Source organism: Anastrepha obliqua, chromosome 2 (assembly GCF_027943255.1).
Source record: "Anastrepha obliqua isolate idAnaObli1 chromosome 2, idAnaObli1_1.0, whole genome shotgun sequence".
In the NCBI taxonomy this organism is placed as follows: domain Eukaryota; kingdom Metazoa; phylum Arthropoda; class Insecta; order Diptera; family Tephritidae; genus Anastrepha; species Anastrepha obliqua.
Genome location: NC_072893.1, coordinates 37,642,422 through 37,912,538, shown reverse-complemented (window position 1 = coordinate 37,912,538; position 270,117 = coordinate 37,642,422). Strand labels below are relative to the sequence as shown.

General features: G+C 37.4%; 6 protein-coding genes across 10 annotated transcripts; 5 read left to right on the top strand and 1 right to left on the bottom strand.

Annotated features, from left to right (window-relative positions):
• Positions 1-7,581: 7,581 nt before the first annotated feature.
• On the top strand, positions 7,582-13,939 carry LOC129238611 (uncharacterized). The gene is made up of 3 exons (XM_054873683.1): positions 7,582-8,009; positions 11,929-12,138; positions 12,974-13,939. Exons 1-3 carry the CDS (start codon positions 7,868-7,870, stop codon positions 13,021-13,023), a joined length of 402 nt encoding a protein of 133 aa, XP_054729658.1. The 5' UTR covers positions 7,582-7,867; the 3' UTR covers positions 13,024-13,939.
• Positions 13,940-29,257: 15,318 nt separating this feature from the next.
• On the top strand, positions 29,258-44,655 carry LOC129238606 (uncharacterized). Its single transcript, XM_054873679.1, has 3 exons — positions 29,258-30,078; positions 43,933-44,127; positions 44,216-44,655. The coding sequence occupies exons 1-3, from the start codon at positions 29,386-29,388 to the stop codon at positions 44,546-44,548; spliced, it is 1,221 nt and encodes a 406-aa protein (XP_054729654.1). The 5' UTR covers positions 29,258-29,385; the 3' UTR covers positions 44,549-44,655.
• Positions 44,656-67,669: 23,014 nt separating this feature from the next.
• LOC129236884 (putative ATP-dependent RNA helicase TDRD12) lies at positions 67,670-77,346 on the top strand. Of its 3 annotated transcripts, XM_054871159.1 has the most exons (12): positions 67,671-69,205; positions 69,263-69,403; positions 69,565-69,726; positions 69,795-69,968; positions 70,035-70,208; positions 70,275-70,454; positions 71,193-71,264; positions 71,343-71,719; positions 71,788-73,243; positions 73,305-73,808; positions 73,881-74,819; positions 75,371-77,346. In XM_054871159.1, exons 1-12 carry the CDS (start codon positions 67,859-67,861, stop codon positions 77,063-77,065), a joined length of 7,221 nt encoding a protein of 2,406 aa, XP_054727134.1. In that variant the 5' UTR covers positions 67,671-67,858; the 3' UTR covers positions 77,066-77,346. The 3 variants fall into 3 exon arrangements, with proteins under 3 accessions (XP_054727136.1, XP_054727134.1, XP_054727135.1); XM_054871160.1 differs by lacking the exon at positions 70,035-70,208; XM_054871161.1 differs by lacking the exons at positions 69,795-69,968; positions 70,035-70,208 and having other exon boundaries at positions 67,670-69,205.
• A 28,304-nt stretch (positions 77,347-105,650) lies between these two features.
• Positions 105,651-120,301, bottom strand: LOC129237792 (DENN domain-containing protein Crag). Of its 3 annotated transcripts, XR_008581777.1 has the most exons (17): positions 119,962-120,301; positions 119,100-119,404; positions 118,493-119,039; positions 118,289-118,439; positions 118,123-118,224; positions 117,889-118,058; positions 117,607-117,820; positions 117,366-117,521; positions 116,736-117,138; positions 115,361-116,669; positions 114,987-115,289; positions 114,437-114,517; positions 109,774-110,140; positions 109,271-109,687; positions 106,468-106,646; positions 106,015-106,403; positions 105,651-105,916 (listed from the first exon to the last, which is right to left on the bottom strand). XR_008581777.1 is itself a non-coding variant. In XM_054872725.1 (16 exons), the coding sequence occupies exons 2-16, from the start codon at positions 119,398-119,400 to the stop codon at positions 106,085-106,087; spliced, it is 5,019 nt and encodes a 1,672-aa protein (XP_054728700.1). In that variant the 5' UTR covers positions 119,401-119,404; positions 119,962-120,301; the 3' UTR covers positions 105,939-106,084. The 3 variants fall into 3 exon arrangements, 2 of the variants coding, with proteins under 2 accessions (XP_054728700.1, XP_054728701.1); XM_054872725.1 differs by lacking the exon at positions 105,651-105,916 and having other exon boundaries at positions 105,939-106,403; XM_054872726.1 differs by lacking the exons at positions 105,651-105,916; positions 114,437-114,517 and having other exon boundaries at positions 105,939-106,403.
• Positions 120,302-133,629: 13,328 nt separating this feature from the next.
• Positions 133,630-257,046, top strand: LOC129238993 (allatostatin-A receptor-like). Its single transcript, XM_054874249.1, has 8 exons — positions 133,630-133,975; positions 231,103-231,788; positions 242,310-242,595; positions 242,789-242,939; positions 245,988-246,106; positions 249,265-249,340; positions 256,247-256,402; positions 256,513-257,046. Exons 2-8 carry the CDS (start codon positions 231,389-231,391, stop codon positions 256,609-256,611), a joined length of 1,287 nt encoding a protein of 428 aa, XP_054730224.1. The 5' UTR covers positions 133,630-133,975; positions 231,103-231,388; the 3' UTR covers positions 256,612-257,046.
• LOC129238089 (uncharacterized) lies at positions 185,065-186,366 on the top strand. The gene has a single exon (XM_054873128.1). It carries the CDS (start codon positions 185,065-185,067, stop codon positions 186,364-186,366), a length of 1,302 nt encoding a protein of 433 aa, XP_054729103.1.
• Positions 257,047-270,117: the final 13,071 nt, after the last annotated feature.

Here is a 270,117-nt window from a genome sequence, read left to right as displayed (position 1 = left end):
TGAGTGCTCGATTCTTTTCTTGAGCGTATTGGCGGGGTTGTTATACCAAATTAGAATTTTTATGGTAACATTAAAAACAATAGAAAATCGAAAAAAAAATTCTAAATAATACATTTGACGTGGAAAATTTACAATAAAAAATAGTTTAAATATATTTCCTAGTTATAATCATTTTTTTTCTTGAGAAATATCTAAATTTGTACGACAATTAGTAGACTATTTGATACGATTTTCCGTGGAATTTAGTTTTATGTAACCAAGTTACCATGTTACATAAAATAATCAAGTAATCTTAGCTATGGACATTTTTTGACAACCAGCTGAGAGTGTTTTTACTTATGGATCTGTGCAATGGCGCTAAATAACGAAGCGCCGCATTGGCAAACTTGGCAATTAAATCAGTATTTGGCAAAATAACGATTAGACGCGAAGTTTAAATTCAAAATATCAAAAAGTGATGGAAAAAGTAAGTTATTTATTCATTCACATTCAATGGCGGCCGCTGTAGCCGAATGGATCGCTGTGTGACTACTAGACGTAGGTTCGAATGTTCGTGAAACCCCAAAATAAATAAAAAAAGTTTTTTCTAATAGCGGTCGCCCCTCGGCAGGCAATGGCAAACCTCCGAGTGTCAATGAACTGAGGCCAATTCGTGAATCATTCAGCTAGTGCGAAAAAGGTTTACCAAACTTAAGGGGATATTCTAGTGTAGAAATTCGAAAAAATCGTTTTTTTTTTTTAATTTTCAAAGCTTAACCTTTCAAGAATATGTCCTTAAAAGGATTTGTTAAATTTTAATTATTTCCAGAGATATAGCTATTTTAGTGTCACGACTTCTAAACTGGCTCGGCTGGAACACCACAGGGCGTAATTGCACCCAAAACTTTAAACGCGTTTTTCTTGGAACTAATATTTCAAAATGTTTACCTTGACTTCTCAGGTTTTACTTAACCGATTTACTTGAAATTTGATGAGAGCCTTCTCAATATATATGTATATCTTTCGTACTTACTATTATTATAAACAAAACAATTTTAACGTTTTTTAAAAAATTCCGAAAAGTAACAAAAAGTAGTAAATAAATTTATCATTTTTTCGGGCAGCCGTAATTAGGCCAAACAAATTTTTTTTAGTAAGTATGATATTTGCAATCATGGTAGGTGTGGTGCGCCATTTTTTGTTAACCCCCACTTCAAAAACTTATAACTTTTTGAGTTTTTCGTTTTTTTGAGATTTTTAATTTTTTTATGTATTTTTACAACATTAATAAATATCTTATTAAAAAATGGATTCTAAAAATATTTTTTAAAAACACCTCAAATTCATACCTCTACACTAGAATACTCCCTTAAAAAAGCACACAAAAATTATTTCGGACAACGTATCTCTAGTCTTTGAATATAATATTTTGTACATACTTCCTACTCTAGACTCATTATTTGACCCTCTTTACCTCTACTCATATATGGTATTCTTTGAGTTAAGTGAAGATATGTAAGTAAATTAAAGAGAAGTGAGTATTGTATAGCAACGGAGTGAAGCTAGAACATCAGACGTTTAGATAACATACAAATTCTATGCCGCAATTCCTAAGTATTGTATATTGTATTGTATATTTTCTAAAATATTAAAATAAATTATATAGACCAACATAAAAGACTTGTTTGCCTTTGCGAACCAAGAACTGAAGCTGGAATTTAAGAGATCTCAGTGAAAAATCTATCAAACGCTTACCTATTAAAATAGGTTTAGAAGGTGAAGAATTGTAGTTTTATGTACAACTGCATGAAAAAAATATGTCATAGCCTCAAGTACAATTAGAAACAGTAATTTTTGCTCTTTTGAAATTGAACGCTTTTTGGTTTTTGAAAGGCAGCATTTGAATTTGCTTTCAGTTCTTCATTTCATTTACTTCGGTTAATTTGTGCTTACAGCCTTTCTGGGCATTTGACCGAGCTCCTCCTCCTATTTATAGCGAGTGTCTTGATATTGTTCCACAAATGAAGGACCGACAGTTTTATGTCGTCTTCGCATGCCAGGCTTTTCCAAGACAGAAATACGCTCGTAGATTTGTCATTGCCTGCCCCCGCTATAATAATTTTCTATAATTTTGGTGTTTCATGCACGGAAATTCAAACCTCCACACCAAGTGAAGGAAAGTCCTCTTCCACCTGATTTTTCCAACGCAAAGGAGACCTTCTTCTTGCTCTACTCACACCAGCTGGTACCCATCGAATGCTTGCAGAGCCGGAGCCTTTGTATCCAGTCGGATGGCAAGACTCAGCCAACGTAGCCGCTGGATCTTTATTCGCTTCGCTATGTCTATGTTGCCGTAAAGCTCATACTGCTCTTTGTTTTTTCGCCTGCGATACTCGCAGTCGCCAACGTGCAAAGCTCAAACAATTTACCGCAGGTCTTTTTCTCAAACACTCCAGGAGACGCCTCATCGTCCAAGTTTCGGCGTCTATAATACTAGCTATCCTTAATACTTGGTGCATTCCAATTCATCGAAATAAAAAAATATCTTGTTTTGCATACAACTCTGACTAGTAATTCGCAACGAGAACAATTCTGGTCCTACTCGAACTAGTATGACTTTTTCCTTCAAACATCCACCCAGTTACCAAGTTCATGAATCAGGATGTTTGGTGAGTGGTTCAGTATTTCACTGCATTTATTTTGTACACGCATGTATGTATGTATGCATTTTTCTGCACGAATGCCAGCACTACACACTTTGATTTTATTACATATCATTTTTTTCCATAAAATTTGCATACAATTAATTTATGATTGTCTGACAGAATGCTATACTGTTATTTCTTCAGATTTATTCTTCTTTATTTTTTATCTATTTTTGTAACTTTGTGCTCATGCTGCGTCAAATGCAAGTCTCGTAGGAAATTTTAGTAAATTATTACTGCAAAGGCTTAAAGAATTGAAATTTTCGACTGGCTCAAACTTTGACTCCGGGTACATTATACATATTACAAATAAATTGGATAGAAACTTTTTTGGTAACTTATGCTAACAAGACTTCAATGATGAGACTATGAACTGTGTTTGTAAGTGCAAAATATCTCTATCAATAGCTTCTAACGTCTGGTAAAAATCAGGGTTTTTTTTTCAGAAAATTAAGCAGGTAATTGAAACCAAAAAAATGTGGGGTGAACCGGACTAAATTTCTTAGGAGATTAAACATATCAACAAGGTAAAACTGATTTCGACATGTTAATCTTTTTTCAGTTCTACTGAAATGCCAGTTCCTAAACCTTTACAATTCACAAATTAAATACACCAATACCGACTATTAACAAACTCAAAATTTTGGATATCATCTTTGATAGTTTGCTCTTCTTTTTAGCCCACAATGGCTAATTTGGGGCAAAGACTTAAAAATGTTGCTGCCGACATTGAAAGCGTTTGGCCGGCCGGTTTTGAATTATACTGCACCTGTCTGGTCACCAGAAACCAGTGATACCCAGCGGACAATGCTCCATATCTGAGAAAATGCCTCCTGAAACCTGCTGCAACACTTTCATATGGAAAGATCGCTCTCGTTTAAGAAGCACGGCAAATGCTCAGAAAACAATTTCTACCGAAGTTATCACCCCTGCAGACATTTACTAGAGTCTGAACCACCTCCCAGGCATATTAGGAATAATCTTTTTAAATACACTGACGAGATCCTGGACAAAACCCAACTACAACTACTGCATCCGACAGTATGTAGGCAGCCATTAAGAGACATCCATCGGGAGATTCTTACCACCTTCCTAAGCTCCTGCTCCCTGAATGCCATTATTGGAGGCCAACAACCACCTATTGCAGCCGAAGAGCTTCAGTTGCCTCGCGAGACTCGCATATCTTTGGCTCAATTACGATATACAATATCCTGTAGTAGGTTAAACTCCTACTTATCCAGAATCGACGCCGACATACACCGCACGATACTCACCACCAATTCACATGCCCGCTCAAACCTACTCACCTAACACCCTTCACCTTGTGGACCCGACCTTTGGAAACAGCACGTCTTCTGGGCGTACCAGAAAAGGCAGGGCTTAGTAAATCGCTACAACAACAACCATCCAATTTCTCCGGTCACTGAGTCAAAAGATTTAGATAAAAACATAGTATAAGTAGATTTTTATAAATTAAGCAGAATTTTGAATACATTTTTATTGTCCTAGCGATTTTGTTGGTGTGGATGTTGTTAGTGCATGTTTAAGTTTGATTATTAATGTCATTTGTAAGTAGTTTTATGATGCCTATTTATTGCAGTAAGTTATAACTAATAATACAGAAAAAAAATTATTTTCGAACACAGCGACAGACAATTCAATTCTGAACCGCTGCAAATTGTAAAAATGTTTTTAAAGTCAGGGGCTCTAGGCTCATAAGGAAGAGAGCTGCAGAAATGCATTTCGCAAAAAAATTACTCCATTTTATAGACAGGTACACCGGCGTATTGGCCTAGCGACCCAAGAAAAATTCCATATCTTCTTGATTTTGCAGTATATTTTGGTATCCCCAGTCACAAATTAAGCATAGAGCATAGTAATGATCTTATCTCCGACCACTCACCTTTAATAGTTACATTTGATGATAATGTCCACCATACGTCCAAGAAGTACAAGGTCCTAAACTGAAAAAAAAAACTGAAAACTGAAAAACTGACCGCAAATTCTTTCGAAACTGGATCGAAAATCATATTAACTTAAATGTGCCCATATATACAGGCACCGATATAGATGCAGCAGTTGAATCATTAACAAACCTTATTTACGAGGCCGTCTATATGTCAAGTTCGAATGAGCAATCACCTCCCAACGATCAAATACACGTCCCTGCTGATGTAATAATGCTCATAAATACCAAGAGAAGGCTAAGAAAAATCTGGCAGGAAAATAGATATCCAAACAATAAAACGGCTCTAAATAAAGCAACAAAAGAACTAAAATCGAACCTAGCTGACTTAAAAAACCAGTCTTTTAATTCATTTTTGAAACAATTGGAACCCACAAAATATGATGAGCACAAACTTTGGAGAGCTACTAAGTACCTAAAATGACCGATGAAACGTAATGTTGCCATTAAAAATCTTCATGGATTATGGTGTAGGAGTGATGAAACAAAAGCAGAGGCTTTTGCCAAACACCTCTATCTGACTCTTCAGCCTAATACTTCGAATAGGAATAATAACAATACAGATACTCTAAACTTAATCGAATCTCCGTGCCAAATGGACCTTCCGATCATACAAATATCAGATGACAAAGTTACTGAAGAAGTTTCCCGACTGAATAACTGTAAAAGTCCTGGATATGACTGTATTGATATTAGAGTTGTGAAGGCTTTACCACAAAATGCTATAAAGTTACTCACACAAATATATAATGGTATCTTGAATGTAAATCATTACCCCACACAGTAGAAGTGTGCTGTCGTAGTAATGGTCCCAAAACCAAAAAAACCTGAAAATAACGTGAAGTCCTACCGCCCAATTAGTTTGCTCGTAACATTCTCGAAGATATTCGAAAGAATATTTTTGAAAAGAATGTTACCTGCAATTGAGGATCAAAATATCATTCCTGAACATCAGTTTGGGCTTAGAGTTGGGCATGGCACACCAGAACAATGCCACAGAAATGTGAATGTTATTACAGATGCGATTGAAAGAAAAGAATACTGTTCTGCAACCTTTCTTGACGTACAACAAGCATTCGACAGAGTTTGGCATATGGGACTACTCTTTAAAATTAAAAAAAACTTTTACCAGCACATTTTTACTTAGTGCTTAAATCTTATCTAAGCGACAGGCATTTTTATGTAAAGCACCAAGATGCGTCATCTGAAATATATAGTATCAACTCAGGTGTGCCTCAGGGTGGCGACTTTTGCTGATGATACAGCCTTCATCGCATCTAGTGAGTCCCCTGCAGAGGCCTCCTCCCTGCTACAAAATCACTTACACACTTTGGAAACTTGGCTCAATAAATGAAAAATTAATATTAATCATCAAAAGTCTATTCATGTTACATTTACACTAAGAAGAGAACAATGCCCTCCAGTGTATTTAAATGGTCATCAAATTCCTACTAGCGACACAGTCAAGTACTTGGGAATGCATCTTGATCGACGCCTCACATAGAAAAATCATATTAAAGCTAAGCATCAACAGCTCAAAAATAAAACAAAAAGAATGTACTGGTGGCAAATCTCAACTTAGTCTAGAAAACAAGGTTAGATTGTATAAAGCTGTATTGAAGCCTATATGGACCTACGGTATACAGCTTTGGGGAACTGCTAGTAAGTCCAATGTGAAGATTTTGCAACGCTACCAGTCAAAGACCTTGCGAGCCCTTGTTAATGCACCTTGGTTTATCACAAACGAAGCCATACACATGGATCTAGGTATTCCATTTGTTAAGAGAGAAATCTCAGTATATTCTAACAGATATATTGAACGATTGTCAAATCATGTAAACACAAATGCTATTTGCTTGTTGGACACAACCAATGAAATTAGACGATTAAAGCGCAATCATGTCTTAGACTTGCCATTCCTTTAAATTTGTCAATTTAATAATAATAATAAAAAAACAAAAAAACAAAAAAAAAAAGAAGAACTAAATATGAAATTGTTAAAATGCGCCAATAAATTTTAAAATTCTAATATAAGTTATACATGAAGTTAGTTATACAATTTTCGAGTAAAAATTAAATCTAATAACATAAAATATGCATAAGAATTGTAAAAAGAAAAAATTCTATAGTTTTCTATGTAGTTTTGCACCAGTGTAAATACTATGCTGTCATTAGGTAATAAAATCTCTTTTGCTGAATATCTGTATTCTAAGTATTTCCATTTAAAAAAAAAAAAAAAATTCAAATATATAAAACTCATTACTAAGACTAGCTGCTTTTTAGAAGGTTGATGTTAAATAACTTTTGAGATCCGCGGGCGAAAGTTTTTAGCTATTTTGCAAAGTTAAGCTACCAAAAAATACAGACAAAAATCTATATTTCATAAGTTTCACAGTAGCTGTGTGGCATAAGAGTGAGCTGCTTACAAATTCCTACCAGTCTTAAAAAAATGTATTTTTTATAAAAGAGCCACAAACAAAGTAGCAAAATTGTATTTGCCGTAATGCGCAACAAAATAAAATATATAAAAAAAAGCTCCACAATGTCTCAAAAGCAACGGCAACAGAAAAAACAACAACAAAAAACTACAAATAGTTTGCATACCAAACTAAACTGACATTAATGAAAATCTGTATCTGTATCAGACGCCTCTCACTTTTATTTGCCGCAACCGAATCAACAATCATTGTTTAGGCATTAAAAGCGCTAGTTCATAGACACATTTACACATACATGCACATACTGGTATATCTAAATACATAATTATGTGCGAGAAGATATGTATGTATGTATGTATGTATTAAGCGGCGTCCAACAAACAAGCCAGCCAGCCAGACAGCTCAAGTTGTCTGGTAAACTAAACCACTAAGCTGCGATTCAAATTTGCAAGCGATCGCTGCAAGTTGTCCAAGTCGTGTCAATACGCTCCTCCGGCCATTCAGTTGTTCGCGAGCGTTTAAACCAGTTGGACGGACCCACTTAAATTGTTTTGAAATTTTTGTACTTCATTGCGAATATTTGTTGCTATTTGTCGCATTTATTGCAATTAAGTTGTGTGCAAGACCGAACAAAACAAAAAAAACAAGAAACATAAAAGAAAACAAAATCAAAAGTAAAACAACGAAAATTACATGCAATAAAAAGACACTCACAGAAGGCATTCAATTGAAGGCAACCATACAAATAAATAAACATAAATAAAAGAAACCTTCATAACATGACAAAAAAGCTAACTAGCTTTAGCTACAAGTTAGCTTTTGTTTGGCTAACTTTTGTGTTGTTGCTGTTGCAGTGTTGTGGCGGTGCACTGGGTTCGCCGATGTTGTACAAGAAAAATCCGCAAGACAAATATGAAGCAGGTGATGGCGCTTGTTGATTTTTCTGTTTTTGTTTTTTGGTTTTTGGTTTTGAGTGAAATATTTTTGTATTGCTTTTAAGTAGCGAATTTTCCCTATTCAAAATCATTATTTCTTAACCCTTCACTTCATGAATTAATAAGGCGTTGAAAAAAAAATCGTTGTTTCATGGTGGAAATAGCTTTATTTGATTATCAACAAGACATATTTAAAGAAAAAAATACTTTTATGTTTCGGCTCTTTTTGAAACCATGTATAAAAACTATAAGGTGATTTTTTAAGAGCTATAGGAAAGTTTTTCAAAAAAAACACACGTAAAATTCAGAAACATGCATGAAATTTTTATTTAAATCGATAGGACAGTCCATATAATTTAATGTTTGAAGATTTTTCATGCAAATGTTGACCGCAACTGCGCTTCAAACGGTCCATCCGCTTCCGCTTAGTCCAATTTTGGCATACTCTCTTCAATGGTTCGGCCGGTATCTCACATATAAATTCTTTAATGTTGTCTTCCAATGCGTTAATTGAAGCAGGCTTGTCTGAATAGACATGAGCTTTAACATAGCCCCGCAAAAAATAATCTAAAGGCGTTATATCGCACGATCTGGGTGGTCAATTGACAGGTCCCGAACGTGAAATAAAATGTTCACCGAACTCGCCTCTCAACAAGTCCATTGTTACGCGTGCTGTGTGGCATGAGGCACCGTATTGCTGAAACCACATCTCATGCAAGTCAATCTCTTGCATTTTGGACGAAAAAAAGTTGGATATCATTTCACGGTAGCGCTCACCATTCATAGTTACGTTACGATTCGTAGCATCTTTGAAGAAGTACGGTCCAATGATACCTCCAGCCCATAAACCGCACCAAACTGTGACCTTTTCTGCTTTTCTGGATACATTGGTAGCTCTTGCAATTCTTCTGGCTGATCTTCACTCCAAAATCGACAATTCCGCTTATTTACGCACCGATTGATCCAAAAATGAGCTACGTCGCTGAACACAATTTTTCGATAAAAAAGTGGATTTTCGGCCAACTTTCCAAGAGCTCATTCACCAAAACTTATGCGTTGCGGTAGGTCGTTGGTAGTTCGGCTTCAATTCTTGCACCGGCTGTATTTCGAAAGGCTTCACACCTAAATCCTTTCGCAAAATTTTCCACGTTGTTGAGTAACAGAGGCCCAATTGCTGCGGACGGCGACGAATCGATAATTGATGGTTATCATTAACACTGGCCGCTGCAGCTGCGATATTTTCTTCAGTTCGCACTCTACGTAAGGGTGTTGGTGGTTTGATATCCAATAATGTACATTTTTTTTCTAAATTTAGTCACAATAGCTCGAATCGCCACTTCAGTGGGTCGATTAAACTGACCATAAAATGGAAGAAGCGCGCGATAAATTTTCTTAACAGAACACGCATTTTTATAAAAAAATTCAATGATTTGCAAGCGTTGTTCGTTTGTTAGACGATTCATGGTTAAATAATATACCAAACTGAAGATGTTTGACAGTGAAACAAAACACGTAACGTGTGTCAGCTGTTTAAACCAACTGTTTAAAAAGATAATAGCTAAAAAATCACCCGTTATTTAAAAAATTTTTTACATGAAAGTATGTATAAAACTACGAGACGCAATCACTCAATAAACCGTGTAGTCTTCATCGTTGTCACGTATAGCCCGGCATCTTCTTCATGCTTTGAACCACCTTTCTTGCGTAGCGTCCAATACTGTGACGCCATTTTCGTGTTTTGTTGTTTCTCAATGTGTTTTTCTGAGAGCAGTCGTTTTGATGATGTCGGACGCTAGGATATGTTCGCTTCCTTCAGTCTACGTTCGAAGGTGTTGATACTCACAACTATTCCATTTCTAGCAAGAACTGATCGTGTTTGGCGTAGTCACAAAGAAGGGTCCCGCTTAAAAAGTTGGACGATCACTTTATCCTGCTTTTTTATCGTCACTCGCTTCAAGCCGCGCTCGGAAAAGTCATAAACATTTTTGTACACTTTATACCGCTGATTCCACATTGCAACAAACTTTTTTGATTTTCTAATTGCTTTTGCAGCCGCGGCTTAAGATAAGGGCCGAACCTTTCGAATGCGTGCATAAGAATACCGCCTCAAAAGGCTTTGCGTACTTCTCACTCTTTTTTGTTTGCTTGCGTTTACGGGAAAGTTTCGAACGACACTAACGTGAGTTAGCACTGGCGTCATAGCCCTTGTGTGGGACTACTTTGCAGCAAAAAGCAGAACGAAATATGTTCGGAAGTATACTACTGTGGGCAAAAAGTAAGATGAATTTATTTGTCAAAGCTCGCGGGATTAAAATTTCGCTGTAGTTATTTTTTTCATGAGTTGGCAGCACTGTTAATAAAATCTGGGCCAACTTTCATGTGAATGTCATTATCAGTAATATATTTACGCTTGTGTTTACCAAACGACCAATAGTGCATTTTTCGATTTTTATAATGTCTGATTTGATTGAGCAGAGAAGTGCCATCAAATTTTGTTTGCGGAATCGAATTTCGGCTGCGGAAACGTGTAGCATGTTGCAGAAAGTATTTGGTGATTCGACCATGTCGCAGAAAAATGTTTATAAGTGGTACAAAGACTTCAAAGAGGGTCGAGAACGTGTTGATGACTTGGATCGCTCCGGACGACCATCGACGTCAACAGATGATCAACACCTCAATAAAGTGAAGGAGTTAGTGCTCAAAAATCGTCGGTTGACTATTAAAGACCTTACTGATATGATCGGAATATCAGAAGGATCTGTGAAAACCATTTTGAAAGACCATTTGGGCCTACGAAAAGTCAAATCTCGTTTGGTACCGAAAACTCTCAATTTCTTGGGAAAAAGTCGTCGCGTTAATGAGTGTATAACAATGCTTTAAGACTATCAGGACAAGCGCAAATGCATCATTACGGGAGATGAGACTTGGATTTATGCTTACGACCCTGAAACAAACGAATATCGTGCTAAAGGCGAGTCCAGACCGAAAAGACCACGTCAAAGTCGTTCAAAAATGAAGGTCATGATTACAGTTTTTTTCGATTTTCGTGGTGTGGTGCACTATGAATTCCTTCCACTTGGCCAAACTGTTAATAAGGAATATTATTTGAGCATTATGCGTCGTTTACGTGAAGCAATTCGTCTAAAAGGACCAGAATTATGGGCCAACAACTCTTGGTTTTTGCATCACGATAATGCACCGTCTCACGCTGCACTCGTTCTTCGTGACCATTTCGCCAAAAATTCCACGCATATCGTTCCGCAACCACCATCTCACCGTATTCGCCTGATTTGGCTCCGTGTGGCTTCTGGCTATTCCCAAAACTCAAGAGACCACTCCGGGGAACGCGTTTCGAGTCGATTGAGGAGATAAAAGCTGAATCGAAGAAGGTGCTGATGGCTCTACCGGAAATGGACTATTCTGCATGTTTCGGGGATTGGAAAAATCGTTGGCATAAGTGTATTTCATCGAGAGGGGATTATTTTGAAGGGAATGAAATTGATTTACAAGAATAAATAAAGATTTTTCATTTTACAATCAAATTCACCTTACTTTTTGCCCACAGTAGTATATATATATATTGTGAGATAAATAAAAAAAAACGTTTGTTTTCAATAAAAAAATATTATTCTAATTATATTATTTTACTATTATTTTATTATTATTATTTTTTTGTTCAATCAGTGTCTGCTGGTTAATAAAAAGCTAAGTGGCCATCGCCTTAATAAAAAGCTTTCCAAATTAATTCATGAAGTAGGTTTTTTGCTTTGTGGAATAGTTATTTAAAAATTTCAACTTTTCAAATTTCAAATAAAACTTTGACTAATCAGAAGTTGCAATATTTTGTTGAAATCCCAAATAAAACTTTACTCAAACTTAAAAATTTGTCTTCCATTTTTAACCAGATCTTGTACCCGTCTCCTCAACTGTCATACCGCTCACAGTGCTCGAAGTCAGCTATGGACTAGGCGGCAAGCCCAGTGAGGAGTACAAGCAGGCTTATCTGAAGAAACTGCGCAAGAAGGTGCAACTTAAGCAACATTTAAAGCAGCAGCAGCCACAACAACACGATGAAGATGATGCTGAAATAGCAGATCCCGATACGCTCATAACAAGTGAGTGAAATAGAAGAGAATTAAAAGAAACAAATACCCAAGTGTTTATAATTGGTACTAGTAAAGTAATGGGTAGTAAAATAAATTGACTATAAATTAGTGGTAAAGTTTAGATAGCGAACGGCCAATGGGTATACTGTTCTTTAATTCACGCTATAAATTCCCGCTTCACAATGAATACAACGAGCATAAAGTTCGAAGTGTGCATATACTCGTACTTGTATGAGGCCGCTTTGTTTGATGACAGGGCGTATGCGTGACATTGAAATGGGAGCACTTGTTCATGGAATATGCCCACGCAGCGTCTGCTCATGATTAGGAAGAACAAGAGCATGTACATAGCTGCGTGAAGAAAAAAAGAAAAAACGAAATTAAAAGCGATTACGAGTTTTTGAAATAGAGTAATAAAATGAAATGAAATAAAAAATCGGCACTGCTGCTGACTGCAAAAAGCAGTAGTTAAACAGGTTCGCATTGTTTTGTGCTACGTAGTTTTGCTTTAATTCGCTAAAAAGCATATAAATTCGATATTTTCTTTAAATACTGGCATACTCTGGTTTTGATCTAATTTGTTTTTGTTGTTGTACTTTTCTTGGCGCATTGATTATTGTGACTCTGACGGTAAAATTCGCACACAAGTTGCAGTTTAGCGGTGTTCGCAAGTGCTCAAACATGTGTGTGTGCGTATAGCTTAAAATATGCTTTCATAGTCAAAACTTATGTATTTTGGTGGTATTTTTTTGTTACTCATTTTCCATTACTAATATACTTTTCCTATTACAGAAATATTTTCATCTTCCAGCTTAATTTTTATATTTTTGTCTCTTTTTTGCAGTCAAAAAGAAACATAACGACACCAATAAAGCCAAAGTCAAGGGCATCTAAAGCAATTGAAGATGACAACGATGACAGTTAGCGCGCAGGGGCCAGGGCTATGCTTGAAATGACATTTACTAATATATCAGCAGTGATAACAACAACACCAACAACAAACACAACAACGAAAGCAGCGAAAACCACATAAGCAACGGTAGGAAAGATGACAGCAATCAATGCTGAAATCATTGCAAAGCTACGCTGGATGGCTAGCTGGCGTTGTGCACTCACCCGGCTTTTGGCGCGAAGGCGTACAGATTTTAAGTGCATTGCTTGCTGCTTCGAACAATCTGTTTTTAGCAGTCAATAATGATGTCACTACGCTTCAGCACAATTTTAGTGTATGGAATAATAGCGATAAAAAAAGAGAAAAAGTTGTTGCTTGCTTGCTGTCAACCTCCTCCAGCTGTGAGTCAACGCATCACTAACCAATTTTAGTTGCTTTTGCTTACTTGGTGATGTTTTTGGACATCACAGTTTTCGCTGTCACTGCCACATACGCACACACACACTCCCACACACACATAATTGTATATACTAACACGCATACTTATTCAATATTTTAATCCATTGATATTCACTTGGCTTCTACTAGGCAGCAAGAAAATAGTTTATATGTATGTATGAATCTACATGTGTACATATGTAGATAATGCAATGTATTGAAATCACTTAAAACAAGAAGAAATACGATATAAAACCATTGAAAAGCGTGAAAAAATCCAAATTAATTATTTTGTCGCATTTGTAAAATTTTATACGGGCTTTAATAAGACAGCCATTCTATGTATGTATGTATATATGTACGTAAATACTTGTATATATGTATAATACTTTATTTGTACCATATTTGTAACTGTTATGTATACACAAAGCAATGTATATATCAATTTGTTTTTCTATCCAATAAATGCTTGCATTCAAATATACGAATTTTTTTTGCCAAAATTGTGTTTTCTTTTTTGACATTGATCCATGAGTTATTACACGAAACAAGAGGGCATTTGACATTTCTTTGACTAACGAGTAATTTAGTAAATGTGGCAGACATTGGTGTTTTTTTTTTTGCTTTTTTTTTTGTTTTTTTGCAAGAGCACAAATGGCAAGAGACTTTAAGTGGATTTTGGCTCGGCATGGGATTCTGCGTATTTGTTCATCAATTAACTTTTTGGATAGACAAGTTGCCTTATGTGTACTTGACTTTTGTGCCAAACACGATTTTAGCAAATCAAGTTTTGAACGAAACTAACTTAGAAAGCTAGCCAATGAAAAATCAACTAACAAAATTAGTCATAAAAAAAGCAATAAAAAAATGCATATAAAACACGGCAAGCACATAAAATGCTTAACAAATTCCAAACATATTCAAAAGTTAAATCTGTATAAAGTTAGTTATGGTTTTTTATGTAAATTTGGCTGAATTTTCGTTTTTTTTTTTTTTCTTTTTTTAGTTCTTACAGAATTATAATTTCGTATCCAAAAATGCAAAAAAAGTAAAAAACACAAAAACAAACAACCAAAAAAAATGAAATATAAAAATTAAATTAAATGAAATTAAAATAATAAAAAAAAAAACAAAAAAATTAAATAAAAATTTTAAATATTAAAAAAAAATTCAAATATTAAAAAAATAACCAAAACAAAATTGAATTTATTGAAAAAATTAAATTAAATTGAGGAAATAAAAAAAAGTCAAAAACACAAATATTAAAAAGCTAGCAAAAAAATTGGAATAATTAAAAAAAAAATTAAATTGAAGAAATAAAAATTAAAAAAAAAAAAATTAAAAACAAAAAATTGTAAATAAAATAACAAAAATTAAACAAAATAAAACACAAACATTCAAAAACCAAACAAAAAAATATTTTTTAAATAAAAAAAAATATCCAAAAAAAATTTGAATAAATACAAAACTTAAATTAAGTTAAATTAAAGAAATAAAAATTCAAACTTAAATTTAAATATTAAAAAAAATAACCAAAAGAAATTGATTTTATTGAAAAAAGAAAGAAAAAAAAAATGAAATGAATAAATAAAAATTAAAAAAAAAACACAAATTCAATAAACTCAAAAAAAAAATGTTTTTAAATATTAAAAAAAATTTGAATAATAATAAAAAAAAATAAATTAAATTAAAGAAACAATAATTCAAATAAAAAATAATAATTAAAAACAAAAAATATTAAACATAAGTACAATAACAAAGTAAAAAACACAATGAGCAATATCAAACATTTCTCAAAAATTCCACAGTTTTCAGTGCTATATTCCGTAAAAATTTTAGGAATTTCTTAAAATAACCCACTTTATCCAGCCATAACTACAATTTACACTTAAGGCGGAACGCCAGTGTGTGGGGTCAAAAAATAGTCGATTTTTGGGATTTTTTTTCTGTAAGTAGGAATGATTATTCGAGGATCGGATAAAAAGCAATTTATTATATATATATGAAACTATGTTGAAGTAATTTTTTATTAAAAAATATTGAAAATTGACAAATTTATGTAAATAAACGTAACGAGCTAAAAAAAAATGACGTCATCTAGTGGCAGCGATACAGCAATGAATAATCATCCAAAATCCAAAAACCAAAAATTGTATTAATCTACACAATAGTGGCTATCGTTGTATGTAGCCGTTTGCTTTTCTTTTTTTTTTGACAAAATAGTGGTGATTTGAATTTCGATGTGTGCTTTTCACCATTTTTTTGATTTTCAACAGGCCCAAAAAAATTGTTATTTTCAAAATTTTGAATATCGGCTACGTTAAACGATAGCCAATGCGATAACAAAAATTTAGAAAAAAGAAAATTAAAATCGGTTCATTAGTCTTCGAGAAATCGTTGCCATCGTATCAAAAAAAGTCGTTTCGAGAAAAATGCGTTTGAAATAAAGCATCGTATCGTAAGCGCTACGGGGCCGAACCGATGTGCGCTCACTTAAGTGCACATAGAATCGGGAATAAAGCGAGTTTTGCTTTAAAATTTTTACCACATTTTCTTGAGTAGTTATACTAACAATTTATGTAAAAAAAAATCGATTTTTTTGAATTTTCCCACTGGCGTTCTCCCTTAATTCTTTCGGCTCGTAAATTCTAACAACTCAACTTTACGGCCCTAACAGACAAAGTTATGTTAACAGTAATTGCCTATGTAAAGTATCAAACACAACAACCATAACTTTTATTTACATTTAATTACAGATTAACATCGCACTAAAATGTTAAAAAAGACATGCAATTGTTGTTTTTTCATGCTCGTAAATTCTCTCAACTCAACTTTACGGCCCTAACATACAATGTTATGTTTTGTTAACAGTAATTGTCTATGTAAAAGATGTTTGCAGGCGCAGCCAGAGTCACGACTTCTTCTTCTTCTTGTTTAGTATGATATCTTACTACGTTCATTTGTCGATTTAAGCTGACTGCGAAATTCCACCAATTACTCATACCGAGTTAATTTTGTTACTTATTTCTTTATTTATTTATTTAAAGTATCAAACACAACAACCTTAGTTTCTGTCCTTTCTGCAAAAATGGGGTAGAATCATCTCAGCATCTTCTCCTCAGCTGGTCTACTCTCATCGGGTTGAGATTCAGACATCTTGGCTCCCAGTGGATATAGCACATCGTTATACGAGAAAACTTGTTTCAATATCAGCGAAGCTTACAAAATCTTTATACTTTTTGGTTAGGGATGGCTAGAACTAAGAATACTTGCAATGTTCCGATTTCTAAAGCCTTGAGAGAATTTAATTGTCTTTCAAACCATGTTGGCCTAGATTTTTCTTCCACAAAGCACTGCTTCAAAGTGCTACTAAATGTATTGTTTAACTAAATTCTAAGCCTTCTTTAATATTCTTTTTCTGTAAACCGTAAGAAATGCTACATTTTCATCATTAATTCATAATATAATTTTGATTGAATTGTTTCGCATTAATCTGTTTTTCACTACCTGTAATAAATATTGCATTTTAAGATTACCAAATTTTAAATAAATAAAAGTATAAACATTTCAAATATTAGTTCAAGCTGGTGATAAATATTCCAATTCGCTATACGGAATAAAAAAACTAATAAGCTGGCAGCTCTGGCAGCTCCACCTTGAATGAATTCGCATGCTGCGAATATATTGAAATAAATAAAATTTGCGCCTAAAGGCAAGCAATGCCAATTATTCGTGCCCATATGGGCACACAGCCATCAGCTCATACGTGCAAAATGCACGTACGGGTATTGGCACCCATCTCTACTTTAAACTGGGAAGATCATATAGCGAGTCGCAGAAAATCTCTTAGGAAAGTAAAAACTGATTTTGAATGTATTCTAGCTTTTTTATGCAGATTTTATAATGAGGGTTCCAAACTATAGAACCATATTTCAGTAAAGTAGAGATGTAAAAAGCGCTTCAATCACAAATGGACTATCAAATTCTTTTGACCACCATTTTAAATGCTAGAAAACCGCTGGCTTTATTAACGGTGGCGTCCACTTCAGTATTAAAATTAAGTTTTGCATCCACTGCAACACCTAAGTCAGCAAAGTCATGTACTTGTCTTATACTGTAATGGCGTATTTTATAAGAAGAGAAGCACATAATTTTGCATTTCTTAAGATTTAAAGGCATTTCATTTGTTGTTACACCAAGTAACTAAGTTATTTAAATCTGTTTCCATTAAAGACCTTTCCTCGACCGAAGCGCATGACTTAAAAAAATTTACATCATTGACGTAAATTAAAATATGTATGTGTGTATGTATGCATGTATGTACATACATATGTATGTGTGTGTTTGTGGAATTTAAATTGGAAATAAAAGATTTTATCATTGAGTATTCTGTTAAAACAAGTAATGAGGTGGCATACAATGAGCGTACAATTAAAAAGCCAATCATTCAGAATTGAAATTATATTTCGTTTTTATTACTGCGTTCATCACAAATGTTAACAAATGTTTGCATGTAATCTCACTTCCGTAAAGTTATTTAATGTACTGTGGGCCAAAAAAGCTTCAAAAATGGTGAAAATATCTAGCGATTGATCGATTTCAAAGAAACTCTGCATAGAGTGGTTTTTTGAGGTTGCTAGTTTTTCAAAATTCAAAATGGCGGACACCATTTAAAAATCATTTATCATTCGATTTTAGTTAAACTTCTACATTGCACATTCAATATGGTGGACGACTTTCGAATAGAATAATCCGATTTTAAATAAATTATAATTATAATTTTTAATAAATTATAAGAGTTATATATAAACTATAAAACTATATATAAATTAAACTTCGGCTAAATGGCGAAATAGAAGTTTTATTTGAGGTCATGGAAGCGGCCAAACCAAAAAAACAAATTTTTTTTTAATTAAAAAAAAAACCAAAAAAAATTGAAATAATTGCAAAAATTAAATTAAAGAAGTAAAAATTCAAATAAAAAAAAACACAATAATTTAAAAGAAAAAAATTAAATATTAAAAAAATAACCAAAAAAAATTTAAAACTTAAATTAAATTAAAAACAGTTAAAAAAGTTAAAAAAAAAACAACAATTCATTAAACCACAAAAAAAACTTTTTTTAAATATTTAAAATATATCAAAAAAAATTTGGAATAAATAAAAAAAAATAAATTAAATTAAGAAAAAAAATTAAAAAAAAATTAAAAACAAAAAATATTAAACAAAATAACACAAATTAAACAAAATAAAACACAAAAATTCAAAAATATTTCAAATATTCAAAAATAAAATTTTTTTTTAATTAAAAAAAATAACCAAAAAAATGAAATAATTACAAAAATTAAATTAAATGAAATTAAAGAAATGAATATTCAAACAAAAAAAAACACAAAAATAAAAAAAATTTAAACCAAAAAAAATGAATTTTTTGAAAAAATTAAATTAAATTGAGGAAATAAAAAAGATCAAAAACACAAATTCAATAAACCACAAACAATTTTTTTTAAAAAATAAAAAAAACCAAAAAAAATTTGAATAATTAAAAGAAAATAAATTAAACTAAGGAAATAAAAATTAAAAAAAAAAATTAGAAACAAAAAAATTGTAAATAAAATAACAAAAATTAAACAAAATAAAACACAAAAATTCAAAAAACCAAACAAAAATTTAAAATTTAAATTTAAAAAAAAAAAAAAATAGCAAAAAAAATTTAAATAAATACAAAACTTAAATTAAGTTAAATTAAAGAAATAAAAATTCAAACAAAACAACAAAAATTTAAATATTAAAAAAATAACCAAAAGAAATTGATTTTATTGAAAAAAGAAAGAAAAAGAAAAGAAATAAATAAATAGAAATGAAAACAACTCAAAAAAAAAAACGTGAATTCAATAAACTACAAAAAAAATGTTTTTTAATATTAAAAAATATCAAAAAAAATTGGAATAATTAAAAAACAATAAATTAAATTAAAGAAATAAAAATTGAAACAAAAAAAAATATTAAAAACAAAAAATATTAAACAAAATAAAAAAATTTTTGTTTTAAATAACAAAGTGGTTTTGTACCCCATATTTTGACAAAAAAAGTGTCAAAACCGCAAAAATGAGCTATTTTTTAAGTAAATTGCCAAATAATACCATTTAACAGAGTAATAAATAAATCAAATACTTATTGAAGATAAGAATTTTTTTCCGAATCGCACGGAGTCTTAAACTAGGGAAACCGACTAACTCTATCTAAGGACATGAAATATCTGAGAGTAATCCTTGGTAAATCCTTGACTTGGAAAAATCACTTATCGTACATCACAAACAAAGTCTTGAGAGCAATATACATGTGCCAAAGGCTTCACAGTAAAACATGAGGTCTGCGGCCAAAGATGATGGCATGGCCTTATAAGACAATAATAGTGCCAATGATCACCTATGCCTCTCTGGTATGGTGGCTAAAAGTAGACCAAACTAAGACTCAGATAACACTTAACAAAGTATACAGAATAGCCTGTCTGAGCGTTACGGGAGCAATGCGAACATGCCCCACAGCGGCTTTAGGAATGGTCACTGGACTCATTCCACTATATCTTGTAACCAAAGAGATGGCAATCAGTGCAGCTCTAAGGCTTCCTAGTCTATTTCATCTCAAAGAAGGCAATCTTACAGGACAGTTAAGAATTCTGGATTCAATCCTGAACTCTCCGTGCCTGGCAGTCCATGACAAGATGGAAAGGAAACTAGAATTCTTCAAGAAATTCAAAAATTCAATTAGTGACCGTTCAGCGTGGAGAAACAATGAAATATTCCTTAAACAGGGCGCACGGGCGTGGTTTACTGATGGGTCCAAAACGGAAGATGGTAGTGCCGGGGCTGGAATTGTCGGACCACATTTCAATTGCAATGCAAAACCACTTCAATTTTTCAGGCGGAGGTCCACGCCTTAGAGCTGTTTGCCAGAGAATGTCTACGGAGAGGCACGCGCGATGCCAATATTAACATTCTCTCTGACAGTCAAGCAGCTCTAAAATCGCTGGATAGCTTCTCATTCCAACCAAGGTTGGTCGGGGATTGTTTTCAAATCTTCAACACCCTAGCATCAGGAAACGAATGAGGAGCACGAAGGGAATGAAATTGCGCACACTTTAGCGAAAAAGGAGGCAAACACTCCCTTCATAGGTCGTGAACCTTTCTGCGGTATAAATAACAGCTTCAAAAGTGCCTTTCTGCGTGGGCAGAAACAACGAGGCCTAATCGATTACTGAAGAGCCCAATCGGGCATGTGGCAATCGAAAGGACTCATAGACCCAGGATGAATAAAGGCAGCAATAATGCTTAACCTAAGCAGAATGGACATAAAACTTTACACTGAACTACTAACAGGGCACTGTAAACTTCACTATCACAGGAAAAAGATAGGTGCGATAGAAAACGAGTCCTGTAGACTCTACAAAGAGGCACAAGAAACAGTAGAACACGTTCTATGCGACCGACTGTTCAGCAGTGGCACGACGCAGACTAAATTACCTGGGAAATGGGGCTATAAATCCAAACCTCCTGGTAGAAATTAAGCGTACACTAGTTTTAGGATTTATTAACAGTCTAAAACTGTTTGAGTAGGCTACATGGCTGCCCAATAGATCTCTTCAGGCCGCAGTGCACAAACAGCCAATCAATAATAAATAAATAACTGTACAAAATTCTCTTAACTATTTTAATAGCTTGCAGCCAATTTTCAAATATATAACTGCGCCGCATAATAAGTAGCCACTAGATTCTTTTCACAATCTATTCCATTCGGATTTTGATCGAGCCCACACCATTTCGCTCACAATATGCTTTCAAATACGACTGTGCACGCATACAACTGCACATATTTTTCTACATTCATAAATATTCGCATAGGTAAAACTGCTATAAACAATTTTGATGTAATATTCCGTAGGAGCTACATCTGTATATATGTATGTAGATGTGTGTGTATGTATGTAAATATCATCCGCTTTAATTTTGCTAAGATTTCAGAGGAAATAATTGATATAAAAAAATTAGCACAATTTTTGCACGTTCGCCTATTTTATAGCCCTTTTTGTTTACGCCGTAAATTATGTACGAATATGAAAACAAAGGCGTGCTGCAGACTTTAAAGCGCCAAATAATCGGAATCTGCCGCAAAAGCAGCTTTCAACATTGAAGGCAAATATTCCTCATTCGTAAACATAAAGTAAAGTAACAACGTAAAACAATTAAATTAAGTTAAACCAATACCTGTGCATATCTATATTTATACGTATTTATATATTTGTACTTATACAAGGTGAAGTCCAAAATAAACAAGACTGAACTAAAATATGTAGAAACAACAGGAGCTTTGTTCTGATAACTTCGAGTTTATTTATTCAAAATAGTCCCCTCTGGCCTCGATACACTGGATTGCGCGATCTAAAAGCTTTTCGAAAGAGTGTTTCAGGTCATTCACCGGAATGTCCTTTAGGATGTCGGTACAAGCCTTTTGAATGGCCTCTACGGAGGCAAAACGTTTTACTTTCATTGCCAAAGTCAATTCTCCGAATAGGTAAAAGTCACAAATATGGCGAGTGATTGATGGTTAAAATGCGATTTCTAGTTAAAACATCAAGCACAAGAGTGGATCGATGAGATGGTGCATTCTCATGCAATAAGTGCCAGCTTCCTCCTTCGCGGTATTCAAGGCGAATTCGACGAATGCGATGCAACAAACGCTTCAAAATGCCAAGATAGATAATTACATTGACGGTTTGGCCCGTTGGCACGAACTCCTTGTGGACGATTCCCTTGGAATCGTAAAAACAAATGAGTATCGACTTGATTTTTGACTTCTCCAAACGCGATTTTTTGGGTGGTGGCTCGTCTGGGACCTTCCATTGGGCACTTTGGCGCTTAGTTTTAAGTTCATGTTGTAAAGTAAAGTCTCATCTTTTCTCGGCTCTTTAATGAGGTCTTTCGAATGTTGAATTCTGAGCAATTTGTGGTCCTCAGTTAACTTGTGTGGAATGAAACGTGCACAGACCTTTCGTAAGCACAAATGATTCAGTTCAGTGGTTCAGTTTCGATAAATTTACGAACAATTTCGATGGAGTTTTTGGTGTTCAATGTCATTTATGTCCTCACAACCATTTCTGAAACGTGTAAACTACTCATGAACTCTGGTACGAGATAGGCAATCATCACCATAAACTCTTTTCATCAATTCAAATGTTTCGGTAAACGTTTTACCGATTTTAAAACAAAATTTGATATTAACTCTTTGTTCGAAACTCATTTTTTGTACCGATGACACAAACATACTGACACTTTAGACGCAATAACTTCGCTTCCAATGAACCGAATGTCACCAAGCTTTCACGGCAAGTCAGCTAGAGATGTACCTACCAACGCACTAACGCATTAGAAAGATCGCGCCATAAAAATCATTTTTATGACGCCAGTCTTGTTTATTTTGGACTTCACCTTGTATATGAGGGTGGTTCAATTATGTAAATAAAATAAGTTTATTCAAATTTGTTGTTCACACCCAAAGATTTCACCATTTTGCACAGTCTTATTGCAAATCGGCATTAGAAACCATGTGGTCCAGCATTTTAGATATATAATATGTTCAGCAGCACTAGGTACAAAATAACGAGGAGCATTTTTGTGGAACAGTTTAACCCTCTAACTCTTCAATAGATCGGTATTTATATCTCTTTTGTTGTCGATTGATTGGTCGAAGGCCAAATTTTGTGGATCTTTACATGAAGCAAGTAGCCTCCTGAGGTAAGGACTACAAAGGCCGAACTACAATGGCCGAACTACAATGGCTTTAACTCCGAAGGAAGCCCGCCAAATCCGAAGGATTGCGTCAAATTCCGCCCTTTAAGCAGCAAACATTTAGTAAATGCCAATGTCAAAGCCAGCAAATCCACTGTTCCATGGGTTATTCCAACAGCGCCACATCTGAAACATAAAAAATAACAAAAAAAACAGCTTTGAATACATTTCGCAAAGAACGCCACCTTGATTTTGCAAAGGACCACATGGCTTGGAGTTCTCTTACAAATAACGATTCCGGTGAATGGAAAAAATAGTATTGAGTGACGAAAATAGGCTCAATCTGGATAAGCTGGATGGAAACAATTCGTATTTGCATGACTTAAGAAAGGAGGAAAGGTACTTGAGTCGACATTACAGCCGTGAAGGTGGTGTTATGGTATTGGGAGCAATGTGGTGCTACGGCGCGTTCTAATTGAAAATTGTGGACTAAAAAATGACGGGAAACAGCTATAAAGCTCTATTGGGATTATGTTCTCCGGAGATTGGAGAAATATTTAGACCTATTAATTAAATCTTTCAACAGGATAATGCACCTTTACACACTTCAAGTGTGATCAAAGCTTGGATTGCGTTCCAAAACGTTGAAACTTTAGATGCCCACCATATTTCCCAGATCTCAATATTGTTGAATATCTATGGGGAAGGATGGCTAGTAAGGTTTAAGAGAATGGACAAGAATTTCAAGCCAAAGATGCTTTAATTTGAATCATTAAAATAGCCTGGTCTGAAATTCCATTAGACTGTCTGGAGAATTCGTACAAATCCATTCATCAACCTTTTTACGAAGTAATTTATAAACAAGGTGGCAGCCGAAACTATTAAAGACGAAAAAAGACTAAATTTCTTCGAGTTTCGAGCAACTGTCAGGCTTAGACATGAAGAACCTAATAAGGTTCCTAAACCGTACAGACTGGATATAGTCTTGCTTTAAATAACAGTTAAAACGAGGATGTGGCAACAAAATGGTGCGGAAGCACTAATTAGATTTTGGATGAATCACCTCTCTAACCAACCAACAGTATTCACTTGAATTATCAGAAAACCTTGTGTTACTAGATCAAATAAGGTTGCTTTAATAACCATTTTCTTCCATAAAAATTATTACCTATAATGAACTATCCCTCGACAACGGACCATTGTGTACCCTCGCTTAGCCCAATCGGAACTTTCTCCACTCATATTCCACCTTCCTGTGGATCGGGTGCAACAATTGGGAGCAGGGCTTGATTAACCTGTTCCTGGTCATAGTGACATTACGGGAAACTGTGAAGCGGACGAGCTGGCAAGACAAGGAATCTGTGAGGTATTGTTCTCGCGAAAGGAGAGGATCGGGACAACCTGCGCTCTACTTCTGGAACGATGGGCTTCGTGTCAACTCAGCGAGCGCTGGGCAAGTACACAAACGTGTAAAGTCGCGAAATCCTGCTGGCCACAGGTAGATCAGAGGCGTTGGAGGAGGATGACAAAATCTCAGCTCTCAAATTTCGTAGGCGTCGTCACGGCGCACTCTCCGCGGTGTATACATGCGGTGAGACTCCGAATTACTTCGAGTCCTTTTTGCTTTATGGAGGATGAGGTGGAATCGTCTCAGCACCTGCTGCTTAGCTGCCCCGCACTCGCGGGACTAAGATTTAGGCATCTTAGTTCTCACTTCCTTCCTACGCCTGCTGACATAGCAGGCATTGATATCAAAAATCTGATGAACTTCATCAGCAGCGTAAAGCTTCTAACACAGCCGCTTCGTAATCCACAAACACCTCCTCCCACTTCCGATTATATGCCTCCCAATTGGAAACGTCATACAACTGCATGTCTCTCGAATTATTAAAGTAAGATAGTTGCTTCGAAGAGATGGGAATGCCGTCCACTGGATTACCATTTGAATACGAAGGAGCAGAGAGAAGGCAAGAAGAAACCAAAGATATATCTGTAGAAAGACAATTAGGATTTGTATATATGAAATTTCAGCGGCTAGCTTTTTCTCGCCAACGCAGAACAGCAATGAAATAGGTGATAACACGATTCCTACTCAGCAACTTCCAGACAGGTACCGCTGAAGAGACTTGAAGTTATATTGATTATCGCCGCATGGACTCCATTTGAATAGTGGGCACTTACCACTAACGAGCGGATCCCAGGCAACTTCCCCGACCCCTCTGTGTTCTACAAAAAAATGTTCCTCATGATGTAGTTTCAGAATTATATTGTAGCTTTTTAGTTTCAAGAAATGCTGTTTGGCAGTATTATTAAATTAAGAGCGTACGTATTTTATATGTAAATATTTGCCACAGCTCTGCGAATGTAAGCATCTGATCTCGAAAGAAACGGATAATTCCTCTTTGCCTGGACATGTCGAGTTTATATGTACATAGGTAAACGCATGAGTAAGAGGAAATGTACAGAATTGCTCATGGGCATATCCATCTCTATTCACAAAAGGTATACTAAATTTTGCTGAATATTTCAATTTATTTTCGGAGTTATAAACAAATAAAAAAACCAAATGATAACATAATTTCAAAAAATTGTTTCGCTTCAATCGGTTTCTAATATATTTGAAAATATTCTCACGAAGCTACAAAGTCTCATTTCCAATGTTTTCGTAGATACAGATCCAGAAGCTGGTGAGCATCAGGTGGTTATGGTGCGACTGAGCGGCTAGATTACAAATTGATGCTCGTTTTCTTAGCTTTTTAACGCCCATTTTTATGATTTACCTGAATATATGGGCACAATTGAAAAAAAAAACGCTAATAAACAATGAAGAATATCATCTTAAGGCGAAAGCGTGAAAATCAAGTGATTTTCAAGAATTTTTTTTATAAGTAGGGATGATTATTTGAGGATCGGACAAATTATAATTTATTTAACATATATTCAACTATACTGACACAAATTTTTATTAAAAAAATATTAAAAATAAAATTACAATTGTTATTAATATTAATGTTATGATGTCATAAAAACCTGATGCACCCTGGTGGCCACGATACAGCGGTGAAAAATCATCTGAAAGCAAAAACCCCAAAAAAATGAAAATTTGAAAATTGTGAAAGTTTGAAAAATGAGTTTGTGTTTTTACCCTTTTTCATGTTCTCGAAAAGCTTGAAAAAATATTAATTTTTGGAATTCTTAAAAACGGCTATGTATGACTGTAGCCAACATATGTATGTACAAAAATTAGAAAAAAAAATAATTAAAATCGGTTCATAAGTCGTCGAGAACTCGAGGCCACCGTGTTCAGAAAAGTCGTTTTGAGAAAAACGCGTTTAAAGTATTCATTGGCCGTTGTAACTCACTACTTGCACTTATTGTATTGGGTATAACTTCGTCAATTTTCAGGATTTTAAGTTAAATTTTTTTTTCATATTTTTGAATATATCTACTTTAAGAAAATGCAAAAAAAAAATCGATTTTTTTGAAAAATCACATTGGTGTTCCGGTGGTCTAAAAATTTAGAAAAATCGATTTTTTTGTTTTTTCGATATTTCGAAAGTATAGTATCTTAAGAATATACGGTGAAATTTTCATGCGGAAATTCCCAATATTATAGCTCCTACAGCCCATTAACTAGGTAGAGGGTGGCTCGTGAGCTCCTGTACCTCAAACTTTAAACTCATTTATCTCGAAACAACTTTTTTTGGCTTGGTGTTGCCAAACAAATAAGAAACTATTGAACCGAATCGTCTGAAATTTCAATATGTTACTTACAACATCAATGGCTATGATCCGTACTAGAATCCTATTATTATTTCAATTATTTCGTTTTTTTTATTAAAAAACTGAAAAAAATCGATTTTCAAAACCAACTTCAAAACAGCGCCATTTCGTCAATTTTTTCTATTTATTTAGGAGCGGTACATAGCTGCCGTCATACTGATTAATATTTTTTTGGTTTTTGTTTTTCAGATAAAGAGAAGAGCCAAAATGGACAGCACCGTCCAGGTCCAATTTTTCGGAAGGGTCAACTTCAGCGCCATTTTTTAAATTTTTATATTTATTAAAATTAAAAAAAAAAAAATTAAAAAAATTAAAAAAAAATTTTTTTTCCTCATCTTTGTATGTAAAAGAAGTTAAATAAAAAGCCTAAAATATTTAAATATCGTTTTTAATTTTTTTTAATGTAAAAAGAAATTCTTAAAAATACCCTAAATTTTCGAGCTCTCGACCTCAGCGACCCCTTAATTTAGGGGTTATTTTTAATAATATTATTAATTAAAAAATTTGTTTCGAAGCAAATCTTTGAAAGTAACTTCAGCTGCCACGTCACCGGGGATACGGCAGGAAGATTCTGCTCACTCATTTCACACGTATTCTTACACTCATATAATCAGTCGTTGTTCAAACCGCAGACGTCAAGATGTGAAGCTCTTTTCGCTCTCATAAGAGACCGCTGTCAAAATGTACGTTTTTATAACTTTAGATAGTGATGCCACACCTGAAAAATAATGAATGGGAAATTTTGAAACAAAAATTTTGAATTTTTCAGTTTCCACACCAGTACACCACACATACACATAAAAATAAAATAGAAAGTAAATAATTGGCACGTACACTTCTGCTAGGTGTTTGCCCGAGCTCCTCCTCCTATTTGTGGCGTGAATCCTGATGTTGTTCCATAAAATAGGGGATCTACAGTCTTAAGCCGACCCCGAACGCCAGATATTTTTGATGAGGCAGAAAAACACTCGTTTTTCATTTGCTGTTTCATGTATGGAGATTTGAACCTACGCACTCCCGAATGGTAGCCACACACCAACCCATTCGGCTACGGCGGTTGCCTGGTTATTCCGCACATAACTGTTCCATTCGCCCGCCAACCAAATATTTTGTTTCATTAAACATCTTTGCGTTCATTCCCTTTTCCCCCTCTCACAACGTGTTTCTCTAATAAGGCGTAAGTCTTGTAATTAACTAATCATTTATTATTATTTATTATTAATAATTTACTTTAATATATGTAACAAAAAAATTATAAAAACAACAAACCAACCATTTATTGTTCTAATCAAATTGCTCTGCGTTTTTCTTTTCAAAAATAAAATAAATAAATAAATAAACGACTGGCTATGAGACTGTCATCACTTACGCTAGGTCATTTCATTAATATGCATCGCAAAAACAAAAATAAAAAAATTCAGAAAATAAATTTCTAATTAACTCTGATCAAATTTCCATTCATTAAATTGACCAAAACCGGCGAACTTCAGCTCCCTGCCAAAACTATTCGTTTATATTACAAAATATTTACAAAATGTAAAATAAGGCATAAAAGTCGCATACATCCGTTGGTTTCTTTGTTCTTTTATTACATTTGTTGTGGTTACGTATACGCACCCGTGCACACGCAGGCATGCCTTTTTATGTTTATTTGTAGATGAATGTATATACACATGTAGTATTTAGTTCTTAAACGCTTAGCCGACTCCCGCTGCTTTGAAAATTGCCAATCAATGCCAATTAATAGCAACAACAAATATCCGCAGTGTTTCCAGCTGCACACCGATCTGCGCCCGATCGTCGCTCGCAGCCGATTCCTCTCCCTGGCTAATTTATGATAAAGTAAACAAATAAGCAGATTTCATGGACTCCATGGCATAGCGCGGTGTATTTTCGAATACTTTTGATATTTTCTTAAAGTATATCTGCACTCTTTGCTGGTACTTTTTTCACTTTAATTTTTGGCATTTTCCTTTGGATTTTATAGTAAAACTTTCCTGTATTATAGGTGTGTAAATGGTACGGGTGAGTACTCGCAATTCGCACAAGTGTTAAATGGAGAACAAACAAAAAAAAAAAAACAAAAAAACAAGAAAAGATAATCGAAAATACATAAAGTGTAGCGAAGTTATCGTGAAAGTGTGGAAAATGTCGGGAAAACGGCACGCCAGCATTTTTAGCACGAAAGTCTTGAACGATTTTAGTTGTAATTCAGAAAGCGGCGCGCACGATTCACATTTCTCGGTATACAGAATTTATTCGAAAATTTTAAAATTTAATCTTGCAGTATCTGACTTTTGTATCTTATATTTTATTTTTATACATAATTTTTTTTTTGTTTTTGTAATTTGGAAGAATATGTCTGCTCTTATTGGATTCGAAGTGAAGAATGAAAAAAATCACACAAATCAAGTGAAACCATATAACACCGCGCCAAATGATGTACGATTCGAAATAACTGACAATTTTAAACATGACCGCGTGCGTTTCAAAAATACTCCTCCTACCATTATTGTGCCTACACATAATTCGCATAAAAATGTGCCAAAAAATTTAGCAACACAGTTGAAAGAGAGCGGTAACAAAAGTGAATCTAAACATATTTCAAACATTTTAACTGTTAATGATACAAAAAATGATTTCGTCATACAAATCAAAAATGACACAAAGCATAAACGAAAAAGTGATACAAAGCTCACACCCAACACACATTCGACACTTTCGAAAGCCGAATCAAAAACCTCCTTAAAAAGTGATCACAAAATTTTGATAAAATCAGATTCAAAATCGACTTTACGTAGTGGTGAATCTAAAAACGACTTGAAGTCACTCTCGGGCACCTTACCGAGGCGGGAGTCGAATGACACAGTGAAAGGTAATAGTTTGAATAGAACGCTGCAGAAGGTGGATTCTAGAGCGACGCTGAAAAGTGAAACGATCTCAACGACAAGCGTTCCAAGCAGCACGCATGGCAAAAAGAGTCTGGAGTCGATGACGGATGAGGAGATCGTCGAGGAAAATCTAAAAGAACTGCTCGAAAACAAGAATCGTGTAAGTTTTTAGATATTTTAAATAGCATAGCGTGACCATCTCCTTTGAATAAAGCAAAGCAGTTTATAGAAAATAATGATCTGTTAACCAAAAAAGCAAAAAAACAAATAAACGCTGAATTAAAATGTTGACGCCATTTGTTGTTGCGCGCTCAGTTTTGAAATTCAAAGTGAAATTAGTTAAAGCTTTTCTGACGAATACGCCCAGATTGGCTTTCCTCGACAGCACTGAAGAGGCCGCCCAAATGGCGTGGCCAAAATTAACATAATTTATTAAATCCACAGGTGGGTCATATAAGACTCAGGAGTGTAAAGGAGCTCCAGTGGTATCACTATGTGACTATTCAGGTCAAAGTGTGTCTGTCAACCGCCGCTCAATCTAACCTACAAATACAAAAAAAAAAAGCACTTCTGTTAGGTGTTTGGTTGAGCTCTTTCTCCTATTTGTGGCGTACGTCTTGACTTACAGTATTAAGCCGCCTCCGAACGGCTAGTGGTTTTTATAAGGAGGTTTTCGAATGGCAGAAATACACTCGGAGGTTTGCCATTGTGTGCCGAGGGGCCACCGCTATTAAAAAAACCTTGCTACTTCATGCACGCAAATTCGAACCTACGCACTGCCGAATGGTAGTCACACACCAACACATTCGGCTACGGCGGCTACCCTACGAATACTTCACAAACTCCATTGTATTTTGCTATAGTTTTGCTAGTTGCTATTTATAGTTTTGGTCTTGCGCACTTATCTTGTCTTCAGGCCCCATCTGATGTCTTCATTGGAAAATTTGATATATTTTACCATAAACTTACTCAGGGAATTCAACCGTGAACTTTTTTGTGCGACTATTTTTCACAATTTTCGACGCAGTTTAACTTCATTAACAATGCTTCGTTGATCTAAAATCAGCATACCGCGAGCAAGCAGAAACCTCTATCGCCATAAAAAACTAATGGTACTATGAATGCTCTCGCGGTCGATGTTCACTTACCGATGAATTCTGGTCCAGTTTTTGCATTCACATGCCATGAGATTGAGGCTTCCTTGGGTATTAGTATGACAAGCATCAATAAGATTTTGCAGACCACGTTGGGTTAAAAAAATAATAAAAATAAATAAATAATTTAAAAAACTCCCGGGAAACGCTCTGAACACGCAATTTAACAAAATGCTTCCAAAATTGGCTCAAAAGAATGTAAAAATATTTAGAACATCAACGAAAACATTAAAAAAAAAACTCGTTTTCAACCTCGATTTTTCCATTGTTAGTCCAGAAATATAAATAGCAACCCTAATACAAAGATTCACAGTGACACGTGGGAATGAAAATCCGTAATCGACGACAAGCACCGTAGCGGGGCATGAGATCTCCGAAACCCTTCAATTTAGCAGTACGCTTGTACACCTGAATGTATTTTTCTTTTCTTTCCCATCCCGAATGACTCCGAAAATCTCCAGCTGCTTTTCCGGCAGAGAAGTATTATTTAAGAATTTTCAAATGAAGTTTCAGTAATTCGAGGGTTGCTATTGAAGTTTGAAAAGAATAAGTAAATGGCTTCGTTGTGTTTCAAAATATTATACCTGGTTATCAAATACTTTTATATCCATTTGTAGCACTTTTACCACTCCGATTAAGGTCATGCCAAAAAATGTGGTTTGAACGCATCAAACACTTATTTAGGCGTCCAAAAATGTTCCGCTTTTATTTTGCTTTTGATCTGCGGATCATACATCAATTCGATATTTTTAGTGCATAAATACTCGTTTGTTTGAGTTTGATTTGTAAGACCTATCAAGGTCGTGATGACGAATGATTCGTCTTTCGTAATAAGACGTTCGTATTTTTCTTTCATTTCTGGCTAACAAATGGTCTCATACCAAACGCGCGAGACAAACTCCATTATTCCGAAAAAGCAAGCGATCTTTTGCTTGAAAATCTTTCGTGGATGAGCTTAAAAGATCAGACTATAAAGTCGATTATAGTTTCGTTTCGCACTCATATGCATTGACCCACAATTGTACTGCATGTAGCCTGTCAGCATCTTAGAGGCGTATTTTGATGCACCACGATACAACTTTGTCAATATATATCCGTTTCAATCTTTTTGAAGGTCAAATGTTCATGCAGTATTGCATGTACGAACTATTGCTCAAGCATGCCTCAAGCTTAGGGTACGTCCAGGATTTTTCTTCTGGCGCAACTTATGCAGTAGTTGTAGATCTTCACAAAATTCGTACTGTTTAGCGAAGTAATTGTCATACTACGATTGAATTTGGAAAGCCAGTGATATACAGGCGTGGTTCATTATCAAAAGTTGTTGGTTGATCCTTATTTCTTAATTCTTAATTCATGTTGAATGTCAAAAAAAATCATGAAATGAGAATGTTTACGATGAAATTCAATTAAACATATCAATATTTACCAGCACAGTGGTATATTCACGCTGGTGTTGCCATATCTCAAACCTTAGGTAACAGCCCGCATATCACAAACAGGGGGGATCACGAAAATTCAAGTGTTGATTTCAAAACTTGGGCTGTAAATTAATTCTGTTATATATAAAAGACACGTCAACATTTTCCAATGATACTTTTTTATTAAAAACCAGCTGTAAAATAACTTTAAAGAAAAATCAGTACACAAATCTGGTGCGTAGACGAATAAATTTTATTGATTTTGTTTATTTCGAAAAAATTGTGACATTACAAAGTTTAGTTTCAATTCGATGTTTATTGAAGTGATGTGGGATGCACAATATTTCTTCGTTTCCTCTGTGTAAAAATACATGGCCATACTAATTTTGATGACAATCGGTTGAACGGGGCAGAATTTGCTACTCTGCAGCGCCACCTGGTGGCGAGTGGCATCAATGAGCATATCCTACAAACCTTCTCCGTGGAAAAATACATACATATATATACCAATTTTTATAGTAATGGATTCTGTAGTTTTTGAGTTCATCGATGATATACAGACAAACATTCATTTTTATATATAAGAAAATAGTGTTCCTTGTCATTAAACATTGTACAATTTAACTAAAATTACAACGTAATTTGTTTTTACAAGTTTATTTCTCCAACGTCAACAAGGATTTAATTTTTCAACTTTTGTAATATCTATCCTTAGCAAAGCCACTCAATAATTAGTCGACTGGAGTCAAATTGCAGCTTTTAGATATCACTTATTCGACTAATTGTTCGATTTTCGAAGAGAGCATGGAAATATAAGACTACCTGCGTGACTTGTAGCATTGCCCTGTTGAAGCCTCACATAACCTACTTATATTTCATCCTCAACAATTTTCGAATACAAAAAATCGATTAAGGTCGGCTTCTAGCTCACAAACATCCACACAAAAAAGTCATTAGTTATGAATACACCTTCTTCTTCTTAATAGGCGCGATAACCGCTTACGCGATTTTGGCCGAGTTTAACAAAAGCGCGCCAGTCGTTTCTTTCTCGTGCTAACCGGCGCCAGTTGGACACACCAAGTGAAGCCTTCTTCTTGCTCTGCTCACACCAGCTGGTACCCATCGAATGCTTTCAGAGCCGGAGCCTTTGAATCAATTCGGACGACATGACCCAGCCAACGTAGCCGCTGGATCTTTATTCGCTGCACTATGTATATGTCGTCGCTCATACAGCTCATCGTTCCATCGCCTGCGATATAGGCCGTTGCCAACGTGCAAAGGTTCAAAAGGTTTTCTCGCGAACACTCCAAGCGTCGCTTCATCGGATGTTGTCATCGTCCAAGCTTCTGCGCCATACGTTAGGACGGGCATGATGAGAGTCTTGTAGAGTGTTAGTTTTGTTCGTCGAGAGAGGATTTTACTGCTCAGTTGCCTACTTAGTCCAAAGTAGCACTTGTTGGCAAGAGAGATTCTACATTGGATTTCTAGGCTGACATTGTTATCGGTGTTAATGCTAGTTCCTAAATATACGAAGTCTTTTACAACCTTGAAATTATAATTGTCAACAGTGGTGTGGGTGCTGATACGCAAGTGCGTCGACTGTTTGTTTAAAGACAGGAGGACTTCGATTTGTGCTCGTTCACCACCAGACCCATTCGCTTTGACTCTTTATCCAGTTTGGAGAAGGCAGAACTAACAGCGCGGATGCATCGGCGTGTGAATATTTCGATCCCCAAATGTGGCAATTTTGTTTGTTAACATAGCCACTGAGGTGGAAATGAGCTTCCTCTGAAAATACGATTTTTCCGTCAGAATTCTCATTTACAATAAAGCGTTCTGTCGACCAGCGAAACATTTTGTAATAAAACGTTCCATACCATTTGTGAAAAGTCAGATATGCCATTAAAGCTATTGAAAATCAACGGCCAGTTTACGCTTCGACATTGCTTGGCACATCCATTTCCGTTGGTGGCGAATTGTGTTGAGGAGGATGGTTTACTTTCTCATATGAATGTTGTGCTTGGCTACGAATATATTGCAATGTATATATTATATTAATGTGAAAATATAAAAGAAATAAATAAAGTATTGGGGCGTACACTTCTGTTAGGTGTTTGGCCGAGCTCTTCCTCCTCCTATTTTTGTGTCGATGTTGCTTAACAAATGGACGTACCTACAGTTTTAAGTCGGCATCAAACGGTAAATGAGGAGGTTTGCCATTGCCTGCCGAGAGGCGACCGCTATTAGGGAAAACTTTTTCTATTATTCGATAGATTCGAACCTACGCACTCCTGAATGTTAGTCACGCGCCAACCCATTCGGCTACGGCGCCCGCGGAAAATATATTTATAAAATTACGAAGGCGGTTTCTTCTATAGTACACATATACACGCACATACTTGCCCTAACTACTCTTAATTTGTGCCGCGACGATTTTTTCTAGTGCAAATTTATAAATACGCCGCTATATTTTTATAAGAATACGTCTTATAAAATTTCCTCAATGTTTTAAATTTTTTAACCAGAATTTATAGAATTTTTCTGGGCAAGCAGTTTTATAGTGCTTTAAATTTAAGTTCAGTAAAGTGCAAGTTTTAAATATCTACAAAATATCGTTGCTTTTTGACAATTTTTGTTTTTGCTGAGGTGTCACGCATTTTCTTGCATACACTGGGCATGCTCGAATTTGTTTACATGGGAGAAAAAGTCTAGATTTGTTTAGGTTTTTGTGGTAGTCGGTTTAAAATAGCCAAGTCACTGTGTAACACGGCAACATAAGGTTAGGTTAGGTTGTAGCGGTTGTCCACTGTGGGACACACTCGGACTCATGGCCCATTGTGATGCCCTTATCCCTCCTAAAACCAATGTAAACTTTTCAAAAATTTTGTAAGATCCTTAACTTCGGCAGAGCCGGGATCTTCCAATTCATGAAAGGATTGTCTACCCAAAATGGCAAGTCTACGTCTGAATAGAGCAGGATAGTGACACATAAGGTAGGGATCGTCTCTTCCTCTTCGTCTTCTAGACAGCTTCTGCAGAAGTCATGGTTTGCACGCCCATTCTCTGAGCGTGTCTACCGATTAGGCAGTGCCCCGTAATAACTGAAATCAGTGTGTTAACACTGCTTATCTCTTCTTAGTAGAAGTTCTGAGCGTTTAGCATTGAGAGTCGGCCACAGCTGTCGGTCGATTTTGCAAGTTGCTTCATTACGCAATCTTTCATTCGCTACTATTACAATTTCTTCGAGAATACGTAGTTTACATGTTTGCAAGGGTATACCGTAATCATTGTCTATGTACTCATCAGTCAATTTTGTATCGATATTCGCTAGTTCATCGGCCCTGCAGTTCCCCTCAATGTCACAATGGCCAGGAACCCATGTTATAATTAGGTGAAATGACTCAGCCATCTCGTTAAGAGATGCGCGGTATTTCATGACTACCTTGGAGGTTGTCGACTGTTTTGTGAGAGAATTTATCGCCGCCTGGATATCAGTGGAAATGTAGACATCATCTCCAGGTGTCACAGCTTTCATTATTGCCATCAGTTCAGCCTGAAAGATACTACAGTAGTCGGGAAGCCGAAAAGTGAAGGAATTCACCCAAGTCAAGTCAAAAGAGTATTTTCCTAAGAACCTTGCTCTACTCCTAGCTAAGGCTGGACAATTACAGAGGAAGTAATCTACTGCTTCTTCCTCTTACCTACAACTTCTGCAGTATTCATGAGAAAATACTTCTAGCCTAGAAGAGTGCCTACCTAACAGTCAATGACCGGCGACACAAGCCACGACCTTCGAGATGTTCTCTCGCGCCATTTGCCTGACCTTTTCCTATCTATACGCGGCCAAATTATCCTGACTGTGAAACAAGAATTTTTGCCTTTCCATGACCTCTTGGCCTCTTGTAGAATATTATTTTTTATCCTTAAGTTGCAAATTGCCATAGGAGTTCCAATATTGCCTCTGTTTTGAAGAAGTGGAAGATTAGTACCTGGCTGGCTCATCAGCCTTGCAATTTCCTCCAATATCTCTATGTCCCGGAACTCATATAAGACTGCCCCTGAAGAAGATGTTAATACCATTTGGAGCTATTAGGCATTTCTGACCAACTTTTGATATTCTTAGTTTGAGTTTGCCGCTCTTTTCTTGACGGAATGTTAATCTCGAAGAGCCTGTTGAAGGTGGGTTTAGGGAAAGAGTAATGGATTTCTTGATTATAACTACCCATATGTATGTATAGTAAGAACCTAAGGAATGAGTAGGTGCAAAGTGGCGCAAAATTGATCATCCAATGTTTTTTTTTATAACTTTTTTAATAAATAGAAAATTTTCAGTGATAGAAATCTTTATTTTGACTTTTACACGCTGCATTGCTTGTCAGTTTGCATACTGCAGCTGTCTAATTCACAAGTGTCAAACCTGACTGACGTACAACGCAATATGTAAAAATTATATAGGGTGATTAATTTAGCGCCATTTTGTACAGGGTTGCCCATATTCGACGGACCCGATGGATTTCGATGACTCTTTGGGCCCATTCCAATCGACGAGGCTTGTCTGCAGGCAGCAATCTTTGCGTCAATTGAATCTTATACGGGAATAAATGCAAATCAATGCGGATAATTCGTTGTAAAGTGGTCCGAGCAATGCCCAACTGTTGAGAACGGCGATTTTGGGATGTCCTTGGCGACGCCTTGGTCGATTTTGATTTGGCCTCTTTGGATTAGAAAGAGCATCACCAGTCGAAAACCTTTCGTACAAATGTTTAATGGTGTTCTTACATTGAAGGCGCACTTTTCACATCATTAATTTTGTATACGCACGTTGAGTTTTCACAATTGACTTCTTTTCTTGAATCTAAATTTCAAAGAAATTTCATTCATACTAATATAGTACAAATATATGCATGTGCATGCAAGCGAAAGTAAAGGGTGATCAGATTGGAGATACTTTTTTCAATAGGCGATCACGTGTGGCTACTGCTAAACTAAATATGTAGTTTTTCAGTATTCATTGACATTTCTTCATGGAAAATCTTACCCCTCAACAACGTTTACAAATCGTAGAATTGCATTACGAAAATCGACTCTCTGTGAAAAGTGTTCATGACGCGCTTAGGCCAATTTATGGTGTTCAGAAATGAGGCCCATTTTTAGCTTCATGGCTACGTCAAAACCCCAGCCCCACGCCATGCAAGAATAACCATTACATCCATTGAAAATAACCGTTTGGTGAGGCCAATGGGCTGGAGGAATCATCGGCTCATATTTCTTCAAAGACGAGATTGGCGAGGACAGTGATTGGCGAACGCTATCGTGCCCATGATAAACGACTTTTTGATGCCGAAAATTGATCCCCGTGATCTTCACAACATTTGGTGCCAACAACATGGTGCAACTTGCCATACAGTCCGTGAAACAATTCATTTTCTGCGTCGTCGTTTCGATGAAAAATGTATCTCTCGTCTCGGACCAATGGATTGGCCACTTTTGGGCTTTTATTTGTGGAGGTATGTGTCAAAATGCTTTCTGGATGAACCAGCTTTGATTGAAACATTCATTGGAAGCCAACATTACTAAAATTATTCACGAGATTTCGACATAAGTCCTCGAGCGAGTCATTCAAAATTGGTATTTACCAAAGACCGAATTATGGCGTAGTTGCGGCCAACATTTGAAAGAGATTGCCTTTAAAAAATAAATGTAATGAATGATTCTACACAGAAACAATAAAGATTGTCTAATCAATTTGAATTTTCATAGTTTCCTCATAAAATCCGATACCTCTAACTTAATCACCCTTTACGTATGGGTATATGCACACATGCATATGTGAAATATTTATGTGTATATTATAAGTATACAATTTTTAATTTTGCACGCACGTTACATCTTATTCAGTAAACAAACAAATTCCACTCACTGACTGAAGGATTTCAAATTGATGGACCTGTCAAAATTGATGAAAATCCATGCCGTAAGACATTGAAAACTCAATTGATTTATTATTCAATAAATTTTTCCAGCCACTACTGCTTTTTTTTTGTTTTTGTACTGAAAATATTTGGAATGAGCGCATCACTTTATAATTAGAAAATCGAATTTAGATAATAAATCAATGTTTTATGATAGTCAAAGTGAATCATAAAAATTTGCAATATGCTGCGCTAGAGTTCTAGCCCATTTACAAAAAATTTGCGTGGCTCTGCATATGAATGGTTTTTGAATATGAAAAATAATATGTAGGTAATTGTATTAATATTAAGGCGACCGAAAAATAATAGCGTTTCTGCGCATGTTAATGCTTCTTTACCGTTTATGAGTTCATTACGTAGTTGAAAGTCGCGCCAGGCACATTTCAAAATTAAAGTTATTTGTTTGGTTGGGAAAACTTATGGTAAACCATAAATTTTCTTTCGCCATTTTAAGTGAAATGCCTAGCAAAATACCAAAAGAGATTCATACCCGCCATTGCATACTTTTGGAGCTTCACAAGGGTAGGAATGTGCCTTAAATAAATAAATAATTGACACGTAAACGTCTGATAGGTTTTTGGCCGAGCTCCTCCTATTTGCGGCGTAACTGCTCGACTCGTTCCAAGGGAGTTGAATTTCTTTCAAAAAATTCATCGGAAGAAGATGGCTAAAGACATGCTTGAGCAAGTGACAAGTGAACTCGCACCCAACGTTTATCCAGCGCATCATAGCAGGTGATAAGACGTGGGTATATGAGTTTGACATGCAAACCAGTCAACAGTCAACAGGCGGCTGAATGGCCGAATGAGAAGAAACCCAAGAACCCACGTCAAAGTCGGTCAAAAGTGAAAGTCATGCTACTCGTTTTCTTTGATTACACTGGATCACAAATTTCAACTTTTTTTCTGCACCAGAGACGCCGTTATGAAATTCCTATGTAAAATCACCGTCTGATTCCGAAAATCAAGGTTATTTTTTATTCTATGGTAACGTTTTTGAGATATTTACGAATTACCGTTATTTAAAAAAAAAAAAAATTCGGCCCACTTAATCATATATATCTCGAAAACGAATTGAGCGATTCCAAAACCGTTTAAAGCTTTTAAAAGGTAATAAAATTTGCTATAAACTGTGTGTAAAACACTGTTTGCTAGGCCCTGCAGATTCAAAGATAACGAACTATCATAACGGATTTTTTAAATTTTTTTTGTAAAAATATAAAAAAAATTGTACTTTGAGAGAAAGGATCTCGAAAAATTTTTACTTTTTCGTGTATTTTTTGTTTTCACTCTAAGCTCTGTTTTATTACAAAAAAAATAAACTTTGATTAAACAAAATCGATGAACTAATACAAAAGTTACAAGCATTCAAGTAAATATATCCATATAGTAAAACTTAAGTATCCTACAAATAATAGCATATGTACATATGATTCTGTCTTAACTCTATGATCTTATTTTATAATTGAAAAAGTTATGTGTCTTGTTTTGACGCTTTCGGTCACTTTCGTCGCCAAGATTTTGCGGAAAAAAATTTAAATGGGAGTGCAGAAAATGAATTTTTAAAGACATATTTACTCCTGAAAGAAAATTAAAGAGGGAATTAGATAAATACGTAAGTGACACATTAGCATATCATTTTCTTAGGCTGGATTAATCTTCCAATTCAGAACAAATTTTGGTCGTTCTTGTTTGTTCGGAGCAGGGCAATAAATTCAGATTAAGGGCTATATATTATCTGTAAATTTAAAAATTTGCTTTCAAATTTTTTGTTTAGTTTTAAAGTTAAATGAGAAAACGGTCTTATATGTGTTTTTTATTTACCCATTTCCGCATAGTTTTTGATTAAATCGTTCACTATCAGCTCGAAGTTAGGACTTTTGTGATGGCCTAAAAAAGAAGTAACGACCTTTTCAAAAGAGTCCCACGACGCTGCCTCCACTGGTGACAATAGTTCTTTGAAATGGGTATTGGCCATTATTTTCCTTCGTTTATTTTTGCTTCTGAAATCTGTGGAAAGATTGTTTACAAATAATGAAAAGCTTCGCCTTCTTTGTTCAAAGCCTTGACAAAGTTTTTGATAAGGCCGAGCTTGATGTGGAGCGGTGGTAGAATTATTTTTTCCTTCTTTATAAGTGGTGAGTATTTTATGTTATCCACCCCAGCTTGAAACTCGATTCGTTCTGGCCAATCCTTTATGATGTAGTGGTCTTGACGTGCTCGGCTATCCATCAGATATGCATTAAAAGAGAGCAAACTCCTAATTTTTACGATGTACCTTTTGGTTCCGGTTTCCGAAAATATCAATTCGACTCGACATGTGGTGCACACAGTATTCGGTGTCCATGGTTTTTCATTGTTTCTTGGCTCAATTCCATAACACTTATGGTATGCAAATTTCAAAGGATTTGAAAACACACGTCGCATCCTTTTAACGATAAATTCCCCGCAGATGAAACAGAACATATCTGGATCATTTTTACACTCAAACTCTCGCGCCCTTTTATTCATATTATATTTTTAAGTAAACGACGGATTATAAACTGCAATTATAAAGTGAACAGTATCCGGCGATCCTTGCAGAAATTATGAAGGAACGAGGCACATGTACTATTATTTATACTTACATAGATCAACTAAAAATGCAAGCCTACCGATACAAAAAGGTTCCCTAGTTATACATAGAAAACACTACCTGCCTTAAACATATGATCTTGCTTGAAATGTATCTGTGTTTGAGATAACGACACTAACAATTTTTTGTATCTAATAACCCTTCCAAAATCTACCTGTAACTAACTGATATGCGAATACTAACACATACCTATTACCAGTAGGGTGCTTTAATATTAAATGGATATATTTACTTGAATGTTTGTAACTTTTGTATTAGTTCATCGATTTTGTTGAATCAAAGTTTATTTTTTTTGTAATAAAACAGAGCTTAGAGTGAAAACAAAAAATACACGAAAAAGTAAAAATTTTTCGAGATCCTTTCTCTCAAAGTACAATTTTTTTTATATTTTTACAAAAAAAATTTAAAAAATCCGTTATGATAGTTCGTTATCTTTGAATCTGCAGGGCCTAGCAAACAGTGTTTTACGCACAGTTTATAGCAAATTTTATTACCTTTTAAAAGCTTTAAACGGGTTTGGAATCGCTCAATTCGTTTTCGAGATATATAAATATAAGTAAAAAATAAAATTTATAATTTTGTAAAATTTATAATTTTGTATCCAAGCTTGCATTCTATTAATTGATCAGTGACGGTGTGTATTATATGTATGTATGTATGCATCACCCATAAATTATGGTATGAAATCTAAAGAGTTCAATGTTCAATGATGACTAAAGTTGAGAATATTCAGCATGACTCACAAATAGTATCTGAAAAAACGGAATGAAAAACATATTCATAATCTTGTTTGGGTATTAGCACCTAAACATTTTTGCCACCTCTAATTAAACTACATAATTTGTGAATAATCTTATGAAAGTGTGGTGCACAAAATAGGAATCGTGTGCAATTTATGTGGGTGGTTAGTCACATTTTAATACATTTTTAAAATGTTATTCTATGTGCATATTTGTTTATGTACATACATAATATACATACATACATACATACGTATGAATAGTAGGAAAGCAATGACCGCATGTGGTATTCAGCGGGAAAGTAGTAGGAATTTAGGAGGATGTAGAAATTAAACACAAATTCATACAATTTTATTTCTTTATATTTTAGGGGTCTAAAAAAACTAATATACATTAGTGGAATATGTCAACTATTGGAACTATTGGATAACATCCAAGAAACATAAACGGGCTTTTCTTTAGAAATTTTTTATTTATTATTGTACAAAATCATAAGTAAGATGTAAAAGGTGGTTAAGTTTCAAGAGCCGGTGTTGATTTTGAATAAAATACGATTTTTTTAGGAAATTATTCTCATTTCTCTTTATTATGATAATATTGGTGTGGCTCAATTACGTATGGAACAAAATATCGGCCAAATGGCCGCCGCGGCTTCGGCGGCACACCTCCCCATCCGATGGTCCGAATTTTCGATGACGCTGAGGCATAATTGAGGTTCTATGCCGTTAATGTGCCGAATTATCTCATCCTTTAGCTCTTGAATTTTCGCTGGCTTATCAACGTACACCTTTTCTTTCAAACAACCCCAAAGAAAGAAGTCCAACGGTGTCAAATCTCTTGCTCTTGGCGGCCAATTGACATCGCCGCGACGTGAGATTATTCGGCCATCAAATTTTTCGCGCAAAAGAGCCACTGTTTCGTTAGCTGTGTGACAAGTGGCACCGTCCTGTTGAAGCCACATATCGTCCACATCCATATCTTCCAATTCGGGTCATAAAAAGTTCGTTATCATCTCACGATAGCGAACACTATTCACAGTAACTGCCTGGCCGGACTCATTTTGGAAAAAATACGGCCCAATGATGCTGCCGGCCCATAAACCGCAGCAAACAGTCACTCTTTGTGAGTGCATTGGTTTTTCGGCAATCACTCTTGGATTATCATTCGCCCAAATGCGGCAATTCTGCTTATTGATAAATCCACTGAGGTGAAAGTGTACCTCATCACTGAAGATGATTTTCTTCGAAAATTGGTCATTCACTGTTGCCATTTCCTGCCACCATTCTGACCATTGACGACGCTTAAAATGGTCAAGAGGCTTTAGTTCTTGAGTCAATTGCACCTTGTAAGCGTGTAAATGCAAGTCTTTATGCATAATGTTCATCAACGACGAGCGTGAGAGGTGCAATTGTTGGGGACGACGACGAGTTGAGGTGGACAGCTCTTCAGCAGCAATATTTTCTGCAGTACGGGCATGCACTGGTGTTTTCACATCTCCTACTGACCCAGTTTGATCAAACTTTTGCACATTTTTTCCGATTGTACGCACATTTGGACGATTAAATTGACCGAAAAAATCACGAACTGCTCGATATGCATTTTGATTTGAACGCCCGCTTTCATAATAAGCCTGAATAACTTTAACGCATTGCTCGATTGTGTCTCTTTCCATAATTCAAATTGAGTTAGTCTGGAATTGAAAAATGTTAAATGAAATGCAGAAAAAAGCTTGACGTTTAGGTGTGGTTCACATTCAACATCGGCCTTTAAAATTTAACCACCCTTCACAATCTTAAGAGATTACCCTCAGTTTAGTGCACAAACATTTTCAACAAATATTTAGCTGCGAGTCCAATTTATGATGTGCACTCGAATATTTATAGTTGCAAATAGAAAGATATCTGCTCACAAAAAACTCAAACTCATGACCTTCAGATGAAAGAACACTATTAACTATTGACTGCCATTTAATTACAAAATACGAACTGACTACTGTGTCACTAGAATTTAAGTTTCTAATTTGCTAATTAAATTACACTTCGAATCTGTAAATTTTTCACTACTACATACATACCAATTACTATTTATGTTCGTAGGAAGAGCGCAAAGCCAATGGACGCCTGATAGCGCTGATTGTTGCGTTTTTGGTCATTTTCATTGCTCTCTACAATTCGTGGCTGAAGGATGCCCGTGGCCTGGCTGGCATCCTAGTCCCGGCGTTAATTATGATATCTTACGCTGGATGGGTGGTATTGTTGGCGAAGCGCGATAAACAACGTCAAGTATTGTTTGTGAGTATCCATAGCTTGTAATTACATAAAATGTTTAGAAGCACCTGACTGATACTAACAGTCGTAATATTTTTTGTTTTCATTACAGGAAAAGCATTTAGAAGAAGTTATGGAACGCAACAAAATTGAATTGGCGAGAAAGGCAAAACTCATAAAGAAAAAGAAGCAAATCGAAGAGGCAAAGCGCAAAGAGAATGAGAAAGCCGCTAAGCAACAACGGCTGGGGCATCGGCCCAGTTTCCGAGAGAAACTCTTCGGTGTGCGTACGCCGGCATTACAGCCTTCAACTAACTTACTGACAATTGCCGTCACTGCAGCGGCGCCATCACAAATTGTTGTAGAATCAAGTAAGAAGCACTTGCAACGTATGGATGCTTTAGTGCTGCCACATCCGCCTGTGCGTACAAGTTCCATACCGTAGTGGTAGAAATATGAATATGGGGAAATATTCATAAACAGGAAAGCTACTAAAAGTGTTGTGTTGTGGCAGGAAGTGAGCGTAGTTGTTAAAAAACTATACAAAAATATGATTAATCGAAGTTTTTCACATTAATAAATTTTACACAAATTTTTTAAAACCTTTTTGGTATCTCTAAAATTGTATGTTTATATTTCTTGTATATCATACATTTTTCTTTATTTTGCGTGCTTACTTCCATAAACACAATCAATGATAATATAGATAAATTCATTAAAAATGTGCTAAATATACAAATCTAAAAATACTCGCCTTTGAACACAAATTTTATTTACTTAAAATTTTGCTACCAATTAACGAAAAAATTCCGTCCACTTTATATGTTTTTCTTTGTAGTCATTCTACTGTGCGGATTGGTGTTTCCTTAAGCATTTTTTTCGAGGTGCTATAGTATCTCATGCAGTTACTTTACACACAAATACATTTACTTTTTAAGCTCTAAACATGCACACATACATACAAAGATATGTATGTTTGTAGTTAAGTAAATATAATTTCAATTGCTGAAACTACGAATTATTATATTTATACTTAATTTCTACCCCTTTAAGATTACAAATTTACTATTATTTAAATAAATTTTAATTTATCAAATAAGATACTTGAATGATTTTTCTTTTCTTTTTTCTTTTTATTCTGTTGAGAGTAGATTGCCTTCTTTATAAATTTCCAATATGCCGATACAGACAGAAGCTTAGAAAGATTTCTGTAGTTCTATAGAATCAACCAAAGATACGGCCAGACTGAGTAAGCTTTTACCCAAAGAACACTCCTGTCTTTCTTTCTTGAAGAAAGACAACGGAGAATGGACAAAATCCTCGGCCGATACATTAGATTATCTCATAAACACACATTTTCCAGGCAACACAGAATATATTGAGAGCAATGTTAATAGTGTTCAAACATCCAACTAGTCATCCAATACAATCAATCACATGTATCCCAAGATAGAATTCTATGGGCGATGAAAAACTTTGAATCATACAAAGCAGCCGGCCCAGATGGGATATTCCCAGCCATGCTGTGGAATACTCGAGAAACGACGAGTCCGTGGCTAGAGGTCTTTTTCAAAAAAAATTTTATGCTGGGGCATATTCCAAAAAGTTGGAGGAGGGTGAAGGAGATTTTTATCCCCAAAGTTGGTAGATGTGCTCATGATACAGTGAAAGATTTCAGACCCATCAGTTTATCCTCCTTTATTCTTAAACCTTTTTAGCGATTGTTGGATGTATATCTCACAGAGAATTACAAACACAACAATTTCAATATCCCAACATGCCTAACTCAAAGGAAATTCTACAGAGACAGCTATGTATTCATGAGGTTGTAAGTACGATTGAGGGGGGCATAGAATAAAAACAATGCTTACTAGTCGCTTTTCTCGACATAGCGGGAGCACAAGATCCATAATTGAGGTTCTTAATATGTTAAGCATAGACATACAGTACCTGGCCATTGAATTATGACCGATAATAAAAATTACATATTTAGGGCTTTGAGAGCAAATAAAAAGCAAACGGTTTTAAAGCATTTAAAAAAGTTTACATATTTGTTTTTATTAAAAGCTTCTTGACATTTTTGCATTAAAAATATTTATTTTAAACTAATATTTCGTGGCTGTTTCTCTTGCTGCTAAGACGGCCGCAATTTGTTGAGGCATACTGGCTACGCACTGTGTTATCTTCATCTTAAGATTTTGGTCATTATACCACACATCTTCGATTCCTGAAGCTGTTGTATTGTGGTATTATTCCGCTGGTATACTGCCGATTTGAGGTATGCCCAACAATTTTCGATGGGGTTAAGTTCTGGTGAATTGCCAAGCCATGGCAAAACCATTACTTCCATTGAATTCAGACAATTCATGCTCATCCTGGATGTGTGACATGGAGCTCCTTCTTGCATAAAGGTGTATTCATCTCTCGAACACTTCAGGGTTTCTAAATATGGCATCAAAACGTTTTCCAGCACCTCTACGTACTGGAGAGAGCGCATTGTTCCCTGAACAAAATGTAGCGGACTTGGTCCCTCTGAGGTTATACAGCCCCAAACCATAACACTGGGGGGGTGTTTGACCCTTGGAAGCACACAATCTTCAGAATATCGTTCTCCGGCTCTTCTGCGAACAAAATTTGCGGTTTTTGTGACCGCTTCCAATCGGTATTCATCGCTGAAGATGATCTGTAAGAAGAAAAACACAACCACAAAAAAGTGTGAATATTCAAGAAGAGTAGTAAGAAGACTACTGCCATTTGAGAAAGGAAAAACATGGTTTTTTTTAACTTGCTTTTTTCCAATATTCCGTGGCGAAGTCTCTGTGAAGTTGTGCCCAAAGTTTCCGCCAATTTCACATACAGGGTGTCAGTTTTGGCTTTTTTGCTCGTCGTCTGCAAAAAAGTCCATTTTCGTATAAGCGTCGTCGTAACGTGCTTTCCGAAATATTTACTCCAGATTCCTGAACCTCTGTTAAAATCATCCGACTAGAAGCATTTCTGTTCCAGAGAACTCTTTGGAGGATTTTGCGATCCTGCCTGTCATTGGGATCCATCGGTCATAATTCAATGGGAAGGTACTGTAGGTCTTAACGAATGGATAGAGGACATGCTTAAAACTAGAATAATCATCGGACAGGTAGGTTGCAGCACGATAAAACGCTCTGTCAACGGGGGAACCGCTCAGGGAGGGGTCTTATCCCCTTTGCTGTGGTTATTAGTTGTCCACAATATCCTTACCAAATTTAGCCGAAAGGAAATTAAGGCGGTGGCGTATGCAGATGACGTAGTGCTCATGGTTTCAGGAATGTTTTCAGCCATAATCCGTGAGATTATGGAAGGAGCTCTGGGATTACTCAACAATTATGTCGCCCAAGTGCTGTGGTTTAAGTGTAAACCCGAGCAAAACTAAAAGGATTCTATTCACTAAGAGAACTAAGATACCAAACTTTAATCTGCCAAAATTACACAGCCATTGTAAGGCCAATACTAACAAATGCGGCACTAGTCTGGTGGACCGCAGCAGAAAAGTAATACAACCAAACCAAGCTGAACAAGATACAAAGAACAGCGAGTATCCTAACCACAGGAGCGCTTAGCAGCAGTCCTACTGAAGCGCTTAATGCACTAATACATCTATTACCATTAGACTTACATATAAAAACAAATCAGACTATACAGTCCCCGACCTTAACTTTAAGAAAGACTTTACGGTAAGTTTTCCACCGAGAGCCGAATGGAAGAAAGGAAAAGTGATTGATACATTCGGCATTGAAATCACACTGATGGTTCTAAGATGAACTGTGGTGATGGAGTTGGCCTCTGTTCGGAGCCGCTCAGCATATCCACATCAATCCGTCTTCCTGACTATGCCAGCGTGTTTCAGGCAGAACTACTAGCTCAGAAAAGCATGCAAATCACTAAAATATTACATGAAATCTCAGACGTGGAGGTAAAAAATTTGCTGTTACACCTAGATCTAACGGAACGGATCTGACTTAGAATGAAAAAAAAAAAACAAAAACAAAAAACAAGGCATCATCACACGAGAACAGTGGTAGTAAAACAGCGCTAATCACTAACTAAGCAGTTAAAGAAGAAAATATTTATTTTTTCTAAAATAGTCCGTCTACTAGATGGCGCTGTCGTCGCGTTATTTCGAAGGCTCATATCTATGGTCTGATTTGGGTAATTTTTAAAGCATACATTACACAGCCGCTGTAGTCGAATGGGTTAGTGTGTGACTACCAGTTGAAAGTATACAGATTGGAAACTCCGTGCATGAAACACCAAATGATAAAAAAAGTTGTTTTTAATAGCGGCCCCCTCGGAAGGTAATGGCAAATCTCTGAGTGCATTTCTGCCATGGAAAATATTCTCAAAACCTCTAACTGGTGCTGTGGGGGAGATATTCATACAAAAATGACATTTAAGCTCCGATTTCTCAAAACGTTTGTATATCTGCTATACACGTCCATGAAATTACAGTACTTAACCGATTTCGACTCACTTCCATACGATTTGTGAGTGGAGAAGGGAAGTGTTCAGGACATAACCCAGGGCAGTTGATTAAGGGTTCGGGATATCTCTTATACTACGTACTACAAATTATTCTAGTACGTAGTATAAGAGAATATTCTATTCTGATTGTGCCAAAAGTCAACAACAGTCAAAACCAATTTTTCGTATAACCCGAACCATATCGGCAAAAACTATAAAAATACGAACAAATGACCGTCAAGTGAATCAAAAAAATAATGAATCCATCGGTGTAGTAAACTGCTACTTCGATCTGAATGAAAATGGTGAGTATAAGGAAGAGTAATTAATTTACATACAAGACCGTACAAAACTAGGATGGTGAAAGATATCTAGTTGAAAATTTACAAATTTGGGCTCAAAATATATAAAGAGTATTTTTAAGAGCGTGAGAGCTTAATTTAATTTTTTTTATTATTGTACAATACAATGTGGGGGATAATTTCATGGCATTTATTTTTTTAATAAGATATCAGTCAAAATATCTGCCACGGCTGCGGGTCCATGCGACCAGTTCAATTTTTGACTACTTTTTGAATAAATCTGAATAATATATCTAAATGAGCTTAATCAGCAAAAATGAGAGGCCAGCGATAGCCATTTGGCTTCAACTCTTGCACGGTCTGTATTTTATCGCCATGTAAGCCGAGATTCCACGTAGTCGAAGAACAAAGATCAATAAGTTGAGAACTACGTTGAATCGATGTTTCAGCGTCTTCTTCGACACTTCACTCTATTAAGGGGGGAGCCTGCTTTAGAGGCTTAAAAAAATCGATTTTTTTTTGCATAAACAAACAAACTATCCAAGAATATGTCTTCAAAATTTCAGAAGCAAATTCAAAATATTTTCGGAGTTACAGAAGAATTTGTGAGCAAGCGTCGAGCAGGTATACGAGCGGCCGGATCGCTCGAAGTGCGATTTCTCGGTTTTTTATGTTTACCATTTTTCCTAATTGGCGGGATAGATAGGGAAAAAGTTAAACGCCCTATCGAAACTAGATAACATTGATTGTACTCAGAATTAAATTATCTTCCAGTTGAACCTAAAAAACCTTAAGAAAGTTATGATTAACCCACTTTTTAAATAATCTAAAGTGAATTTGTTTTTCCAAAAAAATGATTTTTTTTTAAATTAGCGAAAAATTGTTAAATTTCTCACTTTTTGTTTAATGTTCTTGGTTTAAATAGAAGCTATACTATACTAAAATAAAATTTTTTTGGGGGGTTTTGGTTTCTGATGAAAATTGCGACCTGCATCTTCCCGCGGCAATATGTTTGTACCAGACATGTCATCTTATGTTATATTTTAATGAAAAAATTTGAGAAGACTGTTGAAGTATATAGGAATAAAACCTGAAAGTTTCGTTTCAATCGAATATTTCTTTCCTTCCCAAAAAAATCCACGAAAAAATCAATTTTTTAAGCCTCTAAAGCAGGCTCCCCCCTTAACTTCGCGTACAGATTTATTTATTTGTTTCAAGTGGAAGCATTGTTTTGGCGTTAAACGATTCATGATGACTTGCCAAACCTCACTGAACAGAAATGTCAATACAATTTTCCTTTCTCAGCTGTCAAACGATAACGATAGTTCTCATGCAGTTAAAAAGTACCCGATGTACGAACAGGCAGCTTTATGTGCACTACAGTCTCACACAATAACATCCAACCCCGTTGAGAAATGCAGCACCTTGGTAGCAAAGAATACCATTTGGCTGGGTTGGCTACCAAGATAGGAAGTTCGTGATGACAATGAGCAGGTGAACTACCTAGCGAAATTAACCACTATATCAAAATTCAAAGGACCAGAATACTTTTGCGGCCGACTAGTGAGGCATGCATCGTTCATACGATACTGGATGAAAAGTTCGAAACAGAGGCAGGCAAATCAATGTATGTATAAATTCAGTATGTATTCCTCCTTCTATAAGAGTCTACTTGCGTACTTGCTAGTACACCTGAATAGAGAGATCTTCCGAGCTCTCACTGGATACTACATACACAGGACACTGTAGCCTTCGTTATGCCTTTCATGAAACTACAACTAGTAGAAATAACTGTCGGCCATTGTTGTGAGCTGGGTGATGAAATGCCAGTGTACTTGCTCTGCGAATGTAGGTATAGCTCTTGCAAGGCAAAGTGTGTGTCACAAAATCCATTTTTGATATGGAACAAAAAGCTTAAGCAAGTGCTCCAACTAATTAGAAACCTCCAACTATAAACTCGCGATCAAGCACAATGGACCACATCAGAGGTCCCAGTGTATCATGACCGCATAAAGCTAAATGTATAGTCAGAAAGTGTCTTCTATGTGAGTCTACTGCCTTTGCTAGAGTAAGGCTATACAAATTGTGGGTTCCGATGTCATGAGAATGAGAAATGTTCGTTCTCTCAAACTGGAGGATATTTTCAGATTTGTCAAAGAATCTGGGAAATTCTTACAGGACTAACTAACTGTTCTATATTCTATCCTATCGCTTTTTCCCTACTAAAGTGTTTTTCAATGGCGCGGGTCGATTTTGGCGCCCTGTAGCAGCCATTTTGTTTTGGTGACATCTGTCAAATCTTTTGTTTATTATTCAATTGTTTATGCCAAATCATCATGGGAAGTTACACGATTGAACAGCACATTCAAATGATAAAACTTTATTATCAAAATGAGTGTTCATTAACGCAAACGTTGCGCGCATTGCGCCCATTTTTCAGTAGACGTGGTGGTCCTTCAAAGTCGACTCTTCAACGTTTGGTGGCCAAATTTGATACGACCGGGTCAGTAAACAATCAGCCAACACCCGTACGTTCAAGGAACGCAAGATCAGCCGAGAACATTGCCGCGGTCCGTGAAAGTGTACAGCAGAACCCGAGGCAGTCTATTCCTCGCTGTGCACAAGAACTTTGTCTTTCGCAGACTTCAACTTGGCCAATTTTGCGTCGGGACTTGGGCCTACACCCGTGCAAGATCCAACTGACCCAGGAGCTCAAAGGTGATGACCATAGACAACGCCGTTTGTTCGCTGACTGGACTTCGAATCGTTTGGAAGAGAACCTTAGTTTTGGGCGAAAACACCTGAAAATTTGAACATTGGGTACAGATGGCCAAATTTTTTAAAATGTATACATCTAGCAGGGCTAACAAATATTGAAGTAGACCTATTAAATACTTTCTGCATCAAATTCTGATTTAATATTGTATTATATGTACGAGTATTGTGCAGATTGCTAAATTGCAGTACTAAAAATGTCGATCCATTTAGCAGCAATAAAAAATTCATTTATTTTAATGTAATTCTAATTGTACATACATACATAAGTATATACATATATATATATACATATATGTGCGTAAATTTCCTTCGGCTAGAGGTAGCAGATTTTCACACCAACAACTTCCAAGCAAGCAATAAAATTTATTTTTGAGAACAACCATTCAATAAATATATTTTGCGAAGAACATATCTACATATACATATGTAAGTATACAGTAGGAGTACATTTTTTGTGCACCATTTTGTGCAAGTCATGGAACATTTATTCTCGGCATGGTCGGCCTTATAAAAATACTTAAATAAAACAAAAAGTTAATGTAAACACGAAAAAAGCAATAAAAGAGTATTCGAGTATTCGGCATACTATAAGTATCCACAATTACTATTATAAGAAACTGATTATTTCTTTATTCATTAAATACTGTAGTATAAATAAAAATTTGCTCTTATTATATTCTGTCACATACACACATACACATAGCCGAATAGTATACACAATAAAAAAAAAATCTGAAATCTAAATATCTTTCACTGAGAAAAGCAATTATTATTACTTAGTACTTATTTTTGAATAAATTTTTATTTATATTTATAAGAAATAGGATACATTCATAACTAAAAATGAGTGGCGTCCTTGCGTCTTGTGCTTGTCTTTGTACACATTTTACTTTTATATTTAAATCAATGACGTTGAATGTTAGACACCAGGCGCAACAAGTATATTCATATTCAAATGTGTTTGTATACACGAATTTAAATATATTTACTTGCACGTGTGTGCAAAGTAAATATTTGTACTATAACAACCAGTCAGATTTTGATGGCTTCAAAGCATGCAAATAATTAACATTACTCATACGCCATGTTGGTCATTATTTGAAAGAGCGCTGAGTATTCTGCTATACAAAGCAAAATAAAATACGAAAATTAGTAGTTTCTGTCGGCGTAGCGAAATAACTGGCATTAAAATTACGCTCTAAAGAAATTAAAATACGGTCCAGGGGTTTTATTTCTTTAAAAAACAAAAGGAATTTTGTGCGTTTACCGCACCGTTTTCGTCTATTGCCTCTTCAGGGACAACGTTTTTATGTCTCTTTTTTATATGTCTAACTTTAAATCGGAAATAACCACAAAATATTGGTTTCTCATGTTGATTGTCTCTGTAGTTAATAAATTACTATGAAAGTCTTGTGCATTTCCTTATTGCCAAGCTAAACATTCACGGGTGGCCAAGGGCGCGAAGAGTGCAGCCACTCTTCAAAAATTTAAACGATTTTGTTCGAAACTCTTGCACATAGGTGGCACATCTTGAAGATGTCCATATAACTTTTCCTAATTCTTACGAATGCTGGGGCCTAGCCCCAAAAATAGTTCACTGGCTATATACAGCAGTGGTAAGGCCTATTATGACATACGGTGTTTTAGTCTGGTGGCCAATACTCGAGAAAAGAACAACAGTAAAACGCCTAGAAAGTATTCAAAGAGGTGCTAGTCTCTGCATAAGTGGGGCACTAAAGACTACTTCCAACTTAGCCACTAACAGAAGAGGTCACGCAAGAATACTGAACGAATACCCCTTCCTACATCAGACGACAGACTTTTGTAGTTCAATGGAGTTGCATTTAAACACATCCTTTACCACAACTTTTCCAACGAGAGATTGGGACAATGGGGTAATGGACAATAAAAACGGAATCAGCATCTATACTGATGGTACCAAGCTAAATGATCAAGTAGGCGGAGACCTTCATTCTGAAGGAATGAATGCCAACATCTCATAACTGCAGCGTATTTCAAGCTGAAATATTGGCTATCAGAGAAGGCCTGCTAGCCCTAAATAAAAGTGTCCTCACAACAAGAGATATAAACATATATTCAGATAGTCAATCGGTCCTGAAAGCTTTAAAATCGCCTAATATTAACTCGAAGACAGTAAAAGAATGTATCGACGTTCTGACAGAACTATCACAGTACTTTGTAATAAACCTGCTCTGGGTGCCGGGTCATAGAGACATAGGAGGCAACTGCAAAGCAGATGAACTAACGAGATTGGGTACCACATTACCGATCCAACCAGACATATACCTTAAGCAACTTGTAAGATGCTTATAGATAAACACACTATCAGTGCTGCCAACAGGCTATGTTCTCAGTCCCTGACCTGTGCAACTAGTAGAATGACGTGGCCGGAATAGAACATGGACGGCACAAAGCGACTGTTGAAACTAAACAGGAAAAACTTGAGAAATCTCCTCGGGGTCCTAGCAGGGCATTGTTTGATTGGCAGGCATGCCAGTAGACTGGAAGCTCCCTATTACGACTATTGCAGAAGCTGTAACGACATTGAAGAATAAGAGCCTATAGAACACTTTCTAGGCGGGTGCATGGCTCTGGATAGAAGAAGGTTCAATATTTTAGGAAAAAGCTCAATGAATAACTTGTCAGAAGTAGCCAATATAAAAATAACAAGTCTTGTTAGATATATCAAAGCCACAGGTTGATTCAATGAGGACGATATAGAGTGAGTAGAGGGGACAGCCCCGGTGATATCACAATGGGTATACAGCAGGCCTAGGTGTGTCGAACGACAACCACTATACCTACCTACCTACGAATGCTTTCTGTCATTGGCAGATGTAAAATCGTTCATTATTCGAATTAATTGTCAAAAATAATGCCCTACTATAATTGGTAATGCTCTTGCTACTCAATTAATCAGTAATATTCTATTACAAAATCAATTAACTATTCCAACGATTTTGGGTACACAAATATATTTGACGGGTTTCCAACCCAAAAACACGCAACATATAGTCGGTCATGTGAGCGGCAGGGATTTTTTAGATTCAATCTATTAACTTGCAGTGATTTGCCCTCGTGCTTTGTTAATGGCCTTTGCGAATGCGAGTCGAATGGGAAACTGTAGGTGCTTTTTTTTTGCGCTGAGGTTGGGTTAAAAATGCCTTCGCACCGTTAATACTACTTGTATGTGTGTATTGCTTCCACTAAAAAAATGTTCTCTTGGATTTTTTAGAAAATTCTTTAATTGCAATTTCTTAAACATCTCCAAAATATCAAAACAATGTAACTTCGAATGAGTTAGTGCAAACCAGCATTGCATCCAGTCTTTCTTGATCTTCTCTTTAAAAGTTTCATTATTTTTCATTCTTCATTCATTCATTAATTATAATTTTTCGGCATTTTGTTATTAACCCTGCGTTGGACACCTTTCTTAAAGCCATCGGTTGGGCACCCGCATCTGGCGAAATTGACGTATTCGACTGTTTTCAAAATATATCGTGCCAAAATTTTGAATCGACACTGAGACATTGCTGCTCGAAAAATGAGCAAAGCATCCGAAGCCCACAAAACCTCCGTTTTCTGCATATTTTGTGTGTTACACCCATGGCGAAAAGAACACCAGTAAATGCACAAAGCTCAGTGCTGATCAGATCAATCCAAACACTTGGTTATACATCTGGATGTGCTTCATTGCATTTTTGAATGACTTCATATACATATCGATGTGTTTCCGAAATGACAATGAATGCAATATTGGATGTAAAAAATGTCTCTACTACCGCAATAGGAACGGGATTTTGATGCCTTGGCCCGAAGTGAAGTGAATAGATGGCTCATTTTTCTTTCACGTTATTCCATCCCTCCAAAGAAAAAACGGATCGTCCGTACTTGGTTCTGGCGCAGCCGTCGACTCATTCAATAAGTCGATTTCTTCATCGCTGTCAAGTATTTCATTTGGCTCGATTATTTCCTCCAATACCAGAAGCATCTTCCTCGGTCCAATAATCACCATCGTCAACACCACCACCAAATGGATCCACTTCATCCCCGCTATCTTCACCTGTACTTCCACAACGAATATCAGTCAAAGCTAAATAAAGTCGGTTATAACAATCAACACATAGATTTCTTCCACATGAGCTTGTGTTCAAAGTCGCTGCTGATACTATTTTCGTGTTCGCTGTAATAATATGCTGCTGATTTGAAGGTGCATAGTATATGTGAGGTTTCGATCGCAGTAGTTGACATTCGTTTGAAGCGAAAATATCCTTATTTATTTGACGTCAAAAATGTCTACGTTCGTCCCGAAAAAGAGCATTTGCGGGAAGTCACGCTTCATTATTACCTTTTAAAGAAAGGTGCAGCTGAAACGTGTCGTATATTGACCAGGATTTACGGTAATCACGCTCCATCAAATACAACATGTAAAGAGTGGTTTCGACGCTTCCTAAATGGCAATTTGGACGTGAGTGGTAAGATCGCGGAGGGACACCGAAAAAGTTCGAAGATACTCAGCTACAACAATTATTGGATTAAGACGCAAGTCGAACCCTTGATGATATGTCTAAAGAGTTGGCTGTTGACCGATCAACCGTCGGTAAACGTTTGCACGCGATGGAAGGGGTCCAAAAAGCAGGTAACTCCACATCAATTGAAGGAGAGGGATATCGAGAGACGTTTGGTTACGTGTGAGATGCTTCTTGAACAACAGAAAACAAAAAGGTTTTCTGCATCGCATCGTCACTGGAATTAAAAATGGATCTATTGTGATAACCCTTATGATCCAAAATGTTGGAGCCTGCCAGGTGAACCAGGTCCATCGACAGCGAAAAAAAATATTCATCCGTCAAAGGTTGTGTTGTGCATCTGGTGGGATCAGAGGAGTGTCATCTATTATGAACTCCTTAAGGGGGGAGCCTGGTTTCTGATGATGGATTTCTAATTATCATGATTTTTTATTCTAGATGAACTAAGAAAACTGAGAAAAATTCCAAAATTTCAACTTTTTGGAGGTTTTAAAGAAAAAATTGTCTTACTATAAAAAAAAATTAACTGCAACTTGGTATAAAAATCTTGGAAAATTTTTTTTTATCTACAAATTTTGTTAGTTCAAATAGAAGCGAATTTAATACTGAAGGGAACAAGCTATGATTCATTTCAAAAGCTTCATTAGTTTTTTTTTCATTCATGTACGCCAATTCAAAGAAATCGTAAAAATGAAAAGTCGAGAAAAGAAGATAAAGTTTGTACTATAGCTGTCCGGTCACAGCGAACTACCTAACGCTCGCCTACCTTTGACTTTGTATCTACGGAAATATTGAGAATTAGGCTCTGTAACTTTGTGTGAATATTCTGAAATATATGTATTAGCAATCGCTTAAAACGAAAAAAAAATTGAATTTTTTGACCTTATAAACCAGGCTCTCCCCTTAAATCATCTGAAACCATCACTTTGGATCGTTACCCACTGCAGCTAATGCGTTTGAATCGAGCTGTCAAAGAAAAGCGGCCGACATGACAAACTGATTTTGCTGGATGGCAACGCCAGACCACACGTTGCTAAATCGGTACAGAAATATTTGGAGGGACTGAATTGCGAATTCTTGTCTCACCTGCCATATTCCCCAGATATTGCACCTCCGGATTACTATATGTTCCGATCAATGCAGTCAGCCCTTATGGGAGAGCGGTTCAATTCTTAAGAGAGCATCGCAAACTGGCTCAAGTCAAAAGAACTCGAATTTTTCGTTAGAGAAATCTGTATGCTGCTTGAAAGATGGAATAAAGTTGTAGCTTCAAATGGCACATACTTCACATAATTTTATGCATTATTTAATTGTTTAAATAATTCGTAACTTTGGCTAAGAAAGGGCGGAAACTTATTCCCATACCCATATAAAATTGTAAGAAAAAAAATCCAGTAAAGCATACCACTAAAGCCATTTCGAACTCCCCCATTTTTAAAAGAAGTTATCTTATGTAGAGTCCGTATCTGCTAGGAACGATGTCAAAGGAAAAATGTACCCGCCCTAATATTTTATATTTATAGCGAATATTCATGCATACGTATGTACGTACATATGTTTGGGGAAAAAGTTGATTGCGATACTGATTTTAATATTTCCTTTACATCTGTTATTTCTTAACATTTTTTTATCTGCTTTGTGTGCGTTTCCAATTTTAGTGGGAATTCCAAAGGTACTTGCAACATACTATACCTACATACTTACACACAAGCTTAATTGTTTATTTTTTTGCATCTTTTTTGTTTTAAATTTTCGAGTTAAAAATAAATAAGATCGCCTGAATAAGCAAAAAAAGCTAAACGCAATTTAAATACACACCACAGATCAGTACTAGCATACATACATATATGTATGTAAATATAGATATATGTATGTATGTATGTGCTCAAATGCAAACTTTGAAAATTACATATGACACCTTCAAATATCTGAGTGCTTTCATGACCCTAACACACCTGCAGCCATTCTAAATGGCCAACCGCAAACGAAGGTGTGCAGCCGTAGGAAGAACTCAGTCCTTGCCTAGGAAACCTGAACCAGTGAAAAGAGTTTCTGGTTCAGAATGATAACGGCTGCCATAATTTCGAACTACTCGTATATATATAGTATATTTATGACCTCTACTCATTCATTGTGCGATAGTGTCAAAATAAAAAGGATAAACTAAAACAATACTCAGCATGGTGAAACAAATTTAGAAGGTATGGCTAATATCAGACCGTTAACCGGCTCTCAGCGAGTTTGAAGGAATCAACTGATTGACTGACGTAACTGGGGTCATAACAGCGGTTTGTTTACGAAAAGACTGATATTGTGTTGGTGATATACGAAAAAAATTGACACAGTCTCCGCTCATGTTGCTTTGTTGCTGTCTGAACAACGTCTGATTGGATAAGTACAGTAGTCACACAATTCGTTCGTACACCCTGAGTCGTCCGTAAAAAACTTTAGCTTTGTGCAAAATATTTGCTGTGACAATATATACAGTAGATTCTGTTTTTATGCGGTTTTTTTTAAGCTGTTTTGAAATAGTGCGGTTTTGACGTGATAACGTCTTATAATTCGATTTAACAGGCTGCACGCACGAAAAAATGTGTCGTTACCTTGCTCATTACTGTTCATATGTAGTTACCTTGCTCATATTAGTGTTACCTTGCTCATTACTGTTCATATGTAGTTACCTTGCTCATATTAGTGTTACCTTGCTCATATTAGTGTTACCTTGCTCATTGCATTGAATGAACTGCAAGCGAAAGAGCGGAAGGAACGACAAAGCAAACAAAGCAAACGAACGGCAACGTTCGACATCTTGCTCTCCCCTACTTAAGTGAGCGTATATATGTATGTATATGCGCATATGTACATATATAAATTCACGTATTTGTATTGGCATATGCCTTCTTATTGATTATTATTATTTTGATTTACTTGAAGAATTTCAAATAAAACCAAGTTTGTTAATAATACCTGTTGTTTTAATGTTATTATTATTATTTTTTTATTATATCTGAAGGAAAAAATGTATGGTAATATTTACCATATCTATACTAATATTATAAAGAGGAAAACTTTGTTTGTTTGGTTGTAATGAATAGGCTCAAAAACTACTGGACCGATTTTAAAAATTCTTTCACCATTCGAAAGCTACATCACGAGTAACAAGGATTATATTTTATTTTGGAAATAGGGCTCGAGATATAGGTCAAAACGTGGACCCGGGTAACCTTCGGATGTGTATGTACAATATGGGTATCCAATGTTGGTGAATGCTTTAGTTCAGAGTATTTCCATCCGCTCCGTGACTAGGGTCTCGAGATAGAGACCAAAACGTGGACCCTAGAATGTGTTTGTACAATATGGATATCAAATGAAAGCTGTTGATAAGTGCTTTAATACGGGGTAATTTTCATACCTATTGATGACTAGGGTCTCGAAATATATGCCAAAATGTGGACCCGCCGTGTCTTTGAACCGAATTAAACCAAACTTACACACATTGTTAAGTAGGTATTGAAGATGATTTCCGTATAGTTTGAATATCTATTGGTAGATAGGGTCTCGAGATATAGGTCAAAACGTGGACCCGGGTAACCTTCGGACGTGTATGTACAATATGGGTATCAAATGAAAGCTGTTGGTGAATGCTTTAGTACAGAGTATTTTTCATGCCGCTCCGTGACTGGGGTCTCGATATATAGGTCAAAACGTGGACCCGGGTAACCTTTGGTTGTGTATGTACAATATGGGTATCAAATGAAAGCTGTTGATAAGTGCTTTAATACGGGGTAATTTTCATACCTATTGATGACTAGGGTCTGGAAATATATGCCAAAACGTGGACCCGCCGTGTCTTTGCACCGAATTAAACCAAACTTACACACATTGTTAAGGAGGTATTGAAGATGGTTTCCGTATAGTTTGGATACCTATTGGTAGATAGGGTCTCGAGATATAGGTCAAAACGTGGACCCGGGTAACCTTCGGATGTGTATGTACAATATGGGTATCAAATGGAAGCTGTTGGTGAATACTTTAGTTCAGAGTATTTCCATCCGCTCCATGACTAGGGTCTCGAGATAGAGACCAAAACGTGGACCCTAGAATGTGTTTGTACAATATGGATATCAAATGAAAGCTGTTGATAAGTGCTTTAATACGGGGTAATTTTCATACCTATTGATGACTAGGGTCTCGAAATATATGCCAAAACGTGGACCCGCCGTGTCTTTGAACCGAATTAAACCAAACTTACACACATTGTTAAGTAGGTATTGAAGATGATTTCCGTATAGTTTGAATACCTATTGGTAGATAGGGTCTCGAGATATAGGTCAAAACGTTGACCCGGGTAACCTTCGGATGTGTATGCACAATATGGGTATCAAATGGAAGCTGTTGGTGAATGCTTTAGTACAGAGTATTTTTCATGCCGCTCCGTGGCTGGGGTCTCGAGATATATGTAGGTCAAAACGTGGACCCGGGTAACCTTTGGTTGTGTATGTACAATATGGGTATCAAATGAAAGCTGTTGATAAGTGCTTTAATACGGGGTAATTTGTTATGTTATGTTATGTTATGTTATGGTATGTTATGTTATGTTATGTTATGTTATGTTATGTTATGTTATGTTATGTTATGTTATGTTATGTTATGTTATGTTATGTTATGTTATGTTATGTTATGTTATGTTATGTTATGTTATGTTATGTTATGTTATGTTATGTTATGTTATGTTATGTTATGTTGTGTTGTGTTGTGTTGTGTTGTGTTGTGTTGTGTTGTGTTGTGTTGTGTTGTGTTGTGTTGTGTTGTGTTGTGTTGTGTTGTGTTGTGTTGTGTTGTGTTGTGTTGTGTTTTGTTGTGTTTTGTTGTGTTGTGTTGTGTTGTGTTGTGTTGTGTTGTGTTGTGTTGTGTTGTGTTGTGTTGTGTTGTGTTGTGTTGTGTTGTGTTGTGTTGTGTTGTGTTGTGTTGTGTTGTGTTGTGTTGTGTTGTGTTGTGTTGTGTTGTGTTGTGTTGTGTTGTGTTGTGTTGTGTTGTGTTGTGTTGTGTTGTGTTGTGTTGTGTTGTGTTGTGTTGTGTTGTGTTGTGTTGTGTTGTGTTGTGTTGTGTTGTGTTGTGTTGTGTTGTGTTGTGTTGTGTTGTGTTGTGTTGTGTTGTGTTGTGTTGTGTTGTGTTGTGTTGTGTTGTGTTGTGTTGTGTTGTGTTGTGTTGTGTTGTGTTGTGTTGTATTGTGTTGTGTTGTGTTGTGTTGTGTTGTGTTGTGTTATGTCATGTTATGTTATGTTATGTTATGTTATGTTATGTTATGTTATGTTATGTTATGTTATGTTATGTTAATATATGTTAAAGTATATGTTATGTTAATGTTAACTCATTCTCTATATGCATACAAAATATGTATCAAACAAATAAAATTAAAATTTTCTCTTGAAAAATGCAACCATTCAATCAGTATTTTCTTATGACGTTATCACGTTAAACTATCGTCAGTAAATCGACTTTGCAGACAACCTCTTTTTTTTTTAAAAAATAAAAAATGCATGTCGACCTATAGGGAATTGTACATATAAACAAGATTCTAAACCAGCTAAGCAAAAACTCATCACAGATTACATCAACAATGCTAACCCTACAAGTATGGAACCGCCTGCTTCACCATCCAGATCAGACGTGTACATTTCCTCAAGTGACGGAAGTGATTTTACGCCAAATCCTAAACGAATGCGCAACATGCGGGTCTTGTCTGATTCTATTTCTGCGGATGTAAACTTATTTTTCGATTCTGACGTGGGTCTTGTCTGATTCTATTTCTGCGGATGTAAACTTATTTTTCGATTCTGACGTTTCTTAAATAAAGATATAATTTTCAAAAACACAATTTTTTGTTTATGCGATTTTATTTAATTATTTCAGATTCATGCGGTTTTAGCACTTTTGAAACGTATCTATAGTTTTACCATAGAACTGGTAGCTTTTTTATGGTGTTTTTTATGCTGTTTCTTGCGGAACGTATATACCGCATAAAAACAGAATCTACTGTATATTACTTTTGGGTCACTGTAAGAATGTTACAGTGAACAAAAGTCCCGTTATTTCAACTCACACTGAAGGGTTCCATGGAAAAACAGCGAGATGTATCAAAGTGCTGCGAAACATTTATTCCTACACTTTCAGCTCTTGATAATGTTGCCGGAAAAGTAATAGTAAAAATCGTTTGTGCTTTTGCTAATGTTGCCGAAAACGAAATAAGATTGGTTTTTCTTAGTTTTTATCACCGATTCAGTTTCAAGTGCGCGTAATATCTCGATTGAAAGTGACAAAATGGGACAAGGTGCAGATTTAGCATTAGAAATGCGTAGAATTGTTATTAAATTGTACTTGGGAAACAAGTCTCTGCGCGAAATCGGCAGAACAATTGGCAAAACCTATTCTACATTGCACAGTTTTCTTGCTAATTACGTTAATACTGGTAAATTGGAAACTAATCACCTCCCAGCCGGAAGGCGAAGAATATTGAGTCCACGTGAGGAACGCAACAAAGTAGCATCAGTCGCGCAAAATCCAGAAAGAACCTCCCCGATACTATGCCGAAATATTCAAGAGTCTTTGCATAAAAAAGTAAGCCCACAAACAGTCCGTAATTGCCTGTATGACACTGGTTATCATAGCAGAGTGGCACGCCGCAAGCCCTACATTTCAGATATTAACAGAAAAAAGAGATTGGAGTTCGCCAAACGCTTTATAAATGAGCCAGATTCGTTTTGGGAAAACGTCATATTCAGTAGTGAGTCGAAATTTAATGTTTTCAGATCAGATGGCCCTCCAAAAGATTGGCGAAAAGAAAATGCAGTAGTGAATGAAACAAATCTTATTCCTATCGTTAAGCATGCAATGGTTTGGGTGTGCATACCTGCATCTGGAGTAGGAAAAATGTTTTTTAATGATGACTAGCTGTACCCGGCGCGCGTTGCTACGCCAACAACTAAATTAAATTTAAGAAAAATAACTTTAAAGAAAAATCAGTACAAAAATATTCAATTCATTCTAAACCATTTTATTGATTTTGTTTATTTCGAAAAGTTGTGACATTACAAAGTTTAGTTTCAATTGGATATTAATTGAAGTGCTGTGGGATACACAATATTTCATGTTTTTCCATCTGGTGCGTAGAGGAATAAATCAGAAGGTTTTTCGACACGTGAGCAAGCCACATAGAGCTGTCCATGTGAGAAGCATGGATTCTCCAAATTTAATCCACACACTTGTAACGATTGTACTTGTGCTATGTTAATAGTCATTGCGAAAGCGAGTCGCACCGGGAACTGTAAACGTTTGAATTCGAATGGCATATCTGTCGGCATCATTGGGATACGTGGTAACAGTACGTCTTCACCTTTGAATTTTCCAGTCAAAATTGTTGCCTCGATGACATCGTTCATCATTTGCTTGACTGAGAGTTTGGTTCCGTTGCAAAGTCGTGGTGGATTTATGTTTCGAAGAAGAATGATGAGTACGGCAATTTTCAATGTAAGAAGTGCGGCGGCATGCCTGGCAAATCAAGCGAATTCAAGAATTTAATTGATTCTCTTTTCAGAAGGTGTCCTAGACAGGCGCATTTACTTTTTAGGACTTCCGCTTGTATTGGAGTTTCGTTGGTATTGTTCCACAGGTTGCAGTACAAATACTTGCAGTACACAAACAGTTTCTTCCCGCAACGTCATTGGCAAAAAATCCCAAAAAAAGGCGAATAACGAGGAAAAGTGAAAACCACACCCTTGAATTTAAAATTTGTAAGCTTACTCAACATATGTTGTTGTTGTTGTAGCTGTAATTTTGCCCTGTCGGTGTAGTGTAAATCACCGGTCGTCTTCATCTAGCTCATCTAACGGTAGGCCCAGGAAAATTGCTGTTTTGACAGGCTGGGTATAGAGGGAGTTTTAGATGAGTGCGTTTGATGGGGCATGTGAAAAGGTGGTTAGTGTCGTGCGAGGTGCCTTCAAATGCCGGACATATGTTGAGTATGTCGGGGTCGACTCTGGATATGTATGAGTTGAACCTGCTACAGTATCGAGAACGTAATTGTTCCAAGGTTACGCGGGACTCCCGGGGAAGTTGGAGTTCTTCGCCTGTAATGGGTGGTGGTTGGACTCCGATGACGGCATTCGGAGAGAGTCTCCCGATGAATGTCGTCAATTGTCTGTATGTACCCTGTCCGACCCAGTACTTGTCGGTCTGCTTTGTCCTGGATTTCATCCGTCTTTCTGTCACATTTCAGCTATTGTTAACACGAACGAAGTTTTGCGCTTTATAAATGCAAATAAAAATGTTGATGAATTGTGCATATAAATATATAACATATATCTATTTAAATATTTTTGAAATACGCGTTTGTGTGAAAGTAATAATATATATAATTATATTATGGCGGGTCGATTTAAAAATCGCTCATTGCTCTGTGAAAATCGTATTCTAGGGATCAAAATAAGAAATTTTGCCGAAGGAACCATACTTCTAAAACGAATTCTGATGTCCCCCAATTTGGGTCGAACGAAAAATCCCACTTTGACCTATTTAGAGTGCTCCGATCGAGTCCAAATGTATGACCGACCCCCACTAACTTTGGACGGCCGATCCACCCATGCCAGTGGCACACCCCCTGGAACTCCCCTGGGGGGTTCCCCATACAAAAATTTCAAAATATCACTATTTTTGGCCTTTACATGAGAAAAGAAACTAAAAAGTTCGAACAAATAACTTTACCAAATATTGTTGAGTGAGCAGTGAAGGTGTCAATTTGAGTAAAAGACACTCTAAACCAACATTTCTTGTGAATTTCATTGAAAAATTTCCAATACTTCTCATGACATCTTAAGTAGTGTATTATACAAAAATTCAGCCATAATCGCGACACGCAGACCTATAATACGTTCACATAATATATAAGTAAATGATCTACTTTTTCGTGCTTAACTCCCAAACCGCAATTAAAAAGCGCGATTTCCCATACAAAATTTCTCTCCTAAAATCTGAGATTATAAAATAATCCTAGATAATAACGATACTTTTTGGCATACAACCCTGTGTTTTCTGTGTTATCGATAATTATTATTACGAATGTAAGGAAAAACATCAGAATAAAAACTAAATGAAATGGATTCCTCCAAAGAAAACAGGTTTGTAGACTTAATTATAATAAAATTTGTGTCGAATATTATTAATTATGAATTCATTTTACAGAAAAAAGCGTTTTACGTTTTGTCCTCTTATTACTATTTATAAAATGTAATACATAATTTCCCATGCGTATTGCTGCCATCATTTTTTGCAACCTCAGTAAACGTCGCATATGAATTTCCTCCAACTGTTTATTATTAGCTGCCGATTGCGCAATTAAATTATCTATTCCTTCTCTTTGTCTCTTCTTCATATCGTTAAAAATAATTAAAGAAACCAAAAACACCGAAATATTCAATCAAAATAATTTCGATGAAGAGAAACCGGGGATTCTGCTGTTTCCGTGGCGCCGCAATCTGATGACGCATTCTTATAGAACTCGACAAAAGAAAACGAAATGAAGGAGTAAAATTTTTTTATATCTCGCTTAGTTTTCGAGATATTGAATAAAAAAGGTCTCAAAATGCCCTTTGGAACTTCACTATAATTTGCCACATTACACTATATATTTTTTAACACTTCACTAAAATTCACGAAATATACACTCACCCGCGTGTTTTTACTTATTTTTATCCTTATATTCGAATTATTTTTATTAAAATAAAATGCAAATGCATTTGTCCATACAGTCACTTTCCAATTTTAAACGCGAATAAGAAGAAGATTGGAATAACAACAGTATGGTGTTGCCGGATGCCTGCAAATGAAACAAAAATATGAAGAAAAATTAAGTATTTAAGTGTAGTGTTAATGTTGGGGATGGGGGTTATTGTGCCTCTTTACTACATACACGCATATGATGTTTTAATTTTGGGTTCAATGGTTTTAACACGGAAAGAAGTTCTACGCAAAAATACTGTGGATTGCGTAGCCGGAGTTGGACTGATGAGGGTTATTTTTTTGAAGCGCGGCCGAAGGCCGCCCACGCGAAAAGAAGTTCTACGCAAAAGTAGTGTGTTAATTAATTTTATTTTAATTACTTTATTATTTTTTGAGATACGCTTAATATCATTGTTTTTAAGTTTGAATGAGTTGTATGTTTTTATTTTCAAAATTATTTCTCAACTTAAAATTAGAGCAAAAAATACTGCAGTTTTACAAACCTTCTACTGAACATCTCTGCATACGAACTTCGTTTTTATTTCAGGTGTATGGCAACACCAACTTTTCGCTAAATTAGAGAACTTTAACATTAAATTACTTGAAAACTAAAATTTTACTTTTTCATTTCGTTTTCTTTTGTCTTCATTTCGTTTTCTTTTGTCGAGTTCTATAAGAATCCGCCATTAAATTGCGGCGCCACGGAAACAGCAGTATTGCCGAGAAACCTCTCAAAGCAGTATTGATAGCTGATTATTAATTTTGCAGGTAATCTGCCATATGTGAATGGGTAGATTAATTTTGTGGATTTACTGGTAATTAATACACATGGAACGAACTTCTACCGTGTGGCGTAATTCGCGTGTTAGTTAAGGGGGGACCCTCATTTAGACGGTCGAAAAATGCATCATTTTTGGGAATTTTTTTCTCAGGTAAAATAACTTCAAACGTTTTGTAATTCATAAAGTACTTTAATAAATGTCTTGACTGTCTACAAAAATTTTCGGAGAAGAAAAAAAACATTTTAAGTATGGAAATATACGCCTCGTCCATGGCACCTCATTCTATCTGTGTACATTCTAGCGCTCTGAATTTTTTTCTGAAATAAAAAAACCAAATTTTTTTTAAAACTTTAGGATAATACCTTCGATGTGACATTTTGATTTAAAAAAAAAATGTCGAAATTGATATTTTTTACCCAGTTTTATGTTAAAAGTGATTTTTCATGCATAAAAATTGACTTTAAAATTACAAAAAAATATGAAAATCTGTTTTTTTTAAAAAACACTTAATGTCACATTGAAAACAATTTAATTATCTTTAAAATGAGCTTTTGTAAAGCCTGATTGGTTCAATACAGCGTTCTCAATTGTGTACACAAAATCAAAAAATGATGTTTCGAGAAAAACGCGTTTAAAGTTTTGGATACAGGCGATCAGGCCACCCGTCGCGTCCTGTTAAAAATTTTGTCACTCCTTCAAAAATACAGATATCGACTTGAAATTTTGAAAGTATATTCTTAAATAGTTGTAGAATAGATTAAAATTATTTCCAAAAAATCGATTTTTTTGACCCGATAAATGAGGGTCCCCCCTTAAGCAAAGTATCGATATATCTGACACTACGCTACATATACAAGCAAACAGCGTTGTTATCGCACATCCCTAGCTGGGCATTTCTATCGGATTTTTGTTTTTTCGGACGCTTGGTTTTCACCAATCTTTTATTGGTAGCGCGAACATTTTTCTACTAATTAATGTTCTTTCAATATTTTGTTGTACAAACAGAAAAAGTGCTTAGTAGTGAATACAAGTAATTTGCATTTCAAGGTATATTTCCGCCCATTCGGCAATCGCAATGGATTTGGATGAGGGCAAACATGTTTCTATAACACACTTCATCAACCCACAACTATTCTGGTTTCATGAAATTAGTGTTCCAAATGAGGCGTATTGTGAAATAAAGGAGTTGGAAGAGCAACTCCAGAACTACTACAAATCCCATCAACCATGGACGCAGGCAGTACACAAGCCGGCAGTCGACATGCTGGTAGCTGTAAAGTTCTTGTCCTGGCAGAAAATGATACGAGCACGTGTTGAACATATAGCAAATTTCAACAAAAATGCGCATGGCGGTGAATTTATAATGTGGGCTATTGATTATGGTTTTCCCTTTCAAACCAAATCTGATCAAATTTTTCGTTTGCCGGATAAGTTATCGCGCAAGGTTGATCATATACGTCGTGGCGGACTGGTGGATCTGACTCCAGCAGAAAAAGATTTTGATTTCCGTATGAATTGTGCTGTAACAACTATGAAAGAGAACTGGAGCCAACGTTCGTGTGACTTGGTAGAGAAGTTGCTGAACGAGTCGGAATCGGTGATGTTTGTGGAAAAATTCAAAGTGAAGGATCATACCTGGGGCGATATTATAGTAACTACACATTTGGGAGATAAATGTAACATACGCGACTATTTGATTGGTATGAGTTTGGCAATGGATGCCGGGCCCAACTTCCCTGAGATTTGCCTCAATTTGAAGGTCACAAAAATTTTGCCATGGATGACAAACAGTGGTAATAGTAAATTTAGCGCAAACAAAGGATTTTTGTATGCCGGCAGTGAACTCGATGCTAAGCAAGCGCAACAAGTGGTCAGCCCAGAAAGAGATGACTATGCGAAAAGAAAAGTTGAGGATTGGTGTGCACGAAATGAGCTGGCAAACTTTCAAGAATCATCAGATTTCGATGTCGACATGCTGCTGGACAGTGTCGCATTCGACGACTCAGCATCAAACGAAAATTTAAATATCAGGAAGAAGTGCGTTAATAAAGAAAATCAACAAAAGCAACAAAACTTAAATATCGATTTAAGCGGTAAATCCACAAAAACAACCTCTGAGTGGAGCGACGAGAAACTTCGTAAAGCTGTGGAGTCAATAGATAATGATGAAATTTCTGAACAGAAACTGGGCATGGCTGGTGCGTTGACCGAGTCAAGAAAGAAGAAATATGGCAAAAGAGAATTGCCACCAAAACCAAGCAGCCATGATTTCAATATGAGAGTTGATTCCGAAAAGGATATGCATAAGAGAAATAATGAACTATCAGAGAAAGAAAAACTAGTCAGTAGTGTAGAGTCGCTGGTTTTAACGAGCACAGTAGTATCCGGCCGGAAGCAAAAGTTGTTGGAAAAACGCAAGCAGGTAAAGGTTGAAAATGTAAAATTTATGGTAAAAGCATTTCAAATAATTCTTGTACAGATTAGCAACAAACATTCTGAAGAGTCGAGTATAACTAATAAGCTGCATGCGATGGCCAACGATAATATCAAAAAAAATAATCTTATAGACTTGAGCTCTAATATGAGCGCTACTGCTGAATCGGATAATGAGCGGCAAATGGTAAGTTAAATAAAGTTGAAAAGCAAAAGTTGATGAGCAATTATGATCTACGCGATATGTTCATATGTATGTGCTTTTAACATCAATATCTCACACAAATCTGCATTTTCTTGGGGAGACTATTTTTAATTTTACCTTTCAATCGCATTATTGTTGTGTAGGATGCCGAAAGTAGCTCTGGTGTTAGACGTCATCTACTAAATCGCCATAAGGAAACCATTCCACTAGCAGAGAGCAACACAGACACTACATCCTCCAACACGAATGAGCTGAGTACGCCGCAAATCTCAGTTTCATCCAAACGCATGGAAATGCTTAGAAAGGTATTATTTACTTGCACTTAATTCGTAATTAAAATACTGAGAAAATGTGTCTCTTTTGGCAAAAATAGCAAAGATTGGAAAAGCTTAAAGCAGATAAGGTTGCAACATGTAAGCAAGATGGCGCGAAAGAGGAACCACCTAAAGAGGAGGAGACCAACACTGACAGTGCATCTACTAATACGAATGAGCTTGGCATGTCGCAAAGCTCAGTTTCAACCAAACGCATGGAAATGCTTAGAAAGGTATTATTTACTTGCACTTAATTCGTAATTAAAATACTGAAAAAGTGTTTATCCTTTGGCAAATAGCAAAGATTGGAAAAGCTTAAAGCAGATAAGGCTGAAAAATGTAAGCAAGATGGCGCGAAAGAGGAACCACCTAAAGAGGAGGAGACCAACACGAACAGTGCATCTACTAATACGAATGAGCTTGGCATGTCGCATAGCTCAGTTTCAACCAAACGCATGGAAATGCTTAGAAAGGTATTATTTACTTGCACTTAATTTGTAATTCAAATACTGAAAAAGTGTTTATCCTTTGGCAAATAGCAAAGATTAGAAAAGCTTAAAGCAGATAAGGCTGAAAAATGTAAGCAAGAATGCCCCAAAGCCGAACCATCTAATTTAAATCAAAACAATGCACAATTAAACAACGAAGCTGAAAACAATTCCTCATCGACTGCATCTAGCAGCTCTCATGTTAATCGTTTGATGAATTTGCGCAAAAAGGTAATTCTCGAAAAAGTTCAGCAATCAAGTTAAATTATGTGACTCTCATATGCACTTCAATTGAATACGAAATATTAAATGTAAAAAATTGTGTATTATTATGTATCTCAACTAACAGCATAACGAGGAAAAGCAGCAACAAATAGTTGTTAACGTATTTATACCTAAATGCCAGGTAAAGAAGTAGACCAAAGTTTGGCAATTGAAGTGTTTCAGTATAGCTAACTTATAATGTTTTATCAGCGAGTTTTATACTGTAATTAATTGTACAATTACCAATATAAAACGATTTTTGTGACATTGCAAATACGTAGTATGTTTTAACTAAACTATTAGACGGTTTTCACTTCGTACCTACAACAGTCGATTGTAGGCTGCCGCAGCGACCCGGATTTATATGATCCCAAAGACTGTCAACTAGGCAGCATTCCCCAAAACTTTATTGGGAGTGTTTAACGATGTTGCGATAATAACAATTCACCTCCTTTTTTTATAATAATTTACATATATATAAATGTGTATGTGTGTATATCAGTTCTTATAATGCCATGACTTGCACTCGCTATTAAGCTAAACTTTATAAATATGGTTAGAAAAATATGCAGAGCACATATCATAATTTACTTAGCTCTACTTATTCACAGCCTATAAAATCATAATGAAATATTTCTAGCATTACTGTTACAAGGCAAATGCTGCAAAAGTATCAGGGTAAAACTCCGTAACGCTTTCTTTCAGGTTAAGGATATAAAGGACGATTCATTTTTTGAGCTGACTGAATCAAAGTCGCGTTATCGCCCAGCTGCCGAGGTTTGTTTGAAATTATAAAACGGCTTAAGCCCCCAATTTAACATTTAAATGCATTTTTTTTTTCTCTTTTTTTTGAAGACTTTAAATGAGAACTCCACTTTCCATGGCTTGCGTATGATACCAGCCGGTTTTGATATCTCAAATCTAAATCATTATAAAGACGAGAAGAATCATTGGCATCGCAAAGCGACAACTCGTTTTGATTATGTGCCACATGACTCCCATGTAAGGGCCATGGAGCAGAAGGAAGCTTTACGCTATGAAAATTTACATAGCGGCGGCCAAAAGTTACGTGATACATCAGCCGCAAACATATCAAAGCATGCAAGTATTTTAGACACAACAGTGCCACAACTAAGTGAAGCCCCAATGGATTTTTCCAATACTGTCAAGCAAGAGGCAAACAACAGGGTGGCTACAACACAAGAGCCACAGTTGTCCTCCAGTGGCAGCAAGTAATATGCAAACAATTAAGATGTCACACTCTTCAATAGTAATCAAAATATAAATGAAAATGTTTCAGTTTAAGCTCACCTGTGCCGAAGAAATACGGAAGACACCGTTCGCTGAAATCTCCTTCAACTCAAATGAACAAAATTGATGAAATGCTACGACGTGCATATGACGAAAAAGCAGGCGGCAACGATCATATACTAGACCTAAACAATCTTAACTCAAGCGGCTGCAAAGATGACTCCGACAACATGGAACTGTACTCCGCAGAAGATGGCACCTACGGCGGCTCTACTTCCGATAATGAAGATGTAGCTGCCCAACAGCATTCATCAAATAAACGCTCTTTAATAAAAAGTCGCTTACAGAAGAAAATGACGACACAACAGGCGCATTTGAAGCAAGTGGAAGAGCAACTAACCTCCGAACTGATTGGTGCTAAGCTCGAATCTTTTCACATTCACCTGCCACAAGTTAAGGAGCTACGCGAGGTCGAGGGCGAACATAAGCTAAAAACCAAATTTATTGACCATTTAGTACTGGCTCATTCAAAGGTGCCACTAAGTGCGCTGGCAAGCATATCGGAGGCGTTCTTCCTCAAAGAGATACACGAAGAAATGGAGCACATGCGCGTCACCAAACTGTATCGTATTCAAGCCTACGCTTGGCCGCACTTGTTGCGTGGAAATTCATTGTTCATTGTAAATCCACACAAATCGGGCAAAACATGGAGTTACCTACCGACTATTTGCAGTTTGGTTGCGTATCGCATACAAAGTTGTCGCCTTGCCGAGACTTATGGTCCCGTCGCCATTATTCTAGTGCCCACTTCGGCCTGTGTGGAGGTGGTGCACAATTATTGTAAGCGTTTGCTAATGGGTGTACGACCAGAGGTGACCACAGTGCCATCGTATGGTGTGCGCAACGCAAACGCTGCTAAAATTCAATTGCTCAATAGTTGCGGCATTTTGGTAGCGACGCCAGGTAGTCTATTGCGTCTGTTGCGTGATAACGAAAAGGAATCGTTGATTGATATAGAACGGCTCAAGCACTTGGTTATTGATGATTTGGACTTGATGCTTTCGCGTTCGCAAGCGGACATCGAAACCGTATTGAAGACGTTCTTCAAGTTATCCAAGCGCAGCATGGGCAAAGATGCAGCGCAAGTATGTTTGCCTTGGCAACTGGTGGTGACATCACGCCATTGGGACTCACTGCTTGTAGCGCTGATGCGTAAAGCAAGTCAACCGTTGCTTTTAATGGGAGATTTTCTAGAAGCTGCTGTATATGGCAGAGTGATGATATCGATTAAGCTGTGCCCCAGCGAACGTAAGATCGCGACAATTTTGGAATTCATAGAGCAGTATTCGTTGGAAAATGAGCGTTTACTTGTGCTGTGCAACAGCGATGACGATGTCTATGAAGTCGTGGATGCGCTGACCACTTCCGCATATGTCTGCATTGCCTACGACAGCCACTCTTCAGCGGATGTGCGCCTCATAGTCGAGGAGTGGCGCAAAAAGAAGGTTATACGCTTGAATTGATTTAAATGTTTACAGCAATTTTACATAGTTATATTAATTTCAGGTAATGTCTTCACGCATACTCGTTTGTGCCGACTCCTCGTTTCCCGAGCTGCAAATACAAAATGTTTCGCACGTCATACATTACTCAATGCCCACATCGTGGACCAAGTTTACAGCACGTTTTTCAGCACTAGCACAAACCTACGAGAACTACGTGTGCAAAAACTTCGACATGCTAACTGGCTTGGACCGTCCAACAGCGCGCTCATTGATCTTGCTTGACGAAGAGAACAGCATTCAACTGCCGCGTCTGATGGACTTCATGAAGAAGCATGATCAACTGAAACTGATACACGCCGACATTTTGGCTGTATCGAAGCGTGTGTTGGTGGAGCGCGAGGAGGCGAGAATTCTACAGGGCACACGCATGTGTCCGTATGTGCTGGAATTTGGCGAGTGTGATGAACCACGTTGCGAATTTCGTCACAATCTCACACGATTCGATGCGGCTTCCGCCAAGGACAATTTGCCGAAAGCCGGCGATATGCGTATACTCATATTAAAGGTTTGTGTGGCATAGTAGCACTTAAAACAATATCAAATTTCAATAAAAATTTCTAACATGCACTTCTAATAGGTCTTTTCACCCACCCATTATGCCGCACGCCTGCTACAACATCGCTCGCCCAACTCCACCAAATGGCATGACGTTCGACGCTCTAAGGAGGTCTGCAATTTCAGCATACAGATGAATTTGCATTACTTGAAACAAGAGAACTGGAATATGCATTGGCCGCTCCATATAGGCGATTTGTGTGTCTACAAATATGCGGACACCTATCAGCGTGCGCGCATACTTGAAATGCCAGAAGTGCAAAATACGGATATTATTAAGAGTATAAAATTGACTGTGAAACTAATCGATGATGGCAGTATTATAACGAGCGTTAAATCGGATGAACTCTACGTGTGCCACGACAAATTCAAAGACTTTCCCGCCCAAGCAATTGACATACATCTCTTGGGCGTCGTGCCATTCGACAACGAACGCACGTGGGACACAAAGGCCACTAAAACAGTGCAGAAGTGGATTATGACCGATTTAACTAAGAATGAATGTGTGCATGTGAGCATTAATTTCACATTAATCGACACAATTTGGGTGAACAATGTGATAGTGATGGAGCAGCTCGCTCAAGTGGGTCAATATGTGTATCGTGTAAACTTGAAACGATCGCTCTTGGGGAAGGATATCGCCGCTGCGGCTGACTGTAAACGGCAGGGTATACGCGAAATAGCTGAGGAGTTGGGATTGCTGGCAAATGGCGATGCGAATGCCACGATCAGTGACACGGAAATGGAGTTCAAAAGTTTTAGTGAAAACGATACGAGCAACCTAATAAAATTCTCCTCTAATGATGACACCACAGAGAGTGAAAAGCCAGCGCCAATAAACGTCAAAGAGGTGCCGAAACCACAAGAACTGATTAAAATCAACGCTGGATGTGGCGAGGACGAAGCCGATTGGGATGAACAGTTGTGTGCTGACGATAAGAATGATGAAAACTCCAATGAGGTTAGTGTGCAACGTTTGAAATTAAGCAAGCGCGTGCTGCGGCATCGCCAGCGAAGCAGTTTAATCAATCGAATGTGATGAGCTTAAGAAATGTTTTCTTATATTAAAAAAATAATATATATAGATAAATAAAGGTCCATAGCGGTTAGGCAAGGCAGCGCAGTCGAAAAAAGTCGAGATTTCAACGAATGAATTTGAAATGAATACAACGTAAGACTAAAAATTAAGCAGATGTCGCACTACCAACTTCGTGAATGGAAATAAAAATATAAATAAATAAATAATTTGCGCGTACACTTCTGTGAGGTGCTTGGCCGAGCTCCGCCTCCTATTTGTGGTGTGCGTCTTGATGTTGTTCCACAAATGGAAATATCGCTTTACATTTGACGGAAAACTTGCTTCATTCCTCATTAAGTTCACATTACTGAAATGTTTTTTCTTAATTCTTTGGCATCAACATAACGGCCGGCCCCGCTTGATTTTCGACTGTGGACCTACTAACTTTAATTTCAAATGCTCTTAGAAAACATACTAATATAATAATTTTGCAGATTTGCTTACCACTGCGATCAACTAATACGCCCGAATCGAATGTAGTTACGCCAACAACAACAATCGTCTCCCAAACGGGTAACACCGATATTTTAACGCCTACGACATGCAAGGAAGATTGGATTGCTCTGCCAATAGAGCAACTGGTTAAAGTAGAAATCGGTAGTGAGGCTGAAAATGGTAATTGGAGTGACATTCACTTACAATATATCGACGATGAAAATTTGGCCAAATTCGATGAATTGCTCGAGTCAATTAACGCGCACATAGCGCAGTTGCAGCAAAAGCCGCTGATGCCATTTCCTGCCTCTTGGTTCAAACCTATGCAGAACTGCATAGTACGCCATGATAATAGGTATTTGCGTGCCAAGTTGTATGGCATCTTCAACAAAGATTCCTCTTCAATTGGTGCCACCACTTCTTCAATTTACCGCTTCTTTTTGTGTGATTATGCTTGCTTTGTTATGGCTGATACTAAAGATTTGTATAATGATTTTCTGTATCCAACCACCCAGCAAATTGTGGAGTTCACACCTTATCAGGCGGTACACTGCACATTGGCGGGCATTAAGTTCAATCGCTTTGCGAAGCCTTTCAAAGTGACTAAGGATTATCTATTTGCTTATGCGGTAATAGAACGAAACGACGAATCGGTGGAGATAAGGGATTTCCCCATTAACTCATATGCAATTTTGTTGTATGAAAATGAAACCGAGGACGATTTGCAAACGCTTGAAATGCTTAATAAGGCTCTAATCAGTAATGGTGTTGCCACTGTGGATGAGGAAACAAAAGAATTTTTGGACATGCACCCAAAATTACCAACGGTGCCTAAGGAATTGTGTAAATTTGATGAACTTTTGCAATGCATACAACGCTCGTTCGACTTAGAAATGGGCGAACTTAAGTGTGCGGAGTCCTCAACACCAATGCGAACAATTGAATTGCCGCAACTTCCGGCACCGAAAGAAGAAAACGCGCCACAAAATAGTGCTCTCAGCCAACATGGCACCTACGAACCGTTAAAATCTAGCACATCAAGCGGTAGCGAAGAAGAACTGCTGCTATCGTCAACAACTAAAACCTCAAGCACCAGTAATAATGATCAATCGGTGAGTTGCCCTTCCGCAGCGCATGATACTACATCGTCGTCGACGTCTGACCTGCCACCTCCACCAGCGTTACAAACGAAATATAAACGCCCACAAGTGTCTTGGTACGATACAGATTGCCTAATTTACCTGGTTATAAACGTGCCCGATATTAACCACTACTATCTAGAAGTAAAAGTGGACACCTTGTTATTCTATGCCATAATCAACGATCAGCCATATGCGCTGGTGCTGAACTTTTTGGGTATTGTCGAACCCTCACTTGTCACACATGAAATTCGCGGCTTAAACGTAGTGGTGCGTCTGGTGAAGGGAGTATTTATGAAATGGCCACGATTGCTGCAACAGTCAACCAGATATCCGTGGCTCAACTTCAATTTAAACGCCATTGATTTGTCGGAAGTGGAGAATTTGCTACCGCAACAGCAACTGGAAATGTATCTGCAGAAGACAGCAGGACTAAACCGCAGTGACAGTGATAGTAGCGATCAATCTGATGATGAGGAACGCAATCTGTTCCAAACGTTTACACCAATAGTCAACAGTGAGGACATACACGATCCCACTGTAGAGCTTCTTTGATACCAAAAACCAGAGAAAAGTTTGAATATTAAGTTAGTTAGTTTGTTTGTTGGGTTGGGAGTTTTGTATTTAGGTTTCAAGTGGCATACGATTCGCATTCCTAGATCGCTACCTAAAATTTAAAATTGAATTTTATCTCATTTTAGTTTTCGAATATACCGATTCATTTTCATTTTAACTTTGATAAACCACTTTAAGTTTTAAGATACATATTATTATACATATATGGACGCATTGGAATGTGACTTTTTTGAAATTAATATCGTTACTTAAGTATGCATGTACATTAGGGTGGTCCAAAAAAAATTTGTATGCTGCCGCCCCCCAAAATAGTAAAGAATGAAAAATAAAAAGACCCGTATTTTTTTTTTTTTTAATCAGACCATATTTAATGGTGCCGCCGGGGCTTTGAAATATCCCATGTATTTTGCATGGGAAAAAAATACTTTTTCGTAGATTTCATGTAAAAACCTGGAAAATGAATATATTTTAACCGGATAACTCAGTTTCTCTTCATAATTGGTCAGGGAATAACAACCAATTATGAAATAATTAATTTTTTTTGTATTAACTATTTTCATAAAAGTAATATAAAATATTGTTTTTCGATTTTTTCTTAGATTTTCGTTTTATGGGGGCTTTTTCGGGTTCTATAAAAAATAGTTAATACAAAAAAATTAATTATTTCATAATTGGTTGTTATTCCCTAACCAATTATGAAGAGAAACTGAGGTATCCGGTTAAAATATATTCATTTTCCAGGTTTTTACATGAAATCTACGAAAAAGTATTTTTTTCCCATGCAAAATACATGGGATATTTCAAAGCCCCGGCGGCACCATTAAATATGGTCTGATTAAAAAAAAAAAAAATACGGGTCTTTTTATTTTTCATTCTTTACCATTATGGGGGGCGGCAGCATAAAAATTTTAATATAAATTTTTTCCCATGCATTTTTGGACCACCCTAATGTACATACTATATTTAGGGTGCTATATGTACCACACAAATCTTAAGAATTTTGAAATCAAGTGTTTTGATTACTGAAGTTTACAAAAAGTGTGCTCAAAATAAATCCATTGAGAATGACATTATTGTTTGAAACTGAATTTTTATGCTCGAAAGTGGGGTTGACACTGGATAAGTAATTTAGATAGTTTAACTTGCTACAATGTGCAGAACGTAACTGGGTGAGAATAACGCGTGTTTCACGAGACAGCTGAAACTCTTCGTCTGTGATGGTTCGGTTTGTGTGTTATGAAAAATAAAGAATGAAGTGAATCAACTAACCTACTTTGTTTTTAAAGTCGCGGTTGCACGACAATTACTTACGGTTGGGTTAAACACTTCACGCGACTAATGAAAAGTTTGATATTTTTTTAGTAAGTTGAGAAATATAATAGGGACCACCTTACATACAACACATAAACTACAGTTAGTAAGTTCCACTAGAATATTTGCTAACAAATTGTTTTTAAAAGTTTTTATTTGTAGGACTTCACAGACGAGCAAGTGCAGCGGAAGGTGCGCGTATTTCTACCATGTTGTTGTTGTTGTTGTATCAGCATAAACATTCCCCATACTTATATACGGTAAATGCTGCTGGAGTGACAGTCCTTGGCCAGATAAAAATCCGTGTCATTTCGGTAACGTAGAACCGACTGTCGTGGAAACGATCGTCACATGTGGTGCTACGGACAATTTCATAGATGACATTGGTCGTGCTGTGTATGATGGTGCAAATACCTAGTTAAGTGTTTCACATGTGACGGTCATTATGTGCCTATTTCTGCTACCACTGAAATCAATTTGGCTTCCGAGCTGGCTCTTCACGTCGATACCTTACCCGGTGTAGAACAATATGCTGTACGTAAATGCATGCGCAACACCTACACGAGCAAGTTCTCGCGCTTTCTTCTTCTTCTTCTTAATTGGCGCTATAACCGCTTACGCGATTTTGGTCGAGTTTAACAAAGCGCGCCAATCGTTTCTTTCTCGTGCTAACCGGCGCCAGTTGGACACACCAAGTGAAGCCAAGTCCCGCTCCAACTGATCTTTTCAACGCAGATGAGGCCGCCCTCTTCCTCTGCTACCACCAGCTGGTACCGCATCGAATACTTTCAAAGCCGGAGCGTTTGCATCCATTCGGACGACATGACCCAGCCAACGTAGCCGCTGGATCTTTATTTGCTGCGCTATGTCTATGTCGTCGTAAAGCTCATACAGCACATCGTTCCATCGTCTGCGATATTCGCTGTTGCCAACGTGCAAAGGTCCAAAAATCTTACGCAGAATCTTTCTCGCGAACACTCCAAGCGTCGCTTCATCGGATGTTGTCATCGTCCAAGCTTCTACGCCATACGTTAGGACGGGCATGAGAGAGTCTTGTAGAGTGTTAGTTTTGTTCGTCGAGAGAGGACTTTACTACTCAATTGCCTACTGAATCCAAAGTAGCACTTGTTGGCAAGAGAGATTCTACGTTGGATTTCAAGGCTGACATTGTTATCGGTGTTAATGCTGGTTCCTAAATAAACGAAGTCTTTTACAACCGCGAAATTATAACTCTCTACAGTGACGTGGGTGCCGATACGCGAGTGCGCCGACTGTTTGTTTGAAGACAGGAGGTACTTCGTTTTCACCACCAGACCCATTCGCTTTGCCTCTTTATCCAGTTTGGAGAAGGCAGAACTAACAGCGCGGTTGTTAAGGCCAATGATGTCAATATCATCGGCATACGCCAACAATTGTACGCTCTTATAAAAAATTGTGCCTGGGCGATTAAGTTCTGCGGCTCGTACGATGCTCTCCAACATCAGGTTAAAGAAGTCACACGACAGCGAGTCACCCTGTCTGAAGCCTCGTTTGGTATCAAACGGCTCGGAGAGGTCCTTCCCAATTCTGACGGCGCTGCTGGTGTTGAGCAACGTCATCTTGCAAAGCCGTATTAGTTTTGTGGGGATACCAAATTCAGGCATCGCGGCATACAGGTAACTCCTTTCCGTACTGTCGAATGCAGCTTTGAAGTCGACGAAAAGATGGTGTGTGTCGATTCTCCTTTCATGGGTCTTTTCCAAGACATGGGTCTTTTCACGTATTTCGGCCTCTCGTTTCTTCTTCCGGATAATACGTCTCTCTTCCTTTTTCAGCTCTGTAGCGATCCCATATGGCTCGCGTTGCGCCCGATCGCAGCGTGGCTCTATAGGCGGCATCCTTTCTTTCTGCGGCATCATGACACTCCTCGTCGTACCAATTGTTTTTTCGGGCTCGCCGGAATCCGATTTCTTCTTCGGCGGCGGTACGTAGAGAACGAGAAATGTTGCTCCATTGTTCGTGGATGCCCCGCGCTTTACGTCTACAATTACACGCAATTTAAAAAAAATTTTTTTTACAGGTTTTTGATTTCTGCCCGAATCATCGCAATTACTAAAAGTGGATTATACAGGGTGGGCCAAATAAGACCTACTACTGTTAAGCACAAATAACTTTTTTTATTTTTTGACATATTTCTTATTATGGAACCCTACCGCAAAACCACCAACAACGACTACAATACGCTATTCGTTTTACACAATTAGCCACACGAATTGATTTTTTAAATAATGTTTTGATGTCGAATGAAACGCATTTCCATTTAAATGGTTATGTCAACAAACAAAACTGTAGATTGTGGGGCTCTGAAAATCCAAGGGCAACACACCAACATCAATTGCTCCCATCTAAATGTACTGTTTGGTGCGGTGTTAGAGTTATCGGTCCATATTTCTTCGAAAATGAGGATGAAACGCCGGAATCGATTTAAGGAGCATCTTACACAACATTCATTGAAAACTTTTTGCGGCCAATGGCGGAGCACTATTCTAATTTGTGGTTTCAACAAGATGGTGGAGTAACTGCGCATACTGCTAGGCAAACTATGGACCTGCTGCTGCGTAGTAGTAGGTCTTATTTGGCTCACCCTGTATTATCAATATATGAAATTTTTCGATGCATTAGTTTTAGACCATATGAATACATTTTCCTAACTCTTACTAATATTAGGGACGCCAAGTATATTAAGGTAGACAAATTTTAAACAAGAAACTAATAAATTTGTAATTTTTAAACACATTTTCGATTGTTTGGGCTCCAATTTCATGAATGGCAACTTCGATTTCGTGTTTTAAAGCATCAATCGTCTCTGGATGGTTCGCATAGCATTTATCTCAGCTCCGAGGCAGCCAATTGATATTAGAATTCAAAAACGGTAGTCAAAAATTCGAGTGTGACTTTGGCAGTGTGACAATTTGCACCGTCCTGTTGAAACCAAATGTCGTCCATTTCATCCTCTTCAATTTTTGGAAACAAAAACTCGTTGAGCATGTCACGGTAACGCTCGCCATTTACTGTAACCGCGGAAGAAGAAGAAGACTCACCACTTTGGAAATAGGTTCTCAATATTTCCCAATTTTGTTCAAGCGCATAGCGTCCCATTTCGTAAATGTCAAACCTTTAAGTAAATTATGAACGCATTTGATATGTCATTTGTGTTACCATTCTCAAAAAAAAACAGGTGGTTCAAAAAGCAAACGCTATATGGCCCACCCTGTATATTTTTATGATCGAAATACGAAATTAAGGCTATGTTCAGAAACGCATTATAATGCGCAGTACTTGCAGCGCTGGCAGCACTGTCAATGTGACAATTCATGCAACTGATAGATTTGTTGAAAAATTGCAAATAGATTTGTTGCTTTTATGAACGCGCTGTGCAGTAAAATGGAATTGTTACTAAGTTTGGTCATGGACGATGTATGTGAGGAAATCCGATAATCTTTTATTAAATTTAAGAAAAAAAACTGTGTAAAGCTTAAAAGAAGGACATATCTTGTCAAAAGTTTAATATCAAAACGGAAAATACCCAAAAATAATTCTTTTTTTGAAACAATAAAATCGTTTCCCGAGGATATATTTTATTCTCATTTTCGAATGAATTGGTCCACTTTTGAGGTAAGTTTTTTATATCCAGTTGCATCAGTATTTTTAATCAAATGTTTTATGAAGTATTTGAAAGCAGCTTTAACTCCAGTTTGGTTAACTGCAAGGACTGGTCGTTTTCCCTGGGCGATGTTTCTATCTATTTTTAAATCTTTATTAACTTTTTTTACTTCATCTACGACTATAGCCCAGAGCACGCTCTTTTTCCTCCTTCCCGACGTGAACTCGTTCTCCATGCTCAGTCGGACTCTGAGCAGTAATTTTAACGCCGATGTACTAAAGTAATCACTAAAACCAAGGAAAGTACAATATAATAAAATAAAGTTTAAATATCGTATTTTTCATCAATTTTTGTATTAAAAGCTAAAATAAATAATTAAATACCCACTTTTCATCAGACATTGTACTAGCGTATTTATTGGCAGTGTGAAAATTTTTGCTGCAAATAATGCACGACTTTTGATACAAAAATGACGTTTAAGAACGCGTTGCATTTGCAGTACTGCCATATTTGCATTTTTGAACGCACTGCTCACTCTGAAATGGTATGTTGCGCATTATAATGCATTGTTGAACATACCCTAAATTTTCTGTTTTATCTCATTCCTGTCGTTAACATATCATGGCACCCAAATCTGTATCAAATTCAATGGTTTAACACGTTACTCTCTTAATGCATATGAAGGATGCTAAAAGTCAGCATTTATTTCAGGAATAAAAGTTTGTAAAAACAGGTATGAAACGTACATTTACGTTCGTACGGTACTGAAATGAGGAAATTTGCCACATATCTTTGTATTTATAAGAGTGAACTAATTTTCCAAAATATTTTAGTTTACTGGCAGCATTTCCATTTTAATGTAATGAAAATACTCCTTTAGAGACTCCATTTTTTTACTTTTGTCTCGTTTCCCATCTAACTAATATTTGTTTTACCACTGCGAACCAACTTAAAATACATACATAAGTAACATCACATATTTCTGCGTGCTCTTGTGTTAGATAAACATCGAAAATATTCTAAATAAATATTATATTTGTATTATTAATAAAAAAACAATAATTTTTCTGTTGTTTTGTTTTAATGTAGAAGTAATAACCAATACACTTAGTTTTTCTCTTATTACTACTTTACGTACTTTTTTACTACTACTTAGACAAGAAGGGGGAAAAATTGTTCCCTCTTTCTCCATCCTTCGTAAATGCAGCCCAAAATAAGGGAGTGTCAAAGCGTCTTTGTCACTACTTACCTAACCTTCTATAATTGAATCTTGAAGACAGTCTTTTTCTTGACATATTGAATCGTTTTGATAAAAATCGTTACGAATGTGCAACGGATTGTTGTAAAAAATTAGCGGACAAATATCCAGAAAATTGAGAAAATAAGAGGAAAATGCTGCAAAAATTGCGCTGCACCCAAATAATTCTAAATCCCATGAAATGTATTTCCATAAATAGAAAAATCTTTTGAAGTGAAAACTTCTTTAGAATCGTTGGGAGTGATTTGAGACTCGATGAAACGAAAAAGCGACACTACGAAGCGTTATATGTTGATATACGCAATTACCGCAATTGCAGACGGTGTTGCAATATGGGTATATTCAGAAACGCATTATAATGCGCAACGTACTTTTGCAGTGTTGGCAATGCGTTCAGAAATGCAAATATGGCAGTAGTGCAAATGCATCGCGTTCCAAAACGCCATTTTTGTATCAAACGTCACGCATTATTTGCAGGGAAAATTTTAATACTGCCGCTGATTACGCTAATATGTCTGATGAAGAGTATAAAACTCATTTTTTTAGCTTTTAATGCAAAGATATATTAAATATACGTTATTAAAACAATATTTTATTACATTTTTCTTAATTTTAGCGATTATCTAAGTACATCGGAAGTAAAGTTGCTTCTCAGAGTCCGACTGAGCATGGAAAGTGAATTTGCTTCAGGGAGGAGGGAAAAGAGTGTTTTGTGGAATAAGGTGGCGGAAGAAATAAAAAAAGTGAATAAAGATTTGAAAATAGACGGGCAAATCGCGCAGCGAAAATTTTCTAATTGTTTCAAAAAAAGATTTTTTTTTTTTTTTTTTGAAAATTGGAAAAGTAATGAATTACAATCACAATAAATTAAAAAGCATTAGCTACTAGGAAAAAAGATTTATTTTTGGGAATTTTTCGTTTTAATGAACATCTTACTATATGTGATCTTTTTAGCTTTACACGTCTTTTCTTTTTCTTAAATTTAGCAAAAAACTATCACCTTTTACTTCAAATATATCGTCAACAACTAAACTCAATAATACTTCCATTTTAGTGTAAAACGCGTTCATAAATGCAACAACTCTTTTTGCAAATCGTTAACAAATCTATCAATTGCATCACTTGTCACATTGGCAGTGTTGCCGGCGCTGCAATTACTGCGCATTTATAATGCGTTTCTGAATATACCCTATACCACAATCAAAATGACGGTGCTCGTATTGTAACTCCACAGATAGATCTGAATGCACAGCAACTAGAATCACTGTCTGTTCAGCTCTCTAAAGTGGGAGAAATATGTGCATGCGAAACCAGATTGAGCAATGGAAAAACAGTTTTAATTGTGGCAATTTATATTTCACCGAATCAATCAATAAATAGCATCGCGGAATTCATTCACGAAAATTTAATAAAGTATACACCAAAAGTATCGCGGATACTTAGAAAAGATTAGGATAAAGTTCCAATGATTTTAAGTGGCGATTTTAACGTAAATTTTGCATTGGACACAGCGGTACGATTAAATGACGTTCTCAATACAACATTCAATTTAAAAATGTGTAACAATCGCACTGAATCGACAACACGATCAAAAACAACCATTGACGCGGTATTTCAAAGATATGTTGACAACATCGAAACCAAAGCATTTGTATCATATTTTAGCTATCATAAGCCACTCGTATCATTTGTTGAAATTCAAAACATTGAGGATGAATAATAATAAAATGAAGAAAATACAATATGAACTTTATAGCAATATTATAATGAACCTATAATTATCCCGCTCCTAATGCTGCTTTCGTCTTATTCTCTCTCAGTTTGTTTTACGGAAGGTTTCACTTCTATCGCGTCTAACCGTTAGACTGGTATTTTTTATTAATATACAGGGCCGTCGAGGCAAATCCGGAATGTTGAACTTAAAAACAAAACTATTGGATATTTACTCAAAACTAGTTTTATTTGCACTTAACTTTGTATAATGTGAGTGCACATATTATAGTTGAAAATTATTCAATGTAACCTCCATCTCGTGCAATTACCTGCTCCAGCGGGGACCTGAAGCGCCCACATGAGCGAGCTACCTCCTCTTTGTCCATTGTTGTCATCACTTCCTCGATGGTTGTCTTCAGAGCGTCCTTAGTGTTATGAGGCTTCGCGTTAACTTTTGCTTCAACTGTGCCCCACACGTAATAATCAAGAGGATTGCAGTCTGGGCTTGAAGGTGGCCAAAAATCTGGTGACCAGTGGTAGGGTAGGTTATTCTGGAGCCAAGCCTGAATCTTTGTATGACTTGCTCGATCAGAAAAGACATCATCCTTGCAGTTGGCTTCAGGAAAAACTTTTGCAATTTCGTAAACTTGCGTTTTTTTGCAGTCAACCCACTCAATTATCTCTTGAGGGCTTTTTCCGGCGCGAAGTGACTCTAGTATCGCAGCTCTTCTGTCCTGCTCTCGACTCATCGTTTCACTAGCACTTACTCCGGCACTCCAATATCAGTCGGGAAACAATACACTAAAAATATGTCCCTTTATCAGCGGTTTTAGATTTAACGCTACTGCTCCAGAGCTTTCGAAATGTTTTCCGGATTTACCTAGACGGCCCTGTATATGTATATAAGTATTTTTTGTTTTACTTACCTTTTTAGTTATAAATTATTTTTTATGTTTTAACTGCAGCAATTTTCACAACCACAAAAAGCACGACACACAAATCAGCACGAAATTGACATTTTTGCTTAGATTGTAATAAAATGCGCGGCACATAATACGGAACAGAACAACAAAACAAAGGCAAAGCCAACTTTGTGTTTTTAAAATTGAAACGGAGGTCAAGAAAAATGCTCGAATTATTGTACAAATATGTGTATGAAAATCGCCAGAGGGTTAATGTCGAGATTAAACGCCGGAAATGGCGTTGGATTGGGCACACTTTGCAAAAGGAAAATAATGACGTTGGCTCACATAGCTGAGTTTTTGAGTACTCAAAAGATAGAATTAATGGGTCATCCGCGTCTTTATTTTGTCTTTATTAAGAATATTTTAACTGTTGACGTGCGTTTTATAAAATGCATGTTGCGCTATGAGCTTCAGGTCACTTCTGCAATAATTCCACATTCGTTAGAAATGCAAAGACACTACACAGAAGCTTCAGTTTTGCTGTCATTGCGGTAATTCAACACCGCGCACCTCATTCTAACAAGTTTTTGTAACAAAAAGTGTAGAAATTACAAACTATTTAGCGAAATATTCAATTAAAATTCATATAAATGCATTTAAGATTAACAAAAAACCAAAACAAATTCTGAATTCACGCAATCATTTTGACAAATTCACTGAAGAGTGAGTTAGGCGATGGCTTCGGTGGCAGCGAATTTTACTCGCGCGTTTTCGCTAACTTCCGTCATTTTGAAATTGTGCGAATGAAGCGAATTGAAGCGAACCTTTTGAATTGGTACTTAGTATTGTTTTGATTCTCAGTGACAATAGATATATCATCTATGGTGACAATGGCCGCAGAAAAGTTAGTAGATGGAGTGAGAAAACCTCTGAAGTATGGGATATGAAAAGAAAAGATTATCGTAAAAATATCAAATTGTGTAGTGAAATTTCTTTGGAAATGAACCTCCCAAGTCCGTTCGATAATAAACTCACTGTTATCAATTAATTATATTTGTCGATACCCTCTTTGTCAAGAATATTATGCAAAAGACATACAAGATAAAATCCAAAATAAACAGGGCTGAAATAGAAGCGACAGGGGTTTTGTTCTGATAACTTCGATTTTATTTATTCAAACTGATCAGCTCTAGCCTCGATAAACTATTTTGCGCAATCTAAAAGCTTTTCGAAAGAGTGTTTCAGGTCATTGACCGTAATGTCCTTCAGGATGTCGGTACAAGCCTTTCGAATGGTCTCTATGGACGCAAAACGTTTTCCATTCATGGCCAAATGCAATTTTCCGAATAGGTAGAAATCACAGGGAGCCGCATCAGGCAAATACGGTGAGTGATTGATGGTTAAAAGGCGATTTGTAGTAAAAAAATCAGTCACAAGAGTGGGAGTGAGATGCTTCCTTCTTCGCGGTATAAGAAGGCTAATTCGACGAATGTGATGTAACAAACGCTTCAAAACGCCAAGATAGAAAATTGTATTGACGGTTTGGCCCGTTGGCACGAACTTCTTGTGAACAATTCCCTTGGTATCTTGAAATCAAATGAGCATCGACTTGAATTTTGACTTCTGCAAACGCGATTTTTTGGGTGGTAGTTCATCTGGAGCCTTCCATTGGGCACTAGGACGCTTAGTTTCAGGTTCATGTTGGAAACACCGCGTTTCATCACCAATTACAATGTTGTAAAGGAAGTTTTCGTCTTTTCTCGACTCTTTAATGAGGTCTTTCGAATGTTGAATTCTGAGCAATTTGTGGTCCTCAGTTAACTTGTGTGGAATGAAACGTGCACAGACCTTTTGCAAGCACAAATGATTCAGTTCAGTCGTTCAGTTTCGATAAATTTACGAACAATTTCGATGGAGTTTTTGGTGTTCATTGTCATTTATGTCCTCACAACCATTTCTGAAACGTGTAAACCACTCATGAACTCTGGCACGAGATAGGCAATCATCGCCATAAACTTTTTTCATCAATTCAAATGTTTCGGTAAACGTTTTACGGATTTTAAAACAAAATTTGATATTAGTTCTTTGTTTGAAACTAGTTTTTGTACCGATGACACAAACATACTGACACTTTCGACGCAATAACTTCGCTTCCACTGAACCGAATCTCACCAAGCTTTCTTTGGAAGTCACCTACGTACTAACTCATTAAAACATTTTTATGACGCCACTCTGGTTTATTTTGGACTTCAGCTGGCACACATTTTGTAATAGCATTAGCCGAGTCAACATTTGTTTCAATTACCGTCCCTCAAATTCGCCACTTGCAGGTTATGAGCCCAAAAACGCACTCTATAGTCTTCTTTGCTTTTCATAGTTTTTAGTTTTGGGGAATGGTCGCAACAAATAGTTAAAAAAAAAAACTACTTTCTCTTATCCAATGTTGATTTTAGATGAATCTCCAAGGACTTGTGATGATCACCGCATGGGACTTCTGCAATTATTAATTTTTTTTTTGTTTTTGAAATTTTGCTAAAGTCAAGTCGAAACATGACGTTTATGTTTTTTTTGTAAAATAAAGCAACTGACTAGCAAAAAAAAAAAAATTATTGAAAATCATAATTTTTTCGGGCCTTAGACTACACCTAACCCCTTAAGAGGATACGCTTCGTTCCCAGTTAGAACAAAGGCTGCTTCTATTTCATATCCTGGCAAACCACGTGGCTTTGGTTTTCGCATCATTCAATCCATTTTTAAGATAAAATTTAATACAAACCCATTGTTGCAAATTCAAATCCGTTTTTAAAACTTGAAAAAAAAAAAAAATGGAAAACACGCACAGATTTACTCAAGACAGCGTAACTTTTACCAATGTTTTTTAAGCAATGGCGATAAATTTTGAATAGAATGTTAAACACAGATGTGGCAACCCAAAAAAAAACTAAGCTCTAATCAGTTGACTCCTAGAACGTCCCCTGGGGGCTGTTCCGGGAACTTTTTCATCATGTATGTTGTTGTTGTTGCTGTTGTTGTAGCAATAACTTTGCCCTGTCAGTGTGGTGTAATAACCGGTCTTCTTCCTCTAGCTCATCTAACGGTAGGTCCAGGAAACTTGCATTATTCCCATGGCAGCCGGTTCCACGTTACCGGAATGACTCTGATTTTTCCCGATCAAGGGTTGCCGCCCCAGTAAACTACCCCTGTCTAGTGTACCGTACCTCTCATCATGTATGTCGTTTATTTTAGTGCACCTAAAAACGAATTTTCCTGTAAAAATAGTTTACATTTTGACATTTTTAATGATCCAAAGATGGAATCCTACTGTATTCTCTCATGCACCTTGAATGTCAAAGTGACGTGGTGTTGTTGTTGTTATAGCAAAACATTCCCCATACATGTACGGCAAGATCCGCATTTCTTAAATATGGCAAAGTCCTAAAATGTCGCGACTTCGCGATCTTCAACTAAAACTGCGCTTCATAAAATGCTATGTATGGTCAGTTTTGCTATAAGGCATGGAAATATGGGCCATAAAACTCTCCGACATTAATAGACTGGAAGCATTTGAAATGTGGCTGCTACGGAGATTGCTCAAGATACCATGGACCGACCATATTTCTAATGAAGAAGTGCTGCAAAGAGTTCACGACGACAGACATTTACTCAAGTACATCAAATGAAGAAAAACTTCATATTTGGGGTATATTCTACGGAATCCGAAGTATGAACAGTTGCAACTCATATTACAGAGGGCAAGATTGAAGGAAGAAGAGCTATCGGTATCGGGCGTAAGCAGTTTTCTTGATTGAGGAACTTAAGACAGTGGATCGGTATACAACGCGTGGGTCACCTCTTGAAAGCAGCTAGAGACCGCGAATTATTTTCAAATATAGTTCAAAATTTTCATAAAAAAAAATTTTAAAAAAACTTTGTTACTTTTAAATTGTATTGGGTTGGCAAGTAAGTAATTGAGGATTTCTTTTAGAAAATCAAAGACAATTTTTTCATGGAACTAAATAACTTTATTCTGTAATTTAATACCTATTTTGATCAATGACCTTTTGCCATCTTTCAGGCAGCATCATAATTCAACGTTCATAAAACTTCTGGTTTTTATTAGCAAAAAACTGAATCCGGTACGATTTGACATTATCATCATTATTGAAATTTTTACCATGCAAGGAGTCTAGTAAAGATTGAAACAAAAAGTAATCAAATGGTACCAGGTCAGGACTGAATGATGGATGTGGCAAAGCATCCCAACCAAGCTCCAATAATTTTTGCCGAGAGGCCAAAGTTGTGTGTGGCCTTGCCTTGTCATGATGGAACACAATACCTTTTCGATTTGTCAATTCTGGCCGCTTTTCTTCAACTGCATTGTTTAATTTCGTTATTTGTCTAATGTAGACATCAAAATTGATCGCTCGGTTGGGTGGTAAAAGTTCAAAGTAGACAATTCCTTTGTAATCCCATCAAACTGATAATAAAACCTTCTTTTGATGAATATCAGCCTTTGATGTTTTTTGAGTTGGTTTACCTGGCCTGCTCCACAATCTTTTCCGCTTTTATTGTTGTAAACAACCCATTTTCCATCGCCAGTTATCAGCCGTTTTAAAAATGGATCATTTTCATTACGTTTCTTTAGCAAATCGCAGCTGTTAATGCGTTGCTTTAAATGCGTTTCTTTCAGTTCGTGAGGAACCCATGCATCGAGTTTTTGAACGTAGCCAAGTTTTTTAAGTGATTTTCAATGCATGTATGGGGTACATGAAGCTTCTCTGCAATCTGACGTGTTGTACTGTGACGATCCGAAGTGATTATTGCTTTGATTAGGGCGTCATCAATTTCAACTGAACGACCAGAGCGTTTTTCATCTTTGAGTGAAAAATCACCAGAACGAAATTTGGCAAACCAATTTTGGCACTCTTTGAAGGGTGGGTGAGGTAGGGTTGAAAATGCCTTCGCACTTACAGCGCCCGTCGTCTACTGATCGTGTGGTGTGACCATTAAAACGATCCCTTCTCTCCTTCTGGGGAGACACCCTTCCCGGAACTGCTTTCTATATTACTTCCGGAGGGCCCAGAACGGGCCCAAGACGTCTTTTTGTGTCTCTATCTGTGCAGCTTCGCTTTGTTGCGCTGTGTCGAGGTCAATCTTTTTTTTTTGTAATACGTTCTCGATGTACCTCTTTGTCGCGTTCCAGGTGTCCCCGCGTTCGAGCATTTTGCTGATTATGTTGCTCGGTGCGATGTCGCCGATCTGCTCCCTCAGAGCATTTCTTTCTGCGAGCCATCTGGCACAACTAAAAAACGTGTGCTCAGCGTCATCGCTCGGTGCTTCGCAGTATATGCACTTGGAATCGGTTACCTTGCCCATACGGTATAGGTACTCCGGAAGTATCCGTGGCCCGAGAGGAACTGAGTTAAGAAGTGTTCAATTCTCCGAAGTTCCTTTGGACCCATTTGTCAATTGATGGAATAAGCTTCGCCAACCATCTGCCACTCAGTTCAGTGTCCCATCGGCTTTGCCACCGCAGCATGGTTTGCCGTCTCCGTTCTGGGAAGCTAGTGATGACGTGTTTCTTCTTGGAGTCCCACGCATCCATTCGTTCCCGGACCATGAGGTCGATGGGTATCTGACCGCTGATCACGAAAATTGCAGCGCCTGAGACAGTGCGGTAGGCTGAGGCAACTCTGAGTGCCGCTGCTCGATGCACAGCCTCCAGTGCTTTGCGCTTGGCTTTGCAATTTAACACAATTCCCCATACTTCGCTGCCGTACAGGAGAATTGAGCTAGTGCTAGCTTTCTTTTACTCTGTGTAGGCCCACCGATGTTTGCCATTAATCTACTTAGCATACCCGTGATCTTTGCTGCTTTGGTAGCCGCATGCCGTATCTGGGCCCAGAAAGTAAGCCTGCTGTCAAGTTGAATACCTAAGTATTTTACTACTTTTTAGGTCTCTGGTATGAGTGGTATGTGACCTCGTGTCATAAGGATGACTTCGGTTTTATGTTTGGCGAGTTCCAGACCGTGGTCCTCAAGCTATATTTGCATCCTTATCATGACTTGGTTCAGCTTCCTTCTAGCGTCCTCAGTGTCCCGAGCTAGTATGATCGCCGCTATATCGTCCGGGTATCCCACTAGGTATGTATCTTCTGGCATTTCTATGCTCAATATCTCATCGTAGCTCAGATTCCAGACATCGGGGCCGAGAACAGATCCTTGAGCTGCGCCAAGGCCTTTGAAGTCTTCGTCACTACAAACAGCACATAACTTTTTATGTGCTGGCGATGCGGTTTTCCCTTTGCGGAGATTAAAAAGCAAAATATGACGAAAATGTTCCTTTTGATTTTCAATTTTTCAACGAACGTCAAACGACAGCTACTCAACCGATCAAAAAACCTTTTTTACTTATTGACAGCTGAATTGCCAACTATCAAATAACAAAATGTGTTTTACATTTGTACTACGTCTGCAAATATAAAAATTCAACTGAAGCCATCTACGAGCGAAATCCGCAATTACTTAGTTGCCGACCCTGATTGAATTTTTGGGCATTCAAATACCAAATTGCAAAAACAAAATACTTGTAATGTTGTTACCACTTTAAAGCCACCTCCTTGTACTGTTGTTGTTGTTGTTGTTGTAGCAGCATAAACATTCCCCGTGCATATACGAGGAATGCTGCTGAAGTGACAGTCCTCGGCCGGATATAAATCGGGGTCGTTCCGGTTACGTACAGGGTGGGCCATATAGCGTTTGCTTTTTGAACCACCTATTTTTTTGAGAATGGTAACACAAATGACAAGTCAAATGCGTTCATAATTTACTTAAATGTTTGACATTTACGAAATGGAACGCTATACGCTTGAACAAAATTGGGGAATATTGAAAACCTATTTCCAAAGTGGTGAGTCTTCTTCTTCTTCCGCGGTTACAGTAAATGGCGAGCGTTACCGTGACATGCTCAACGAGTTTTTGTTTCCAAAAATTGAAGAGGATGACATGGACGACATTTGGTTTCAACAGGACGGTGCCACTTGTCACACTGCCAAAGTTACACTCAAACTTTTGGCTACCGTTTTTGAATTCCAATATCAATTGGCCGCCTCGGAGCTGTGATTTAAGCCCGTCGGACTATTATTTGTGGGGAGCCGTTAAGAACAAATACTATGCGAACCATCCAGAGACGATTGATGCTTTAAAACACGAAATCGAAGTTGCCATTCATGAAATTGGAGCCCAAACAATCGAAAATGTGCTTAAAAATTGGGTTGATCGAATGGCCTACTCTAAAGCCAGTCGTGGCAGTTATTTGAACGATATTATTTTTCATTCATAAATGACAATGTTCAATCTTTAAAATAAAAAAAAAAAGTTTGAAAAAATATTGCCGATTTAAAAAGCAAATTTTACATGGCCCACCCTATAGAACCGACTGTCGTGGGAACGACCTCCTTATTCTCATTCGCCTTGACTGTTATACCTTAATTGTTTGTTTACTATGAATAAAAAATAAGAAAATAAAGAGTTCACAATGTATTTTCATTTTTAAAAGTGACAATTTTATTTGCTCTTTGTAAACATATTTAGTTGTAAACCATTTCTAAAGGATATCAATTTTATTAATAATATTGTAATATATGAACTTTTAATAGTTTTTGCTTCATAAACGCTAACTTGGAGATACTGAAAATCGTAGGATTACTTAGTTAATCGTCATATAATCTTTCGTTTAGTGTACAATATTCATCAAAAATGGGCGTGCCCAGACCTAAGTCGCACACACACACGCATATGCATACACATACTTCTATACTCGGTACATAAGAATGCCTGTCTATTTGCTTATATGTTTGTATGTATTTATGTATTTTTCATGTGTAAAATAAGTAACATTAAACAAAGTGTGGGTATTATAAATCGCATTTACCGTTTGATTGTTTGATTTCAATCATTTATTTAATAATTCCTTTTTTAGGATAGTTACAGAAACTGATCACGTAAGTTAAAGGGCTAAACTAAGTACGTAAAGTTCTGCGCAAGTGCCTTCATTTCGAATTTCGAGTGCATGGCGAGTGATTAATGTGAGCTTTTTCTGTCGTTCGTTTCGAAAAGTGCTTAGTTTACATACACACATACATACATACATACATATATACATACACATATATATGTACATTCTTCTATTCTTATTTATTTACGGGTAGGTTTACGAAAAGTACAAAAATCGAAATGAGCGAAGGTGTATTGTCACAAAAACTACTTAGCCTAAATTGATGCGCGTATGCTGCTGATCGCATTGTTGTATTGTTGTGAATGCAGAGTGCTAACTGATAATCAACTCTTCGGAGAGTGAGTGCTCCGAGAGTGAGTCTGCGAATAGGGTATGACGGAATAGTGCATTTTAAAGCTAAGTTACATCAAGGAAAAACTTACATACGTACATACTTAAATTTTTGCATTAAGTACCATTACCAAATCGTACCATAACCATTTTTTGTTGTTTTTTTCTTCGTTTCTTCGTTTTTTTTTGTTTTTGCAATACTGTTACTATTCGTTATTATTAACATTTGTCGCTTTCAATTTCAATACCCACAAACATACAAAACAACAACCACACCCGCGCTTGCTTACTAGAAGTTTTCAATGAGTTTTTTCCAGAAAAATGTTTAAAAAAAAATAATTAAAAAAAAAGAACGCTGTATGAAATGAAATCTCCGTTTGTTGAAATATATTCGCTGGACTTGTTCATGAAAAATTAAACAAAAAACTGTTGTAATTTCAAGATCCAGCGGCTCCGGGCTGGGTCATATCGTCCGAATGGATACAAGCGCTCCGCCTCTGAAAGTATTCGATTCGGTATCAGCTGGTGGTAGCAGAGGAAGAAGAACGCCTCCTCTGCATTGGAAAGATCAGGTGGAGAAGGACTTGGCTTCTCTTGATGCGTTCAACTGGCGCCGGTTAGCGCAAGAGAGAAACGACTGCCGAGCTTTGTTAAAGTGGTTATCGCGCCAATGAAGAAGAAGAAGAAGGTGCTATTTCAAGGTTCGTTTGATAAAAGTAACAGATTAAATATAGATAGAAATTCGATACGAAATACATTCCCATGCTATAAGATCGAACTGGATTTGCAACAACATAGAATTTCGAGACCTTTAAATCACACTGGAATTATTTTTAGAAGAAAATGTCTACCCATTTAGTTTTCTTTAATGTTTAAAAATCAAATATTAAAACAAAATATATTAAAAACGAGTTTATTATAACGAAAAAAAAAAAAATAGAAATAGGAGGGTCTTTTGTGCCCTCTTAAACCTTTACTTTTGTTACCGTAAAAAAAATTAAACTGATTTTAACTCAAAATTTGAGTTTTACGTTATTTAAACTGTAAGCCTGATCGACGCGGTTAACTCAAGAGTTGCTGAAGATCACTTCTACATAATTGAGGTCGAAATATCGACAGACAAGTGAATAAAAGCATTAATTCAGTTTGTTGCTTTATTATTGACCCTAAGTTGGACACTTTTTTTACAACCTTCGGTTGGGCAGCCGGGTCTGGTCTTTTTTCGTTCTGTTCGAGAATCATTTTTAAAAGGTTATATTCATAGAAAATAATTTTTTTGGAAGCTACCTGGAAACTCAAGCCGTTAGGTATAATAGAAAATATTAGATTCACGTTCCAAGTTGAAAAAGTCTGGCCAGACCGGGGTGCCCAACGGAGGCAACTGATTTTTATTTGAAATTTGAGTTTTACATAATTTGAACCTGTAAGCCTTCTAGATAATTGAGGTCGAAATATTGGCAGACAAGTAAACAAAAGCATTAATTAAATTTGTTGTCGAGCTCCAAGAGATTTGAGGTTTGACTATTGTCATGTTGAGACAATCCAGTACATTTCAAAGATTCTACACAACTGACGCTGCGCCACCGATTGTCAAAGTCGTGTGCTCATTTTTTTCTATACCACATCTTTTGAATCGAAAGAAGTTAACCTCTTTTGAGTGGACAAGAGCTGATTGGCGGTGAGTGTCCGCCAAAGAGAGGTTTCACTGTACTACAATAATGCCATAATACATGCATTACAAAATAAATATTTTTATTAGTATTGGTATTTCTCGACATAAAATAAAACAAAAGCTATCGCGCGCTGCTTACAGGGTTTGATTGAAAAGTAATGAGTTTTATTTTTTTAAGCAGTTTTATTAAGCCTTTTGGCTTATACAACTAATATTCTTCAAAATAGGACCCTTGAGCTTCAATGCACCGCTCGTAGCGGTCCTTCCACTGCAGGAAACATTTTTTAAACTCATCCGCCGGAATCGCGTTCAATTCGGCTGTCACAGTTTTTTGGATCACCTCGATGGAGTCGAAACGCCTCCCCTTCAGCTTTCTTTTCAGGCGCGGGAACAAGAAGAAGTCCGGAGGGGACAGGTCTGGGCTGTAGGGAGGGTGGGGAAGCATCGGAACCCCCATCCTGGCCAATGCAGAGGTGCAGAGAAAGGCGGTATGCGCCGGCGCATTGTCGTGATGAAGGGTCCAATTGTTGACGAGGTCGGGCCGAACCCGGGCAACGCGGTTTTTCAGCCGAAGGAGCACTTCTTTGAAAAATGCCGCGTTTACAGTGCTTCCTGGGGGTACAAACTGTTTAGCTTTACGCAAAATTTGATCGAGTAACGTTGCTTCAACGATCGCTGCATTTGCGCCACTGCAAAATCCTAGCACACTTTTACAACAGCTTTCACGCGCGGAGCGATGTTGACTGCACCGCTGTTGCCAGCGAACTGGGACCGGTTTCTAGTGGAAGGGGAAGGTCCAACGATCATTTTCCCCCACCAGCCGATTCGGTTGATCGCTTGGCAGACGCTCCGCGCGGGAAGGCTCATTACTTTTCAATCAAACCCTGTAGGTCTTTTTGTAGAGAAAAAGATGTTTGGGATTCTTCGCAAAATGAAAATCAGAGTTTTATTAAAATACTTTTTTAATTTTACATTTTTTTTTTAATTTCGAGAGATATCATAACTTTTTTTAATTTAGTCTGCTATATTTGAATTTTAAAAGCAATCAATATCAAATCTCAATAGTTAACCAAATATAATCATATTTCCCACTTTACGAGAAAGAAAAAACAAAAAAAAAAACACAGCACCTGCTACTCCAAATATTAATTTCTCCATTGAGCCGTGGCTGTTATAAATTGATTTTCTCACACCCATGTGGGTCGAATCTAAGTTATCAGAATGATACGGATTTATATCCGGCTAAGAAGTTTTACTTTATCAGCATTCCTCCAAGAGTTCTGGCGTAATACTTTAGTGCTGAGTGCTAGTTTAAAAAATTCACAATGTGTTTTAAGTAACAACTGTACAAGTTTTATTCTTACATGGCTCTTCGTCATCGAATCGACGCTACAAACGACTACTTTGGATAAAGTCAAATAATACAAAATTAACTTATGACTTTTATTTTTTAGTTGAAATTGTAGCCAAAATGTCTTTACTTAATTGCTAATAAAATCACTGCCAGATTTTAGAGCTAATGATTTTTTTACGAAAACTATTTGCTTAGAGGCTCCTTCGATTCGCCACTTCTCTACTCGCTATCTGTGAGCTCTGTTCACGTGACCAAAAATTTAAAGCAACAATAAACTTGTTAAACTCCCTATTTTTACAAAAAAAAAGTAATTTTTGGGAGCTCTTCTTTCCTAGTTGTTTCATCTATACGCCACTTGCTAACGCTTGGCAAAACGGAGAGGCCTAAGGTTTGAAAAATAATACCCAGTATTCCATAGAACTTATGGACGAATTATTTTTTTCACATTAATTATTATAAAGTCGCCCACACATCCTTAGCCCCCCGTTGGTTACCCGGGTCTGGCCACACTGACTTTTTCGACTTTGAACGTGAATTTAATATATTTCTATTATAGCTAACGACTTGAGCTTCCAGGTAGCTTCCTTTAATTTAATTTTCTAACGATTTATAGATATAAAAGATCTTCGAACAGGACGAAAAAAAGGTCAGTTTCGGGTGCCCAACCGAAGGTTTTAAAAAAGATGTCCAACGGAGGATTAAAAGATGCTTAGGCCTAATTGCCCCCCCATTCGTGGTGTATATCTTAAAGTAGTGACAGTTAAATGTTGTCCCCGAACGGCAGATGACTTGCTTACGTAAATATTTTTTATGGCTGAAATACAATCGGCGGCTTCTAAGTGCCTGCTGAGCGGTAGCTATCAGGAAAAATCTTGTTGAATTTAGAGAGTGACAGAACTTTGGCTTCGGCTTCAGTCACAAACTTACAGATTAGTTTTTGTGGAACATATCTTTGACTTTTTCGTCTTCAAAAATTGTATGAGTATAAACTTTAGTTTTTGTAACATTTTTTGAAGACAAAAAGCAAAGCTAACATTTTCTATTGAAATATCACTGAAATATCTATCTGCTCCTCCATCGAATGTGGAGTGTGAAGTGAGCAATTAATTGCCTAGTGTTGTAGGTCAAGCTTTTATAGTTAGGGTTTTTGTTTTTACACTAAAAAAATTGGCGTATACACTTCTGCTAAATGTTTGGTTGAGCTCCTTCTTCTATTTGTGGCGTGCGTCTTGATGTTGCTCCACAAAGGGATTTACATTACAATATGAAGTTATTCGATTATGAGTATTAAATATCACTGTGAAACAGGTTGTCGTTGAGGTGCATACAAAAAAAAGAATACGAAGAATAATTTTGTAGAACATTTCAACCCATTAGTCCACTCAAGAAAGGGTCATTTTGCCCCCTTTTTTAGAAAGTCCGAATAAAAAAGTATTTTGAAGGGTTCACTAGAGGGTTCACATGTTCCAGAAAATTATCTATTATACAATTTCACACCCATACAGTGATGAAAATTCGAAAATCTTCACTTCAACTTAGTGCAAAAAAGTTTTCAGTGCTGCTACAAGTAATCATGCAAATCTAGGTTTAAGAAAAAGACTTAAGAAATTTTATTACATTTCAAACAGTTGACTTTGGTATTCATCACGACGTACAGAGGCGGCCAAAATAATAGCAGCGCAAAATTTCGAGCATTCGTTATATGGAAGAAAGTGCGTATAAAAAAATGCACCAGCAACAAAAAAAAAAAAACCAACGGAAATATTCAGTATAATGTAACACGCTTTGAAAAAAGGGGAGGAGTGTATCCCCATCCTAAACCAAAAAAAAACAACCCTCATCAGTACAACTCCGGCTACGCTATTCACAGTATTTTTGCGTAAAGCTCCTTTCCACGCTTAAACCACTAAACCAAAATTTAAAACGTCATATGCGTGTTTCCACGACAGTCGGTTCTACGTTACCGAAATGACCCGGATTTATATTTGGCCAAGGACTGTAACTTCAGCAGCATTCCAACAACAACGTCATATGCGTGTGTGTAGTAAGGATGCACAATACTATAAACCTCATCCCCATCATCAACACTGAACTAAAATACTTCATTTTTGTTCATATTTATATGTTCATTTGCAGGCATCCGGCAACACTATACTGTTGTAAATTTCCATGAATTGTTATTCTCGTTTCACATAGCAAAGTGACGATACGGATAAATGCATTTGCATTTAATTTTCATTGAAATATTTCGAATACAAGTATAAAAAGGAGTAAAAACTGGCGTGTAAGTATATTTTATGAATTGAAGTGAAGTTTAAAAAAAAAAAATATTATAATGTGCCAAACTATAAGGCACTTTGAACGCAAATAATTGTAAAACTATTATTTCCGAAATATTGGTAGTTACAAAGGTTGTTCACGAACCACTCCCTAGCGCACCTCCACTAAGTTTCATTAAATAAATCAAATAAATAATTAGCGCGTACACTTTTCTTAGGTGTTTGGCTGAGCTCCTCTTCCTATTTGTCGCGTGCGTCTTGATGTTGTTCCATAAATGGAGAGACCTACAGGTTAAAGTCGACTCCGAACGACAAATAGTTTTTGAAGTGAAACTTCTTTACGCGAGAATAATTTCAAGGCCGCGACACACGAGCTAGCGTTACGAAAAACCGTCACGAAATGTATAAGCCTACGGCATACAAGCTATTCTCTTTCTCCGCTTTGTGCGGTGCTTCGTAGTCTCCTCACTCTGTTGTCGACCGCTTGCTTGTTTGATTGGCTGGCGATACGAATGCATTTGTGTACGTGCGTGGTTAAAGTGGGACCAACGGCGACGACGTGGTGTGGTGTGGTGCGTCAATCGAAGCCGGTGTACTCGTACTCATAATAAAAAGTTGTAGTCAGCTACTTACATGCACATGTATATAATATGTATTGTATATACATACGTGCCGCTCAATATAATAGCACCAGTTGCAATATTCTGATTCGAAAGAAGTAAAAATTTCACTTATTTACTATATTATTTTTTGGAGTGTAAAAAACAGTTACATTTTTTATGCTATCTCAGAGTGTGTGCATTTGTTGTCAAATTTCGTAACTGTGAATCAGGTGAATCAGGAAAGCATTGTTCCCCTGAAAAACGTGGACTAATAAAAAATTTTGTGTCCGAGGGTAAATCGTATTCTCAAATAAAGGAATTGCTGGGCTGTTCCAATGACCCTGTCACCCTTAATAGTAAAACGATTAGTACGGACGACTAAAGCAAATCCCTTTATGAAAGCTAGAGAGCTCAAAAAAACATTGGATGTGCCGGCAAACGTGGAAACTATTCGCCGCAGACTTCGAGACAACAGCCTCAATGCCTGTAGTCTTCGAAAAGTGCCGCTCCTTTCCTCTAAGCATGGTGCTAAACGGATTTCTTTTGATAAAGCACATCTAAATTGGCCAAAGGAAAAGTGGAGAAATGTGCTATGGACTGACGAATTCAAAATTGTTCTTTTTGGTGGAAAGGGTTCCAGATGTTTTATCCGTAGGCCACCTAACAGCGAATACAAATCACAATTCACAGCAAAAACTATCAAACATGGAGGTCATAGTATTATGGTATGGGGTTGCTTCTCGCTTCAAGGTGTGGGTCATATATAGTGGATCAAAACCGTTATGGATTCATCAGTTAATGTAAAAATCCTTGATGAAATTATGCTGCCATATGCTTCTTATGAAATGCCGCTGGTGTGGGTCTTCCAGCAAGACAATGACCCCAAACACAACAACAAAATAGCAAAAAAATGGTTCAACGATAACTCGTATCAATGTAATGGAGTGGCCTGCACAGTCCCCAGATTTGATTTCAGTTACCACAAACCGATTGTATCCACTGCTGCTATTGCACCATCAATACAAAAGGTACAGGCTATTGAAACACCGACTAATGTACAAATTTCAGAAATAAATGAATAATAATATTGCCCACTATTATTGTATGTGATTTTATAAACCATCATTTCAATCCTCATTAAAATATTTAAATTGAATCCAGAAATTAAGAAGTGTCACTTCAAATATGCGCACATAGTGCGGCTAGCCTTTTTTTATGATGAACTCTTTTATGGCAGAAATACACTCGGAGATTTGCCATTGCCTGCCGAGACAGGCCTAAAATTTCCCATGCAGAATTATACTAAGCCTCCAACACAAAAAAATTATCAAAAATCAACACGAATTTTGAGCCACTTGAGACTTGCACATTATTCTAATAAATATTCTGACAAAACAGTTTGAAATTTTGAGGGAAAAACTTAAATTAATAGGCAAAACTGTGCAATATGTCGCACTGCTATCATTTTGACCGTCACTGTATGTACCGTTCAAAAGTATAACTCACTGCCTACTTTGAGCCGCACGTAAATGTAGCAGCCTTCAAGGGGCAATATTTAAACTGTTTGAAGCCTTAGTAATAAATATTCCAAAATGTCCAAACATCACAACACTGGCAACCTCCTAGGCGGCAGCCGCCACTATCGCATCCTAATAAATTCTGATCAAACAAAAATTAAGGAAGCCAAATTCTTAGTCAAAAGGAAATTGTTGAAAGATCTTGGGACCATTAACCTTGGAACCACATATTAGTTAAATAAAAGAAAAAATTATATTGTTGTGATTAAAAAAACAATCAAATCAAAAGATATCTACTAACAAACAAAAATGGAAATTCCATTTTAGTGATCAAAAACACCAGAAATTCCAAAATATTGGCCACACGAGGTGTTGACAAAACTCTTCAGGTAACAACTGGCTGCGCCAAAGAAACCAAAAAAAGTATAACAAAGATAAATAATAATAAAATTATAGTAAAATGCGTCAATTACGAAGAGTGTACACAATTACCGTCTGGGTATTTTTTCTTGCGTTGTATTCACTTGTTTTTTGTAATTGTTGTCCACGCAAAGTCACGCTGATATTCTGGCCTAAAACCATAAGTATCACTGACCTATAGGCTAGTACTAAACAAATGATATCTGAGCACTTTTTTTGGATGATACCCACAGTTTCATTTGGAAGGAAATTTGATGTCACGCAATGGAGCAATCCAGAATGCATGCAGGGAGGTATGGCGGATATTTTCTTTACCGATGGATCCAAGAATGAAATAGGGTCTGGAGCCGATAGTAATAAGTATCACTATGCTATGGGGGAAATGGCAACTGTTTTCCAAACGGAAGCTTTTACCATCGTGAAAGTAGCCGAATAGATAATCGAGAAGAGATGGAGCGGGAAACAGATTGGAGTTTTAAGTGATAGTCAGGCTGCACTGAAGGCCCTGGAGAATGCGAAGCAAACCTCAAATATTGTTCAAGAATGTAAGAAGAAGCTTAATTCTGTCGCAAGACAAAACAGGCTTGTACTTATATGGATTCCAGGACACTCCGGTGTTGAAGGAAACGAAATAGCCGACGAATTGGCCAACCGTGGATCAGCGGCTCGCCCACAAGGGCCAGAGCCAATAATCGGAATCAGTTTCGCAGGAATCATGAATTGGATCAGCGATTATGTAGGCAATCTATATAAAGAGCGATGGGCCGGTCTATAATGCTGCAGAACTGCAAAGTGTTTTGTGACAAGTCCGAACAGAAAACTGTCAAACTTTCTACTAAAACTTGGAAGGAAAGTTGTTCGATTGTTGGTCGGTATTATTACAGGGCACAACCCGAGGGGTCAGCATAGGACCAGCATTGGAATCATTGAGGACCCAATGTGCCTGTCTTGCTTGGAGGAGGCGGATAGCACTGAGCACTTTCTCTGTGAGTGTCCTACCATTGCTAGAGCAAAGCTACGAGTTTTGGGGTCCGACGTCGTGCGAATGAGTAATATTCGTTTTCTAAAACTGGAGGATATTTACAGATTTGCCAAAGAATCTGGAAAATTCTCACAGGACTAAATAAATATCTCTATCTCTGTCTCTATTTTTTCCTATCTCTTTCTCTGATACTTTTCTCCTTCCCTCCTTGACTATCTACCCTCTTTCCAGAGCTTTAAATAGAGGTTTTTAGCCTGAGTGTTTTAGGAGCCACCAAATCTCCTGGTGCTTCTTGGTTCGACCTTTTCAAACTTGAATTTCACTAAACAAATACTGAGCCCCCTCAAAGTACGACGTCGCAAATGGAAATGGATCGGCCATACACTGCCTAAGCCCCTGGACGACATCACAAGACTTGTGTTGGGTAGGAATCCGCAAGGAAGTCGCAGACGCGGAAGACCAGCCAATATCTGGAGGCTACAGGTGGATGCAGAAGCGCAGAAAACGGGCTATTCGTGGAAACAAATAAAATGCCTAGCTTCAAATAAATCAAATTATAATCCATTTTTTGAAGTCCTATGTTCCAACCTAGGAACCATGGGAAAATATTTATATATTCACTTGTAGAAAATTTCTGCGTAAAATAAACTCAAGTGCTTTTTTCGAGCTTTCTTGAATTGGCAGTGGCCCAAGAGGCCACAAACAACAGATTGCTCCTCCAAGTGCGATATATTCCGTTAATTGACTCTGTACTCTGGATAGCTTCCGCGCGTTGCTGCATTTACGAATATTGGTACGAATAAAGCCGTAAACGTTCCAGAAACTATTTGAATCTAATTTTAATGCCATTGTGATGACACACATACTCTCACGTCTACGTATGCATGTATGTGGCATACAGTTATAATAGTAACTAAGTTTAAATTGAACTTGAGCGTTTAAAATGCAAACAAAAAGTTTATTTTATTTTTATATTTCTGAATTTGTAAGACGTCACGCACACACGCACACCCACACACACACACCCATGCACACACGCCTTCGATTTAACTTCCCAAAAACTTATCATTTCCTAGCGCCTGTCTATTACATTAGGGGTCTTCACACCTAATTCGTTGGTTCGCTACTTGACAGTTTTACGTATTAATTGTTTTTGTAAATACAACTAAAACATCTAAGCGCCAAGTAACGAAGCACTGCTGTGACTAATTTGACAATTTGATTGATGGTAGTTTGCAAAATAACGATCAGCTGCTTAACAACTGGCATTTCGTGGTCAGGCGTGAAGTTTAATTGCAAAATATCAAAAAGTGTAGGGAAAAAAGTAGGTGAAAATAGTAGTGAAATGCAGTCAAAATTTTGTGGGAATAATTCGAAATTATGCACAATTAGATGCATTTTATACAATTAATTGAGATATACAAATGGCTTTACCTTCAATCAGAGTAACTTGCAACTTTCTATTAATTGATTAATAATTTTCGGTTTCACGTTACTAGGCAAAAGGTGGCGCAAAATTAACCACCTTATTGGACCATAAAGACACCTTATAGACAGCTGCTGTATTCAAACGGACAAGCAATGGAGCTTAAATTAGAAGGTCGCGTAGACCTATCGAGTACAATAAAAATTAACAACTGCATATAAATACAAGCCAATCCATTTAAAGAAACTGGAACGAATTAAAAAGAAAACGAAAATAACAAGAAAGTTCCGCTGAAATTGATATACCTCCAAGACAACATAAAAACATACGCAAAATCAAACGGAATCTAATTAACAAATGAAAACGAAATGCACTAAATGAAATAAAGGGGTTTCCAATAAGAGGTGTTATTTAGATATTCAAAGAAAAATGTTATTTTTTAATATAAATGATCGCATGTTTATTAAATTATAAAGAGGAAGGTATGCCGTTAATAGTGAAAAATAAAGTTAGGAAAATGACCACCACGACCACGCTTACAGGACAATATCCTTTTCATGAAATTTTCCATAACCGAATTGCAAAGTGGTTGCCCCATGTCCTCGATAGCCGCTCGAATTCCATCTTTGAGGTCTTGAATCGTCCCTGGGCTGTTGGCGTAGACCTTCTCCGTCACGTGGCCCCAAAGAAAAAGTCACAAGGTGTTAAATCACAAGATCTCGGTGGCCAATTGTGATCACCTCTTCGAGAGATAACACGGTCCGGAAACTTTTCCCGTAAAAGATCAATGGTTTCGTGTCTTGTGTGGCACGTAGCGCTGTCTTGTTAAAAATAAACGTTGTTCAGATCAATACCATCCAATTCCGGCCATAAATAATCGTTAATCATCTCTCCTGTTTAACACCTAACACCTGTTATTGGAAGACCCTTTATAAAACTATCGATTCAAAACAAAAATGATTCAACATAATTTAAAAAACAAGACGATAGAAATCATAAAAAATTAGAAGCTGCCGTAATAACGGTAGTACAGTACAGTTTTACGTCAACACTTTGAACTCACAAACGGTGGTGGCGTTTTGTGGATTTTCTGCCGCCATTTTAATTAAAATTAAAAAAAAAAAATCACTTAACATCATTTCTTTTATTTAGTAAAAAAGTTATTCAAAAACAAAATTGGCTGATTGATTTTGCGCCACCTTGTATATATGTAGTGAAATTGCTATAAATCAGCTGGTGCGCAAGAGCATTACCAAACTAACAAAAATAAGTCAAAGAGGCCGTTCACAGCAAAACAAATTTGCCAAACCGACAATGTAACGAAATGAGTGTGTGAGTACCCCTACTAACGATTTCTCATTATTTCTACTGATATTACACCTTCACATTACATTCGTCCGACTACCAAAGAAAAAACATAACAGAAAAGAAAACAAAATGTAATATGATTATGAATTACGTAGTATCTACAACATCACTTAACGCATCCGCCACAATACCTTCGTCATTTGCATTCGTATTTGCCTTCGTATTGATGTGAAAGTCATGCCGCAGATAGTTGATATCACGTCAAGGAAGCAATAGCGGCTTGAAGTAAGCTCGGCAGAAAATTGTTGCCGCTGAAGGTGGCAAATCCTGATTGCGATAGAACATATTGCATTCCTTTTCGGTCAGCTTGTCGAACACCGAGGCATATTCGCGATGGAATGTGGCCAAATCGACATTGGAACGGCCGATGGCGGTGAGCGCCAAAAAGAGTATATCACGATAGATGGAGTGTGTTCGATCGACGCCGTTATTTTTCAATTTGTGCCGCTCATTTGCTAATCGCTTGACTGGCGTTAAGAGATCATTGCAGCGTATTGCCGAAATGATTTGTTGAATGACACTGAGGAGGAATTAAGAAATATATGTAAAGTATATTCGTTAATTCTGCTGAAGCCGCTGCTTACTTTTTGTTCAAATGCGCCTGGTCGGTGAGCAGTGCTTTCAGTAACGGACTGGCTGGCTGGTTTTGCTTGTATAATATATACATGGGTGGACCGGCTTCGCTGTGTAGTCGTAAATTATCCCACAGACATTGGATGCTTACAGTCTTTACTTTGCTTAGCGGATCGCATTCCTCGTCAGCCTAAGAGAAAACAAAGGAGAGACTATTATTATTATGATTTTTACAGACCATATTTACAAACATATATTTATTTAAATAACTATTAAGAAGCTTTGAAATAATAAAATTAAAAAAAAACATTTTTGAAGTGAAACTTCTTAGGCGCAGATGGACGAGCGAGAATGGAGAGTAAAATTTCAAGGCCATGCAACGTTTTGGGCATTTTCGTTCCGCGAGAGAGAAAAAAGATATAACGTAGAGGGAAAAGAGAAAGAGAGCATATCTTATATATATCTTAGATACACTTTAGGCTATTTTTTCTGAGTTTTTCCTTTCTAGTGAGAAATAACAGTGCCTACTTTTTTACGTTATATTTCCTTTGTGCCTACTGTTTGGGGCGTTTTTTGGTCCCAATTTTTTAGGCGTTTTTTTGTGCCTACTTTTTGGCACTTATTTCCGTTTCCTGGCTAATGCTTGTGCTTACTATAAAGTGCTTACCATTCCGGCGTCAGATATATTGGTATTGCCTTGCGGTAATTTGTGCCGTTGCTGCGGTTCTGGAATCGCTGCGTTTGTGCGGGTGATGAACGCTCGGAGTAGTGCGCGTTGTTGCCACAGCGCTTGTGTCCGGCGTTTACCTACACCGGTCGACACTTATCCGTTTTTTGTAAATCTTGTCTATTTGTATTCTCTGCAAATGTTGTGAATTTATTCGTTCTCTCTTTCTCTCTCTCTCTCATTCCCTCTCGGGTCTCTCCCTCTTTCTTTGTCTGCCTTGAAAGTTTCACTTCTGTTATGTGTACTACGCTACACACACTTTTTTTATTATTTAACTTTGAAACAAAATCAGTAAGAGAAAAAGAAAAATATAATGGGCTACTTTTTCTTGTAAAATGGCATTACGAATACAGTACCTACTAATTATGTTTCGGAATATTCTTTTTTTTTGTATAAATGTACATACAAACCAATAAAATGAACAGTGAAAAACTAGTTTTCAATCGATTCATAATTTTTATCGCCGTTTATTTGTATTACCGTTTTAATATTTTCATTTCTATTAAATTAAATTTATATGTAAAAAAATAATTTTTATTTGTATTATCGCTGTAATATTTGAATTTCTATGAAGTTTGACAGTAAAAAACTAGTTTTTGATCGATTCACCGTTTTTATTTATTTTTAATTTTTATTACCGCTTTAATATTTGTATTTCTATTCATTCTGATCCATAATTTATATCGATTTTTTATTTTTATTATCGTTTTAATCCATCCATTTTTAACGATTTTTCATTGGTATTACCGCTTAATATTTTTATTTCTATTAAATTAAACAGTAAAAACTACTTTTTGTCGATGTTTTATTTTTATTGCCGCTTAATATTTTTTTCTTCTATTAAATTGAACAGTAGCAAACTAGTTTTCAATCGATTCATAATTTTTATAGATTTTTTCTTTTTTATTACCGTTTTAATATTTTAATTTTTATAATTTAAATGTAAAGAATTAATTTTTAATCGATTCATAATTTTTATCGCTTTAGTATTTTTATTGCTATTAAATTTAAATAAAAAAGAGAGACACCAGCTTTTAATCGATTCATCTTTTTAATCGATTTTTAATTTTGGTTACCGCTTAATATTTTTATTTCTATCAAATTTAATAGTAAGAACTAGTTTTTAAATTACTCATAATTTTTTATCGATTATTTATTTCCATACCGCTTTAATAAGTTAATATTTTTATTTCAATTAAATTATTCGATTTTTTATTATCATCCGAAAAATTTTATTTCTATTAAATTTAACAGTAAAAAAATATTTTTTATCGATTATTTATTGTTATTACCGCTTCATTATTTTTATTTTGGATTTATTTTTTCATTACTGACTTTTTAGTGGGTTATCCTTCAACATCCGATCGATGCCCCATTTTAATCGATTTATAATTTTAAACGAATCACTATTTTTTTTACTTATTAATTATATTAATTTTCTGATCAGGTATCTTTTCGGCAACCCGTCTCAAAAAACTACAAAAAAAAAGAAAAAAAATTGTTTTCCTTCTTGAGAATCTGGAAAGCCTGTAGCACTAATATCGAAGATTCGTAATATTTCGTATAATATGCATGACAACCAGTTTTCCCCAACTGTCTTATCATGATTGACTCGAGATGTTCCGTACGAACAGACAATTTCTATTGTAATTCTCGCAAATTCGCTAATTCTTCTTGAAAATTTGTCCCATATAAATTATAAAATGCCTCTATGGGGATTTAGGCCTCTTTGCCGAAGGTAAGTTCTACGTTCCCATGACAGTTGGCTTAAAGTTATTTGTATAACCCGAATTTATACCTGGCCACGGATTGTTACTTAGCAGCATTTCCAAAAGTGTATGAAGAAGATTTAGTGCTGTTTCAGCAACAACTTTAGTCAGCTGAACCTCATCTTTGGTGAAAATGTGCAGTTTGAGTTTCTTGCTGTCTCTTCAATCTAACTTCCATAAGGTTGCTAGCCTTTAATTAAAGTAGACGCTTTTGAGTTAATATAACTTTTTCTTTTTCTTTGCCCAAGTGGGCCCCTCGCGTGGTCAGCCATTTATCTTATCCTAATACAGTTTTAGATTGTATAGAAAAATACTCACAGCTACTGGCAGGCAAAGCTCAGGCAGATGAGTTTTACTTTCGATACGCTCCATAATCCACAATAAATTCCAATAAATAATCGGATGCTCCTCTACAAAGGAGGACTTCACCAGTGCGATATCACCTTCCTGTGTAAGTATGTTTTCGAGTTCTTTGCGCAAGACCAATGGATTCAAATATGGAATTGTCAGGCTGTCTGATTGTTTGAGCGCCTTCAGGGAATCGTCCACAACAATTTGTACGCTCAGGAATGGCACGGTTAACTTGTTGCATGCGTGGCAGGTTGTATTCAAATTGGAATCCTCTGCTGACCAACCGGACATAATCTCCTCGTCATACAGCAGCACCGAACAGTTGTGGCATTGGGAACAGGATGTGATTTGTATGAGTACGTCACACTCGGGGCGCTCTTCTAACTGTAAGTAGGCATGAATTGGGTTAATTTTTATTAGAAATAAATTGAAGTTCAAAAACAAGCAAGTTAAATGGATTCAAAACTCACATCCGCAATGGGTGAGTACAAATTATCCGGTAGCACTGGAAATGCGCTCAAATTTAACGCCGACGTATTTTCGCCCAACGGCACCAAATTATTATAGCTTGATTTGCGCGATTCACTCAGCCGTCCCCAAGGATCCAAATCGCTGGAGACGCGACGTATTTTCAACGTGCCATCCTCGTGTGTAATCACATCTTCATCAGCACCCTCGGGATGTCCAACGTTGCCAGGCGTTTTAACCGGTGTCGTTTGGGCCGAGAGCGCACCTTTAATCTCATCGAATTTTCGGGTTAACGAAGTGGCAGCATATTTTATGCTGCTCAGGCTACCTTGAATGATCTCATTCGATTTTTTACCCGTTAAACTGGGACTGCAAAAGGTTAGTAAGCGTGTATTTTGAGATATATATGTATGTATGTTTGCTTTTCATCAGCATAGAATTTGTTTTTTTTTTCTAAGCATAATTTAATGATTTAGAAGCTGATTTTACAGCTGTTTTAGTTTTGGTTAGTAAAAATTGTTTAATAGGATTGTATGGTGTAGGTAAAAATGAAATATTTGGATGAAAAAGCAATATAATTAGTATAATAAAGTAAACGTTTTTAAAAACAATGAAATGAAGCCCGAAAAACAAAGTGTGCAAGCAACAATCACGAGTGACAGTGGTGAATTTAGAAGAGATTTGAGTAAAATTATTCGTCGTGCAATACTTTTTAGAAATTGATGATTATTTGCCCTAACTACAGGGTGGGCCATATAGCGTTTGCTTTTTGAACCACCTATTCTTTTGAGAATGGTAACACAAATGACATGTCAAACGTGTTCATAATTCGTGGCCACAATTTTTTTTACAAAAATATTGTTCTTCCTACAATAAAAGCTATATAACGCAAAGTTTCAAACTTTTTCAAATTTTTCATTTTTTTTATTAAATTTAACAGTAGACAAATTTTTAAACGATTCGTAATTCTCACCGATTATTTATTTTCGCCTTAATATTTTTATTTATATTAAATTTAACCGCAAAACAACAACTTTTATCCGATACCTAATTTTTACCGATTTTTTATTTTTAATAATAATTTAATATTTTTATTTCTATTAAATTTAGCAGTAAACAAAATTTGTAATCGCTTCATAATTTTTATCAATTTTTTATTTTTATTATTGCCTCAATATTTTTATTTAAATTAAATTTAAAATTTGTAGTCGCTTCGTAATTTATATGGATTTTTTATTAATGCCTCAATATTTTTATTTCTATTAAATTTAACACTAAAAAACTGGTTTTCTATCGATTCGCAATTTGTATCGATTATTTATTTTTATTACCACTTCAACATTTTTATTTCTGATTCATTATTTCATAACAATTTTTCAAAATTTCAACATAATTTTTTTATCTTTAGCCAGAAATTTTACAATTTTTCGCGGTATGCTTTTTTATAGCTCATTAAGTTTAAGTCTAACAAAGTGTAAATTTAAGGAACTATAAAATACCGATGATTTTTTGTAAATTTTTTCGCTGAGATGCCGCGCCTTTTCTTCCACACGCGCAGTACATGCTCGATTTTTTTTATATGGAAGAAAAAGCCTAGGACAAAAAAAAAAAAAAACAAAATGCCAAAAATCAACGGTAATTTGTAGTCACTGGAAACTTGCACTTTGTTATACAAAATTCTTCTTCTTTTTCGCTTCACAGTCTATGGTGGGCCATAACTTCATCATCAATCTTTCTCCTGTTCACTCTCTCTCTTGCTACATTTTTCCAATTATGACAATGACTGTTCGAGTCATCAAACCATCTCTTTCTTGGTCGGCCTCTTTTTCTTTCTCACTTTGGACGTAAAGTAAAAAGTTTTTTTGAATTCATTTGGCATTTTAATAATTGGTCAATCCATCTGATGCGCTGCGTTTTAATAAAATCATCATCTTCGTCTCCTTGCCGCGAGGATGAGGCTTAAGGGGTGATTTAACCCCCATATCATGAGGGCTAACTCATCACGAACTAGCCTCCATATCGGCATGAGGAGATCATCGTACCGATTATAGTCCCCCTATTGTTCCAAACCCTGGCATCCCACCATATCCCTCTCCTACTCCCCTCTAATCCAGGGTGCTATGCGTTACCGTGCCCACATGGTTTGCAGCCAGGGGTATCTGGCTGTATTTTAACGGCGCTCTCCTGAAACTGGGTCACCTCAGGAGGCAGGATGACCTTGCCATGGTAGAGAGGACTGCCATGGTCGCCGTTTCTCTTTTCCTCCCTAAAAAGTTTAGTCCGCCACACTTGCCACGTCGAGCAGCGCGGACGATTATGCAATGATGATGCACAAAAAAACCGTAGCCTCGGATAAAGGCATAAACAAAACAAGGCCCAATCCTACGGGAAGGTCAGGTCTTTCGACAGGAAAGAACACACACACGAGTGGTGCCAAGCCTGTGGCTAAGCCAGTGCCCAGCTCTCTCTTCGCCCCTTCGGGGACTACCTCCACGGCAGCGAGACCTATTACTGGTCACCATCCCAACCCTGTCTCAAGACAAGTTGGTGATGACATCCCATTGCCAGGCTTTGGTGCCAGAAGTAGACCCCCCTCGCAACTAAACCCTCGGGAAGTAAGGACGGCCCTGTCCTAAGACAAGCCGAGCTTGCTGTCTCCCTCACTCCAGGTGACACGGGAACTCCAGAAAGACACCCTTGACAACGTCGGCGGCATCGGACCACATGGCTCAGCCAATGGTTTCTGGAGCTTGCCCTTCTGACAAAATCACTGACCCGGGTAGTACCCACCCCCGGAAGCAAATTAGTGTTTCAGAAAGGTACTACCGTACCAAGCGTTCAGCCTTCAGGATCCTGGAGAGACTGAAGGATACCAAACGGAGGTACAGTCAGACTCCAAGGCGTGGGCCGAAGGCTTCATAGCCGAACACCGGGAAAAAAGGCTAAAACGGATTCTGTGCAAGGGAAGTGCAAAAGATCGAGGGAGGGACATCGGCTGAAGCCAAACAAACTAAGGTGTCCGCCACTCAAACAACTAACACCATGAAGAAATCTTTTGCGGAAGTAGCGAAAGAAAGCCGCATAAGGCAGTTTACAGAGACATCCTGAAAGAAAATCCAGGACCCCCACCCAGTTGTTCGGACGTGGGTTGGTTTCAATCACGCGTCAAATTAATCAGGTGCGCTGATCAACGATCGGTAGACCTATTTACTCTGGCAATAAAGCGCATAGGAGAGCCTCGGCTTTATTACATTCACACCACCAATAATATATAAAAACTGCTTACTCAGCAAAACTCTGGTTAAAAAGTTGAAAGTTTTGATTAAATTTTGAAACTTGCGTTATATGGAGTTTGTTATAGTATAAACTTAATTAAAAAATTAGTAGTGTGTTTATAATTTTGCAACGGGGTGTATATGAGTAGAAATCGTAACGGTGCGAATTAATAGTGGTTAGGGCAAGTACACTCGTCTATGCATACTAGGTATTACAAATCACGACTGCACATTTGTCAACAGCACTTCAGATTAGTCAATTGATTTTCCGAAATCGTAAAATGTATTTCAGAATATCTAATTGATTTTCAGAAAGCGGAAACAGTTAAGTACAGTTCCGTGTCCGTTAAATGTACGCCATAATAATTTTAAATGTAGCAGAAAAATCTAGGCGAATCTATTAAAGAGGGTGTTGGTAAATCAGCTGATTTGTTTTTTTTTTTTCTTTTGCTGTGTCCATGTCGCTGTCAGCACAAAATAAAACAAGGCGAATTAAGTTTTTGTTTTGTACTTTGCCAATAGCTTGCCGTGACAATCAAGCGTACAAAACATTGTTGTTGGTGTAGTGCCACTATCTTCAATAAATGCGTCTTGAGAAAAATAATACAAATTTATTTCAGATCTATCAAAGCCTTCTATTTTACGATCTCTGAAGCTCATTTCACAATTCCTGTTGTTGTTACCAATCCGGTAACGTAGAATAGACTGTCGAAGAAAAAATGTTCTCTGCTTGACTAAGCAGCCGCATTTGTGAGTCAAATGCATTCAGAATGGGACAGCTGCTTCCTGAATCTTGCAACAAATATTTCAGATTCATTAAACAATTAAAGAAATTAATCTCGTATTAGCCTACTTCGATTCCCGTTATCCCCGCCCCTAGTTTGTGTTTTAGGGAAGTGCAATGGGCATCTAAGCCTGAGTGATTTTACGACTTACTCAAATCTATTCTTCCCCTCATGTACGCCCAAAAATGTGCAGCTTTTTTCAAGGCCAAATTCAAAATGAGTTCCCTAAGACGTATATTCGTGATGTGGACGTAAATGTGAGTACTAAACAGGTGCATATATACAAATTATTGAACCATCACCGCATTACCCGTAATTTTGAAATATTTGGTCAAATACTAAACATTAGTGAACCCACACCGTCTTAAGTTTAAACCAACATAAAATTTTACACACACTGTGATTGGGTTAAAAAACGAGGAGTAGAGAAAACCATCACCGTAAAAATGTTTTTTGTTTTTGGAAGGAAATCAAAAGTTGGATTTTTTTAAACAAAGCATCTAAAGCTGAGTGTGGCGCCAAACACAATAGAATAGAATAAAACAGAAACAACTGGACGCACACACAGCACAGCAAATCTGTGGCTTTTAGACGGTGGCACTTACCTTATATTGGAAATATTTTCTATAATAATGGTGGGCTTGAAACTGTCTTTCTTAAATGAGAATCGTGCAGGTGAATAACGTCTACGAAAACATGGTACAAATTTGTTTCATTAAAAAATTGGGGAAGTGACAATTAAGGAAAATTCAAAAAAAAAGTATAGCAAAATAAAATTTATACTAAAACTGGTATGTAAAAATCAAAAATAGCGCGCGTTAATAGCTTTAAAATGCGTTTACAAAATTATATGCATGAGTAGTATTGGCTGCATAGCAAACAAGAAAAAAATAATTTGAAAAAAAAAAATTTAAAAAATTAAAAAAAAAAAATGACTGCACTTGCATGCATTAAATTTACAACATTAAAAAAAAATTAATATGTTGTCAGCCGTTGAAAACAAAAAAAAATAAATTTGTACTGTTTGGTCTGAATTCTGCTAATGTCAACCGCATTTGAATTGCGGCAGTTTACTCTTCTTAAATCGACAAGCCTAAGCAATTCTGCGCATTCATACTTGAAAAGAAATCTGTGCATGTCGTTGCGTATATTTACCCGAAATTGAATTTCAACGATGAACCGAAATTGGCCAAACTCGACGCTACACTTGAACCAGGCATTGTCTCCGATCGCTGCATACTTTTGCTCAAATGCGTCGATTCGTCGAAGGTCGCACTACGTTGACCTTTGAATAATATGGGCTTATCGGTATACATAGTGCTGTTATTCATGCCGGCGTGTTGTTCGTTTGTTGCCTCTTTGGTGCTTTTGGTGTTTGTAGCCGTACATTGACCTTTCAGTTCTTCATTTAACGCGCCTAGCGGATCATTTTGAGTGACCGGCGTGCGTGGTGATATTCTGACAAATAATTATAAGAATAATAGCCTTAGTTCATTTGTTGTAATTTATGTCAAGCACTTCGCACTTACTTTGTGGGACTCTGTAAAAGATGTGCGTGCGCATCTTCACCGCTCATATGTGCGTCAGCCGTCGCATAGTCCAACTCTTCCTGAGAACTGGCAATTTCATGCAGCATTTCATCTTCCTTCAATGCCTCCTCTTCATCGGCTACATCTTCCTCGCCATCACCGATATTCATTATTTTATAACGTGGCCCACTTGTTTCGGTGGGCAGCGACTGCTTGCGTTGCAATTTGTTCAGCAGCTGTGCATCACCACCGAAACTCTCGGCCTTCGTCAATTGTAGCTTGCCGCTAGCGCCAACCCCGGTTAGATCACAATTGGGGCTGTGCGGACTGTTCGGTGTGTGCGGCGACGATGTGGAAGTAGGTGGCGCACTTTTGTCATTGCCTGATTTTTCGATGGCCCCACTGGACTTGATGTCACCTGCTATCAATAGTCCCGCTGTCGAGCTGATAACATCACCAGCTGGGTCCTGTGCACTCATTGCCAGCGCCGACTGGCGCACAATGCTACCTAATTTGCCTCGCAATTTATCGAATGCTGAGAAGTCCAGCAGTGTGGCGCTATACGCATGAGAATCGCCAGCACCCCGTTCCATATGCGAAGACGTTGATGAATCAAGGCTGGTACGTGATGTGCCGTCAACTGTTTCTAATGTACTGAGGTTATTTTCGCATGATGCTGAAAGTGGTTTCTTAGCTGCATGCTTCTTGCCAGCGCGTCGAAAATGCGCCGCGCCGAGTACGACGTTTTTAATGCGATTCCAACGTAGTTGGCTAAGCGTTGTACTATCACTGGGCCATTCCGACTCGAGCACGCAACGATTGTAGAAGCCATAGGTTAGCGCATTGGGTTGTACACCCGAGCGCTTCATCAGATAGTGTAGACGCACCGCCAATACGGGGAGATTATGTATGCCACACAATTGCATCATGATACGGTAGCAAAATTCATCACAGGTTATTTTAAGTTTTGAGGCACGCACCAACATGTCGTAGGCTGCACGCAAAATGTCGTGCTCTTTGCCGGCCTGGCGCGTATCGGTCACCATGGACGGGAGTATGAGGAAGTAGAGAGAATAGCATGTCGCCAGCAGATATTTTGACCACGCCTCTGGGTGCATCTGACAACGTCGTGCCATTTTCTGCGAGAGCTTAATTTCGTGTTTTGTGCGGCGTGCTATAGGCGATCCCGGCGCCAACGAGCCGTTTAACTGTTGCTGCAAAAAGTGCGATAACGCAGTTTTCTTCGACGATTTCAATAGACTCGGATTCAGTGTGAAGTTCGCATAGTTGTAAACGAACCCGGAGTTATCTATGAGATGGGCAAAATAATTATATATTTTTAGCGAATGTATTTGTGAAAGCTTTTAGTACCAACCTTGTTTGGGTCCTACACTGTCTGGTGGAAATATGTACTTTGTACGTTCGCTATTCTGCCCAGATTCCCAGTCAACTAAACGCAAGTCGGACGGTGTGTCATCGTATGCGCCCACCTTTTCAGCGCATTCATCGAAAAATGTAAGTCCATGATCGCCATCCGATACGAAAGAACGTTCTTCAATGAAACGTATAAACATCTGAGTTTTCATGAGAAGTTCAAAGAACTTTTGATGCGCCTTATCGCGTGATCGCAAGAACGCCTTCAGTTGAAATAAGGCACTTGGATCTGTGGCACCGACAGAGGGCGCCTTCGATATCGGCGTCAAATAGTCGCGATAGCCGCGTAAAATCGATGCCATGAACAGCAGAAAGGCCTCTTGAATTCGTTGTTCGAGATCTTGCTGAAGAAGGAAAGAGAAGAAGATCCAAATTAAATGCAGAAATTGGCAAGCACAGTGGGTTTTTTACTACGCGTATAGGTAATTTAAGATACCAGCGAATGTTTGTGTTTGGTCATGGAATATTTTTAATAGCGGCGTGCCAATAAAGTTAGCATAGCGCGCATTTGTAGTTTGAAATATAAAAGATAAAATTAAAGTTATTAATTTAAATTTAATAGATAAGGTACCTCACGCTTTCGCTTTCTTAAATCCCTATCAAGGCTGTTAGTTGATTCGATGTGAGTTGTTTTAAGAGCTTCCAATTCGTTGAGGCTTTGACGCAAAATACGTGCAGCACGTTTAGGCAAAAGTTTTATCGTTAAATGCTTCTGTGATTCACACAACTATAGCACAAAATAAATATAAAGGGTAGATAAGAAATGAAACTATGTACATACATAAGTACAACCAACTCAACAATTAACGTACGCTGATTGTGTTCGTATCTAAGTCGATGCAAGTTACATCTTGCGGTGGTTCATATAAATCAAAAAACCTTGAATCGACTCCAATCAAATAGGGCAACGGCGCATGCAAGACTTCCGCCAAACCCAGCGGGCATAGTGGAATGTACGGGCATTGCCATTTGAATGGAAATAACAGCGATACAATAGCTTCACCCACTGCAGTTAATGTCGCCGGTCTAAAAGAAAAGAAGAAAATTAAGATCAAATTGCTTTTATATGACTGAATATCATTCAAGTTGCAGACCGTAATGAGTGTATCAAAATTTTTTGCTCCGTTAACGCCAGCAACAAGACATGCAAACAGTTATCAGTTCCTAAATTCTGTAGCAACATGTGAAAACCCGCACCGCTACGTGGCAGAGGCGAGTCTTCCGGTTGCGTAAGCAGAATGCGGTCATTGGACTCGCTGGAGAGCTTTATTGGCGTACAAAAATAAATATTACTGATAATTTAAATGAAATATTTTAGTAAAATTTACTTGTAAGTGTATGCTAGGTGCTGGAAATGGTACTTCGTCCAGCAATTGTGTTATATAACGTTCGATGGCTACTGGTAAATCTACACCATACACTGCTAGGCGCTATAAAAGTACGAACAAACCAAGATATAGTTCACGATTGTGCAAAGCATTATTTCTCACTCACATGTAAGTAACGCAGCCATCTGTCGAAAGTATCCCCGAATGGATAATGTGACAAAAGGCAAATAGATTTAATTATATGCAATGAATTTTGCTTAGCAAACGCTTCATTCCATCCCAACAGCTCACGCTGCTTCTCAGTCAATGCTTCTTCCCTAAAAAAAAGTTTAATTTACTTAATACATGAAATAAAACTCTATCCACTCACTCAAAATCCTCATAGAATGTTAAGGCGGAACCATAGACTTTGTACGTGCCATCATTGACCGTCAGCACAAAAGTACTGAACACCGGACTGATGGGTTTACGTTTCTCTCCTTCGCTCACGTGAGGCCAAGCCTCTAAGGACGCGCCCATCGGCAAACAAAATAGGGGTACACTTGGACATAAATTTAAGGGAAAGTCATTGTGATCGACTGTCGGATACCGCAATAATATTTCCGGCTGATAACTGATTAATCTTGGACGGTACATAGATTTTTTGTAGCATAAATAGACATCGCTGCCCATGTAACCCTTATTGAGGGTTTTGTAGATAAGGCAAAATGCATGTGGTGGTTTTTCTCCTTTGCTTTGTACGATCACACACAAATCTGTGACCACTAATTCGTTGCAGGGCATGTCCGGTCGTGCTCGTCGGTATGTAAGAAATATTTTCGATGAAGAATTGTTAACATTTGCTACGCGGCCACCAGGCGTCTCTGCGACAATTTCAGCATCAGACATTATACGTTCATGACCATCGTACAGTACACCTGGAATAGAGAACTAGGCATTAAAAGAAGTGCCCAAGTATACATGCAACAATCGATTACCTATATCCACTAAAGGCGGTCGATCTTTACCACGTCTATAGTAAATATAACATTCTGTGGTACGCATAGACCCATGGTTGAGATTCGCTGGCAGTCCTGTAGGCGTCGCCTCCAACACCTCGTAGCCTTCGGGCACCTCTTCATCGAGTAACGGGAAGTATACACCAATATCGGTTATGGGTTCTATGGTATTAGCCGCTCTCAAATGACCCGATTCGCTGAAAATATTTTCCTGCAACAGCTGCGGATGCTCTGGCATACCAGCTACCACAAAATAGTCAGCAATTCGTTTCTCCTCCATGGCGCTAAAGATTATAAAATGAATAACAAAATTGAATTGAATTGAAGCAACAAAAGTACACATATAACATTTTTCATAATTGCATTTTGTTTTCATTTGACATTTTTGTCGCTTTTGTTTTGGTCAACAGTGAACACAGCAACCATAACCCAAAGCAGGTAGAGATGCCATTCACAATAGACCACACAGTATGCACATTGTTATAGCTGGTAGAGTTGGAGCATTGCAGTTTTTACTTCTTTTTTTTGTTTTTTACACACAACCTGTTCTTCCCACTTGAAGAAATCCTTTGATTCACTTTCGACAAATCTTCCGCTAACGCCTTCCTGATATCAAGTTTTATACAAGGAGCTAGCTCAAACTAGTTCGCCTTTGCAACTTTGCGCCATGAAGTGATTCACCCCCCCGTCACTTCCTCACCTATTTCCGCATTTGGTGTCGGGGTCAAATTGCTATTTGCCACTGCTGCAGCCACCCGTTGCAAAGTAGGATTTCTAACTATTAGCTCATTTTACATTTAATGCTCCTATAGTTAGAATAATGAAGTAAAATCCAACTTACGTCGATTGCTTTTGCTTGGCTTTCCAATCTATGCGCCACTTTGTTCAGCAAACTGTCTGCTGCCTTTTACTTTTGCCTTGCACTCCTTTTCACGACGTTCACTTTAATCAGAAAAATTTTCACAACACTGCGTAAAATATTTCGTATCCCTTTACATCACCATCTTTGAAATAAATGTTGTTCTTATTAATCTTTAAACATGAGGATATGATTTATATTCAATATTCAAAATATTTTAAGAGCGAATAGAATTTATAAACGCTTCACTATTGGAATTTATTTTCCTTTGATAAATCCATTGGTTCGGTGACTCGCAAATGGACAAATAATGCCACCTGATCAAATTGAAATAGATGAAAACCTTAAAATTTCGATTGAGTATAATAAGCAAAATTTATACTAAAAAATTATGATATATTTTACTAGAGTTTTAAATATATGAATTATTGTTATTCCAAACTGTTTAATATTGTTTTTAATTCAAGAAGGAAATATTGTCAAGCTGCTTCCTGAGATTAATAATGTGGATTTCACATTAGGTTTTAAGTGGCAGCGCCGAAAATGGAATGTATAACTGTTTTGTCTCTTTTAACCTTATCAGTGCTGGCACAATTAAATACTCGTTGAAATTGGTCTAAAAAAAGTTTTGACTTTTAAGGTGAAGTGAAACTTTGATGGGCTTTTGCAAGGATCAATAACACGCGAAAAGGTGAGAATTTTTCAAACTAGTATTTATTTGAAAATTTAGTGGTTTTTAACAAAAAAGCACAATTAAATAAAAGTATTTCTTTAAACTTATTTATTATTTATATATGTATTTTTATATCTATTTAATCCCACCCGACATATCCGATCGCCTTATAATTTTTCAATTGCCTTGGAACAGCCGGTTTGCTTTATAAAATATCATTAAAAGAACGCCCTAAGATCTGATTGCGCGCTATGATTGACATCCGCTCCATGAAACCGTTTTAGAATGAAAAATTAAACAAAATCTCTGATGAGATCTTCCACTTCTGCTGATGACCATGTTAGACGCTTTAAAGACTATGATTTGAGGGCATAATAAAGAAATATTTTTCTAACAGCGGTCGCCACTTGGCATATAAATATTATAAAAATACAAAAATAAAAATATATAACTTGCATTTCTTACAAAAATTTTGAATTTGAAGCTGAATCCAATGTATGTCCGCGTTCTTTATTGAGCCACTGTAGTTTGGTGACGCTCGGGTTTGCGCGATGTTATCTCACATCTACACATTTTAGGTATATCTGTATTAGGCATTTTCTTACCGTCCGGTTAGTTGCTATTAACCGGTGGTAACTTAAGCGAATGATGGCTTGAAATTACAATTTCAATTTCCGTAAGGTCTGGTTGGCTGGCATCGGGTTAGTTCGCCATTCTGAATACTTTGGAAAAAAGCTCACAAAAACTCATTGAGAATGATCACAGCAACTGATTTCGGATGCTATTTAATCCATTGATGTAATTTGGCAGTAAGGAAAAAGGTGCATAAGTTTAACCCCTTTCTGAAAAGGTAGTCAAAATTGAAAAAAAGGTCGAATGGTACTTAATTATTTATATTTTTAACCTAAGCATTGCAGTGGATTTGTCACATTTGTATTGACAATGCATGGCATCCCTTTGTGCTTAGTTACCGAGTTCTTTATGGGGTTAGGGATAGTTAGAATTTTCAAAAAAATTGATTTTTATTTGCATTTTCTTAAAGTGTAATATCTATCTTAAAAATATTGTATGAAAATTTGAAGTGAATCTCATAAATAATTTTCGAGTTAGTCAACAATTAACAAAGGGCGCTCGGGCGCTCCGGAGCAGATAGCAAAACTTTAAATGCGTTTTTCTCTAAACAATGTTTTTTGAACTGGTGATTTCAATAAAATTTATACTGCTTTTGAAAAACATAAAAGCTCGTGCCTGATCGAAGGATTTTTTTCTTCAAAAATTTCGTTTTTTTAACAATTAATTGTCGGGTTTTTTTCGAAAATCTGAAAAATATTTCCTGAGGCCACCATATTGTAAATTAAAAAAAAAGCTTCGATCAGCCGCAAGATTATCTATTAATAAAACTTATTTCTCTTGGCCGATTGATTTTAGATGAATCTCCTCGGACTTGTGATGATCACAGCAAGGGACTTCTGTAGAAACGGGCTCCACACAAACAGCGGTAACTTTTACAATTATTAATTTTGTTTTTTGAAATTTTGCTAAAATCAAGTCGAAACATGATGTATTAATGCTATGTTTTTATTTTTGAAAAAAAAAGCAATTGACTAGCAAAAAAAAATTTTTTTTCTGGGCTCGGACTACCCCTAACCACTTATGTATATACTATATTTCATGGTATTTTTGTTTGCATAGCTTTAATTTAGTAATGTGTCTTAAATTTTGCTATAATTTTCTCAGGTTTTAGAAAGATAAATTTCCTAGGTCCAAAAGCTCGTAGCTTGACAAACAACTATGATAATCAAACCATAGCAAAATAAAATAAAACTTAACTTAGTACTCAGAAATTATTTGTTGGATTTTAAAAATTGCTGCAACTTTCGGTACGTTTCACAAAAGCTTTGATAGTCTATATCTTAAGAATTATAAGTTTCCTACAAAGATATATATTTTTCCTAGTCTCAGAAGACTCACGTATGCTAATCCATCCACGAATAGGAGACCGTTTGCTTGTCATAAAATTTAGTAAATACGTGAAGAGTTAGTTATATTTTAATTCCACTTTTAAACCTACACTGAAGTAATAAATAAAGCCCCTTGAGTACAGTGGAAGCTCTGAGTCAGAAAAAATACTTTTATTTCGTCAAGCCCGTTAATCATACATATAATTTTTTTGTTTACTGCAATATTCACTGACGATATCACCTGCAAAGCTACAAGTATAAAATCCATGTGAGAAAAAGGTAAATGGGCCCGGGCCTAACACATAGATGACACCAGTTTTATTGCGTTCACCTCTTTTTCAGTTAGTTTCAACCTTAAAAGTACAGCTGTTAAAATTTCATGATTTTAGTCTGTGAGTTATTGCGCCAAGAGTGACGCTACTTTTGTTACTTTCAAAACAATGGATCGAAAAGAATTTCGTGTTTTAATTTTACACGGCCTCTTGATGGGGGAAAATATCGTTCAAGCGAAGCAATGGCTTGAAAAGTGTTATGGGGACCTCGCTCTATCAGAAACAAGAATAAAACGATGGTTTGCTGACTTCAAACTGGTGCTGGTCGTAGAGACACCGATGATGCACAACGCAGTTGACACCCAAATGAGGCAGTAACACCAGAAAACATAAAAAAATCCACCAAATCGTTTTGAATGATCGAAAAGTGAATTTGCGTGAGTTGACTGACATCGTAAAGATATAAAAAGTTTGTGTTGGCTTTATATTGCAAGAGCATTTGACTATGAGAAAACTCAGTTCAAAGTGAGTGTCGCATCTGCCACTGTTGACCATCAACAGGCAACGCCCAGTGTCACAAATTAATCAAAACACATGCAAAACTACATACATGAATTGAACTCGAAATTGCTCCCACATCTACTGTATTCGTCAGATTTGGCTCTCAGCGTCTACTGACTGTTCGCAGGCACAATTAAGTCCATTGTAATACACTCGGATTCCCTTTTAATTTTCTTTAAATCTACCCGATCTCCAAAGAAATCTGAGCAAATCTTGTGGTGCCAAGGAGCCAAGGTGGTCGCTTCTTAACACAACAGTGCCAAAGACCTCAAACCTGATTCGAGCGAAGGCCGGGCAGACGCACAGAAAGTGGTCCGCCGTCTCATCCTTATCTCCACAAGCTGTGTAGAGTACACTGTCTGAGATGCCTACCTTTTCCATGTGCTTTGCCCATAGAAAATGGCCCGTCATCAGTCCAACCAGCTATCTGCACTCCCTTCTGCTTAATGACAGGAGGGTTTGCGACAGTCGATCGGATATGACAGGTAACATAAGTTTAGTCCATCTGCCGCCTCTCTCAGCCTGCCAAGCTCGCTGTGGGTTGTAGTAACCCATTTGCTAACCGTAGCTTTGATGGCTGCAGAACTGAGTGGCAGAACGGGAGTCAGAGGTCCCGTTACTCGCTGCAGACACATATGGATCTGCCTCTCCATCTGTTTTCCACAACAAAGTTCATCGCTTCTTGAACAGCATACACCTCCGCTTGAAACACAGATCCGTGCATTCCAAGAGCAAAGTGCAGTTTTGTCCTCCTGGATTCCACATAGACCTCAGAGCCGGAGCCGTGTTCGGTCCTGGAGCCATCCGCGAAAATGCGAAAACAGTGTTTGCCGGGCTCATTTTCTGAGTTTGACCACAACTGAGCTTCTGGCAGCACCAGTCTGTATCTCTTTTCAAGTATGACTCTTGATGGCATGGTCCAGCAGATCCTCCTCCGCTCGCACCGTGACGATTCTTTGGGCTATCATTGAACGAATCCAATTCACCAGCAAAAGATGCCCATAGCGTAGTCTTTTCTGTCGATGGCTAGCTCTATCCTAGCAACAAGGTTTTGCAGTTCCAGAAATGGAAAGAGTGGGTGAGCCTTCAGCGACTTCTGACGCATATGCAACTCCACTAGCCGTTCGAGATTTTTCAGCATGAAGGAGGTCATGCTGATAGGTCTAAAGCTTTTGGGCTGGTGTAGTCATCTCTCCCAACTTTAAGGATGAAAGCGATCCTCACCCTCCTCCACGAGCGTGGTATATAAGCCAATGCCAAGCATGCAGTGAAGATTTTCTTCAGTGCTGCAGTCACTGACTCTATGCCTTCCTTGAGCATGACGGGATAAATGCCATCTGGTCCGGGGGACTTGTAGCCGTCAAAAGATTCGATGGCAAATCGAATGGCGGCTTTATTCACCACAGACCTGGCAACGTACCAGGTTGTGTTAGGTTGACCTGGCTGTCTGAAAGCCATCACATAGACGTCTTGGTCCTTAGTGTTACCAGATGGAGCTACACCTTTACGTTTCTTTGTAGTAGACATCTTGTAATACGTCTGCGTCTTTTGCGAATCTAAGTAAACTCTAAACTCTAACCCCGAGAAGCATTCTAACTTCTCATATTGTAGAGCATTTTAATCCGGTTCTAGCTAACGCAGGGCAAGAACATAGAAGGTGTTATAGCGTTTCCCTCTTTCCCAGTTCATTGAATAATCTGCAGCTATCGTAGTTTGCAATTCCTATTTGTATGCGTGCGCCGCTAGCAAATTGTGGCCTGTCAGCATACCTACGATAGTTCTGCTTTCTTTTCTGGACAGAGCTAGTACGAATCGGACGTATTTATCTGCATTCTGTGTACACATGATTTCCACGGTTTTACAGGTACATAGCTTCGTTCAGACAAGTGTATTTCTTACCACACAGGTTAAGTGATCGGGACGATCAAGTGAACCGAATTCCTTCGGCAAGGTATTTCACCTCATTAGAGTAAATGACCTTGTGAAGCGGAATACATTATTAGAACACACAACATATTTTTGAGGCAAAAACTTATATGTCATCATGACGTTTTACACAATACACATATCTGGCGATGTTGTTGTAGAGGACATTAAGTTTACGACGATACAGACCATCACAATTGGCATACAATTCACATCCATATAATAAGATTGATAAGATAAATTTTTAGCTAAAGGTACTCGAATTTTCAATGGATTAAAGTGCTCAATAGCCCATAATGAACGGAGCATACCATAGACCTTGCTTGTAGTACTGTAAATTTGGCTATTCCGCGATAGAGTTCTATTGAAAATTATTCCTATATTTCTGGCAGTGTCAACAATTTTTATAACAGCGTTATTTAATTTTACTTCACTGTAGCTTTCGGGTTTGAAATTCTTGCATTTAAAAGTAAGCCATTGACACAGGCCCACTAGCTGATGCTTTCTAAATCAGTGTTGAGTTTATTAATACAGAGCAGCTGAAATAAAGGATGGTTAAATTTTAAAGGCCGATGTTAAACGTGAACCACACCTAAACGTCAAGTTTTTTCTACATTTCATTTGACATTTTTCAATTTCAGACTAACTAAATTTGAACCATGGAAAGATACACATCGAGCAACGCGTTAATGTTATTCAGGCTATTATGAAAGCGGGCGTGCAAATCAAAATGCATATCGCGCACTTCGTGATTTTTTCGGTCAATTTAATCGTCCAAATGTGCGTACAATTGGAAAAATTGTGCAAAAGTTTGACCAAACCGGGTCTGTAAAAGATGTAAAAACACCAGTGCATGCTCGGCAGCTCGTACTGCAGAAAACATTGCTGCTGTTCGCGATAGTGTGGTTGAAGAGCCGTCCCCCTCAACTCGTCGTCGTGCCCAAAAATTGCACCTCTCACGCTCGTCGTTGATGAACAAGACTTGCATTTACACACTTACAAGGTGCAATTGACTCAAGAACTAAAGCCTCTTGACCATTTCAAGCGTCGTCAATGGTCAGAATGGTGGCAGGAAATGTGGAACGGTGAATGACCAATTTTCGAAGAAAATCATCTTCAGTGATGAGGCACATTTTCACCTCAGTGGATTCGTCAATGAGCAGAATTGCCGCATTCGGGCGAAAGATAATCCAAGAATGATTACCGAAAAACCAAACTTTAATTTCCTAAAAAAGTTGTATTTTATTCAAAATCAACACCGGCCCTTGAAACTTAACCACCCTTTATATGTAATTGGACGTAACCTGTGTATACATGAATGTCACAATATTTTAACACACTTTGTAGATCATTTATATGTAACACAAACAATAGTGGCCGGAGAATTGAGTTTTGGGGAACACCTTTAGTTACGGGTGAATCATTGCACAAATTCTGCGCTCAGCCCATTTACATTTTCGGAAACGTGATTACTTTTACTGCTAGTCCCTATTTCACGAATGTAATTCTATGTTTTTTCAGAACCTATTGCTGTGCTAAACCGAAGTTCGTAGAATTTATTTATAGTTAGATTTATATTCGAATCGTGGATAAAAACGGAGGTGGGGTATTGCGAACTAATTCATGTTTTTTTTTCCTTGTTTACTCCTCTCGGAAGCATAGGGCCTTGACAAAACTCGTCTTGCGCTGGTTTCGTTAATCTATTTTCCCTGTCGATTTCTAACAGGGTAGGTGATTAGTCTGCCGCTACCAGTCCTAAATAGTGGGAATGCCTACCCGTCGCTGCTTACTGCCTTACTGCTTGGATTTGCATTTTTCTGCCAGAAGGACCGCACAGATGGTTGAGGACTTCGCTAAATGTAGTGTGCCTGTGCTATTACCGCGGTTTCCCACTTCCTCTTGCTGTCGACACTGATGCAATGTGTAACTGTGTGTTTTTCTTTGTTTTTTGCTTGTTTTAGCAGTCACGATGCAAGTAATGCGTGGACTATTGTGCGGGAGTAAGAATGTAAAAGATGGAAAGGATACGTTTTTGGGTTTGAGGAATGAGATTTTTTTTTTTTTTTCTTTTTAGGGGAAGTAGGTAAATTTGGAAAAGTTCGAGGACCGTGCTTTACGTGGGGTTCGAACCCACTACCTCTGGAATGGAAGGCTAGTGCACTTACGCCAGACTACCTTATGGAAAGCAACAAAACACATTAATGGCGCTGTAGTGCATAATCCTCCCATCAAAACAGAAACCGGCACATGGGCAAAAACAAGCAAAGCAAAAGCCGACACACTAGCCAAACACTTCTTAGACACGAAGCGAAATGGATAGTCAAAACATTAACATTAAATGTGATAACATAATAAACGTTCAGCAAACTAAATCCAGAAAGACCACCATAAGCGAAATTAAAAATCAAATAAGAAATCTGAACGATAAAAAAGATGAAACACCAGAACCGACCCCTTGAGATGGCCTTCACCCCAAGATGATTCTCTTGTCTATTTGGTGGGATATGACCGGTATTGTTTATTATAAACTTTTGAAACTAAACCAGACGATAACTGCTGATTATTATTCCCATCAGCTATCAAACCTTAATGAGGCACTTAACAAAAATCGACCGTCTTGAGTGAATAGACGCAAAGTTTTGTTTCACAACGACCACGCAAGACCTCATACCGCAAGGCAAATATTAGGCAAGCTGAACGAGCTGGGATAGGATATTGCACCTTGTGATTATCTCCTTTTCCGTGGACTTCAATCCCATATGAATAAAAAGAAGTACTCTTCAAAAGAAGCTATAAAAAGGGATATCGAAGCGTATTTTGGCTCCAAAGACAACAAATTTTTTGAGCAGGGAATTAAAAATTTGCCTAAACGTTGGAATTGTAAATAATGAAGGAAAATATATTATTGATTAATAAATACTTTAAACATCTTTTTTATTAATTTTAATACCACCTTTAAAAAACGCACGAACTTATGGACTGACCTGATACTTCTCACGACTATGGAAAATTACCTAAATTACCGCCATACCCAAGCCAAGAAAAGATGCCACTAAAACTGCCTTATATCGACCCATCAGCATATTGCCAGTACTTTCAAAAGTGTCTGAAAAAATATTGCTCGATCGATTAGAATCAATTTTGACAGCAAAAAAGTGATACCAAGCCATCAATTCGGATTAAGACGGCAACACTCGACAATCTAACAAATCCAAAGGGTTGTCAACAAAATACTTCACGATATGAATGACAAAAAAATTTCTTTTGTAGCTGTGTACTTGGACATTGCAAAAGCCTTTGATAAAGTTTGCCTCAGTATCTCAAAGTAGCTCAAACGAATCTTTTCACAAACCTACTATGAACTTTTGAAGAGCTACATAACTGATCGAAAATTTTATATAAGATATGAAGACGAATATTCGGATATCCTCTCAATGACAGCTGGAGTACCGCAAGGCAGTGTACTAGAACCTCTTTATATCTAATATTCACCGCAGATGTATCAACTCCGACAACACATAATGCAGTGATATCAACGTTCGCAGATGATACGGTATTAATGGCAACAAACAATGACGAAAAACTGCGACCTTCACACTTTAAAAATTAATAAATAATACAGTAAACTGGTTGACGAATGGCGTATAGAAGTTAATAAAAACAAAACTATACAAGTTATATATAAAGGGTATTCCAATACAAGGTGTTATTTTGAATAGCCCGCTATTTCGGTAGATGCCACTTTTGAAGCTGTCATTTATTGATATTTGACGCCATTAATAGAAATGTACGCTTAAACAACGCATTGAAATTATTAAAATTCATTGTATAAATGGTGAATATTTGGCAGAGACGGTTCGTAAAACTCGAACATTTTTGGGTCATCGTGAAGCACCTTTTCGGACCCCAATACAGAAATTGGGACAAGTTAGTGATCTGAAGAATAAAACTCGTGCACGTCGCTCAAGAACAGCCAAAAATATTGCTGTTGTAGCCGAAAGTTTTGAAGAAAACCCAGGTTTGTCCATTTCTCATCATTCTTTGGAATTAGGCATTCCACAAACGTCATTACACCATATTTTGCATATAGATTTGAGTCATAAGTCCAGTTAACACAAGAACTCAAGCCGGCCGATCAGCAACAATGTCGTGTCTTTGCTGATTGGGTCGTTGAAATGCATGAAAATGATCCGGAATTCCATCGAAAAATCATCTTGAGTGATGAGGCCCATTTCCGCCTTGGTGGCTTCGTCAAAAAGCAAAATTGTGGGATCTGGGGCTTACAAAATCCAAGAGTTATTGTTGAAAAGACTCTCTATCCTCAACGTGTGACTGTTTGGTGGGGTTTACGGTCCGGCGGAGTCATTGGACCTTACTTTTGATGATTGAAAATGAAGCTGGAGCAACAGTTACGGTGAATGGATTGCGCTATCGAGAGATGATTAACGATTTTTTATGGCCGGTTTTGGATGGTATTGATCTGACAACGTTTATTTTCAACAAGACGGCGCTACGCGCCACACAAGCAATGAAACCATTGATCTGGCATAACACCTGGGCAAACAATTCTTGGATTTTACATGATGATATCGCACTATCGCACCCACCCCAAATTATGCTGGATTATTTGACCAAACACCAAGTAAATACCATCGTTAAATCACCGTATTCACCTGATATGACCCCGTGCAACTTCATTTTGTTTCCCAAGTTGAAGTAACCACTTCGTGGAAGGAGATTTCAGTCGATAGCGGAGATCAAAGAGAATGCGGCGAGGGAGCTGAAGGCCATCCCATCGTCGGCTTACCAGGGGTGCATGGAGGACTGGGTTAAATGTTAGCACATGTGTGTTGATTCAGATGGGTCAAAGTTTGAAGGAGATAAAATAAATTTTCCTGAAATTTAACTCCTACAAACACCATATCATGCTGTGGCCAGGAGAAGTACCCGCGCTTTCTCCACGTCTCCAACAAAGGTAATTTTAGCCGAAGCAAGACTGCCAGCTATTTCGCAAAGAACCCTGAGCAACTCAATGAAGCTAATCAAAAATGCTTCACTGCACAAATAAGTTGCTGTTTTCATACGTTGAATCAGAATGGCTTCAAAGAAACAAGCCCAACTCACCTTCAGCAATATCGCGCATTTTAAACTTATCCAAGCACCTCGACATTGTTTCTGTACCAGCGCTCTCAGGAATCGAAACGCATCCGCTCCAAGATCTATCTTCATCACCACTTTATTAAACTATCCAAAATCTTCTACCAGCCCCAACAAATACAGACAACTCTATAACAAATTTGCTGAACCTCTTAGTGGTAACTGGGAGTTTATTTTTATAGACGGATCGAAGTCTGACACCAGCACTACGTTTGCAGTGACAAACGAGCTGGGTGGTTTGAGTTCAGTCGGTGCAATGCGAACGTATTGCTCGATATTTACAGCCGAAGCAGCTGCATTATTCGAAGCGGTACGGTTTGCCTCCCGTAGTGGAAATAAATATCTGATATGCAGTGATAGTACATCCACATTCGAGGCCCTTGCTAACCACATCAACAACACCCGACTAATTGAAAAAATTTGCAAAATACTTCTAAAACATAAGGATTCCAAAAAATTATGTGGATACCAGGTCATGCCGGTATTCGCGAGAACGAGAAAGCTGGCGAACATGCTAAAGAATCTTCTAGACAACCTTTACATCTATCCACTTCATCGATAAAGACATTAAGAAGCTCGTAAAAAAATATATTCTGGAATGTTTCACACACCCATCACACATGCACACCTTTTAAAAGGCTCCACAAGACAAACCTGCTCCTTTTGCGGCTCTACCGACAACACTGTTCTTCATCTTCTGGACGAATGTGCTGGACTCAAATAAGTAAGAACCTCCATTTTTAACAATACCAAACGACCATCCTATCTGAAGCTTCGCGATATCGATAGTATATACTTTATAAATTTATTTACCGTACCTGTGTAAGATACCTCATTAATCATTATTTTTTCTTGTATATATTACTTTTATTATATGTACATATGTAAATAATCCTTGTTTGATTTTGTACAAATGTTCGTTAGTGAATATACGGGCGTACATCTAGGCGCTTACGCACAAATGTTAGTACGAATGAACATGAGTACCATCAGTCATGCATTTCCCAATAACTTCAAATATTTTTAAATTCTGGTAGGCCCTGGCCCTGGTAGATACCGCTGTAATATTATAATTGTAATAATTATTAATTAGTTGTTGCTCTTTCAAATAAATAAATAAATAAAAAAATAACTCCGCTTTGTTTTATTTAAACATTCCCGGTACTTTCTGATCATAGGGTACAAAACAATTATTACTCCTATCTGGAAATACGGAATAGAAATATGGGGAACGGCGAAAAGCACAAATCATCAGCTTATACAGCGAACACAATCCAAAATATTACGAAATATAACAAATGCTGGTTGGTTTATTTCCAACGATGCCATACATCGTGACTTGAACGTAGACACAATCCAAGAAACAATCACAAAATGTAGCACTTAACATATACAGAGACTCATGACAGTCAGTCGACCAAAACGAGCAAAAGCGTAAATAGTACCGGCAAAAAAGCGAAGATTAAAGCGACTCACACCGACATATCCAACTATAAGATTTACAATGTAATTACAAAAACAAACGAAAAACAAATTCTTTTTACATTGGTAAAAGAACATAACAGACCCTTATTGTACAAAAACTGCATATTGTTAATATATAACAGATTGGAAGGATATAAAAAAAAAAGAAAAAAAAAAGATAACAATTTCACAACCAAAACTTTGGATTTCAAAGCATACAGATATGTCTTACCTGGAGTTCCTTCCAGTACGACAAATTCCGTCCACTAATAGATTTTTCTGAGCGTCCTTGAGAGTATTTCACTTATAGTTTGTGAACACCTGCCTGAGATGATAATATCCAAGTCGTCAGTTTCGGTTCGCTATTCTCAAGTTTGATGAGCATCTGATTTATCACTAGAAGAAGAGAGAGCACTTCTCTCTGTAGAGTTCCTCTGTTTACCTTTTTCGATATTATACTGGACCCCCATCAGCACATCACTATCCGACAGTTTAATAGGCTGCCGATCCAGTGTTGAATTGCAGGTTCTACCCCAGTTGAATCCAGCCCCTCTATCAAAGCCTCCGTAGATACATTGCTAAAGGCTACAGATATGTCAAGAAAGACTCCTATCGTATTCTCCAAAGTGCAGCGTTTTTTTTTATATGCAGCACCACTCTGTGAAGAGCTGTTTCAGTGGACTTACCCTTCGTGCACGCGTGCTTATTTGGTGACAAGTTTGGCTAGGTTTTCGGTAGGTCGTGTTTTAGTGAAAGATTGTAGGGACAATTTTCAGACCTTGGCACGTTGGCGACGGCGAGTAACGCAGGCGATGGAACAATGAGCTATATAAGCTTTACAGAGGAAACCTTTCTCTTCCTCTGCGTTGGAAAGATCAGTTGGAGAAGGACTTGGCTTCAACTGGCACCGGCTAGCACAAGTAATAAATGACTGATGCGATTTGTTCAACCCGGCCAAAAATCGCTTAAGCGGTTATCGTGCTAATCAATAAAAATAAGTGTAGCTTACTTCTATTAAAACGTCCTAATGGGTGGGCTTGTTATTTCTAATAAACGTTTAATAAAAAAATTTATTTGATTAATTTGTTTTCTTTCTTTGTTGCTGATTAACATTACGAAATTTTAACTGTTAGAAATGGCGGAATTTGTTTTTAGTTCTTGTACGCACACGTACACGTTTAACCACAACACTAACGGCCTTGCACAGTACAAAAAAAAAACAATAAACAAAATTTACTAAAATCGGCATTGGCTAACCATTGTTTGGGGGTCCCGCAACGGGTAACGCTCAAATATAGGTTGAAAAAGCGAGTAGGTGATTGAGAGAAGATAGTAAACAAATGAGCAGGATATTGCTTTCTCAACCTTAACATTTATTGAGTGGGTGGTAGCAAATTTAACGAGTGGCTGTAAAGGACTCTTGAGTGGAAGAGCAATTGAGCAACTGAGAAAATTCACATAGCTTCCATCCAAATTGCTCAACTTGCGAGTACTTACATACGAATGAGAATATGTGGAATTTTTTAAGCGTACATTTTGTGGAACATATGTAAAGTGTCCCAAAAGCATAGAGGCAACAGCTGCAATGAAAATCACTTTCGATTCACGTCAGTTTCGTATCGTTTGGTGCAAGTGATGGTTCATTGTCGGCAGAGCAACGGGAAAAGATTTAATGCTAATGCACATACGTCGTAACCGGCGTACTTTAAGCACCCACGGTTTAACGAAATTTGATACTTAAGCACTGACGTAAGTGAATTGTGGAAAATAATTAGAAGAAAAGAACGGCAAAACAAAGTTGAAAAGTATAAAAGGAAGAAACTATGAATAGAAAGAAAAATAAAAAATAAATGATTAACCTTTAAAAATAAGTGAAATACATGGAATTAAATAATTTTATCAGTGGCGAACAGCAGCCTTGTTGCTTTACAATTTTACCTTAAACAAAAAAATTAAAAAAAAAAAAATATGCAAAATGAGTGGTAAGTGTACCAATTTTGAAGATTTAAGCGCAAAAAACGAAAGTGTTAAATATGTAGCCTAAAATATGTGGAAAAAAGGTTGGAAAATTAATGACTTGGCACTGGTATAAACATATCTACTATGCGCATACAAAAAATTCTCGTCGTGTGCGACCTTGTCTGGATCCCAAAATTGCTTTATTAGCCAAAGGCTAATGAAACATTTTTTAACAATCGGCAGAAATGGCTCGAAGTTATTTATTTTCACCGGACATTGTGCATTGTGCTAGCAGGATGGTGTTCTTGATAAAGTAGCGCGCCTAACGCTATGCTATAAAAATATGTGGGTAATGAAAAGCAAACAGCAGCTAGTAGGCCAAAGCCAAAGCCATAAAATATTAACAAAGGGGGAAAAATTACGGCTACTACATTTCTATATGACTTGAAGTCATACACATATGCTTATATATGTATGTATGTATATGCACATAAGTGTGCAGGCGTGAAAGTGTTCTTCATGTATTGGCGATAAAATGTAGTAACACAAATTTCCCCAACTTTCATAGGGGAATTATTAAGTAAGCGCTTCAACGTTTTATTGCTATTATTGAACATTTCGCTTTATGAAAACGTGATTCATTTGATTATATCAGCTATAAAGTGAAGTAACAACTTATAGGTATGTACAAAAATAAAATATAAATCGGCTTAAAGCATAGATGCTGCTGCTTAAAAATGTGAGATTTCGATTCTAGAACTTGTGGCAATTTTGTTTTTATATATTTTTTTATTACCAGGCTTAATTCCATTCAGCTTCGGTCGGAAAACAAAAACAAAAATATATATGTATATAGATATATATATAAAGGATATACCTCCTACTCCGATAGAGTATTAAAAAAGGAGAAGAATTTGTGTTTATGACTTTTTTCATTCAGAAAGCATGGAGTTGTGTAGCAACACACTGAGGTTTGCGGGGCGAGTGTCAGGCATTTCAGAGTGCTCAAACCTTCATCATTAAAATCATTAGAAACTCAAGAGCCTTTGTGCAGGTGGTTGGTAGAGCTCGCATGATAAGCAAAGAAGTTGGCTCTTGCATCACTTTGCTTTACGATATTATCTTACACTGACAATTTAATGCTGACTAGCTTCCATGAGATTGCTGGCTGTGCACAATCAGTACACAGTTAATGGCTTGAATTTTCAACCTCCGTCGCTTTTTAATATAGTTGGAGTGGATTGAATATAACTCGGGAAGTTAATGGAATCCCACTATTAAACTTTCATAATCTCAGCCATTAATGAAAAACTAAGAAAATTATCTGTGGGTTTCATGTCAAATGACAAAAAATTTGTTTTGAACTAAAAAATTTAGGTTTTTTTCCAAAAACTTTAATCTGTGGGTGTTTTGTTAAATGACAAACAAAAATTTTTTTTTAACTAAAAAATTTAAGTTTTTTTCCCAAAAACTTTAAGGACTTAAAAAAACATGTAATTACAATAAATTTAAGAATTAAATTTTTCCCGAAATTTTTTGAAAAGGTTTGTTAACAATTTTTTTCTCAAAAGTATAAATTTCTTTTCCAAAAAGTTTTAAAAAAGTTAAAAAAAAGAAAATTTTATTTTTAATAAAATTATAAAAAAGAAAATTTGATTTTAAAAAAATTAGAAAAAAGAAAATTTTATTTTTTAACAGAATTTTTTGTTTTTAAATTTAATCTTTTGGTTTTTAATATTTTTTTATTTTAAAATTGTTAATTTTTTTCTCAAAAATTTTGAAATTTTGTTTTTAACGTTGATTTTGAATTTAAGGTTTTTCCCCAAAAACGTATGAACTTTAACACTAAAAGTTAATTAAATTAATTTAAATTAAATTTAAGAATTATAAAAAAAAAATTATTTAAAAAAAATTAGAAAAAAGAAAATTTAATTTAACAGAGTTTTTTGTTTTTAAATTTAATCTTTTGGTTTTTATTTTTTTTTAATTTTAAAATTGTTAATTTTTTTCTCAAAAATTTTGAAATTTTGTTTTTGATGTTGATTTTGAATTTAACTTTAACAGAAAAAGTTAATGAAACTAATTTAAATTAAATTAAAGAATTATAAAAAAGAAAATGAATTTTTACACCAGTTCGTTAACAAATCAATCCAATATATGTAACTTAACTACAAATTAGAAGATAAGGCTTTGGTAGTAGGAGATGAAAAGAAGAAAAAAAGTAGTAATTAGAGAATACAGAGAGAAATTTAATGCACCAATTCAATGCAATCAAACACTTTTTTGTTAACAAAAACATTTAATTTTTTGTCAAAATTTTAAAAATTTATTTCCAAACAAATTTAATTTTTTCTCAAAATTAAAAAAAAATTATTTCCAAAGAAATTTAATTTTTTCTCAAAATTTTAAAAAAATATTTCCCAACATATTTAATTTTTTGTCAAAATTTTAAAAAATTATTTCCAACAAATTTAATTTTTTCCAAAAAACTTAAAAAAAATTTAAAAAAAATGTAATTTTTTAACAGAAAATAGTTTTGTCTTTTTTTAAAAGGGAATTATTTTATTTTGAGTTTTAATTTTTTAAATATTTTCGGAAACATTTTGAAATTTTTTTTTTTTTTCAAAAAAATTTCTTTACAAAACTTTAAAAAGCTTTCGTTAACAAAAATATTTAATTCTTTTCTCAAACATTGGGAAATTTTTTTCCCAGCATTTTGTCAACAAATATGTTTTATACTAAAAAATATAAAAGGGTTATAATATATATATAAAAACGTAAAAAAAAACGAAAATATTTGACTTTAAAAACTAATAGCAAAAGTTTCAACATTGAATGAATGATTTATATTAATATTAATAATAATTATTTATTATTAAATTTTTCCAGTGCACTTTTAATGTCACTAAAATAAACCAATTTTCAGTAAAATTTAAGACCAGGTGCAAAATACTTGGATGACTTGACATGAAATCGCTCATTAGTAAGATTGGTCAAAAAATCCAGCAGTTTTTTTGTCTCAAAAGCGAATGCTAATCACTTTAGTAGAGGTTTCAGTCTAGGCTATGAGTTCTCATCAGAGAATAGAAATTTTTCAATCACTACAAAAAATGCGAAAAAGTGCTTAAATATGACCTTCCTTTAGGCGTGTAGTGCCTCGTGTCGCAAATTGCTATCAATAATGATAAAGCTATATTAAAAAAAGTACGTGTAGTGTAGTACACATAACAGAAGTGAAACTTTCAAGGCAGACAAAGAAAGAGGCAGAGACCCGAGAGAGAATGAGAGAGAAAGAATATATATCTAAATAAATTCACAACATTTGCAGAGAATACAAAGAGACAAAATTTACAAAAAACGGAGAAGGTCGACCGGTGTAGGTAAACGCCGGACACAAGCCGAGGCAACAACGCGCACTACTCCGAAATGGATAGCACTTTATAGTACGCACAAGCACTAGGAAGGAAACGGAAATAAGCGCCAAAAAGTAGGCACCAAAAAAACCCCAACAAAATTGGGACCAAAAAACTTCCCAATCAGTAGACACCAAGGAAATATAACGCCAAAAAGTAGGTGCCAAAAATATATTTCCTACAGGTTTGCTCACAACAAACAAACGCCAAAAAGTAGGCAGTGTTATTTCACACTAGAAATTAGCAACCACAAGGAAAACTCAGGAATGCAGCCTAAAGTGTATCTAAGATATATATAAGATATAGCTCTCTCTCTCCTTTTCCTCTACGTTATATCTGTTTTCTCTCGCGCGGAACGAAAATGCCCAAAACGTTGCATGGCCTTGAAATTTTACTCTCCATTCTCGCTCGTCCATCGACGCCTAGGAAGTTTCACTTCAAAAATGAATTAACTCTAATATTTATAAATAAAATTTCTAGCTTATAAACTAAATAAAACACGACTCAATTCGAAATATATTCAAAAAAATATTTAAATCTAAAAGAAAAGTTAAAACTACAGGAAAAAAATCATCGCTTTTATCAAGTGATCAGCTGCTTCTAAAGGGCGATTAATGTTAAAAAACAAAAATCACTTGGCAATAAGAAAAAGTGGTATGTGTTGAAACTTTGAGCCGACTATAATATTTTATCTCAAATCGAAGAAACAATGTTGGGTCCTTTTAAGAATTACCAGCTATTATTTTTGTGGTAAAATTGCGCAGCGCAGTTTGTAGTGGATTCACACTTTTGCAATTTAAAAAGTTCGTTTCATGCCGGTTCATGGTTTTCTATCAGCATTAAATTAAATTCTTAGCATTTGCAAATAACACACGCACACATTTATGTTAATAGATACACGTATGGTACACAATTTTATTCCATTATGCTTGTTGATGCAGTTGGAAGCATACCGCAACCATAACCGCATCATCCATCATCCAGCCAAAGCCCAGAGGGCAATCAAAACAGTTGGTCACGAGGCAGAAGCAGCAATGCAACAGTGTGAGACACTGTCAAAATATCTATACTACAAGCTGATGTGGGTAACGTAAACATACAGATGTAGATCTACAACAAGAACATATGTAAAGCACAATGTGAAGTACAACGAAAACAGCAAGACAAAATAAAACCAACAAAACAGGAACTGAAGTTAAAGTGCCAATAGAATCAAACTTTGTATACCCGGCGCACGTTTTAAAAGAAATTTCATGACATGCCAGGATACCGATAAGGATATAAAGACAGAACAAAGATTATTAGTATAATTAAAATAACAAGACGTAGATGAATATCCGTAAAACTAGTGGAAAAAATAACAAGACAATGTGATTGTATACTTCTTCTTCTTCTTCTTGATTGGCGCATAAATCGCTTACGCAGTTTTGACCGAGTTTAACAAAGCGCGCCAGTTGTTGCTTTCTCGTGCTAACCGGCGCCAATTGGACACACCAAGTGAAGCCAAGTCCTTCTCCACTTGATTTTTTCAACGCAGAGGAGGCATTCCTCTTTCTCTGCTACCACTAGCTGGTACCGCACCGAATACTTTCAGAGTCGGAGCGTTTGTATACATTTGGACGAGAGGAACCAGTCAACATGGCTGCTGGATCTTTATTCGCTGCGCTATGTCTATGTTGTCGTAAAGCTCATACAGCTCATCGTTCCATCGCCTACGATACTCGCCGTTGCTAACGTGCAAAGGTGCGAAAATCTTACGCAGAATCTTTCTCTTGAACACTCCAAGAGACTCCTTATCGGATGTTGTCATCGTCAAAGACTCTGCGCCATATGTAAAGACGGGCATGTTTGTCGAGAGAGAGGACTCAGCTACTCAATTGCCTACTAAGTCCAAAGTAGCACTTGTTCGTAAGAGAGATTCTACGTTAGATTTCAAGGCTGCCGTTATTACTGGTATTAATGCTGGTTCCTGTTTGTGTGATGACAGAAGGTACTTCGTTTTGTCCTCGTTCACCACCAGACCCATTCGCTTTGCCTCTTTATCCAGTTTGGAGAAGGCAGAACTAACAGCGCGGTTGTTAAGGCCGATGATGTCAATATCATTGGCAAACGCCAACAATTGTATGCTCTTACAAAAAATTGTGCCCGAGCGATTAAGTACTGCAGCTCGCACAATCTCTTCCAGCATCAGATTAAAGCAGTCCCACGAAAGTCTGAAAGCCCGTTTGGTATCAAACGGCTTGGAAAGGTCAATACGAATTCTGGCGGCGCTGCAAGTATTGATCAACATCATTTTGCATAGCCATATTAGTTTTTCGGGGATACCAAATTCAGACATCGCGGCGTATAGGCAACTGCTTTTCATACTGTCGAATGCAGCTTTGAAATCGATAAAAAGATGGTGAGTGCCGATTTTCGTTTCATGGGTATTTTCCACGACTTGCCGTATAGTGAATATCTGGTTGATGGTGGTGGTATACTAGGTTAGGATAGACTATATCCTGGTAGGTAGGGATGCTAGATAGCAAGAGTACCACGGCTAAACTACAAAGAGCACTAGAGTGCAGTTTTGATATATTACCATATTGTCGACCACTACTAGGAAGAGAAACGATCCATAGTCATCCAGAGTTGTTTATGTAAAGAAGGAGAGCAACGGGGTCTAGTCTGAAGAACTGCCTCAGGCTATTCCCAAAAGGCACACTAAGGCACCATAAGCATCTAGCCGCCAAATCCGGGTATTTACAAAGAAAGTTTTCAACAGTCTCTTTTTCTGCAGGCACCCCACAGCTTCTGCAATGGGAGCTGAATGGAAGTACAAGCTTTTCGGCATAAGTTCCGATCACTACGTGACCGGTGAGCACCGCTATGATTTTGCCTCCATTGATACATTACAATAACTGCCATTGCCTTGAGCCATGCTTTGAGACTGCCGGAGTTTAGCAAGCTTCTTGATGCCCCAGTTCTAAAAAAAAAAAATAGATTTAAAGGATATCGCACTTCAACCTAACGACCTTTTGCAATATCTACTCGTCATCCCTCTACTCACATCATCCAAGCCCAGTTGCCTGAGTAAACCTTGTATGGAGCTGGATTGAGCTGTGTGTATTTGCCTTTGCTCTGTACCAGGTCGAGATGTTTATTCTTTGTTCTCGCAATGGCATCACAGACTCATGTCTCTGCTTTATTCGCGCAAATATAATTTAAGCACACTTGCTGGCTTAATTACGGGATTTATTCTATCAAACGATACAGGAGTGGGGTTATATATTTGGCTTTATGAGACAAGAAGACTTGGGAGAAAATTTCTAAGAAATTCCGATGGCAGGGGACCGTATTAAATTTATTCCTTGTTTAGCTCAGCTCCAGGAGATATTTGTGTCTAGCTTAGTGGTATGGGTGTACAGCAGTTGATGATTTCGCTTACCTTTGTCTGCGACTGCCTTTTGCTGACAGAGGCGGTCAGTCAGTGTATGGGAATATTAGCTGCTGCTTGCAATTTATGAAAGAGTCCTTTCAATGAGCAATAATCTAGGCGCCTATAGCCAGCAGAGGATCCTTGGTAATTATAAAAACTATCTAAAGAGGGCGTGGTTCTATCGATTTTGAAAAAATAAAATAAAAATTTAAACTATCGCATTTCCCTCATATCATTTCTCTCATATCATTTTTCATACATCCTCTTTAAAAAATTTTAGCAAAGCCTCTTCCATATTTACTATATTTACTGAAATATCTGCTTATTTTGTATAGAAGATGGAATTGAATATTGCCCGAATTTGCTAATTTTCAATACTAATTCAAGTTAGACCAGGTGTGCATTAAGTTCTTTTGAGATATTTCACATTTTGCTTGAGTTATCTTGCGGCCGGTTGATTGGACAGAAAAATAAACCATCACCTCCCGTCATAAATTGGTACGTACCCGTATATGCATATATTTTTTGAGCCGTAAGTCCTGGCAGCTAGTGTTCCTTTTATTGTAAAATAATAATTTATTGTTATTTTCCATATATTAAATAAATAAAATACGCATATTTTCAAATCCATCGTCACTCCATTAGTCTGCCACAAACAACCGCACAGAGTTATACTAGTCACACCCTAGTGCACAATTGCGCACGGGTATAAAAAATAAAGACCGGCATCCCTTCGAATAATCAGAAACATAAAATGAAAAATAAAACTTTGGCAAAGTTAGCTTTGCCGGGCAATGCGACCTTGAAGTATTCCCTCATTTACATATTATTACCTTTTAATACTCAACAGAACAGAAGCATCAAAAGCAACAACAACGGGAACATGCGATGAGAATAAGACAATAAAGAATAAAAAACGGCAAAGCAAATTGTTTGTCTACATTCCCTGGTGAGCCAAGGGTGGCAGGAGTAGCAGATTAAAAGGGAAAGTGTGGGTGTATTCATAGAAGCTGATAAACATACGCACCAATTCCTATGTATTTAGTTCTTGCTTTGTGTGGCAGGCAAGACAGTGGTGCTGACTCGGTTCGCATGAGTTCAAAAAATGTGTTGCCACTTCGAAACAATGCACTTACGTGTAAGTACTTACATGGGTGTGGCGCCACATTTTGCTATTGATCTATATATTTTAAGTTGTAAATAGACGCACACACACACACACGTGCTTGACTGTATGTACGCATGCTTGTGTATTTTGCAATAAATCCAATCTGACACGCTGTTACCGCACTCTAAAAATTTTTCTAATAGCATTTTCCTGCGATAAGTGGTTGGGTGGAGTAGCACAAATGGCGCCAGCTCAAGCAACAGTCACTCCCGAATACTTATCTGTTTAAGTGGCATGAGAGAGGTGGCTAATACAAGTTTTATTGCCTCAAGTGGTACAGCTTCGTATCTTAAAGTGACACTGCAGCGCGCTTGGTTTTGGATTTACACATACTTTGTATTTTATACTCCATCTTCGTATTTTTGGCGTAACAAAGTATTACAAAAGCTGTTGGCAGTGAGCTGAAGTAGCTAAGAAGGTTGCATGGAAGTTGGCGGCTGTCGTAGATGGGTGGATTTGAGCGTAACTACTATTTAATAGCCGTCGCCTCTCGGCAGACGTTAACAAACTTCTAAGTTAATTTCATAAGTAAAACTTTATTGCCCTCCATTTGTAGAATAACATCAAAGTGCACACCGCAAATTGAAGGAGAAGTTGGGTCAAACACTCGAACAATTATGGGCGTCTCAATAATGACTTTTGAATTAACTTTTGCTTTCTAAATTCAGCAATCTTGTTTGTTTACGTAGTATTTGAGCCAAAAATTAGCAGCGTAGCAGCGTAAGTCAATTCATTATATAGATTATTGACTTAAGACATAGTTATCAGGGACTTAACCTATCTTAAATTAAATAAACATAACGTAACATAACATTACATAACATGAAATAACAGTATATAATGTGAAATAACATAACGAAGCATAACATAACTTATGATAACATTACATAACATAACATAACATAACATAACATAACATAACATAACATAACATAACATAACATAACATAACATAACATAACATAACATAACATAACATAACATAACATAACATAACATAACATAACATAACATAACATAACATAACATAACATAACATAACATAACATAACATAACATAACATAACATAACATAACATAACATAACATAACATAACATAACATAACATAACATAACATAACATAACATAACATAACATAACATAACATGACATAACATAACATAACATAACATAACATAACATAACATAACATAACATAACATAACATAACATAACATAACATAACATAACATAACATAACATAACATAACATAACATAACATAACATAACATAACATAACATAACATAACATAACATAACATAACATAACATAACATAACATAACATAACATAACATAACATAACATAACATAACATAACAAACTTAGCATAAAATAGTTCAACATAACATAACATAACATAACATAACATAACATAACATAACAAACTTAGCATAAAATAGTTCAACCTAACAAACCAGAACTTAATTTAACTTAACTAAAAATTTCAAATAAAAAAGGCAGATCAGATAAGCTAAGCTGACATAAAATAACATAATAAAGCATATGATTATCTATTGTATCATAGCATAAAATAAAATAGCTCCATGGTTGACATGATTCCAACCCTTTTAGTGATCTAAAACAAACAAATTAAAAAAATTCTTCATTAGTTAGGATGTCGCTATCGGATTACGCCAAATCAAAAAAAAAAAAAAAATGCACAAAATGGCGTCAACTTGAAAGAAAAAAATTTTTTGCCCCGTTTTTTTTACCTTTTCAAATTTTTTAAAAATACTTCAAACTTAAATTTTTCAAAATCCGAGGCAGGCACGATAGACAGATGTATAATAAAATATTCTTCTTCTTCTTCTTAATTGGCGCGATAACCGCTTACGTGATTTTGGCCGAGTTTATCAAAGCGCGCCAGTCGTTTCTTTCTCGTGCTAACCGGCGCCAATTGGACACACCAAGTGAAGCCAAGTCCTTCTCCACCTGATCTTTCCAACGCAGAGGAGGCCTGCCTCTTCCTCTACTACCACCAGCTGGTACCGCATCGAATACTTTCAAAGCCAGAGCGTTTGTATCCATTCGGACAACATGACCCAGCCAACGTAGCCGCTGGATATTTATTCGCTGCGCTATGTCTATGTCGTCTTAGAGCTCATCGTTCCATCGCCTGCGATATTCCCCGTTGCCAACGTGCAAAGGTCCAAAAATCTTACGCAGAATCTTTCTCTCAAACACTCCAAGCGTCGCTTCATCGGATGTTGTCATCGTCCACGGTTCTGCGCCATACGTTAGGACGGGCATGATGAGAGCCTTGTAGAGTGTTAGCTTTTATTTACTACTCACTATGGATTAATCGGCGATATATTTCCAGGTATATATTATAGAAGTATAAAGTATATACATATATATGTATAGAATAAATAAAGATTGTGTGGGATACAAAAGATTTTGTGGAAAGAACGAGTCCTGAAGTCGTCCGCTAACATCTGCCGTTCATTGTGCGATTCGCTCCAATCGGCCGGCTCAGACGCCACGTCACAAAATCCGCTGTATCTCCGAAAATAATTTGCATTTTGAAAAATCCTTTGAAGGCCATATTTTTGAAGGTTTAACTTTGAAAACATGCAAAAAAAAAATCGATTTTTTTTCAAATTTCTGGACCTGAATACCTCCTTAAGAACCAAAAATTATTTACGGGCTGAATCGATAACTATCACTGTGCAACTTAATATTGGCGATTATTTTGCGACGTAGATGGGAGACGTCAAAAGAAAAAAATAAATGAAAATCAACGCTGGCAAGGAGAATAGGTTTATAAACATATATCTCATCCAATATTGTACAAATATTAATTTTTTTTTCATATCTTTCAAAGGGGAGTGACCACAGTGTTACGAAAATGAAGTAGAACTTGATTTATGGAATATAAACTGAGTGATAGCTGATTGCTAATCTCACCCTTAATCTGACAGGGCGAACGGATAGATTGTATCAATCAATTTGCGGAAAAGCTTTCCATGTATGTAATATAAGGGGTATATTGTTTCTCTTGTTCTACTTGAAAAGCAATTCCAGTTTTTGCCCACAGATCAATTGTTTTTCTTTATGCTGATAATTTTTCAACGCATAAACTTCTCCTGCCATAAACTTCTCTCTGCAGCATCTTTCGTATTGCATTGCGGAAACAGTAATAGACTCTCACATATTTACATTTGTGGTGTGTGCTTGATGGTGACCAACAAATGAACGGACCTGAAGTTTCATGCCGCCTCTGAATGGCAGAAAGTTTTTTATGAGAAGCTGTTTTACGACAGCTATGCACACGGAGATTAACCACCGCCTACTGAGTAGCAACGCCATTTAGAAAAACTTTTTCTATTATTTGATGTTTCATGTTGACAGCAAATATTAAATACTAAGCCAAGCGCTACCCCAAATTCAGCTACGACGACTACTTTGTTTACAAAGCCAGCTCTTAAGGTTGACAAATTCGTTGAAAGACAGAATTTTGTTTTTTACTTTCAGTTTTAATATAGTTGAAGAGTTTCTTCATTTCCCTCTTGCTTTTATTCACCCACTTGCCCCATATACTGCTGGTTTACGGGTTTTCGTATTTGCTAGCGGCCACCATTCAAGCAAAACAACAAATTGTCAACATTGTGGCTACGGGGCGTATACGCAACATTAAAGTGTAAGCGAACTGGTAAAACATAAAATGTAAACACAAAGTATTAGAAGTATTCCTTTAAGGCTGAAAATAGAAAAAAAATTTGGCGAAGAATAAATGTTAAGCAAAATATGTTAGGGAAAAAAGAAATTGAAATGCTGATTAGGCGAAGAGCAATAAACCGCGAGAAGGGCAATAATAATACAAGGAAATATAATTGGGTGATGGGCAGGCGAAAAAAATGCAGTGGCGTTTATGAAAAAAAGCTTCGATGAAGTGAAAATTCTAGTTGCGAAATAAACAAATTTAAGAAGTATTATAACTATAATGCATGGGTTATAAACGATTATCTGCTATTGCAATAAAAGATTCAAGAATTTTAAAGCGAAGTGAGTTTTGTATTTTAATGCCTGAAATTTAATATTAAAGTAATTTAAAAGTGCTTCGTGGAAACGATTATTCAAGCGTAGTTTGATTCGTAATTTATTTTAAAAACAAAAAAAAAAAATTTAAAAATCCGACTGGCTGTCAAACGCAGTTAAGCGAAAAATAAAGCGAAATTAAACAGGGGAAAAAATCAAATGATGTTATCACAAATATGTTACAAGGGAATTAAACATGCGATAATGGAATTATCGTGGTAGCACCAAAAAAATTGGAAGCGAATAAAAACGTTTGATCATTTAGGTGGCACTAAATACTGATTTTCCAAGTCATCTGAAAACTTAAAATGCTAGAGAGAGGCGAAAATTACTGCTCGCCATTATGCAGAGTAAAATACTTTCGCCCACTTTTACAATGAAATATAACAAAATAACTAAACGAAAACCTTGCAATAAACTCAAAATTTTGAACAATTGGAAAGTTATTTTCTGTGGCTTGTCACACAAGATTATAAGATATATTAACTACCCAAAAACACTGGAAAAATAGAAATACTTCTTTAGCAAAATAACCAGACTAGAATTCATTAATTTGGGCGACTCCAAAACGAACAAAAATTAAATGGATCATAAATAAGTAAGCACCTCTTGTAGAGGGTGATCAATTTAGCGGTTGATTGGACAATATTTTTTATTTTAGTGTAGAAACTTTCAAAGCCGCAACTACCCCGCAATTCGGCCATCCGTAAACACCAATTCTGAATGACTCGCTGTAGGACTTCGTTCAATATCTCGTGAATAACTTTAGTAATGTTGGCTCTCCAATGAATGCCTCAATCGAAGTTGGTTTATCCACAAAGCATTTTGATTTTACATGCCCCCACATATAAAAGTTCAATAGGCAAGAGACAAATTGTTCACCAAAACGACGACACAGTAAATCCAAATTCGTCTTGTTGGAAACAAATATTGTGTAGATCACGGGCTTCTATTTCCAGCTTCAATGGTAATGGTAATAATTGTACGGGTTAGGCTAAGGCCTCTATACACTGCGACCAGAATGATCTACTGTACGCCTCTAAGTGCTTACTTTTAATTATTTCGTGGAATCGCGAGGAATCGAACCAGCTCCTTAGAAAAGAACATTTGCAAGACTGCATCCTCTAGTAAATACGAGCTCAGGACTCTGTGTCACCTGTACTTAATGCTTCACTGTTCATGATTAAGTGTTCCATGGACTTCTCTTCATCACAGCAGAACCTGCATAAACTAGTGCTAGATATTCCTATTGAATTTAAATGTTTATTGCAGCCAACTGGCCTGTAGGTGCAACACAGAGTAATCTGAGGCTTTTTTGTCAAGGGTTAGAGCAGATCTTGCTTTGTTGGTATTCAGGTTTAGGAATTTTTTGGAGTGATTTCCGGCATCAAAAAGTCGTTTATCATGGCGGGATGACATGGGCTATCCACTGTTACATTGGCGCCAGCCTCGACTCTGAAGAAATATGGGCCGATAATTCCTCTAGTTCATTGGCCTCACTGAACCGTTGTTTCCAACGGATGTAATGAATGTTTTTCATTGGCTTTGAGTTGCTCTTTTGTCCAAATGCGGTAATTTTGCTTATTGATGTAGTCTTTAAGCCAAAAATGGGCCTCATCTCCAAACGCGAAGAACACTTTTCACAGAGCGTTGATTTACGTAATAGAATTGTACGATGTCTATACGTTATCAAAGCTAGTTGGGCCGGCTTCGCGGAATTCACCGAAGACACCTTCGCCACTCTTCCTATCCCCACTGTTGTGCGCGCATTCCGCAAGGTGCTCATAGCTGCTGCGGCTCGCTTCATCCCCGCTGGAAGGCTCAAGGGCATCCGTCCCAATTTCCCAGCCGAAGCAGACAGTTTAGCAAATGAGCGAGACTACCTACGGCAGGTCGATCACGGGGATCCCCGCATAAGCAATCTCAATTTGGAGACCCGGCAACTGGTAGACCAACAAAAGCGGACCAAATGGGTTGAGCATCTGAAGACCTGCAATTTCACCACTGGTGTGAGTAAGCTCCGGTCCACCGTTAGGTCTCTGTCGAACCCGACAAAGCATAACGACAAGGTGGCAATCACCTTCATCGGCTGCATATCGTTGGACCCGCAGAGATGCGGGAGCTATTTTAGCCGATTTTTTACACTGCATCCTCCGGCCGACAGAACCAAGCGTCGTGTTACCAGACGGCTGCACAAACTGACGAACGACAGTGCGCCACTTTCTTTCTCCAGCGATGTGGTCCAAGGGGCCATCAATAAAGCAACATCATCAAAAGCCGTTGGTCCTGACGGACTTAATACGCTGATGCTGAAGTACCTGGGACCATTGGGAGTAGGATTTCTCACAAGGGTCTTCAATCTGTCCTTGGCCACTCTCATCATCCCTGACAAGTGGAAAGCAGGGAGAAGGAGCCCCACTACTGAAACCTAGAAACCCGCCAACCAAGAGAAATCTTATCGCCCGATAACTCTCCTAACCCCAGTAGTGAAGGCATTTGAATCCCTCCTACTTCCACTCTTTACGAAATATCTGGCCACAGCCACGCATTAGCATAGTTTTCGACGAGTGCATTGTAACACCACTGCACTCACCGTGATAATTACCCAGATCAACCACGGGCTTAAAAAACCGCCCCTGCGAGAGGACTGTCCTAGTAGCGTTGGACCTGAAGAAGGCTTTCGACACAGTCAGCCATTCCACGCTCATATATTTAGCTGTTCAACTTTTACATTTCGAAACTCCCCCAGCCACCAGAGGGAGTCTCCCTGGTCACATACGCTGACGACTGCACGATAATGGCGTCGGGAAATGACATCGATGGGGTGTGCTCCAAAGTGAACAACTACCTCACCGACCTTTCTCACCGACCTTTTTCACTGCGAGAAATCTTTAACTTTCCCCCACTAAGTCCACGGCGACTCTCTTTACCACCTGGATAAAGTCGATGACACACCAATTCCGACGGTAAAAAATCCCAAAATTTTGGCTGTAACCTTCGAGAGTTTGCTCTCCTTTTTTGTGCACACAACTGCAATTGCCACTAAAGTCCAAAATCGCAACAAGGTCCACAAAGAAATGTTGCTATCGACATTTAAGACTATATGCCAGCCGGTTTTAAACTATATATCTGTCAAAACACTGCCATTAGGACTGCGACAGGATGTCTGGGATATCAATTCAACATCTACACGGCGAGACCCATATGCTCCCTGTAAAGGAGCATAACAAACTGCTCAGCAAGCAGTTCCTGTTAGGGTTCTGCCGCAGGTTTCACCCTTACAGACATCTGCTTGAGCCAGAGCCGTCTCCCAGGCACGTCAGGAGACACCTAGTACACTACGCCGACGAGATTCAGGACAAAACAAACAGAGACTTACTGGAGTGGAGACAGTGTTTAGACTGATATTAAACGACATTCACCGGGAGACTGTTACCACCTTCATAAGCTCCCGTCCAATGAATGCCGTAATCGGTGTCCAACCACCACCCATTGCAGATGAAGAGCTCCAGCTTCCCCGAGAGACCCGCGTAACACTGGCACAATTACGTTCTGGATATTGTAGCAGGTTAAAATCCTACTTATCTAGAATTGACCCCGACATACCAAACATATGTCCGGCATGCGAAGGCACTTCCCACCACAATAACCCCCTTTTCACTTGCCCCTTAAAATCCACTCATTTAACAGCCCTCTCCCTCTGGGCCAAACCTGTCGAAACAGCATGTGTCCTGGGCCTACCTTTAGATGAGCCTGACGAAGATGACCGGTGATATACTCAACACGGGCTTCTATTACTGCTACAACAACAACAACAAAACATGTCTAAACGTTGTTGGCGTCAGTCTTTTCATGATGAAATGTCAATGAGTAATGAAAAAACTAATATATTTGGTTGGTAGAAACATGAAACTGTCAAATGTTTGTTGACGTAGGCCTAGTATAAGTGGCATGAATACCCGGGTAAAAAAATTTCACCAAAGGATATAAATAAACTTCAACTAAAATTTATTGAAAAAGGTGCGTTCTGAGAAATATTTTGAATCTATGAAGGAGCCGCAACAAATTTTTCAGATCTCAGTCTCATCTCATCTAAATTGCCTCATAATAATAATAATAATTATAATAACAGAGGGGAGAGATGTGACTATTCGTAAAACCTTAAATTGCTTAAAATGTATCGCTGTTTCCAGTCATGCAATGCGGTGCCCAAAACGATAAGCTTGTTGGCTTATTTTTGATAGTCACTGTACATATATTAAAAGGTTTATGAAAACGACCATTAATGCACTCTTCCAACTAAGTTCTCGCTGTTTGTCCATAGAAGCCGTCAGCAGTGTGTGCTAGTTGATTCTAACATAACCTAAACGTCATAAACCAAGCTTAGACATATGGTAAGCAAACTGCCTCGACCCATTAGGGATTTTTTGATTTGGTATCATATACTTTTGGTTTTGTAAAAATGTCTAATTTTGTGCCGAATAATCGTCATTTGGGGGAAGTGGTGATTTTCCTCTTCCATTCGAAAAAAAAAACGGCTTCTGAAGCGCATCGAGAGCTACAAAAAGTTTATGGAAATGCTGCTTTAAGTGAAACAACGTGCCGAGATTGGTTTCGTCGCTTCAAAAACGGTGATTTTAATGTTGATGACCGTCCGCGTGAAGGAAGGCCAAAAACCTTCGAAGATGCTGAATTGAAGCGCATTATTCAATGAGAATCCGTGTCAAACGCAAGAAGAGCTTGCTTCAGTATTAAGAGTTACCCGCCAAACCATTTCCAAGCGATTGCATGCTTTGGGAATGGTTCAGAAACAGGGGACTTGGGTCCCTTATGAGATAAAACCAAGGAATGTTGAAAGTCGTTTTCACCTGTGAACAACTGCTCCAACGGCAAAAAAGGAAGGGTTTGCTTCATCGCATCGGGACGGGTGATGAAAAATGGATTCATTACAGCAATTCAAAGAAAAGAAAGTCATGGGGACTGGCCGGTCATGCTCCTACGTCGTCGCCTCGGCCGAATATTCACGCTGCGAAGGTTATGTTATGTATTTGGTGGGACCAAGTTGGTCTTATTTATTATGAACTGTTAAAACCAAGCGAAACCATTACTGGGGATCGGTACCGACTTCAAATGGTGCGATTGAGCCGAGCACTGCGCGAGAAGCGGCCGCAATACACAGAGAGGAATGAAAAAGTGATTCTACAGCATGACAACGCTTGGCCTCACGTTGCCAAACACTCTAACACCTACCTAGAAACACTGAAATTTGAAATCCTATCCCACCCGCCATATTCTCCAGATATTGTGCCATCCGATTATCACCTGTTCCGATCGATGGCACATGGTCTAGCTGACCAGCGTTTCCATTCATATGAAGACCTCAAAAAATGGCTTGATCCGTGGATAGCCTCAAAAGATGAACAGTTTTACCGTGCCGGTATACGAGATCTACCAGAAAGATGGGAGGAAGTAGTAACTAGCAATGGGCAATACCTTCAATGATTCACTTGTAACCAGTTTTTCAGAATAAAGTTGTACTTTCATCAAAAAAAAAAAAAAAAAAACAGCCAGAACTTAATTGCGCACTTAATATGTGAAACTGAATAGATGTGCCAGGGCGTCCATATTCCCATCAATACAGCTCTAAAGCAGTGCTAGGAACGCATCAGCTCCCCACATTGCACCTGCGTATGGTTCAAATAATCCAAACCAAACTTAAGGTTGTTAAATATATAACCATGCGATGTGACCAGTTTTGCTATGAAACCTGCGCACATAAAACTATATCTATTCCAACACAGGGTTAGAAAAGTGAGCTGGTTTAGGTTATGCATACAATAAACCACAACATAGTTAATAGGACTATTGTTAAGTTCGTGCGGTTTTTTTTCGAAATTTGAAACTTTATTGACGTAAAATGGTTACAAATTTAATATTCAAAGTATTGTCCATCGCTTACTACTACTTTTTCCCATCTTTCTGGCAATTCACGGATTCCCTTTGTGAAAAATTCGGTCGGTTTTGCCGCAATCCACGAATCGATCAATTTTTTGACTTTATCGTAATTACGGAAGTGCTGGTCAGCCAGGCCATGTTGCATCGATCGGAAGAGATAGTAATCGGATGGCGCAAGGTCTGGACTATACGGCGGGGGGGGTAGGACATCCCATTTGAGCGTTTCTAAGTATGTTTTGACCACTTGTGCAACATGTGGCCGAGCATTGTCATGTTGCAAAATAACTTTGTCGTGTCTATCGGCGTATTGCGGCCGTTTTTCTCGCAGTGCTCGGCTCAAACGCATCAATTGTCGTCGGTAGACATCCCCCGTAATCGTTTCATTCGGTTTCAGTAGCTCATAATACACAACACCCAGCTGGTCCCACCAGATACACAGCATAACCTTCAGGCCATGAATATTCTGTTGAAGCAGTTGTTCGCATGCCATAAAACGGCGTTCAACGTCTCTTGGCTTCAATTCATACGGCACCCAATGGCCTACCTTTCGGATCATTCCCATGGCTTTTAAACGTTTGGAAATGGTTGATTGATCAACTCCCAAAGTTTTTGCAACCTCTTCTTGCGTTTGAGCCGGATCTTGATCGAGCAATTCCTCCAATTCGGTATCCATGAACTTTGGCGGCGCACCCTCGCGTTCTTCGTCTTCCAAGCCAAAATCACCACTTTTAAAGCGTGCAAACCACTTCTGGCACGTTCGCTCAGCTAGAGCATGCTCACCATAAACTTCCACCAAGATACGATGACTTTCGGCTGCTTTTTTCTTCATATTAAAATAATGAAGAAGAATTCCCCGCAAAAACACATTATTTGGCACGAAATTCGACATTTTCAAGTGTGGTAAAAATATTGTTGTTTACGCTTCAAATAAAAAACTTATACTGACGTTTGTGCCTTACGACAGTAGCTCTCCAATGAATGTTTGGAAATGTGGATCGATGGAATAATAATCAAGTTACGCCATCTGTTGTAAAACCGCACGAACTTAACAATAGTCCTATTATATAAAACACTTTTGCTATTAATAATTTCGATCATAAACTCGCTTGTATTCCCCTTAGAAACACATAAACAAAATCATAAATCCCAGGCCCACCAAAGCATTCGTTGTTGTGTTATTAAATTTTACTACCTCACACCACTAATAACTCTTTCGCGGAATATATGTAATTCATATTAATTAACTCCACCCGTTTGAATCCATTTTAATTTACAAAGTCTAAAAAAGTGGTTTACTGCAAATACAATACTTCTTATCACTCGTACGCCCTGACAACCAAAGTGCTGAAGTGCGTGTAAATATTTATGTAGCCATGCCTTAATTTTTTATTTTATTGCGTCTTCTTCAAATAGATAAATATTTTTTATTTATTAGCTTTTGCATACATTAAAAAAAAACCTTAAAAAATATGAACCAAAGCCAAATGCCACATCATTGCGTGGACTTAAATCTAACTTAAAAAGTATGTCTTTGAGAAACACAAGAAAAAACCACACCATGACACCGAAAAAGGGTAGTTACGTATAGCAACACATATCTGCGTATATACTATGTCAGTAAGTACGTGGATATAAGCCTTTTTTGGGACGTCATTTTAGCAAAACCACGCAAACCAACGTTAATGGCACAGTATGCGGGTGCGAATGTATCGCCTTCAGCGAATTGTCTAAAAATGTTTGCACTTAGATACGAATGCGTACGTACGTATATATGTCATATGTGAATTGCACATCCTATGCGCTCAACATATTTGCCTTTATGTATACATTTATGCGTGCCGTTGGCGTGAGAAGCATCGTTTGTTTATATTTGCTCAGTTCGTTTACTTTAAATTTAAATTTCGGTGCGTTTCTGTGTAGAAAAGCAGTCCTGTTTTCACACAAACCAATAGAAATTTACGTATAGAATTTAAAATAAACAATGTTTGCGATATGGTTAAAATTCAAAGCAAAATTTTGAAAGAAAAATATATTTCAGGAAAAAATAAAACGAAGTTATTTGAGCTCGTAAACAGCTTCGGAATAGCGGACCTTTGAATGTAATGGAGTTGGTATGTAAATCATCATAAGAGGTTGGCACATTTACCCCTAAATGGTTGTTGTTGTAGCAGCATAAATATTCTCCATACATTTACAAGCAATGCTGCTGGAGTGGCAGTCTTTGACTGGATATGAAACCGGGTCGTTCCGGAAAAGTAGAACTGATTGTAAATGACTGCAAGGATCGGTTTGTCTCCAAGTTTCTCGACTTATGTAAGCCCTTTAGCAGTACCACAAAAGCGACGTAACCAGAATTTTTGCCGCTTTCGAATGGTAGTGAATTTCTATAAGAAGTTCTTTGCATAACCAAAATGAACCCTGAAGTATTGGCTTGGGGAATAAGTTCGTAGCGCTTTTACCGAAGACTTTTGCTTAAACAAAAAAAAATAATTATATCAATAAGTTAATCAAATATAAAGGGTGGTTAAGTTTCAAGGGCCGGTGTTGATTTTGAATAAAATATTTTATAAAATAAAAAAAAAAAATTAAAAATGAATAAAATTTTTTTAGGAAATTATTGTCATTTCTTTATTATGATAATATTGGTATGGCTCAATTATGAGTGGAATAAAATATAGGCCGAATGGATACCGCAGCCTCGGCGACACACCTCCATCCGATGGTCCTAATTTTCTATGACGCTGAGGCATAATTGAGGTTCTATGCCGTTAATGTGCCGAATTATCTCATCCTTTAGCTTTTGAATTGTTGCTGGCTTATCGCCGTACACCTTTTCTTTCAAATAACCCCAAAGAAAGAAGTCCAACGGTGTCAAATCACATAATCTTGGCGGCCAATTGACATCGCCGCAACGTGAGATTATTCGGCCATCAAACTTTTCGCGCAAAAGAGCCATTGTTTCGTTAGCTATGTGACTGTGTGTGACGGTGCCACTTCGTCCTGTGGAAACCACATTTCGTCCACATCCATATCTTTCAATTCGGGCCATAAAAAGTTCGTTATCATCCCACTATAGCGAACACTATTCACAGTAACTGCCTAACCGGCCTCATTTTGGAAAAAATACGGCCCAATGATGCCACCGGCCCATAAACCGCACCAAACAGTCACTCTTTGTGGGTGCATTGGTTTTTCGGCAATCACTCTTGGATTATTATTCGCCTAAATGCGGCAATTCTGCTTTTTGACGAATCCACTGAGCTGAAAATGTGCCTCATCACTGAGATGATTTTCTTCGAAAATTGGTCATTCACTGTTGCCCGTTTTCATAATAAGCCTGAATAACTTTAACGCGTTGCTCAATTCTGTATCTTTCCATGGTTCAAATTGAATTAATCTCTAATTGAAAAATGTTAAATGATATGCAGAAAAAAGCTTGAAGTTTAGGTGTGGTTTACATTCAACATCGGCCTTTAAAATTTAACCACCCTTTATATTCAGCGTTGCTGTTTATAACCGCTTCCCACCTCTCGACCAATTTGTTGATGTCGTTCCGCTAAAAATCGCCTGGTCTGGTGTCAAAGAGGTTGTTGAGCCCGTTTTTAAGGACCTATTTGTTATCGAAGGTAACGCCCTTCATATGGTTTGACAGGGAGCGGAAAAGGGGGTAATCGTTCGGTGAAAGGTCAGGAGAATACGACGGATGCTGAAGAACTTCCCATTTAAGTTCTTGAACCGCGGTTTTGACGACTTGTGCAACAAGGAGCCAGGCGCTGTCGTAAAGAAAGATGGCTTGGCTTCGTCGGTCTGGTCTTTTCGGTGGAATAGCCTCATTCAAGCATTGTAGCTGGGCAATGTTTAGCTCCTTTTTGATCGTTTTATTTATTTCGAGCGTTTCTCAGTGCCCCATGCCCTCCCAGTCCCACCAAACACATATCATGATCTTATTTGGATGTTTATGGCCGCGTTTTGCTCGATGGTGGGCGAGGTGCTGAGAGGCAATTTGAAGGTGAATTTCTTTTTTTTTTTTTTCATTGAGCTCGTGTGGCACCCAGGCTCCCAATTTTTCGATAAATTCCATTGAATGAGGGGGATTGGTGATTGAGAATCGTATCGTGATCGCAGTTCCTTTTTTCCGCCAATCCACTACTAGTTTGGCGACCGTTTTCCTTCAAAAGTGATTTGAGACGTTCTTCATCGAATTCAGAAGGCCTTCCGCTGCGTAACACCCAAAGACGTCGCAAATGTCCCGTTGCTTCGGTAGCTTTTTGACCTCGATGAAAAGCAAAGAAGAGCAGATGCCGAAAATGTTGATTTTTGCTTCCTCCATTTCTAAGCCTCACAACTAATAAAAAATTAAATAACTCAAAAATACCATTAATATAGTTTTGTATAGCAGAAAGAGTTCTATCAAATGAATACTTATATATATATATTAGGCCGGGCCGATTTGTGGGGAGGCAAAATATCGCTCATTGCAATGTGAAAATCGTATTCTAGGGATCAAAATAAGAAACTTTGCCGATGGAACCATACCTCCAAAACGAATTCTGATGTCCCCCAATTTGAGTCAAACTTTTTAGTTTCTTTTCTCATGTAAAGGCCAAAAATGGTGATATTTTTAAATGATTGTATGGGGAACCCCCAGGGGAGTTCCAGGAAGTGTGCCACTGGCATGGGTGGATCGGCCGCCCAAAGTTAGTGGGGGTCGGTCATACAATTGGACTCGATTGGAGCACTCTAAATGGGTCAAAGTGGGATTTTTCGTTCGACCCAAATTGGGGGACATCAGAATTCGTTTTAGAGGTATGGTTCCTTCGGCAAAGTTTCTTATTTTGATCCCTAGAATACGATTTTCACATTGCAATGAGCGATTTTTAAATCGACCCGCCCTAATATATATATATATTTATAATTGGCGCTTACACCCTTTCTTGGGTGTTTGGCCGAGCTCCTCCTCCTAATTGGGGCGCGCGGTTTGGTGTTGCGCCATTAATGGAGGGATCTATTGTTTTAAGCCAACTCCAAACGGCAGATATTTTTATGAGGAGCATTTTCATGATGGAAATACACTCGGAGGTTTGCTATATCTTGTCGAGGAGTGACTTCCATTAGAAGAAAACTTTTCCTTCATTTTGGTGTTCATGCACGCAGATTCGCACCAGCACACTCCGAATGGTAGTCACGCAGCCACCCATTCGGCTACGGTGACCTCATAGAAATTCTAGCTGTAATTTGTTTAGCCTGACAAACAGTATTGGCCTTGTGCGCACCTCTATTCACCTTTATTATGCATTAAATAGTTGAAATAATATTATAGCTGTAATTTTAATAAAATTTAGTGTAAAACATTAATTAGTTTAACAGGTTTGCTGTCAATTAGTTTTCCCAAATTTCGGTGTAACAACCTCAATTAATTAAAATAAATACTTCCCACTATGCAACAGTGAATGACATAATATCTATTTTACTCCATGCGCACAGTTTCGTATGACGACAGCCCTTAATTAGTAAAAGTAACTGCCAAAAATTAAAAATATTAAAAACAATATTTTGGCGTTCACATCATATCATATTAACATTAGCAACAGCGCACAACGGAAATTCGTGGAAATCCGGAAGGCAAAAGTTAAGCGTGACAAAAGTTACACGCGACAAAAATTGCAAAGCTGCCTGGTAAATTGGCAGCCATCAGGAAGCATACTTAAAGTTTTTGCCATTCCATCAGCGATATGGAAAAACAACAACGAGCATACTAGTATAAGTAAACGGCAGCATACAAACATACGCCTACTGTAATACAAGTAGCTGATAGTTTCTTGCCAATAACGTAGGCTATTAGTTCAATGGCCCTCTGTGTCAGAGTACTTTAGCGGTGCCTAATGGGATGTTTTTCATAGCGATCCTACCCCTTCTTTCAAATTTAACTTAATTTTCCCCATCGCTGCGCTCAGCGTTCGTTGCTCTTTTGTTCTTTTGAATTGGAAACTTAATCATGTAACGGAATACTTAAAAAGTATGCGCTTGTATAAAAGTTTATTTGTTTCTGCCTGGAAGTTTTCGTACACTTCTACAAAAGACAGCGAAAAGGTAACTTGGATATTTACACGGCTTTAATTAGGAAAGAAAAATGTAGGAACATTAATAAAGTCATTGAAATTAAGATTTTTGTTTAATGGCGAGTATTCAAAGAGTATCCTTTTCCAACCTTACTGAGCTCTAATGTATTAGGAGTCATATAAAAGCAAGTCTCCTCTGAAGCAGCATCTACGACTTTGGTGTTTTTTTTCGTTTCTTAGGTAAGTTTGAATAAAATTAAGAAAGCGGCTTTCACTTTTATACAGGCAACATCTTCCAAATTAGAGGTCAGCTTGAGTTGTAGCTTTACCTTCTTCCCATATTTGTCTTGAAAGTTGGGTAGATCAGAAATTACTTAGTAGCTCACTTTACAGTTGACTTTGAAGCTTTTTTGTGCTACTAAACGCTCATTGCGAGTTGGGCTAACGGATATCTATTTTTTTGGGCGGGTCAAACTACCGAGTACAGCACTCCCACAACATTAAGTCTATTGTACTGCACTCGAGTTCCTTTTTTAATTTTTTTTAAATCTGCTCAGATTTCTTCTGAGGTCGAGTAGATTTAAAAAAAATTAAAAAAGGAACACCTTGTGGTGCCAAGGAGCCAAGGCGGTCGCTTCTTAATACAAACATCTCACGCATCGCTGCAACCCTTACATGCCATTGGAAAGTAGGGGATCATGCAGCTAGACTCAATCTACCCTTCAATCCTATCTGCAGAAGCTGTCAAGCGGAAGGGGCGAAGGAAAGTCTTTTCCATTATTTATGTGAATGTCCGGGACTAGCCAGGGCACGACTCCGCTCCTTCGGTAAGCCTTTCTTGCAGCAAATTAATGAGACCTCAGACATCGAGATAAAGAATTTGCTGCTATACTTGGACCTCACTAAATGGATCGACTTAGAACAAAAAACATCATCACACGAGAACAGTGGTAGTAAAACGGTGCTGGTCACTAATTAGGATTATTTCAGTGCAAATACTAAACCACTCCAACAACAACAACAAGAGACTGGCATGGCCATGAGCTTTTTCCTTCCAGCGACCCGCTTCATTTAACCTAAACGCACTCATTGTTGCCATCTTCTTGATATGTAGATCTCCGCACCCAGAGTTCCTGGATTAATGTGATGTCGACGTCCTCCTCCGCCAGGAGAACGGTTAGGTTGCCCGTTGCAGTCCGCGAGTGCTGCAGGTTTATTTGGACAATCTTGAGACCCATGCAGCTGGTCGTTTTACAATTCGACGGCGTCACCAAGCTGCACTCCCGGGTGCTGCTCGTTAGCGCCATCGTTTTTGGTAGAATCGGCGTCGTCAAGTTGCATGCCTGTGAGCAACTCGTTGGCGCCGTCAACCTCGTCCTGTTCATCCTCCGGATTTGCAGATCGGAATATCTTCATGCGCGTTTTCCTCACGCCAAACCGAAGTTTGTTGTCCACTTTTCGCAGTGGCTCGATGCTCTCCTCCGATATTTGGAGAAGGAAGGACACACAGTTTGTTTGCGGAGCCTCCGCTTTGATGATGCTTCATGCATCCATCGGAATAGTGCGGTTGTGTGCTTGTAAGCATGGAATTAGTTGCTTAGCTTTAGTTGCAGATGCGAGCCCTCGGCCGTCGAGGGGTTTCGCTGGCCGGGATTAGTTTGAGCCTTAAACCTTCCCAGTCGTTCTGGATCTTGCCCACAACTGTTTGCAGGAAGTTAAGAGGGTGTTGATCATCGCACCACTTGATCACCCTGTATCCGCGGACCCCCTCCATTGGGTAAAATCCTGGCACTTGACCCTCCGGATTTGCCATGACGTGCGACAATGCGAGACAGCCGTGGCTCAATTTCGGACCACTTCTTCAATGCAGGTTTACCGCGGTTAGTTATTTCATCAACCAACGCTGTTTGCAGGTAATATCGTTCCACCTCATTAAATGTGCGTTTTGCTGGCTTTGGTATTGAAGCGGTGTGCACTTTCATCCTGCGAACGATTACGTTTCACGGCCAACGTAGCCGCTAGCTTATACAGCTCATTATTAGATCGCCTACGAGTTCAAAAAAATTTCCTCAGAATCTTTCTCTCAAACACTACAAGGATGCCTCATCGGATATTGTCACCGTCCAAGCTTCTGCACCATATGTTAGGACGGGTATGATGAGAGCCTTAGTAAATAAAGGAAATAAGTATTAAATAAATAAAGCTCATAGTATTCGTGAAAATTACAACCATTTTTAAATTAGAATTCCTATAATCACAACAACATTTTCATTCACATGCGATTAAGTATTAAATTTTCGACCTGACACTAATTAAATTCCATATTCGCATGTACATATAAACAAAATTAAACGCATGAATTAAAATATTTGCATTAGTGAAGCAGCGTACGCGGCTGCCTTGTAGACAGACCAAGGTCACGTATACGACATGCCAAACGCATATGCACTACCTACAACGACCTTGGCAGATTAATCTACTTAGTCACGTTTCTAGTGAAACGTAGTTGCTAGAAAATAAAAAATCGAGCTTTAGAAAATATTGCTTACAAACATGCTAACTTTTAGTAGTAGTAGTTATTAAAACGCTTGTGTGCATTAGATGCAAGTGTTTGAAAGTAGGCAGAGTTTGTTTTGAATTTATAATATCATCATCGTTATTTTCATACGTGTGTGTATTTGCACTTTTTCACAAACTAAACGCATACTTATATAAGTATTTATACATTTTAGCAGTGCGTGATCCAATTTACATCAGACGTTTTATGTCTTCTCACACAGCTGGGCCGTTCGACTTCTTTGCCAGTGTTTATTTCCCGGTGCGCTTGTTAACGCACTTCACAAATGGGAATAAAATTAAGCCACGTGCCGCAATTTGCTGACGCTAAACTGTGGGGTGCCAAAAAAAATTAAATTTTATACACAATTCTTCCTGCCTTCCTTAAATATAAATTTATGTATATATGTAGACACATATATCTACAGCTTAGAGATTGCTGCTTTCGATCCTGCTGCGCCAGTTGCTCATAAAATTCTCAAACGTGTCATTCAAACCTACAGTTATTCAAAATATTGATCATTTTCCTAAATGCAGGATATTTACTGCTGTTGAGCAGACACCTGAGGCTTCTGAGTTAGTTATTTCTTATTTTGTTTTTGCGTTTTTTAGCTTCAGAGGCATGAAAAGACACGAAGAGGTAGTTAGATAACATCAAGAATTTCTGCATTGGTGTTCTGATTTTTCTTGTTTTGGCAATGGGCGAACAAACAAAGAATTTTTTTAAGGGGTTAGGGGTAGTCAGAGGTCCGATAAAATGATGATTTTCAATAATTTGGTAGATACCTATGAAATGAGACTTTCAGCTATTAGTCCATATATGTCGCTAGGAGTATTTTTAAACCTTCCCAAATGTCTTGTTTTTTTCGTCTGTCATCTGTCAACAATATTCAGTTCATTGTTTGTTACGTTTCATACAACAATGCATTTTTGTCGCTCTTAAAAATGTCGAATTTCGTGCCTTCAAACTTGATTTTCTGTTATCAATTGTAGAAAACGCTTCTCAAGCTCATCAAATGCTTATAGAAGCTTATGGTGGACATGCTCTAAGCACAGAGCTTCAGGTGGTTTGAAAAATTCCGAAGTGGTGATTTTAGCGTGGACAACGAGGACCATGGCCGGCCACCGAAAAGGTTTGAGGACGCCGAAGTGCAAGCATTGTTGGATGAAGATGATGGTCGAACGCAAGAAATGATGGCAGAGCAGTTGGGAGTGACCCAAAAAACTATTTCCAAACTTTTGGAAGACATGGGCCTGATTTTAAAGGTCGGAAGATGGGTGCCGCATGAACTGACTGAAATGCAGCGAGAGAACCGAAGAACCACTTGTGAAATGCTGCTCTCCCGGTTCAAAAGGAAGTTTTTTTTGCATCGAATCGTTACGGGTGATGAAATATGGATGCATTTCTCCAATCCCAAGCGTAAGTGATCGTATGGTCCGCCCCGCCATAAGCCAAAAACAACGGCCAAACCAAATTGCTTCAGACGCAAGGCAATGGCGGTGTGTTTTCTGGGATCAGCGTGATATGATTTGGTACGAGCTATTAAAACCAGGTAAAACAGTTGACGATGCACGCTACCAACGACAATTGGCCGAATTGAAAAGCGCTATACACCGAAAACGCCCACAATATGCCGATCGGCGTCACAAAGTAATTTTTCTTGATGACAAGAGCGACCCGGGAATTGGTGGAGACGTACAATTGGGAACCGCTGTTGCATGCGGCTTACTCACCAGACTTGGCGCCTTCCGTTTATCATTTGTTTGCATCGATGGGCCACGCACTTTCCGAGCAGCGCTTCAATTCTCACGAAGAAGCCAAAAAATGGCTTGATGATTGTTTTGCGGCCAAAGACGCCCAATTTTTTTGTGGCGGCATCCACAAATTGCATGAGAGATGGGAAAAATGCGTCGCTAGCGATGCCTATTATTCTGAATACATCATGTTTCGACTTGACTTAAGAAAAATTTCAAAAAAAAGAAATAATAATAATAATTGTAAAAGTTATCGCTGTTTGCGTGGATCTCGTTTCTCCAGAAGTCCCTTGCGGTGATCATCACAAGCCTTTGGAGATTCATCTAAACTCAATCGGGCAAGAGAAATTAGTTTTATTAATAAAACTTGTGCTTTTTTTCAAAATTAACAATAAATATTTTTCATTTTTTCATTTCGAGAAAAAACCCGACAATTAATTGTTTAAAAAAATCGAAATTTTTAAAAACAAAAAAAAAATCTTCGGTCAGGCACGAGTTTTTATGTTTTCCAAAAGCAGTATATCTTTTATTGAAAACTACCAAGCGGTTTTTAAGTTACGGTGATCACCAGTTCAAAAAACATAGTTTTGAGAAAAACGTATGTAAAGTTGTGATATCTGCTCCGGAGCGCCCGAGCGTCCTTTGTTAATTGTTGAATAACTCAAAAAGTATTTGTCGGATTCATTTCAAATTTTCACAAAATATTTTTAAGATATTATACTTTAAGAAAATACAAAAAAAATAATTTTTTGAAAATTCTGACTACCCCTAATCACTTAAGCGTAGATATCTAAATAAAAAAAGTATGCATACGCTTACACCACCAACACTCGTTCATTACCTTGAGTAACTGTGAAATGGACTTCAATTTTTGGTCTAATGCGTTCGTAATAGAGTCTGGCATACGTTGGCCTACTCGTAATATTTCGACGAAAGACTGTCAGGCTGTCAATTATAACCATTTTATAACTTGGCAGCCGTCAATGGAATTAAAATTATTTTCATTTTGTTCAGCGGTGGCAGCGTAGCATTTCTTTATTCTTTATTATCGAAATTTCTGAATATTCCAAATTTAATTAAGCGAAAGTAATGACGGGTGACGTCATTAGGAAATATAAATGAGTTGTGACATTCATTGGGAGCTGTTTGTTTTGATTATAATTAGCCAGATTTCTGTGCGACTAGGAACGATACTATGCGCAGATATATTTTTGTTTGTAGTAGTTCCTTAGTTCTGCTTAAAACCGAGAAGAAAATAAAAATAATTATTCAGATGCTGCCTGGTATATATTTTTCCATACTGCGTTTCTCTGGGGTTCAACAGAAATACTTCTTTTAACAAATATTTCTATTTCGTTAATGTTTTTTTTGTGGAGAATATATGATTTAAATTTTTTTCGGGTTCCTAGGCCTCTGTTTTTATGCGTGCTTCCGCTTGATCATTTATACTTCTTTCTTTTCTTTACTAGCTTAATAGGAGAACTTCAATTATTAGCAGAGACCAATTCTACTCAGGTGCGGGGGACATTGAGCCGCAAAGAGAATATTCCTCAAAGTGTTGTTTATCTTTAGCACAAGGTTTTTTCACTCTCTCTGTTTTAACTTTATATTATTCTGGAAAAACTGACTAAGGCTGACATTTTTGAAGTGAAACTTCTTTTGTCTCGAAGGATGAAACGCTGTGAGGAGTAAAACCATAGCGTTTCATCGATATGTGACGCTACGCCAGCGCCATCTGTTAAAAGCGTGGCGTGGATGAAACGCTGTGAGGAGTAAAACTACGCTAAACTACGTAAAACTCACGCTATGCCAGCGCCATCTGTTAAAAGACTGGCGTGGCGTGTCGTCTTATCGAATGTAATTTGTAAATATGACATTTGATTGATGGCCGCCGTAGCCGAGTGGGTTGGTGCGTGATCACCATTCGGAATTCACAGAGAGGTCGTTGGTTCGAATCTCGGTGAAAGCAAAATTAATGAAAACATTTTTCTAATAGCGGTCGCCCCTCGGCAGGCAATGGCAAACCTCCGAGTGTATTTCTGCCATGAAAAAAATCTGCTCATAAACATATCATAAAACAAATTGAAATAAATGTATAAAAAAAAAAAAAAAAAAATTTTCTTGTGATTCGAACCAAGGATTTCGGATCGGAAGCCCACATTGCTAGCCGCTGGGCTATTGCGCTGTGCTGTCGCCGCAAAATAATGTATCATAAATCTGTTTACCATACCAAAGACCATACACTTTGCGAACGCATTTCGGTGGAAACAGTTGACAGTTATCCCAAACACAATATTATATTAGTAACGCGAGACGCGTCATAGAGTGTGTGTGTAGTTTTGAGCAAATCTTACAAACATATTTTGTTTTGTTGATTGATTTCTGTTAAATATGGCATCAAATCAACAAAAACGGAAACCGAAAACAGGTGCTGAACGGCAACGTGAGTATTTGGAGCGTAAAAAATTAAGAGCTACTGTTGAACACCGTGACAGTGAATCCTCCGGTTGTACGATAAGTGATAATTTGTAGTACCAACAACAAGATGCGGAACTACTATTGATGCAGTATTTCATCGATACCTTGATAGATTAGAATGTAGATCATTTTTTACGTATTTCAGTTACCATAAAGCCCTTGTTTCATTTTTGGAAAACGAATCCAATAATGATAATGACAATGCCGAGAACCAAATGTAATTGAGTACAATACATTCATTTCTTTTTATATTAAAATAAATAAATAATTCTGTTTAATAAAATTCCATTCCATGCTTTCCATGACTTCTGCATGCATTATATTGAAATAATAGTTAAATTATTGATTTGTTGATAAAAGAAGTTTCACTTCAATCGTGCGGGTTCCGTGAACTACCACACACTTTCTTTTTTTTTTCTTTAAGAGTGAATGATAGGCTTAGGTTATGGTGGTAGTCGGTCCGTCTGACCAACCCACTTAGACCTTACTGTCCCATTGTGATACCACTGTGCGACAGGGAACCTTGTTTATTTACTTTCATGAAATCATTTCGAGGCTCTTATGAAGCGCAGGATTGGTCTAATCCCCGCGTCAGATAGTCCTGTAAGAGAATTGAAAAAGTGTTTACCTGACATACTGCTCTGATTTTAGCTAAGGCTGGACAATTGCAAAGGAAGTGCTCAGCGGTCTCTTTCTCTTCCTCATCTCTACAGCTTCTACAAAATGCTCAATGGGAGAATACTCCTAGTCTCAAGGAATGCCTGTCAAATAGCCGGTGTCACAAGCCACGACCTTCGAGATATCTTCTCTTGAGAGACTAGGCAATTCCTTTGTCCTTTTCTTGTTTAGTTGCGGCCATAGTAGCCTGGCTGGTACGCATGTATCTTCACCTTCATCTTCCCATTACCTATTGTCCTTTTGGGTAATTTTGATTTTTATTATTAATTTACTCGTGACCAAAGGTATTCCAATGGTACTTTTATCATGTAACAGTAGAAGAGCGGTGGCCGCTTGGCTATCCGAGAGTATATTTATAGTCGTTTCTTTAGCAACTTCTTTTATAGCAAGAACTTTTGCATGATAGACACTGCAGTAGTCTGGTAGTCAAACGGATAGTTCCAGTCCTAATTCTTTCGAAAACACTCCATAGCCAACTTTATCGTCTAGCTTAGAACCATCTGTATACAAATTTAATTCCCCCTTCTCCATGGCCTTAGTGTCTGCTACTTCCTTCTTAACGGTAGGCAGGCTATGAGACCCACTTGAGAGACAATCATACAAACCAGGGTAAAAATAGCGGAAAGCATTCAAAGTTCTGAATCTACTTCGATCATATCTGTTCGGGCCAGTATAAGGCGGAATAGAAACCGGCCATTGTTTAATGACGATAAACGGAAAGTGAGTGGACTTTCCATCAAACGATTTTTGCCGCACTTTTTCATCGTACTTTGAAGAAGTGTAGACCCTTTGAAGCCAAGGTGTGACCCTTGATTTGCTGAGCTAGTTCTTCGAACGTCTAGTGGATGTGATTTCGGCGAGCGATGGCAGCAATATAATTGCTTGGATGTGACAAGAAGAAGGGAAGAAACAGTTCACGTTTTTTAGGACGATCTTAAAGGTCTAACCAAAGAAAAGGTAGGTGGTAAAAAGCACAGTGCAGGAGATAACCCTCAGAATCTAAGTAAATAATGCTTATAGCAGGGAAACATGTGTTTACTTGCGCAGATAGATATCCATAATAAAACACCCTTTAAGTGAACGAATGAGACGCTTCATAACAGTTAACAATTTATCAATTTTTAAATGCGATTTGCTGCAGTTAATACAATGTTGAATTTGAATTGTTTTATGAAGCCTGCTTTTGAACATCTTACTAAGGAAAGAGCAAAATGGCTTCAGACCACAAAGATCCATGTCAATGCCCTCAGAATCATCATCGAACACTCGACTAGTTGTACTCTCAATTGTTACTTCCTATTATGGACTTTGCGCATTTGATACCAGCGGCGTTCCAAATAAAATAACGACCCTCATCAGAGATTTCGAAAAAAAAAATTGTGAAACAAATTCAAGACGCTCGCCACAAATAGAAGGAGGAGCTCGGCCAAACACAAAGTTATTACTTTGTTTTTAGTTCAATTAAAAGCTAAGAATTAAAAATGAGCACTGTACGAGTAAAAAGACATTCCAAAATTTGTCTGTTAAATGTTTCTCAAACACTTCGTTTGGAGCTGGGGATACCAATATTAATGAAAATATTGTGATCCCGAAATCTCGGGATATTTATGAAGTAATCCAAGGATTAATGCTAGCTAGAATCGGGTTTTTTGGAACATGGAAAATACCAAAATCCTGGAATTTCGGCATACGGAGATTTCGGGATCACGAGTAGGCACCCCTATTTTGTATCAACTTTGTAAAATTTTTAATATTTCATTTGATTAGATTATTTTTTTAGTTTTACTTTTAAGATGGATGACAACCCTATTGAGAAATAAAATATTTCTAAATGAAAGGTTCCAAAGGTCAAATTTTGACATATATTGAGACATATAGTCAAACTTTATTAACAGTAAATATCATCTCCACATCAGAATTATTGTTGTATTGCTGCGACCAACTTTTTCGAGTTTGGCACCTTCTGGCTTTGCCATCCTTTGAAATTGAAATTTGAATAGGTCGAGCCAAGGAGCACCAAAAAGTTTGGTGACTCCTAAATCACTCAGGCTAAAAAGCCCATTGTATTTAGAACTCTGGAAAGGGGGTAGATAGGCAAGAAGCGAAGGAGAAAAATATCAGAGGAAGAGATAGGAAAGAATAGAGGCAGAGATAAAGATAGTTAGTCCTGTGAGAATTTTCCAGATTCTTTGACAAATCTGTAGATATCCTCCAGTTTTAGCGAACGAATATTACTCATCTTCATGACATTGGAACCCAAAACTCGTGGCCTTGCTCTAGCAAAGGCCGGACACTCACAGAGAAAGTGATCAGTGCTATCCGATTCCTCCAAGCAAGACGGGCACATTGGGTCCTGAATGATTCCAATGTTTGTCATATGCTGACCCCATGGATTGTGTCCTGTAATAATACCGACCATCAACCAATCAATTCTTTATCCAGGTAAGTATCGGATCGTCCATGCAGCTAATAATTTTCATACCGCTGAAACATCCTGCGCCGTCAAAAGCAAGCATAGGCGCGTTCGAATCGGCATCCAACTTGGGGCAGAGGATTTCTAGCTGCTTCATTTCGACTGCCTTTCAGCACTCCTACGATATCTGTCGTTTGGCAATCTAGCTGGCCGGCTCCGCTGCTTTGGACGTTGTCGGCTTTTCGTCTTCGAGCCTGACGTTTGATTATTCAGCCTCGTCTTTTCGCTTTTTCTTCGTTGCCGTCTTGCTTTTGCTTTTGGTTTTTGGCTGCTCAACCCGGCTCGCAAGCCCCGAGTCTGATGCCTTACAACCTTCACTTTTCACTCCAAGCCAACCGTTTCCTCTCATCTGCCGTAAGGTTGGATTCGCCACAAAGTCAGTAGCAAATCTTGATAGGAACCTTTTAGCACGATTTCATCTTTGATGGCTTCACTCTGGGCCCTTCCTTCTTCTTCAGAAGAAGAACTTGGACTCTAAACCTTTTCCGGAGAGCGAAGTAGCGTGTCTTCATCCGCTGTGCTCACGCTCATTACGCTTTTATAGTCGAACCTTCAAAGACTGAGTTAGGCCCCGTCGCGTTGCAGAGCGGATGTATGTTAAAGTTTGGTAGTAGCAGTGCAATCGCTGTAACCTGCTCCTATTAGAGTGGGCGACACAGCTTGTACGCTCGCTGTACCCGTCGGCAGTAGTAGCCGCTTCTCTGCACAGTTAGGAGCCCAGCACTGTAAATAGGGATACCTCTAGCCCCGCTAGCATCCATGCGGAGAATTAGCAAAGAGGATTTCTGCCTGTCTTACCTGTCTGCCTGTATATGATAATTTACACAAAATGTGTACAATTGCTTGTTAAAACAAGAGCCCAGGCTTGTGTCGTCTGCTTATAAGGCAAATACCAAAAGATTCCAGAATATCAATCCATTACCAAATTTATTAGCCGTTTACTGCTTCAATGTATCCTATCGCATTATAAACCCTTACTTATATAAGTGGGACTAGATTATGGTACCTTAATTTGAAGTTTGATTCTTTCCTTTTCCTGATTGAGTTCATATTGACGCGTAAGTTTTCAATCGATTCGTTAAAACCTAGGCAAAGACAGGAACAAGTTTTTATTTATGTTGGGGAGAAAAATCAAAATATAGCAAAACTTTGCCAGTACTTTTCCACTACGGATATATATACACACACGCATGAACATTTTCCCCAAAGAAAGGAAATGTATCTTTTCACCTAATGTGAGCTGTTAAAAGCCAGTCGAAATGGATAGCACTGAAGCGTTTATTTTGGCATTAGCGTTTTGTAATATTTCAAACGCTTCCAAACTGTATATACGCAAGTTGTTACACATATACAGGGTGATGCAAATAAAGGTATGGGCTTTAAAAATTTAATGAAATTAACAAAACTTAATTTAACTTTAGTTAATTTGAGCGAAATTTATATTTAACGAAATATTTATATTTAATCAAAAAATAATTGTTACACAAATTGAGCGATTCTGGTAGTTTATAAAAATATTGTAAAGAAAAAAGTGGGGCCACTGTAAAGCCACTGTAAGCCACATCAAATTGTCAAATTGTGGGTATGAATTGACGTCACGATAATCAGTGTCAGAAGGAGAATCCTGGATGCGGAAATTTGTTAACGTAGCCGTAGAGAAGAAAATGCATCACAGCGAAAACTTTTTTTCATAAACAGATAGTTTAGGCAACTCTGCACTCAATTAAGTTAAAAAATAATAAACTTAAAATAAGTTTGTTAGGTTTTGTAATCAGTTTTGTTAGTTTGTTGTATTATGGCTCAAGAGCAGAGCGACTCATATCATTCAGTAAAGGTACGGCATTGACCGGCAGTCAACATTTTAAGGCGAAAAAATGCCAAATTTTTTATAATAAAACTGAATATTTCTCAAACTTGTATTTTCCTTATCGTGAATTCCGCAACGCAAAATCTCTTCCACTTACTGCGAATATGTAGCCATTTCCCATATGAAATTCACAGAAAGACCACAATCTGTAAGTCAACACATCAAAATCTTTGCACTCACACGCTTTCTCCCTTCTCTTTTCAGAAAATTAAATTCCAGCAGCTGGCTGAGTTTTATGATAATACAAACTGCAAGCTAAGTTTTAAAATTCAATGCATTTCAGGTTGGTTGAAAATTATTGAGAGCAAAAATATAAGAAAGCCAGTTTTTAAATGAATTAAGTTTTATTTTAGGCAATATAATCTCCCTCAACCTCAATGAATTTATTCAAATATTGCTCTAGTAATTTTATGCCATCGCTTTATTTAGCTGCATTCCTGTTACACAGCTTTATGTTTAATTGTCAACGAATGCGACACTAACTTTCGCGCATAGTTTTCCATGAAAAATATGAAGTATTCATTTCCCTGTGGCTCTATGCTCCCCCACGGAACAATAGAATTAATATAAGTACAAAGAGTATTTCCTATATTGTCAGCAATTTTCTTTCTAACCAAATTTAGATCTTCTCAAACAATATTAATATACAGCTGTGTGTGCTGTGTTTGCTCCTTGATTTCGGATGGACATCCACTACGTATTTTAAATTCAACGCTCGTACGAACTCATTTAAATTCTAAACCACATCGATATATGGTTGAAAACGAAATAGCAGATTTTTTTAACGTTTTCATTACTTTTTTATGCTGCTGACAAATCAACCAAAACAAAGAATTTTATGACGGCCTGATATTTGATTTTTACATTGCAAAAAAAAAAAATAACCGACGCGCCAACTTCAAGTGGCTTGCCAACAAAGAATGCATTGACAGATCGAAGTAAAATTTTGTATGTGTCCTAATGATTGATAAAATATTTAAGTGGCATCTAAAATTTTTATTCCTCTACTGCGTAGTAGCTGTTGCTTTTAATATAAATCATTCAGACATAAATACGAGTGTACTCAACTGGGTTGAAAAACAGTTGGGAAATTCCACTTCTAAATTTAAGGTTTATTCGGCCACTCAGAAATACATTTTTTGAGCTCACTAAAAACCGCCGCAATGGGTTTTTATCACTTAAATTACAGTCCGATTTTTAAAAGGGGAAAAAGAGATTTATTATTTATGCATACAATTTTTGCAGACATGGTTTAAAACTATTTTACGGTCGATCTTTAGGTCCTGGGCGATGCTACGACTACTAATATGTCAGCCAACTTTAATTACTTTTGTGATTTTATCAACATTATCGACATTTTCTTTTACATCAAAAATGTCTGAACGGAATCGACGAAACTAAAATTCAACGTTATTGGCTGGTACAGTATCGGCACCATAAACACTATTAAAAATTTCAGCGGACTAACTTGCATTTTCGCCTTTATCAAAAAAAAAGAAAACTATAAAATGCACAGAATTTTCTCTTTGTTGACTTCCATTGTTAACACCCTGTAACTCACAACTCAATAGAAGAAACAAAAAAACAGCAAACGAATTTTTTTAGTCTGAAATGTCACCTTGACAACGAGCATAAACTTTAAATTGTTTGGTCGATGTTTTATGCGATATCGATCACTACAGCCATCTACCGAGAAAATAATGAATTTATTTTTCCCCAAATTAATATTTTGTTCTGATGTTCCTCTGAGTTCTGAAGTTTTTTTTCACATAGTTGGGCTATTCCCAAATTTGTACGCCTGTAAAGTAACCTTTTTTTGAAAATTTGAAAAAAATAACTAACAGGTAAATAGCGGTCTTCACAGGGAGAAGTGCTCTTCCCTCTTTCATGGAATCTAGTGATGTATCAGAATCTTATCAAACTTGGGGATAGCGGAACGAAACTAACGGCATATGCTGACGACTTGGCTGTTGCCATCTCAGGTAGGTGTCCTCAAATGAGGAGTGAAATACTCACAAGGACGCTTAGAGAGATTTACAAGTGGACGGAACAGATCGGACTGGAAGTATATCCAGATAAGACAGAGTTGTAGTACAAGATTCTAAAATGGTCACATCCGAGGCTTGGAGGAGTTGAGTTGACACCAAAAACATCGACTAAATACCTAGGGGCTATTGTAGATACTAAACTGAAATGAAGATTTAATGTGGAAGAAAGAACAAAGAAAGCCTCTAATGCCTTATACGCTGCAGAAGAATTCTCGGTAAGACTTGGGGCTTATCATCTCGATTCATACATTGGATATAAATGGCGTTAGGTATCAGACCAATAATGCTCTATGGTTCGCTAGTATGGCGATAAAATGACGGTTTGAGCACAACTCCAACAAATAGAAGGACTTCTCGCTCCGCATTCAATCAAATTAGTCGTAAGAAATTCAGCCAAAAGATCTGCACTAAGACCGAGGTTGATTGGGCAATTCTTATTAAGGGCTTTTTGGTCACAGTAACATTCTTTTTCTGTTCACTCCTCTCGGAAGCATAGATCCTCGAAAAGACTCTTCCATCGTACACGGTTCTGTGCTGTTGTTTTTACACCATCCCATGAGATGCCTGCTCCCTTGCGGGTTCCAGCCCGTTTTTTAATTGAATGGAGTTACTGACAAAAGTGTTTAGGATCCGACTTCTACGCATACAACTTCTTTACAGATGGATCCAAAGCGACTGAAGGAGTATGAACACTGTAGATCCAAATTGAACGAGCTCTGCGAGAATAGACAGGTAACAATTTAATAGAGGAAAATGAGACAGTTGATAAGCTTGCAAATTCACTCCTTCACTCTCAGTTTGGAACACAGAACTAGACGAGGAACTAACTCTGTAGCCACAGTCTATGTGGTAAGCCTCGATCACCCACAGGATTGCCAAAATAATGCTACGAACTTGCGAACACGAAAACAATCAAAGAAAAACATTGTTTGGAGTACTGGCGGGATATTATCTCACTCCATATCTCTCAGATAAAATGGGATTGGTCCCGAACGACGCGTGCAACTTTTGTGAAGAAAAAAGGTGTACGTTAGAACATCTCCATTGCTGATCCCTGCTCTAAGCAGAACTCGTTACAATTGCCTGGGATCGGTACACCTTTTACCTCTGAAGGATATTGCTGACAAAAGTTTAAACAGTTTATTAAAACTCGCAAAGACTTGTATCATGAACTACGGTTCACACAACTTCTTACCCTTGTGGTTCATGTGAGATCTATTCAGATCAGCCAGATATACCTAGCTTAACCAAGTATAAGTAATGCATATCTGATTTTTCATTTGACATTTGATTTGATTTTTCATAACATCAGACGTAAAGTGCCGCCTAAACTGGAATACAATCACTTTTGATTACAATTTCTATAGAAACATAACCTTTGTTATGCGACAACTCCTTCTGGGGATAATGAAACGTGTGAAATTCAATTCAAAAAAGTACAAAAAGCCGTGATAATAAAATAAAATTATTTACATTCGAATTTGCATTCGAAATTGTGTTAAATGTAACATTCGTTGTTGTAATATTTCCATATTTTCTATATCAAATCAAAAGTCAAGTCATAAAAGATGAAACATGGCCTCGGCGGCAACATAAAAGGATTTCACGTCCAAAAAAAAGAAAGAAAAGAAAAATAATATTCCCCATAATTGTCGTAGATGACGACGAAGAAGCACATATGGAGTACATCTGCACGCACAAGTAAAGTACGTCGAGTCATCCTTTAGCTACAGAAAAATACAGAAAATTCAACCCTTCTTGCCAAATTTCCCAATCGTTAGCATATCACCACTTTCGTTGCTATTTGCGGATGCGAGAAAAAACAGAAATCGTAAATTGTTTGTATTCACCCTTTTACACAAAGAATATGAAAAGCTGCAAGGAAAAGCATTACGAAGAAATGAATGCGTCTAACAATCTGAATAAGCCAAGATTGAAAGTGTTTGAAGTGTGACAAAATGGGAAATGGGAAATGGCAAAATCAACGCATCAGTGCACGCAACTCGGCTTGCTTGTGACAGCACCGACAGGGCGATGAAAACATTGGTCTACTTTGAAGAAACAACTGTGGAGTATATTGCAGATATGTACATACATATACATACATATATGTAGGCGTGCATGTACGTCGGTAAAGCACTTACGCAGAACTTTTTATTGCATTTCATTTTACTTTGCTGGTCTTGAAAGTGAGAATTCGCTCTTGCTAGGGATGCCAATATTAGCGGAAACTTTTCGAATTTCGGGATTTTGGGATTGGTCCGTAATTCAGCTTGAGAGATAATTTTTTTCATATGAGTAAAATCTCAATAAATGAATTTAAAATTTAAGGCACACTGAGTTTACAAATCACAAATTTTTTCAAACAGACAAATTGTAAGTAATATATTTTTTACATCCTAAACAAAAAGTTATTGGTTTGGGGAATAAGTTTGTAGAGTTTTTACCGAAGACTCATATTTAACCAAAAAGCAATAACAAAGAGTGGTTAAATTTCAAGGACCGATATTGAATCTGAACCACACCTAAAGCCCACTGTTTTCTGTATTTAGTTTGACATTTTTCAGTATCAGACTAACTCAGTTTGAACCATAGAAAGATACATAATCGAGCAACACGTTAAGGTTATTCAGGCTTATTATGAAAACGGGCGTTCAAATCAAAATGCATATCGCGCACTTCATTTTCAGTGATGAGGCACATTTTCACCTCAGTGGATTCGTCAATAAGCAGAATTGCTGCATTTGGGCGAATGATAATCCAAGAGTGATTGTCGAAAAACCAATGCACCCACAAAGAGTGACTGTTTGGTGCGGTTTATAGGCCGGCGGCATCATTGGGCCATATTTTTTCCAAAATGAGGCCGGTCAGGCAGTTACTGTGATTAGTGTTCGCTATAGTGAGATGATAACGAACTTTTTATGGTCCGAATTGGAAAATATGGATGTGGACGATATGTGGTTTCAACAGAACGGTGCCACTTGTCATACCGCTAACGAAGCAATGGCTCTTTTGCACGAAAAGTTTGATGACCGAATAATCTCACGTCGCGGCGATTTCAATTGGCCGCCAAGATCATGTGATTTGACACCGTTGGACTTCTTTCTTTGGAGTTATTTAGAAGAAAAGGTGTACGTCGATAAGTCAGCAACAATTCAAGAGCTAAAGAATGAGATAATTCGGCACATTAATGGCATAGAACCTCAATTATGCCTCAGCGTCATCGAAAATTTGGCTATACCAGTATTATCATAACAAGGAAAAATAAAAAAAATTTTGTACAATAAAAAAATTTAGTTTATTCAAAATCAACACCGGCCCTTAAAACTTACCCACCCTTTACATCAATAAGGAAATATTTTATATATGCGCCGTTGGTGTTTACAGCCTCTTCCCACCTTCCGACCACTTTCTTGATGGTGTTTCGCGAAAAATCGCCTGGTCTGGTGTCAGAGAAGTTGTTGAGCTCGGTTTTAAGGACCTCTTTGCTATCGAAGGTATCGCACTTCATATGGTTTGACAGGGAGCTAAAAAGGGGTAATCGTTCGGTGAGAGGTCTGAAGAATACGGCGGGTGATGAAGGACCTCCATCTCGAGCTATTATTGTGGTTGTTGTAGCAGTAACTTTGCTCTGTCAGTGTAGTGAAAATCATCGGCCGTCTTCGTCTAGCTCATCCAACAGTAGGTCCAGGAAACTTGCTGCTTCGCCGGTTTGGGTCCAGAAGGAGAGGGGTGTTAGATGAGTGCGTTTGATGGGGCATGTGAAAAGGTGGTAAGTGTTGTGCGGGGTGCCTTCACATGCCGGAAATATGTTAAGTATGTCGGGGTCGATTCTGGATAGGTAGGAGTTTAACCTGCTACAGTATCCAGAACGTAATTGTGCCTAGGTTAAGCAGGACTCTCGGGGAAGTTGGAGCTCTTCGTCTACAATGGGTGGTGGTTGGACTACGATGACGGCAATCGGGGGTCGGGAGCTTAAGAAGGTGGTAAGAGTCTCCCGATGGATGTCGTTAATTGTCTGTCTGTACACTGTCCGACCCAGTAATTGTCCATATGTTTCGTCCTGGATCTCGTCCGCGTAATTGAGGAGGTGCCCCCTGGCGCGCCTGGGAGGTGGCTCAGGCTCAAGCAGGTGTCTGCATGGATGGGACCTGCGGTAACACCCTGAGAGGAACTGCTTGCTGAGTAATTTATTATGCTCCTTTACAGAGAGCATATGGGCCTCGTCGTGTAGATGTTGAATTGGGGACATCAAAAGACCTCCTATCGCAGTCCTAATGGCAGTGTTTTGACCAGTATATAGCTTTGCCCACTGCGAATTACAGGTTACAGGCGAATTACAGGTTCCCATTTCTTTGCTTTTGCCCCACGTGCTGCCGGTAAGCGATTCGAGGACCTGGTTGCTATTTTGACTTTAGTGGCAATAGCGGTTGTATGCGCTGAGAAAGAGAGCCAACTCTCGAAGGTACCTCCCAAGATCTTCCAGTCGGAATTGGTGTGTCGTCGACTTTTACCATAAGTTGCAGTTTGACCTCCTTTGTCCAGGTGGTGAAGTGGGTCACCGTGGACTTCGTGGGGGAAAGTTGTAAAGTTGAAATAGCACCGACGAATGACGACCACTTCAGCCCTGGCGGGAGTGTCGACTGTAAAATATCATTTAGTAGCGTGGCGTGGACAGTCCTCTCGCAGGGGCGGTTTTGGTTGAGCCTGCGGCTTATCTGAGTGTTACACTCACGGCTTATCTGAGTGTTACTGACGGTCGCCGTAGCCGAATGGGTTGGTGCTTGACTATCTTTCGGAATTCAGAGAGAACGCAGGTTCGAATCTCGGTGAAACACCAAAATGAAGAAAAACGTTATTCTAATAGCGGTCACCCCTCGGCAGGCAATGGCAAACCTCCGAGTGTATTTCTGCCATAAAAAAGCTCCTCATAAAAAATATCTGCCGTTCGGAGGAACAGCATCAAGACGCACACCACAAATAAGAGGAGGAGCTCGGTCAAACAGCCAAAAAGGGTGTACGCGCCAATTATATATATATATATATAAGTATATAATGACGACGAGTGCTGTGTACCAAACTGTGCACTCTTCGGAAGCTATGCTGGTGTGAGGCTGGGGTTAGGTGTTTCGTGCAGATTTGGAGTAAAAGGACTTCAAGAGTCTTCACTACTGAGGAAAAGAGAGTGATCGGCCGATAAGAGTCCCTTTGGTTTATAGGTTTCCCAGGTTTCAGTAGTGGGAAAGTGTCCCCGATTTCCACTTGTCAGGAATTATTAGAATTGCCTTGGACATATTGGCCTGGCGTTGTCCTGAAAAAGTATGGCTTGACCATGTCGCTCAGGCCTTTTCAGTCGAATAGCCTCATTCATGCGGTGTAGCTGGGCAATGTAAAGCTCCTTGCCTTTCTAGTCCCCTCGAACACATATCATGATCTTCTTTGGATGTATCTGCTGGAATCACCCACTTCTGTCTTTAAGCTCGTGAGGCACCCTACAACCCAGGCTCCCAATTTTTCGGTGAATTCCATTCAATGAAGATGATTTCGAGTCGTTTTATGATCGCAGTTAATTTTTTCCGCCAATTTACTACTGGTTTGGTGACGTTCCCCTTGTAAAAATGATTTGAGACGTTCTTGATCGAATTTAGAAGGCCTTCCACTGCGGGACGTGACATCGACATCGAAGTCGCCATTTTTGAACTTTGCAAACCATTTCCGGCCTTTAGACTCGCTTATGACACCTTCCTCATACACGTCGCAAATGTTCCGGGCCATATATCCACAGATCATTTCATAGACAAGCCGAATTGAGTGAGTAGTTCTTCCATTCTCAGGCGATTTCGAATCGATAAGTTCACAACAACACTACAATCAGGTAATGCTCTGAAAAACTAAGGTACTGAAGAGCAAAATGTACAATTTTAGGTTGTACTCTTTTTGATCCGTTTAGAATGAAAGCTATATTATTATCCATATTATTGAAGCGTACTCAAGCTTTGAGTGAACCAGGGCATTGTAGAGTATTTCTTTAGTAGAGGGAGTGTTAAAATCGTGTGTATATCTGTGCAGGAATGCAGAGTTACTATAAACCTTCGGAATTAGATAAAAAATTAAGGGTATGTAGATTGGAGGTCCTTTTTCCAATAGGGGTTTTTGACAGATCACGCGTGACTACTGCCAAACTATTATTTCCCTCAGTCATGGCTGAGATTTTGGAAAGGTCACTGGCTGTACTCAGCCTCTGTTCTGCCACTTGCAGCCTCCGAGTCAATTCTGACAAAACGGAGCTGGTGCTATTTACCAGAAAATATAAACCTCCACCCTTTCGACTTCCCAAACTAAACAATCACGTTCTCCCGCTCTCATCGGAAGTTGGGTGTCTTGGAGTAATACTTGTCTCCAAACTCAATTTGAAGCTACATATTGAAAATCGGGAAGGGCTATAATAACACTAAACTGGGGAGAACTGCATGCATTGGCATCGCCGGCGCATGTAGTGCTTGCCCCAGCGCTGCCCTGAATGTTCTTTTGTACTTACTTCCCATCGACTTTTCCGTCATTTCCATCGCAGCTCAAAGTGCAATCAGGTTAAAGGAGATTGGCCTCTGTAGGCAATCTCTCAAGGGACATGGTAACATTTTCGGGCAGTTAACACCGTATTTATCCGAACTTCGAATAGTTATCTCTACCCGCGAACAAGAGTTTGAGGGTCGTGCTACGGCATCTCTGTCTTCACTGACGGTTCCAAGATGGAATCGGGAGTCGGAGCAGGGGTTTTCCCTAAATCAGCCAATTTATATATCTCCTTTAAACTGCCAAACACTGCTAGTGTTTTTCAAACAGAAGTCTTTGCGATTCTGCAGGCATACAAAATGCTTAGGAAACGCGGGGACGAGGGAGATATTAACATTTTCTCCGAAAGTCAAGCCGCGGTGAAGGCTCTGACGACGCCATGGTAAATTAAATTAGTAGATTCTTGTAAGGAAGAGATCAAATCTTTCGGATGTGCAGGTAACATTTGTTTGGATTCCTGGACATAGGAACACAGAGGGAAATGAAATTGCTGATGGGCTTGCCAGGAAGGGGACTGAATTGGCCTCAAAGACCTCATATCCGGTCATGGGCATCCCCCTGACAGTTGTTAAAGGTGAATTACACAAACTATTTCTCAGGAAAAACCAGAAACAATGGAGCTGCATTTCTTCATGTGCTATTTCGAAAACCCTTTGGTCCCAATACGATATACGAAGGATTCAGAAAGTCCTTTGGACTCTTCGCCATTCAGTTTAGAAACTCGTAGCTGTACTTACCGGTCACTGAACGATCGGCACACACGCGGAAAAGCTAGGGTTACCATTTAACCCCCATTGCAGAAGCTGTGGGGACCTTTCAGAGAAGGAGACCGTTGAACATTTTCTCTGTAAATGTCCGGGCTTAGCAGCTAGACGACTAAGGTCACTGGGCGCTTCTTTCTTCGAGAACCAGAGGCAGTGCGCCAACCTAAATACTATCAATCTCCTCCATTATATCAACAGCTCTGGTTGGCTATAGATATCTGCCTCTGAGGTCTCTTAATGGTATCAAAACGGCGCTTTAGTGCTGCTTGGGGAGTGCCAGACCGGCACTTCAACCATTTCACCTACCTACCTACTGCCAAACTAAATACATAATTTTTTCATTGCAATTTAGATTACCATTCACAATAGAGTAAATTTCTGTCGATCAAGTAACTCGAAAAGGGAATATTCTCCTGCCAGTCGACATTTGCAATAAGGTTGTCTATGATTTTATTAATTGCTTATTGTAATCAAATTTTATAACGAAGAAGTTTTAAATTTTCCAATTGCACATTAAACATTTTCCGCATCCCGAAATTAATCGAGGATTAGTAGGATTTCCAGGGCCTTAAAAATACCTCGTTCTCGGGACTCGCATCCTTAGTTCTTACAAAAACCAATACATTTCTTACTTTGTCCACACATCCCAGCATCCCTTGCCATCTAACGAGTTAGTTATTCGTGAGCTAAAAAGCGAATCGTTTATGAGTCCACGCGCCTGAAGGAAGAACAAAAAATCAAAAAAAAAAAAAAAAAATAAATAGAAGTGATAAAATACTTCTTTATTTACTTTTTTATTGTAGTGAGGTTGTCTTGAGTACACACTTATGCTGATCCTTATCTCTCTGTGATTCTGACTGGTAAAGGGACGTATTTCATTTTTACTAAAATTAACTTAAAATTACAATTAGCAGAAATTTGAAAATTCTTTGATTTCTATGTATTAACACGTTCACGCCGGCGCGTACCACCGGTGGCCCGCACAAGATTGCTTCATGGGCGGCGTGTACCACCGGTGGCCCGCACAAGATTGCATCATCTGGCAGCGCGTACCACCAATGGTACTTTATTAGACGGTACCTATGAGATGAGATGCCCTAAACGACTACTCTTACGAACAAATTTCGTTTCATGACCTGCAATCGCTGCCGTCCGATAGAGCGAAAAGATGTAAACATTGCCGTCTGTGGGCGAAGACCATGAATAACAGCGCCGGCGTGAACGTGTTAAAGGTACTTCAAATTGTTGAAAAATCCCTTACCTAGAGTAGAAAGCCTTTGTCAAGCTAAATCAGTGAACTGGCAACAAATTTGGAATTAACTTTTCTCAGTGCGTTTACTGAGTTTATGGCTACAGTTGTCTGGAAAATTCATACATGACTTCAACATGTCATTAATCCTTGGCTACATAGTGAGTTTCGCGCAAGTTCATTAGGCGTAAAATTACCCTTTGTGGCGTAATGGCCTGGAAGTCATAGTATGTATATAAGTTTTTGTGCGAAATAACTCAACCTTCTCTATAAGAAATGTGTGACATGTATGACTATCGTGGAGAAATGGAAATTTTTTGATTGTTGTGTGAAAGATTTTATAGCCTCTTGGCTATCATTAAAAATGTTGCTGTCATGTTCGTGGTCACAGTGTCAAAGCCATTAGTTGAGCTTGAAAGACGCACATAGAGTTGACTCTTCTAATAGCTCTCGTTTGCTTCTTTTCCCTTGAGGGGAGATTTGCGGTCAGTAACGCAAGATTCGGCAGTGTACCACTTTCAGCTGCTAAGCGAATATTACACCGTGAGACAAAATAAACTTCTTTGTTATCTAGGAAAAAACTCGTATGCACGTGAAACCATAGGCTACTATGTAAAGTAATGCTGCACACTTAATCAAACCATTGTAAAATGGATATACAGGGTTGCCAATATTCGACAGACCCATTTGGCAACCCTGTATCTTTTGACAGAGACGTCAAATCGCTTAATGACATACCGCGTTGGAAGTGTCAGTCCAAGCAGATTTTTACCATGGAACAGTACACGCGAGTGCTTCCAAATTGTTTTTTTTTTACTCAACAAAATAAGTCAATTGTGAAAACTCAACGTGCGTATAAAAAATTAAATAATGTGAAAAGTGCGCCTTCTAAGAACACCATTAAACGATTGTACGAAAGTTTTTCGACTGTTGATGCTCTTTCTAATCCAAAGAGGCCAAATCAAAACCGACGAGGGCGATCGGATGAGATTGCCCTGCGGACAAGTCTCGTCGATTGGAATGGGCCCAAAGAGTCATCGAAATGGCTGAAAATCCGTCGAATATGGACAACGCTGTATTCCATGCTCTCTGAGAGGCTGTTAACCGCTGGTGAGAACAGTGACGAACTAATCACAGTCAGGGTCAAGCAAGGATGTCCCCAGGGAGGTGTTCTTTCTCCACTGCTGTGGTGCTTCGTCGTAGACTCTCTACTAGCGTCTGTGCGCTAACGTCGGATAACTACCTAAGGAGGCTTTGCACGAAAGTGCAGAGGATTCAATACTGAAAGGTGTGACGCTTGGTCTTTCCGATGAAGTTAAATATCTAGGAGTAATCCTTGATAAGAAGCTGACTTGGGAGACACACGTTTCACTGAAGGTGAATCGCGCATTGAGGATTTTTCAGAGCCTTTGGTAAAACCAGGGGTCTGAAACCTGCTGTGGTCCTATGGATATACACAGCACTTATCAGCCCTATCCCCACTTACCCCTCTGTGGTCTGGTGGTGACGGAGCATGGTTAAGTCCACCATCCGGGAACTATACAGGCTGCTAAGCAGTGTATGGTTATGCATCACGGGTGCCATGAGTACAACCTCTGGTGATGCCCTAAATGCTATGCTTGATTTGCTCCCCCTGGATCTTAAGATACAACAGGAAGCAATAAAAGCAATGTGTAGACTCCATAAATATGGTTTCTGGCACGAAGATGGAACTTCGGGACACAGAGAAATCTTTGGGTTGCTATCTCAGCAGTATCCACTGTTTTTGGCACCTAAAGACGACCTTATACCCACAGTTTCATTTGGAAGGAAATTTGATGCATGCAGGGAGGTTTGACGGATATTTTCTTTACCGATGGGTCCAAGAATGAAATAGGGTCTGGAGCCGATAGTAATAAGTATCACTATGTTATGGGGGAAATGGCAACTGTTTTCAATCCTGAAAGTAGCCGAGTGGATAATTGAGAGGAGAGGGAGCGGGAATTTATTAAAAAATTCCTCTTCAAAAAAAATGTAATCTCTTTATGAGTATTGTATTTCAGCTTTCTCTTCTGGGTGTCAAGTTGATTGCATTTACACCGACTTTTCTAACGCCTTCGACAAAGTTTCACTTATGGTGTTGATCGACAAGTTCACTGCCTGGGTTTTCATTCTACTTTTCTGCAATGGCTTAAGGGGACAGATACCTGTAAACGGCCATATTTTCCCTGATTTTCATTAAAATTATTTAAAATGAAGAAGTTAATATATTTTTTTCAAAATTGCCATACAGTTTATTTATACATTAAAATAATATAAATTTTTATTTTTATTTTAATCATTTAAAATGGCGGATGTACACTCATTTCTTCCAGGAAGGTCGGGGCTTCTCATTCGGCGGGCATTGTAGCATCGGTGTCAGTGACCTGAACACAAAAAACCAAAAATTTTTTTGTTTATTAATGTCATAATTTCTATATGAATTAAAAAAAATGGAAAAAATGCTAAATGCTGCTAAAATGCTTAAAAAAAAACAAAAATGACTTTTGGTGCTTCGAAAAAATAATTTTTTCGAAAAATTTTTGAAAACTTGAAATTCATAGAAAGTAATATCATAAAAAAGATGTGTGAAAAATCTCAGGGAGATCGGTCAATAACTTTATCGTGTGTTTATCGGGTTATCGTGTGCGCCAATTCGAAAAAATAGTTTTGAGAAAAAAGCGTCTAAAGTTTGAATGCACCGTAACTATACCTCTCCCAGCGCTTGATCGCAAAGAATAGAGGCGTCACGGTTGACGATCTATAATATAAGAAATACTTAAATTTACGTTCTAAAAATTTTTTTCACATATTCTTAAAGGATTAAATTAACATTTTATGAAAAACCAAAAAAAAAAAATTTTCGAAATTTTACAGGTATCTGTCCCCTTAAATCCTATTTGAGTGAAAGGCAATGATGTTCAATCTGAATCTTTTTCGCCATTTCTGGCGTACCATTAAGTAAAGGGTGGCGCAAAATTAATCGGGTGGCGCAAAATTAACCATTCAACTTTTTACTAAAAACAAAAACTATTTTGAATGACGGAAATCTTTATTTTGACCCTAACGTGCTCCATTACTTGGCTGTTTGTATGCTGCAGCTGTCTAGCTCACAAGTGTCAAATATGATTGCCGTAGGACGATATTTGCAAATATTATAAATCTTTCCATAATTGATTAATTTTGCGCCACCTGTTAGCATTCTCGGATCCTATGGCTTGCACGTTAGCGCTGCTCAATTTGAAATCGGTTGAATAAGAAAGGTCTTATTATCTTTAACTTTTATTTTTTGCATTATCAGCGGAGGCATCTTCGTGCTTTGCTGGCATTCTAGGCAGATAATGAAAGAACGAACTGTGCAAAAAATGCAACGAAAGGTCTATTTGCGAATTCAATCCAATCTCAACATCTATCGATCTTGATATTTCTTGCCTAAAACAATTTTTACTGATATTTTGAATATGAAGTCCTAGTCCTGAAGTAAATAAATAAAGAAATAAATAAAATATTTGCCTTGGTAAAAAGTAAGAAACATTTTCTTTCTTTTGATGTCAATAATAATATCCATAAGTATTCAAACCATATTTTGAAAATTTAGTCCTATCAGATATTAAAGACCTTTTAGAAGTTTAACTGCTGAGCAAATAAAAACTGAGTATGCAGCATTAATACATATATAAAATCTGAAACCATACATATAAAATTTTTCCCGATACCTGTTACTGCCGCACGGTGTTATACAAGTTAACACGCTGCAGTCGCATTTGTTGCGACGCTCCCACGGCTGCTCGCTACACGTGCCGCAGTGTCAGCATATTTAAATTTCACAATGCAACGCAACAGGAGACGTTACCTGTTGCACAATTACATTCAATAATGCACCCGTGGGAAGTCAAGGCCAAGTCCGGTCTCTGACAAATTACACAACGACTGCGCCGCAGCTGGGGAATGAAGGTGTAAAGTAAGCGACCGTCACCACGTCCAGTTAGTGGAGTTTGAGACGGGTTCCGGGTTAGCTGTATTAGATTAAGTAATTTGTGTAGAATAAAAATAATTGTGAACTATTAAAAGAATTATAAGTGTTTCTTTCATGGGCAGCTGGCCCTTAATTTTTTTTAGTGTAACGGACCCAAAATCCGTAACTGGCGCCCGAGCAGGGACCCAGGAGTGTTAAAAGTGAGAGTGGATGAAATAAAAGAAAGTGTATTAAATAATAACAAAATATAAATAAAAAATCGATTGGCAAAATTAAAAAAGTGAAAAAGGGTTTTTGATAAACCTGCTCAGCAAAGAATTAAAGGATCATAGGGCGTAAGGCCAAGGAGAGCCAGAGTACGCTGAACATACAATAAAGGCGCTGATGAAACTAGAGTGTATCCTTGCAATCTGCCTCTGTGCAAACGCACAAGCATATGTTGTATCCAACCTAGATTCCCCTGTTCTAACTGTTCGTGATGGGTACGGCTGGATAATCAACGGACATTTCAAACTGGTCCACATCATCGACTTAATGCGCTACGAGAGGGTTGTAAACCGGCTAGAATACGAAACTGCCAGGATGAACGAGACCGATCCAATCACAGATGTCACCACTTATCAGTTACAAAAAATTCGAACTCAACTTGAGGAGCTGAAGGGTCCTACAGCCAAAAGACCAAAGCGTTCAATCAACTGGATTGGGTCAGCTTGGAAGTGGATTGCTGGCTCACCTGATGCTTTAGATTGGGATGAAATCCTGCGGAGCCAAAATGAAATAATAGACAACAATAACTTACAGTATAAGGTAAACTCTGAAATTTTCAAGAAAACTGAAGAGTTATTACAGGTTGTGAACGGGATTGCAACGGCCACGAACGACGTCCTGGGACGTACTCACCAAGCCAAATTTTCACAGGAGATTCAGCACAAACTGATGATTCTCAAGGATGACGTTAGTGAATTAATACGGGCATGTCAAATGGCCAAAGCAGGCGTAGCAAACAGCAATCTTTTGAATAAAGAGGAAATAAATAGCCTAATAAGCGAAATCGAAGTCCTTCCGTACAGTAACGTCGTCGAAGCCATTGAATATAGTGAACCATCAATCTACACGAACGGCACTCTTCTACTTTACGTGCTGTCCATGCCAAAGGTGGCTCAAACGAGGTTTAATCACTTGATCACGCGCTCTATTTTGAAGGATGGTCATAGAGTTGATCTGAAGTACAAGACAATCTTAATTAATAAACAGTTGACATATGGTATTAAAAATAGCTGTCTCCACCTCGCCACCGCCATGGTCTGCAAGCAGGAAGCCCTAGATTTATTGTCCGAAGATGAATGTCTACCACGTCTACTCAAGGGTGGGCAAACAAGTTGCCGCTACGTAATTGGCACGGAAACAACGGTTGAGGTGCTCAAGGAGGACACAATATTCTTGGATAATTTCAACAGCAGCATATGGTCAGGTAAAATACCTAAACACTTATCTGGCTCTTATATTCTGCAGATGGAGAACGAGACTATTACAATAAATAACCAAACCTACTGGAGTACTAGCAGCTCAGGCGTGCAGGTGCTCCCACCCGTGTTGTCCACCATAACAAATAGAAGCCTGGCAGTGGATCTCAATCTCGTCCACGAGATGACCTCCGGAAACATACGACTCTTGGGTTACCTGAAAAATAAAACCAACTGGTTTGCAACATCCGAAGCCCTAGGACTTATTTTGCTAATGGTCTTCATTTTGCTAATTTGGAGAAAGCTAACAACTGCAGCAAAACTTCCTGAGCTGAATATGTCGATACTGCAATCAAGTTCTCGGAACCGACCAAAAAACGTCACCTCTCCAAATCATGATCTGCGGGACGCAGATCTTTAGAGGGGGAAGAGTTAACACGCTGCAGTCGCATTTGTTGCGACGCTCCCACGGCTGCTCGCTACACGTGCCGCAGTGTCAGCATATTTAAATTTCACAATGCAACGCAACAGGAGACGTTACCTGTTGCACAATTACATTCAATAATGCACCCGTGGGAAGTCAAGGCCAAGTCCGGTCTCAGACAAATTACACAACGACTGCGCCGCAGCTGGGGAATGAAGGTGTAAAGTAAGCGACCGTCACCACGTCCAGTTAGTGGAGTTTGAGACGGGTTCCGGGTTAGCTGTATTAGATTAAGTAATTTGTGTAGAATAAAAATAATTGTGAACTATTAAAAGAATTATAAGTGTTTCTTTCATGGGCAACTGGCCCTTAATTTTTTTTAGTGTAACGGACCCAAAATCCGTAACTTACATTAGGGTGTCCGTTATTTACCAATTTGATTATTTTTCTTGCGACGCCCCCTAAACTTTTAGTTTTCCGTCTAAGAAAAATTATCAGATCAAAATCAGCTCTTAATATTCAGAATAAACCTTGCCCCAAACACGTAGCAATGGACAAAAATTGATGATTTTTTTCAGAAATATTAGTTGATTAGATACTATAAATGGAAAAATTTTTGAATAATTTTTACTTGGCTTTGGTCCATTGATTATTTTTAAATATAAACGTGAGAAGTTTACTATTGTACAACAATAATAATTTTGCTGCAAAAGTGAAAAAGTCTGAAATTTACACACAGTTCAACTTTAACTTCGATTAAGTTTTAAAGGAGTCAATTTATCGAAAACTAATAAGAGATTTTTTTTGTAGAGAGTTAAAGTTGCCATCAGAATATGTGTTTTTCATAGTTGTAAATTAGCAAACTAGAGAAAAAAAAGTTTATTCCAAAAAGTAGCAAAATCCCATGTTATGTAAATGGGGAATATATCGTGTTTGGGGCAAGGTTTATTCTGAATATTAAGAGCTGATTTTGATCTGATAATTTTTCTTAGACGGAAAACTAAAAGTTTAGGGGGCGTCGCAAGAAAAATAATCAAATTGGTAAATAACGGACACCCTATTATACATATAATAATATATTTGAGTTTGTGTTGTCAGCTAAAAAAATTATGAGTCCAAAATCTCAATTTGCAGGTAGCTGTTTAAACGTTTACGCTTTTCAGAGTTTTAAACTGAAATATGTAAAATCCAACTTTGATACTTTATTTATGGAGTTTGCAGAGTTATGGAGCTTTCGGAATTTTCATCATACATAATCTTTTATTTATATACTAAACATAATTGTTGAGTAAAAACCACCAAAACTTCACATAAAATGTTTATGTTTGTCACTACAGATGTGAATACATACCAGCTTGCCTGACTTTCCTATTCCAGTTCAACACATTTAATTACAACCAGTTCACTCCAGGGTGGGCTTAAAAGACCATGAAGTCGAAGTGCAAACCTCCAATAAATCTAATCTACAACCAGTTCATATTTTCATCCCACAGCTATTTGCGGTTAGTAGGTTGAGTGCCTACGTTTTTGGTATTTATTGGCCCTCTGATAGCTTTTGAAAATGCCCATTCTAATTATCGCTAATGCCTGGTTTCTAACTCCTGCAATAATTTACAAGTGTTTTGTGGTACATAACACAAAGGTGATAAGTGATTGCGGTTACCCGCATACCGTTAACTGTTTCATCGGTTTAGCTACTTTTGGTCAGATATAAATAAAATTTGGGTGAATTTTAGATGTGGTACCCCGCTGGAAAAAGTTGGAAGGTAAAGTAAAAATTGTTGACAGGCCAAAAACATAGCCACTGACTGCTGGATGACAAATTAATGTAAATTTGATCAACTCTTAAGTAAATTTTTTTCGGCTTGTATTTCAAAGTTTATTAAAAGCCGCATCTCATTCTCTATAGATTGCCTCGACTTGTTTGTCAAGTGATTCAAAAATTTTCTGTAAAATCTTTCTTTCATACACCCCAAGAGGCGCCTAATCGGATATTGACATTGTCCAAGCCTCTGGGTCATACGTTAGGGCTGGAATAATGAAAAAAATGTTAAGTTTTAGTTTTGTTCGTCGAGGGAGGATTTTACTGTTCAATTGCTTACTTAGCCCAAAGTAACATTTTTTGGCAAGAGATATTCTCTGTGTAATTCCAAGGCTGCTATTATTATCGGTCTAAATGCTGGTTCTTAGATAAACGAATCCTCTTACAACCTCGAAATCATAACTGTCAACAGTGGCGTGGTTGCGGATAAGCGAGTTTGTTTGATGACAGGAGGTACTTCGTTTTGTTCTCGTTCTCATTAAATCCACTCGGTTTGCTTCTTTATCCAGTTTGGAATAGGCGGAACTAACTGCGCCGTTGTTCAGGCCGGAACGCTCTTATAAAAAACTGTGCCTGAGCTATTAAGTGCTGCGGCTCGAATGACGTTTCCACAATCGGGTTAAGGAAGTCGCATAACAGTGAGTCACCCTCTCTGAAACCTTGGAGACGTTCATCCCAATCCTGACTGCTGGTATTAAGCAACGTTACTTGGCATAGCCGTATTGGCTTTCCGGGGATACCAAATTCAAACATCGCACCATACAGGCGATCGACGAAAAGATGGTGTGTGTCGATTCTCCTTTCATGGGTCTTTTCCAAAACTTGGCGTGTTATGAATATCTGGTCTATTGTAGATTTTCCAGGTCTTAAACAACACTGATAAGGTCCAATCAGTTGATTGATGGTGGGCTTCAGCCTTTCACACAATGTGCTCGCTAGAAACTTATAGGCCATATTTAGAATACTAATCCCGCGGTAATTGGCACAGATTGCAGGATAACCCTTCTTATGGATTGGACAGATCACACTTAAATTCCAATCGCGAGGCATGCTTTCATCCGACCATATTTTGCATAGAAGCTGATGCATGCACCTTACCAGCTCCTCGCCGCCATGTTTGAATAGCTCAGCCGCCAGCCCGTCGGCGCCCGCGACTTTGTTGCTCTTTAGCCGCGTTATCGCTATTCTCACCTCGTCATGATCGGGTAGCGCAACGTCAATTCCGTCGTCGACGATTGGGGTATCGGGATCTTCACATTCTCTGTGACATGCGCAGCTGTCTCTGTTTAACAGGTTCGAGAAGTGTTCCCTCCATAATTTAAGATTGCTCTGTATGTCAGTCACCAGATCGACGTCTTTGTTTTTACAGAAAAACGCCCCGGTCTTAAAATCTTGTGTAAGCCGCCGAACTTTTTGGTAGAATTTTCGGCCGTTTTTCCTTGTGGCCAGCACCTCGAGCTCTCCGCACTCACGTATTTCGGCCTCTTGTTTCTTCTTTCTGATAATACGTCTCTCTTCCTTTCTTGGCCCTCGGTAGCGATCCCACATGGCTCGTGTTGCTGCCATTCGTAGAGTGACCTTCTAGCATCATCCTTTCTTTGCTCGGCAGCATTGCGTCCCTCGTTATACCAATTGTAATTTCGGGCTCTGCTGCACAGAGGCGTGTGCGTAGTTTGGCTGCAACATCTAAATCACTAGAAGCGTGTCTTTCATCTATCACAACATGATCGATGTGGTTTCGTGTTCTCAGATAAGGAGACAGCCACGTAGCCTGTTGTATTTTTTATGCTGGAATCTGGTTCTGCAGAGTATCGTGTTTCGAGCTCCGGTGAAGTCGATCAGCATCTGTCCGTTACGGTATATTTCGTTGTGTATTGTGGTCCGACTGTGGAACCAAAAATTCCCTCCTTGCCCACCCTGGCGTTGAAGTCGCCAAACACGATTTTTATGTCGTGGTGGGGCAGCGCTGATAGGAACGTTCCAGGCGCTCAAAGAATTAGTCTTAGCGCACATCGTCTTTCTTTTCTGTTGGAGTGTGGGCACAAATGATCGTGAGGCTGAAGAATCTTGGTTTGATGCGAATTATTGCGAGACAAGAGGCGCTGCTTTGTTAAAAACAGAGGTCTTTCGAAGAAAGTATATTCACGCTTTTTTGGGTGAAAAATCTATGTATTGATGATAATTTGCGGTGACAGCATGATTTTTTGTTTTTAAATTAGTATTCGGCGATTTTGCTCCCAACCCACAAGCCGCACCACATAGTGAATTTCTTTTGGTACACCGGTGGTTGCTGCTGTACTTGTGCACTGGTGTCACTTCAAACGCGACAATTTTGCTTAATCACGAAGCCATTGCGTGAATGATTGGCAGCCTCATCCCTACAGAAGCTACCCAGGATTAAAAAATAATACACAGATTCAGTCCTGCTTTGGAAATGATTTGTTACAATTCGTGAATGCATAAATTTGTATATTTTGAAATTTGAAGGAATACTAAATGAAACTGCGTTATGACTTGCTAAATGAACAGTCACAATGTCAAAGTGTCTGCTAATTAAGAGAAGGAGCTAAATCCGAAGCTCATTTGTGTTGCGTATACGCAGTGTATGGCATTTATAGAAATATTATCACAGCACAAACTCATCTATGTGTGTATGTGTATTCGTGAAGAAGAGAACAAGTAATTAGGAAAAGAATTCGTGTCAAATATATGTTTGTATATACATATTACACAAACATTTGAGTTTAGTCGGAACACCTACTTATAAAATATGTAATCCCATGGCAGTGCTAACATTTAATTTGTTTATAATCATCACACATAAATATTACTGTCTGTCGTGTAGGCCAATCTTGCCTCAAAGCCACTATATTGTTTGTTTTGCGTGACTTAATTTGGCTCAGGGCAACAGAACATAAGTTGCTTCTGGCACGTTCGTCCCACCGCTGTGCAAAAGATCAATTACTAATTCTGGAAGCGTCTGTTTATGTGCGTGCGCCCTTATTTACTACGAAAAAGATGAGATTTAACCATAAACACATTTTACATCCGTGGGAAAGATAGGAGCCAGCGTTGCGTAAATCATTGTCAGCAACAGGTAAAACGCTTGCTAATAGAAATTGACAGGGTAAATATTTATTACTAATAGGACTATGAATAAGTTCGTGCGGTTTTACAACAGATGGCGTAACTTGATTATTATTCCATCGATCCACATTTCCAAACATTCATTGGAGAGCTACTGTCGTAAGGCACAAACGTCAGTATAAGTTTTTTATTTGAAGCGTAAACAACAATATTTTTACCACACTTGAAAATGTCGAATTTCGTGTCAAATAATGTGTTTTTGCGGGGAATTCTTCTTCATTATTTTAATATGAAGAAAAAAGCAGCCGAAAGTCATCGTATCTTGGTGGAAGTTTATGGTGAGCATGCTCTAGCTGAGCGAACGTGCCAGAAGTGGTTTGCACGCTTTAAAAGTGGTGATTTTGGCTTGGAAGACGAAGAACGCGAGGGTGCGCCGCCAAAGTTCATGGATACCGAATTGGAGGAATTGCTCGATCAAGATCCGGCTCAAACGCAAGAAGAGGTTGCAAAAACTTTGGGAGTTGATCAATCAACCATTTCCAAACGTTTAAAAGCCATGGGAATGATCCGAAAGGTAGGCCATTGGGTGCCGTATGAATTGAAGCCAAGAGACGTTGAACGCCGTTTTATGGCATGCGAACAACTGCTTCAACGGCACAAAAGAAAGGGTTTTTTGCATCGAATTGTGACTGGCGATGAAAAGTGGGTCCATTACGACAATCCAAAACGTCGGGCAACGTATGGATACCCTGGCCATGCTTCAACATCGATGTCGGCGCAGAATATTCATGGCCTGAAGGTTATGCTGTGTATCTGGTGGGACCAGCTGGGTGTTGTGTATTATGAGCTACTGAAACCGAATGAAACAATTACGGGGGATGTCTACCGACGACAATTGATGCGTTTGAGCCGAGCACTGCGAGAAAAACGGCCGCAATACGCCGATAGACACGACAAAGTTATTTTGCAACATGACAATGCTCGGCCACATGTTGCACAAGTGGTCAAAACATACTTAGAAACGCTCAAATGGGATGTCCTACCCCACCCGCCGTATAGTCCAGACCTTGCGCCATCCGATTACTATCTCTTCCGATCGATGCAACATGGCCTGGCTGACCAGCACTTCCGTAATTACGATGAAGTCAAAAAATGGATTGATTCGTGGATTGCGGCAAAACCGACCGAATTTTTCACAAAAGGAATCCGTGAATTGCCAGAAAGATGGGAAAAAGTAGTAGTAAGCGATGGACAATACTTTGAATATTAAATTTGTAACCATTTTACGTCAATAAAGTTTCAAATTTCGAAAAAAACCGCACGAACTTATTCATAGTCCTATTATATAAATAGGTATTTATTGCATCGATGCTTCTTGTAGTTAGTGTGGGTAGTGAGATAAAAGTGTCGGAGAAATGAAGGCACTTATGTTGCTATATATAAGTTCATCGCTATATTTCTCTCTCCTTCGTATCTACTATTTTTTTCGAATTTTCAGAATACTGAGCGTGAATTTTCAGAATACTGAATTGTTAATCTTTTTTTATCGCTGCCTGCCGTCAAGTCGCGGACAATCTCAGAGGACAACGCCAGCTTATAACGAATAAGGATTTCTCAAGAGGTGTTTTACAGTGCTTTGTTTCAAAAAGTTTTTACTTAATCGCTTTTGGCCTACCTGTTCGACTGAACATATTTTCAACTAACTTTTCGATGAGCCAGATATTTAGGGTTTTCAGCATAGCTAAAAACTTAATGATAACATAGGAAAAAAATGAATAAATCTCCTATGCAGCGAGCGGTTGCAATATAAATAAAAAATAGTTTAAAAAAACTAAAAAACACGCTTTTATTGCTAATCGAACTAAAAAGTAGAAAATAAATTTTAATGACAAAGAGACCTTTAATGAAGTAATAGCAAATCGAAGGATCAGTCATAGTCAACTACCTCAGAACAGAATTATAACAAAAATTAAGATACAAATAGAATAATTCAAATTAGAGTTAAAAGCGTGGGATGCATTTTGCAACAGAGTAAGTCGTAGACTCCCAAAATCAGTAAGAGTAACTCGGAGAGTGCAGGCATGCGCAGACCGCGAGTTAGCTCTGTCTTTCTTACTCTTGTACAGAAGATCTACGATAGTCATACTACTGTGGGCAAAAAGTAAGGTGAATTTATTTGTCAAACTTCGCGGGATTAAAATTTCGCTCTAGTTATTTTTTTCATGAGTTGGCAGCACTGTTAATAACGTCTGGGCCAACTTTCATGCGAATGTCATTATCAGTAATATATTTACGCTTGTGTCTACCAAACGACCAAGAGTGCATTTTTCGATTTTTACAATGTCTGATTTGATTGAGCAGAGAAGTGCCATCAAATTTTGTTTGCGGCAAGAAATTTTGGCTGCGGAAACGTTTAGAATGTTGCAGAAGGCATTTGGTGATTCGATCATGTCGCAGAAAAATGTTTATAAGTGGTACAAAGACTTAAAAGAGGGCCGAGAACGTGTTGATGACTTGGAGCGCTCCAGACGACCATCGACGTCAACAGATGACCAACACGTCAATAAAGTGAAGGAGTTAGTGCTCAAAAATCGTCGGTGGACTGTTAAAGACCTTACTGATATGATCGGAATATCAGAAGGATCTGTGAAATTGCATTTTGAAATACCATTTGGGCCTATGAAAAGTCAAATCTCGTTTGGTACCGAAAACTCTCAATTTCTTGGAAAAAAGTCGTCGCGTTGATGTGTGTGAAACAATGATTCCAGACTATCAGGAGAAGCTGAAATGCATCATTACGGGAGATGAGACTTGGATTTATGCTTGCGACCCTGAAACAACCGACCAATGAAGCGAATATCGTGCTAAAGGCGAGGCCAGACCGAAAAGAGCACGTCAAAGTCGTTCAAAAATAAATGTCATGATGACAGTTTTTTTCGATTTTCGTGGAATATTATTTGAGCGTTTTGCTTCGTTTACGTGAAGCAATTCGTCTAAAAGGACCAGAATTGTGGGCCAAAAACTCTTGGTTTTTGCATCACGATAATGCACCGTCTCACACTGCACTCGTTCTTCGTGACCATTTCGCCAAAAATTCCACGCATATCGTTTCGCAACCACCGTATTCGCCTGATTTGGCTCCGTGTGACTTCTGGCTATTCCCAAAACTCAAGAGACCACTCCGGGGAACGCGTTTCGCGTCGATTGAGGAGATAAAAGCTGAATCGAAGAAGGTGCTGATGGCTATACCGGAAATGGACTATTTGGCATTTTTCGGGGATTGGAAAAATTGGCATAAGTGTATTTCATCGAGAGGGGATTATTTTGAAGGGGATGAAATTGATTTACAAGAATAAATAAAGATTTTTCATTTTACAACCAAATTCACCTTACTTTTTGCCCACAGGTAAAAAAAGAAAATATTAATCCTGGCAATCCTAATAAGGATAATGGAAAACTTTTATCAAATTATTGCATTGTCATCGGTCCTTGATACGTGTGCAAAATTCCAAGTCGATCAGATTTTTAGAAGCCAGTGAAAATTAAGCTCCAAGTTTCCGTTACATACATACAACCCGAGCTAATAAAAGTGTGTTAAAAACGGTGAGCTTATAGTTGGATTTTCCCTCGCAAGGATATCCATTTATCCCAGTTGGATTTAAAAAAATTTATTTAAGTACATGAAGATGAATAACCCTCAAAACACTAGCCCGGTTACGTGGCACTGGGATCGAAGGGAATCAGTACTAAAAATATCAATCCCGATAATCCGGTTTTTTTCGGTCTTGAAATATTCAAAAATTAACTCTCAGTGAATGTCGTTCATACTGACATTTCTTTGGCAGTGGCTTCTACCTAACAGAACACGACGAAGAATACTCAAACCCCTTTATTTCACCTCTCGAATTTCCAATCTCGGTAGTTGTGCTTCATATTGCAGTTTGCAGATTCCTTCCATGAACAATACGCCAAAGTCTTGGGAAATTACCCTGAAAGGATGATCGTACATGTTATCTGATCGGCGATTTAAAGTACCGTATTCGACAGACCGAAACGAGTTTCTTATGTGTCGCGATGTCCGAATATGGTATCGCCGAAAAACTAGTACGGCTATGCAAAATGGCGGGAAGAACCTCTCCTAACCATTTGATACCAAACAAAGGATTCAGACAGAGTGATTCACTAGTGGTTCACTGTTGTGTGACTTTTCTAACCTAATATTCGAAGAGATTGCGCGAGCTACAGAACTTAATCAGCAAAATTTTTTTATGGCTGGGGTATACCGGATATGATATTGACATCATTGGCCCTAAGCTGGATAAAGAGCAAAAAAAAAATGAGGTTAGGGGTGAACGAGGACAAAACGAAGTAAACGGTTTTCCAATAACAGGTGTCACAGGTGAAGGGATTGCGCTATCGAGAGAAGATTAACGATTTTTTACGGCCGGAGTTGGATGGTATTGATCTGAACAACGTTAATTTTCAACAAGATGGCGCTACATGCCACGCAAGCAACGAAACCATTGATATTTCACGGGAAAAGTTTCGGGACCGTGTTATCTCTCGAAGAGGTGATCGCCATTTTTCACCGAGATCTTGCGATTTAACACCTTGTGACTTTTTTCTTTGGGGCCACGTGGAAGAGAAGGTCTACACCAACAGCCCCGGGGTCGATTCAAGACCAAAAAAGTTGGAACTCGTGATGCTATCGAGGACATAGGGCAGCCAATTTGCGATTTGGTTATGGAAAATTTCATGAAACAGATATTGTTCTGTAAGCCTGGTCGTGGACGTGGTCATTTGCCTGAGGTTTTTTTCCACTATTAATGGCATACCTTCCTCTTTATAATGAAGTAAACATCCGATCATTTATATTAAAAAATAGCATTTTTCTATGAATATCAAAATAACACCTCTTATTAAAAAACCCTTCACCTCCAGTCATGAAACAAACAGGCGGCGCCCTCGAGTATCGGCACCCACACCACTATTGACAGTTATGATTTTGAAGTAGTGAAAAGCTTCGTTTATCTAAGAACCAGCATTAACAGCGATAGCAATGTCAGCCTGAAAGTCTAATCGAGAATTTTTCTTGGCAACAAATGCTACTTTGGACTAAGTAGGAAATTATATAAAAGTATAGTCTTCTCTTAACGAATAAAACTAACACTTTATAAGTTTCTAGTCATGCCCGTCCTAACGTAAGGCATCGAAGTGTGGACGATGACAACATCCGATAAGGCGTCACTTCGAATGTTTGAAAGAAAAATTCTGCGGAAGATTTTTGGAACTTTGCACGTTGGTGAAGGTGAGTAATGCAGCCGATGGAACAATTAGACGTATGAGCTTTACGATGACATAAGCATAAATATTCAATGGTTCCGCTCCCGCTCTGAAAGTATTCGATGCGATACTAGCTGGTTATAGCAAAGAAAGAGCTTTGTTTGCATTGAAAACTTCAGTTGGAGAAGAAATTGGCTTCCCTTGGTAAAGCTGGTTAGCACGAGAGAGAAACGAGTGGCGCGCTTTGATAAACTCATCCAAGCTCGCTTAAACTTTTTCGAACCAATCAAGAAGAAGATCTTCGTACTACGCACTTTTGCACTTTGTTGCCTGATGGAAATCTGTTTTCCTATACTTCCCGTTACGGTGAAAACACACTAGTCTAGGTACCTGTTTCAGTTACTGAATCATCTGTGCTAGAGGCTATCATATATGAAGAAGAATAAGTCGGTCTCACAGTAGAGAGCGGCGGTGTGCATTTTATGTTAAAAATAAATAAAAGAGAAAATAGTAGTAAGTAGTAATTCTTTTTTTATTTATAAATATTGCATCTTACATTTCAATAATTTTTACAGTAATTCGTTTAAATATATAAATACATAAAGAAAGAAATAATAAATTTGTGGCAATAACAATGTTGTCTGTCACAGCTCAAAGTAATCAAAAATTAAACTCTGCAATAAGAAAATTTTTGTAGCGCAAGGCTGAGTATATAAAGCCAGTTAGTCTTTTCCACTTATGGCCATTAAGTATATCTATTACTTCTGCTTCATTTAGCTTCGCTGCGTTTAGGTATTTTGTTCTGATCTCCTTCATTACCGGACATCTTCCTAAGAAGTGCTGCATATCTTCTTCCTTGTTTAAATGAGGGTGCATATTTTCTGACCATTTCCATATGTAGCTAAATGCAGCTTCAGTAAACCACATCTTGCTTTGAAAATTGTCGTAATGTCAGCTAGCCGCATATCTTCCTTAATATACATATTATATAATTCCCCTTTTGAGTTGTCTAAATGTTTATAAATTCGCGTCGCGCTTGACTGTGCTTTTTGCGTTGCCATGTTGATATCTCTTATTTTACATTTTGGTAAGAAGTTGCACACCAGATCGCCAGTCTATAGCGGTGATGTTTTCTTCAAACTTCAGACCGAACTCCATTCCCATGTCGTTCAGATGCTTAAGCCAAAACACATTTTTACTTAAGATGCCTTGTGTTAGTTTGTGTGACAGTCTGTTGCAATTATATTTATAAATAATTTTCTAGATATACTTCATTTATAGTTCTAAAGAATACATGTGCCTATCTTCTAAACTAGTTTCTAATGTTATTGCGTAATTTGAAGCGAACTTTGGTAGTTAGAGGATTCTTTTAATAAAGTAACGTTGAAGTTTATTTACTTCATCGAATAAAGCATACCCCCAAACTTGCGCTGCGTAGGTTTGTATGGCGCTGCATACCGCTTGGAACAACTTTAATTTTGATTTTAATGAAATGAATGGCTTCGCTAAAAAATCGTTCCATGTGCAATTAATACTAGCTTTTGCCGAAGTATTTCTGGCTTCTAAGTGCTTGCCGAATACCATTTTGGGTGTGAGAATGACACCAAGATATTTATATTCGGCCAGCAATTTAATTTCTTCACCTTCGTACCACCATTTTTCAGCCTGGAAAAGACGTCCCCTCTTCTAAATACCTTCATCTCCGATTTATTTGGGTTTGCTTCCATATTCCATTCAGCGCAGTATTTCTCCAGTTTATTAATCATGTATTGCATGACTTTAGGATTATCCGCCAGAAGAACAATATCATCGACATAAAGGAGCAGACGTATATTCATGCCCTCAACCAATATTCCACTTTCTAGTCGTGCAAATCGTTTAGGTATAAAGTGAACAATAATGGCGACAACAGATATCCTTGTTTTACACCAGTGCAGGTTTCAAAATTGTCGGATACTTCTTTTGCCGTCCAAACATCGGATCTATGTAGTATTCTCGTAAATATTTTCTATAAGGTTCGTTATTTTACTAGATATTCCCATCTGTCGAAGTTTATAAATCAACGGTCTCCTCGGCACCCTGTCGAACGCCGCCTTGAAATCAACAAAATATGCACTTTTTGATTTTCATGAAACTTTACATGTACAATAGACGCAAGATTATAAATGTTGTCTAAAAGATAAAGTATTGAAATATTATTTTATACGGTACAAAAGTTTCAAATAGGACTACAATTTGTAGAATAATTTCAACTAAACCCATTAAAATTTGTAACAAGGTTGCTCTGAAGATTCCGTCTTATTAATTTTTAAGCTTGTAACGTCATTGGTTATTAATTTTTTATTCCTCTAATTTCTCTTATATCCAAGGTTGCAATTATTCGAGCTCTCAAGTACAAAGCAGGAAACCGGCTGTTTACTTTGTAAGCAGCTTCTGTTATTTCTGAGGTTGCAGTGTTGTTGTTGTTGTTGTTAAATATTTCCTATAAATTCTCAGTGTGTGTAAATCATTGCCGAAAATTTTAATATCACAATTGCCACAAATCTGTGGTTTTACTGCTAACATGATTTTCAATTTAATCCTAACGAGTTTGATGGCATCTGCTTTCCTCATATTTTGTGTACATACATATGTATATATGTGTACATACCCCACTATGACGTAATATAAGTGAGTGGAATTTTCCTCGAAAAATGTACATAAGAATATATGTATTAAGATCTGTATGGATGTCCTACTAGGAATATATGACTACCATGGGGGTCGTAGACAGCCCGATATGCCTATCCTGTCTTGAGAATGCCGACACTGCAGAACATTTTCTCTGTAGCTGTCCTACGTTTTCCAGAATCAGACTTAGGATATTGTGTTGCGATATACTGAGTATGTATAAAGGTCATACTCTTCCTCTTCTGGATCTCTTAAAATCCATCAATGAATCTAAGAGATTTGTGGAAGAGTGACTTTAAACTAATTTATCCGTCTTACCACCAACTCTTTAGCTTTCCTATCTCTATTCTTTCTAATGAAATCTGTCCGGGTGTAGTACTATGGTCCACAAATCTAATCTAACCTAATCTACTAGCAATATATGGAGTAAAAGAGGCATTTTTAAGAGAAAATATATGTTTAGCACTCGAAGATTTTTAAACTGCCTTTGACAAAGTACCAAAGAAACTGCTCTTTTACAAACTACGTGGTACGGAAATATCTTCCAAATGAAGGAGCTGGTGTGGCCACATATTTTAACTTTTTGAATGAAAAACTTGACTACAACAATATATTATTTCTGAAAAGTATATAAATTGTGATATAGGCATGTAATATCAATATAAAGCTAAAAAATGCTTTAATTCAATAATGTTTTTAAAAGCCGTTGCCACATAATTTAAAAGAATTTTAATTTTATAGAAAAAATTTATAGGATCTTGCATATGGGTATAAAAAAAATTTCTCAAAGAAGTATCAGAGATTTAAAACTGTTTATGTTTGGCATTGCCACTTAATTTTTAGTGGACAATGGTAAATATTGTAATAATACAGATGAACTGAATATTAAGTTGTGGATATCACGCAAAGTATAATTGAGAACATTTTGATCAAAAGGTATTTTTTGAAAGCTGATACCTCTTTTATTCAAAAGGTTTTAGAACAGCTTTATAATATAAAGTATGAGAATTAAAACAAAACAAGATAATAATAAAAAAGGACGTGTAGCGTAGTACACATAACAGAAGTGAAACTTTCAAGGCAGACAAGAAAGTGGGAGAGTTCCGAGAGAGAATGAGAGAGAGAGAGAGAGAAAGAATATATATCTAAATAAATTCACAACATTTCCAGAGAATACAAATAGACAAAATTTACAAAAAATGGAGAAGGGTCAACCGGTGTAGGTAAACGCCGGACACAAGCCGTGTCAACAACGCGCACTACTCCGAGCGTTTATCACCCGCACAAACGCAGAGATTCCAGGACCGCAGAAACGGCACAAATTACCGCAAGGCAATACCAAGAAATCCGACGCCGGAATGAATAGCACTTTATAGTACGCACAAGCACTAGCCAGGAAACGGAAACAAGCGCCAAAAAGTATACCCTAAAAACACGCCAAAAAAATTGGGACCAAAAAACGCCCCAAACAGTAGGCTCCAAGGAAATATAACGCCAAAAAGTAGGTATCAAAAATATATTTCCTATAAGTTTGCTCCAACAAACAAGCGCCAAAAAGTAGGCAGTGTTATTTCTCACTAGAAATTAGCAAGCACAAGGAAAAACTCAGGAAAAATAGCCTAAAGTGTATCTAAGCTATACCTACATAGGGTATAGCTCTCTTTCCCTTTCCTCTACGTTATATCTTTTTTCTCTCTCGCGGAACGAAAATGCCCAAAACGTTGCATGGCCTTAAATTTTACTCTCCATTCTCGTTCGTCGACACCTAAGAAGGTTTACTTTAAAAAAAAGTTGTATCATTTTCGCTTTTAAAAATTTAATGATTTTAAATGGTGTTAAATGGCTTAAGTATTTCATAGGCAAGCGAAGTCTCGGGCACCAGATTTTGTGTCACATTCGCGCACTAAAGAAATAATTTATTAAATCTTTTATAGCCCATTTTTATTTGTTTCCATTTAAGACAACTTAATATTGCTAATGAAAAAACTTTTATTTTGCCCCATACATCAGTGGCCCACTCTAATGTACGAGTAGCACATCAATTCATTATCCTTACATATTCAGCTTACCTGAACTGACATAATCGGTTAGCATCTTTTAATTGCATTAAAGTTCCCGTTACAGCGTCATGAAAATCTTAATATTCCTGCCACCTGACACACGCGCGAGAAGAGCATAGGCGGAAGCGGCAGCGCAAGTGCATTCCAGTAACTCATCCTACTTGAGTTTTATATCAAATTTTGCTGTTGCTACAGATGTTGCAGTGCTTAAATATGTCACTTGTGCTGCCTCTTTAATGAGTAATAAAAAAAGAAGATTTCAGTGTGAGAGTGTCAGACAATAAAAAAATGGCTTAAAGGCAAAAGCAAGCAAAAAAACCTTCAGTAAATAAACGAATAGCTATAGACGCAAACAGTGATGAACATATGTTTATGTATGTATGTATGTACGTGTACAAAAATGTAGCTTCTTGCGGTGAAATTTAATGCTTTTATAATTGGATCGAAGTAGGTGGAATGGAAAATGCTGCGTCTGCATATTATTTATATAAGTATACTCGGGTGCTGTGAAATGAGTATGTTTGTATTTGTTGGTGTAAGTCAAGTCACATTTTAATTTGATGGGAAATTATTGCAGTCATAAAATTGACATTTTCACGTAAAGTTGCTTTTACTCTCTGCTTGAAATGTTACGTGTGAAAAAAATAAATAAATAGTTATTGGGAAAGCATCCCACACATAGATATGCTTATTTATGTACTCTACAAGTAAGCAAAAAATTACAAGGTGGTCCATTGAGCCGCCACTTTTCAGAACTTTGTCAATAAAATGTTTTTCGCTTTATGGTCGTTAGCGGGGGTGGGATATTTGGGACAACCGCATTTGTGACCAAATTATTGGGTTGACAACTAAGTAATCGAAGATTTCACTCACAGATTTAGATGGCTTCAGTTGAATTTTTAGGTTTGCAGATGTAGTACAAATGTAAAACACGTTTTGTTATTTGAAATGTGGAAGTTCAGCTATCAATCAATAAAAAATGTTTTTTGATCGGTTGCGCAGTTTTCATTTGGCATTCGTTGAAAAATGAAAAATCAAAGGGAACATTTTCGTCATATTTTGCATTTTTATTACCGCAAAAGGAAAATCGCATCGCAAGCTCATAAAAAGTTATGTGCGGTTTATGGGGACGAAGCCTTAAAAGAACGGCAGTGTCAAAATTGGTTTGCCAAATTTCGTTCTGGTGATTTTTCACTCGAAGATGAAAAACGCTCTGGTCGTCCAGTTGAAGTTGATGACGCCCTAATCAAAGCAATAATCGATTCAGATCGTCACAGTACAACACGTGAGATTACAGCGAAGCTTCATGTACCACATACATGCATTGAAAATCACTTAAAACAACTTGGCTACGTTCAAAAACTCATGCATGGGTTCCTCACGAACTGAAAGAAACCCATTTAACGCAACGCATTAACAGATGCGATTCGCTAAAGAAACGCAATGAAAATTATCCAGCTTTAAAACGACTGATAATTGGTGAAGCTGAACTTATTTGGTTTATATTCTGAATATTTAAAATATTACTCAAAATATGCTATGGGTACGTACATTGCATGTATCGTGCGGGCCACATAGAATGAACCATGTTTATTCTATGGAGAATTCGATAAAAATTTAGTTTTGTTGTTGGTATATGTGGACGATTTATTAATAGCGTCACGTGAACCAAATATATGATAATTCACAAATTTAAGTAGCAACTTTTGAATGATTTCGACACTAAAGATTTCGGTAAAGCCAACTATTGTCTTGGATTAGAGATTCATCAAGAGAATGGTGTAATTATTTTGAAGCAAATGGGTTACATATTAGAGCTATTGAGACAATACGGCATGAGTGACCGCAATGAGATCGTCGTTTGTAAATCTCTGAATAAAATTGATCAATAATTCGTGCATCGCATTAAGTTTAAAAGTTTTTTTTTTCTATTTTTACTAAAATTTTTAAACAAAAAAAAAGTCACTATTAACGCAAAGGGTATTTTTAAAATAGTTATAATGAAAAACCTATTCTATTTTAACCTATTTTAAAGAATCCAAAGTTTTTCGAAATATGTAGTTAAAAATATAGAGGAGAATGGGGAGTTGTGAGACGGGTTTTGTTTCATGTATAATAACCAGTTCGTAAATTGGCTCACTTTAGGTGCACAGCTCGATCGCATACATTGCAATGAATGGAGTTGTTTCTGCTTAACTTTAAAAAGCGGAAAAACAATAAAAACTCAAATTTAACCAAAAATTTCATGATATATATACAAACAATGCATGAATACTGCGAGGTACTTATGAAAGATGCGTTAAAACGTCGAAAAAAACGGTGTCTCACAACTCCCCACATTTGTTGTCTTACAACTCCCCAAATCGTTTTTTTTATAAATGGCCGCGTAGTCATAAACACATCTAACGTTCATGCCCAAGTGAATGTGTAAATTCAAAGCTAATAGGACAATTAATAATTTGTATATATTAACATTTGCAATTTGCTTCAACAACTGATCGAATGTATCGCAAAATAAATGATGAAGAAAACTTACCGAGAAATTCCAAAACACAGTAACTGGAGAGACGCGTCGAATGCGTGTAAATATGACCAATGCTAGCTGAAAAGTGAGATCGCATCGAGAACACTTGTTGACACTTAAAATCGAATGTAAACAAATGAATAATGCCGAAAGGTTACAATGTCTCACAACTCCCTGTGTCTCACAACTCCCCATTTTTCCCTATATGCAAATAATGACTTAAAAAAAATTAAAGAAAAGTAATATTTTTTACTGAAATATTTTTATTAGTTTTCTGTCTAGCGCTTGTAAAATAAAATAATTTGGAAACGAATTTTTTTTAAAAAGAAAAATGTTTTTAAGTTTCTTTTTTTATTAAAACTCTTTGATATACTAAATGTTTGAAACAAAATCATAAAATAACTATTTAAGTAACAAATATTTTCTTAATAAAGAAATATGTAATTGTAAAATTGGCGGCCTCGTTAAAAATTAAAATTTATTATTTATGCAATTTTTTTATTTAATATTTTTTTTATATTGTATTATTTATTTATGTTTTAAAATGATTTTGTTTTATTATTGTAGTTAAAACTATTTTTGATTTAAACAGTTTGCTTTAAAACTTCGTTCTTCTTATCTAAAAATTTATTTAAATTAATTTTAATTAAAATTAATTAAGTATTTATTTAAGCCTTAATAAAATGGGCTGAAAGTTATAAAAGTGTCCACATCGAAGCTGTTCAGAAAATCTGCGCTTATGAATTTTAAAATCTAGAAATAAATTTGCAAAGATTTCGATATGCGCTACAGTCCTTTAATAATATGAATTAACTGAACGATTTTCCTACAAGAAAAATATACCAGGGAAGCTCGACTTCAAAACTTATCAAGTATTTAGTAGAGGCACCGTGTAAAAACGAATATGGAAGGCTTTTGAAGTAGCCAAAGTTCGATACTCGATAAAATTTGCTCTGCTTATTTAGACTTACTTTTAGGAGGTGTTTGGCCGAGTCTGATGTTGTTCCACAAATGGAGACACCTACAGTTTCAAGCCGATTCCAAACGGCAAATATTTTTTATGAGGAGCTTTTTCATGGCAGAAATACACTCGGAGGTTTGCCATTGCCTGCCGAGGGGCGACCGTTATTAGACAAATGTTTTTCTTAATATTGGTATTTCACCGAGATTCGAACCTACGTTCTCTGTTGATTCCGAATGATAGTCACGCACCAACCCATTCGGTTATGGCGGCCGCCAATTTATAGTCTATATACATATATTTCATAGTCTGATTCGTTAGGGGTGAGTGGAGAAGCCAGTGAGAAGGAGTTCTTTAAATTCTCTGAACCTTTGAGTCTGGCACTTGGGGTTAAGAGCCGCAGTAAGCACGGAGAATATTCCAAAGTACAGTATACCAAAATTTAAGTGTAAACAGTAATTTTTAGAAAAACCATTTGTTTCCATTAACTTTTCAAAACGCTGTCACAATGTTTACTCAACCGCGGATTCACATCACCTGCTAAGCCTTCAAGCACAAATGGGTGTCAACCTTTTTCTTTTGCTTACTGAACTGCAGCATAGGCTTGGTGGCAAAAATAAATATTTGCTTTTGTAAAATATTTTGCGAAATAAGGAATGAGATTAAGCTTAAGGAAGCAGCTGCTTAAGCATAATTGTTTGTCAGATATCTATTGAAAAAATATTCAACCTAAAAAGACTCAAGGAGGGTTATCTTCTTCACCTTAAGCCCTTTCAAGTGCGTCATCGACTTAATCCAAATTGGAAGTGTCAAATGTATGCATGAATATTTCTCATTTGATTGTTTATGGCTTTATCGCTTGCGTGTACGCCCACAGCAAAGCTCACAAAAGATATTTATTAAGTAGAAACTCAATTACTATACATATATCAATTTTTGCAATTTTAATGCTCGAAGTTTAAATATTATTTAATTGAATGCATAAATTTTATTTTTCGACCTTTAATATTACGATTGACATGCAAAATTTATCAACACAGCAAGGAAGATACCCTTTATTAAATTTATTTTTTTAAGCTTTTTCCGCTCTTCTGGAGCTCTTTTTTTGGCAATAGCTGGTAAAGAAACTAGAAAAGAAAAATGATAAGAAGAAAAAGAAACTAGAAATTTATGGCCTTTTCTTTGGAAAAAGAAACGAAACTCATTTTTTGGTTTAGCGACGCAAAAGTAAGTCTAAAAGCCATTTGTTGCAGTGGAATCAGTTTTTAAGAAAATATTTGTAGTCTGGTGTCATAGATTTACGGGCTACTTACATTTTCAAATCCAGAAAGAAAACCGAAAACTTTTAACACCAGTTTTTATTTTGTTATAAATACTTTTTAAAAATCCATAATTCGCCTTCTGCTTTGATATAAAATGTTTAATGCTTTAATAAGTTATAGACATAGAGGCTGCCTTTAATAATGTTACGGCTGTTACCAAGTTAAGCCAAGTCCTTCTGCACCTGATCTTTCCAACGCAGAGGAGGCCTTCCTCTTCCTCTACTACCACCAGCTGGTACCTCATCCAATATTTTCAAAGCCGGAGCGTTTGTATCCATTCGGACAACATGACCCAGCCATTGTAGCCACTGGATCTTTATTCGCTGCATTATGTCTATGTCGTCGTAAATCTCATACAGCTCATCGTTCCATCGCCTGCGATATTCGCCGTTGCCAACGTGCAAAGGTCCAGAAATCTTACGCAGAATCTTTCTCTCAAACACTCCAAGCGTCGCTTCATCGGATGTAGTCATCGTCCAAGCTTCTCGCCATACGTTAGGACGGAGTTGATGCTATTCACCAGGAAATACAAGCCTCCACCTTTTAAACTTCCAAGACTAAACAACCAGTGTCTTCCACTCTAATCGGAATTTAAGTATCTTCGTGTAATACTTGACCCCAAGCTCCACTGGAAGCTGCACATAGAAATTCGAGTTAATAAAGCCAGTATAGACTTCTACGCCTGTAAATCTATGTTCGACAAAAAATGGGGTCTCAAGCCACGTGTCGTACTTTGGATGTACAACTTAGTGGTTCTGCCAATTTTGACATAACATATGGTTGCCTAGTTTGGACGGTAGCTCTTCAGAAGGGCTACAACACTACTAAACTAGAAAGAGTGCAGAGAACTGCATGAGTGGGCATCATTGGTGCTTGTAAAACATGTCCCACTGCTGACCTCAACGTCATTCTGCGCAGATTCCATGGCACAAATCCAAATTAGTCAGCTCCTTTGGTCCCAGTACAATAGAAGGATGACTCAGAAAGTCCTGGGAACTCCACGCCATTCAATTCCCAAACTCGCAGCTGTGCTGACCGGTCATTGGACGATCGGCACACACGCGGAAAAGCTAGGTTTACCATTTAACCACCATTGCAGAAGCTGTGGGGACTTTTTAGGTGAGGAGGCTGTTGAGCTCTTTCTCTGTAAATGTCCGGGTTTGGCAGCTATACGATCAAAGTCACTGGGTGCGCCTTTCTTCGACAGCGGGGGACAGTGCCAACTACTTTTCCCGCTCAGAAGTGGGTACCTCCAAAATGAGCTGTTTAAATGCTTCAATAGCTTCTTTAGGCATTGAAAATGTTTTTCTCCCATTTTATTTGTGATGTTCGGGATCAAAAAGAAATTTTTAGGTGCCATATTAGAGCCGTAAGGCGGATGACCCATTAATTTCATCTTTTTAGTGCTCAAAAGCTCTCTTGTGTGTACCGACGACCACTTACTCATACAATAGTGAATGTATGCTGGCCTCACTAATCCCCAAGGATGTCTATAGTTAAGGGTTCTTGATGTCCTGAGGCAAAATTTGTTTTGGTGGCCTGTGAAAATCTCACATAAAAATGTAATTCCACTTTTTCGATTTGTTTCAAAAGTTCAATTCAAATATCAAAGAGTTGGGCAAGTTTTTTCTTGTGGTACTCTAAAGTACATTTCGCCTCTATAGTTCATCTGGCACTACCAGAAACTCTGCGGAATTTTCCCCAAAACTGTGATAAATCTGTTAAAATAAAAGAAGCAGAAAAACTGATTATCAAGTCCCGCTTTCATCTTCTTTTACTTCACTCACGTAGAAGTTTTGAGAAACACATCACCAAACGCATATTCTTAGTGATTTTCTCAGTAATTTAAACACACAACAAGCACAGTACAGAAAAATATATAAAAATAAAGAAAGAGGGGGAAAAACAAAAGGACAAAAAATCGTTTAAAGGTTATTGTCACGTACCAAAAGGCCACTGAACCAAATCAAATAGAGTTAAAAGCTCATTTAATAGCCTTTAGCTTTGTGGCACTGCATCCTTCGTTGGCGCCATTGCAGCTACTGCAAGCACATCGTAGCGTGAGAATGTTAAGCATTTTGTTATTATTTGCCAACAATGAGGTCATGAAGCTGCATTTTTATGGCGCTGCAACGTGCAAGTCAAAGAACAGCGACAATATATACCCAAGTTCATGTATATGTATGTGTATGTATATATTTACGCTTAAAGTACGTAAATATATATGTTAGTGTGCATGTTGGTGTATTTAAATGTATGTGGTGAGAATGTTGTACAGTTATTTGTGCTAAATGGTTCAAAACACACTTGCGGTAAACTTTGCATTCACGTGGCAATGGCGACCTTTGACTCTGGGCTCTTAAGTTGAAAGTGGTGGGTTTGGCCTTTTTGTAGTTCAGTGAAGTCAATACCTAAGCTAAAATTATAGAGACAGAATGTGAATATTGCAATGAACCTACAAATTCCTTAGCTAAATCCGTTTCAATGCGCACTTCAAGTAGAAAGAACTGCCTAAGCTACACTTATGGATTTTACAATCCAGCTTCGCAAAGATTGTTATGAGTGGCCTATAAGACAAATATGGAATCATATTTGTGCGTGATCAATGCTGGGTTAATACAAGGGCCGAGCTCAGATTTATGCCTTAATGAGAATAAATTGACTGGGCATGCAAGTGTCACGGCATCTCAATATTTTTTCAATTAAAAAACCCAGGATTGGCTTATATAAATTTCGAGAAAATTTATAAATAATTTAATTTAAGATGTAGGAAAGATTCGGGAAAAATTCTTATTGATCTGAATTTTACCAAAGAAATTTCTAAATTGAAAAAAAAAAAAAATCTGTCTGACCGATATGCCTTATGCTTTTCAGTATGTGCTTTTTTATGACAAAGAGAGTCATTCTTGCGAAAACAGCTGTGGATAATTCTACTAACGATTGGTGGCCGCCGTAGCCGAATGGGTTGGTGCGGGACTACCATTCGGAATTCAGAGTGAACGTAGTTTCAAATCTTCGTGAAACACCAAAATGAAGAAAAAGTTTTTCTTCCAATAGCGGTCGCCCCTCGGCAGGCTATGGCAAGCGTCCGGCAATTTTCATTAGATTATATTCCCAGGGTAGTCAGATGATAATTTAATTTACAATTCCCAGTTACAGTTCCTGCGATGATTATTAAATTATTCTTATTTAATTCCATACAATCTTTAAATCAGTTCAGGTTGAAGCTACCCATCATTGAGTTTGATTGCGGTGAAGCCGGTAGATAATCGCAGTATAATAAAAGGTCTATACTCTCGCTATCTCTTGTTTTTAATTATATTAAAGGGGAAATTGATGACTTGTCTGTGCTACTGGCATTCATTTCTATATCTCCACTAGAACTCTTCATAACACTTACTCATTTCATCTTAAATTTCTTATTACGAATCGTGCGCGTAATTCTATTGCCCGCACACAAAGGAAATCTAATGAAATCTTGTGATTCATTCAAATATGGTGGGTAGGTGAAATGGTAGTAGCACTGAAGCGCCGTTTTGATACCATTATGAGACTTCCAACAGGCAGATATCAATAGCCAGCAAGAGCTGTTGATATAATGGAGGGGATATATTGGATTTAGGTTGTCACACTGCCCCAGGCTGTCGAAAAAGAGCGCACCCTATACAGCTACGAGTTTGGAAATTGAATGGCGAGGAGTCCAAAGGGCTTTCAGAGTCCTTCGTATATCGTATTGAGGCCAAAGGGATTTCGAAATAGCACATGAAGAAAGGGAGCTCCATCTTTTCTGCGCTTTCCTGAGAAATAATTTGTGCAGTTCCCCTTTAACAACTGTCAAAGGGATGCCGATGACCGGGTATGAGGTCTCTGAGGTCAATTCAGTCCCCTTCCTGGCAAGCTCATCAGCAATTTCATTTCACTCTATGTTCCTATGTCCTGGAACCCAGATCAGAGAAATGTTACCTGCCAACCCAAGAGATTTTATCTCCTCCTTACAGGAGTTTACTAATTTCGTTCTGCACCAAGGCGTCGTCAAAGCCTTGATCGCGTTTCCTAAGCATTTTGCATGCCTGCAGGATCGCAAAGACTTCTGCTTGAAAAACCTTGCCAGTATTCGGCAGTTTAAAGAAGATAGATTAATTGGCTGAATTAGAGAAAAGCCCTGCTTTGGCTCCCGATTCTATTTTAGAACCGTCAGTGAAGATAGAGGTGCAAGCTTCGGTGCAGATTTTCCCCTCGATCCAATCCTGCCTATTTGGAAAGATTGCCCTAGCACGACCCTCAAACTCCAGCTTGCGGGTAGAGGATCTGCAGAAAAAGTTCAGAGAAATACGGTGTTAACTGCATAAAAATGCCATGTTCGTTGAGAGATTGCCTCCAGCGTCCAATCTCCTTTAACCTGATTGCACTTTGAGGTGCGAAGGAAGTAACGGAAAAGTCGATGGGAAGTAAGTGCAAAACGATATTCAGGGCAGCACTGGAGCAAGTTTTACATACTCCGGTGATACCAATGCATGCAGTCCTTTACCCCCTCCCCAGTTTAGTGATATTCTTGCCCTTTCGAAGAGCATCCCACCAAACTAGGCATCCATACGTTAAAATTCAAATATGGAATTCTATTAATTTTTTAACTTTATTGACGTGATAACGTCTTATAATTCAATGTAGCCGGCTGCACGTACCAGAAAATGCGTCGTTATCTTGCTCATGCGTCGTTACTTTGCTTAAACTGCAAGCGAGAGCGCGGAACGAACGACAAATAGGCACAATCGGCCCCCGCGTTCGGCAACGTGCGACATCTGGCTCTCTCCTACTTAAGTGAGCATATATATGTATGTATATGCGCATATGTATATAAATTCACATATTTGTATTTGCATATGCCTTCTTCCTGTGTGCATGGTAATGAACCATTTCTCTGTAGAGAATAGGACGATGATAGGAAGAGCAGGAAATGAAAGGGAGTGTTTCGAGTGTAAAGTGTCTTGAAAAAGGCAAATCGATGATGTTTATGTAAAAGTAACTTGGCCAATTCCATTGCGATTCCATTTACTCCTTCTCTATATCCATACAAAATATCTATCACTCAAATGAAATTAAAATTTTCTTTTGAAACATGCAACCATTCCATCAATATTTTCTTATGACGTTGTCACGTTAAACTATCGTCAGTAAACCGACTTTACAGACAATCTCTTTTTTTTAATTTCTATATTTGAAAATATATAAAATAAAATAACATTTTGTTCATTCCTTTCGCTTTTAAATTTGAATCTTCTCCCAAAAGGTTTTTTACTTTTTTCATAATGCCTGAGGACATCGCTCCAATCAGCCAGCCTGAGCGCTGACCGTCTTCAATTCACTCTCTTATTTGCTTAAATAAGTTATGCTACTTTTAAATATTTGGCTTTTTTCGACCATCACATCTACATATTCAGTAATGATCTGTGGTGTACTCGTATTTCTTCTGAGCTTTGTGACTTCCACTGTAAGAATTCATGGCACGACACTCAATTCTATCCGTGCTTCGATTATGCCTTCTTTCCGACTGACTTATTTATACAAAGAAAACTGAAAGGTTGATAAACTGATTAGACTGAAATTTAGTACTTATTGTTATATGGTATAACTTAGTTAAACAAAATAGTATCACCCCCTCTTCAACCTTTTCTTGTTCTGAATTTTTGATCTTACATCGTAATTTTCTGCACTTATGTACTTTCAGAACTTATTTTTGCCACGAAGTATAACGCCATTTCGGGTATTTGTGGTGTAAATTGCTCCCTTCTACTCATAAAAAATCAATGCCTTCTATTACGTATGTGGAGTAATTTCTTAATCGTGAAGAATTTCCTATTTGAACTCAAAGGCAAAGCCCGATGCAATGAAGCAGTAAAAGTAAGTGAGGTGGAAAATTTGTGTGTGTTTGGTATTCTTTATTTAAGAACTGAAGAACTTCTTGTATGCAACAAAGTGGTTTGCTATGTAGTACACCAAACTAATACTCGTACATGCAACTTTCAAAGCGCAAAAGTAAATATGTATGTAATTGGGAGTACAATGAAATCGTCACTTACCACGAAACTTTTCGTATTAGAAAGTGGTTTTTTACCGTCTATTGCTTTTTCCCTTGGCCATCGAATTGATGCTTTCGATAGCTGCTTAATCTCAATCGTTTTACAAATGAATCTCGTATGGTTTTCATTAGCGAGATTATTCATTTGAGTAATTTCGTTGGTACAACTCATTAGAATTAATTATCTACTTACTTTACGTAAGTGTCTAAGAAATCAGATAAGTTTTAATTAACTATTAGATGTACGAAACTCGTCGGGATTACGTGACCACTCAGTGGTGATAGTTAGCTTATCGAATAGTAAATAAATTGCCTGCGATTATGTGAAAACTTGTGAGTTATATAAATATGTGAGCATATATGTATGTATGCATGGAACTTACTTCACCATATCTACATTACAGGTAAAATGAAATGACTGATTCTGATGGTTGAAACAAACCTTAGCCACAGGCGAATGAAAAGCATAGCATTTCGTATCAATAGAAAAAATCTACCGCTAAGGTAATAGCAAAGCGAAAAAAAATATTAAAACACAAAGAGCGAATAGTCTGCCCAGGGGCGATCGCAATTTAAAAAAAAAATTGTCTATCATCATTTTGCGTTTCATGCCCGAGGACTTCCGAGCGGTAGTCACGCACCAACCCATTTGGCTACGGCGGTCGCTGCAAAATTAGTTCCCAGTAAATCGACATATCTTAATTTTACTTTATACTCAATTGGCGAATGAAGAATTTTAAACTCCCATTTCGCCGGTTCGCTGAATCACTTTGAATCATATTTGTATATTTACAGCCCGCGACAAATGATAGCAAATTAATAAAATACTTTGCTCAGTCTCGATCACTTTTAATTTTTTAATGCTCATTAATTTGGTATAAAGACCTAGTTCATTGTCCAACAAAAACTGTATAAATCCAATTTTCAAACTTTATAAAGGGTGTTTTTTTTAGAGGTTAGGTTTTCAAGATGAAATAAAACGTATATAATTTAATTTTATGGCCAAGAATTTAGCTTTATTATAAAGATAAGGGTTTGCCATTATGTTTTAAAAATGATTTCGGGCAAGTGGCCGCCGCGGCTGGCTCGAATAAATTCCAGCCGAGAGGCCCAATTTTCGACCACGTTTTGCAGCAATTGGGGCCGTATGTCAGCAATAACGCGCCGAATATTCTCTTCCAAAACGTCAATCGTCTCGGGCTTATCTGCGTAGACAAGCGCTTCACATAGCCCCACAAGAAATAGTCCAGCGGTGTTATATCGCACGATCTTGGAGGCGACGCCACAGGTCCACGGCGCGAGATAATGCGCTCACCAAAAGTTTCCTTCAATAAATCGATCATTAATCATGGCTCTATAGCGCTCTCCATTGACTGTAACATTATGGCCGGCTTCATTTTTAAAGAAATATGGACCAATGATTCCCTCTACCCATAGAGCACACCAAACAGTGACTTTTTGAGGATGTAACGGCGTCTCAGCAATGGCTTGTGGATTATGTTCACTCCAAATGCGACAATTTTGCTTATTGACATACCCATTCAACCAAAAGTGAGCTTCATCGCTGAACAAGATTTTCTTGTGAAAATCGGGATCGGTGGCCATCTCGTTTTGGGCCCATTCACCGAACATGCGACGCGCTTGCTGGTCGTTCGTCTATTCATTATGAAATGGCAAACCAAACTGAGCATAAATCAAGTGACAGCTGTCAAAAAGACCATCTACGAAAAAAGTAGTGCCAACTTGAAAACCTAACCTCTAAAAAAACACCCGTATAAGTTAAGCAGATATGACTGCTGCATGATGGAAAGAATAATGAGATGGTGCCTATAGTAGTACCGTTACTTTGCTCTCAGCGAATTTGACAATGAGTTACGTCGTTTTAGCACCAGTATGGCCAGATTACCATTTTCGTAATTTGATTTTGCTTTTTTTTGTTATAATATTTAGTCTCGTAGTTTTAGTTCATTCATTCATGACATTTTTCTAGCCTGTTCTAATTAAAAGTAATGTTTATAATTTTGTAAAATATACATTTTTGAAGTAAAACTTCTTAGGCGTCGTTGGACGAGCGAGAATGGAGAGTAAAATTTCAAGGCCATGTAACGTTTTGGGCATTTTCGTTCTACGAGAGAAAAAAAAGATATAACGTAGAGGAAAAGGAGAGAGAGAGCTACACCTTTTATATATCTTAGATACACTTTACGCTATTTTCCCTGAGTTTTTCCTTGTAGTTGCTAATTTCTAGTGAGTAATAACACTGCCTATTTTTTAGCGCTTGTTTGTTGGTGAAAACTTGTAGGAAATATATTTTTGGTGCCTACTTTTTGGCGTTAAATTTCCTTGGTGCCTACTGTTTGGAGCGTTTTTTGGTCCCAATATTTGAGGCTTTTTTTTTGGTGCCTACTTTTTGACGCTTATTTTCGTTTCCCGGCTAGTGATTGTGCGTACTATTAAGTGCTACCCATTCCGGCGTCAGATTCATTATTATTATATATATATATAATATGTATACATATATTAATTGGCGCGTACACCCTTTTTTGGGTGTTTGGCCGAGCTCCGCCTCCTATTTGTGGTGTGCGTCTTGATGTTGTTCCACAAATGGAGGGACCTACAGTTTCAAGCCGGAACGGGAGATATTTTTTATGAGGAGCTTTTTCATGGCAGAAATTCACTCGGAGGTTTGCCACTGTCTGCTGAGGGGCGACGGTTATTAGAAAAATGTTTTTCTTAATTTTGGTGTTTCACCGAGATTCGAACCAACGTTCTCTCTATGAATTCAGAATGGTAATCGCGCACCAACCTATTCGGCTACGGCGGCCGCCAATTGCTTATTGATATTGCCTTGCGGTAATTTGTGCCGTTGCTGTGGTCCTGGCATCGCTGCATTTGTGCGTGTGATAAACGCTCGGATTAGTGCGCGTTGCCACGGTTTGTGTCCGGCGTTTACCTTCACCGGTCGACCCTTCTCCGTTTTTTCTCTCAGTAAATGTGTAGCCAATTAATTGAGATATAATCTTTCTCTCTCATTCTCTCCTCGGGTCTCTCCCTCTTTCTTTGTCTGCCTTGAAAGTTTCATTTCTGTTATGTGTACGACGCTACACGCACTTTTTTGTTTTAAATGGGTTCAATAATTCACTCAGTTTTATTAAGCATTACTTTTTTTAACATCAGGTTGCATTGCCCGCGATTGCAGCAGTCACATCTCTCTCTCGCTACTGTAGTGTTGCCTAGCTTTGGATATAAAAACGCACTAAAATGCCAATTTAAAGAAAATAAAATACCAAATTTTTATTGAATTACTTCAAGAACTCTGTATGCGTGACAAATGAAAGAGAGAAAATTAGGAAATGTATTTGCAATTGAAAAACTGTAATCATAGAGAGTTCATACCAGAAATATTAAAGTATTCCAACATCTTTAATACCTCGTAATAGCACATTTTTTTTAATTCATAATTTTCCTTAATGATGGCTTCCAGCACAAACAGCAGCAGCTTCTGATAAATTTCTTTATTGAGACGTAAAAAGTTGAGGTACTTTGTTTCTGCAATGCAGCAGCAGCAGTAAGCGTAAAAACTTTGCACGCTCCAAATAACAATTTTCACACCAAATTTCTTGCTTTCGTTTTCTGTTTTTTTTTCTGTTCTTTTTTGTTCATATTTTCAGCCTGTGTGCAGAGGAATGTCACGCCTATTATTTCGCTATCAATGAAATATTTGTCGAAATTGTGTATGTTTGTATGTATGTATGAATGTATATTTGCATGAATGTTTATATGTATGCATGTGTGCATGCATAAGCTTGTACGACGTGTGGGAGTGTTTAAAAATTCAATTTGCTATCGGGTTTGCATACAAATATGTTCGTGTATATTTTCTTTAAGCCGCTTGCTGCTCTCTGCAGGGCCGTAACCTTAAGTGAATTTTCTTTCGATTGTTGTCATTTAAAAGTAAAAAAAAGTTGTTTATGGAAATAGTACAAAAAAAAGCTATAAAGTAAAATTTTGCATTTGCCTTTAAGTGGTTTTGACTTTTGCCTACCTTTAAAAGTCATACACTAAAAAGTGCTGCAAATGCAAAACAACAAATGCAATACATGAGAAAGTACAAATTTGCTATATTTTGAGGGAGCGTTTTTGTATATGTGTGTATGTGTGATTGAGTGGGTGCTGTCGTTTTAAGGAAGAGCATTTTTAAGCTTGAGAGCACTAAAGGCCTTTAAAGGAGGCTGCGTATGCTGTTCAAATTTCAAATTTTTTTCTATAAATTAATGCTGATAGAGCATTAATAGCTTAAAGTGAAATGACTGAGAATAACATCTTACCTGGATTTTCTGTGATGAGGTAGTCACAAAATTGAACACATAACAAAATGATTTGATGATAAGAACTTTGATAATAACTGGAATGACATAATCAGTGTTGTCTAATTGACCGAAAACAGCTGTTAGTTAGCAGTCGAGTGATAAACTATCACATTTTAATACTTCTTGGTTTCAGCACTGATCATAGGAGTGCGGAAAATTCAATTTTCAATATTCAAAAATATCAGAAACGTTTTGAAAGATTTCAGATGAACTTACCTTCTGTCAAAAAAATATCGGGAATTATGCATTTAAAAAGTAGGTATATGAGTTTGACATGCAAACTAGTCAACAATCAACAGGCGGCTGAATGGCGCTATCCACATGAGCCGAAACCAAAAAAACCACGTCAAAGTCCGTCAAAAGTGAAAATCATGCTACTCGTTTTCTCGGATTATCAGGGTATTGTGCACGAGGAATCTTGGAGTTCATTCCAAACTGTTCTACGGAAAATAAGGAATATTTTTTGGAAGTTATGCGACGTTTGATAGAGGATGTGCGAACGCAACGGCCCAATTTGTGGAATGAAAACTCATGGATGTTGCACCATGATAACGCACCGTCTCACAATGCCCATATTGTGAACACTTTTTTGACCGCAAACTCGACAAATATCGTCGAATAATCACCGTATTTACCGGATTTAGCCCCCTGTGACTTTTTGCTTTTCCCAAAACTTAATTTGCCACTCCGCGGACACCGCTTTGAGTCGATAGAGGTCATTAAGGAGAATTCGCTGAAGGAGTTGAAGAATTGATGACTGGACGAATCGTCGGCATATGCGTATTGCTTCAAATGGAGCCTATTTTGGAGGCGATAAAATACATTTTCATGATTAAACAATTATATGGCGTTTTATTGAACAATTCCCGGTACTTTTTGACGGAATGTATGTTTTTTTTAATTTTTTTGATTTCAGATCATATGAGCTCTTGCTATCTTGGCAGCAGATTTGTGCCTTTAGGTGAAATGTTTGAGAAAATTGCAATAGTTTTTATTCATAGCATCATTCAAATGGTCTCCACCACCCCTGGTGGTAGAACGAATCGAAAAAATTTAGGTTAGTAACAACACTCTCTCTTATCGAACCACAAAACTTATTGAACAACCTTTTCTTTTTTTGTGGAAGAGGAGCCCCAACTAAGCCCCCCTCATGTCCTACGGTATGTTTTCCCGGAACTTCACCGTTAAGTATATTAGTACACCGGGACACCGTTGTAAGTATGTGTATCATTACTCAATCGTCCGTTATTGTCATTCTGTCCAAGTCCGATTTTTTGCAATACATTGCGTTAAGGAGCTCTTTCAAGTGATCTACGAGCATATTTTGCATATTGAAAGTTATTCATGCGTTTGCACATGCCATTTTCCAGTTTTCTTTGTTTTCGCGCACATATGGGATAAGATTTTACTCACTTATGTTTTCAACAAACGCCCTCTCAAGCATATTTCGCTCATTAGTGGACTGCGGGCATTGAAACAAGATATGCCTCGCCGTTTCTTGTTCTTCGGGATACTGGCGTCAATATGGGCAGTTCTCAAGATGGAACCTATGCAGGTATGCTTTGGAGCAACCGTGTCCAGTAAGCAACTCCGTGATACAAATATCGATTTCTTTGTGTTTTTGCTTAATCCATATCGCAATGTTTGAAATCAGTTCAAAGGTCCACCTACCTTTCTCGGATTGCTTCCACCGTATCTGCAATTCTTCAATTGTTCGCATCCTTTCTTCTTTCTTAGCCGCGCTTGATGGTTTCCGCCCAATGGTGTCATATAACTATCCATTTCAACCGCGAGAAGGTCGCTAGGCACCGTCCCCCGTTATTACATGGATTGCGTCATCTGAGACAATGCGATGGGCACTGGCTACTCTCAAGCGAGCGACTCGTGTGTGTTGGAGGTATGATGTCATTGTGTTTGCCCAGATGGGTGCTGCGTACAGAATCATTGAACTTGTCACGGTTAATAGGAGTTTCCGTATACTTGCGCGGGGCTGCCAATATTACGCATTAGTCTAGAATACGCGTTATTTATTCTCAAGACTAAATGATGCTTAAAAGTCATTTTCGCGTCAATGAGTACTCCCAGGTATTTGTTATATGGCTGCAACGTTATGTCATGGTCAGCTACCGTAATCACTAACTCTTCACGTACCCGTGGTGTGTCAGTAATACGACTTCAGTTTTTTGAGCTGCAAGCTCTAACTTCACATTTCCAAGCCTTTTTTGATTCTTAGAATTGCATAGTTGTTTAACGCTTGCAGCACGCCCAGATGCTTTTCCACTATCATCAATGCAATGTCGTCCTCAAGCTTGAGGATACCGTCATACATAGCATTCCACAGTGTTGGGCCAAGCACCGCGTCTTGTGGAACACCACCAGTCACTTGATACCTATGTCTCTATGCCGTTATCAGTATCATAAAGCAAGAGCCTGTTATCACAGTAATATGTGTCACTCTCTAAACACCCTATACAAGCACTCTCGACTGCGATGGTCAGTATCGGATAACTTCAAAAGCGGTTGCAGTTACTTACTATTCGTATGTATATTTGTTTATAATAGGCTATTGTTAAGCTGATTTTGCAATTTGGGTTTTAATGTATTGAGCGGCTTCTGTTCTGCTTCTGTTCTTGCTGTAATATTTAAATGCCTCTGTTCTAGTTGTAACAATAAACATGCATGCTGTCCTTATTTAGCAGATTATTGCTAAGACATGTACAGCCTTAAATGGAAATTATCATTTTGGAAAATCTGAACAGCAGATTTTGCAAATCTATTCGAACCCAGTAGGAATATTCTTGTGTGTTTGAATATATTTGAAACCTTGAAAATTCCGCGTTTCTTCCCTTTTCCATACAAGAAACAGGTGAATTTTCTCTATATTAGTGTGTCATTCGGAATTCAGAGAGAATATAGGTTCGAATCCCGGTGAAACACCAAAAAATTAAATTTTAAATTTTTTTTCTAATTACGGTCGCCCCTCGGTAGGCAATGCCAAACCTTCGAGTGTATTTCTGCCATGAAAAGGCTCCTCAAAAAAAAACATATCGAAAATATCGACTTAAAACTGCAGGTCCCTCCATTTGTGAAACAACATCAAGACGCACGACACAAATAGGAGGAGGAGCTCGGCCAAACACCCAAAAAGGGTGTATATATTCTTTCTTTCTTTAGTCACTTCAGTTTTTATTGGTATCTCAATGAAAAGTAGTTCTATATTCAGCAGCCTAAGAGTGCTTTTAGAGGCAGCCATTTAACCTAATCTGACCTGACCTAGAAAGAGTCAATTATTGCCCAGCTGCATTAGTTTTTTATTAGTCTGGAACTAGTAATAAATTTGATGGCTCAATAAACCCAAAGGAGTAGCAAATTGAAAAAAATTATATACATCAGAAATCAAACTCTAATCAAGGCTGCGCTGCTGCCAGTCCCGCACAAACGAGAGAAGAAGAAGAGTAAACTTGGAAAAAAGGCAAATAAAGCGGAAAAATGTCACACACAAATAATACACGAATAATAACCAACAACAATTTGACCAGATGATAAATAAAAAGTAAAGCTAAATAGAACTATTTTTTAAAAAGTTATATTTGCCATAATCACATTTTCATTAGAAGAGGCTAGAAAAATGTGAGGCAGAAAGAACTAAAAGTAACGAAAATGGTAAACTAGTCACACTGATCGCAATATTGTTGTACACAGTGGAAACGTGGACGCTAAAGACCGCAAATATGAAGAGGCTGCAAGCATTTGCAATGTGGCTCTTCAGACGAATTTTGAAAATTTTCTGGACCCTTCATGTTTCTAACAATAAAGTATAATTTCGAACACGAAGAGATCAAGAACTTCTAAAAACTATTAAATAGAGAAAAACAGCGTACCTCGGCAATATATAAAAAATACCATCTATTGAAACTTATTTTAGAAGGAAAAATAGAAGGTAATCGTGGCATTCAGAGAAAACAAATGTTTTGGATACGAAATATACGTCATTGGACTGATGTCGCAGGATTTGAAATGCTGCAAGGCAGAGAGATGTATATAAAACCATTCTAAATAATATAAAACAGGTCAAGTTTCGAAATTTGTATAATATTTATTTATTCAAAAAAATGGAACCTGAACGATCGCTATTAATTCGAAATCGAATAGGCATAATAAAGAAGAAGAAGTTTGACACACATTGAGTTATTTAATTTTTATTAGTTTTGAGGCTTAGAAATGGAATACCCAGGAGGCAAGAATCAACATTTTCTTTGCTTTTCATAGAGGTCAAAAATCTGTCGAAGCAGCGCGGAAGATTTGCGACGTGTATGGAGAAGGTGTCACAGGTGAGTTTAAAGCACGGAAATGGTTTATAAAGTTCAAAAATGGTGACTTTGACGTCGATGACAAGTCCCGCTGCGGAAGGCGTTCTGAATTCGACGAAGAACGTCTCAAATAACTTTTGAAGGAGAACCGTCGCCAAACAGGTAGTGAATTGGCAGAAAAAATTAGCTGTGATCATAAAACGATTCTCAATCACCTTCATTCAATGGGATTTACCGAAAACTTGTGAGCACGGGTGCCTCATGAGCTCAACGAAAAAAATAAAGAAAGTCGCTGTCAAGCTGCCTCTCAGCATTATGCCCATCACAGAGGAACACGTGGTCATAAACAGCGCTTTTTGTACCGATAACCGAATTGTCACGGAAGATGAGAAATGGTGCCTATACATCAAAGCAAAGAAAGAAGTGGGTGGCTCCAGGAGATACACCAAGGCGAGAGTCAAACCGGATCTTCATTCAAAGAAGATCATGATATGTGTTTGCTGGGATTGTGAGGGCATGGTGCACTGGGGATCCTCGAAAAGAATGCCTCGGTTAAAAAGGAGCTCTACATTGCCCAGCTACACCACTTGAATGAGGCTATTCGACTGATCGACATGGTCGAACCATACTTCTTCACGACAACGCCGTGCCCGATGTTGCACAAGTCGTCAAAACCGCACTTCAAGAACTCGAATGGGAGCTCCTTTAGCATCCGCTGCATTCTCCGGACCTTTCACCGAACGATTACCATCTTCTCCGCCCCCTGTCAAACCATATGAAAGGCGTTACTTTCGATAACAAGGAGTTCCCTAAAAACGGGCTCAACAACTTCTTTGACACTTGACCAAGCGATTTTTGGCGAAACGGCATCAACAAATTGGTCGAGGGGTGGGAAGGAGGGGTTGTAAACAGCAACGGCGAATATATAATTGACTAACTTATTGATATATTTATTGATAATTTTTTGTTTAAATAAAAGTCCTTGGTAAAGATGCCAATCCAATACAAAAGACAAAAAAAAAGTACTAAGTAGCAACAAAATCTAAAATTCAAAAACCGAAATGTTCTCGAAAAGATGGAGCGCACCAATTCGAAGCTGTAACTTTGAAGCATCAGACGCCGTAGCTATTCTTACTTAGTTTTTGTCTCATAAGTTCGATTGTCAGTTTAAATATTCCCTGTAAAGGTTTAAGTGCTTAGTAGGTTGAAATTATTTTCCATTAATGACATTTCTACTCTCTTCTTATTGGAGGCATTTTCGTCTTCAGTAGGACAATATGCGCAGCCTCAAGCATCAAGAAAATACTCGCCTGCTTTGTTAGAGAGCATTTAAGCTTAGCACCACAATTTTAATGAGCTTGGATTGTATTGTTGCTGTGTACTACATGCATTTGCATGTAAGGATCTACATAATAAAATATGCTGTGTCGGTATGTATGCATTTGAGAGAGTTATATTGCATTAAGTCAGCATACTGCCATACGCACGTATATACACGCTCGTACTTTGTTGTCTGCTATTGAAAGTGCACATAAAGAAATTCTAGATAGCATTCAGAAGTGCATCAATTAGATGCCTATGCAACAAATGCAAATTACCACTACTGAGCAGCATTTCATTACTGCCTGCCTTTCTCACTGAATTAGAATTCGAGAAATTTCCATTATTATCGAGCTCACCAATTTGCGAAATGCGCAATGCAACCGATATTTTAATTAAATATACCGAATGTAGTATTCTATTGAATTTATGTACATACATACATATGTGCATGTGTGCGCTCATATGTATAAGTACAATGGGCATTAGGATGGTTCCAAAAATTTGTTTTTCTTTGTTCTAAATTTGTTCTATGGCCAAAAAATGAGACATCAAAGAAAATGATGTACATATGTTTAAATTCCCATGTGAAAAGCAAGTTTAGTGTTATTCAGTTATTAACTTAAAATTTAAGTTTAGAATAAATTCTCTCTAAATTTGGTGTAACATGTTTCCAGATCGATATTGTTTAATATGCCCTTCACATGCCCTTGTAATTTCCCTTCACAAATGTCCAAAAAATGATATGGTATGTTGTTTTGAATACAAAAAAAAAAATTATATTTAAAGCTATTTGTGAAGGGTACCTGAAATCCTCCAAAATGTAAAAAATGCTTTTGTTTTGCTTCAATTTTGGTCTAAACATTTTTAATAACAAAATATTAGTTTTAGACTATTGATGCCGTGTAAATCGTTGGCAGGGAAAAGTTGGGGAGGCACACGAAAATTACTGCGATGGTTTACACGGCTACAATCAGACCTTTGATTTCTTACGGGGCAGTATTATTATTATTTCCTAGAACGTCGGCTGGGGATGCAAAGTGCCAAATCCCAGAAATATTTTCTGTGGAAGTCTAGCTGTAGGCTACCGGACGGGCCACAGGTTGCAGATGGTAAAGAATCTCCAGATATAGAGGCGGTCTAAGAATAAGTTAGAAATAACAAATAAGCAGTCTCGGTCAAGCAGCGGCAGCTCTATCCGACTGTGGCGGAGGTGCGAAGGGGGCTCTCTTCTTCTTTTTGATTGGTGCGATAACCGCTTTAGCAATGGCTGAGTTTAACAAAGTGCGCCAGTCGTTTCTTTCTCGTGTTAACCGGCACCAGTTGGACACACCAAGTGAAGTCAAGTCCTTATATTTTCAACGCAGAGGAGACCTTGCTCTTCCTCTGCTACCACCAGCTGGTACCGCATCGAATACTTTCAAAGCCGGAGCATTTGTATCGATTCGGACGACTTGGCCCAGCCAACAAAGCCGCTGGATCTTTATTAGCTGCGCTATGTCTATGTCACCGTAAAGCTCGTACAGCTCATTATTCTACCACCGTCATCAACGTGCAAAGCTTCAAAAATCTTCCGCAGAATTTTTCTCTCAAATATTCCAAGGGACGCCTCCTCGGTTATTGCCATCGTCTAGAGAGTCTTATAGAGAGTTAGTAATTAAAAAAATTAAAAAATGCTAGGTCGTAAACAGCATCGACACGGCAAGAATTTGTCGCTTTTAAATATGCATCAAACCCGAAAACCTTCCGCTCTGTCTGTTCTTCTGTTCCATAGTGGGCGGTCGTAAACAGAGTCTGACTTATAACAAGTGGCTGACTTGGAAATGCTGCTCCTTCCAATTAATTCTATCGCTTTTGAAATATAATTGTTACTGAAACCGAAACAAATAGAAAAAAATGTAACCGATCTTACATAGTGGTAGTCTAGAAGAAATGCACGTGGAAGCAGTAAGGTTACAAAAACAAGGTTACACAAACCTACGTGTATATTCACAACAAGGACCATGTGGACTTGCCCCACGGCATATACGGCGATTCTTGTGGAACTCACACCTCTTCACATTCAAATCCAATCACAAGCGAGGAGGGCTATCCTAAAATCAACCAAAGCTACGCTAGCTCAGGCTATCCTAAGAACAAACAAAGCTACACTAGCTCGGGCCTTCATCCAAATCGCAGAAAGTTTGATATTCATGCTGAATTAAATCCAGAGATCTAAATACCACGGGGCATAATGCTAAAATCAATGAGATAAAAAAGAAGATAGTAACATAGAACACGGATGGATCCCTCATTGGCGAGGGTGCAGAGGGGACAAGAAAGCGCTAGCTAAGAATGCAAATATATTTTAAGTGGACGTCTACGCGATAGATAGATGCTAACTCTACTAACTTTCAAAATTTTCAAGTATTACATCAAAACTGGTGCGGAGATATTTTGATAAGCTGAATGTCTTAGGCCAGAACAATCAGTTACGTTTTTTATGACTTTCAGACTACATAGGAAATATTGGTAACGAAATAACAAAAAAATTGGCACCAAAGGAAGGGCCTTCCCATTTACAGGCCCAAAGCCATTTTGGGATCTAGGAAAGTGTAAATTTCCTCGTTTTTTCATGCAGTAGAGGAAGACAAAGAAAATCATACTTTGACCATCTACCAGCTTTATGGTAGTTAATATCAGTTATAAATAGCTTGAACCTAAACCGGTTGAAAGATTATTATTATTATTATTATTTGCCAGCATGCCGCTTGGAGGCGTAAAGTACCGAAGCAAGTAAATTCCATTGGGGTTGATTCCTGACTTCAAGGTTTATTCGTGGTCATATCAGCGAGTCATCAGCTGTCGTAAATTCATCGTGCAGGGTTCGTCCTCAACATGCTTTGGGTCGACCTCTACGGCGTGAACTTTGTGGATTTCAATCTAAGAGCATTCTGCTGATGTCAGTCGCAAATTTTAGTAGAGCATAACCAATCAATCTGCATTTTTGCTCGCTAATCTCAATTCCAACTGGCTTTTGCCTACCTCGGGTGAAGAACTCATCATTGGATATCCAGTCATTGAGCCACCATATAGGCAGAGTCATCGGCAACGATTTATGAAGATCTGGACCTTGTTGTTGCAACGACTACAGATGATTTCAAGATTGTATGGAGTTAAATAAGAATAGCGTGAGAATCATCACAGCAATTGCAATAGGGCATTATAGATTGAATTATCGTCATACTTGATCAACTTTAGAAGATAAGTTCACACATGAAACCCCTGCCCACCGCGACACCACAGGGTAGACGATGTCTTAGAAATTCTGCCAGTGCGCAAGCGCGTGAATTGCTCGCTTCAGCGTATTCCCATGCCATATAAATGCAAGCTTACCGGCGAATGCTACAACAACAACGTCAGCGCAATCTGAATCAACAATGCCAGCGCGAACTTCTACATAAACAACGTCAGCGTGAACTGAACGAACAACAGCAACACTGTCACCGAATTTGAGACAACCTTAGGGTCAAATGAGTTGGTGAAAATATTTTAAGTTTGAGCTGTAATTAGCTCATAAAATAAACGCTTAAGGGGTTATATGCCCTGAGTTGGACTAAAAAATCGAAAATCTTTTATGACATATTCTAAGAGTACATCACCTTAAAAATATAAATTAAAAAAATCATAAAGATCGGAACACTAGAACGAAAGTTACAGACCGTGGAAGCGCGCGACCTTATCCATAAATGAAGTGCACGCAAAACTTTAGACGCGATTATCTTGAAGTCGTGTTTTTTGAAAATTACCGTCGCGGTGATCATTATTTATCAAAAACTATTTGACCGATTTGCATAAACTTTTTCTTTAATTATTCGAAGTTACAATCTCATGAATCTGAAAGGTTCACTTTTTATAAATATTTGCATAGTTCGCTGGAATTAATTTTTTTTTGTTTTTCAACACCTCAAAAATCGTTTTTTTTGGTGAAAAACGCTTTTCATATCGAGACAATTTTTTTTTCGGTAAATAAACCGTTCAGATTCACTAAAAAGCATTTTTCTACATTAAACATTTAATTTTTTAGATTTCAGTTGAGCTGCTCATACGCTACCGTGATCACCGCAAGCCTCTTCTAAAAAATGGCGTTTCGGGGGAGGGGCGATATCAACAATAAATAATAACCCTTTTTAAAATAAAAACACCAAAATGTATTCTTCGAGAGTGACCCTTCAGTATGATATATCCCTCATTTGAATAAAAGTTCTTAAACATATTTAAAAAAAATTATGACAATCGCCCATTTTTTCGGGCTCGCAAGGTGTATAACCCCTTAAAATAAAAAATATTCGTTTCAATGAGCACACAGTGCTTAAAAACCAATAACTTATACTCCAAAGGGATATGAATCGGTCAAACATACGCCTTCGTCGTGCCCAGCACTGATGGACAAGGGGAACAACATCTGCATAAATATTCGTTTAGGAAAAAGAAATGCATTATTTTTGGGTAAAACTTTTGCGTAAATGGTTGAAAACTGCTTTAACTGCTAATATTTTGCTCCTGGGCGATGCTACAACTACTAACATGTTGGTCAACTTCGATTATTTCTGTGGTTTTTTCGACATTTTCGACATTTTATTTAACATCAAAAACACCTGAATGGAATTGACGAAACCAAAACTGCACGTAGTTAGCTGTTACAATGTCGGCACCATAAGCTATTTAATTGGCCTGGCTTGCATTTTTGCTTCTATCAAAGAAAAACTATAATGTGACGAATTTTCTGTTTGTTAACACCCTGTAACTCACAACTCAATAGAAGAAACAAAAAAACAGCAAAGGGGCTTTTTAGTGTGAAATTTCACCTTGACAACGTGCATAAACCTCAAATTGTTTGATGGATACTTTACGAGATATCGATCGCTACAGCCATCTACCCAGAAAATAATGGATTTCTTTTCCCCAAACTATTATATTTTACAAGAGGAGGAAGTAAAACTCAATCAAATAAGACTAATACTAAAATTTATTGGGGAAGTTGGGCTCAGAGAAATACTCCGAAACTATTTAAAAGAAGAACGCACAACAGTTCTTTCAAATCGCAGTCCTAAATCCTTTCTTAATAATAGAAAATTGCTTAAAGAATTTATTGCTGACATTTAATAGTTGTTTTTAGAAAGTTATAGTTTTTTTCGGAGTCTCTATAAAAATCTGTTTAAATAATTGTGTTTTTTTTGGCCCATCCTAATGCGCATATGTATATATGTCATTTAAAGTATGTTGCATGTAACTCGAATCCATTTATTATGTGTTACCTGAAGAATGCGTTGAAGGGATGCATCGTACAGGGGTGCAGTAGATGAAACACAGAAATAATTGCAAATAACTAAGAGAGTACAGCAGTTTTATAGCGTAATTCCGCGTAAACTACTTTTGTAAAGTTGAACTCGTGTGATGTACTGAACAATTTTCATATTGGCCTGATTACCGTGAAAGATTTCCAAGGTTGCTCCGCTTTATTGCGACGATGAAATGAACTGGCCTTAAATGGTTCTAAATACTTTCCTGACTAGTCCTCATTTCTTTGGCAATAGACCAAGTGCTCACACGCCGGTCCGATTCAATTTTATCTAAATTTGATTTTGTCCAAATTTTTATCTAAATTTTCGACGATTTGCCTGGAGAGAGTGCTTTAGCTTCGACATTCATATGCCAGAGCGAAGTCACTGGCGCCACCAATATTGCACTGTATCAGCCACATACTCGTTTACCCAAAACTTACTTGTTTTTTTTTTCCTGATCAAGGGCTGCCGCTTCAGTAAACTAGCACAATTTAGTGCGCTGAATCTCATAGCTCACCTTTCATCTTTGGAACAGCTCCATGCAGTAAGGCTGCTCCTAATACTTCTCCTTAGGGCTGGCGTTGCGCCTAATCCTAAACCGAAATTTTATTTCTGCTGCTCCACCCAAATTCGACTTCAGTTAGATATAATCTGTGCAATGGGTGGTGCCATCCTAAGACCTGTTCAGGCCTCAAGCCTCATAGGGGATGGTTAACTCGGTTCGTGGCCATATGTTGCTTCATGGGCCCCCTATTTCGTGTAATGCACTGGTGCCACCCCCTAGTACTACAAGCGGAACTTCTATGGCTCCTCGGCGCTCACAAAAGTAACACCACTCCCCCTATCCTTCAGTTTAATGAAAACTAGAGAAGATCATAATTTCGCTTTCAAAGCAGAAAATGACATAATTTTTTTAATAGTTGTTTTTTTATGCAACGGGACAAACGATCAATATTTACCTTTCACCATTTCTGATGTGCGCTCATTTCATTTATCACCACATTCTCACTTTATGTTAGATAACTTTTACTTTAAAATATAATTCTCAAATGATTAAAAAATGAAAAAAAAAAAAAAATTATTGGCTCACAGTGGGTACGAAAGTTCTGGGTGGCACTAAACTGCTGTAATACCTATATAATAAATTTATATTTGTGGCGTGCGGGTTGATGCTTTTCCATAAATTGAGGGAGCTACAATTTTAAGCCGACTCCGAACGGTAAATGGTTTTTTGTGAGAAGTTGGACTCTATCACTTGGTGTTTCTTAGGCGGAGATTCAAACCTGCGCACTTGTGAATAGCAGTCAAACACCAAATGTTTGCATTAAAAGCTGAAAAGCGCACAGGTAGGAAAATGCTAAGGAGAGCCCCACGATTTTATACTTTGTCAATACGGCTTGAGAAAAAGAACACCTGTTTTGCTATTGAGAAATCTGCAAGTGTTTGGGCATTTCGCAACATTAATTAGAACATTCATCAGTTACGTCGCAATCAAACAATAAGGCCTGGCTGATATTTGATTTGATTTTCTAGTAGAGTTCGCTAGAAAAATGCAGCTTCCCATCCTCGCGATCTAAAATTTAAAAGTAAACGGTTTTCCAATAACAGGTGTTACAGGTGAATAGATTGCGCTATCGAGAGATGATTAACGATTTTTTATGACCGGAATTTGATGGTATTGATCTGGACAAGGTTTATTTTCAACAAGATGGAGCTACGTGCCACACAAGCAACGAAACCATTGATCTTTTACGAGAAAAGTTTCCGGACTGTGTTATCTCTCGAAGAGGTAATCACAATTGGCCACCGAGATCTTGAGATTTAACACCTTATGACTTTTTTCTTTGGGGCCACGTGAAAGAGAAGGTCTACGCCAACAGCTCAGGGTCGATTCAACGCCTCAAAGATGGAATTCATGAGGCTATCGAGGACATAGCGCAGCCGCTTGGAAATTCGGTTATGGAAAATTTCATAAAAAATATTGTCCTGTAAGCGTGGTCATGGTGGTCATTTGCCTGATGTTATTTTCCACTATTAAGAGCATTCATTTCTCTTTATAATGAAATAAACATCCGATCAATTATATTAAAAAATAGCAGTTTTCTTTGAATATCAAAATAAAAAATCCTCTTATTAAAAACTCCTTTATTAAAGATATTTTTCTCCCAGTAAACACAACATCATTTTGTCAGCCATTTGACTAATAAAAACGTGAAGTTCATGTGCCAATCGTTATTTTTAAAACACATTTTATCTCGGATGGAAGTGACAAAGTCTGTTGTGGAGTTGCCAATATCAATGAATTTGTTAGATGTTGTTTATTTCACACACAAAGCGTGGGAGCAAGTACGCCCACAGACAATAAAAAGTATATTAGTTTTATTAAAATTGGGTTTGCAGAAACCGATATGCCCAATAACGATAGAAGTTGGACCGCAGAAGATGAGATTCTTGTATCAACACAGTTCAGTTCAATTCTCCAATGTTTTTAATAGAGTTCAAAGCGTAAACCAAGTTGACGTGGAAGATTATCGTAATTTGGATAATGAAATTGTTGAAAATGTATATCAAAATGTAAATTCTAGAATGTACTTGTACAAATGTTTTTATCAAATCTTACAACCATTGATGTACTTGTCAAATCTGGAAATACAATTTTTTAGTTATTCGTTGAATATCGATCCCCGTGTTTCATTTATAAAATAAATCTTCATTACTGATGAAGATATAGAAAATATATATCCTGAGTTAATGTCTCCCAAGAACCGCTGCCTATTTCGTCTGAAGGGGAAATAGAAAATGGGTCTGTCGACAGGTTAACTTCTTTTAAAGAAGCTTACTTGGTTAAAAAAACTGAAAGCTTTTTTTTTAAATCACAGCTACCTTAAGGTTGTTGAACTGCTTCCTGATCTTCAAGATATTGAAAGTGAAGAAAAAAAATCGCCAGACTAAAATTTCTGACTTTTTAAAATAATTATGAATATCTTATATATAATATTTTGTTTTCTAATTCTTGAAAAAAATTAATTTTTATGAAAATCCTGCCTTTTTTAATATGTATGCATGTATTTATGCTCTTGTTTTCGAAATAAAACTGTTTAGATATACGTCTAATACAAATTTTTATTAACTCTTTTTCTATTTTGCCAGCAAACACTTAAATTCGAAAATTTTCATATTTCTTCATATTTTAAAAATTTTTAGGATCTTCCTTTTTTCCTTCAATCCAAAGCCATTATTTGGCGCTATCTGAAAACTATGTGACAGAAAAAAATGAAGTTTTGAGCTAAGTGACCGATTTTATATAGATTTTGAATTCAGGATGGCTCTTGAGTTTTTTTTTTGCTGTAAATTATTTTAATCAGTATTTTTGAAAAACTTTGAGTTCACCAAACATTTCACTAAATATATGAAGTGGGTATGTTAATTACAAGTCTTCTTTTGGCTTTTTTGAGTGCTTAACTTATAATAAATTTGTTATATTAATCTAAGACCCAATTTTACCAAAAAATTTATCAGTAAAATTTCATTTATTGATTTGGTTTCACACATCCGATTTAGTAAATTGAAAATAAAATTAATTTCCGTTTTGTCTCGTTTGCAGAACAAAATTATTTGCATTCGTCCATTATGTCGACCCCAACAACTTGCGAGAAGACCGAGAACACATAGATGCCCCGCTAAAAGGTCAAAGGGATGGAAAGGATAAAAAATGTATAGACCAAAATAATAAACAAAAAATAGATAGCAGACAATATGCGAAAAAGGTTTTACTGGACATACATACAAACACGCACACACAATTAGTAAGAATTATGAGCCAAACAACCAGACGAGCATATTGAGCAAAAAGAAGCAGCGCGTGAAAAGTTATCCAAATAGCCAACAAAATGAATAAAAAATTTACTGCAATGCATACAACGACCCAGCTTCAGTTGCTGATTCCACTTTTACTCGCTCTATCAATGTCACTGTTCATACAACCCACACTGACAGTCTGTCCTAATAACGAATTGACAGCTAAAAGTAGCAGCAACAACAAAAACGCCACTACAGTGGCGGCATGCGGCAATTTTACGCTTAATGACGGCGTTGACTTTTTGGGTAGCCATTCAAGTTTTACTGGCTACCCGTTTATGGATGAGAGCAGTAGCAATTTTACCCAGCTACAAGAAAATTTGTTGGAGTTTGAATTCGATCCTTTGGAGAGTGTTGTCACTACGGTGGTGCCTGTCTTTTTCGGCATAATTGGGCTGGCTGGTTTGATTGGTAATGGGCTGGTGATACTTGGTAAGTGTTGAAGTTGTACTTGAACTGTATTTTCCGTATCATATTTTGTGATTACTGAGTTTGTGAAGAGTTAAGAGAGTTGATGGTTCAGTTGACTGCTTTGTATAAGTTTGGAGATAGTAAAGCGTGTTATGAAATTTTTTTTTTCATTTCCTTGACAAAAAAAAATTTATATAATGTTACAATTTAGTGTCGTTCGCAGTCGGAGCATGGGGCGAAGGTGTTATGAAAATACTAAGATTAATAAAATTAAGTAAGATTAATAACAGCATACAATCTATGCACTGGGGCTCAGCAAAGATGCACTTCAACTTTAAAAGTGATACCACTGAGGCACTGTACATGGGCTGAAAAGTCCCGGGCCTAACACATAGATGACACTAGTTTTATTGCATTCACCTCTTTTCAAGTTGTATTTTGGTTTTTTTTTTGTTTTTTTTTTTCTTGTGTTTGACATTAACTAACTACTGTACTACACTTGGATTCCGTTTTAATTTTCTTTAACTCCACCTGACCTCCGAAGAAATCTGGTACCAAGGAGCCAAAGTGGTCGCTTCTTAACACATCAGTGCCAAAGACCTCAAACCTTTACTTCTCCGTGAAGGAGCCATCAGATTTCCAAAGTGACCCCAGCATTGCGGTTGGATCGTCTTTCAGGATCCTAACCAATTTCGCCGTGTCGCTCAGAGATTCAATACCGCCGCAGAATTCCCTAAAAGAAGCCCTTTTCGACTCACGAATTAGCTTCTTGTAGTTCCTCTGAACATGGCGGTATCGCTCCCAGCCTTCAGCAAGATTAATCTTGAGAGCCCGGTTTAGAAGTTTTCTCGACTCACGCCTCAATGTTTTGAGCTCTCGGTTCTACCACGGAACGGGAGTTCGATCAAAGAGAGGTCGAATTGGACAGGCTGACTCAAAACATTCAACTAAGGCAGCGCTGAGTTTCTCAACTGCCACCGCAATCCCTTGTTCTTTCCGATGTCTTGGTGGCGTCACGTCAAAGCCACGCAACGCTCCCCTAAACTTCTGCCAGTCTGTTTTTCTGAGGTTTCTGGAGGGCAATGACATTTGTGCCTCCTCGCCAGACTAAAACTCAATATACCCATGGTCCAAGCACGAATTTTCGGCAAGGACTCTGCAGTTCCTGATTGACCACCTAAATTTTGAATTTGATAAGGTGAGATCAATCACCTCCTGCCTTCTAGCAGTAACAAGCGTGGGCTGTCTGCCCTTGTTGTTCATGTTTAGGCAAGGGGGAGCGATAAATTCTTTTTCACTTATTTCTAACCTTAAAAGGACAGCTGTTGAAAATTCATGATATTCTTCATTAGTTTGAGAGTTATTGTGTGAGTGACGCTACTTTTGTTATTTTCGAAAGAATGGATCGAAAAGAATTTGGTATTTTAATTTTATACTGCTTCTTGATTCTTGATGCGAAGCAATGACTTGAAAAGTGGGGACTCCGCTTTATCAGAGGCAACAATAAAACGTTGGTCTGCTGGTAACCTCAAACTGGTAACTTCAAACTGGTGTTGCTCGTAAAGACGCCGATGATGCACAACGCAGTTGACATCCAAATGAGGCGATACACCAGAAAGCATTAAAAAAATCCACCAAATCGTTTTAAATGATCGAAAAGTGAAGTTGCGTGAGTTAACTGACATCGTAAAGATATCAAAAGAACGGCTTAATATTGCATGAGCATTTGACTATAAGAAAGCTGTGTTCCAAGTGGGTGCTGCGTTTGCTCACGATTCAATAAAAAAAATGACAAAACTACATAAATTGAATTTCGGACTACTCCCACATTCACCGTATTCACCTGATTTGGCTCTCAGCGATTACTGGCTGTTCGCAGACATTGCCGGTAAGAAATTTCGTTTAAATGAAGAGCTTGGCTGAAACTGAGGCATGTTTTGAGGCAACAGATAAATCGCTCTACAAAAGTGGCATTGAAATGTTTCAGCGGCGCTGGAATGATTGAGTGTTCTTGATGGCAACTACGTTGATGCATAAAGCTAATCTTGACCAAAAAAAAGACGCGTTTTCTTTGTCCCGTAATTTTTCAGCCCATGCATTACACAATAGTTAAAGTGGTATAAATGAACTCAGTACTTAAGAACAGAATTATCAACACAACTATATGCGGTTGTAGGCACTAGATCTGTAAGTGAATGAACTACCAGGGCCACCCGCTTGTAAGGCGTGCTATCCCGTTTCTTTGCAGCCAAGTCGTATATGAAGTGCTGAAAATTTAATGCAAATAGAAGAAGGGTTCGCACCTACACTGACAACTTGACTATGCGATAGCCAGGCAAATACCTGCCATCAATTGTAAAGGTACTGGACGGCATTTTTGATTGGAAAAGCAGCATAGATTGAGAGTTAACCTATTCCAAACTGTGCTGATTTTATTCACGGGAAAAATAAAGATTTTCTAACCTTCTCCAATCACTGGAGAATGTGATAACTTTAAATATTTCTTTTTAAGGGAAATATTTAGGTATATTTTATTTTATGTATTTTTCGTAATTAATAGAAACCAAGCCTCTCCTTGCTATGGAACAACACACCATCAATGAAAAGCTTAGGAGTAAAGAGAAGAGAGAGAACTAGGGAGATACGCCAGGCGAAACCCTTACTGGGGGTACAACCAAAAGAAGTTTAAACAATTAAGAACTCTCCAACGATTAAAACGAGCATTCTCGCAGGCCATTGCAGACTGTCTAGTCATTTGAACCTAATCGGGATGTAGTTCATTCACTTTTGTCGTTTCTCTGACTAATCCCAGGGGACTATAATTCACCTTTTCATTGAGTGTAGCGCTATAGCGCGGTGAAGGCAGATCCATCCCGGCTATTTGCAGTTAGAAAAAAGACACATACGCTCAGCTCAACCCAGCCCTATCATAAGTTTAATAAGGGAACTAGGCTTGGATGAGATACTGTGATAGGTAGAGGGCACACAGAGCCATGAGGTCGAAATGGAAACCCTCCAATAAATCTAAGTCTAAAATTTAGCACAGTTTCCAATGCGCTCCCTGGAACTGCAGTGGTTCAGCTAGCAATTGGAGCCCAGTAGGAAGAGGGCTTGGTTGCTTGGCTGGTTGGTTGGTAGAGGTGCTGTCTGAGTGTCACATCCCAGACTCAATTAGCATAAAAAGTGTCATTTTTGTACACCATTTTAGTACACCACTAGTAGAATCACTGCCATTATTCAGTGAAACCATCTTGATATGACTATGAATCTGTCTATGTCATCGAATTTCTACCAAGTTGGTCGTAGAGCACCCAGAGTTGGAGACTCACACAGAACACAGATAGTGGAAGACCATCTCCCTAGAATGTTCTTGATTGCAGCTTTTACACCTGTGGTTGTACAGCCACTCCATCTTCCTGACATGTCCTCCCAAGCGCCAATGACCGGCTATTATTGACGTAATTCAGAAGATGTCTGTTCTTGGCTTCCTTAACAGCTCTTCAGATCTGGAATTGTTGTAATCTGGTCAAGTTTCCTTTGTTATTTTGCAGTTATCGGTGTTGGTCGATCTCTCCACAGCCTACTTGCAAGAAATCCTCCCTTTTGTAAACGCTTCGGGGACAGCCCACTGCTACTACTTGGGATAATCTAGCCAGCTCATCAGCTTTCTCATTTTCTTCAATATTTCTATGACCAGGTAGCCAGATGAGAGTGATGTCTGTCGTGCGTGCTAAGCCATTTCATTCTTCTTTGCATTGTCTTGCGATTTTTGAATTGGTTGTTGGTGACTTTGCAGTGAAGATGGCTGCTCGGCTATCTGGAAAAATACGTGCTTCTGGTAGTTGTTAAGGGTGATTTCTGATTATCCTGTAAGTTTCCTTTGTCCCGAGTACCTCTGCTTGAAAGATACTAATCCAATTATCCAGGCGAAAACGCTTGGAAATTTTGAGGTCTTTCGAATATACTTCGGCGCCCTCGCCGTAATCCATCCTTGATCCATCTGGGTTAAGTGCGGTGGTATCTTCCTTCATTATTTAATTTAGCTCCCATTCCTTTCGTGTGTGAAACATTACCTGAAACTCTAAAGTCTAGGGTAGCGGTAATGTAGTCTGATGGATTGCTGTTTAGCCTTCGGGCTTACTCACGAGAGGAGCGGGTATTACCACTTACGCTGATGGCTCGTTAAGGGAGGAAACAGAGCTTGTCTATACTGCTGATCAAAGATATATATCTGCTTTCAAATAACTGTAGCTTTCTTGGAATTGGGATCTTTGCTGTAGAGAAGAAGAATAAGCAAAAGTAGAGTATTATAGAATTGTAGAGACAAAACGGGCATTTAGTGACCATTTGATTTGAGAGCTGATACTTTTAGCTGTTTAAATACTGATTAACAGGGGATATTTTTTCTTACTTTTGTCCTCACTTCCCTCCAAAGCCATTTCCATATTTCTACAAAAGCAGCAAGGAAACGCAAATATGTCAGGTAAATTTTTAAGCCTCTTTCAATGAAAATCTTGGCCATTTCCAATTGTAGATAAAGTCAACAAAGTTTGCTTCAAAGCCACTGAATAAGCTTGAAATTAACTATCTCTTTCCTCAACAGTAAGTGCAGATTGTTTGAAACTAATATATTAGTCGAATAGAAGCATCACCCGCATGATGTATATTTTTAGCCACGAATGCAGAAATTTTTACAAAAATAAGGAATAAAAGCAAACAACGCAATCAATCAATAAGAAGCAAGAGAGGTGCATGTGGTTAGAAATAATGTTAGTTGATGTGTTTCAATAGCTTTGTATTAAACTTAGTAGCCAACGTAGGCGAGTCACTTATTGCTTTGACAAAATGAATACCGCCAGAGAGCCCGAAAGATAACAAAAAAAAAGCTGCATTTAATTTATTTTTAATTTTTAAACTTTTATTTTAGTTTTATTTTTAATGAAACTGGAATTCAAACATACTTGTTTGCATTCGACAACGCGTGGAGCTAATAATAAGTACCTAAATAAAATGCATTTGCGTGCGTGTTCGTAGGCGTTCCCACCAACTTCGGGGAATGTTTGATTTGATGCTGTGTCGTGGTCGTAGAAGTAAGCAATGAGCAGAAAATATTAATAAACTTTCGTATTTCTTGTACTTTTTTATATGCGGGAAAACATCCTAGAGTTGCAGAAATTTTATACTACAAATTTTTGTAAACAAAAAATTTACCATTGCTAGTTGTGTGTGAATGTCACTCATACGCTATGGTGTCCTGACAGTTGATGCTTTCCATTTCAATTCAACCGGGCTATTCAGGACATGTTCTTCGATTTCGATGTAAAATATGTTGCTTTCTGGTCAAAATAATGAGACACGTATTTTTTTGTTCGCCCGAAAAATTTTTTTTTCAAGATTTATCGGCAATTTTGCTTTTCGGCTCAAAATCGATTTTTTTTAATTATATAAGAAAATTTTTTTTTTAAGTGATCATAGCTTAGTCAAAAATGAACTGATTTTAATGATTCTGGGTTCAAAATGATCGCCATTACTTACACAAGCGACTTCATGTAGAAACAATTGCAAAAAAGTAGATGAACATTTTTTATTTTGCAAAAAAAAAATCGAAATTTTTTCGAAATGCAATATTTCAAAAAGTGTATTTGTTTTTCTTTTTTTAACTTTTTCCAAATCAAGAGAATTATAAAGAAACAAAAAATAGTCTAAACTTGTCAATATGTCGTGGGTTATAATTTTGGTTTTATTTTTTAATGAAATTTATATGAAATTTATAAATTTTAGTACTCTTACACATAAGTGGACACTTAACAGTAACGATTTTGCCCAAATTCATTCCGAAAAAATCGCGTACGAAAGAAATAAGAATCACACATAGACTAAGCGCGCTTAGAATGGTGAGTGCTTATCGCACTATTTCAGATGACGCTATACAGTCATATCGAAGAAAAACCCTATAGATCTCTCAGTCAGCAGAAGGGGCTGCATAATCTAGTATGCATAATCTAATTAGAGCGTGCAGCAGGAGCGCTGGGATATTTCTAGAAATGTTTGTTGGATGCACAAACTGATACCAGACATAACGAAACGGTATAGAAGGAAGCACAGGGACGTTGTCATCGACGTTTAAAGAGTATCTACACCGCTTTAATTTGGAAAACAAGCCCTTTTACCCGCTCTGCCTTGACGAATCAGAGAGTGCAAGGCATGTGCTCTTCCTGTGCAAGAGTTTCCACACCGAAAGAGAAGACCTTCGCAGGGTTTTTGGCGAGCACCCTACAAAGGCAAACCTTACGACGTAAATGTGCGATAAACCTGCAAAATGGCAAGCATGAAGTTGTTCGAGCGTATCATGAAAATGCTGCATGATGAAGAATGGATCCGAAAGGCGAAACTACGCCATCTACAGCTTGATATCCAGGCTGATAGAAATGCTGAATAGTTGTTGCAACACGAACACCGGACAGATTCTCATACTGACAAAGACTGAGTGATTTAAGTTAACATACTCCATAACGACCTCCCGATGTATTACTTAACGGCAAGGTTCCAAAGGGATCAACAGTTCGATCAAGAGCAGGTAGAGATAGAGATAGGGACAGAGGTAGATATAGAAACAGAGACAGAGGTCCCAAACAGATTGAGGTAAAGATATATGTAGCTGAAAGCAATTTCTTTGTGACTGTCTGTGATTTGGAGACTACAGAATTTGCCTTACAGAAACCCCTCTGACATAATTTCTGAATGACAGAGTGTAGCCACAAAAGCATTATCCGGGGGATGTGGAATAGCTTCAAGGAACAGGTGGTAAAAACAGACGCGTGCACTTTAACAGAGGGATAAACTTGTTGGGTGATAAATTTATAAAAAAAAATAATTATTTACTCTTATATTTTTAAGCACCCTAAATCCATCAGAAAATACTAAATATTACGCTTTCGTTATTGCCTTAAACCGTGCCAATTTAAAGATTTCTAAGATTTTTTCATTTCACATAAATGGCGAAATGAAAAGTTTCAAATCGCGACATTTCAAATCTCTACAGTTTCAATTTTAATGTCGTGCGTACATTTTGGTGATTTACAAGTCATAAAAAGGATATAAATGCCTTAAATTGCCAGACAGAATTTATTAGCATTAAAAATATGAGCCTCCTAAAACAAAATTAATAATATTAATACAAGAAATAAAAAGATAGAAAATACGATGCACACAGGAAGAATAAAAAGTAAAGGTCTCCCAACGGAAGCGTCAAGGACAGGGCAACATAAACCGCCTACATAAACAGTGCTTACTAATGTAAAAAATTGAGAGCTCCCTAAATGGACATTTGCGTTGTACTGCAATTTATAATTTTTTCAGCCGTTTCTTTCTTTTGGCCACATTATCACTTTAATTGCCCTTGGCAGCCCTGTAGAGACGGGCCTTGTTGACGTGTGAAATATCACTCCCACTCTTAAGTGTAACTGGGTCTGTGCGGGGTATTTTTGCATCTTTAAATTTAATTTAAAATTTTTTCAAATTGAAGATACGCGATGAAAAGGAAATGTTTTCTCTGTATCGCGTGGCTGCTTGCTCTGCATAGTAGTGCCTAAGAGGATATGTAAGAGTTTAACGCTCAATTTTAGAGCCTTCTTCTTTTATGAATTATATTAGAAGAGAAAAATTTAAACGTGAACACTTAAGGAAGAATTACAACTACTAATCTGGAAAAAAGTAAATAATAAAACTAATACTTGCTTATATTAACTTGATGGCGGTAGAAGGCTCTGATTATAAATTGTCTATTAACTAAAAACTTCCTTGGTATATTAATAAATTATGGGTAAGACGTCGGGGCATTATGGTATTGTTTTAAATGTTGGTAGATTTTTTTTGCTCCCTATAAAAACGTACAATTGTTGGCGTATGTCGATGATATTGACATCAGCGGCCTTAACAACCTTTCCGCCTTTTCCAAACTGGACAAAGAGGCAAACCGAATGGTTCTGGTGGTGAACGAGAGCAAAACAAAGTACCTCCTGTCTTCAAACAAACAGTCGGCGTCCACGTCAATGTTGACAGTTATGATTTAGAGGTTGTAAGAGACTTCGTTTATTTAGTAGTAGTAAAGTCCTCTCTCGACGAACAAAACTAATACTTTATACGGCTCACTCATTACGCTTGTCTTATCGCATGGCGCAGAAGGATGGATGATGTCACCCGACGAGGAGTCTCTTGAAGTGTTTGCGAGAAAGATTCTGCAGAAGGTTTTTGCACCTCTGCACGTTGGCGACGGCGAGATGGAGCAATGAGCTGTATGAGATTTACGACGACATAGACATAGTGCAGTGAGTCCGGATCCAGAGGCTTCGTTGGCTGGGTCATTTCGTCCAAATGTATACAAAAGCTCCGGCTCTGAAAGTATTCGGTGCGGTACTAGCAGATGGTAGCAGAGGAAGAGGAAGGCCTGCTTTGCTTTGGAATAATCAGGTTTAGTACGACTTGTTTCCAAGTGGAACCGATTAGCATGAGTAAGAAACGATCAAACTTGGCTAAAATCACTTAAGTGGTTATTGCTTTCGTCAAGTAAAAAGTGGCAGTGGTAGGTATGGAAAACAAGCCGTGCGTATAATTTAAAGTATTCGATGTGTCTTATCGCTTTCCTCACAAGATTGTGCATTGAGTTAATTTGAACTTTGCCGCTTTCTAGGAGGATGCATAGTGGAGCCAATGTAGTAAAATCACTTCGTTTCTTGGATAAAATACTTCAGATGTTGACTGCCGATTCCTATTCTACCAGACATTCAAGGAAGTAAAAGTTTAGACAGCTGTGGCAGAACAGTGGCAGAGGATGTGTTCAACGCTCTCCACCTCTCCACTTTCCTGTATTAGAGGGAAACCCCTACCTTTGCATTTGATTGTCCGGTGATGATGCCAACCACTATACTAGACCAGAAGACCGGAACCTAGCTCTCTGCTCCTTACTTCTAAGCCAGACCTATATATGTTACCTATCTCAGAAGTGCCCTACGTTGTTCATTTACTGTTGGCTTTTGCTATGTAGATTGCCGGTTTCCTGAGCTTGCTTGTGGATAAAAGTATGCCCATATGTTGGGCAGAATTGACTGATTTTAGATGAGTTCCCATTCCAGCCAGCTTATTCGCGATACTGTTTTCAGGAATGGCTCTGTATCCAAGAACACAGATAACGTTGATTCTGTATCACTTAGTCAGCTCTTTTAAAATAGTTTTATTTTTGATTATCACTTAGAATCAAGTGCCCTGGCGCTGTAAGGATATTATAGCCACTTGACCGTGACTGTCGTAGCCGAATGGATTGGCGCATGACTACCATTCGGAATTCGGAGTAAGTAGGTTCGTATCTCCGTGAAATACTAAAATGAAGAAAAAGTATTTTCTAAAGCGGTCGCCCCTCGGCAGGTAATCTCCTAGAGAAAGTATTAAAAGGAAAGTAAGGTAAAAATAGTAGTATTTCTGCCATGAAAAAGCTACTCATAAAAAAACATCTGCCGTTCGGAGTCGGCTCAAAACTTCAGGTACCTTAATTTGTGGAACAAAAACGGCCTTCACAAATAGGAGGAAGAGTTCGGCCGAATACCCAAAAAGGGTGTACGCGCCAATTATATATATATATATATACATACCTACAGACCTAGATAGTGATCGGTTGTGCTGCGACGGACGATTTTTCACGAGCCACAACGTAGCTTTCTTTTGGCTATTAACTCAGCTTAAAAGACACTGCAGTAGTCAGGTAGCCATAGATTTAGTTTCAGCGGCCGCAGTCTGAGTGGATGCCATACCCGATCTTATTATTTAGACTTGAGCCGTCAGTGAAAATAGCTGCTGACCATGGGCCGAGGACATTAACGTTATCCCATTCACATCATTCTGAAAAAAATATTTGTGAAAAAGAATTGTAAAACAATGTAAACCAGCTTTCTACATATTCTTGGGAGAGTTCCGAGATTTTATATTGTAAATGCCCAAATTGGAAATATTTCAAGGGAAGGTATGCACTTCGTCTAATTGCGTTGTAGTTAGACCGAAATTTGCCACAGATATCCTGCGGAGAAGGTCTAATAGAGCTGTAAGGATCTTAGATGGGGTAAACGTGAGTGAGTACTCCTGTGATAAACATGAAAGGAATAACAAAACTCTGCAATCACGTCTGCTCAACAGCTGATTTTGATAAACTGACTGAGATCAGAGTAGTAGCTCTGCGATATGTACAACCTTCTCTGCTCCTTCAGTCGTGTTATATCAAAAATATCATTTCTGTTAAGCTGTTTTCAGTTAATTACTGTTAGCTTGCACGTGTGGATTTGAATAAATATGACCTTTTGAAAAATTCCTTTTTCTGCATTATCTTTATTATAATAAAATCTAGAAGCCTTCATGAAGTATTATTTCATTTAGAATGGGACTATATTGGTTTAATCTACTAATTTATTAACAAATTAAAAAATAATAATTAAGTTACTAGGACTGCATTCTGTTCTCTTCAATGCCCATTTTAATTTCAATCTCTTCTCTTTTCAGTTGTCATCGCCAATCAACAGATGCGTTCCACCACTAATCTGCTCATCATCAATCTGGCCATTTCAGATATACTGTTTGTTATTTTCTGTGTGCCCTTCACCGCTACCGATTATGTGCTACCCGAGTGGCCATTCGGCAATTTGTGGTGTAAATTCGTGCAGTATATGATTGTGGTCACCTGCCATTGCAGCGTCTATACGCTGGTGCTGATGTCCTTCGATCGCTTTTTGGCCGTTGTGCATCCGGTGACGAGTATGTCATTGCGCACGGAGCATAATGCGATGCTGTAAGTAGCTTCAACACAAGCAAATACACACACATACATACATACCCACACATACATACACACATAGATGTATACATGTTCATTTACAACCCGCATCAGCAACATTCCGTGTGATTTGTCAACATTATTAGACTTTGTGCCATGGAATTGAGGCCAGCCTGATAATGAAATTTCGTTTTCATTTAAATTTTAGTGCCATTGTCTGTGCGTGGGTGCTCATTGTGACTTCTGCGATTCCAGTTGCTTTGGCCCATTCGGTGCGCCTATACTATTTCAAAGGACGTAATTATACGGCTTGTGTTTTTTCCACGGAGGAGGAGGGATGGAGTTTGGTTGGATTTCAGGTAATTGTGATGGAATGAGTTTTTGTGGTATGGTTGAGATTGTATTTTGTAGAACCAAAGGAAGTGGTACTTCCTCGCGAAATGATGTGAAAGTAGTGGTATTGCGTTTGTGACCGGAATCAACAAAATTTTTAACTCAACTTGATATTTTCTCAAATTGATGCCAAATAATAATAAAAGTCTTTCATGTGTTTGCTTTTATTTACAAATTCGAAATTAAATTTCGTGGGTGTGCTTATATTTTATTTTATCTGCATATATTGCTTAAGTTTTTATCTATTAAATGTTGGTTTACCAAAGTGCAGTGGCCTAATCTTATTCTTGCAAGTTTGACTAGGTCCTTTCTTGTTAATCACGAGTTGTGGCCGATTTGGAGCCTATGTTCATAGTTAATTTTTGCGAGCTTACGTTTGTATACCAAATGGTAGTTTTGTCGTATGTACTATTTTGTTTAAATGCAAAAAGTTTCTTGACGTAGCTTCGTATGTCGCTGACCAGGTAATTATTAGACATAATAAAGGGCGTCTCGCGACTTCTTTAAAGTTAGATCGGCTAGTTCGTTGTTCAAATAGAGATACAAATACGAATTAGGTGGTACATGAGTTGGTACCTAGACGAGTTTTATTTTTTTTTTATGTTTTATAAGGAAACTTCTTATGGTGCCTGCATAAATGTTATTATTTTTTAGGCTTTTTATGTTTTCGAGGGGCGAAAGGGACATCTAGCATTGAAATCATCACAAGTGACTAGACAATTTTGTACTGTCTAATAGCAGCGTCCACTTAGTATCAAGTCACCGTGTACCTCTTTTCATAATTCCTCTCGTATTCCTGTTGAACACGTGCACGGTTAAGCTATGAAGGCTAAATCTAAATTGTTGCTCATACGCCACAGTGAGCTAAATTTCATAATTCTCTTTAGGGGACAGATGCGTGTAAATGGCCATATTTTGCCCGATTTCATTAAAATGATTTAAAATGAAGAAGTCAATACATTTTTTTTTTCAAAATTGGCATTCAGTTTATTTATACATTAAAATAATATAAAAAATTTTGGTTTTATTTAAATCATTTAAAATGGCGGATGTACACTCAATTCTTCCAGGAAGGTCGCATCGGGGCTTCTCAATCGGCGGGCATTGTAGCATCGCCGTCAGTGACTTGAATACAAAGAACCAACAATTTTTTGTTTATTAATGTCATAATTTCTATACGAATTAACAATAAATGGAAAAAATAAATTCGCGGAGTAAGATGCTCAAAAAAAAAAAAACAAATGAAAGGGCCGAATTTTCCTACTATTTTGCTTCGAAAAAATTATTTTTTTGAAAAATTTTCGAAAACTTTAAATTCACATACAAAGTAATATCATAAAAAAGATGTGTGCAAAATTTCAGGGAGCTCGGTCTATAACTTTTAGAGTTTTCGTGCACGCCAATTCGAAAAATATAGCTTTGAGAAAAACGCGTCTTAAGTTTGAATGCAACGCAACTATACCTCTGCCAGCGCTTGAACGCAAAGAATAGAGTCGACACGGTTGACGATCTATAATAAAGGGTGGTTAAGTTTCAAGAGCCGGTGTTGATTTTGAATAAAATAAAATTTTTTTAGGAAATTATTGTCATTTCTCTTTATTATGATAATATTGGTATGGCTCAATTACGTGTGAAACAAAATATCGGTCAAATGGCCGCCGCGGCCTCGGCGACACACCTTCATCCGATGGTCCAAATTTTCAATGACGCTGAGGCATAATTGAGGCTCTATGACGTTAACTAGGTAGAGAGCGGTCCGCGCGCTCCTGTACCTCAAACTTTAAACTCATTAATCTCGAAACGACTTTTTTTGGCCTGGTGTTGCCAATTTCAGCGCCATTTTTTAAATTAGTAAAATTAAAAAAAAAAATTTTTGTATGTCAAAGAAGTTAAATAAAAGGCCTAAAAAATTCAAATATCGTTTGTTATTTTTTTATTGTAAAAAAAAATCCTCAAAGTACCCTAATTTTTCGAGTTCTATACCACCGGGACCCTTTAAGTATAATAATACATATTTGTTTGTGGAAAAAGTAATCCATTATTTTGGCGTAAAATTTAGTTGATCTTTAGCTCCTGGGCGATGCTATGACTACTTACATTCTGGTCAACTTCGATTATTTCTGTTATTTAATCGGCGTTTTCGACATTGTGGACATTTTATTTAACATCAAAAATACCAAAACGTAATCGACGAAACCAAAATTACTTATAATTAGATGTTACAGTATCGGCACAATAAGCACCATTTACCATTTCGCATTTATCAAAAAAAAAAAACTGTAAAATGGACCAAATTTTCTCTTTGTTGACTTCCATTATTAACACCCTGTAACTCATAACTGAGTGCAACAAATAAAAAGCAGCAGACAAATTTTTTTAGTGTGAAATGTCATCTTGACATCGAACATAAACTCTGAATTGTTTGATCGATACTTTACGAGATATCGATCACTACAGCCATCTACCAAGAAAATAATGGATTCCTTTTTCCTCAAACAATATTAACATTTCTTGAGTGAAGCCGTTTTTTTCGATTCAACCCGAATGGGTTGGTGCGTGACTACCATTCGGAATTCACAGAGAGAACGTAGGTTCGAATCTCGGTGAAACACCAAAATTCAGAAAAACATTTTTCTAATAGCGGTCGCCCCTCGATAGGCAATGCCAAACCTTCGAGTGTATTTCTGCCATGAATCAATGAATAAACTCTTATTATATTTACTCAATTAACTATTCGCAGCCCGTGAAAGCTATCTGCTGATGTAAAGACGGCGGCAAATGGATTATCTGTGGAACAGCTTTTCCGTCAATTCAATAAAAATATAAGAATGAAATAGATTTTAATTTTTCGTATCAGGAAATTTTTAGCAATAGGGAATTAATTGAAAGGCTATATGTTTTTATTACTTTTGCAAAAAAAAAAATTAAATAATGAAAAAAAAACATTATTAATTGATTACTGTGAAATGTAGTTTCTAACCACCATCCTTTTTTATTTCTTACTCGCTTCACAGATTTCCTTTTTTATGTCGTCGTACTTAGCCCCACTAACTTTAATTTGCTTCTTGTATGTGGGTATGTTGGCGCGACTTTGGCGTAGTGCGCCGGGCTGTAAGCCATCAGCCGAATCCAGGTAAGTACTTGTAGATTACGGAAACTTATCACTGCCGAAAGGCTTTAAACATGAAAAAATGTAAAGAAACTAAACCAGAGTATGGGGAATCAGTAAAAAGGAAAGAATAAGATCGAAGAAAGGAGAATTATTTATAGGTATTGCAAATAAATTATTATGCGATTATTAACCACCTGGTGCTCACAGCATTGCTGAGGATTTCTAAAATTGTTAGTGATTTTTATCTCATGCAGCTTTTAAAAGCAGTTGCGTTATACTAAAAGGTAAAACTCATTCGCAACAAATGCTCGAATTTGTTGGTATGACAGAAAATACTTCACACTTTCAGCAAAAATTAGGAAATCAACAACGAATTTTGGGATTTAGTTTTGTGTGGTAGAAAATACTGCTTATTTAGAAAACTAGAACGAGCACTCGAATTTTTTTGTACTTCACAATTTCAGCAAAAATTAGGAAATTAGCAACGAATGCTCGAATTTTATGGTTGAAAATATTAGAGCAAATACTTTCACTAAAAAACAAAATTATAAAATATTACTGCGAATTCTAAAACTCTCTAAAAATTTAATCTAAAAAGTTGGAAATTTGTATAAAAACATTTTTAATTATTTTCACAAGGTGTGTAACATTTTCCGCTGGTGTAGCGAAAAAGTGAGAGCCCAGATGTTTAAACCTTTGCCCGATGAGAGCAGGGCAGCTGAGACAGAAAGCTTCTGCAGAAGGGCTTAAAGCAATGCCAAGCCTCATCGCATTGACATCTAACGGACAGTGCCCAATGAGGATACCTACCAAATTTGATAGCTGTGGCTTTGTTAGCTTTAGAAGTTCTCTCGAGCGCCCCCGATCTACCCGCGGTCAGAAGGATTTCGCAACCTTGCACATTTGCGCACTAACTCAGCGCTTATAGCAGACCACAGGTTCTTAAGGGAACTCCAATCCTCTCATATTGCGGTGAAACCGTCTCAAAGGTAACCTGTCTGGCCAACTCATCGGCCCAACAGCTTCGCTTTATGCCGCTGTGACCGGGAACCCAAATGAGTTTAATATCGAAGTATTTCAATGCAATCGAGAGAGAAGTCAGGTATTCCCCAACTAATTTCGAACGCATAAACAGCGAACTCAATGCCTCAATTGCCGCTACAGAAACTAGCAACCAATATACAGCTTCCTTAATAGTGGCTACTTCTATTTGGAAAACACTAAAGTGGTCCGGAAGCCTACATTTGAGTTTGACGGAGAGCTCTTCGCAGAATACTCCCCCATCAGCTCTTCCGGTATGAATTTAATTTCCCATAAAATTAAAAAGCAATAAAAATGTAAAATAATATTTAATCAAAATGAATTTCCTTGTCACAAGATATTATAATTTTGCAAATAGCATTCAAAGTCAATGGTATTTGAATCAAATAACTGCAGTATACAAACAGAAAAGCAACGTGACCATAAAGATGAAAATAAGGATTTCCATCACTGAAAATAATTTTTTGTATTTAGTAAAAAAGTTACTCATAAGCAATTGGATAGGACTATTTTGTGCCACATTGGTACACACATGATCTTTCAAATCTCTTTGAGAGGCTTACAGTTTTATGCTGTATCCGAACGATAATTGATTTTTATGAGAAGCTTTTTAGGGACAGAAATTTACATAGAGGTTTGACTGCTATAGAAAAAAATTCAAAAAGTCAAGCCTCATTGACCCTGAGTTTCAGCCATACCGAAATATACTCACGACGAATTCTGCTAAGGTGGCCTCTCTTCACTAAATGCAGTTTTTCACTTGTTCCTGAAATATATTCCTATAATTTGATTAGTTGGTACGAAAAGTCAAAATTCGAATAGACTTAATTTTAAAACAGCTGCATTCAAAATTATATCTTAATCCAACATCGCGGCCTCAAATTTTTTTGTCGAAATGAACACTTAAAAAAAAATTACGTTGTTATCCATAAAGTAACTTAATCTTAAGTCAATATTAATGGCTCAATAATTCATGAATTAATGATTTGAAATAAAAGTTCAGTTTAAAGGTTCATTAAATTTTAATATCAACCTAATAATATATTTAATATTAAAAAAAAATAATCTAAAAAAAATTATACAAAAAAAATTATATTAAATACATATAAAGATTTATAAGGTTTTCCAAAGAAATGTGCAAATGTGACCATCAAACCATCTGGTAAACAGGGATTAATTGTCAATAATAAAATTACCAGCATACGCTAAGATGAATGAAATTCAGATTTTTAGCGAAAAAAAGTGAAAATTCTTATCAGTTTTAACCTGAAGGCAGCCATTAAACCTGCAACCAGAAAATAATTACCTTTGCACTAGGCTTCGAGCCCTTGCTAACTCTGCTCTTTGAAGTTAGTCGGTGAATGTAAGACAAAACTGAACAGTGTTGCAAAACACAACAAAGTTAGTCTTATTTGGGTGCCTGGACATTGTGGTATTACAGGTATTACATGAGTTAGCTGATAAATTGGCAAATGAAGGCTCTGCAAGTATGCCACTAGGCCCTGAATCCTTACTAGGTGGTCAATTCCGCATCGGTTCAACTATGGATTGAGGACTTCATGAGGTCTACCCATGGAGGATGTTGGTCTATATTGAACTCGTGCAGAGTAGCCAAGTGCTTTGTGAAAGAACCAAACAGGAAAACACCGACCTTTCTCTTCATCAATGAATCCAAGAGATTTGTAGAAGAGTGACCTTAAATTAATTTAACCGTCTTATGACCCACATTTTATCTTCCCTATCTCTCTATTCTTTCTACTGAAATCTATCCGGGTGTAGTACAATGGTCTACTGACTGAGTACTTGGACTTGTCCAGTCCCCCACAAATCTAATCTAATCGAATCTAAGCTTCGACAACAATCACTTTATATTTTGCCAAAAAAATTTAGTTACGCTAAAGGGCATTTAAAAATTTGTCTTTTAGTTATTAATTATCAATTTAATTTACTTTATAAAGAGGACACTTGTAAGGTAAAACCGAACGCGCTGCGTCTTTTTATTTTAACGAAAGTAGCTACCAGGCAATTGTTGTTATTCGCGCACTCCTCAAATAAAGTGGCAAAACAATAAATTTTACTTCGATAAAAACGCTTAAGAGTTTTCAAATGTGACTCTGAATTTATTATTTTCTTTTCAGGAAAGGTAAGCGGCGTGTGACCCGCATGGTAGTTATTGTGGTGCTTGCGTTTGCTATTTGTTGGCTTCCCATACATGTAAGTATGAGCAAAAGTATATTGTTGGAAATAGTTATTACTTTAAATGATATCACAAAATTGTATTAACTAATTATTAATATAACTGAGTTTGAAAGTCTTTTATAAAAGTTTATTTGAAGAGATTATGCAAGACTGGGTACTTGTCATTATTGAAAAAAATCTGTAGTTCCACATGCATATGAAATTTGTCTTAAGTATCACAAAAAAGTTGACTTTAGCTCCATAGTGTTATAACTTAAAACGATAACAACTTAAGTGCAAGAGACCAAACATTTTTTGATGTTTAACAACCAGCGAGAACATTTCGAGCTTAGATATATATCTAGCTTCAGTACAGGCCCTGAAATTAGAAAATCTGAAAAGGAATCTGCCAAAATTACTATAAAATCAATCAATGGCATCTTTTGACGACGTAGCTTTGAATATAAAATCCATGAATTCACAACAGACATCATCAAAAGTCGATAAAAAATTTTCTTCCACCACTTCTTGGATTTTCGGTTCAAATCATATAAGCAGAAGTATTATTTCCTGATAAGAAGCTTTCCTCTTCAGAGGGCACGTAATTATCGTCACTGCCGTCTGAAAAATCGACGTCATCAAGGTCACCAGATTCGTCACACTCTATTAGCTGGGCCAATATATTCTCTTCATTTTCTCGACATATTTCAAGGTTTTTCTAAATCAAAACAGGTTTATGATTAAATATGTTTGGGGTAAAAGAAATCCATTATTTTCACGGTGGATGGCTGTAGTAACCGATATCTCGTAAAATATCGATCAAAATTTATGCTTGTTGTCGAGGTGATATTTCACACTAAAAAAAATCTATTGCTTTTTTTGTTTGTTCCATTCAGTTGCGAGTTGCAGGGTGTTAACAATAGGAGTCAACAAAGAGAAAATTCGTAACAATTTACAGTTTTTTTGATATGGGAGAAAATGCAAGCCAGGCCGCTGAAGTTGTGAATGGGGTTTATGATGACGGCAATTTTGGCTTCGTTGATTCCGCTCAGGCATTTTTGATGCTAAAGAAAATGTCTAAAAAATTACAAAAGTAATAGAAGTTACCCGGCATGTTAGTAGTCGTAACATCGTTCAGGAGCTAGAGATCGGCCATAAAACAGTTTTGAACCATTTACGCAAAAATCTCACGCAAACAGAATGGATTTCTTTTTCACCAAACTAATATTATCCACTCATTGATACATTTTTGCATTGATTAAAAGGTCGATGTCATTTCGCGTTTACTTCCCACTAACTTTTATATTATCTGCTCAAAGTTGAATCACGTTAAAGGAGGTTGACTTCTGAAGGCAATCTTTCAAGCGGCATGGTAGCATTTCTAGGCAGTTAACAGCGTATTTCATGGATTTTCATACCGGGGCAATCTTTCCAAGTAGGCAGGATAGGAATTAGAGGCAAATCTGTACCACTGCTGATACCTCTGTCTTTACTAACGGCTCCAAGATGACGGCTCCGACTTCCGATTGGAGCAGGGGGTTTCTCTAAATCAGCCAATTTACCTATTTCCTTTAAGCTGCCGAATACTGCTAGTGCTTACAGGCAGAAGTCTTTGTGATCCTGAGGCCATGCAAAATGCTTTGGAAACGTCGGAGCGAAAGAGATATTAAACATTTTTTTCCAATAGTCGAGCTGCAATCAAGGCTCTGACGATGTCATGGTGCAAGCCAAGCTAGTCAACACCTATAAGGAGGAGATCAAATCTCCTGGGTGCGTATGTAACATGTCTCACCATTGCAGAAGGTGTGGAGTCTTTCAGAAATACACTTTCTATCTAAATGTCCGGGCTTGGCAACTAAACGATTAAGGTCACTGGGTGCTCCTTTTTTGGACAGCTTGGGACAATGCGCCAACCCAATAAACAAACCAGTTTAAATTTTCCATTTTCATGCAATTTTTGCTTGAGAAAATATTTCACATTTTATTTCACGTGCAATTGTGCATTCAAGTGTGTTGGTTGAGATTGAGGTGCGTGTGAATGTAAAGCATACTTATACCTAGGAAGGCTACATTTGCATGTTCCACAGGGCGTATGAGTTACCTTGAAAGAGAAGTGTGTTCGACCTGCTTGTTTTAATATACTTATAATAGTAGGTTGGTATGCAATCAATATTACTGTATAAATGATGGCAAAGTTCACACAAGAAAAGCAAGAATTGTGTAAAAAGGTGGAACTGCGCACAAGAAAATGTAATTAGAAATGGAATTACATTTCCTGTGCGACACTGAGAGAAGCATTTTTAAACGCATTCAAGTAGTTGTGTGTGCCGTAAAATTATTAGAAAAATATGCTCATATTTATTTGCATAAATGCAATTGATATTGTTTCTATATTTTTATTCAGATTTAAATAATTTCAGTAGAAGTCAAAGTCAATCAAATTGTTGGAATTCCAATATTCGGAAAAATGAAAATAATTTATTTACAAAATTCATGGGAAAATTCCTGATATAACAAAAACTAGAAGGGTTGTATTGTATATGAAATATACATGCATATATGAAATATACATGCATATATTATTTTATTATATTCTGCGTCATATTTCAAGATTTATATGTTATTTATGCAGCGCTACCACAATATTCGCCTACATTTTGCTATTTGTTCAGCTGTAAATTAATTTGGTAACTAATCGTCTTAATCCGTTTAGAGACTAAAAAAAGTTCAAGTTATTAAAATGTAAAATTCAAATACTTCTGCTATGCTTTTAAACAAAATGGCTATTATTCAAACACAAAATACTATTTTTTCAAATAGCTATAAATTCGGAGAAATTGTGCCATATTTTCAAGCGATGAATGATGGATATAATCATTTTTGCTGTTTTTATACCAGGCTGGCAATGGAATATGAAATGGAACTTAGCATTTCCTCATGAGCTGTGACTTGTTTAGAAAATTTTACTTAAGGCTACTCAAAATTTTGCTATAAATTTTAAATTATCCTGCAGAGGAACTAGTCACTTTACATTTTTAGCATAGCTTTGACGTGGAACTGACTGCACTACCTTTGTTTTGCGCTTTTGCTAATTTTTCTTATTTTTTTTCCACCGATGGGAGTGAATCCTAATGGTAAGGAGAACATTAAATGAACCTTGAAAGTATAGCGAAATTGCTTTGTTAACTAATTGCTGGACTTTGACTTAAAGCGGAATATGTACTTTATTTTAGGTAAATCAACGCAGCAAATTAAAAAGGCGCCATAATTGCAGATGCTTAAAAATGAAATGAACTGTCAAGCAAATTGATAGTCGCGTGTTTAGCAAGCTTGTATACCTTAATGATACCTCCAACGGGCAAATATCTGTAGCTAACCGGTGCTGTTGATGTAACGGAGAAGGTCGATGGCATTTAAGTTGGAGCACTGCCCCAAGCTGTCAAAGAAAGGAACTCCTAGTGACCTTAATCGTCAAGCTAACAACCCGGACATTTCCAGAGAAAGTTTTCAATAATCTCTTTCTCTGAAAGATTCCCACAGCCTCTGCAATGGGGATTAAATGGTAAACCCAGCTTTTCTGCGTGAATGCCGATCGGCCAATGACCGTTCGGTAAGCACAACTACAAGTTTGGGAATGTAATGGGGTGATATCTACAGGAACATCTGCGACCTGCGTCTGTAGTAGTGGGAGCCACAGGATTTTCGAAATACCACTCGAAGAAATGGAGCTTTATCTCTTTTGCGCTTTCATGAGAAATACTTTGTGCAATTTCCCTTTAACAGTTAGGCGCATGACTATGACCAGGTGGCAGATCTGTGAAACCCATTCAGTCGACCTTTTCTTGGCAAGCTCATCAGCAATTTCATTTCCTTTCATGTTCCCATGTCCTGGAACCCAGAGCAGTGAAATGTCACCTGCACACCCAAGAGATTTCATCTCCCCCGCTCCCATGTGACCTAAGCATTTTTCATGCCTGTCGTATCGCAAAGACTACTGCCTGAAAAACAATTGCAGTATTCGGCAGTTTAAATGAAATAGATAAATTGGTTGATTTAGAGAAAAGGTCTGCTCCGACTCACGATTCCATCCTGGAACAGAGGTAACAATTCTAATTCAGCCTACTTCGAAAGATTGCTCTTGCATGCCCTAGTTTGCGGCTAGAGAGATGTGTATGAAGTTCAGATAAGCGCGAAGTTAACTGCCTAAAAATGCCATGCGTTGAGAGATTGCCCCAAGAAGCCAACCTCCTGTAACTTGACTGCATTTTGACCAGTGATGGAAATAACATAAAAGTCGTTGGGAAGTAAGTGCAAAACGGCATTAAGGGCAGCACTGGGACAAGTTCTACATTCTCCGGTGATGCCTATATAAGCAGTCCTTTCAACCCACACTCGTTTAGTCATCAAGCTTGTATTGTATATGAAAAAATATAAAATATGAAATATATGAGTTTTATGAAAAAATCGGAAAGTTACAAAGTGCAAGGGAGCGTCTCTTAGTTTTATTTGTGTGTTTATTTTTGCCGCTACATTACTTTTATTGGGAAAAATACCAGATGTGTATGTAGTTACGACTCTCGCCTTAAAAATTAGTTGACAACGCGTTGCAAACTTTGTTGATTAGAGCTTTCTTCTTTCTTTGAACAAAAAACTTTTAATTGATTTGTATTTTTGCATTAAAAGTTAAGTGGTTTTTTTTATAATATACCTTTTTTTTAAATAAATTTATTATAAGCATATTTCGTTTAACACTAATATTCTGTTAATCATACTGAACATTTTTTATTTAGTATTAGATGGCAGCACCATTCGAATTTTTGTTTTAATATTTTTATATTTTTTCTAATCATATTTCGTTGGTTGTGTAGCAATATATCCATATTTCCAATTTTTCATGACATTTTTCAAACACATGTAGTTCTGTTGTTATATACTCGTAATAAATCTGGGACATAATTTCTTAAAAATAAATAAAAATTAAGTGGCAACACTTTTAAGAAAAAAAAATGTTTTTAAACTTAATTTCCTAAACACTGCTTAGAATCCATTTTGTAATATTTATTTCTATATTTGAATGAACTACACTTTTTGAATTATGAATATGTGGCAACACTTTACCATAAAGTTGGATACGCGCAAGTTACATATATACAAAACCAGTAAAATTGCATGCATTTTTAGCATTCAGTTCAACTGTGTCATAATTTCCAATATTTGCAATAAAAATTAGGTGGCAACGCTATCAAGGAAATTGTGTTTCATACAAAGCCTGATTAGAAATTTGTACGCTGAAGCTCATGCCGCAATATTTATTTATATTTTTGAATAAATTACAAATGCGTGGCAGCAGTCTGCTATAAAGGCACAATCATCTACGTAACTAAATGTACGAGTAAACAGATAATCGAAATGCCTTCAAACAAAAAATATTAACTCTTTGCGGTCGTATGTCTATCTTCAGCGATTTATTTTATTTATTTATATTAATAAATTTAGTTTATTCTACGATTTGTGTAGTAGAAGGGCGCATTACTGTCATGAAAAAGGTCGGTACTTTTGTTAAACAGAAATTATATGTATTAGGTGCGCAATTAAGTTGTCAATAGATTCCGCCAGCAGTGTGTGCTAGTCAATTCTAACATAACCTAAACGTCATAAACCAAGCTTAGACATATGGTAAACAAACTGCTTCGACACTTTAGTGATTTTGTTTTGGTATCATATACTTTTGGTTTTGTGAAAATGTCTGATTTTGTGCCGAATAATCGTCATTTGCGGGAAGTGTTGATTTTCCTTTTTCATGGAGATGCTGCTTTAAGTGAAACAACGTCCTGAGATTGGTTCCGTCGCTTCAAAGACGGTGATTTTAATGTTGACGACCGTTCGCGTGAAGGAAGGCCAAAAACTTTCGAAGACGCTGAATTCGAGGCAATAAGGATCCGTGTCAAACGCAAGAAGAGCTTGCTTCAGTATTAGGAGTTACCCGCCAATCCATTTCCAAGCGATTGCATGCTTTGGGAATGATTCAGAAGCGGGGGACTTGGGTTCCTTATGAGTTAAAACCAAGGGATGTTGAACGTCGTTTTTTCGCCTGTTTTTTCGCCTGCTCCAGCGCATCGTGACGGGTGATGAAAAATGGATTCATTACAGCAATCCGAAGAAAAGAAAGTCATGGAAATGCCGGTAATGCTTCTACGTCGTCACCTCGGCCGAATATTCACGCTGAGAAGGTTATGCTATGTGTTTGGTGGGACCAAGTTGTTGTTATTTATTATGAACTATTAAAATCAAGCGAAACCATCACTGGGAATCGGTGTCGACTTCAATTGATGCAATTGACCCGAGCACTGCGCCGAGAGGCTGGAAAAAGTGATTCTGCAGCATGGCAACGTTCGGCCTCACGTTGCCAAGTCCATTAAAACCTACCTGAAACACTGGGAAGTCCTACCCCTCCCGCCATATTATCCAGATATTGATCCGATTATCACCTGTTCCGATCGATGGCACATGGTCTAGCTGACCAGCCGTTCCATTCATATGAAGACATCAAAAAATGGGTTGATCCGTGTATAGTCTCAAAAGATGAACATTTTTACCGCTATGGTATACGAGATCTACCAGAAAGATGGAAAAAAGTAGTAGCCAGGTATTGCCCTTCAATGATTCACTTGTAACCATTTTTTCAGAATAAAGTTGTATTTTCATAAAAAAACAGCGATAACTAAGTTGCGCACCTAATACATTTTTTTATATTTTAAGATTTCCCCACTCAAACGTTAAAAAAAATCAATCAAAATTAGGGTTTTTTATAAAAAAATTATGTTTTTTTAAATATTTTACTTAGCTAATTCCACCTATGATTCCTCCATTCAATAGATCTGCAACCAGATTTACCTTCCCTCTTTCATGCAATCCTCCCTTGTTTTGTTTTTGTTTTTACAGGTAATTCTTGTGCTAAAAGCGTTGGATAGGTATCCTGGCACTCCGTTATCGGTTATGGTACAAATTGTCTCCCATGTATTGGCTTACACCAGCTCTTGCGTTAATCCAATTTTATATGCTTTTCTATCGGATAATTTCCGGAAGGCGTTTCGCAAGGTGAGTGCGTTTGTAGCCAGTAAAATACTTAAACATTTTTTTTCCTATAAATACAAGAAATGCTTAGCGCTTTATAACGCTAATATTTTGTACGACTATATTTTCTGCAGATTGTGGTCTGTGGTCATCAGCCACTTATTGTCACGCATCAAATCACTAAAACGACACGCACCACTGGCAATGGACCGTCGAATGTGGATATGCTGTGAGCAACCGAACGGATTTTACGAAAGGGTTCGAATTTCTGAATGAATGCAGCGGTGTTCTGTTACTATTTATCGAAAAGAACTACTTCTTGTATAGGTATATTTAACTTTTTGTTATTGTAAATACACGCACAAATGTAAATGATAAATATTTAGCTGTGCTAATGAATATGTGAACGAATTTATTCCATGTATGTATGTAAGTTTGTATTGGCCCTAATGTAAATTTGTAATGCCTATTCAATATGTAACCCTAGTTATAGAATATCAAAGCTGTTTCTCAGATAAAACTTTGTGTAAAACTTGAAAGCGATGTGAAGGAATTGAATGAGATTAATAATTAAAATATTTGTGTAAAAAAACAACATTTTTCTTCCGTACATATTTTGAAATATCTCATGAATGTTTGGATTTTGACAATTAACATTTTGAAATTTGAAAATCTACTACTATGTATTATAAAATATTTGCAAATATTAAATTATGTTCATTTGTAAATAATTAAATTAAAAATTGATGCTAATAAAATTGTTAGTGAAAATATTTTTTTTCTCGTTTTTTTATTATAGTTTGGAATATTTGCAGGATTAAATTTATTTCATAGCTATAAAGGGGGACTCGTATTGATGGTGTAGAGCTTTCGATATATTAACACAGAGAAACACAAATATTGAATCCAGAACACACTACCCTTTTACGAGGGTGCTTGATGGCTAAATACGAATATGAACTCACAATGGCTCTAATATTTTAGAAGCTTATATGTCGAAAAAATAGATTTTTGGGCTATTAAGATTAGTATGCCTGTGTAGTTCTACTTCCTCTACAAAGCTTTGCGGGGTGGCGCAGAATGAATCATCCCATCAGAAGATTTATAATTTTTGCTAATGGCGCCATCCGCCAATCATATTTTAGATTTGTGAATCAGCTGCAGTACATAAACACAGGAGCGCGTAAAGCCTAAAATGAAGATTTTCATTTTTATCTTTTTATATAAATAGTAGAGAGTTATTTAAATACAAATAGGAAGATTAGTTTTGCGCCACCTTGTGGTCGATTTTGACAAGCTAATGTTGCTAATTATTCAATCCTCTTGCCAAATCACCATGACAAGTTTCGCGATCGATCAGCATGGGCGAATGATACAACTTTCTTATGAAGGGTTAGTTAGCATAATCGGAAAAGGGCTGGAAACACTCTTGGTGTGTTAGTGTACATTGAAGGAGCTTTCGACAATGCTACCTTTGACTCTATGTGCTCTTCTATCAGAAGTCATGGAGTGGAAGAAATCATAGTCAGATGGATCCACTCTATTCTACACAAGGCGGTGTACTCTCTCCCCTAGCGTGGTGCTTTTGGACTCTCTTCTTAATGATCTGAAGGATATTGGACACATCCAAGCTTATGCAGACGATGTGTGCGTATTAATCTCAGGACGATCACTTGAAGTTATACTATATGCAATAAAATGCAGGTAGCTCTAAATAAGATTGAGTATTGGTGCGAATTGCATGGTCTTTCGGTGAACACTACAAAAAGTACCTTGGTGCTTTTCACTAGGAGTCGCAATATGGAAGGCCTGTTACTACCCACATTGAAAGGGGTAACACTGCAACTGTCTTCTGAAGTTAAATATTTAGGAGTATTCCTAGATAGTAAACTTATCAGGAAGAAGCACGTCGAGCAGAAGGTCTCTCGAACACTAAAAGTCCTCTGGCAGTGTAAGAGAACCTTTGGCAAGATATGGGGTCTAAGACCGGCGATAGTACACTGGCTGTACATCACCCTGATTAGACCCATTATTACATACGCCTCTGTAGTATGGTGGAAAGCCACAATGGTTAATTCCAGAGTAAAACCCCTAAGCAAGAAAGGCCAAACAGGTAAATAGCGACCTCTCTACTAAAACTCAGCAGAAAGGACCTGAGAGTGCTGGTAAATGTAATCACAGGGCACAACGTCTGTGGTCAGCATATGGCTACCATGGGGGTCGTAGACAGCCCGATATGCCTATCCTGTCTTGAGAATGCCGACCCTGCAGAGCATTTTCTCTGTAGCGGTCCTGTATTTTCCAGAATCAGACTTAGGATATTGGGTGGCGATACACTGAGTATGGACAAAGTTCATACTCTTCCTCTTCCGGATCTCTTAAAATTCATCAATGAATCCAAGAGATTTGTGGAAGAGTGATCTCAAACTAATTTGTCGGTTTTACCCTCCACTTTTTATCTTTCTTATCTCTATTCTTTCTACTGAAAGCTATCCGGGTGTAGTACAATGGTCTACTGAATGAGTGCTTGGACTTGTCCAGCCCCCCGCAAATCTAATATAATCTAATCTTATGAAGGGATTGAGAGTCATGTAGAAACATTTTTGCAAGAAAAAGTGACAGCTAATATGTGTCAAAACTTGTAGAATATTTCAAAACAAGAAAGGGCATATTGTTTTCTAGCACACATCGGCATTATATTTATTTCCATGTTATCTACGTAATTAGCTCGTTTGTCCCTTCTGAGCTATTTGGCCGAACTTCTCCTCCAATTTTTGAAGTGCGTCTCGATGTTGCCCCACTTTTAAAGGGTTTTCCAATAACAGGTGTTATCTATCGCTATCGAGAGATGATTAACGATTTTATATGACCGGAATTTGATGGTATTGATCTGGATAAGGTTTAGTTACAACAAGATGGCGCTACGTGCCACACAAGCAACGAAACCTTTTATCCTTTACGGGAATAGTTTCCGGACCGTGTTATTTCTCGAAGAAGTGACCACAATTGGCCACCGAGATTTAACACCTGTGATTTAACACCTTGTGACTTTTTTCTTTGTGGCCACGTGAAAGAGAAGGTCTACGCCAACAGCCCAGGGTTGATAATGACCTCAAAAATGGAACTCGTGAGGCTATCGAGGACATAGGCCAACCACTTTGCAATTCGATTATGGAAAATTTCATGAAAAGGATTTTGTCCTGCAAGCGTGGTCAGGGTTGTCATTTGCCTGATGTTATTTTCTACTATTAACGGCATACCTTCCTCTTTATAATGAAATAAACATCCGATCATTTATATTAAAATATATAATTTTTCTTTGAATATCAAAATAACACCTCTTATTAGATAACCCTATATATGTAGATGGAGGAATATATTGACGCTAGAGATAACAGCGAAGGTAACGTATATTGCCGACACTAGATTTTTTTATGTGAGACTTTTTGAAGTCGCTGGTCAATGTCAATGAGTCAAAATAGACCGATGCCAGCATATCCATATCATTTCTCAAATTCCGCCGCAAGGACACTTAAAATTATATTTCTCGGATTCATGCCAGCGGGTGATGTCATTTCTCATACAAGAGTTTCTCAAATAAAAAATAAATTAATTTATAACAAGCACATAGCCTGTTCACCATGCCCCCATGATTAGGTTTTTCAGGATTGTCCATAATAATCCATGTAATAGCTCAGAGATGTGCTCCCCATTAGCCGAGTAAAGTTTATTCAAATTATCTTCACAATGGGGTATAGATTTTTCCTCGCAGTAGTTTTTCGTGCTGCTAATTAAGATTATATTATTTTTAACTGTCAAGCCAGCTGATTAAGTAAACACATATTTTCGAATTTTTTTGTGGAAAAATAAACGCACAGAGACTTACATACCCAACCCCACAAAAAAGGTAAAATTATGTATTTTAAAATTCTAGTTCTGAAATCCAATTCTTCGAAAATGTTCGGAATGAAGAATCTATCACCAGAAGTGACTATCTCGTATACTGATTGGATGAAATTCTCAATAACTCGACTTCCACGATTTTTAGTAAATATTGGAGCAACAAAGTAAATTTTGGTAAATTAAGGAATTTCCACGACAAACGGTTCTACGTTACTCCAAGAGCCCGAATTTTTGCTGGTCAAAGACTGCCATTCCAACAGCATTATCCGAACAACTGTGTGTATTATTATGTGTGCTCCCTCAATTCTGCTCTGCTTGGGCTGAAACTTTGACATATAACCTTTCAGTAAAAGTGCGATAACTCGCTTAGCTTGGCTCTGACTGGCACGAAACTTTGGCACGTAATTGGAGAAGCGTCAACTTTTTCTACCACACATCGAAATTGTGGGGTTTACCGCTATTTTACCGCGGAACTTTTACAGTTTTGTTATTTTACAATCGATTTTTATGATTTTTGCATATCTAGAAAGGCGAAAGCTTTTGCAATTACGTGCCGAAATTTCTACCCAATCAGAGCACAGCTGAGCGAGTTATAGGACTTTTACTGGAAGGTAATATCTTTAAGTTTGAGGCCAATCAGAGGAAAATTGAGGGAGTTACAGTACTTTTTCCGAGAAGATTTCACAGTTTTGTTGTTTAACAAGCGATTTTCATGATTTTTGCATATTTAGTAAGGCAGAAGCTTTTTTCCATATCCCGCCTGAAATTTTGAAATCCTTCGTAAATCATTTGAAGGGTGCAGACCGAAAAAATTACTAAAGCTTAACAATTATAAATACTCGAATCAAATGATTTCGTCGCATATGATTGCAGCAAAATTGCGATTCCTCTGGTTTAAGCAGAAGAAATTTTTAGCAGAAACCACAGTGAAGGAGAATAGAACATAGTGAGTAATATCTGTCAGCATAAAATGAGACATCGAGTTGTCGCTACTTATAAATTTCGAGTTGTGAAGAACTGGGTCTACTTAGGAACCAATGGAAATATTGCCAACACTTAACGCTTAATTCAAAGAACACTTGAAAATTTCCCTCATTAATAACTAAATGAGCCTTTACTAGCCTCCACTAGAATTTCCAACCTTTGAATTGCACTCACTATTAAACGCCAAAGAGAACCGCCAGCAAAGGTAATGCAATCATTAGGTACACACTCGAACATATTCATTAGAACCACAATCGTTCCTGCTGCGTAGTACCTCAACTCATTTAATCATACAACGCAGCAAATTAAAGGTTGTGTAAGCGGCTTTTCGCTTGACCGACATGTTGACTTTTGTTTCTACTCCTTTTCGCTTAACAATGTAATTATATTACTTTTATTTACAGTGTGAACTTAATTGGAACAAGAACTGTTTACAAGCGAATTCTGAATTGACGCAAGCAGAGAAAAAGGGTCTTTGGTGGAAGAGTTTAAGAGAAGGTGGACTCACTTGAACGTGTAACTTAGACTCTGTTCAATGTGAAACTATTCAAAGGAAAAAATAGGGAGGGAGAGAGGAAGTGATAAGGTAGAAATACCTATGCTGATGATTTGGAAACACGAAAGGAAAAATTGTTGATAAGGAAATTTAACAGGTAGCTTATGCCCAAGCGTGATAGCACCTAAGGCATAATTAAAAAGTGAGCGCCAAAATGTCTCACGAAAGCAGTTTGGCTCAGATTCAGTTCAGACGAATAGATGATATTGAGATGGTTTTATTTTCACCATCTTTCAGGCAGCTCCCACAAACACCAACTCGACACACATAATTTCTGTTATATTAAGTTCCATGCGCCAGTATACGGCTGAGACTTCAACTACTAACGAAAGTTGAGCCTTTGTTAGGCTTGGAAGCTCTCTTGATTTCCTGCAATCCAATTGTAGCCAGAAGTGCTTTACACCTTTGTACGCCAATGTTCTCGCTTGGCAGCCGCTAAGCTGCCTGGAGGCTCTTTTACACTAAAGCAGACCACAAGTAATTTAAGGAACACCCATCCTTGCTCTGCATGGATACACTAACTCAAAGAAGGCCAGCATCAAACTTACAGTTTACTGCTTGCAACCGAAAAGGGATAAGATATTCTGCGCTTAGTTTTGAGCTCACCATCAGTGCCTCTATAGCCTTGATTGTTGCATGGCTATGAGAATTAAGGTCATTCTCTTCGCAGGATTAGCAGTTGAAGCAGAGCTGACAGGCGGCCAAATTTCAAAAATTTAGAAAGCATTCAAACTATTAGTGGTTTTCACGGTTTTCGTTGTGAATGAAGTCTGCTTTGCGGCAGAACCTTTCTAAGTATAAAATCGAGGCTGACATATTTATTAAGAGCCATTCTATAAACTGAGGGCTGATATGAAATTTACCCATTCCCTTTTTACACTCTTTATGCACAAAACAAATATAAGTGAAAATGCGCGGCGAGAGAAAAGCATAATGAACCAGAATAACTGTAAACCAATGCAGGTGTATGTATGTACATAGTTTATATTTTCACGTCTACTATCAACGTAAATGTCTCTGCTCTACGCCAGTAATACATTTTGTCAAAAAAGTGCCAGAAAATGATAAATAAAATAAAAGATATTTATTAGACATTCAAATTTATTGGATTGTCTTCAAAGTAGGCTCCTTCTGAAATATTACACACACCACAATTATTATGAAGGCACCATATATAGACAAGTTTTGGCTATTAACTTATTAGTTTTTTTTAATTTCGATTATTTTCTTATAAAAATATAAACATTATAAACATAATAATCCAATTTTTAAACTTTGTGTAAGATTTATAAAAATTCAATAAATTTGCTTTAGAATTTCAAAATGATTAATCAAAGTAAAAAAAAAAATTGGGTGCCTAGTTTCATAGACTATTAAATTCTAATAAAACAAAATCTGAACTCCTTCAAAATTTTCGCTAAATTTTGATAATTTTTTTTTTTGACGATGTTACGTATGTATTTTCTTCGTATAAAAAAGAAATTTCGTAGAGAGTGCGTGCAAGACCTTTAGCAGAAAAAATGATCAAAAATCAACGAGAATCTTGAACTACTTGAAACTTGCATTTTAATAAATCAAAAATTAATTGCCTATAAAAATCGTGTACAAGAATGTCAGAACCGTGACACAGCTCATCAGGTCCCAGATAAAAGTCCCAGAAAAAATTACTCGCGCACATTGCGAGAGAATGCCCAGAAAGCCAGCAGCAAAAAAAAACGCTTGAAGTGTGCCCAGTTGGAGACTGAAGAATAGGACACCCAAGAAAAGAGAATGTGAAAGAGCGAAGATGAGGGAGCAGGCCTTTAAAGGCCAAACGTGAGGCTTTGGAAGGAAGTGGCTTTAAACAGGGAGAGCAAAACGGAGGGAAGGCCTTTGGATTAGAGCACGACGACCAACAGTGGCTCATGAATATCACCAGATGTGCCATATTTAAAGGCGCAATGTCCATAGGTGTAGTGAAAAAGTGAGAATCCAGATATTTAAATCTTTGCCCGACGAGGGCAGGGCAGCTGAGAAGAAGGTGTTGATATCATTTAATTTAGTACTCCACACAGCTTCTGTAGAAAGGACTTGACGCAATTTCAAGTCTCACCGCGTGGGCACCTAACGGACGACGTCTGCAGAGGCCTTAAACAAGCGCCTAGTTGTAAATGAAGTAATAGTTCTTCAAGAATTGTGATGCTAAGAAGAAAAAGCAAAATAATCTTCTTCTGATGCGAGAATGAGAAGAATCTACGAGTATAAGAATTCACAACTTTTTTCCACAGATTAAACTTTGCTCAACGAATTTGCTCCATCGAAGTTCGCATAACGTGCATATAGTATTTTGTCTTACCCTTTGGTTTTATGGCAAGAATTTTCATTTATGGAATTTTGATAAACTTTTTAAATGACTTTTAAAGCTTTTTTATATAACCGATACCTGGTGCTTTTTTGACAGAATGTAGAATATTGGGCTGTGAACTACTGTGATTTTATACCCATCTCTTTATAGTTACACTTGTCTACAAAAATTTTTTTTTATTATATTTTTATATTATTGTTTCAACACCATCTACACTATAGTACAAGAAGGTCCCCTATAGTAAATAGTATTCCCCCTATCGGAAGATTTATAAGTTTTGCAAAATGGCGTCGTAAGTCAATCATATTTCGAACTTGTGAACAAGACAGCTGCGGAATGCTAACAGGCAGGCAATGGATCGCGTAATGGTCAAAATAAAGATTTCTATTACTAATTTTTTTATTCAGTAAAAAAGTTATTCCAAAACAAAATTGGGTGATTAATTTTGCGCCCCCTTGTTTTTGATAAGAGGTGGTTTTAATGGAAATATTATGGATTTTTTGGCGGTGAGTTGGAATATCGGATTAAATTTCTTTACCGGTGAAATTTCATATATACAAGGTGTGTTCGAAAAGTATCTCGAATTTTGTGTTTTCTCAAAAATGATTTATTTATTCATTAATATCTATTTTGTCCCCTTCAAAGTAATTCTCATGAGATATTATGCACTTGTGCCAACGTTTTTTCCAATCTTCGAAGCACTTCAGAAAATCATTTCTTTTACAATATCTTGTTCAGCTCCTCCTTCGATGCCGCCTTTATCTCGCCAATCCTTTCATGGGCCTCTTCAGTTTCGGGACCAAGAAAAAGTAACAGGGGACCAGATCTGGGGAATACGGTGGCTGTGGCATCATTAGTGTGTTGTTTTTGGCCTAAAAGTCGCGCACAAGCACCGATGTCTGAGCATGGGCAGGGGCGTTATGGTAATGCAAAAGCCAATTTTTGTTCTTCCACAAATCCGGGCATTTCTGGCGGATTTCTTCACGCAATTTCCGCATAACTTGCAGGTAATATTCCTTGTTGACGTTTTACCCTGTGGCAAGAACTCATGATGCACAACGCCCCTGCAATCGAAGAAAACGGTAAGCAAAACTTTTACATTTGATCGAACTTGACGCGCTTTTTTCGGTTCGTGCGACAGCTTCCATTGAGATGGTTCAGCTTTGGTTTCCACGTCACAACCATAAATCCACGATTCGTCACCAGTTATGCCCCTGTGGAGCAAATTTGGGTCGTCGCGCACAGAGTCCAACATCTCATTAGCAATGTTCATGCGACGCTGCTTTTGGTCGAAATTGAGCAGTTTTGGTACGAATTTTGCGGCCCAAATCATTGAAAAAATCGAATGCCACAAGCCAATCGATATGTCTAAGTCCTCAGCAACTTCTCTAACGTAGATTCGACGATTGGCCAATACCATTTTTTCTTCATTTCATCAACTTTTTCGTCTATTGTTGTCGCTCATAAATTGTCTGTGGTTTTAAACCTTCCAAAAATAAAAATTCAATTACTTCACGACGCTTGATTTTTTCCATTGTAGAAAATACTGTGACGCGTCAATACTAAATGCAGTTCTTCTGATCGTTGTTGTCATGGTTTTTATGCTGTGGTACCCGACCCAATGAAGCAGTATTTCTAGTGTAACTTTATAGATGACAACATAGCATAATAAAGATGAGCTTTTCTATTCTCTATAAGAAATTTTTTTGTATGGATCTGCACTGAAAATATGTTTGCTTTGCTATAATTTTTTGGAAATTCAGTTAATAGTCTCAGAGTACCGCCAGTATTCACATAAATTACCTCCGAATGGAGTTTGAATAATGAATTTTCTGTACATTAGGTAAGTCGATTAATTGTTCCTTATACATGCCTCACAATTGGATCTTTGAACGATAGATTTTGGTTGTATTGTATCATGCAATCTGGGTACAGTCTGCCAAATATTCGAATTTGAGGTAAGAATTATTATTATGCTCAGCTCACAGCTGAGATATCGGGGCTAAATATTCTTATCAACGTATTGAAAGACTTCGCAGATCAGATTTTTTTGCAGCTGCTTTCCACATTGCTTACAATTTGCATGTACGAGGTGGCACAAAATTAATCATCTATTTTTACAATTTTTTCGGTTAAGTGGCTGCTACTACAAATGGTTATCAAGTTTGCTCCGTTCTGGGGAAAATGCAATACCCCATTAATTAAATTTTTTAAGAAAATTTTGCAATATTTTGCGGACCAAAACTCTTCCTTTTATGCTCTTCATATAAATTTGGGATTCTTTTTTAAGCATAAAAACACCTGTACCGATTTTTGTTGGGCCACATTAGCGTAAAAGGTTAGCGTCATATTAAAAAAGACGCACCCTAATACAAATATTGCAAGTTCAAGCAACCAAATGAAAGTCAAGGTCAAAAGGCGTACATTTAATTTTTAAATCTTCCTTCAACGTAGTAGTCATTTCATGTTTATCGCTAAGAACGAGTGGAAAATGGAGTGTGAAAATTGCTAAATCGAGGCGAAGCAATTTTGCTATTCACATTTTTGTATTGCTGAATAAGCGTTGCATCGCTCGATGTTGCAGAGTGTAATGAGCTCAAAATGCCACGCTATTTATATGTGCGCGAGGTAGATGCAGCATCCTGTTTAATAGCAGTAAAATGCATTTTACATTATTGGAAATACCTACATATACAAAGTATAGATGGCTGTACATAAATATTTCTTCAGGCTGATTGTCTATTGCTGAAAACCTGTTGGATTCTCAGTTTGCATTTACTTGCCTCAGAGAACGGTTGGGCAGCGCATTGGTAACGCGAAAGTATTGCACATTATTTTAGAGTATGAAAAGTATGGAACTGAAAATAAATAATGTGCTGCATTTTTCAGTACTTTAGTTAAATTATAAAAATTTTAGAAAAAAAAACAAAGTGTAAAATCCATGTTGTAAGTTATAAGTATAAGAAATTCAATCAGGGTTGGGCATAATGCACTAGAAAATAAATGCAATACGCGTTTCACTACTTCTTCAATGGTAGTTAAAATATGAATTTCTTTATCACTGAATATATAGTGATAGTGGAAAAAAAAATTAAGTATCACTAAACTTTTAGTGATAGAGAAAAAGAATTGCACTTCCACTAAATATTTGATGATAATGAAAATCTTTAGTGATAATTAACATTTTTAAGTGACATAACACGGCTTCTTCAAGAATAAAAGGAAAACTATACGAGCGTGAAACACCAAAATGAAGAAAACGTTTTTTTTTTGCTCCTCCCAAGGCATTGGCAAGCCTCTCAGTGAATTTCTACCATGAAAAAGCTCCTCATAAAAGATATCTGCCTTTCGAAGTCGGCTTGAAAGTGTAGGTCCCTCCATTTGTGGAACAACATCAAGCCGCACGTCACAAATAGGAGGAGGAGCTCGGCCAAACAGTCAAAAAGGGTGTACATGCCAATTATATGTATATATATATATTTGATTGAATGCGGAGCGAGAAGTCTTTCTATTGCCGCTGTTGGAGTATAATATGTATAGTATATGCACAAAAAAAAAATTAAGAAAAAAATTATTTAACTATTTGATCATTTTTCACAAAATCCATAAAAATTCACTAACTATTCACTAACTTGAATATTAATTTAATTCAAAAGTATTTTTTTTTTCCTGTTTAAACTGTTGCTGTTAACAGTTAACAACTTTTAAGTATTATATACATATACATACATATATAACATATATATATATATACGAGCTGTGCCTTTTATATTTCGGGATTAGAGAACAAAAACAAATTTGAATCATCAAAAATCACTTTATTGTTTTTCAAAATATTCTCCATGAAGATCTTTTGTATGCGTTTGAACCAATTGTCGAAGCACTTTTGCCACTCTGAATGAGGTACCTCCAAAACATGCATTCTGAATGCCGCAACCGCTTCTTCAGATGTCGAAAAACGTTGACCTCTCAGTTGGTTTTTTACGTACGGGAATAAAAAGAAGTCATTCGGTGCCAAGTCAGGACTATAGGGCGGATAACCCATTAATTCGATGTTTTGGGTGCTCAAAAATGCAGTTGTTTGAGCCGATGTGTGAGAGCTCGCATTGTCCTTGTGAAGAGTGATCCGTCTTTGGCGATTGATTTTCCTAATTCCTTGGAAGACAACTGGCAAACAAATGGTTGTGTACCACTCAGAATTTACTGTTCTGCGTTGTTGTGGTGGTACGGTTGCGACATGTCCAGTTTTTCCGAAAACACAGGCGACCATTTGATTGGTCGATTGCTGTTTACTTTCGGGCTCATACGCGTAAATCCATGATTCATCACCCGTCACGATGTCATAGACGTGTTTCGAAGCCCCGCGATCGTATTTTTTGAGCATTTACTTCGACCAATCGACACGAGCCTTTTTTTGAGCGATTGTCAAATTGTGTGGGATCCAAGGCGAACAAATTTTTTTCACAGTCAAATGTTTACGCAATATTGAATGTATGCTGGTCCCACTAATGCCTAAGATTGTTTCAATCTCACGATAGGTCACATGACGATCTTGCAATATCAGTTCGCGCACAGCATCAATGGTTTTCGGAACAACAACTGATTTTGGACGACCTTCACGAAATTCGTCTTGGAGTGAACTACGACCATGATTGAATTCACCATACCATCGATAAACACTGGTCCTTGATGGAGCTTCATCGCCAAAATATGAATTAAGTTCATCCATGCAATGTTGTTGAGTTAATCCACGTCGAAAGATGTAAAAAATAATCGCACGAAAATGTTCAGGATTTAATTCCATTTTTGGACCGAGATGAATCTTTTAAGTTACTGTAAACAACATAAATAGCGCTGGTATTTCAAAACGTTCTGAGTACGTAAAAGCCAAAAAAATGTCAAACTTTGCGATACAGCTGTCAGTTGCCAGATTGCAACACCAGGGTTGCCAAATCCCGAAATTTAATAGGCACCCCACGTATATATATACATACGTATATATCCTAACTGTTGTACGCTCGAAGAACTGCAAGAACCGGCGTTAGCTAAAACCCGTAATGGTCATTTATTTTCGCAAAAACTGATTTTCGAAAAATATTAATTTTTTTGTTCCTTTTTTTAGAGGTGAAAACTTTTATAATCCCATGATATTTTGTTTACTCATGATAGTTTATAGACGCATGATGGTGTGGATGTGTATAGTGACGGCCGACAGCCTTGAATAAATTCTGTAAGGTGAAAGTATATCCGGATATACTTGTATTAAAATTTTCTTAAAATTTACCGATTTTTCCTACAGTTATTAATGCAAAATATCGTTGGAAAAAAATCTTACCCAAAATTATGATGCTTTAATTAATTATAATCCCTTACATACTATATGATGAATTGAAATCTTTTAGATGTTTATCGTTGTAGCGTATGCTAATTTTTAGACTTATGCACGCCTCGATGGTTTTTCAGTGGATGAAAAAACGTCGGCTGCCCTTAAACTGGATAGCCAAAAAGGGAAACTTTCACTACTTTCGTTATTGCAATCATTATCGGGTAGGACATTTTCTCACTGTGTTTAATTTGGACATAAAAAACATACCTGTGTTTCGTTTGTGTATATGAAAATAAGGAGAATGGAAAATAGAAGACACTAAAAATGTGCACATGTATAACGGTACATTTGTTTCATTTTATTTTGGTTTATTTCCTACTTTCTCATTTAACTTTTTATTTAATTCAATTTTAATTGATTTTAATGTAATATAGTAATTATATTTCTATTTATTTTTTATTTTGTTTTTATTTCATTTTACTCTATTTAATTCAATTTTTTCATTTTCATTTATTTTTATTTATTTTGTTATTACTTTTTTTCCTATTTTGATTTTAATTTACGTTATTTTACCTCGTTTGTATTTATTTCTTGTTTTTAAATTTTTAATAATTTTTTTTCTTTAT

Coding starts and splice junctions, on each gene's coding strand:
- LOC129238611 (XM_054873683.1), top strand. CDS start 7,868: ATGACAAAAAAGCTAACTAGCTTTAGCTACAAGTTAGCTTTTGTTTGG. Junction 8,010..11,928: donor GCAAGACAAATATGAAGCAG/GTGATGGCGCTT, acceptor ATTTTTAACCAG/ATCTTGTACCCGTCTCCTCA. Junction 12,139..12,973: donor TCCCGATACGCTCATAACAA/GTGAGTGAAATA, acceptor TCTTTTTTGCAG/TCAAAAAGAAACATAACGAC.
- LOC129238606 (XM_054873679.1), top strand. CDS start 29,386: ATGTCTGCTCTTATTGGATTCGAAGTGAAGAATGAAAAAAATCACACA. Junction 30,079..43,932: donor TGCTCGAAAACAAGAATCGT/GTAAGTTTTTAG, acceptor TTATGTTCGTAG/GAAGAGCGCAAAGCCAATGG. Junction 44,128..44,215: donor AACAACGTCAAGTATTGTTT/GTGAGTATCCAT, acceptor TTTTCATTACAG/GAAAAGCATTTAGAAGAAGT.
- LOC129236884 (XM_054871159.1), top strand. CDS start 67,859: ATGGATTTGGATGAGGGCAAACATGTTTCTATAACACACTTCATCAAC. Junction 69,404..69,564: donor CGGATAATGAGCGGCAAATG/GTAAGTTAAATA, acceptor ATTGTTGTGTAG/GATGCCGAAAGTAGCTCTGG. Junction 69,969..70,034: donor GCATGGAAATGCTTAGAAAG/GTATTATTTACT, acceptor TTTGGCAAATAG/CAAAGATTGGAAAAGCTTAA.
- LOC129237792 (XM_054872725.1), bottom strand. CDS start 119,400: ATGGAGGAGAAACGAATTGCTGACTATTTTGTGGTAGCTGGTATGCCA. Junction 118,440..118,492: donor ACATTCTATGAGGATTTTGA/GTGAGTGGATAG, acceptor ACTTTTTTTTAG/GGAAGAAGCATTGACTGAGA. Junction 114,518..114,986: donor TCGTTGAAATTCAATTTCGG/GTAAATATACGC, acceptor ATGTTTTCGTAG/ACGTTATTCACCTGCACGAT.
- LOC129238089 (XM_054873128.1), top strand. CDS start 185,065: ATGAACGAGACCGATCCAATCACAGATGTCACCACTTATCAGTTACAA.
- LOC129238993 (XM_054874249.1), top strand. CDS start 231,389: ATGAATAAAAAATTTACTGCAATGCATACAACGACCCAGCTTCAGTTG. Junction 242,940..245,987: donor GGAGTTTGGTTGGATTTCAG/GTAATTGTGATG, acceptor CTCGCTTCACAG/ATTTCCTTTTTTATGTCGTC. Junction 246,107..249,264: donor AAGCCATCAGCCGAATCCAG/GTAAGTACTTGT, acceptor TTTTCTTTTCAG/GAAAGGTAAGCGGCGTGTGA.